Genomic DNA, 288,358 nt, shown 5'->3' with positions numbered 1-288,358 from the left:
TATAAACATGTAAATATTTACACAGAATCTGTAAAAACCAGTAAATATTTACACAGAATCTTTAAATCCTGTAAATATTTACACAGAATCTGTATGAACATGTCAATATTTACACACAATCTGTATAAACATGTAAATGTTTACACAGAATCTGTACGAGCATGTAAATATTTACACCGAATCTGTATAAACATGTAAATATTTAGACAGAATCAGTATAAACATGTAAATATTTACACAGAATCTGTATAATCATGTAAATATTTACACAGAATCTGTATAAACATGTAAATATTTACACAGAATCTGTATAAACATGTAAATATTCACACAGAATCTCTATAAACATGTAAATATTTACACAGAATCTGTATAAACATGTCAATATTTACACAGAATCTGTATAAACATGTAAATATTTACACAGAATCTGTAAAAACCAGTAAATATTTACACAGAATCTTTAAAAACCTATAAATATTTACACAGTATCTGTATAAGCATGTCAATAATTACACAGAATCTGTATAAACATGTCAATATTTACACAGAATCAGTATAAACATGAAAATATTTACACAGGATCTATATAAACATGTTAATATTTACACAGAATTTTATAAACATGTAAATATTTACACAGAATCTTTATAAACATGTAAATATTTACACAGAATCTGTATAAATATGTAAATATTTACAAAGAATCTGTATAAATATGTAAATATTTACACAGAATATGTATAAACATGTAAATATTCACACAGAATCTGTATAAACATGTAAATATTTACACAGAATCTGTATAAACATGTAAATATTTACACAGACTCTGTGTTAACATGTCAATATTTACACAGAATCTGTATAAACATGTAAATATTTACACAGAATCTGTTCGAGCATGTAAATATTTACACTGAATGTGTATAAACATGTAAATATTTACACAGAATCTGCAAAAACCAGTAAATATTTACACAGAATCTTTAAAAACCTGTAAATATTTACACAGTATCTCTATAAACATGTCAATAATTACACAGAATCTGTATAAACATGTCAATATTTACACAGAATCTGTATAAACATGTAAATATTTACACAGAATCTGTATAAACATGTCAATATTTACAAAGAATCTGTATAAACATGTAAACATTTACACAGAATCTATATGAACATGTAAATATTTACACAGAATCTCTATAAATATGTAAATATTTACAAAGAATCTGTATAAAAATGTAAATATTTACACAGAATATGTATAAACATGTAAATATTCACACAGAATCTGTATAAACATGTAAATATTTACACAGAATCTGTATAAACATGTAAATATTTACACAGAATCTGTATAAACATGAAAATATTTACACAGAATCTGTATAAACATGTAAATATTTACACATAATCTGTATAAACATGTAAATATTTACACAGAATCTGTATAAACATGTTAATATTTAGAAAGAATCTGTATAAACATGTCAATATTTACACAGAATCTTTATAAACATGTAAATATTTACACATAATCTGTATAAACATGTAAATATTTACACAGAATCTGTATAAACATGTTAATATTTAGAAAGAATCTGTATAAACATGTCAATATTTACACAGAATCTGTATAAACATGTAAATATTTACACAGAATCTGTATGAACATGTAAATATTGACACAGAATCTGTATAAACATGTCAATATTTACACAGAATCTGCGTAAACATGTAAATATTTACACAGAATCTGTAAAAACCAGTAAATATTTACACAGAATCTGTATATACCTGTAAATATTTACACAGAATCTGTATGAACATGTAAATATTTACACAGAATCTGTATGAACATGTAAATATTTACAGAGAATCTGTATGAACGTGTAAATATTTACACAGAATCTGTATGAACATGTAAATGTTTACACAGACTCTGTATATACTTGTAAATATTTACACAGGATCTGTATGAACATGTAAATATTTACACAGAATCTGTATAAACATGTCAATATTTACACCGAATCTGCATAAACATGATAATATTTACACAGAATCTGTATAAACATGTAAATATTTACACAGAATCTGTATAAACATGTAAATATTTACACAGAATCTGTATAAACCTGTAAATATTTACACAGAATGTGTATGAACATGTAAATATTTACACAGAATCTGTATAAACATGTAAATATTTACACAGAATCTGTATAAACATGTAAATATTTTCACAGTATGTGTGAACATGTAAATATTTACACAGAATGTGTATAAACATGTAAATATTTACACAGAATCTGTAAAAACCAGTAAATATTTACACAGAATCTTTAAATCCTGTAAATATTTACACAGAATCTGTATGAACATGTCAATATTTACACAGAATCTGTATAAACATGTCAATATTTACACTGAATCTGTATTAACATGTCAATATTTACACAGAATCTGTATAAACATGTAAATGTTTACACAGAATCTGTAAAAACCAGTAAATATTTACACAGAATCTTTAAAAACCTGTAAATATTTACACAGTATCTGTATAAACATGTCAATAATTACACAGAATATGTATAAACATGTCAATATTTACACAGAATCAGTATAAACATGAAAATATTTACAAAGAATCTGTATAAACATGTTAATATTTACACAGAATTTTTATAAACATGTAAATATTTACACAGAATCTTTATAAACATGTAAATATTTACACAGAATCTGTATAAATATGTAAATATTTACAAAGAATCTGTATAAAAATGTAAATATTTACACAGAATATGTATAAACATGTAAATATTCACACAGAATCTGTATAAATATGTAAATATTTACACCGAATCTGTATAAACATGTAAATATTTAGAGAGAATCAGTATAAACATGTAAATATTTACACAGAATCTGTATAAACATGTAAATATTTACACAGAATCTGTATAAACATGTAAATATTTACACAGAATCTGTATAAACATGTAAATATTTACACAGAATCTGTATAAACATGTAAATATTTACACAGAATCTGTATAAACATGTAAATATTTAGAAAGAATCTGTATAAACATGTCAATATTTACACAGAATCTGTATAAACATGTAAATATTTACACAGAATCTGTATGAACATGTAAATATTGACACAGAATCTGTATAAACATGTCAATATTTACACAGAATCTGCGTAAACATGTAAATATTTACACAGAATCTGTAAAAACCAGTAAATATTTACACAGAATCTGTATATACCTGTAAATATTTACACAGAATCTGTATGAACATGTAAATATTTACACAGAATCTGTATGAACATGTAAATGTTTACACAGACTCTGTATATACTTGTAAATATTTACACAGGATCAGTATGAACATGTAAATATTTACACTGAATCTGTATGAAATTGTAAATGTTTACACAGAATCTGAATAAACATGTAAATATTTACACAGAAACTCTATAAACATGTAAATATTTACCAGAATCTGTAAAAACATGTAAATATTTACACATAATCTGTATAAACATGAAAATAATTACAAAGAATCTGTGTGAACATGTAAATATTAACACAGAATCAGTATAAACATGTAAATATTTACACACAATCTGTGTAAACATGTAAATATTTCTACAGAATGTGTATGAACATGTAAATATTTACACAGAATGTATATAAACATGTAAATATTTACACAGAATCTGTAAAAACCAGCAAATATTTACACAGAATCTTTAAATCCTGTAAATATTTACACAGAATCTGTATAAACATGTCAATATTTACAAAGAATCTGTATAAACATGTCAATATTTACACAGAATGTGTATGAACATTAAAACATTTACACAGAATCTGTATAAACATGTTAATATTTAAACAGAATCTTAATTAACATGTAAATATTTACACAGAATCGGTATAAATATGTAAATATTTACACAGAATCTGTATAAACATGTAAATATTTACACAGAATCTGTATAAAAATGTAAATATTCACACAGAATCTCTATAAACATGTAAATATTTACACAGAATCTGTATAAACATGTAAATATTTACACAGAATCTGTGCAAACATGTAAATATTTACACAGAATCTATATGAACATGTAAATATTTACACAGAATGTGTATAAACATGTTAATGTTTACACAGAATCTGTATGAACATGTAAATATTTACACAGAATCTGTATAGCAATGTAAATATTTACACAGAATCTGTATGAACATGTTAATATTTACACAGAATGTGTATAAACATGAAAATATTTACACAGAATGTGTATAAACATGTAAATATTTACGCAGAATCTTTATAAACATGTAAATATTTACAGAGAATCTGTAAAAACCAGTAAATATTTACACAGAATCTTTAAATCCTGTAAATATTTACACAGAATCTGTATAAACATGTCAATATTTACACAGAATCTGTATAAACATGTAAATGTTTACACAGAATCTGTTCGAGCATGTAAATATTTACACCGAATCTGTATAAACATGTAAATATTTAGACAGAATCAGTATAAACATGTAAATATTTACACACAATCTGTATAAACATGTAAATATTTACACAGAATCTGTATAAACATGTAAATATTTACACAGAATCTGTACAAACATGTAAATATTTACACAGAATCTGTATGAACATCTTAATTTTTACAAAGAATCTGTATGGAAATGAAAATATTTACAAAGAATCAGTATAAAGTTGTAAATATGTACACAGAATCTGTATGATCATGTAAAGATTTACACAGAATCTGTAAAAACCTGTAAATATTTACACAGAATCTGTATAAAAATGTAAATTTTTACACAGAATCTGTATAAACATGTAAATATTTACACAGAATCTGTATAAACTTGTAAATATTTACATAGAATCTGTATAAACATGTAAATATTTTCACAGTATGTGTGAACATGTAAATATTTACACAGAATGTGTATAAACATGTAAATATTTACACAGAATCTGTAAAAACCAGTAAATATTTACACAGAATCTTTAAATCGTGTAAATATTTACACAGAATCTGTATAAACATGTTAATATTCACACAGAATTTTTATAAACATGTAAATATTTACACAGAATCTTTATAAACATGTAAATATTTACACAGAGTCTCTATAAATATGTAAATATTTACAAAGAATCTGTATAAAAATGTAAATATTTACACAGAATATGTATAAACATGCAAATATTCACACAGAATCTGTATAAACATGTAAATATTTACACAGAATCTGTATAAACATGTAAATATTTACACAGAATCTGTATAAACATGTAAATATTTACACAGAATCTGTTCGAGCATGTAAATATTTACACCGAATCTTTATATACATGTAAATATTTAGACAGAATCAGTATAAACATGTAAATGTTTACACAGAATCAGTATAAACATGTAAATATTTACACAGAATCTGTATAAACATGTAAATATTTACACAGAATTTGTATAAACATGTAAATATTTACACATAATCCGTATAAACATGCAAATATTTACACAGAATCTGTATAAACATGTTAATATTTAGAAAGAATCTGTATAAACATGTCAATATTTACACAGTATCTGTATAAACATGTAAATATTTACACAGAATCTGTATGAACATGTAAATATTGACACAGAATCTGTATAAACATGTCAATATTTACACAGAATCTGCGTAAACATGTAAATATTTACACAGAAACGGTAAAAAACCAGTAAATATTTACACAGAATCTGTATATACCTGTAAATATTTACACAGAATCTGTATGAACATGTAAATATTTACACAGAATCTGTATGAACATGTAAATATTTACAGAGAATCTGTATGAACGTGTAAATATTTACACAGAATCTGTATGAACATGTAAATGTTTTCACAGACTCTGTATATACTTGTAAATATTTACACAGGATCAGTATGAACATGTAAATATTTACACTGAATCTGTATGAAATTGTAAATGTTTACACAGAATCAGAATAAACATGTAAATATTTACACAGAAACTCTATAAACATGTAAATATTTACCAGAATCTGTAAAAACATGTAAATATTTACACAGAATCTGTATAAACATGAAAATAATTACAAAGAATCTGTGTAAACATGTAAATATTAACACAGAATCAGTATAAACATGTAAATATTTACACACAATCTGTGTAAACATGTAAATATTTCTACAGAATGTGTATGAACATGTAAATATTTACACAGAATGTATATAAACATGTAAATATTTACACAGAATCTGTAAAAACCAGCAAATATTTACACAGAATCTTTAAATCCTGTAAATATTTACACAGAATCTGTATAAACATATCAATATTTACAAAGAATCTGTATAAACATGTCAATATTTACACAGAATATGTATGAACATGAAAATATTTACACAGAATCTGTATAAACATGTTAATATTTACACAGAATCTTTATAAACTTGTAAATATTTACACAGAATCTGTATAAATATGTAAATATTTACACAGAATCTGTATAAACATGTAAATATTTACACAGAATCTGTATAAAAATGTAAATATTCACACAGAATCTCTATAAACATGTAAATATTTACACATAATCTGTATAAACATGTCAACATTTACACAGAATCTGTATAAACATGTAAATATTTCACAGAATCTGTATAAACATGTAAATATTTACACAGAATCTGTATAAACATGTAAATATTTACACAGAATCTGTATGAACATGTCAATATTTACACAGAATCTGTATGAACATGTCAATATTTACACAGAATCTGTATAAACATGTCAATATTTACACCGAATCTGCATAAACATGAAAATATTTACACAGAATCTGTATAAACATGCAAATATTTACACAGAATCTGCATAAACATGTAAATATTTACACAGAATCTGTATAAACCTGTAAATATTTACACAGAATCTGTATGAACATGTAAATATTCACACAGAATCTGTATAAACATGTAAATATTTACACAGAATCTGTATAAACATGTAAATATTTTCACAGTATGTGTGAACATGTAAATATTTACACAGAATGTGTATAAACATGTAAATATTTACACAGAATCTGTAAAAACCAGTAAATATTTACACAGAATCTTTAAATCCTGTAAATATTTACACAGAATCTGTATGAACATGTCAATATTTACACAGAATCTGTATAAACATGTAAATGTTTACACAGAATCTGTTCGAGCATGTAAATATTTACACCGAATCTGTATAAACATGTAAATATTTAGACAGAATCAGTATAAACATGTAAATATTTACACACAATCTGTATAAACATGTAAATATTTCCACAGAATCTGTATAAACATGTAAATATTTACACAGAATCTGTACAAACATGTAAATATTTACACAGAATCTGTATGAACATCTTAATTTTTACAAAGAATCTGTATGGAAATGTAAATATTTACAAAGAATCAGTATAAAGATGTAAATATGTACACAGAATCTGTATGATCATGTAAAGATTTACACAGAATCTGTAAAAACCTGTAAATATTTACACAGAATCTGTATAAAAATGTAAATTTTTACACAGAATCTGTATAAACATGTAAATATTTACACAGAATCTGTATAAACATGTAAATATTTACATAGAATCTGTATTAACATGTAAATATTTTCACAGTATGTGTGAACATGTAAATATTTACACAGAATGTGTATAAACATGTAAATATTTACACAGAATCTGTATAGACATGTAAATATTTACACAGAATCTGTATAAACATGTAAATATTTACACAGAATCTGTGCAAACATGTAAATATTTACACAGAATCTATATGAACATGTAAATATTTACACAGAATGTGTATAAACATGTTAATGTTTACACAGAATCTGTATGAACATGTAAATATTTACACAGAATCTGTATAACAATGCAAATATTTACACAGAATCTGTATGAACATGTTAATATTTACACAGAATGTGTATAAACATGAAAATATTTACACAGAATGTGTATAAACATGTAAATATTTACGCAGAATCTTTATAAACATGTAAATATTTACACAGAATCTGTATAAACATGTAAATATTTACACAGAATCTGTATAAACATGTCAATATTTACACAGAATCTGTAAAAACCTGTAAATATTTACACAGTATCTGTTTATACCTGTAAATATTTACACAGGATCTGTATGAACATGTAAATATTTACACTGAATCTGTATAAAATTGTAAATGTTTACACACAGTCTGTATAAACATGTAAATATTTACACAGAAACTGTATAAACATGTTAATATTTACCAGTATCTGTATGAACATGTAAATATTTACACAGAATCTGAATAAACATGTAAATATTTACACACAATCTGTATAAACATGTATATATTGACACATAATCTGTATAAACATGTAAATATTTACACAGAATCTGTATTAAAATGTAAATATTTACAAAGAATCTGTATAAACGTCAATATTTACACAGAATCTGTATAAACATGTAAATATTTACACAGAATCTGTCTGAACATGTAAATCTTTACACAGAATCTGTATATACCTGTAAATATTTACACATTATCTGTATAAACATGTAAATATTTACACAGAATCTGTATAAACATGTAAATATTTACACAGAATCTGTAAAAACCAGTAAATATTTACACAGAATCTTTAAATCCTGTAAATATTTACACAGAATCTGTATAAACATGTCAATATTTACACAGAACCTGTATAAACATGTAAATATTTACACAGAATCTGTTCGAGCATGTAAATAATTACACCGAATCTGTATAAACATGTAAATATTTAGACAGAATCAGTATAAACATGTAAATATTTACACAGAATCTGTATAATCATGTAAATATTTACACAGAATCTGTATAAACATGTAAATATTTACACAGAATCTGTATAAACATGTAAATATTCACACAGAATCTCTATAAACATGTAAATATTTACACAGAATCTGTATAAACATGTCAATATTTACACAGAATCTGTATAAACATGTAAATATTTACACAGAATCTGTAAAAACCAGTAAATATTTACACAGAATCTTTAAAAACCTATAAATATTTACACAGTATCTGTATAAGCATGTCAATAATTACACAGAATCTGTATAAACATGTCAATATTTACACAGAATCAGTATAAACATGAAAATATTTACACAGGATCTATATAAACATGTTAATATTTACACAGAATTTTTATAAACATGTAAATATTTACACAGAATCTTTATAAACATGTAAATATTTACACAGAATCTGTATAAATATGTAAATATTTACAAAGAATCTGTATAAAAATGTAAATATTTACACAGAATATGTAAAAACATGTAAATATTCACACAGAATCTGTATAAACATGTAAATATTTACACAGAATCTGTATAAACATGTAAATATTTACACAGACTCTGTGTTAACATGTCAATATTTACACAGAATCTGTATAAACATGTAAATATTTACACAGAATCTGTTCGAGCATGTAAATATTTACACTGAATGTGTATAAACATGTAAATATTTACACAGAATCTGCAAAAACCAGTAAATATTTACACAGAATCTTTAAAAACCTGTAAATATTTACACAGTATCTGTATAAACATGTCAATAATTACACAGAATCTGTATAAACATGTCAATATTTACACAGAATCTGTATAAACATGTAAATATTTACACAGAATCTGTATAAACATGTCAATATTTACAAAGAATCTGTATAAACATGTAAACATTTACACAGAATCTATATGAACATCTAAATATTTACACAGAATATGTATAAACATGTAAATGTTTACACAGAATCTGTATGAACATGTAAATATTTACACAGAATCTGTTTAAACATGTAAATATTTACACAGAATCTGTATGAACATCTTAATTTTTACAAAGAATCTGTATGGAAATGTAAATATTTACAAAGAATCAGTATAAAGATGTAAATATGTACACAGAATCTGTATGATCATGTAAAGATTTACACAGAATCTGTAAAAACCTGTAAATATTTACACAGAATCTGTATAAAAATGTAAATATTTACACAGAATCTGTATAAACATGTAAATATTTACACAGAATCTGTATAAACATGTAAATATTTACACAGAATCTGTATAAACATGTAAATATTTACACAGTTTGTGTGAACATGTAAATATTTACACAGAATGTCTATAAACATGTAAATATTTACACATAATCTGTAAAAACCAGTAAATATTTACACAGAATCTTTAAATCCTGTAAATATTTACACAGAATCTGTATAAACATGTCAATATTTACACAGAATCTGTATAAACATGTAAATATTTACACAGAATCTGTATGAACATGTCAATATTTACACAGAATCTGTATGAACATGTAAATATTTACACAGAATCTGTATAAACATGTCAATATTTACACCGAATCTGCATAAACATGAAAATATTTACACAGAATCTGTATAAACATGCAAATATTTACACAGAATCTGTATAAACATATAAATATTTACACAGAATCTGTATGAACATGTAAATATTTACACAGAATCTGTATAAACATGTAAATTTTTACACAGAATCTGTATAAACATGTAAATATTTACACAGAATCTCTATAAACATGTAAATATATCCACAGAATGTGTGAACATGTAAATATTTACACAGAATGTGTATAAACATGTAAATATTTACACAGAATCTGTACAAACATGTAAATATTTACACAGAATCTGTATGAACATCTTAATTTTTACAAAGAATCTGTATGGAAATGTAAACATTTACAAAGAATCAGTATAAAGATGTAAATATGTACACAGAATCTGTATGATCATGTAAAGATTTACACAGAATCTGTAAAAACCTGTAAATATTTACACAGAATCTGTATAAAAATGTAAATTTTTACACAGAATCTGTATAAACATGTAAATATTCACACAGAATCTGTATAAACATGTAAATATTTACACAGAATCTGTATAAACATGTAAATATTTTCACTGTATGTGTGAACATGTAAATATTTACACAGAATGTGTATAAACATGTAAATATTTACACAGAATCTGTAAAAACCAGTAAATATTTACACAGAATCTGTATATACCTGTAAATATTTACACAGAATCTGTATGAACATGTAAATATTTACACAGAATCTGTATGAACATGTAAATGTTTACACAGACTCTGTATATACTTGTAAATATTTACACAGGATCAGTATGAACATGTAAATATTTACACTGAATCTGTATGAAATTGTAAATGTTTACACAGAATCTGAATAAACATGTAAATATTTACACAGAAACTCTATAAACATGTAAATATTTACCAGAATCTGTAAAAACATGTAAATATTTACACATAATCTGTATAAACATGAAAATAATTACAAAGAATCTGTGTGAACATGTAAATATTAACACAGAATCAGTATAAACATGTAAATATTTACACACAATCTGTGTAAACATGTAAATATTTCTACAGAATGTGTATGAACATGTAAATATTTACACAGAATGTATATAAACATGTAAATATTTACACAGAATCTGTAAAAACCAGCAAATATTTACACAGAATCTTTAAATCCTGTAAATATTTACACAGAATATGTATAAACATGTCAATATTTACAAAGAATCTGTATAAACATGTCAATATTTACACAGAATGTGTATGAACATGAAAACATTTACACAGAATCTGTATAAACAAGTTAATATTTAAACAGAATCTTAATAAACATGTAAATATTTACACAGAATCGGTATAAATATGTAAATATTTACACAGAATCTGTATAAACATGTAAATATTTACACAGAATCTGTATAAAAATGTAAATATTCACACAGAATCTCTATAAACATGTAAATATTTACACAGAATCTGTATAAACATGTCAATATTTACACAGAATCTGTATAAACATGTAAATATTTACAAAGAATCTGTATAAACATGTCAATATTTACACAGAATCTGTATAAACATGTAAATATTTACAGAGAATCTGTATGAACATGTCAATATTTACACAGAATCTGTATGAACATGTAAATATTTACACAGAATGTGTATAAACATGTCAATATTTACACCGAATCTGCATAAACATGAAAATATTTACACAGAATCTGTATAAACATGTAAATATTTACACAGAATCTGTATAAACATGTAAATATTTACACAGAATCTGTATAAACCTGTAAATATTTACACAGAATCTGTATGAACATGTAAATATTTACACAGAATCTGTATGAACATGTAAATATTTACACAGAATCTGTATAAAAATGTAAATTTTTACACAGAATCTGTTTAAACATGTAAATATTTACACAGAATCTGTATAAACATGTAAATATTTACACAGAATCTGTATAAACATGTAAATATATACACAGTATGTGTGAACATGTAAATATTTACACAGAATGTGTATAAACATGTAAATATTTACACAGAATCTGTAAAAACCAGTAAATATTTACACAAAATCTTTAAATCCTGTAAATATTTACACAGAATCTTTATAAACATGTCAATATTTACACAGAATCTGTATAAACATGTAAATATTTACACAGAATCTGTTCGAGCATGTAAATATTTACACCGAATCTGTATAAACATGTAAATATTTAGACAGAATCAGTATAATCATGTAAATATTTACACAGAATCTGTATAAACATGTAAATATTTACACAGAATCTGTATAAACATGTAAATATTTACACAGAATCTGTATAAACATGTAAATATTCACACAGAATCTCTATAAACATGTAAATATTAACACAGAATCTGTATAAACATCTCAATATTTACACAGAATCTGTATAAACATGTAAATATTTACACAGAATCTGTAAAAACCAGTAAATATTTACAAAGAATCTTTAAAAACCTGTAAATATTTACACAGTATCTGTATAAACATGTCAATAATTACACAGAATCTGTATAAACATGTCAATATTTACACAGAATCAGTATAAACATGAAAATATTTACACAGAATCTGTATAAACACGTTAATATTTACACAGAATTTTTATAAACATGTAAATATTTACACAGAATCTTTATAAACATGTAAATATTTACACATAATCTGTATAAATATGTAAATATTTACAAAGAATCTGTATAAAAATGTAAATATTTACACAGAATATGTATAAACATGTAAATATTCACACAGAATCTGTATAAACATGTAAATATTTACACAGAATCTGTATAAACATGTAAATATTTAGACAGACTCTGTATTAACATGTCAATATTTACACAGAATCTGTATAAACATGTAAATATTTACACAGAATCTGTTCGAGCATGTAAATATTTACACCGAATCTTTATAAACATGTAAATATTTAGACAGAATCAGTATAAACATGTAAATATTTACACAGAATCTGTATAAACATGTAAATATTTACACAGAATCTGTATTAACATGTAAATATTTACACATAATCTGTATAAACATGTAAATATTTACACAGAATCTGTATAAACATGTAAATATTTAGAAAGAATCTGTATGAACATGTCAATATTTACACAGAATCTGTATAAACATGTAAATATTTACACAGAATCTGTATGAACATCTAAATATTGACACAGAATCTGTATAAACATGTCAATATTTACACAGAATCTGCGTAAACATGTAAATATTTACACAGAATCTGTAAAAACCAGTAAATATTTACACAGAATCTGTATATACCTGTAAATATTTTCACAGAATCTGTATGAACATGTAAATATTTACACAGAATCTGTATGAACATGTAAATATTTACAGAGAATCTGTATGAACGTGTAAATATTTACACAGAATCTGTATGAACATGTAAATGTTTACACAGACTCTGTATATACTTGTAAATATTTACACAGGATCAGAATGAACATGTAAATATTTACACTGAATCTGTATGAAATTGTACATGTTTACACAGAATCTGAATAAACATGTAAATATTTACACAGAAACTCTATAAACATGTAAATATTTACCAGAATCTGTAAAAACATGTAAATATTTACACAGAATCTGTATAAACATGAAAATAATTACAAAGAATCTGTGTGAACATGTAAATATTAACACAGAATCAGTATAAACATGTAAATATTTACACACAATCTGTGTAAACATGTAAATATTTCTACAGAATGTGTATGAACATGTAAATATTTACACAGAATGTATATAAACATGTAAATATTTACACAGAATCTGTAAAAACCAGCAAATATTTACACAGAATCTTTAAATCCTGTAAATATTTACACAGAATCTGTATAAACATGTCAATATTTACAAAGAATCTGTATAAACATGTCAATATTTACACAGAATGTGTATGAACATGAAAACATTTACACAGAATCTGTATAAACATGCTAATATTTAAACAGAATCTTTATAAACATGTAAATATTTACACAGAATCGGTATAAATATGTAAATATTTACACAGAATCTGTATAAACATGTAAATATTTACACAGAATCTGTATAAAAATGTAAATATTCACACAGAATCTCTATAAACATGTAAATATTTACACAGAATCTGTATAAACATGTCAATATTTACACAGAATCTGTATAAACATGTAAATATTTACACAGAATCTGTATAAACATGTCAATATTTACACAGAATCTTTATAAACATGTAAATATTTACACAGAATCTGTATGAACATGTCAATATTTACACAGAATATGTATGGACATGTAAATATTTACACAGAATCTGTATAAACATGTCAATATTTACACCGAATCTGCTTAAACATGATAATATTTACACAGAATCTGTATAAACATGTAAATATTTACACAGAATCTGTATAAACATGTAAATATTTACACAGAATCTGTATAAACCTGTAAATATTTACACAGAATGTGTATGAACATGTAAACATTTACACAGAATCTGTATAAACATGTAAATATTTACACAGAATCTGTATAAACATGTAAATATTTACACAGAATCTGTATAAACATGTAAATATTTTCACAGTATGTGTGAACATGTAAATATTTACACAGAATGTGTATAAACATGTAAATATTTACACAGAATCTGTAAAAACCAGTAAATATTTACACAGAATCTTTAAATCCTGTAAATATTTACACAGAATCTGTATGAACATCTCAATATTTACACAGAATCTGTATAAACATGTCAATATTTACACTGAATCTGTATTAACATGTCAATATTTACACAGAATCTGTATAAACATGTAAATGTTTACACAGAATCTGTAAAAACCAGTAAATATTTACACAGAATCTTTAAAAACCTGTAAATATTTACACAGTATCTGTATAAACATGTCAATAATTACACAGAATCTGTATAAACATGTCAATATTTACACAGAATCAGTATAAACATGAAAATATTTACAAAGAATCTGTATAAACATGTTAATATTTACACAGAATTTTTATAAACATGTAAATATTTACACAGAATCTTTATAAACATGTAAATATTTACACAGAATCTGTATAAATATGTAAATATTTACAAAGAATCTGTATAAAAATGTAAATATTTACACAGAATATGTATAAACATGTAAATATTCACACAGAATCTGTATAAATATGTAAATATTTACACCGAATCTGTATAAACATGTAAATATTTAGACAGAATCAGTATAAACATGTAAATATTTACACAGAATCTGTATAAACATGTAAATATTTACACAGAATCTGTATAAACATGTAAATATTTACACAGAATCTGTATAAACATGTAAATATTTACACAGAATCTGTATAAACATGTAAATATTTACACAGAATCTGTATAAACATGTAAATATTTACACAGAATCTGTATAAACATGTAAATATTTAGAAAGAATCTGTATAAACATGTCAATATTTACACAGAATCTGTATAAACATGTAAATATTTACACAGAATCTGTATGAACATGTAAATATTGACACAGAATCTGTATAAACATGTCAATATTTACACAGAATCTGCGTAAACATGTAAATATTTACACAGAATCTGTAAAAACCAGTAAATATTTACACAGAATCTGTATATACCTGTAAATATTTACACAGAATCTGTATGAACATGTAAATATTTACACAGAATCTGTATGAACATGTAAATATTTACAGAGAATCTGTATGAACGTGTAAATATTTACACAGAATCTGTATGAACATGTAAATGTTTACACAGACTCTGTATATACTTGTAAATATTTACACAGGATCAGAATGAACATGTAAATATTTACACTGAATCTGTATGAAATTGTACATGTTTACACAGAATCTGAATAAACATGTAAATATTTACACAGAAACTCTATAAACATGTAAATATTTACCAGAATCTGTAAAAACATGTAAATATTTACACAGAATCTGTATAAACATGAAAATAATTACAAAGAATCTGTGTGAACATGTAAATATTAACACAGAATCAGTATAAACATGTAAATATTTACACACAATCTGTGTAAACATGTAAATATTTCTACAGAATGTGTATGAACATGTAAATATTTACACAGAATGTATATAAACATGTAAATATTTACACAGAATCTGTAAAAACCAGCAAATATTTACACAGAATCTTTAAATCCTGTAAATATTTACACAGAATCTGTATAAACATGTCAATATTTACAAAGAATCTGTATAAACATGTCAATATTTACACAGAATGTGTATGAACATGAAAACATTTACACAGAATCTGTATAAACATGTTAATATTTAAACAGAATCTTTATGAACATGTAAATATTTACACAGAATCGGTATAAATATGTAAATATTTACACAGAATCTGTATAAACATGTAAATATTTACACAGAATCTGTATAAAAATGTAAATATTCACACAGAATCTCTATAAACATGTAAATATTTACACAGAATCTGTATAAACATGTCAATATTTACACAGAATCTGTATAAACATGTAAATATTTACACAGAATCTGTATAAACATGTCAATATTTACACAGAATCTGTATAAACATGTAAATATTTACACAGAATCTGTATGAACATGTCAATATTTACACAGAATATGTATGGACATGTAAATATTTACACAGAATCTGTATAAACATGTCAATATTTACACCGAATCTGCATAAACATGATAATATTTACACAGAATCTGTATAAACATGTAAATATTTACACAGAATCTGTATAAACATGTAAATATTTACACAGAATCTGTATAAACCTGTAAATATTTACACAGAATGTGTATGAACATGTAAATATTTACACAGAATCTGTATAAACATGTAAATATTTACACAGAATCTGTATAAACATGTAAATATTTACACAGAATCTGTATAAACATGTGAATATTTTCACAGTATGTGTGAACATGTAAATATTTACACAGAATGTGTATAAACATGTAAATATTTACACAGAATCTGTAAAAACCAGTAAATATTTACACAGAATCTTTAAATCCTGTAAATATTTACACAGAATCTGTATGAACATGTCAATATTTACACAGAATCTGTATAAACATGTCAATATTTACACTGAATCTGTATTAACATGTCAATATTTACACAGAATCTGTATAAACATGTAAATGTTTACACAGAATCTGTAAAAACCAGTAAATATTTACACAGAATCTTTAAAAACCTGTAAATATTTACACAGTATCTGTATAAACATGTCAATAATTACACAGAATCTGTATAAACATGTCAATATTTACACAGAATCAGTATAAACATGAAAATATTTACAAAGAATCTGTATAAACATGTTAATATTTACACAGAATTTTTATAAACATGTAAATATTTACACAGAATCTTTATAAACATGTAAATATTTACACAGAATCTGTATAAATATGTAAATATTTACAAAGAATCTGTATAAAAATGTAAATATTTACACAGAATATGTATAAACATGTAAATATTCACACAGAATCTGTATAAACATGTAAAAATTTACACAGAATCTGTATAAACATGTAAATATTTAGACAGACTCTGTATTAACATGTCAATATTTACACAGAATCTGTATAAACATGTAAATATTTACACAGAATCTGTTCGAGCATGTAAATATTTACACCGAATCTTTATAAACATGTAAATATTTAGACAGAATCAGTATAAACATGTAAATATTTACACAGAATCTGTATAAACATGTAAATATTTACACAGAATCTGTATTAACATGTAAATATTTACACATAATCTGTATAAACATGTAAATATTTACACAGAATCTGTATAAACATGTAAATATTTAGAAAGAATCTGTATAAACATGTCAATATTTACACAGAATCTGTATAAACATGTATATATTTACACAGAATCTGTATGAACATGTAAATATTGACACAGAATCTGTATAAACATGTCAATATTTACACAGAATCTGCGTAAACATGTAAATATTTACACAGAATCTGTAAAAACCAGTAAATATTTACACAGAATCTGTATATACCTGTAAATATTTACACAGAATCTGTATGAACATGTAAATATTTACACAGAATCTGTATGAACATGTAAATGTTTACACAGACTCTGTATATACTTGTAAATATTTACACAGGATCTGTATGAACATTTAATATTTACACTGAATCTGTATGAAATTGTAAATGTTTACACAGAATCTGAATAAACATGTAAATATTTACACAGAAACTCTATAAACATGTAAATATTTACCAGAATCTGTAAAAACATGTAAATATTTACACATAATCTGTATAAACATGAAAATAATTACAAAGAATCTGTGTGAACATGTAAATATTAACACAGAATCAGTATAAACATGTAAATATTTACACACAATCTGTGTAAACATGTAAATATTTCTACAGAATGTGTATGAACATGTAAATATTTACACAGAATGTATATAAACATGTAAATATTTACACAGTATCTGTAAAAACCAGCAAATATTTACACAGAATCTTTAAATCCTGTAAATATTTACACAGAATCTGTATAAACATGTCAATATTTACAAAGAATCTGTATAAACATGTCAATATTTACACAGAATGTGTATGAACATGAAAACATTTACACACAATCTGTATAAACATGTTAATATTTAAACAGAATCTTAATAAACATGTAAATATTTACACAGAATCGGTATAAATATGTAAATATTTACACAGAATCTGTATAAACATGTAAATATTTACACAGAATCTGTATAAAAATGTAAATATTCACACAGAATCTCTATAAACATGTAAATATTTACACAGAATCTGTATAAACATGTCAATATTTACACAGAATCTGTATAAACATGTAAATATTTACACAGAATCTGTATAAACATGTCAATATTTACACAGAATCTGTATAAACATGTAAATATTTACAGAGAATCTGTATGAACATGTCAATATTTACACAGAATCTGTATGAACATGTAAATATTTACACAGAATGTGTATAAACATGTCAATATTTACACCGAATCTGCATAAACATGAAAATATTTACACAGAATCTGTATAAACATGTAAATATTTACACAGAATCTGTATAAACATGCAAATATTTACACAGAATCTGTATAAACCTGTAAATATTTACACAGAATCTGTATGAACATGTAAATATTTACACAGAATCTGTATGAACATGTAAATATTTACACAGAATCTGTATAAAAATGTAAATTTTTACACAGAATCTGTATAAACATGTAAATATTTACACAGAATCTGTACAAACATGTAAATATTTACACAGAATCTCTATAAACATGTAAATATATACACAGTAGGTGTGAACATGTAAATATTTACACAGAATGTGTATAAACATGTAAATATTTACACAGAATCTGTAAAAACCAGTAAATATTTACACAAAATCTTTAAATCCTGTAAATATTTACACAGAATCTGTATAAACATGTCAATATTTACACAGAATCTGTATAAACATGTAAATATTTACACAGAATCTGTTCGAGCATGTAAATATTTACACCGAATCTGTATAAACATGTAAATATTTAGACAGAATCAGTATAAACATGTAAATATTTACACAGAATCTGTATAAACATGTAAATATTTAAACAGAATCTGTATAAACATGTAAATATTTACACAGAATCTGTATAAACATGTAAATATTCAAACAGAATCTCTATAAACATGTAAATATTAACAAAGAATCTGTATAAACATCTCAATATTTACACAGAATCTGTATAAACATGTAAATATTTACACAGAATCTGTAAAAACCAGTAAATATTTACAAAGAATCTTTAAAAACCTGTAAATATTTACACAGTATCTGTATAAACATGTCAATAATTACACAGAATCTGTATAAACATGTCAATATTTTCACAGAATCAGTATAAACATGAAAATATTTACACAGAATCTGTATAAACACGTTAATATTTACACAGAATTTTTATGAACATGTAAATATTTACACAGAATCTTTATAAACATGTAAATATTTACACATAATCTGTATAAATATGTAAATATTTACAAAGAATCTGTATAAAAATGTAAATATTTACACAGAATATGTATAAACATGTAAATATTCACACAGAATCTGTATAAACATGTAAATATTTACACAGAATCTGTATAAACATGTAAATATTTAGACAGACTCTGTATTAACATGTCAATATTTACACAGAATCTGTATAAACATGTAAATATTTACACAGAATCTGTTCGAGCATGTAAATATTTACACCGAATCTTTATAAACATGTAAATATTTAGACAGAATCAGTATAAACATGTAAATATTTACACAGAATCTGTATTAACATGTAAATATTTACACATAATCTGTATAAACATGTAAATATTTACACAGAATCTGTATAAACATGTAAATATTTAGAAAGAATCTGTATAAACATGTCAATATTTACACAGAATCTGTATAAACATGTAAATATTTACACAGAATCTGTATGAACATGTAAATATTGACACAGAATCTGTATAAACATGTCAATATTTACACAGAATCTGCGTAAACATGTAAATATTTACACAGAATCTGTAAAAACCAGTAAATATTTACACAGAATCTGTATATACCTGTAAATATTTACACAGAATCTGTATGAACATGTAAGTATTTACACAGAATCTGTATGAACATGTAAATATTTACAGAGAATCTGTATGAACGTGTAAATATTTACACAGAATCTGTATGAACATGTAAATGTTTACACAGACTCTGTATATACTTGTAAATATTTACACAGGATCAGTATGAACATGTAAATATTTACACTGAATCTGTATGAAATTGTAAATGTTTACACAGAATCTGAATAAACATGTAAATATTTACACAGAAACTCTATAAACATGTAAATATTTACCAGAATCTGTAAAAACATGTAAATATTTACACAGAATCTGTATAAACATGAAAATAATTACAAAGAATCTGTGAGAACATGTAAATATTAACACAGAATCAGTATAAACATGTAAATATTTACACACAATCTGTGTAAACATGTAAATATTTCTACAGAATGTGTATGAACATGTAAATATTTACACAGAATGTATATAAACATGTAAATATTTACACAGAATCTGTAAAAACCAGCAAATATTTACACAGAATCTTTAAATCCTGTAAATATTTACACAGAATCTGTATAAACATGTCAATATTTACAAAGAATCTGTATAAACATGTCAATATTTACACAGAATGTGTATGAACATGAAAATATTTACACAGAATCTGTATAAACATGTTAATATTTAAACAGAATCTTTATAAACATGTAAATATTTACACAGAATCGGTATAAATATGTAAATATTTACACAGAATCTTTATAAACATGTAAATATTTACACAGAATCTGTATAAATATGTAAATATTTACAATGAATCTGTATAAAAATGTAAATATTTACACAGAATATGTATAAACATGTAAATATTCACACAGAATCTGTATAAACATGTAAATATTTACACAGAATCTGTATAAACATGTAAATATTTACACAGAATCTGTATAAACATGTAAATATTTACACAGAATCTGTTCCAGCATGTAAATATTTACACCGAATCTTTATATACATGTAAATATTTAGACAGAATCAGTATAAACATGTAAATGTTTACACAGAATCAGTATAAACATGTAAATATTTACACAGAATCTGTATAAACATGTAAATATTTACACAGAATCTGTATAAACATGCAAATATTTACACATAATCTGTATAAACATGTAAATATTTACACAGAATCTGTATAAACATGTAAATATTTAGAAGGAATCTGTATAAACATGTCAATATTTACACAGAATCTGTATAAACATGTAAATATTTACACAGAATCTGTATGAACATGTAAATATTGACACAGAATCTGTATAAACATGTCAATATTTACACAGAATCTGCGTAAACATGTAAATATTTACACAGAATCTGTAAAAACCAGCAAATATTTACACAGAATCTGTATATACCTGTAAATATTTACACAGAATCTGTATGAACATGTAAATATTTACACAGAATCTGTATGAACATGTAAATATTTACAGAGAATCTGTATGAACGTGTAAATATTTACACAGAATCTGTATGAACATGTAAATGTTTACACAGACTCTGTATATACTTGTAAATATTTACACAGGATCAGAATGAACATGTAAATATTTACACTGAATCTGTATGAAATTGTACATGTTTACACAGAATCTGAATAAACATGTAAATATTTACACAGAAACTCTATAAACATGTAAATATTTACCAGAATCTGTAAAAACATGTAAATATTTACACAGAATCTGTATAAACATGAAAATAATTACAAAGAATCTGTGTGAACATGTAAATATTAACACAGAATCAGTATAAACATGTAAATATTTACACACAATCTGTGTAAACATGTAAATATTTCTACAGAATGTGTATGAACATGTAAATATTTACACAGAATGTATATAAACATGTAAATATTTACACAGAATCTGTAAAAACCAGCAAATATTTACACAGAATCTTTAAATCCTGTAAATATTTACACAGAATCTGTATAAACATGTCAATATTTACAAAGAATCTGTATAAACATGTCAATATTTACACAGAATGTGTATGAACATGAAAACATTTACACAGAATCTGTATAAACATGTTAATATTTAAACAGAATCTTTATGAACATGTAAATATTTACACAGAATCGGTATAAATATGTAAATATTTACACAGAATCTGTATAAACATGTAAATATTTACACAGAATCTGTATAAAAATGTAAATATTCACACAGAATCTCTATAAACATGTAAATATTTACACAGAATCTGTATAAACATGTCAATATTTACACAGAATCTGTATAAACCTGTAAATATTTACACAGAATGTGTATGAACATGTAAATATTTACACAGAATCTGTATAAACATGTAAATATTTTCACAGTATGTGTGAACATGTAAATATTTACACAGAATGTGTATAAACATGTAAATATTTACACAGAATCTGTAAAAACCAGTAAATATTTACACAGAATCTTTAAATCCTGTAAATATTTACACAGAATCTGTATGAACATGTCAATATTTACACAGAATCTGTATAAACATGTCAATATTTACACTGAATCTGTATTAACATGTCAATATTTACACAGAATCTGTATAAACATGTAAATGTTTACACAGAATCTGTAAAAACCAGTAAATATTTACACAGAATCTTTAAAAACCTGTAAATATTTACACAGTATCTGTATAAACATGTCAATAATTACACAGAATCTGTATAAACATGTCAATATTTACACAGAATCAGTATAAACATGAAAATATTTACAAAGAATCTGTATAAACATGTTAATATTTACACAGAATTTTTATAAACATGTAAATATTTACACAGAATCTTTATAAACATGTAAATATTTACACAGAATCTGTATAAATATGTAAATATTTACAAAGAATCTGTATAAAAATGTAAATATTTACACAGAATATGTATAAACATGTAAATATTCACACAGAATCTGTATAAACATGTAAATATTTACACCGAATCTGTATAAACATGTAAATATTTAGACAGAATCAGTATAAACATGTAAATATTTACACAGAATCTGTATAAACATGTAAATATTTACACAGAATCTGTATAAACATGTAAATATTTACACAGAATCTGTATAAACATGTAAATATTTACACAGAATCTGTATAAACATGTAAATATTTACACAGAATCTGTATAAACATGTAAATATTTACACAGAATCTGTATAAACATGTAAATATTTAGAAAGAATCTGTATAAACATGTCAATATTTACACAGAATCTGTATAAACATGTAAATATTTACACAGAATCTGTATGAACATGTAAATATTGACACAGAATCTGTATAAACATGTCAATATTTACACAGAATCTGCATAAACATGTAAATATTTACACAGAATCTGTAAAAACCAGTAAATATTTACACAGAATCTGTATATACCTGTAAATATTTACACAGAATCTGTATGAACATGTAAATATTTACACAGAATCTGTATGAACATGTAAATGTTTACACAGACTCTGTATATACTTGTAAATATTTACACAGGATCAGTATGAACATGTAAATATTTACACTGAATCTGTATGAAATTGTAAATGTTTACACAGAATCTGAATAAACATGTAAATATTTACACAGAAACTCTATAAACATGTAAATATTTACCAGAATCTGTAAAAACATGTAAATATTTACACATAATCTGTATAAACATGAAAATAATTACAAAGAATCTGTGTGAACATGTAAATATTAACACAGAATCAGTATAAACATGTAAATATTTACACACAATCTGTGTAAACATGTAAATATTTCTACAGAATGTGTATGAACATGTAAATATTTACACAGAATGTATATAAACATGTAAATATTTACACAGAATCTGTAAAAACCAGCAAATATTTACACAGAATCTTTAAATCCTGTAAATATTTACACAGAATCTGTATAAACATGTCAATATTTACAAAGAATCTGTATAAACATGTCAATATTTACACAGAATCTGTATAAACATGTAAATATTTACACAGAATCTGTATAAACATGTCAATATTTACACAGAATCTGTATAAACATGTAAATATTTACACAGAATCTGTATGAACATGTCAATATTTACACAGAATATGTATGGACATGTAAATATTTACACAGAATCTGTATAAACATGTCAATATTTACACCGAATCTGAATAAACATGATAATATTTACACAGAATCTGTATAAACATGTAAATATTTACACAGAATCTGTATAAACCTGTAAATATTTACACAGAATGTGTATGAACATGTAAATATTTACACAGAATCTGTATAAACATGTAAATATTTACACAGAATCTGTATAAACATGTAAATATTTACACAGAATCTGTATAAACATGTAAATATTTTCACAGTATGTGTGAACATGTAAATATTTACACAGAATGTGTATAAACATGTAAATATTTACACAGAATCTGTAAAAACCAGTAAATATTTACACAGAATCTTTAAATCCTGTAAATATTTACACAGAATCTGTATGAACATCTCAATATTTACACAGAATCTGTATAAACATGTCAATATTTACACTGAATCTGTATTAACATGTCAATATTTACACAGAATCTGTATAAACATGTAAATGTTTACACAGAATCTGTAAAAACCAGTAAATATTTACACAGAATCTTTAAAAACCTGTAAATATTTACACAGTATCTGTATAAACATGTCAATAATTACACAGAATCTGTATAAACATGTCAATATTTACACAGAATCAGTATAAACATGAAAATATTTACAAAGAATCTGTATAAACATGTTAATATTTACACAGAATTTTTATAAACATGTAAATATTTACACAGAATCTTTATAAACATGTAAATATTTACACAGAATCTGTATAAATATGTAAATATTTACAAAGAATCTGTATAAAAATGTAAATATTTACACAGAATATGTATAAACATGTAAATATTCACACAGAATCTGTATAAATATGTAAATATTTACACCGAATCTGTATAAACATGTAAATATTTAGACAGAATCAGTATAAACATGTAAATATTTACACAGAATCTGTATAAACATGTAAATATTTACACAGAATGTGTATAAACATGTAAATATTTACACAGAATCTGTATAAACATGTAAATATTTACACAGAATCTGTATAAACATGTAAATATTTACACAGAATCTGTATAAACATGTAAATATTTAGAAAGAATCTGTATAAACATGTCAATATTTACACAGAATCTGTATAAACATGTAAATATTTACACAGAATCTGTATGAACATGTAAATATTGACACAGAATCTGTAAAAACCAGTAAATATTTACACAGAATCTGTATATACCTGTAAATATTTACACAGAATCTGTATGAATATGTAAATATTTACACAGAATCTGTATGAACATGTAAATATTTACAGAGAATCTGTATGAACGTGTAAATATTTACACAGAATCTGTATGAACATGTAAATGTTTACACAGACTCTGTATATACTTGTAAATATTTACACAGGATCAGAATGAACATGTAAATATTTACACTGAATCTGTATGAAATTGTACATGTTTACACAGAATCTGAATAAACATGTAAATATTTACACAGAAACTCTATAAACATGTAAATATTTACCAGAATCTGTAAAAACATGTAAATATTTACACAGAATCTGTATAAACATGAAAATAATTACAAAGAATCTGTGTGAACATGTAAATATTAACACAGAATCAGTATAAACATGTAAATATTTACACACAATCTGTGTAAACATGTAAATATTTCTACAGAATGTGTATGAACATGTAAATATTTACACAGAATGTATATAAACATGTAAATATTTACACAGAATCTGTAAAAACCAGCAAATATTTACACAGAATCTTTAAATCCTGTAAATATTTACACAGAATCTGTATAAACATGTCAATATTTACAAAGAATCTGTATAAACATGTCAATATTTACACAGAATGTGTATGAACATGAAAACATTTACACAGAATCTGTATAAACATGTTAATATTTAAACAGAATCTTTATGAACATGTAAATATTTACACAGAATCGGTATAAATATGTAAATATTTACACAGAATCTGTATAAACATGTAAATATTTACACAGAATCTGTATAAAAATGTAAATATTCACACAGAATCTCTATAAACATGTAAATATTTACACAGAATCTGTATAAACATGTCAATATTTACACAGAATCTGTATAAACATGTAAATATTTACACAGAATCTGTAGAAACATGTCAATATTTACACAGAATCTGTATAAACATGTAAATATTTACACAGAATCTGTATGAACATGTCAATATTTACACAGAATATGTATGGACATGTAAATATTTACACAGAATCTGTATAAACATGTCAATATTTACACCGAATCTGCATAAACATAATAATATTTACACAGAATCTGTATAAACATGTAAATATTTACACAGAATCTGTATAAACATGTAAATATTTACACAGAATCTGTATAAACCTGTAAATATTTACACAGAATGTGTATGAACATGTAAATATTTACACAGAATCTGTATAAACATGTAAATATTTACACAGAATCTGTATAAACATGTAAATATTTACACAGAATCTGTATAAACATGTAAATATTGTCACAGTATGTGTGAACATGTAAATATTTACACAGAATGTGTATAAACATGTAAATATTTACACAGAATCTGTAAAAACCAGTAAATATTTACACAGAATCTTTAAATCCTGTAAATATTTACACAGAATCTGTATGAACATGTCAATATTTACACAGAATCTGTATAAACATGTCAATATTTACACTGAATCTGTATTAACATGTCAATATTTACACAGAATCTGTATAAACATGTAAATGTTTACACAGAATCTGTAAAAACCAGTAAATATTTACACAGAATCTTTAAAAACCTGTAAATATTTACACAGTATCTGTATAAACATGTCAATAATTACACAGAATCTGTATAAACATGTCAATATTTACACAGAATCAGTATAAACATGAAAATATTTACAAAGAATCTGTATAAACATGTTAATATTTACACAGAATTTTTATAAACATGTAAATATTTACACAGAATCTTTATAAACATGTAAATATTTACACAGAATCTGTATAAATATGTAAATATTTACAAAGAATCTGTATAAAAATGTAAATATTTACACAGAATATGTATAAACATGTAAATATTCACACAGAATCTGTATAAATATGTAAATATTTACACCGAATCTGTATAAACATGTAAATATTTAGACAGAATCAGTATAAACATGTAAATATTTACACAGAATCTGTATAAACATGTAAATATTTACACAGAATCTGTATAAACATGTCAATATTTACACAGAATCTGTATAAACATGTAAATATTTACACAGAATCTGTATAAACATGTAAATATTTACACAGAATCTGTATAAACATGTAAATATTTAGAAAGAATCTGTATAAACATGTCAATATTTACACAGAATCTGTATAAACATGTAAATATTTACACAGAATCTCTATGAACATGTAAATATTGACACAGAATCTGTATAAACATGTCAATATTTACACAGAATCTGCGTAAACATGTAAATATTTACACAGAATCTGTAAAAACCAGTAAATATTTACACAGAATCTGTATATACCTGTAAATATTTACACAGAATCTGTATGAACATGTAAATATTTACACAGAATCTGTATGAACATGTAAATGTTTACACAGACTCTGTATATACTTGTAAATATTTACACAGGATCAGTATGAACATGTAAATATTTACACTGAATCTGTATGAAATTGTAAATGTTTACACAGAATCAGAATAAACATGTAAATATTTACACAGAAACTCTATAAACATGTAAATATTTACCAGAATCTGTAAAAACATGTAAATATTTACACATAATCTGTATAAACATGAAAATAATTACAAAGAATCTGTGTGAACATGTAAATATTAACACAGAATCAGTATAAACATGTAAATATTTACACACAATCTGTGTAAACATGTAAATATTTCTACAGAATGTGTATGAACATGTAAATATTTACACAGAATGTATATAAACATGTAAATATTTACACAGAATCTGTAAAAACCAGCAAATATTTACACAGAATCTTTAAATCCTGTAAATATTTACACAGAATCTGTATAAACATGTCAATATTTACAAAGAATCTGTATAAACATGTCAATATTTACACAGAATGTGTATGAACATGAAAACATTTACACACAATCTGTATAAACATGTTAATATTTAAACAGAATCTTAATAAACATGTAAATATTTACACAGAATCGGTATAAATATGTAAATATTTACACAGAATCTGTATAAACATGTAAATATTTACACAGAATCTGTATAAACATGTCAATATTTACACAGAATCTGTATAAACATGTAAATATTTACAGAGAATCTGTATGAACATGTCAATATTTACACAGAATCTGTATGAACATGTCAATATTTACACAGAATGTGTATAAACATGTCAATATTTACACCGAATCTGCATAAACATGAAAATATTTACACAGAATCTGTATAAACATGTAAATATTTACACAGAATCTGTATAAACATGTAAATATTTACACACAATCTGTATAAACCTGTAAATATTTACACAGAATCTGTATGAACATGTAAATATTTACACAGAATCTGTATGAACATGTAAATATTTACACAGAATCTGTATAAAAATGTAAATTTTTACACAGAATCTGTATAAACATGTAAATATTTACACAGAATCTGTATAAACATGTAAATATTTACACAGAATCTCTATAAACATGTAAATATATACACAGTATGTGTGAACATGTAAATATTTACACAGAATGTGTATAAACATGTAAATATTTACACAGAATCTGTAAAAACCAGTAAATATTTACACAAAATCTTTAAATCCTGTAAATATTTACACAGAATCTGTATAAACATGTCAATATTTACACAGAATCTGTATAAACATGTAAATATTTACACAGAATCTGTTCGAGCATGTAAATATTTACACCGAATCTGTATAAACATGTAAATATTTAGACAGAATCAGTATAAACATGTAAATATTTACACAGAATCTGTATAAACATGTAAATTTTTACACAGAATCTGTATAAACATGTAAATATTTACACAGAATCTGTATAAACATGTAAATATTCAAACAGAATCTCTATAAACATGTATATATTAACAAAGAATCTGTATAAACATCTCAATATTTACACAGAATCTGTATAAACATGTAAATATTTACACAGAATCTGTAAAAACCAGTAAATATTTACAAAGAATCTTTAAAAACCTGTAAATATTTACACAGTATCTGTATAAACATGTCAATAATTACACAGAATCTGTATAAACATGTCAATATTTACACAGAATCAGTATAAACATGAAAATATTTACACAGAATCTGTATAAACACGTTAATATTTACACAGAATTTTTATGAACATGTAAATATTTACACATAATCTTTATAAACATGTAAATATTTACACATAATCTGTATAAATATGTAAATATTTACAAAGAATCTGTATAAAAATGTAAATATTTACACAGAATATGTATAAACATGTAAATATTCACACAGAATCTGTATAAACATGTAAATATTTACACAGAATCTGTATAAACATGTAAATATTTAGACAGACTCTGTATTAACATGTCAATATTTACACAGAATCTGTATAAACATGTAAATATTTACACAGAATCTGTTCGAGCATGTAAATATTTACACCGAATCTTTATAAACATGTAAATATTTAGACAGAATCAGTATAAACATGTAAATATTTACACAGAATCTGTATAAACATGTAAATATTTACACAGAATCTGTATTAACATGTAAATATTTACACATAATCTGTATAAACATGTAAATATTTACACAGAATCTGTATAAACATGTAAATATTTAGAAAGAATCTGTATAAACATGTCAATATTTACACAGAATCTGTATAAACATGTAAATATTTACACAGAATCTGTATGAACATGTAAATATTGACACAGAATCTGTATAAACATGTCAATATTTACACAGAATCTGCGTAAACATGTAAATATTTACACAGAATCTGTAAAAACCAGTAAATATTTACACAGAATCTGTATATACCTGTAAATATTTACACAGAATCTGTATGAACATGTAAATATTTACACAGAATCTCTATGAACATGTAAATATTTACAGAGAATCTGTATGAACGTGTAAATATTTACACAGAATCTGTATGAACATGTAAATGTTTACACAGACTCTGTATATACTTGTAAATATTTACACAGGATCAGTATGAACATGTAAATATTTACACTGAATCTGTATGAAATTGTAAATGTTTACACAGAATCTGAATAAACATGTAAATATTTACACAGAAACTCTATAAACATGTAAATATTTACCAGAATCTGTAAAAACATGTAAATATTTACACAGAATCTGTATAAACATGAAAATAATTACAAAGAATCTGTGTGAACATGTAAATATTAACACAGAATCAGTATAAACATGTAAATATTTACACACAATCTGTGTAAACATGTAAATATTTCTACAGAATGTGTATGAACATGTAAATATTTACACAGGATGTATATAAACATGCAAATATTTACACAGAATCTGTAAAAACCAGCAAATATTTACACAGAATCTTTAAATCCTGTAAATATTTACACAGAATCTGTATAAACATGTCAATATTTACAAAGAATCTGTATAAACATGTCAATATTTACAAAGAATGTGTATGAACATGAAAATATTTACACAGAATCTGTATAAACATGTTAATATTTAAACAGAATCTTTATAAACATGTAAATATTTACACAGAATCGGTATAAATATGTAAATATTTACACAGAATCTGTATAAACATGTAAATATTTACACAGAATCTGTATAAAAATGTAAATATTCACACAGAATCTCTATAAACATGTAAATATTTACACATAATCTGTATAAACATGTAAATATTTACACAGAATCTGTATAAACATGTAAATATTTAGAAAGAATCTGTATAAACATGTCAATATTTACACAGAATCTGTATAAACATGTAAATATTTACACAGAATCTGTATGAACATGTAAATATTGACACAGAATCTGTAAAAACCAGTAAATATTTACACAGAATCTGTATATACCTGTAAATATTTACACAGAATCTGTATGAATATGTAAATATTTACACAGAATCTGTATGAACATGTAAATATTTACAGAGAATCTGTATGAACGTGTAAATATTTACACAGAATCTGTATGAACATGTAAATGTTTACACAGACTCTGTATATACTTGTAAATATTTACACAGGATCAGAATGAACATGTAAATATTTACACTGAATCTGTATGAAATTGTACATGTTTACACAGAATCTGAATAAACATGTAAATATTTACACAGAAACTCTATAAACATGTAAATATTTACCAGAATCTGTAAAAACATGTAAATATTTACACAGAATCTGTATAAACATGAAAATAATTACAAAGAATCTGTGTGAACATGTAAATATTAACACAGAATCAGTATAAACATGTAAATATTTACACACAATCTGTGTAAACATGTAAATATTTCTACAGAATGTGTATGAACATGTAAATATTTACACAGAATGTATATAAACATGTAAATATTTACACAGAATCTGTAAAAACCAGCAAATATTTACACAGAATCTTTAAATCCTGTAAATATTTACACAGAATCTGTATAAACATGTCAATATTTACAAAGAATCTGTATAAACATGTCAATATTTACACAGAATGTGTATGAACATGAAAACATTTACACAGAATCTGTATAAACATGTTAATATTTAAACAGAATCTTTATGAACATGTAAGTATTTACACAGAATCGGTATAAATATGTAAATATTTACACAGAATCTGTATAAACATGTAAATATTTACACAGAATCTGTATAAAAATGTAAATATTCACACAGAATCTCTATAAACATGTAAATATTTACACAGAATCTGTATAAACATGTCAATATTTACACAGAATCTGTATAAACATGTAAATATTTACACAGAATCTGTAGAAACATGTCAATATTTACACAGAATCTGTATAAACATGTAAATATTTACACAGAATCTGTATGAACATGTCAATATTTACACAGAATATGTATGGACATGTAAATATTTACACAGAATCTGTATAAACATGTCAATATTTACACCGAATCTGCATAAACATAATAATATTTACACAGAATCTGTATAAACATGTAAATATTTACACAGAATCTGTATAAACATGTAAATATTTACACAGAATCTGTATAAACCTGTAAATATTTACACAGAATGTGTATGAACATGTAAATATTTACACAGAATCTGTATAAACATGTAAATATTTACACAGAATCTGTATAAACATGTAAATATTTACACAGAATCTGTATAAACATGTAAATATTGTCACAGTATGTGTGAACATGTAAATATTTACACAGAATGTGTATAAACATGTAAATATTTACACAGAATCTGTAAAAACCAGTAAATATTTACACAGAATCTTTAAATCCTGTAAATATTTACACAGAATCTGTATGAACATGTCAATATTTACACAGAATCTGTATAAACATGTCAATATTTACACTGAATCTGTATTAACATGTCAATATTTACACAGAATCTGTATAAACATGTAAATGTTTACACAGAATCTGTAAAAACCAGTAAATATTTACACAGAATCTTTAAAAACCTGTAAATATTTACACAGTATCTGTATAAACATGTCAATAATTACACAGAATCTGTATAAACATGTCAATATTTACACAGAATCAGTATAAACATGAAAATATTTACAAAGAATCTGTATAAACATGTTAATATTTACACAGAATTTTTATAAACATGTAAATATTTACACAGAATCTTTATAAACATGTAAATATTTACACAGAATCTGTATAAATACGTAAATATTTACAAAGAATCTGTATAAAAATGTAAATATTTACACAGAATATGTATAAACATGTAAATATTCACACAGAATCTGTATAAATATGTAAATATTTACACCGAATCTGTATAAACATGTAAATATTTAGACAGAATCAGTATAAACATGTAAATATTTACACAGAATCTGTATAAACATGTAAATATTTACACAGAATCTGTATAAACATGTAAATATTTACACAGAATCTGTATAAACATGTAAATATTTACACAGAATCTGTATAAACATGTAAATATTTACACAGAATCTGTATAAACATGTAAATATTTAGAAAGAATCTGTATAAACATGTCAATATTTACACAGAATCTGTATAAACATGTAAATATTTACACAGAATCTCTATGAACATGTAAATATTGACACAGAATCTGTATAAACATGTCAATATTTACACAGAATCTGCGTAAACATGTAAATATTTACACAGAATCTGTAAAAACCAGTAAATATTTACACAGAATCTGTATATACCTGTAAATATTTACACAGAATCTGTATGAACATGTAAATATTTACACAGAATCTGTATGAACATGTAAATGTTTACACAGACTCTGTATATACTTGTAAATATTTACACAGGATCAGTATGAACATGTAAATATTTACACTGAATCTGTATGAAATTGTAAATGTTTACACAGAATCAGAATAAACATGTAAATATTTACACAGAAACTCTATAAACATGTAAATATTTACCAGAATCTGTAAAAACATGTAAATATTTACACATAATCTGTATAAACATGAAAATAATTACAAAGAATCTGTGTGAACATGTAAATATTAACACAGAATCAGTATAAACATGTAAATATTTACACACAATCTGTGTAAACATGTAAATATTTCTACAGAATGTGTATGAACATGTAAATATTTACACAGAATGTATATAAACATGTAAATATTTACACAGAATCTGTAAAAACCAGCAAATATTTACACAGAATCTTTAAATCCTGTAAATATTTACACAGAATCTGTATAAACATGTCAATATTTACAAAGAATCTGTATAAACATGTCAATATTTACACAGAATGTGTATGAACATGAAAACATTTACACACAATCTGTATAAACATGTTAATATTTAAACAGAATCTTAATAAACATGTAAATATTTACACAGAATCGGTATAAATATGTAAATATTTACACAGAATCTGTATAAACATGTAAATATTTACACAGAATCTGTATAAACATGTCAATATTTACACAGAATCTGTATAAACATGTAAATATTTACAGAGAATCTGTATGAACATGTCAATATTTACACAGAATCTGTATGAACATGTCAATATTTACACAGAATGTGTATAAACATGTCAATATTTACACCGAATCTGCATAAACATGAAAATATTTACACAGAATCTGTATAAACATGTAAATATTTACACAGAATCTGTATAAACATGTAAATATTTACACACAATCTGTATAAACCTGTAAATATTTACACAGAATCTGTATGAACATGTAAATATTTACACAGAATCTGTATGAACATGTAAATATTTACACAGAATCTGTATAAAAATGTAAATTTTTACACAGAATCTGTATAAACATGTAAATATTTACACAGAATCTGTATAAACATGTAAATATTTACACAGAATCTCTATAAACATGTAAATATATACACAGTATGTGTGAACATGTAAATATTTACACAGAATGTGTATAAACATGTAAATATTTACACAGAATCTGTAAAAACCAGTAAATATTTACACAAAATCTTTAAATCCTGTAAATATTTACACAGAATCTGTATAAACATGTCAATATTTACACAGAATCTGTATAAACATGTAAATATTTACACAGAATCTGTTCGAGCATGTAAATATTTACACCGAATCTGTATAAACATGTAAATATTTAGACAGAATCAGTATAAACATGTAAATATTTACACAGAATCTGTATAAACATGTAAATTTTTACACAGAATCTGTATAAACATGTAAATATTTACACAGAATCTGTATAAACATGTAAATATTCAAACAGAATCTCTATAAACATGTATATATTAACAAAGAATCTGTATAAACATCTCAATATTTACACAGAATCTGTATAAACATGTAAATATTTACACAGAATCTGTAAAAACCAGTAAATATTTACAAAGAATCTTTAAAAACCTGTAAATATTTACACAGTATCTGTATAAACATGTCAATAATTACACAGAATCTGTATAAACATGTCAATATTTACACAGAATCAGTATAAACATGAAAATATTTACACAGAATCTGTATAAACACGTTAATATTTACACAGAATTTTTATGAACATGTAAATATTTACACATAATCTTTATAAACATGTAAATATTTACACATAATCTGTATAAATATGTAAATATTTACAAAGAATCTGTATAAAAATGTAAATATTTACACAGAATATGTATAAACATGTAAATATTCACACAGAATCTGTATAAACATGTAAATATTTACACAGAATCTGTATAAACATGTAAATATTTAGACAGACTCTGTATTAACATGTCAATATTTACACAGAATCTGTATAAACATGTAAATATTTACACAGAATCTGTTCGAGCATGTAAATATTTACACCGAATCTTTATAAACATGTAAATATTTAGACAGAATCAGTATAAACATGTAAATATTTACACAGAATCTGTATAAACATGTAAATATTTACACAGAATCTGTATTAACATGTAAATATTTACACATAATCTGTATAAACATGTAAATATTTACACAGAATCTGTATAAACATGTAAATATTTAGAAAGAATCTGTATAAACATGTCAATATTTACACAGAATCTGTATAAACATGTAAATATTTACACAGAATCTGTATGAACATGTAAATATTGACACAGAATCTGTATAAACATGTCAATATTTACACAGAATCTGCGTAAACATGTAAATATTTACACAGAATCTGTAAAAACCAGTAAATATTTACACAGAATCTGTATATACCTGTAAATATTTACACAGAATCTGTATGAACATGTAAATATTTACACAGAATCTCTATGAACATGTAAATATTTACAGAGAATCTGTATGAACGTGTAAATATTTACACAGAATCTGTATGAACATGTAAATGTTTACACAGACTCTGTATATACTTGTAAATATTTACACAGGATCAGTATGAACATGTAAATATTTACACTGAATCTGTATGAAATTGTAAATGTTTACACAGAATCTGAATAAACATGTAAATATTTACACAGAAACTCTATAAACATGTAAATATTTACCAGAATCTGTAAAAACATGTAAATATTTACACAGAATCTGTATAAACATGAAAATAATTACAAAGAATCTGTGTGAACATGTAAATATTAACACAGAATCAGTATAAACATGTAAATATTTACACACAATCTGTGTAAACATGTAAATATTTCTACAGAATGTGTATGAACATGTAAATATTTACACAGGATGTATATAAACATGCAAATATTTACACAGAATCTGTAAAAACCAGCAAATATTTACACAGAATCTTTAAATCCTGTAAATATTTACACAGAATCTGTATAAACATGTCAATATTTACAAAGAATCTGTATAAACATGTCAATATTTACAAAGAATGTGTATGAACATGAAAATATTTACACAGAATCTGTATAAACATGTTAATATTTAAACAGAATCTTTATAAACATGTAAATATTTACACAGAATCGGTATAAATATGTAAATATTTACACAGAATCTGTATAAACATGTAAATATTTACACAGAATCTGTATAAAAATGTAAATATTCACACAGAATCTCTATAAACATGTAAATATTTACACATAATCTGTATAAACATGTAAATATTTACACAGAATCTGTATAAACATGTAAATATTTAGAAAGAATCTGTATAAACATGTCAATATTTACACAGAATCTGTATAAACATGTAAATATTTACACAGAATCTGTATGAACATGTAAATATTGACACAGAATCTGTAAAAACCAGTAAATATTTACACAGAATCTGTATATACCTGTAAATATTTACACAGAATCTGTATGAATATGTAAATATTTACACAGAATCTGTATGAACATGTAAATATTTACAGAGAATCTGTATGAACGTGTAAATATTTACACAGAATCTGTATGAACATGTAAATGTTTACACAGACTCTGTATATACTTGTAAATATTTACACAGGATCAGAATGAACATGTAAATATTTACACTGAATCTGTATGAAATTGTACATGTTTACACAGAATCTGAATAAACATGTAAATATTTACACAGAAACTCTATAAACATGTAAATATTTACCAGAATCTGTAAAAACATGTAAATATTTACACAGAATCTGTATAAACATGAAAATAATTACAAAGAATCTGTGTGAACATGTAAATATTAACACAGAATCAGTATAAACATGTAAATATTTACACACAATCTGTGTAAACATGTAAATATTTCTACAGAATGTGTATGAACATGTAAATATTTACACAGAATGTATATAAACATGTAAATATTTACACAGAATCTGTAAAAACCAGCAAATATTTACACAGAATCTTTAAATCCTGTAAATATTTACACAGAATCTGTATAAACATGTCAATATTTACAAAGAATCTGTATAAACATGTCAATATTTACACAGAATGTGTATGAACATGAAAACATTTACACAGAATCTGTATAAACATGTTAATATTTAAACAGAATCTTTATGAACATGTAAGTATTTACACAGAATCGGTATAAATATGTAAATATTTACACAGAATCTGGATAAACATGTAAATATTTACACAGAATCTGTATAAAAATGTAAATATTCACACAGAATCTCTATAAACATGTAAATATTTACACAGAATCTGTATAAACATGTCAATATTTACACAGAATCTGTATAAACATGTAAATATTTACACAGAATCTGTAGAAACATGTCAATATTTACACAGAATCTGTATAAACATGTAAATATTTACACAGAATCTGTATGAACATGTCAATATTTACACAGAATATGTATGGACATGTAAATATTTACACAGAATCTGTATAAACATGTCAATATTTACACCGAATCTGCATAAACATAATAATATTTACACAGAATCTGTATAAACATGTAAATATTTACACAGAATCTGTATAAACATGTAAATATTTACACAGAATCTGTATAAACCTGTAAATATTTACACAGAATGTGTATGAACATGTAAATATTTACACAGAATCTGTATAAACATGTAAATATTTACACAGAATCTGTATAAACATGTAAATATTTACACAGAATCTGTATAAACATGTAAATATTGTCACAGTATGTGTGAACATGTAAATATTTACACAGAATGTGTATAAACATGTAAATATTTACACAGAATCTGTAAAAACCAGTAAATATTTACACAGAATCTTTAAATCCTGTAAATATTTACACAGAATCTGTATGAACATGTCAATATTTACACAGAATCTGTATAAACATGTCAATATTTACACTGAATCTGTATTAACATGTCAATATTTACACAGAATCTGTATAAACATGTAAATGTTTACACAGAATCTGTAAAAACCAGTAAATATTTACACAGAATCTTTAAAAACCTGTAAATATTTACACAGTATCTGTATAAACATGTCAATAATTACACAGAATCTGTATAAACATGTCAATATTTACACAGAATCAGTATAAACATGAAAATATTTACAAAGAATCTGTATAAACATGTTAATATTTACACAGAATTTTTATAAACATGTAAATATTTACACAGAATCTTTATAAACATGTAAATATTTACACAGAATCTGTATAAATATGTAAATATTTACAAAGAATCTGTATAAAAATGTAAATATTTACACAGAATATGTATAAACATGTAAATATTCACACAGAATCTGTATAAATATGTAAATATTTACACCGAATCTGTATAAACATGTAAATATTTAGACAGAATCAGTATAAACATGTAAATATTTACACAGAATCTGTATAAACATGTAAATATTTACACAGAATCTGTATAAACATGTAAATATTTACACAGAATCTGTATAAACATGTAAATATTTACACAGAATCTGTATAAACATGTAAATATTTACACAGAATCTGTATAAACATGTAAATATTTAGAAAGAATCTGTATAAACATGTCAATATTTACACAGAATCTGTATAAACATGTAAATATTTACACAGAATCTCTATGAACATGTAAATATTGACACAGAATCTGTATAAACATGTCAATATTTACACAGAATCTGCGTAAACATGTAAATATTTACACAGAATCTGTAAAAACCAGTAAATATTTACACAGAATCTGTATATACCTGTAAATATTTACACAGAATCTGTATGAACATGTAAATATTTACACAGAATCTGTATGAACATGTAAATGTTTACACAGACTCTGTATATACTTGTAAATATTTACACAGGATCAGTATGAACATGTAAATATTTACACTGAATCTGTATGAAATTGTAAATGTTTACACAGAATCTGAATAAACATGTAAATATTTACACAGAAACTCTATAAACATGTAAATATTTACCAGAATCTGTAAAAACATGTAAATATTTACACATAATCTGTATAAACATGAAAATAATTACAAAGAATCTGTGTGAACATGTAAATATTAACACAGAATCAGTATAAACATGTAAATATTTACACACAATCTGTGTAAACATGTAAATATTTCTACAGAATGTGTATGAACATGTAAATATTTACACAGAATGTATATAAACATGTAAATATTTACACAGAATCTGTAAAAACCAGCAAATATTTACACAGAATCTTTAAATCCTGTAAATATTTACACAGAATCTGTATAAACATGTCAATATTTACAAAGAATCTGTATAAACATGTCAATATTTACACAGAATGTGTATGAACATGAAAACATTTACACACAATCTGTATAAACATGTTAATATTTAAACAGAATCTTAATAAACATGTAAATATTTACACAGAATCGGTATAAATATGTAAATATTTACACAGAATCTGTATAAACATGTAAATATTTACACAGAATCTGTATAAAAATGTAAATATTCACACAGAATCTCTATAAACATGTAAATATTTACACAGAATCTGTATAAAAATGTCAATATTTACACAGAATCTGTATGAACATGTAAATATTTACACAGAATGTGTATAAACATGTCAATATTTACACCGAATCTGCATAAACATGAAAATATTTACACAGAATCTGTATAAACATGTCAATATTTACACAGAATCTGTATAAACATGTAAATATTTACACAGAATCTGTATAAACATGTCAATATTTACACAGAATCTGTATAAACATGTAAATATTTACAGAGAATCTGTATGAACATGTCAATATTTACACAGAATCTGTATGAACATGTAAATATTTACACAGAATGTGTATAAACATGTCAATATTTACACCGAATCTGCATAAACATGAAAATATTTACACAGAATCTGTATAAACATGTAAATATTTACACAGAATCTGTATAAACATGCAAATATTTACACAGAATCTGTATAAACCTGTAAATATTTACACAGAATCTGTATGAACATGTAAATATTTACACAGAATCTGTATGAACATGTAAATATTTACACAGAATCTGTATAAAAATGTAAATTTTTACACAGAATCTGTATAAACATGTAAATATTTACACAGAATCTGTACAAACATGTAAATATTTACACAGAATCTCTATAAACATGTAAATATATACACAGTAGGTGTGAACATGTAAATATTTACACAGAATGTGTATAAACATGTAAATATTTACACAGAATCTGTAAAAACCAGTAAATATTTACACAAAATCTTTAAATCCTGTAAATATTTACACAGAATCTGTATAAACATGTCAATATTTACACAGAATCTGTATAAACATGTAAATATTTACACAGAATCTGTTCGAGCATGTAAATATTTACACCGAATCTGTATAAACATGTAAATATTTAGACAGAATCAGTATAAACATGTAAATATTTACACAGAATCTGTATAAACATGTAAATATTTAAACAGAATCTGTATAAACATGTAAATATTTACACAGAATCTGTATAAACATGTAAATATTCAAACAGAATCTCTATAAACATGTAAATATTAACAAAGAATCTGTATAAACATCTCAATATTTACACAGAATCTGTATAAACATGTAAATATTTACACAGAATCTGTAAAAACCAGTAAATATTTACAAAGAATCTTTAAAAACCTGTAAATATTTACACAGTATCTGTATAAACATGTCAATAATTACACAGAATCTGTATAAACATGTCAATATTTTCACAGAATCAGTATAAACATGAAAATATTTACACAGAATCTGTATAAACACGTTAATATTTACACAGAATTTTTATGAACATGTAAATATTTACACAGAATCTTTATAAACATGTAAATATTTACACATAATCTGTATAAATATGTAAATATTTACAAAGAATCTGTATAAAAATGTAAATATTTACACAGAATATGTATAAACATGTAAATATTCACACAGAATCTGTATAAACATGTAAATATTTACACAGAATCTGTATAAACATGTAAATATTTAGACAGACTCTGTATTAACATGTCAATATTTACACAGAATCTGTATAAACATGTAAATATTTACACAGAATCTGTTCGAGCATGTAAATATTTACACCGAATCTTTATAAACATGTAAATATTTAGACAGAATCAGTATAAACATGTAAATATTTACACAGAATCTGTATAAACATGTAAATATTTACACAGAATCTGTATTAACATGTAAATATTTACACATAATCTGTATAAACATGTAAATATTTACACAGAATCTGTATAAACATGTAAATATTTAGAAAGAATCTGTATAAACATGTCAATATTTACACAGAATCTGTATAAACATGTATATATTTACACAGAATCTGTATGAACATGTAAATATTGACACAGAATCTGTATAAACATGTCAATATTTACACAGAATCTGCGTAAACATGTAAATATTTACACAGAATCTGTAAAAACCAGTAAATATTTACACAGAATCTGTATATACCTGTAAATATTTACACAGAATCTGTATGAACATGTAAATATTTACACAGAATCTGTATGAACATGTAAATGTTTACACAGACTCTGTATATACTTGTAAATATTTACACAGGATCTGTATGAACATTTAATATTTACACTGAATCTGTATGAAATTGTAAATGTTTACACAGAATCTGAATAAACATGTAAATATTTACACAGAAACTCTATAAACATGTAAATATTTACCAGAATCTGTAAAAACATGTAAATATTTACACATAATCTGTATAAACATGAAAATAATTACAAAGAATCTGTGTGAACATGTAAATATTAACACAGAATCAGTATAAACATGTAAATATTTACACACAATCTGTGTAAACATGTAAATATTTCTACAGAATGTGTATGAACATGTAAATATTTACACAGAATGTATATAAACATGTAAATATTTACACAGAATCTGTATGAACATGTAAATATTTACACAGAATCTGTATGAACATGTAAATGTTTACACAGACTCTGTATATACTTGTAAATATTTACACAGGATCAGTATGAACATGTAAATATTTACACTGAATCTGTATGAAATTGTAAATGTTTACACAGAATCAGAATAAACATGTAAATATTTACACAGAAACTCTATAAACATGTAAATATTTACCAGAATCTGTAAAAACATGTAAATATTTACACATAATCTGTATAAACATGAAAATAATTACAAAGAATCTGTGTGAACATGTAAATATTAACACAGAATCAGTATAAACATGTAAATATTTACACACAATCTGTGTAAACATGTAAATATTTCTACAGAATGTGTATGAACATGTAAATATTTACACAGAATGTATATAAACATGTAAATATTTACACAGAATCTGTAAAAACCAGCAAATATTTACACAGAATCTTTAAATCCTGTAAATATTTACACAGAATCTGTATAAACATGTCAATATTTACAAAGAATCTGTATAAACATGTCAATATTTACACAGAATGTGTATGAACATGAAAACATTTACACACAATCTGTATAAACATGTTAATATTTAAACAGAATCTTAATAAACATGTAAATATTTACACAGAATCGGTATAAATATGTAAATATTTACACAGAATCTGTATAAACATGTAAATATTTACACAGAATCTGTATAAACATGTCAATATTTACACAGAATCTGTATAAACATGTAAATATTTACAGAGAATCTGTATGAACATGTCAATATTTACACAGAATCTGTATGAACATGTCAATATTTACACAGAATGTGTATAAACATGTCAATATTTACACCGAATCTGCATAAACATGAAAATATTTACACAGAATCTGTATAAACATGTAAATATTTACACAGAATCTGTATAAACATGTAAATATTTACACACAATCTGTATAAACCTGTAAATATTTACACAGAATCTGTATGAACATGTAAATATTTACACAGAATCTGTATGAACATGTAAATATTTACACAGAATCTGTATAAAAATGTAAATTTTTACACAGAATCTGTATAAACATGTAAATATTTACACAGAATCTGTATAAACATGTAAATATTTACACAGAATCTCTATAAACATGTAAATATATACACAGTATGTGTGAACATGTAAATATTTACACAGAATGTGTATAAACATGTAAATATTTACACAGAATCTGTAAAAACCAGTAAATATTTACACAAAATCTTTAAATCCTGTAAATATTTACACAGAATCTGTATAAACATGTCAATATTTACACAGAATCTGTATAAACATGTAAATATTTACACAGAATCTGTTCGAGCATGTAAATATTTACACCGAATCTGTATAAACATGTAAATATTTAGACAGAATCAGTATAAACATGTAAATATTTACACAGAATCTGTATAAACATGTAAATTTTTACACAGAATCTGTATAAACATGTAAATATTTACACAGAATCTGTATAAACATGTAAATATTCAAACAGAATCTCTATAAACATGTATATATTAACAAAGAATCTGTATAAACATCTCAATATTTACACAGAATCTGTATAAACATGTAAATATTTACACAGAATCTGTAAAAACCAGTAAATATTTACAAAGAATCTTTAAAAACCTGTAAATATTTACACAGTATCTGTATAAACATGTCAATAATTACACAGAATCTGTATAAACATGTCAATATTTACACAGAATCAGTATAAACATGAAAATATTTACACAGAATCTGTATAAACACGTTAATATTTACACAGAATTTTTATGAACATGTAAATATTTACACATAATCTTTATAAACATGTAAATATTTACACATAATCTGTATAAATATGTAAATATTTACAAAGAATCTGTATAAAAATGTAAATATTTACACAGAATATGTATAAACATGTAAATATTCACACAGAATCTGTATAAACATGTAAATATTTACACAGAATCTGTATAAACATGTAAATATTTAGACAGACTCTGTATTAACATGTCAATATTTACACAGAATCTGTATAAACATGTAAATATTTACACAGAATCTGTTCGAGCATGTAAATATTTACACCGAATCTTTATAAACATGTAAATATTTAGACAGAATCAGTATAAACATGTAAATATTTACACAGAATCTGTATAAACATGTAAATATTTACACAGAATCTGTATTAACATGTAAATATTTACACATAATCTGTATAAACATGTAAATATTTACACAGAATCTGTATAAACATGTAAATATTTAGAAAGAATCTGTATAAACATGTCAATATTTACACAGAATCTGTATAAACATGTAAATATTTACACAGAATCTGTATGAACATGTAAATATTGACACAGAATCTGTATAAACATGTCAATATTTACACAGAATCTGCGTAAACATGTAAATATTTACACAGAATCTGTAAAAACCAGTAAATATTTACACAGAATCTGTATATACCTGTAAATATTTACACAGAATCTGTATGAACATGTAAATATTTACACAGAATCTCTATGAACATGTAAATATTTACAGAGAATCTGTATGAACGTGTAAATATTTACACAGAATCTGTATGAACATGTAAATGTTTACACAGACTCTGTATATACTTGTAAATATTTACACAGGATCAGTATGAACATGTAAATATTTACACTGAATCTGTATGAAATTGTAAATGTTTACACAGAATCTGAATAAACATGTAAATATTTACACAGAAACTCTATAAACATGTAAATATTTACCAGAATCTGTAAAAACATGTAAATATTTACACAGAATCTGTATAAACATGAAAATAATTACAAAGAATCTGTGTGAACATGTAAATATTAACACAGAATCAGTATAAACATGTAAATATTTACACACAATCTGTGTAAACATGTAAATATTTCTACAGAATGTGTATGAACATGTAAATATTTACACAGGATGTATATAAACATGCAAATATTTACACAGAATCTGTAAAAACCAGCAAATATTTACACAGAATCTTTAAATCCTGTAAATATTTACACAGAATCTGTATAAACATGTCAATATTTACAAAGAATCTGTATAAACATGTCAATATTTACAAAGAATGTGTATGAACATGAAAATATTTACACAGAATCTGTATAAACATGTTAATATTTAAACAGAATCTTTATAAACATGTAAATATTTACACAGAATCGGTATAAATATGTAAATATTTACACAGAATCTGTATAAACATGTAAATATTTACACAGAATCTGTATAAAAATGTAAATATTCACACAGAATCTCTATAAACATGTAAATATTTACACATAATCTGTATAAACATGTAAATATTTACACAGAATCTGTATAAACATGTAAATATTTAGAAAGAATCTGTATAAACATGTCAATATTTACACAGAATCTGTATAAACATGTAAATATTTACACAGAATCTGTATGAACATGTAAATATTGACACAGAATCTGTAAAAACCAGTAAATATTTACACAGAATCTGTATATACCTGTAAATATTTACACAGAATCTGTATGAATATGTAAATATTTACACAGAATCTGTATGAACATGTAAATATTTACAGAGAATCTGTATGAACGTGTAAATATTTACACAGAATCTGTATGAACATGTAAATGTTTACACAGACTCTGTATATACTTGTAAATATTTACACAGGATCAGAATGAACATGTAAATATTTACACTGAATCTGTATGAAATTGTACATGTTTACACAGAATCTGAATAAACATGTAAATATTTACACAGAAACTCTATAAACATGTAAATATTTACCAGAATCTGTAAAAACATGTAAATATTTACACAGAATCTGTATAAACATGAAAATAATTACAAAGAATCTGTGTGAACATGTAAATATTAACACAGAATCAGTATAAACATGTAAATATTTACACACAATCTGTGTAAACATGTAAATATTTCTACAGAATGTGTATGAACATGTAAATATTTACACAGAATGTATATAAACATGTAAATATTTACACAGAATCTGTAAAAACCAGCAAATATTTACACAGAATCTTTAAATCCTGTAAATATTTACACAGAATCTGTATAAACATGTCAATATTTACAAAGAATCTGTATAAACATGTCAATATTTACACAGAATGTGTATGAACATGAAAACATTTACACAGAATCTGTATAAACATGTTAATATTTAAACAGAATCTTTATGAACATGTAAGTATTTACACAGAATCGGTATAAATATGTAAATATTTACACAGAATCTGTATAAACATGTAAATATTTACACAGAATCTGTATAAAAATGTAAATATTCACACAGAATCTCTATAAACATGTAAATATTTACACAGAATCTGTATAAACATGTCAATATTTACACAGAATCTGTATAAACATGTAAATATTTACACAGAATCTGTAGAAACATGTCAATATTTACACAGAATCTGTATAAACATGTAAATATTTACACAGAATCTGTATGAACATGTCAATATTTACACAGAATATGTATGGACATGTAAATATTTACACAGAATCTGTATAAACATGTCAATATTTACACCGAATCTGCATAAACATAATAATATTTACACAGAATCTGTATAAACATGTAAATATTTACACAGAATCTGTATAAACATGTAAATATTTACACAGAATCTGTATAAACCTGTAAATATTTACACAGAATGTGTATGAACATGTAAATATTTACACAGAATCTGTATAAACATGTAAATATTTACACAGAATCTGTATAAACATGTAAATATTTACACAGAATCTGTATAAACATGTAAATATTGTCACAGTATGTGTGAACATGTAAATATTTACACAGAATGTGTATAAACATGTAAATATTTACACAGAATCTGTAAAAACCAGTAAATATTTACACAGAATCTTTAAATCCTGTAAATATTTACACAGAATCTGTATGAACATGTCAATATTTACACAGAATCTGTATAAACATGTCAATATTTACACTGAATCTGTATTAACATGTCAATATTTACACAGAATCTGTATAAACATGTAAATGTTTACACAGAATCTGTAAAAACCAGTAAATATTTACACAGAATCTTTAAAAACCTGTAAATATTTACACAGTATCTGTATAAACATGTCAATAATTACACAGAATCTGTATAAACATGTCAATATTTACACAGAATCAGTATAAACATGAAAATATTTACAAAGAATCTGTATAAACATGTTAATATTTACACAGAATTTTTATAAACATGTAAATATTTACACAGAATCTTTATAAACATGTAAATATTTACACAGAATCTGTATAAATACGTAAATATTTACAAAGAATCTGTATAAAAATGTAAATATTTACACAGAATATGTATAAACATGTAAATATTCACACAGAATCTGTATAAATATGTAAATATTTACACCGAATCTGTATAAACATGTAAATATTTAGACAGAATCAGTATAAACATGTAAATATTTACACAGAATCTGTATAAACATGTAAATATTTACACAGAATCTGTATAAACATGTAAATATTTACACAGAATCTGTATAAACATGTAAATATTTACACAGAATCTGTATAAACATGTAAATATTTACACAGAATCTGTATAAACATGTAAATATTTAGAAAGAATCTGTATAAACATGTCAATATTTACACAGAATCTGTATAAACATGTAAATATTTACACAGAATCTCTATGAACATGTAAATATTGACACAGAATCTGTATAAACATGTCAATATTTACACAGAATCTGCGTAAACATGTAAATATTTACACAGAATCTGTAAAAACCAGTAAATATTTACACAGAATCTGTATATACCTGTAAATATTTACACAGAATCTGTATGAACATGTAAATATTTACACAGAATCTGTATGAACATGTAAATGTTTACACAGACTCTGTATATACTTGTAAATATTTACACAGGATCAGTATGAACATGTAAATATTTACACTGAATCTGTATGAAATTGTAAATGTTTACACAGAATCAGAATAAACATGTAAATATTTACACAGAAACTCTATAAACATGTAAATATTTACCAGAATCTGTAAAAACATGTAAATATTTACACATAATCTGTATAAACATGAAAATAATTACAAAGAATCTGTGTGAACATGTAAATATTAACACAGAATCAGTATAAACATGTAAATATTTACACACAATCTGTGTAAACATGTAAATATTTCTACAGAATGTGTATGAACATGTAAATATTTACACAGAATGTATATAAACATGTAAATATTTACACAGAATCTGTAAAAACCAGCAAATATTTACACAGAATCTTTAAATCCTGTAAATATTTACACAGAATCTGTATAAACATGTCAATATTTACAAAGAATCTGTATAAACATGTCAATATTTACACAGAATGTGTATGAACATGAAAACATTTACACACAATCTGTATAAACATGTTAATATTTAAACAGAATCTTAATAAACATGTAAATATTTACACAGAATCGGTATAAATATGTAAATATTTACACAGAATCTGTATAAACATGTAAATATTTACACAGAATCTGTATAAACATGTCAATATTTACACAGAATCTGTATAAACATGTAAATATTTACAGAGAATCTGTATGAACATGTCAATATTTACACAGAATCTGTATGAACATGTCAATATTTACACAGAATGTGTATAAACATGTCAATATTTACACCGAATCTGCATAAACATGAAAATATTTACACAGAATCTGTATAAACATGTAAATATTTACACAGAATCTGTATAAACATGTAAATATTTACACACAATCTGTATAAACCTGTAAATATTTACACAGAATCTGTATGAACATGTAAATATTTACACAGAATCTGTATGAACATGTAAATATTTACACAGAATCTGTATAAAAATGTAAATTTTTACACAGAATCTGTATAAACATGTAAATATTTACACAGAATCTGTATAAACATGTAAATATTTACACAGAATCTCTATAAACATGTAAATATATACACAGTATGTGTGAACATGTAAATATTTACACAGAATGTGTATAAACATGTAAATATTTACACAGAATCTGTAAAAACCAGTAAATATTTACACAAAATCTTTAAATCCTGTAAATATTTACACAGAATCTGTATAAACATGTCAATATTTACACAGAATCTGTATAAACATGTAAATATTTACACAGAATCTGTTCGAGCATGTAAATATTTACACCGAATCTGTATAAACATGTAAATATTTAGACAGAATCAGTATAAACATGTAAATATTTACACAGAATCTGTATAAACATGTAAATTTTTACACAGAATCTGTATAAACATGTAAATATTTACACAGAATCTGTATAAACATGTAAATATTCAAACAGAATCTCTATAAACATGTATATATTAACAAAGAATCTGTATAAACATCTCAATATTTACACAGAATCTGTATAAACATGTAAATATTTACACAGAATCTGTAAAAACCAGTAAATATTTACAAAGAATCTTTAAAAACCTGTAAATATTTACACAGTATCTGTATAAACATGTCAATAATTACACAGAATCTGTATAAACATGTCAATATTTACACAGAATCAGTATAAACATGAAAATATTTACACAGAATCTGTATAAACACGTTAATATTTACACAGAATTTTTATGAACATGTAAATATTTACACATAATCTTTATAAACATGTAAATATTTACACATAATCTGTATAAATATGTAAATATTTACAAAGAATCTGTATAAAAATGTAAATATTTACACAGAATATGTATAAACATGTAAATATTCACACAGAATCTGTATAAACATGTAAATATTTACACAGAATCTGTATAAACATGTAAATATTTAGACAGACTCTGTATTAACATGTCAATATTTACACAGAATCTGTATAAACATGTAAATATTTACACAGAATCTGTTCGAGCATGTAAATATTTACACCGAATCTTTATAAACATGTAAATATTTAGACAGAATCAGTATAAACATGTAAATATTTACACAGAATCTGTATAAACATGTAAATATTTACACAGAATCTGTATTAACATGTAAATATTTACACATAATCTGTATAAACATGTAAATATTTACACAGAATCTGTATAAACATGTAAATATTTAGAAAGAATCTGTATAAACATGTCAATATTTACACAGAATCTGTATAAACATGTAAATATTTACACAGAATCTGTATGAACATGTAAATATTGACACAGAATCTGTATAAACATGTCAATATTTACACAGAATCTGCGTAAACATGTAAATATTTACACAGAATCTGTAAAAACCAGTAAATATTTACACAGAATCTGTATATACCTGTAAATATTTACACAGAATCTGTATGAACATGTAAATATTTACACAGAATCTCTATGAACATGTAAATATTTACAGAGAATCTGTATGAACGTGTAAATATTTACACAGAATCTGTATGAACATGTAAATGTTTACACAGACTCTGTATATACTTGTAAATATTTACACAGGATCAGTATGAACATGTAAATATTTACACTGAATCTGTATGAAATTGTAAATGTTTACACAGAATCTGAATAAACATGTAAATATTTACACAGAAACTCTATAAACATGTAAATATTTACCAGAATCTGTAAAAACATGTAAATATTTACACAGAATCTGTATAAACATGAAAATAATTACAAAGAATCTGTGTGAACATGTAAATATTAACACAGAATCAGTATAAACATGTAAATATTTACACACAATCTGTGTAAACATGTAAATATTTCTACAGAATGTGTATGAACATGTAAATATTTACACAGGATGTATATAAACATGCAAATATTTACACAGAATCTGTAAAAACCAGCAAATATTTACACAGAATCTTTAAATCCTGTAAATATTTACACAGAATCTGTATAAACATGTCAATATTTACAAAGAATCTGTATAAACATGTCAATATTTACAAAGAATGTGTATGAACATGAAAATATTTACACAGAATCTGTATAAACATGTTAATATTTAAACAGAATCTTTATAAACATGTAAATATTTACACAGAATCGGTATAAATATGTAAATATTTACACAGAATCTGTATAAACATGTAAATATTTACACAGAATCTGTATAAAAATGTAAATATTCACACAGAATCTCTATAAACATGTAAATATTTACACATAATCTGTATAAACATGTAAATATTTACACAGAATCTGTATAAACATGTAAATATTTAGAAAGAATCTGTATAAACATGTCAATATTTACACAGAATCTGTATAAACATGTAAATATTTACACAGAATCTGTATGAACATGTAAATATTGACACAGAATCTGTAAAAACCAGTAAATATTTACACAGAATCTGTATATACCTGTAAATATTTACACAGAATCTGTATGAATATGTAAATATTTACACAGAATCTGTATGAACATGTAAATATTTACAGAGAATCTGTATGAACGTGTAAATATTTACACAGAATCTGTATGAACATGTAAATGTTTACACAGACTCTGTATATACTTGTAAATATTTACACAGGATCAGAATGAACATGTAAATATTTACACTGAATCTGTATGAAATTGTACATGTTTACACAGAATCTGAATAAACATGTAAATATTTACACAGAAACTCTATAAACATGTAAATATTTACCAGAATCTGTAAAAACATGTAAATATTTACACAGAATCTGTATAAACATGAAAATAATTACAAAGAATCTGTGTGAACATGTAAATATTAACACAGAATCAGTATAAACATGTAAATATTTACACACAATCTGTGTAAACATGTAAATATTTCTACAGAATGTGTATGAACATGTAAATATTTACACAGAATGTATATAAACATGTAAATATTTACACAGAATCTGTAAAAACCAGCAAATATTTACACAGAATCTTTAAATCCTGTAAATATTTACACAGAATCTGTATAAACATGTCAATATTTACAAAGAATCTGTATAAACATGTCAATATTTACACAGAATGTGTATGAACATGAAAACATTTACACAGAATCTGTATAAACATGTTAATATTTAAACAGAATCTTTATGAACATGTAAGTATTTACACAGAATCGGTATAAATATGTAAATATTTACACAGAATCTGGATAAACATGTAAATATTTACACAGAATCTGTATAAAAATGTAAATATTCACACAGAATCTCTATAAACATGTAAATATTTACACAGAATCTGTATAAACATGTCAATATTTACACAGAATCTGTATAAACATGTAAATATTTACACAGAATCTGTAGAAACATGTCAATATTTACACAGAATCTGTATAAACATGTAAATATTTACACAGAATCTGTATGAACATGTCAATATTTACACAGAATATGTATGGACATGTAAATATTTACACAGAATCTGTATAAACATGTCAATATTTACACCGAATCTGCATAAACATAATAATATTTACACAGAATCTGTATAAACATGTAAATATTTACACAGAATCTGTATAAACATGTAAATATTTACACAGAATCTGTATAAACCTGTAAATATTTACACAGAATGTGTATGAACATGTAAATATTTACACAGAATCTGTATAAACATGTAAATATTTACACAGAATCTGTATAAACATGTAAATATTTACACAGAATCTGTATAAACATGTAAATATTGTCACAGTATGTGTGAACATGTAAATATTTACACAGAATGTGTATAAACATGTAAATATTTACACAGAATCTGTAAAAACCAGTAAATATTTACACAGAATCTTTAAATCCTGTAAATATTTACACAGAATCTGTATGAACATGTCAATATTTACACAGAATCTGTATAAACATGTCAATATTTACACTGAATCTGTATTAACATGTCAATATTTACACAGAATCTGTATAAACATGTAAATGTTTACACAGAATCTGTAAAAACCAGTAAATATTTACACAGAATCTTTAAAAACCTGTAAATATTTACACACTATCTGTATAAACATGTCAATAATTACACAGAATCTGTATAAACATGTCAATATTTACACAGAATCAGTATAAACATGAAAATATTTACAAAGAATCTGTATAAACATGTTAATATTTACACAGAATTTTTATAAACATGTAAATATTTACACAGAATCTTTATAAACATGTAAATATTTACACAGAATCTGTATAAATATGTAAATATTTACAAAGAATCTGTATAAAAATGTAAATATTTACACAGAATATGTATAAACATGTAAATATTCACACAGAATCTGTATAAATATGTAAATATTTACACCGAATCTGTATAAACATGTAAATATTTAGAGAGAATCAGTATAAACATGTAAATATTTACACAGAATCTGTATAAACATGTAAATATTTACACAGAATCTGTATAAACATGTAAATATTTACACAGAATCTGTATAAACATGTAAATATTTACACAGAATCTGTATAAACATGTAAATATTTACACAGAATCTGTATAAACATGTAAATATTTAGAAAGAATCTGTATAAACATGTCAATATTTACACAGAATCTGTATAAACATGTAAATATTTACACAGAATCTGTATGAACATGTAAATATTGACACAGAATCTGTATAAACATGTCAATATTTACACAGAATCTGCGTAAACATGTAAATATTTACACAGAATCTGTAAAAACCAGTAAATATTTACACAGAATCTGTATATACCTGTAAATATTTACACAGAATCTGTATGAACATGTAAATATTTACACAGAATCTGTATGAACATGTAAATGTTTACACAGACTCTGTATATACTTGTAAATATTTACACAGGATCAGTATGAACATGTAAATATTTACACTGAATCTGTATGAAATTGTAAATGTTTACACAGAATCTGAATAAACATGTAAATATTTACACAGAAACTCTATAAACATGTAAATATTTACCAGAATCTGTAAAAACATGTAAATATTTACACATAATCTGTATAAACATGAAAATAATTACAAAGAATCTGTGTGAACATGTAAATATTAACACAGAATCAGTATAAACATGTAAATATTTACACACAATCTGTGTAAACATGTAAATATTTCTACAGAATGTGTATGAACATGTAAATATTTACACAGAATGTATATAAACATGTAAATATTTACACAGAATCTGTAAAAACCAGCAAATATTTACACAGAATCTTTAAATCCTGTAAATATTTACACAGAATCTGTATAAACATGTCAATATTTACAAAGAATCTGTATAAACATGTCAATATTTACACAGAATGTGTATGAACATGAAAACATTTACACACAATCTGTATAAACATGTTAATATTTAAACAGAATCTTAATAAACATGTAAATATTTACACAGAATCGGTATAAATATGTAAATATTTACACAGAATCTGTATAAACATGTAAATATTTACACAGAATCTGTATAAAAATGTAAATATTCACACAGAATCTCTATAAACATGTAAATATTTACACAGAATCTGTATAAAAATGTCAATATTTACACAGAATCTGTATGAACATGTAAATATTTACACAGAATGTGTATAAACATGTCAATATTTACACCGAATCTGCATAAACATGAAAATATTTACACAGAATCTGTATAAACATGTCAATATTTACACAGAATCTGTATAAACATGTAAATATTTACACAGAATCTGTATAAACATGTCAATATTTACACAGAATCTGTATAAACATGTAAATATTTACAGAGAATCTGTATGAACATGTCAATATTTACACAGAATCTGTATGAACATGTAAATATTTACACAGAATGTGTATAAACATGTCAATATTTACACCGAATCTGCATAAACATGAAAATATTTACACAGAATCTGTATAAACATGTAAATATTTACACAGAATCTGTATAAACATGCAAATATTTACACAGAATCTGTATAAACCTGTAAATATTTACACAGAATCTGTATGAACATGTAAATATTTACACAGAATCTGTATGAACATGTAAATATTTACACAGAATCTGTATAAAAATGTAAATTTTTACACAGAATCTGTATAAACATGTAAATATTTACACAGAATCTGTACAAACATGTAAATATTTACACAGAATCTCTATAAACATGTAAATATATACACAGTAGGTGTGAACATGTAAATATTTACACAGAATGTGTATAAACATGTAAATATTTACACAGAATCTGTAAAAACCAGTAAATATTTACACAAAATCTTTAAATCCTGTAAATATTTACACAGAATCTGTATAAACATGTCAATATTTACACAGAATCTGTATAAACATGTAAATATTTACACAGAATCTGTTCGAGCATGTAAATATTTACACCGAATCTGTATAAACATGTAAATATTTAGACAGAATCAGTATAAACATGTAAATATTTACACAGAATCTGTATAAACATGTAAATATTTAAACAGAATCTGTATAAACATGTAAATATTTACACAGAATCTGTATAAACATGTAAATATTCAAACAGAATCTCTATAAACATGTAAATATTAACAAAGAATCTGTATAAACATCTCAATATTTACACAGAATCTGTATAAACATGTAAATATTTACACAGAATCTGTAAAAACCAGTAAATATTTACAAAGAATCTTTAAAAACCTGTAAATATTTACACAGTATCTGTATAAACATGTCAATAATTACACAGAATCTGTATAAACATGTCAATATTTTCACAGAATCAGTATAAACATGAAAATATTTACACAGAATCTGTATAAACACGTTAATATTTACACAGAATTTTTATGAACATGTAAATATTTACACAGAATCTTTATAAACATGTAAATATTTACACATAATCTGTATAAATATGTAAATATTTACAAAGAATCTGTATAAAAATGTAAATATTTACACAGAATATGTATAAACATGTAAATATTCACACAGAATCTGTATAAACATGTAAATATTTACACAGAATCTGTATAAACATGTAAATATTTAGACAGACTCTGTATTAACATGTCAATATTTACACAGAATCTGTATAAACATGTAAATATTTACACAGAATCTGTTCGAGCATGTAAATATTTACACCGAATCTTTATAAACATGTAAATATTTAGACAGAATCAGTATAAACATGTAAATATTTACACAGAATCTGTATAAACATGTAAATATTTACACAGAATCTGTATTAACATGTAAATATTTACACATAATCTGTATAAACATGTAAATATTTACACAGAATCTGTATAAACATGTAAATATTTAGAAAGAATCTGTATAAACATGTCAATATTTACACAGAATCTGTATAAACATGTATATATTTACACAGAATCTGTATGAACATGTAAATATTGACACAGAATCTGTATAAACATGTCAATATTTACACAGAATCTGCGTAAACATGTAAATATTTACACAGAATCTGTAAAAACCAGTAAATATTTACACAGAATCTGTATATACCTGTAAATATTTACACAGAATCTGTATGAACATGTAAATATTTACACAGAATCTGTATGAACATGTAAATGTTTACACAGACTCTGTATATACTTGTAAATATTTACACAGGATCTGTATGAACATTTAATATTTACACTGAATCTGTATGAAATTGTAAATGTTTACACAGAATCTGAATAAACATGTAAATATTTACACAGAAACTCTATAAACATGTAAATATTTACCAGAATCTGTAAAAACATGTAAATATTTACACATAATCTGTATAAACATGAAAATAATTACAAAGAATCTGTGTGAACATGTAAATATTAACACAGAATCAGTATAAACATGTAAATATTTACACACAATCTGTGTAAACATGTAAATATTTCTACAGAATGTGTATGAACATGTAAATATTTACACAGAATGTATATAAACATGTAAATATTTACACAGTATCTGTAAAAACCAGCAAATATTTACACAGAATCTTTAAATCCTGTAAATATTTACACAGAATCTGTATAAACATGTCAATATTTACAAAGAATCTGTATAAACATGTCAATATTTACACAGAATGTGTATGAACATGAAAACATTTACACACAATCTGTATAAACATGTTAATATTTAAACAGAATCTTAATAAACATGTAAATATTTACACAGAATCGGTATAAATATGTAAATATTTACACAGAATCTGTATAAACATGTAAATATTTACACAGAATCTGTATAAAAATGTAAATATTCACACAGAATCTCTATAAACATGTAAATATTTACACAGAATCTGTATAAACATGTCAATATTTACACAGAATCTGTATAAACATGTAAATATTTACACAGAATCTGTATAAACATGTCAATATTTACACAGAATCTGTATAAACATGTAAATATTTACAGAGAATCTGTATGAACATGTCAATATTTACACAGAATCTGTATGAACATGTAAATATTTACACAGAATGTGTATAAACATGTCAATATTTACACCGAATCTGCATAAACATGAAAATATTTACACAGAATCTGTATAAACATGTAAATATTTACACAGAATCTGTATAAACATGCAAATATTTACACAGAATCTGTATAAACCTGTAAATATTTACACAGAATCTGTATGAACATGTAAATATTTACACAGAATCTGTATGAACATGTAAATATTTACACAGAATCTGTATAAAAATGTAAATTTTTACACAGAATCTGTATAAACATGTAAATATTTACACAGAATCTGTACAAACATGTAAATATTTACACAGAATCTCTATAAACATGTAAATATATACACAGTAGGTGTGAACATGTAAATATTTACACAGAATGTGTATAAACATGTAAATATTTACACAGAATCTGTAAAAACCAGTAAATATTTACACAAAATCTTTAAATCCTGTAAATATTTACACAGAATCTGTATAAACATGTCAATATTTACACAGAATCTGTATAAACATGTAAATATTTACACAGAATCTGTTCGAGCATGTAAATATTTACACCGAATCTGTATAAACATGTAAATATTTAGACAGAATCAGTATAAACATGTAAATATTTACACAGAATCTGTATAAACATGTAAATATTTAAACAGAATCTGTATAAACATGTAAATATTTACACAGAATCTGTATAAACATGTAAATATTCAAACAGAATCTCTATAAACATGTAAATATTAACAAAGAATCTGTATAAACATCTCAATATTTACACAGAATCTGTATAAACATGTAAATATTTACACAGAATCTGTAAAAACCAGTAAATATTTACAAAGAATCTTTAAAAACCTGTAAATATTTACACAGTATCTGTATAAACATGTCAATAATTACACAGAATCTGTATAAACATGTCAATATTTTCACAGAATCAGTATAAACATGAAAATATTTACACAGAATCTGTATAAACACGTTAATATTTACACAGAATTTTTATGAACATGTAAATATTTACACAGAATCTTTATAAACATGTAAATATTTACACATAATCTGTATAAATATGTAAATATTTACAAAGAATCTGTATAAAAATGTAAATATTTACACAGAATATGTATAAACATGTAAATATTCACACAGAATCTGTATAAACATGTAAATATTTACACAGAATCTGTATAAACATGTAAATATTTAGACAGACTCTGTATTAACATGTCAATATTTACACAGAATCTGTATAAACATGTAAATATTTACACAGAATCTGTTCGAGCATGTAAATATTTACACCGAATCTTTATAAACATGTAAATATTTAGACAGAATCAGTATAAACATGTAAATATTTACACAGAATCTGTATTAACATGTAAATATTTACACATAATCTGTATAAACATGTAAATATTTACACAGAATCTGTATAAACATGTAAATATTTAGAAAGAATCTGTATAAACATGTCAATATTTACACAGAATCTGTATAAACATGTAAATATTTACACAGAATCTGTATGAACATGTAAATATTGACACAGAATCTGTATAAACATGTCAATATTTACACAGAATCTGCGTAAACATGTAAATATTTACACAGAATCTGTAAAAACCAGTAAATATTTACACAGAATCTGTATATACCTGTAAATATTTACACAGAATCTGTATGAACATGTAAGTATTTACACAGAATCTGTATGAACATGTAAATATTTACAGAGAATCTGTATGAACGTGTAAATATTTACACAGAATCTGTATGAACATGTAAATGTTTACACAGACTCTGTATATACTTGTAAATATTTACACAGGATCAGTATGAACATGTAAATATTTACACTGAATCTGTATGAAATTGTAAATGTTTACACAGAATCTGAATAAACATGTAAATATTTACACAGAAACTCTATAAACATGTAAATATTTACCAGAATCTGTAAAAACATGTAAATATTTACACAGAATCTGTATAAACATGAAAATAATTACAAAGAATCTGTGTGAACATGTAAATATTAACACAGAATCAGTATAAACATGTAAATATTTACACACAATCTGTGTAAACATGTAAATATTTCTACAGAATGTGTATGAACATGTAAATATTTACACAGAATGTATATAAACATGTAAATATTTACACAGAATCTGTAAAAACCAGCAAATATTTACACAGAATCTTTAAATCCTGTAAATATTTACACAGAATCTGTATAAACATGTCAATATTTACAAAGAATCTGTATAAACATGTCAATATTTACACAGAATGTGTATGAACATGAATATATTTACACAGAATCTGTATAAACATGTTAATATTTAAACAGAATCTTTCTAAACATGTAAATATTTACACAGAATCGGTATAAATATGTAAATATTTACACAGAATCTGTATAAACATGTAAATATTTACACAGAATCTGTATAAAAATGTAAATATTCACACAGAATCTCTATAAACATGTAAATATTTACACATAATCTGTATAAACATGTAAATATTTACACAGAATCTGTATAAACATGTAAATATTTAGAAAGAATCTGTATAAACATGTCAATATTTACACAGAATCTGTATACACATGTAAATATTTACACATAATCTGTATGAACATGTAAATATTGACACAGAATCTGTATAAACATGTCAATATTTACACAGAATCTGCGCAAACATGTAAATATTTACACAGAATCTGTAAAAACCAGTAAATATTTACACAGAATCTGTATATACCTGTAAATATTTACACAGAATCTGTATGAACATGCAAATATTTACACAGAATCTGTATGAACATGTAAATATTTACAGAGAATCTGTATGAACGTGTAAATATTTACACAGAATCTGTACGAACATGTAAATGTTTACACAGACTCTGTATATACTTGTAAATATTTACACAGGATCAGAATGAACATGTAAATATTTACACTGAATCTGTATGAAATTGTACATGTTTACACAGAATCTGAATAAACATGTAAATATTTACACAGAAACTCTATAAACATGTAAATATTTACCAGAATCTGTAAAAACATGTAAATATTTACACAGAATCTGTATAAACATGAAAATAATTACAAAGAATCTGTGTGAACATGTAAATATTAACACAGAATCAGTATAAACATGTAAATATTTACACACAATCTGTGTAAACATGTAAATATTTCTACAGAATGTGTATGAACATGTAAATATTTACACAGAATGTATATAAACATGTAAATATTTACACAGAATCTGTAAAAACCAGCAAATATTTACACAGAATCTTTAAATCCTGTAAATATTTACACAGAATCTGTATAAACATGTCAATATTTACAAAGAATCTGTATAAACATGTCAATATTTACACAGAATGTGTATGAACATGAAAACATTTACACAGAATCTGTATAAACATGTTAATATTTAAACAGAATCTTTATAAACATGTAAATATTTACACAGAATCGGTATAAATATGTAAATATTTACACAGAATCTGTATAAACATGTAAATATTTACACAGAATCTGTATAAAAATGTAAATATTCACACAGAATCTCTATAAACATTTAAATATTTACACAGAATCTGTATAAACATGTCAATATTTACACCGAATCTGTATAAACATGTAAATATTTAGAAAGAATCTGTATAAACATGTCAATATTTACACAGAATCTGTATAAACATGTAAATATTTACACAGAATCTGTATGAACATGTAAATATTGACACAGAATCTGTATAAACATGTCAATATTTACACAGAATCTGCGTAAACATGTAAATATTTACACAGAATCTGTAAAAACCAGTAAATATTTACACAGAATCTGTATATACCTGTAAATATTTACACAGAATCTGTATGAACATGTAAATATTTACACAGAATCTGTATGAACATGTAAATATTTACAGAGAATCTGTATGAAAGTGTAAATATTTACACAGAATGTGTATGAACATGTAAATGTTTACACAGACTATGTATATACTTGTAAATATTTACACAGGATCAGTATGAACATGTAAATATTTACACTGAATCTGTATGAAATTGTAAATGTTTACACAGAATCTGAATAAACATGTAAATATTTACACAGAAACTCTATAAACATGTAAATATTTACCAGAATCTGTAAAAACATGTAAATATTTACACAGAATCTGTATAAATATGAAAATAATTACAAAGAATCTGTGAGAACATGTAAATATTAACACAGAATCATAATAAACATGTAAATATTTACACACAATCTGTGTAAACATGTAAATATTTCTACAGAATGTGTATGAACATGTAAATATTTACACAGAATGTATATAAACATGTGAATATTTACACAGAATCTGTAAAAACCAGCAAATATTTACACAGAATCTTTAAATCCTGTAAATATTTACACAGAATCTGTATAAACATGTCAATATTTACAAAGAATCTGTATAAACATGTCAATATTTACACAGAATGTGTATGAACATGAAAATATTTACACAGAGTCTGTATAAACATGTTAATATTTAAACAGAATCTTTATAAACATGTAAATATTTACACAGAATCGGTATAAATATGTAAATATTTACACAGAATCTGTATAAACATGTAAATATTTACACAGAATCTGTATAAAAATGTAAATATTCACACAGAATCTCTATAAACATGTAAATATTTACACAGAATCTGTATAAACATGTCAATATTTACAAAGAATCTGTATAAACATGTAAATATTTACACAGAATCTGTATGAACATGTCAATATTTACACAGAATCTGTATGAACATGTAAACATTTACACAGAATCTGTATAAACATGTCAATATTTACACAGAATCTGCATAAACATGAAAATATTTACACAGAATCTGTATAAACATGTAAATATTTACACAGAATCTGTGTAAACATGTAAATATTTACACAGAATCTGTATAAACCTGTAAATATTTACACAGAATCTGTATGAACATGTAAATATTTACACAGAATCTGTGTAAACATGTAAATATTTACACAGAATCTGTATAAAAATGTAAATTTTTACACAGAATCTGTATAAACATGTAAATATTTACACAGAATCTGTATAAACATGTAAATATTTACACAGAATCTGTATAAACATGTAAATATTTTCACAGTATGTGTGAACATGTCAATATTTACACAGAATGTGTATAAACATGTAAATATTTACACAGAATCTGTAAAAACCAGTAAATATTTACACAGAATCTTTAAATCCTGTAAATATTTACACAGAATCTGTATGAACATGTCAATATTTACACAGAATCTGTATAAACATGTAAATATTTACACTGAATCTGCATTAACATGTCAATATTTACACAGAATCTGTATAAACATGTAAATATTTACAAAGAATCTGTATAAACATGTTAATATTTACACAGAATTTTTATAAACATGTAAATATTTACACAGAATCTTTATAAACATGTAAATATTTACACAGAATCTGTATAAATATGTAAATATTTACAAAGAATCTGTATAAAAATGTAAATATTTACACAGAATATGTATAAACATGTAAATATTCACAAAGAATCTGAATAAACATGTAAATATTTACACAGAATCTGTATAAACATGTAAATATTTACACAGAATCTGTATAAACATGTAAATATTTACACAGAATCTGTTCCAGCATGTAAATATTTACACCGAATCTTTATATACATGTAAATATTTAGACAGAATCAGTATAAACATGTAAATGTTTACACAGAATCAGTATAAACATGTAAATATTTACACAGAATCTGTATAAACATGTAAATATTTACACAGTATCTGTATAAACATGTAAATATTTACACATAATCTGTATAAACATGTAAATATTTACACAGAATCTGTATGAACATGTAAATATTTACACAGAATCTGTATGAACATGTAAATATTTACACAGAATCTGTATGAACGTGTAAATATTTACACAGAATCTGTATGAACATGTAAATGTTTACACAGACTCTGTATATACTTGTAAATATTTACACAGGATCTGTATGAACATGTAAATATTTACACTGAATCTGTATGAAATTGTAAATGTTTACACAGAATCTGAATAAATATGTAAATATTTACACAGAAACTCTATAAACATGTAAATATTTACCAGAATCTGTAAAAACATGTAAATATTTACACAGAATCTGTATAAACATGAAAATAATTACAAAGAATCTGTGTGAACATGTAAATATTAACACAGAATCAGTATGAACATGTAAATATTTACACACAATCTGTGTAAACATGTAAATATTTCTACAGAATGTGTATGAACATGTAAATATTTACACAGAATGTATATAAACAGGTAAATATTTACACAGAATCTGTAAAAACCAGCAAATATTTACACAGAATCTTTAAATCCTGTAAATATTTACACAGAATCTGTATAAACATGTCAATATTTACAAAGAATCTGTATAAACATGTCAATATTTACACAGAATGTGTATGAACATGAAAATATTTACACAGAATCTGTATAAACATGTTAATATTTAAACAGAATCTTTATAAACATGTAAATATTTACACAGAATCTGTATAAATATGTAAATATTTACACAGAATCTGTATAAACATGTAAATATTTACACAGAATCTGTATAAAAATGTAAATATTCACACAGAATCTCTATAAACATGTAAATATTTACACAGAATCTGTATAAACATGTCAATATTTACACAGAATCTGTATAAACATGTAAATATTTACACAGAATCTGTATGAACATGTCAATATTTACACAGAATCTATATGAACATGTAAATATTTACACAGAATCTGTATAAACATGTCAATATTTACACAGAATCTGCGTAAACATGTAAATATTTACACAGAATCTGTAAAAACCAGTAAATATTTACACAGAATCTGTATATACCTGTAAATATTTACACAGAATCTGTATGAACATGTAAATATTTACACAGAATCTGTATGAACATGTAAATATTTACAGAGAATCTGTATGAAAGTGTAAATATTTACACAGAATCTGTATGAACATGTAAATGTTTACACAGACTATGTATATACTTGTAAATATTTACACAGGATCAGTATGAACATGTAAATATTTACACTGAATCTGTATGAAATTGTAAATGTTTACACAGAATCTGAATAAACATGTAAATATTTACACAGAAACTCTATAAACATGTAAATATTTACCAGAATCTGTAAAAACATGTAAATATTTACACAGAATCTGTATAAATATGAAAATAATTACAAAGAATCTGTGAGAACATGTAAATATTAACACAGAATCATAATAAACATGTAAATATTTACACACAATCTGTGTAAACATGTAAATATTTCTACAGAATGTGTATGAACATGTAAATATTTACACAGAATGTATATAAACATGTGAATATTTACACAGAATCTGTAAAAACCAGCAAATATTTACACAGAATCTTTAAATCCTGTAAATATTTACACAGAATCTGTATAAACATGTCAATATTTACAAAGAATCTGTATAAACATGTCAATATTTACACAGAATGTGTATGAACATGAAAATATTTACACAGAGTCTGTATAAACATGTTAATATTTAAACAGAATCTTTATAAACATGTAAATATTTACACAGAATCGGTATAAATATGTAAATATTTACACAGAATCTGTATAAACATGTAAATATTTACACAGAATCTGTATAAAAATGTAAATATTCACACAGAATCTCTATAAACATGTAAATATTTACACAGAATCTGTATAAACATGTCAATATTTACAAAGAATCTGTATAAACATGTAAATATTTACACAGAATCTGTATGAACATGTCAATATTTACACAGAATCTGTATGAACATGTAAACATTTACACAGAATCTGTATAAACATGTCAATATTTACACAGAATCTGCATAAACATGAAAATATTTACACAGAATCTGTATAAACATGTAAATATTTACACAGAATCTGTGTAAACATGTAAATATTTACACAGAATCTGTATAAACCTGTAAATATTTACACAGAATCTGTATGAACATGTAAATATTTACACAGAATCTGTGTAAACATGTAAATATTTACACAGAATCTGTATAAAAATGTAAATTTTTACACAGAATCTGTATAAACATGTAAATATTTAAACAGAATCTGTATAAACATGTAAATATTTACACAGAATCTGTATAAACATGTAAATATTTTCACAGTATGTGTGAACATGTAAATATTTACACAGAATGTGTATAAACATGTAAATATTTACACAGAATCTGTAAAAACCAGTAAATATTTACACAGAATCTTTAAATCCTGTAAATATTTACACAGAATCTGTATGAACATGTCAATATTTACACAGAATCTGTATAAACATGTAAATATTTACACTGAATCTGTATTAACATGTCAATATTTACACAGAATCTGTATAAACATGTAAATATTTACAAAGAATCTGTATAAACATGTTAATATTTACACAGAATTTTTATAAACATGTAAATATTTACACAGAATCTTTATAAACATGTAAATATTTACACAGAATCTGTATAAATATGTAAATATTTACAAAGAATCTGTATAAAAATGTAAATATTTACACAGAATATGTATAAACATGTAAATATTCACAAAGAATCTGAATAAACATGTAAATATTTACACAGAATCTGTATAAACATGTAAATATTTACACAGAATCTGTATAAACATGTAAATATTTACACAGAATCTATTCCAGCATGTAAATATTTACACCGAATCTTTATATACATGTAAATATTTAGACAGAATCAGTATAAACATGTAAATGTTTACACAGAATCAGTATAAACATGTAAATATTTACACAGAATCTGTATAAACATGTAAATATTTACACAGTATCTGTATAAACATGTAAATATTTACACATAATCTGTATAAACATGTAAATATTTACACAGAATCTGTATGAACATGTAAATATTTACACAGAATCTGTATGAACATGTAAATATTTACATAGAATCTGTATGAACGTGTAAATATTTACACAGAATCTGTATGAACATGTAAATGTTTACACAGACTCTGTATATACTTGTAAATATTTACACAGGATCTGTATGAACATGTAAATATTTACACTGAATCTGTATTAAATTGTAAATGTTTACACAGAATCTGAATAAATATGTAAATATTTACACAGAAACTCTATAAACATGTAAATATTTACCAGAATCTGTAAAAACATGTAAATATTTACACAGAATCTGTATAAACATGAAAATAATTACAAAGAATCTGTGTGAACATGTAAATATTAACACAGAATCAGTATGAACATGTAAATATTTACACACAATCTGTGTAAACATGTAAATATTTCTACAGAATGTGTATGAACATGTAAATATTTACACAGAATGTATATAAACAGGTAAATATTTACACAGAATCTGTAAAAACCAGCAAATATTTACACAGAATCTTTAAATCCTGTAAATATTTACACAGAATCTGTATAAACATGTCAATATTTACAAAGAATCTGTATAAACATGTCAATATTTACACAGAATGTGTATGAACATGAAAATATTTACACAGAATCTGTATAAACATGTTAATATTTAAACAGAATCTTTATAAACATGTAAATATTTACACAGAATCTGTATAAATATGTAAATATTTACACAGAATCTGTATAAACATGTAAATATTTACACAGAATCTGTATAAATATGTAAATATTCACACAGAATCTCTATAAACATGTAAATATTTACACAGAATCTGTATAAACATGTCAATATTTACACAGAATCTGTATAAACATGTAAATATTTACACAGAATCTGTATGAACATGTCAATATTTACACAGAATCTGTATGAACATGTAAATATTTACACAGAATCTGTATAAACATGTCAATATTTACACAGAATCTGCATAAACATGAAAATATTTACACAGAATCTGTATAAACATGTAAATATTTACACAGAATCTGTATAAACATGTAAATATTTACACAGAATCTGTAAACCTGTAAATATTTACACAGAATCTGTATGAACATGTAAATATTTACACAGAATCTGTATAAACATGTAAATATTTACACAGAATCTGTATAAAAATGTAAATTTTTACACAGAATCTGTATAAACATGTAAATATTTTCACAGAATCTGTATAAACATGTAAATATTTACACAGAATCTCTATAAACATGTAAATATATACACAGTATGTGTGAACATGTAAATATTTACACAGAATGTGTATAAACATGTAAATATTTACACAGAATCTGTAAAAACCAGTAAATATTTACACAGAATATTTAAATCCTGTAAATATTTACACAGAATCTGTATAAACATGTAAATATTTACACCGAATCTGTATAAACATGTAAATATTTAGACAGAATCAGTATAAACATGTAAATATTTACACAGAATCTGTATAAACATGTAAATATTTACACAGAATCTGTATAAACATGTAAATATTTACACAGAATCTGTATAAACATGTAAATATTCACACAGAATCTCTATAAACATGTAAATATTTACACAGAATCTGTATACACATGTCAATATTTACACAGAATCTGTATAAACATGTAAATATTTACAAAGAATCTGTAAAAACCAGTAAATATTTACACAGAATCTTTAAAAACCTGTAAATATTTACACAGTATCTGTATAAACATGTCAATAATTACACAGAATCTGTATAAACATGTCAATATTTACACAGAATCAGTATAAACATGAAAATATTTACACAGAATCTGTATAAACATGTTAATATTTAAACAGAATCTTTATAAACATGTAAATATTTACACAGAATCTGTATAAATATTTAAATATTTACACAGAATCTGTATAAACATGTAAATATTTACACAGAATCTGTATAAAAATGTAAATATTCACACAGAATGTCTATAAACATGTAAATATTTACACAGAATCTGTATAAACATGTCAATATTTACACAGAATCTGTATAAACATGTAAATATTTACACAGAATCTGTATGAACATGTGAATATTTACACAGAATCTGTATGAACATGTAAATATTTACACAGAATCTGTATAAACATGTCAATATTTACACAGAATCAGTATAAACATGAAAATATTTACACAGAATCTGTATAAACACGTTAATATTTACACAGAATTTTTATAAACATGTAAATATTTACAAAGAATCTTTATAAACATGTATATATTTACACAGAATCTGTATAAATATGTGAATATTTACAAAGAATCTGTATAAAAATGTAAATATTTACACAGAATATGTATAAACATGTAAATATTCACACAGAATCTGTATAAACATGTAAATATTTACACAGAATCTGTGTAAACATGTAAATATTTACACAGACTCAGTATTAACATGTCAATATTTACTCAGAATCAGTATAAACATGTAAATATTTACACAGAATCTGTTCGAGCATGTAAATATTTACACCGAATCTTTATAAACATGTAAATATTTAGACAGAATCAGTATAAACATGTAAATATTTACACAGAATCTGTATAAACTTGTAAATATTTACACAGAATCTGTATAAACATGTAGATATTTACACATAATCTGTATAAACTTGTAAATATTTACACAGAATCTGTATAAACATGTAAATATTTAGAAAGAATCTGTATAAACATGTAAATATTTACAAAGAATCTGTATAAACATGTAAATATTTACACAGAATCTGTATGAACATGTAAATATTGACACAGAATCTGTATAAACATGTCAATATTTACACAGAATCTGCGTAAACATGTAAATATTTACACAGAATCTGTAAAAACCAGTAAATATTTACACAGAATCTGTATATACCTGTAAATATTTACACAAAATCTGTATGAACATGTAAATATTTACACAGAATCTGTATGAACATGTAAATATTTACAGAAAATCTGTATGAACGTGTAAATATTTACACAGAATCTGTATGAACATGTAAATATTTACACAGAATCTGTATAAACATGTCAATATTTACACAGAATCTGCATAAACATGAAAATATTTACACAGAATCTGTATAAACATGTAAATATTTACACAGAATCTGTATAAACATGTAAATATTTACACAGAATCTGTAAACCTGTAAATATTTACACAGAATCTGTATGAACATGTAAATATTTACACAGAATCTGTATAAACATGTAAATATTTACACAGAATCTGTATAAAAATGTAAATTTTTACACAGAATCTGTATAAACATGTAAATATTTTCACAGAATCTGTATAAACATGTAAATATTTACACAGAATCTCTATAAACATGTAAATATATACACAGTATGTGTGAACATGTAAATATTTACACAGAATGTGTATAAACATGTAAATATTTACACAGAATCTGTAAAAACCAGTAAATATTTACACAGAATATTTAAATCCTGTAAATATTTACACAGAATCTGTATAAACATGTAAATATTTACACCGAATCTGTATAAACATGTAAATATTTAGACAGAATCAGTATAAACATGTAAATATTTACACAGAATCTGTATAAACATGTAAATATTTACACAGAATCTGTATAAACATGTAAATATTTACACAGAATCTGTATAAACATGTAAATATTCACACAGAATCTCTATAAACATGTAAATATTTACACAGAATCTGTATACACATGTCAATATTTACACAGAATCTGTATAAACATGTAAATATTTACAAAGAATCTGTAAAAAGCAGTAAATATTTACACAGAATCTTTAAAAACCTGTAAATATTTACACAGTATCTGTATAAACATGTCAATAATTACACAGAATCTGTATAAACATGTCAATATTTACACAGAATCAGTATAAACATGAAAATATTTACACAGAATCTGTATAAACATGTTAATATTTAAACAGAATCTTTATAAACATGTAAATATTTACACAGAATCTGTATAAATATTTAAATATTTACACAGAATCTGTATAAACATGTAAATATTTACACAGAATCTGTATAAAAATGTAAATATTCACACAGAATGTCTATAAACATGTAAATATTTACACAGAATCTGTATAAACATGTAAATATTTACACAGAATCTGTATAAACATGTAAATATTTACACAGAATCTGTATAAACATGTAAATATTTACACAGAATCTGTATGAACATGTAAATATTGACACAGAATCTGTATAAACATGTCAATATTTACACAGAATCTGCGTAAACATGTAAATATTTACACAGAATCTGTAAAAACCAGTAAATATTTACACAGAATCTGTATATACCTGTAAATATTTACACAAAATCTGTATGAACATGTAAATATTTACACAGAATCTGTATGAACATGTAAATATTTACAGAAAATCTGTATGAACGTGTAAATATTTACACAGAATCTGTATGAACATGTAAATGTTTACACAGACTCTGTATATACTTGTAAATATTTACACAGGATCAGTATGAACATGTAAATATTTACACTGAATCTGTATGAAATTGTAAATGTTTACACAGAATCTGAATCAACATGTAAATATTTACACAGAAACTCTATAAACATGTAAGTATTTACCAGAATCTGTAAAAACATGTAAATATTTACACAGAATCTGTATAAACATGAAAATAATTACAAAGAATCTGTGTAAACATGTAAATATTAACACAGAATCAGTATAAACATGTAAATATTTACACACAATCTGTGTAAACATGTAAATATTTCTACAGAATGTGTATGAACATGTAAATATTTACACAGAATGTATATAAACATGTAAATATTTACACAGAATCTGTAAAAACCAGCAAATATTTACACAGAATCTTTAAATCCTGTAAATATTTACACAGAATCTGTATAAACATGTCAATATTTACAAAGAATCTGTATAAACATGTCAATATTTACACAGAATATGTATGAACATGAAAATATTTACACAGAATCTGTATAAACATGTTAATATTTACACAGAATCTTTATAAACTTGTAAATATTTACAAAGAATCTGTATAAATATGTAAATATTTACACAGAATCTGTATAAATATGTAAATATTTACACAGAATCTGTATAAACATGTAAATATTTACACAGAATCTGTATAAAAATGTAAATATTCACACAGAATCTCTATAAACATGTCAATATTTACACAGAATCTATATAAACATGTCAATATTTACACAGAATCTGTATAAACATGTAAATATTTACACAGAATCTGTATAAAAATGTAAATATTCACACAGAATCTCTATAAACATGTCAATATTTACACAGAATCTATATAAACATGTCAATATTTACACCGAATCTGCATAAACATGAAAATATTTACACAGCATCTGTATAAACATGTAAATATTTACACAGAATCTCTATAAACATGTAAATATATACACAGTATGTGTGAACATGTAAATATTTACACAGAATGTGTATAAACATGTAAATATTTACACAGAATCTGTACAAACATGTAAATATTTACACAGAATCTGTATGAACATCTTAATTTTTACAAAGAATCTGTATGGAAATGTAAACATTTACAAAGAATCAGTATAAAGATGTAAATATGTACACAGAATCTGTATGATCATGTAAAGATTTACACAGAATCTGTAAAAACATGTAAATATTTACACAGAATCTGTATAAAAATGTAAATTTTTACACAGAATCTGTATAAACATGTAAATATTTACACAGAATCTGTATAAACATGTAAATATTTACACAGAATCTGTATAAACATGTAAATATTTTCACAGTATGTGTGAACATGTAAATATTTACACAGAATGTGTATAAACATGTAAATATTTACACAGAATCTGTAAAAACCAGTAAATATTTACACAGAATCTTTAAATCCTGTAAATATTTACACAGAATCTGTATGAACATGTCAATATTTACACTGAATCTGTATAAACATGTAAATATTTACACAGAATCTGTTCGAGCATGTAAATATTTACACTGAATCTGTATAAACATGTAAATATTTAGACAGAATCAGTATAAACGTAAATATTTACACAGAATCTGTATGAACTTGTAAATGTTTACACAGACTCTGTATATACTTGTAAATATTTACACAGGATCTGTATGAACATGTAAATATTTACACTGAATCTGTATGAAATTGTAAATGTTTACACAGAATCTGAATAAATATGTAAATATTTACACAGAAACTCTATAAACATGTAAATATTTACCACAATCTGTAAAAACATGTAAATATTTACACAGAATCTGTATAAACATGAAAATAATTACAAAGAATCTGTGTGAACATGTAAATATTTACACAGAATCTGTATGAACATGTCAATATTTACACAGAATCTGTATGAACATGTAAATATTTACACAGAATCTGTATAAACATGTCAATATTTACACAGAATCTGCATAAACATGAAAATATTTACACAGAATCTGTATAAACATGTAAATATTTACACAGAATCTGTATAAACATGTAAATATTTACACAGAATCTGTATAAACCTGTAAATATTTACACAGAATCTGTATGAACATGTAAATATTTACACAGAATCTGTATAAACATGTAAATATTTACACAGAATCTGTATAAAAATGTAAATTTTTACACAGAATCTGTATAAACATGTAAATATTTTCACAGAATCTGTATAAACATGTAAATATTTACACAGAATCTCTATAAACATGTAAATATATACACAGTATGTGTGAACATGTAAATATTTACACAGAATGTGTATAAACATGTAAATATTTACACAGAATCTGTAAAAACCAGTAAATATTTACACAGAATCTTTAAATCCTGTAAATATTTACACAGAATCTGTATAAACATGTCAATATTTACACAGAATCTGTATAAACATGTACATATTTACACAAAATCTGTTCGAGCATGTAAATATTTACACCGAATCTGTATAAACATGTAAATATTAGGCAGAATCAGTATAAACATGTAAATATTTACACAGAATCTGTATAAACATGTAAATATTTACACAGAATCTGTATAAACATGTAAATATTTACACAGAATCTGTATAAACATGTAAATATTCACACAGAATCTCTATAAACATGTAAATATTTACACAGAATCTGTATAAACATGTCAATATTTACACAGAATCTGTATAAACATGTAAATATTTGCAAAGAATCTGTAAAAACCAGTAAATATTTACACAGAATCTTTAAAAACCTGTAAATATTTACACAGTATCTGTATAAACATGTCAATAATTACACAGAATCTGTATAAACATGTCAATATTTACACAGAATCAGTATAAACATGAAAATATTTACACAGAATCTGTATAAACATATTAATATTTACACAGAATTTTTATAAACATGTAAATATTTACACAGAATCTTTATAAACGTGTAAATATTTACACAGAATCTGTATAAATATGTGAATATTTACAAAGAATCTGTATAAAAATGTAAATATTTACACGGAATATGTATAAACATGTAAATATTCACACAGAATCTGTATAAACATGTAAATATTTACACAGAATCTGTATAAACATGTAAATATTCACACAGACTCTGTATTAACATGTCAATATTTACACAGACTCTGTATTAACATGTCAATATTTACACAGAATCTGTATAAACATGTAAATATTTAAATAGAATCTGTATAAACATGTCAATATTTACACAGAATCTGTATAAACATGTAAATATTTACACAGAATCTGTATTAACATGTAAATATTGACACAGAATCTGTATAAACATGTCAATATTTACACAGAATCTGCGTAAACATGTAAATATTTACACAGAATCTGTAAAAACCAGTAAATATTTACACAGAATCTGTATATACCTGTAAATATTTACACAGAATCTGTATGAACATGTAAATATTTACACAGAATTTGTATGAACATGTAAATATTTACAGAGAATCTGTATGAACGTGTAAATACTTACACAGAATCTGTATGAACATGTAAATGTTTACACAGACTCTGTATATACTTGTAAATATTTACACAGGATCAGTATGAACATGTAAATATTTACACTGAATCTGTATGAAATTGTACATGTTTACACAGAATCAGAATAAACATGTAAATATTTACACAGAAACTCTATAAACATGTAAATATTTACCAGAATCTGTAAAAACCTGTAAATATTTACACAGAATCTGTATAAAAATGTAAATTTTTACACAGAATCTCTATAAACATGTAAATATTTACACAGAATCTGTATAAACATGTAAATATTTACACAGAATCTGTATAAACATGTAAATATTTTCACAGTATGTGTGAACATGTAAATATTCACACAGAATCTCTATAAACATGTAAATATTTACACAGAATCTGTATAAGCATGTCAATATTTACACAGAATCTGTATAAACATGTAAATATTTACACAGAATCTGTATGAACATGTCAATATTTACACAGAATCTGTATGAACATGTAAATATTTACACAGAATCTGTATAAACATGTCAATATTTACACAGAAACTGCATAAACATGAAAATATTTACACAGAATCTGTATAAACATGTAAATATTTACACAGAATCTGTATAAACATGTAAATATTTACACAGAATCTGTTCGAGCATGCAAATATTTACACCGAATCTGTATAAACATGTAAATATTTAGACAGAATCAATATAAACATGTAAATATTTACGCAGAATCTGTATAAACATGTAAATATTTACACAGAATCTGTATAAACATGTAAATATTTACACAGAATCTGTATAAACATTTAAATATTCACACAGAATCTCTATAAACATGTAAATATTTACACAAAATCTGTATAAACATGTCAATATTTACACAGAATCTGTATAAACATGTAAATATTTACAAAGAATCTGTAAAAACCAGTAAATATTTACACAGAATCTTTAAAAACCTGTAAATATTTACACAGTATCTGTATAAACATGTCAATAATTACACAGAATCTGTATAAACATGTCAATATTTACACAGAATCAGTATAAACATGAAAATATTTACACAGAATCTGTATAAACATGTTAATATTTACACAGAATTTTTATAAACATGTAAATATTTACACAGAATCTTTATAAACATGTAAATATTTACACAGAATCTGTATAAATATGTGAATATTTACAAAGAATCTGTATAAAAATGTAAATATTTACACAGAATATGTATAAACATGTAAATATTCACACAGAATCTGTATAAACATGTAAATATTTACACAGAATCTGTATAAACATGTAAATATTTACACAGACTCTGTATTAACATGTCAATATTTACACGGAATCTCTTCGAGCATGTAAATATTTATACCGAATCTTTATAAACATGTAAATATTTACACAGAATCAGTATAAACATGTAAATATTTACACAGAATCTGTATAAACATGTAAATATTTACACAGAATCTGTATAAACATGTAAATATTTACCCAGAATCTGTATGAACATGTAAATATTGACACAGAATCTGTATAAACATGTCAATATTTACACAGAATCTGCGTAAACATGTAAATATTTACACAGAATCTGTAAAAACAAGTAAATATTTACACAGAATCTGTATATACCTGTAAATATTTACACAGAATCTGTATGAACATGTAAATATTTACACAGAATCTGTATGAACATGTAAATATTTACAGAGAATCTGTATGAACGTGTAAATATTTACACAGAATCTGTATGAACATGTAAATGTTTACACAGACTCTGTATATACTTGTAAATATTTACACAGGATCAGTATGAACATGTAAATATTTACACTGAATCTGTATGAAATTGTAAATGTTTACACAGAATCTGAATAAACGTGTAAATATTTACACAGAAACTCTATAAACATGTAAATATTTACCAGAATCTGTAAAAACATGTAAATATTTACACAGAATCTGTATAAACATGAAAATAATTACAAAGAATCTGTGTAAACATGTAAATATTAACACAGAATCAGTATAAACATGTAAATATTTACACACAATCTGTGTAAACATGTAAATATTTCTACAGAATGTGTATGAACATGTAAATATTTACACAGAATGTATATAGACATGTAAATATTTACACAGAATCTGTAAAACCAGCAAATATTTACACAGAATCTTTAAATCCTGTAAATATTTACACAGAATCTGTATAAATATGTCAATATTTACAAAGAATCTGTATAAACATGTCAATATTTACACAGAATGTGTATGAACATGAAAATATTTACACAGAATCTGTATAAACATGTTAATATTTACACAGAATCTTTATAAACTTGTAAATATTTACACAAAATCTGTATAAATATGTAAATATTTACACAGAATCTGTATAAACATGTAAATATTTACACAGAATCTGTATAAAAATGTAAATATTCACACAGAATCTCTATAAACATGTCAATATTTACACAGAATCTGTATAAACATGTCAATATTTACACAGAATCTGTATAAACATGTCAATATTTACACAGAATCTGTATAAACATGTCAATATTTACACAGAATCTGTATAAACATGTAAATATTTACACAGAATCTGTATGAACATGTCAATATTGACACAGAATCTGTATGAACATGTAAATATTTACACAGAATCTGTATAAACATGTCAATATTTACACCGAATCTGCTTAAACATGATAATATTTACACAGAATCTGTATAAACATGTAAATATTTACACAGAATCTGTATAAACATGTAAATATTTACACAGAATCTGTATAAACCTGTAAATATTTACACAGAATCTGTATGAACATGTAAATATTTACACAGAATCTGTATAAACATGTAAATATTTACACAGAATCTGTATAAACATGTAAATATTTACACAGAATCTCTATAAACATGTAAATATATACACAGTATGTGTGAACATGTAAATATTTACACAGAATGTGTATAAACATGTAAATATTTACACAGAATCTGTAAAAACCAGTAAATATTTACACAGAATCTTTAAATACTGTAAATATTTACACAGAATCTGTATAAACATGTCAATATTTACACAGAATCTGTATAAACATGTAAATATTTACACAGAATCTGTTCGAGCATGTAAATATTTACACTGAATCTGTATAAACATGTAAATATTTAGACAGAATCAGTATAAACATGTAAATATTTACACAGAATCTGTATAAACATGTAAATATTTACACAGAATCTGTATAAACATGTAAATATTTACACAGAATCTGCATAAACATGTAAATATTCACACAGAATCTCTGTAAACATGTAAATATTTACACAGAATCTGTATAAACATGTCAATATTTACACAGAATCTGTATAAACATGTCAATATTTACACAGAATCTGTAAAAACCAGTAAATATTTACACAGAATATTTAAAAACCTGTAAATATTTACACAGTATCTGTATAAACATGTCAATAATTACACAGAATCTGTATAAACATTTCAATATTTACACAGAATCAGTATAAACATGAAAATATTTACACAGAATCTGTATAAACATGTTAATATTTACACAGAATTTTTATAAACATGTAAATATTTACACAGAATCTTTATAAACATGTAAATATTTACACATAATCTGTATAAATATGTAAATATTTACAAAGAATCTGTATAAAAATGTAAATATTTAAAGAGAATATGTATAAACATGTAAATATTCACACAGAATCTGTATAAACATGTAAATATTTACACAGAATCTGTATAAACATGTAAATATTACACAGACTCTGCATTAACATGTCAATATTTACACAGAATCTGTATAAACATGTAAATATTTACACAGAATCTGTTCGAGCATGTAAATATATACACCGAATCTTTATAAACATGTAAATATTTAGACAGAATCAGTATAAACATGTAAATATTTACACAGAATCTGTATAAACATGTAAATATTTACACAGAATCTGTATTAACATGTAAATATTTACACATAATCTGTATAAACATGTAAATATTGACACAGAATCTGTATAAACATGTCAATATTTACACAGAATCTGCGTAAACATGTAAATATTTACACAGAATCTGTAAAAACCAGTAAATATTTACACAGAATCTGTATATACCTGTAAATATTTACACAGAATCTGTATGAACATGTAAATATTTACACAGAATCTGTATGAACATGTAAATATTTACAGAGAATCTGTATGAACGTGTAAATACTTACACAGAATCTGTATGAACATGTAAATGTTTACACAGACTCTGTATATACTTGTAAATATTTACACAGGATCAGTATGAACATGTAAATATTTACACTGAATCTGTATGAAATTGTAAATGTTTACACAGAATCAGAATAAACATGTAAATATTTACACAGAAACTCTATAAACATGTAAATATTTACCAGAATCTGTAAAAACATGTAAATATTTACACAGAATCTGTATAAACATGAAAATAATTACAAAGAATCTGTGTAAACATGTAAATATTAACACAGAATCAGTATAAACATGTAAATATTTACACACAATCTGTGTAAACATGTAAATATTTCTACAGAATGTGTATGAACATGTAAATATTTACACAGAATGTATATAAACATGTAAATATTTACACAGAATCTGTAAAAACCAGCAAATATTTACACAGAATCTTTAAATCCTGTAAATATTTACACAGAATCTGTATAAACATGTCAATATTTACAAAGAATCTGTATAAACATGTCAATATTTACACAGAATATGTATGAACATGAAAATATTTACACAGAATCTGTATAAACATGTTAATATTTACACAGAATCTTTATAAACTTGTAAATATTTACACAGAATCTGTATAAATATGTAAATATTTATACAGAATCTGTATAAACATGTAAATATTTACACAGAATCTGTATAAAAATGTAAATATTCACACAGAATCTCTATAAACATGTAAATATTTACACAGAATCTGTATAAACATGTCAATATTTACACAGAATCTGTATACTCATGTAAATATTTACACAGAATCTGTATAAACATGTCAATATTTACACAGAATCTGTATAAACATGTCAATATTTACACAGAATCTGTATGAACATGTCAATATTTACACAGAATCTGTATGAAAATGTAAATATTTACACAGAATCTGTATGAACATGTCAATATTTACACCGAATCTGCATAAACATGAAAATATTTACACAGAATCTGCATAAACATGTAAATATTTACACAGAATCTGTATAAACATGTAAATATTTACACAGAATCTGTATAAACCTGTAAATATTTACACAGAATCTGTATGAACATGCATATATTTACACAGAATCTGTATAAACATGTAAATATTTACACAGAATCTGTATAAAAATGTAAATTTTTACACAGAATCTGTATAAACATGTAAATATTTACACAGAATCTGTATAAACATGTAAATATTTACACAGAATCTCTATAAACATGTAAATATATACACAGTATGTGTGAACATGTAAATATTTACACAGAATGTGTATAAACATGTAAATATTTACAGAGAATCTGTACAAACATGTAAATACTTACACAGAATCTGTATGAACATCTTAATTTTTACAAAGAATCTGTATGGAAATGTAAACATTTACAAAGAATCAGTAGAAAGATGTAAATATGTACACAGAATCTGTATGATCATGTAAAGATTTACACAGAATCTGTAAAAACCTGTAAATATTTACACAGAATCTGTATAAAAATGTAAATTTTTACACAGAATCTGTATAAACATGTAAATATTTACACAGAATCTGTATAAACATGTAAATATTTACACAGAATCTGTATAAACATGTAAATATTTTCACAGTATGTGTGAACATGTAAATATTTACACAGAATGTGTATAAACATGTAAATATTTACACAGAATCTGTAAAAACCAGTAAATATTTACACAGAATCTTTAAATCCTGTAAATATTTACACAGAATCTGTATGAACATGTCAATATTTACACAGAATCTGTATAAACATGTAAATATTTACACAGAATCTGTTCGAGCATGTAAATATTTACACTGAATGTGTATAAACATGTAAATATTTAGACAGAATCAGTATAAACATAAATATTTACACAGAATCTGTATGAACATGTAAATGTTTACACAGACTCTGTATATACATGTAAATATTTACACAGGATCTGTATGAACATGTAAATATTTACACTGAATCTGTATGAAATTGTAAATGTTTACACAGAATCTGAATAAATATGTAAATATTTACACAGAAACTCTATAAACATGTAAATATTTACCAGAATCTGTAAAAACATGTAAATATTTACACTGAATCTGTATAAACATGAAAATAATTGCAAAGAATCTGTGTGAACATGTAAATATTAACACAGAATCAGTATAAACATGTAAATATTAACACACAATCTGTGTAAACATGTAAATATTTCTACAGAATGTGTATGAACATGTAAATATTTACACAGAATATATATAAACATGTAAATATTTACACAGAATCTGTAAAAACCAGCAAATATTTACACAGAATCTTTAAATCCTGTAAATATTTACACAGAATCTGTATAAACATGTCAACATTTACACAGAATCTGTATAAACATGTAAATATTTACACAGAATCTGTTCGAGCATGTAAATATATACACCGAATCTTTATAAACATGTAAATATTTAGACAGAATCAGTATAAACATGTAAATATTTACACAGAATCTGTATAAACATGTAAATATTTACACAGAATCTGTATTAACATGTAAATATTTACACATAATCTGTATAAACATGTAAATATTGACACAGAATCTGTATAAACATGTCAATATTTACACAGAATCTGCGTAAACATGTAAATATTTACACAGAATCTGTAAAAACCAGTAAATATTTACACAGAATCTGTATATACCTGTAAATATTTACACAGAATCTGTATGAACATGTAAATATTTACACAGAATCTGTATGAACATGTAAATATTTACAGAGAATCTGTATGAACGTGTAAATACTTACACAGAATCTGTATGAACATGTAAATGTTTACACAGACTCTGTATATACTTGTAAATATTTACGCAGGATCAGTATGAACATGTAAATATTTACACTGAATCTGTATGAAATTGTAAATGTTTACACAGAATCAGAATAAACATGTAAATATTTACACAGAAACTCTATAAACATGTAAATATTTACCAGAATCTGTAAAAACATGTAAATATTTACACAGAATCTGTATAAACATGAAAATAATTACAAAGAATCTGTGTAAACATGTAAATATTAACACAGAATCAGTATAAACATGTAAATATTTACACACAATCTGTGTAAACATGTAAATATTTCTACAGAATGTGTATGAACATGTAAATATTTACACAGAATGTATATAAACATGTAAATATTTACACAGAATCTGTAAAAACCAGCAAATATTTACACAGAATCTTTAAATCCTGTAAATATTTACACAGAATCTGTATAAACATGTCAATATTTACAAAGAATCTGTATAAACATGTCAATATTTACACAGAATATGTATGAACATGAAAATATTTACACAGAATCTGTATAAACATGTTAATATTTACACAGAATCTTTATAAACTTGTAAATATTTACACAGAATCTGTATAAATATGTAAATATTTATACAGAATCTGTATAAACATGTAAATATTTACACAGAATCTGTATAAAAATGTAAATATTCACACAGAATCTCTATAAACATGTAAATATTTACACAGAATCTGTATAAACATGTCAATATTTACACAGAATCTGTATACTCATGTAAATATTTACACAGAATCTGTATAAACATGTCAATATTTACACAGAATCTGTATAAACATGTCAATATTTACACAGAATCTGTATGAACATGTCAATATTTACACAGAATCTGTATGAAAATGTAAATATTTACACAGAATCTGTATGAACATGTCAATATTTACACCGAATCTGCATAAACATGAAAATATTTACACAGAATCTGCATAAACATGTAAATATTTACACAGAATCTGTATAAACATGTAAATATTTACACAGAATCTGTATAAACCTGTAAATATTTACACAGAATCTGTATGAACATGCATATATTTACACAGAATCTGTATAAACATGTAAATATTTACACAGAATCTGTATAAAAATGTAAATTTTTACACAGAATCTGTATAAACATGTAAATATTTACACAGAATCTGTATAAACATGTAAATATTTACACAGAATCTCTATAAACATGTAAATATATACACAGTATGTGTGAACATGTAAATATTTACACAGAATGTGTATAAACATGTAAATATTTACAGAGAATCTGTACAAACATGTAAATACTTACACAGAATCTGTATGAACATCTTAATTTTTACAAAGAATCTGTATGGAAATGTAAACATTTACAAAGAATCAGTAGAAAGATGTAAATATGTACACAGAATCTGTATGATCATGTAAAGATTTACACAGAATCTGTAAAAACCTGTAAATATTTACACAGAATCTGTATAAAAATGTAAATTTTTACACAGAATCTGTATAAACATGTAAATATTTACACAGAATCTGTATAAACATGTAAATATTTACACAGAATCTGTATAAACATGTAAATATTTTCACAGTATGTGTGAACATGTAAATATTTACACAGAATGTGTATAAACATGTAAATATTTACACAGAATCTGTAAAAACCAGTAAATATTTACACAGAATCTTTAAATCCTGTAAATATTTACACAGAATCTGTATGAACATGTCAATATTTACACAGAATCTGTATAAACATGTAAATATTTACACAGAATCTGTTCGAGCATGTAAATATTTACACTGAATGTGTATAAACATGTAAATATTTAGACAGAATCAGTATAAACATAAATATTTACACAGAATCTGTATGAACATGTAAATGTTTACACAGACTCTGTATATACATGTAAATATTTACACAGGATCTGTATGAACATGTAAATATTTACACTGAATCTGTATGAAATTGTAAATGTTTACACAGAATCTGAATAAATATGTAAATATTTACACAGAAACTCTATAAACATGTAAATATTTACCAGAATCTGTAAAAACATGTAAATATTTACACTGAATCTGTATAAACATGAAAATAATTGCAAAGAATCTGTGTGAACATGTAAATATTAACACAGAATCAGTATAAACATGTAAATATTAACACACAATCTGTGTAAACATGTAAATATTTCTACAGAATGTGTATGAACATGTAAATATTTACACAGAATATATATAAACATGTAAATATTTACACAGAATCTGTAAAAACCAGCAAATATTTACACAGAATCTTTAAATCCTGTAAATATTTACACAGAATCTGTATAAACATGTCAACATTTACACAGAATCTGTATAAACATGTCAATATTTACACAGAATATGTATGAACATGAAAATATTTACACAGAATCTGTATAAACATGTTAATATTTACACAGAATCTTTATAAACTTTTAAATATTTACACAGAATCTCTTTAAATATGTAAATATTTATACATAATCTGTATAAACATGTAAATATTTACACAGAATCTGTATAAAAATGTAAATATTCACACAGAATCTCTATAAACATGTAAATATTTACACAGAATCTGTATAAACATGTCAATATTTACACAGAATCTGTATACACATGTAAATATTTACACAGAATCTGTATAAACATGTCAATATTTACACAGAATCTGTATAAACATGTCAATATTTACACAGAATCTGTATGAACATGTCAATATTTACACAGAATCTGTATGAAAATGTAAATATTTACACAGAATCTGTATAAACATGTCAATATTTACACCGAATCTGCATAAACATGAAAATATTTACACAGAATCTGCATAAACATGTAAATATTTACACAGAATCTGTATAAACATGTAAATATTTACACAGAATCGGTATAAACCTGTAAATATTTACACAGAATCTGTATGAACATGTAAATATTTACACAGAATCTGTATAAACATGTAAATATTTACACAGAATCTGTATAAAAATGTAAATTTTTACACAGAATCTGTATAAACATGTAAATATTTACACAGAATCTGTATAAACATGTAAATATTTACACAGAATCTGTATAAACATGTAAATATATACACAGTATGTGTGAACATGTAAATATTTACACAGAATGTGTATAAACATGTAAATATTTACACAGAATCTGTACAAACATGTAAATACTTACACAGAATCTTTATGAACATCTTAATTTTTACAAAGAATCTGTATGGAAATGTAAACATTTACAAAGAATCAGTATAAAGATGTAAATATGTACACAGAATCTGTATGATCATGTAAAGATTTATACAGAATCTGTAAAAACCTGTAAATATTTACACAGAATCTGTCTAAAAATGTAAATTTTTACACAGAATCTGTATAAACATGTAAATATTTACACAGAATCTGTATAAACATGTAAATATTTACACAGAATCTGTATAAACATGTAAATATTTTCACAGTATGTGTGAACATGTAAATATTTACACAGAATGTGTATAAACATGTAAATATTTACACAGAATCTGTATGAACATGTCAATATTTACACAGAATCTGTATAAACATGAAAATATTTACACAGAATCTGTTCGAGCATGTAAATATTTACACCGAATCTGTATAAACATGTAAATATTTAGACAGAATCAGTATAAACATGTAAATATTTACACAGAATCTGTATAAACATGTAAATATTTACACAGAATCTGTATAAACATGTAAATATTTACACAGAATCTGTATAAACATGTAAATATTCACACAGAATCTCTATAAACATGTAAATATTTACACAGAATCTGTATAAACATGTCAATATTTACACAGAATCTGTATAAACATGTCAATATTTACACAGAATCTGTAAAAACCAGTAAATATTTACACAGAATATTTAAAAACCTGTAAATATTTACACAGTATCTGTATAAACATGTCAATAATTACACAGAATCTGTATAAACATGTCAATATTTACACAGAATCTGTATAAACATGTAAATATTTACACAGAATCTGTTCGAGCATGTATATATATACACCGAATCTTTATAAACATGTAAATATTTAGACAGAATCAGTATAAACATGTAAATATTTACACAGAATCTGTATAAACATGTAAATATTTACACAGAATCTGTATTAACATGTAAATATTTACACATAATCTGTATAAACATGTAAATATTCACACAGAATCTGTATAAACATGTAAATATTTACACAGAATCTGTATAAACATGTAAATATTACACAGACTCTGCATTAACATGTCAATATTTACACAGAATCTGTATAAACATGTAAATATTTACACAGAATCTGTTCGAGCATGTAAATATATACACCGAATCTTTATAAACATGTAAATATTTAGACAGAATCAGTATAAACATGTAAATATTTACACAGAATCTGTATAAAAATGTAAATATTCACACAGAATCTCTATAAACATGTAAATATTTACACAGAATCTGTATAAACATGTCAATATTTACACAGAATCTGTATACACATGTAAATATTTACACAGAATCTGTATAAACATGTCAATATTTACACAGAATCTGTATAAACATGTCAATATTTACACAGAATCTGTATGAACATGTCAATATTTACACAGAATCTGTATGAAAATGTAAATATTTACACAGAATCTGTATAAACATGTCAATATTTACACCGAATCTGCATAAACATGAAAATATTTACACAGAATCTGCATAAACATGTAAATATTTACACAGAATCTGTATAAACATGTAAATATTTACACAGAATCGGTATAAACCTGTAAATATTTACACAGAATCTGTATGAACATGTAAATATTTACACAGAATCTGTATAAACATGTAAATATTTACACAGAATCTGTATAAAAATGTAAATTTTTACACAGAATCTGTATAAACATGTAAATATTTACACAGAATCTGTATAAACATGTAAATATTTACACAGAATCTGTATAAACATGTAAATATATACACAGTATGTGTGAACATGTAAATATTTACACAGAATGTGTATAAACATGTAAATATTTACACAGAATCTGTACAAACATGTAAATACTTACACAGAATCTGTATGAACATCTTAATTTTTACAAAGAATCTGTATGGAAATGTAAACATTTACAAAGAATCAGTATAAAGATGTAAATATGTACACAGAATCTGTATGATCATGTAAAGATTTACACAGAATCTGTAAAAACCTGTAAATATTTACACAGAATCTGTATAAAAATGTAAATTTTTACACAGAATCTGTATAAACATGTAAATATTTACACAGAATCTGTATAAACATGTAAATATTTACACAGAATCTGTATAAACATGTAAATATTTTCACAGTATGTGTGAACATGTAAATATTTACACAGAATGTGTATAAACATGTAAATATTTACACAGAATCTGTATGAACATGTCAATATTTACACAGAATCTGTATAAACATGTAAATATTTACACAGAATCTGTTCGAGCATGTAAATATTTACACTGAATGTGTATAAACATGTAAATATTTAGACAGAATCAGTATAAACATAAATATTTACACAGAATCTGTATGAACATGTAAATGTTTACACAGACTCTGTATATACATGTAAATATTTACACAGGATCTGTATGAACATGTAAATATTTACACTGAATCTGTATGAAATTGTAAATGTTTACACAGAATCTGAATAAATATGTAAATATTTACACAGAAACTCTATAAACATGTAAATATTTAAGAGAATCTGTAAAAACATGTAAATATTTACACAGAATCTGTATAAACATGAAAATAATTACAAAGAATCTGTGTAAACATGTAAATATTAACACAGAATCAGTATAAACATGTAAATATTAACACACAATCTGTGTAAACATGTAAATATTTCTACAGAATGTGTATGAACATGTAAATATTTACACAGAATGTATATAAACATGTAAATATTTACACAGAATCTGTAAAAACCAGCAAATATTTACACAGAATCTTTAAATCCTGTAAATATTTACACAGAATCTGTATAAACATGTCAATATTTACAAAGGATCTGTATAAACATGTCAATATTTACACAGAATGTGTATGAACATGAAAATATTTACACAGAATCTGTATAAACATGTTAATATTTAAACAGAATCTTTATAAACATGTAAATATTTACACAGAATCTGTATAAATATGTAAATATTTACACAGAATCTGTATAAACATGTATATATTTACACAGAATCTGTATAAAAATGTAAATATTCACACAGAATCTCTAAAAACATGTAAATATTTACACAGAATCTGTATAAGCATGTCAATATTTACACAGAATCTGTATAAACATGTAAATATTTACACAGAATCTGCATGAACATGTCAATATTTACACAGAATCTGTATGAACATGTGAATATTTACACAGAATCTGTATAAACATGTCAATATTTACACAGAATCTGCATAAACATGAAAATATTTACACAGAATCTGTATAAACATGTAAATATTTACACAGAATCTGTATAAACATGTAAATATTTACACAGAATCTGTTCGAGCATGCAAATATTTACACCGAATCTGTATAAACATGTAAATATTTAGACAGAATCAGTATAAACATGTAAATATTTACGCAGAATCTGTATAAACATGTAAATATTTACACAGAATCTGTATAAACATGTAAATATTTACACAGAATCTGTATAAACATTTAAATATTCACACAGAATCTCTATAAACATGTAAATATTTACACAAAATCTGTATAAACATGTCAATATTTACACAGAATCTGTATAAACATGTAAATATTTACAAAGTATCTGTAAAAACCAGTAAATATTTACACAGAATCTTTAAAAACCTGTAAATATTTACACAGTATCTGTATAAACATGTCAATAATTACACAGAATCTGTATAAACATGTCAATATTTACACAGAATCAGTATAAACATGAAAATATTTACACAGAATCTGTATAAACATGTTAATATTTACACAGAATTTTTATAAACATGTAAATATTTACACAGAATCTTTATAAACATGTAAATATTTACAGAGAATCTGTATAAATATGTGAATATTTACAAAGAATCTGTATAAAAATGTAAATATTTACACAGAATATGTATAAACATGTAAATATTCACACAGAATCTGTATAAACATGTAAATATTTACACAGAATCTGTATAAACATGTAAATATTTACACAGACTCTGTATTAACATGTCAATATTTACACGGAATCTGTTCGAGCATGTAAATATATACACCGAATCTTTATAAACATGTAAATATTTAGACAGAATCAGTATAAACATGTAAATATTTACACAGAATCTGTATAAACATGTAAATATTTACACAGAATCTGTATTAACATGTAAATATTTACACATAATCTGTATAAACATGTAAATATTGACACAGAATCTGTATAAACATGTCAATATTTACACAGAATCTGCGTAAACATGTAAATATTTACACAGAATCTGTAAAAACCAGTAAATATTTACACAGAATCTGTATATACCTGTAAATATTTACACAGAATCTGTATGAACATGTAAATATTTACACAGAATCTGTATGAACATGTAAATATTTACAGAGAATCTGTATGAACGTGTAAATACTTACACAGAATCTGTATGAACATGTAAATGTTTACACAGACTCTGTATATACTTGTAAATATTTACGCAGGATCAGTATGAACATGTAAATATTTACACTGAATCTGTATGAAATTGTAAATGTTTACACAGAATCAGAATAAACATGTAAATATTTACACAGAAACTCTATAAACATGTAAATATTTACCAGAATCTGTAAAAACATGTAAATATTTACACAGAATCTGTATAAACATGAAAATAATTACAAAGAATCTGTGTAAACATGTAAATATTAACACAGAATCAGTATAAACATGTAAATATTTACACACAATCTGTGTAAACATGTAAATATTTCTACAGAATGTGTATGAACATGTAAATATTTACACAGAATGTATATAAACATGTAAATATTTACACAGAATCTGTAAAAACCAGCAAATATTTACACAGAATCTTTAAATCCTGTAAATATTTACACAGAATCTGTATAAACATGTCAATATTTACAAAGAATCTGTATAAACATGTCAATATTTACACAGAATATGTATGAACATGAAAATATTTACACAGAATCTGTATAAACATGTTAATATTTACACAGAATCTTTATAAACTTGTAAATATTTACACAGAATCTGTATAAATATGTAAATATTTATACAGAATCTGTATAAACATGTAAATATTTACACAGAATCTGTATAAAAATGTAAATATTCACACAGAATCTCTATAAACATGTAAATATTTACACAGAATCTGTATAAACATGTCAATATTTACACAGAATCTGTATACTCATGTAAATATTTACACAGAATCTGTATAAACATGTCAATATTTACACAGAATCTGTATAAACATGTCAATATTTACACAGAATCTGTATGAACATGTCAATATTTACACAGAATCTGTATGAAAATGTAAATATTTACACAGAATCTGTATGAACATGTCAATATTTACACCGAATCTGCATAAACATGAAAATATTTACACAGAATCTGCATAAACATGTAAATATTTACACAGAATCTGTATAAACATGTAAATATTTACACAGAATCTGTATAAACCTGTAAATATTTACACAGAATCTGTATGAACATGCATATATTTACACAGAATCTGTATAAACATGTAAATATTTACACAGAATCTGTATAAAAATGTAAATTTTTACACAGAATCTGTATAAACATGTAAATATTTACACAGAATCTGTATAAACATGTAAATATTTACACAGAATCTCTATAAACATGTAAATATATACACAGTATGTGTGAACATGTAAATATTTACACAGAATGTGTATAAACATGTAAATATTTACAGAGAATCTGTACAAACATGTAAATACTTACACAGAATCTGTATGAACATCTTAATTTTTACAAAGAATCTGTATGGAAATGTAAACATTTACAAAGAATCAGTAGAAAGATGTAAATATGTACACAGAATCTGTATGATCATGTAAAGATTTACACAGAATCTGTAAAAACCTGTAAATATTTACACAGAATCTGTATAAAAATGTAAATTTTTACACAGAATCTGTATAAACATGTAAATATTTACACAGAATCTGTATAAACATGTAAATATTTACACAGAATCTGTATAAACATGTAAATATTTTCACAGTATGTGTGAACATGTAAATATTTACACAGAATGTGTATAAACATGTAAATATTTACACAGAATCTGTAAAAACCAGTAAATATTTACACAGAATCTTTAAATCCTGTAAATATTTACACAGAATCTGTATGAACATGTCAATATTTACACAGAATCTGTATAAACATGTAAATATTTACACAGAATCTGTTCGAGCATGTAAATATTTACACTGAATGTGTATAAACATGTAAATATTTAGACAGAATCAGTATAAACATAAATATTTACACAGAATCTGTATGAACATGTAAATGTTTACACAGACTCTGTATATACATGTAAATATTTACACAGGATCTGTATGAACATGTAAATATTTACACTGAATCTGTATGAAATTGTAAATGTTTACACAGAATCTGAATAAATATGTAAATATTTACACAGAAACTCTATAAACATGTAAATATTTACCAGAATCTGTAAAAACATGTAAATATTTACACTGAATCTGTATAAACATGAAAATAATTGCAAAGAATCTGTGTGAACATGTAAATATTAACACAGAATCAGTATAAACATGTAAATATTAACACACAATCTGTGTAAACATGTAAATATTTCTACAGAATGTGTATGAACATGTAAATATTTACACAGAATATATATAAACATGTAAATATTTACACAGAATCTGTAAAAACCAGCAAATATTTACACAGAATCTTTAAATCCTGTAAATATTTACACAGAATCTGTATAAACATGTCAACATTTACACAGAATCTGTATAAACATGTCAATATTTACACAGAATATGTATGAACATGAAAATATTTACACAGAATCTGTATAAACATGTTAATATTTACACAGAATCTTTATAAACTTTTAAATATTTACACAGAATCTCTTTAAATATGTAAATATTTATACATAATCTGTATAAACATGTAAATATTTACACAGAATCTGTATAAAAATGTAAATATTCACACAGAATCTCTATAAACATGTAAATATTTACACAGAATCTGTATAAACATGTCAATATTTACACAGAATCTGTATACACATGTAAATATTTACACAGAATCTGTATAAACATGTCAATATTTACACAGAATCTGTATAAACATGTCAATATTTACACAGAATCTGTATGAACATGTCAATATTTACACAGAATCTGTATGAAAATGTAAATATTTACACAGAATCTGTATAAACATGTCAATATTTACACCGAATCTGCATAAACATGAAAATATTTACACAGAATCTGCATAAACATGTAAATATTTACACAGAATCTGTATAAACATGTAAATATTTACACAGAATCGGTATAAACCTGTAAATATTTACACAGAATCTGTATGAACATGTAAATATTTACACAGAATCTGTATAAACATGTAAATATTTACACAGAATCTGTATAAAAATGTAAATTTTTACACAGAATCTGTATAAACATGTAAATATTTACACAGAATCTGTATAAACATGTAAATATTTACACAGAATCTGTATAAACATGTAAATATATACACAGTATGTGTGAACATGTAAATATTTACACAGAATGTGTATAAACATGTAAATATTTACACAGAATCTGTACAAACATGTAAATACTTACACAGAATCTTTATGAACATCTTAATTTTTACAAAGAATCTGTATGGAAATGTAAACATTTACAAAGAATCAGTATAAAGATGTAAATATGTACACAGAATCTGTATGATCATGTAAAGATTTATACAGAATCTGTAAAAACCTGTAAATATTTACACAGAATCTGTCTAAAAATGTAAATTTTTACACAGAATCTGTATAAACATGTAAATATTTACACAGAATCTGTATAAACATGTAAATATTTACACAGAATCTGTATAAACATGTAAATATTTTCACAGTATGTGTGAACATGTAAATATTTACACAGAATGTGTATAAACATGTAAATATTTACACAGAATCTGTATGAACATGTCAATATTTACACAGAATCTGTATAAACATGAAAATATTTACACAGAATCTGTTCGAGCATGTAAATATTTACACCGAATCTGTATAAACATGTAAATATTTAGACAGAATCAGTATAAACATGTAAATATTTACACAGAATCTGTATAAACATGTAAATATTTACACAGAATCTGTATAAACATGTAAATATTTACACAGAATCTGTATAAACATGTAAATATTCACACAGAATCTCTATAAACATGTAAATATTTACACAGAATCTGTATAAACATGTCAATATTTACACAGAATCTGTATAAACATGTCAATATTTACACAGAATCTGTAAAAACCAGTAAATATTTACACAGAATATTTAAAAACCTGTAAATATTTACACAGTATCTGTATAAACATGTCAATAATTACACAGAATCTGTATAAACATGTCAATATTTACACAGAATCTGTATAAACATGTAAATATTTACACAGAATCTGTTCGAGCATGTATATATATACACCGAATCTTTATAAACATGTAAATATTTAGACAGAATCAGTATAAACATGTAAATATTTACACAGAATCTGTATAAACATGTAAATATTTACACAGAATCTGTATTAACATGTAAATATTTACACATAATCTGTATAAACATGTAAATATTCACACAGAATCTGTATAAACATGTAAATATTTACACAGAATCTGTATAAACATGTAAATATTACACAGACTCTGCATTAACATGTCAATATTTACACAGAATCTGTATAAACATGTAAATATTTACACAGAATCTGTTCGAGCATGTAAATATATACACCGAATCTTTATAAACATGTAAATATTTAGACAGAATCAGTATAAACATGTAAATATTTACACAGAATCTGTATAAAAATGTAAATATTCACACAGAATCTCTATAAACATGTAAATATTTACACAGAATCTGTATAAACATGTCAATATTTACACAGAATCTGTATACACATGTAAATATTTACACAGAATCTGTATAAACATGTCAATATTTACACAGAATCTGTATAAACATGTCAATATTTACACAGAATCTGTATGAACATGTCAATATTTACACAGAATCTGTATGAAAATGTAAATATTTACACAGAATCTGTATAAACATGTCAATATTTACACCGAATCTGCATAAACATGAAAATATTTACACAGAATCTGCATAAACATGTAAATATTTACACAGAATCTGTATAAACATGTAAATATTTACACAGAATCGGTATAAACCTGTAAATATTTACACAGAATCTGTATGAACATGTAAATATTTACACAGAATCTGTATAAACATGTAAATATTTACACAGAATCTGTATAAAAATGTAAATTTTTACACAGAATCTGTATAAACATGTAAATATTTACACAGAATCTGTATAAACATGTAAATATTTACACAGAATCTGTATAAACATGTAAATATATACACAGTATGTGTGAACATGTAAATATTTACACAGAATGTGTATAAACATGTAAATATTTACACAGAATCTGTACAAACATGTAAATACTTACACAGAATCTGTATGAACATCTTAATTTTTACAAAGAATCTGTATGGAAATGTAAACATTTACAAAGAATCAGTATAAAGATGTAAATATGTACACAGAATCTGTATGATCATGTAAAGATTTACACAGAATCTGTAAAAACCTGTAAATATTTACACAGAATCTGTATAAAAATGTAAATTTTTACACAGAATCTGTATAAACATGTAAATATTTACACAGAATCTGTATAAACATGTAAATATTTACACAGAATCTGTATAAACATGTAAATATTTTCACAGTATGTGTGAACATGTAAATATTTACACAGAATGTGTATAAACATGTAAATATTTACACAGAATCTGTATGAACATGTCAATATTTACACAGAATCTGTATAAACATGTAAATATTTACACAGAATCTGTTCGAGCATGTAAATATTTACACTGAATGTGTATAAACATGTAAATATTTAGACAGAATCAGTATAAACATAAATATTTACACAGAATCTGTATGAACATGTAAATGTTTACACAGACTCTGTATATACATGTAAATATTTACACAGGATCTGTATGAACATGTAAATATTTACACTGAATCTGTATGAAATTGTAAATGTTTACACAGAATCTGAATAAATATGTAAATATTTACACAGAAACTCTATAAACATGTAAATATTTAAGAGAATCTGTAAAAACATGTAAATATTTACACAGAATCTGTATAAACATGAAAATAATTACAAAGAATCTGTGTAAACATGTAAATATTAACACAGAATCAGTATAAACATGTAAATATTAACACACAATCTGTGTAAACATGTAAATATTTCTACAGAATGTGTATGAACATGTAAATATTTACACAGAATGTATATAAACATGTAAATATTTACACAGAATCTGTAAAAACCAGCAAATATTTACACAGAATCTTTAAATCCTGTAAATATTTACACAGAATCTGTATAAACATGTCAATATTTACAAAGGATCTGTATAAACATGTCAATATTTACACAGAATGTGTATGAACATGAAAATATTTACACAGAATCTGTATAAACATGTTAATATTTAAACAGAATCTTTATAAACATGTAAATATTTACACAGAATCTGTATAAATATGTAAATATTTACACAGAATCTGTATAAACATGTATATATTTACACAGAATCTGTATAAAAATGTAAATATTCACACAGAATCTCTAAAAACATGTAAATATTTACACAGAATCTGTATAAGCATGTCAATATTTACACAGAATCTGTATAAACATGTAAATATTTACACAGAATCTGCATGAACATGTCAATATTTACACAGAATCTGTATGAACATGTGAATATTTACACAGAATCTGTATAAACATGTCAATATTTACACAGAATCTGCATAAACATGAAAATATTTACACAGAATCTGTATAAACATGTAAATATTTACACAGAATCTGTATAAACATGTAAATATTTACACAGAATCTGTTCGAGCATGCAAATATTTACACCGAATCTGTATAAACATGTAAATATTTAGACAGAATCAGTATAAACATGTAAATATTTACGCAGAATCTGTATAAACATGTAAATATTTACACAGAATCTGTATAAACATGTAAATATTTACACAGAATCTGTATAAACATTTAAATATTCACACAGAATCTCTATAAACATGTAAATATTTACACAAAATCTGTATAAACATGTCAATATTTACACAGAATCTGTATAAACATGTAAATATTTACAAAGTATCTGTAAAAACCAGTAAATATTTACACAGAATCTTTAAAAACCTGTAAATATTTACACAGTATCTGTATAAACATGTCAATAATTACACAGAATCTGTATAAACATGTCAATATTTACACAGAATCAGTATAAACATGAAAATATTTACACAGAATCTGTATAAACATGTTAATATTTACACAGAATTTTTATAAACATGTAAATATTTACACAGAATCTTTATAAACATGTAAATATTTACAGAGAATCTGTATAAATATGTGAATATTTACAAAGAATCTGTATAAAAATGTAAATATTTACACAGAATATGTATAAACATGTAAATATTCACACAGAATCTGTATAAACATGTAAATATTTACACAGAATCTGTATAAACATGTAAATATTTACACAGACTCTGTATTAACATGTCAATATTTACACGGAATCTGTTCGAGCATGTAAATATTTACACCGAATCTTTATAAACATGTAAATATTTAGACAGAATCAGTATAAACATGTAAATATTTACACAGAATCTGTATAAACATGTAAATATTTACACAGAATCTGTATAAACATGTAAATATTTACCCAGAATCTGTATGAACATGTAAATATTGACACAGAATCTGTATAAACATGTCAATATTTACACAGAATCTGCGTAAACATGTAAATATTTACACAGAATCTGTAAAAACAAGTAAATATTTACACAGAATCTGTATATACCTGTAAATATTTACACAGAATCTGTATGAACATGTAAATATTTACACAGAATCTGTATGAACATGTAAATGTTTACACAGACTCTGTATATACTTGTAAATATTTACACAGGATCAGTATGAACATGTAAATATTTACACTGAATCTGTATGAAATTGTAAATGTTTACACAGAATCTGAATAAACGTGTAAATATTTACACAGAAACTCTATAAACATGTAAATATTTACCAGAATCTGTAAAAACATGTAAATATTTACACAGAATCTGTATAAACATGAAAATAATTACAAAGAATCTGTGTAAACATGTAAATATTAACACAGAATCAGTATAAACATGTAAATATTTACACACAATCTGTGTAAACATGTAAATATTTCTACAGAATGTGTATGAACATGTAAATATTTACACAGAATGTATATAAACATGTAAATATTTACACAGAATCTGTATAAACATGTAAATATTTACATAGAATCTGTATAAACATGTAAATATTTTCACAGTATGTGTGAACATGTAAATATTTACACAGAATGTGTATAAACATGTAAATATTTACACAGAATCTGTATAGACATGTAAATATTTACACAGAATCTGTATAAACATGTAAATATTTACACAGAATCTGTGCAAACATGTAAATATTTACACAGAATCTATATGAACATGTAAATATTTACACAGAATGTGTATAAACATGTTAATGTTTACACAGAATCTGTATGAACATGTAAATATTTACACAGAATCTGTATAACAATGTAAATATTTACACAGAATCTGTATGAACATGTTAATATTTACACAGAATGTGTATAAACATGAAAATATTTACACAGAATGTGTATAAACATGTAAATATTTACGCAGAATCTTTATAAACATGTAAATATTTACACAGAATCTGTATAAACATGTAAATATTTACACAGAATCTGTATAAACATGTCAATATTTACACAGAATCTGTAAAAACCTGTAAATATTTACACAGTATCTGTTTATACCTGTAAATATTTACACAGGATCTGTATGAACATGTAAATATTTACACTGAATCTGTATAAAATTGTAAATGTTTACACACAGTCTGTATAAACATGTAAATATTTACACAGAAACTGTATAAACATGTTAATATTTACCAGAATCTGTATGAACATGTAAATATTTACACAGAATCTGAATAAACATGTAAATATTTACACAATCTGTATAAACATGTATATATGGACACATAATCTGTATAAACATGTAAATATTTACACAGAATCTGTATTAAAATGTAAATATTTACAAAGAATCTGTATAAACGTCAATATTTACACAGAATCTGTATAAACATGTAAATATTTACACAGAATCTGTCTGAACATGTAAATCTTTTCACAGAATCTGTATATACCTGTAAATATTTACACATTATCTGTATAAACATGTAAATATTTACACAGAATCTGTATAAACATGTAAATATTTACACAGAATCTGTAAAAACCAGTAAATATTTACACAGAATCTTTAAATCCTGTAAATATTTACACAGAATCTGTATAAACATGTCAATATTTACACAGAACCTGTATAAACATGTAAATATTTACACAGAATCTGTTCGAGCATGTAAATAATTACACCGAATCTGTATAAACATGTAAATATTTAGACAGAATCAGTATAAACATGTAAATATTTACACAGAATCTGTATAATCATGTAAATATTTACACAGAATCTGTATAAACATGTAAATATTTACACAGAATCTGTATAAACATGTAAATATTCACACAGAATCTCTATAAACATGTAAATATTTACACAGAATCTGTATAAACATGTCAATATTTACACAGAATCTGTATAAACATGTAAATATTTACACAGAATCTGTAAAAACCAGTAAATATTTACACAGAATCTTTAAAAACCTATAAATATTTACACAGTATCTGTATAAGCATGTCAATAATTACACAGAATCTGTATAAACATGTCAATATTTACACAGAATCAGTATAAACATGAAAATATTTACACAGGATCTATATAAACATGTTAATATTTACACAGAATTTTTATAAACATGTAAATATTTACACAGAATCTTTATAAACATGTAAATATTTACACAGAATCTGTATAAATATGTAAATATTTACAAAGAATCTGTATAAAAATGTAAATATTTACACAGAATATGTATAAACATGTAAATATTCACACAGAATCTGTATAAACATGTAAATATTTACACAGAATCTGTATAAACATGTAAATATTTACACAGACTCTGTGTTAACATGTCAATATTTACACAGAATCTGTATAAACATGTAAATATTTACACAGAATCTGTTCGAGCATGTAAATATTTACACTGAATGTGTATAAACATGTAAATATTTACACAGAATCTGCAAAAACCAGTAAATATTTACACAGAATCTTTAAAAACCTGTAAATATTTACACAGTATCTGTATAAACATGCCAATAATTACACAGAATCTGTATAAACATGTCAATATTTACACAGAATCTGTATAAACATGTAAATATTTACACAGAATCTGTATGAACATGTAAATATTGACACAGAATCTGTATAAACATGTCAATATTTACACAGAATCTGCGTAAACATGTAAATATTTACACAGAATCTGTAAAAACCAGTAAATATTTACACAGAATCTGTATATACCTGTAAATATTTACACAGAATCTGTATGAACATGTAAATATTTACACAGAATCTGTATGAACATGTAAATATTTACAGAGAATCTGTATGAACGTGTAAATATTTACACAGAATCTGTATGAACATGTAAATGTTTACACAGACTCTGTATATACTTGTAAATATTTACACAGGATCAGAATGAACATGTAAATATTTACACTGAATCTGTATGAAATTGTACATGTTTACACAGAATCTGAATAAACATGTAAATATTTACACAGAAACTCTATAAACATGTAAATATTTACCAGAATCTGTAAAAACATGTAAATATTTACACAGAATCTGTATAAACATGAAAATAATTACAAAGAATCTGTGTGAACATGTAAATATTAACACAGAATCAGTATAAACATGTAAATATTTACACACAATCTGTGTAAACATGTAAATATTTCTACAGAATGTGTATGAACATGTAAATATTTACACAGAATGTATATAAACATGTAAATATTTACACAGAATCTGTAAAAACCAGCAAATATTTACACAGAATCTTTAAATCCTGTAAATATTTACACAGAATCTGTATAAACATGTCAATATTTACAAAGAATCTGTATAAACATGTCAATATTTACACAGAATGTGTATGAACATGAAAACATTTACACAGAATCTGTATAAACATGTTAATATTTAAACAGAATCTTTATGAACATGTAAATATTTACACAGAATCGGTATAAATATGTAAATATTTACACAGAATCTGTATAAACATGTAAATATTTACACAGAATCTGTATAAAAATGTAAATATTCACACAGAATCTCTATAAACATGTAAATATTTACACAGAATCTGTATAAACATGTCAATATTTACACAGAATCTGTATAAACATGTCAATATTTACACAGAATCTGTATAAACATGTCAATATTTACACAGAATCTGTATAAACATGTAAATATTTACACAGAATCTGTATGAACATGTCAATATTTACACAGAATATGTATGGACATGTAAATATTTACACAGAATCTGTATAAACATGTCAATATTTACACCGAATCTGCATAAAGATGATAATATTTACACAGAATCTGTATAAACATGTAAATATTTACACAGAATCTGTATAAACATGTAAATATTTACACAGAATCTGTATAAACCTGTAAATATTTACACAGAATGTGTATGAACATGTAAATATTTACACAGAATCTGTATAAACATGTAAATATTTACACAGAATCTGTATAAACATGTAAATATTTACACAGAATCTGTATAAACATGTGAATATTATCACAGTATGTGTGAACATGTAAATATTTACACAGAATGTGTATAAACATGTAAATATTTACACAGAATCTGTAAAAACCAGTAAATATTTACACAGAATCTTTAAATCCTGTAAATATTTACACAGAATCTGTATGAACATGTCAATATTTACACAGAATCTGTATAAACATGTCAATATTTACACTGAATCTGTATTAACATGTCAATATTTACACAGAATCTGTATAAACATGTAAATGTTTACACAGAATCTGTAAAAACCAGTAAATATTTACACAGAATCTTTAAAAACCTGTAAATATTTACACAGTATCTGTATAAACATGTCAATAATTACACAGAATCTGTATAAACATGTCAATATTTACACAGAATCAGTATAAACATGAAAATATTTACAAAGAATCTGTATAAACATGTTAATATTTACACAGAATTTTTATAAACATGTAAATATTTACACAGAATCTTTATAAACATGTAAATATTTACACAGAATCTGTATAAATATGTAAATATTTACAAAGAATCTGTATAAAAATGTAAATATTTACACAGAATATGTATAAACATGTAAATATTCACACAGAATCTGTATAAATATGTAAATATTTACACAGAATCTGTATAAACATGTAAATATTACACAGACTCTGCATTAACATGTCAATATTAACACAGAATCTGTATAAACATGTAAATATTTACACAGAATCTGTTCGAGCATGTAAATATATACACCGAATCTTTATAAACATGTAAATATTTAGACAGAATCAGTATAAACATGTAAATATTTACACAGAATCTGTATAAACATGTAAATATTTACACAGAAACTGTATTAACATGTAAATATTTACACATAATCTGTATAAACATGTAAATATTGACACAGAATCTGTATAAACATGTCAATATTTACACAGAATCTGCGTAAACATGTAAATATTTACACAGAATCTGTAAAAACCAGTAAATATTTACACAGAATCTGTATATACCTGTAAATATTTACACAGAATCTGTATGAACATGTAAATATTTACACAGAATCTGTATGAACATGTAAATATTTACAGAGAATCTGTATGAACGTGTAAATACTTACACAGAATCTGTATGAACATGTAAATGTTTACACAGACTCTGTATATACTTGTAAATATTTACACAGGATCAGTATGAACATGTAAATATTTACACTGAATCTGTATGAAATTGTAAATGTTTACACAGAATCAGAATAAACATGTAAATATTTACACAGAAACTCTATAAACATGTAAATATTTACCAGAATCTGTAAAAACATGTAAATATTTACACAGAATCTGTATAAACATGAAAATAATTACAAAGAATCTGTGTAAACATGTAAATATTAACACAGAATCAGTATAAACATGTAAATATTTACACACAATCTGTGTAAACATGTAAATATTTCTACAGAATGTGTATGAACATGTAAATATTTACACAGAATGTATATAAACATGTAAATATTTACACAGAATCTGTAAAAACCAGCAAATATTTACACAGAATCTTTAAATCCTGTAAATATTTACACAGAATCTGTATAAACATGTCAATATTTACAAAGAATCTGTGTAAACATGTCAATATTTACACAGAATATGTATGAACATGAAAATATTTACACAGAATCTGTATAAACATGTTAATATTTACACAGAATCTTTATAAACTTATAAATATTTACACAGAATCTGTATAAATATGTAAATATTTATACAGAATCTGTATAAACATGTAAATATTTACACAGAATCTGTATAAAAATGTAAATATTCACACAGAATCTCTATAAACATGTAAATATTTACACAGAATCTGTATAAACATGTCAATATTTACACAGAATCTGTATACACATGTAAATATTTACACAGAATCTGTATAAACATGTCAATATTTACACAGAATCTGTATAAACATGTCAATATTTACACAGAATCTGTATGAACATGTCAATATTTACACAGAATCTGTATGAACATGTAAATATTTACACAGAATCTGTATAAACATGTCAATATTTACACCGAATCTGCATAAACATGAAAATATTTACACAGAATCTGTATGAACATGCAAATATTTACACAGAATCTGTATAAACATGTAAATATTTACACAGAATCTGTATAAACCTGTAAATATTTACACAGAATCTGTATGAACATGTAAATATTTACACAGAATCTGTATAAACATGTAAATTTTTACACAGAATCTGTATAAACATGTAAATATTTACACAGAATCTCTATAAACATGTAAATATATCCACAGAATGTGTGAACATGTAAATATTTACACAGAATGTGTATAAACATGTAAATATTTACACAGAATCTGTACAAACATGTAAATATTTACACAGAATCTGTATGAACATCTTAATTTTTACAAAGAATCTGTATGGAAATGTAAACATTTACAAAGAATCAGTATAAAGATGTAAATATGTACACAGAATCTGTATGATCATGTAAAGATTTACACAGAATCTGTAAAAACCTGTAAATATTTACACAGAATCTGTATAAAAATGTGAATTTTCACACAGAATCTGTATAAACATGTAAATATTCACTCAGAATCTGTATAAACATGTAAATATTTACACAGAATCTGTATAAACATGTAAATATTTTCACTGTATGTGTGAACATGTAAATATTTACACAGAATGTGTATAAACATGTAAATATTTACACAGAATCTGTAAAAACCAGTAAATATTTACACAGAATCTTTAAATCCTGTAAATATTTACACAGAATCTGTATGAACATGTCAATATTTACACACAATCTGTATAAACATGTAAATGTTTACACAGAATCTGTACGAGCATGTAAATATTTACACCGAATCTGTATAAACATGTAAATATTTAGACAGAATCAGTATAAACATGTAAATATTTACACAGAATCTGTATAATCATGTAAATATTTACACAGAATCTGTATAAACATGTAAATATTTACACAGAATCTGTATAAACATGTAAATATTCACACAGAATCTCTATAAACATGTAAATATTTACACAGAATCTGTATAAACATGTCAATATTTACACAGAATCTGTATAAACATGTAAATATTTACACAGAATCTGTAAAAACCAGTAAATATTTACACAGAATCTTTAAAAACCTATAAATATTTACACAGTATCTGTATAAGCATGTCAATAATTACACAGAATCTGTATAAACATGTCAATATTTACACAGAATCAGTATAAACATGAAAATATTTACACAGGATCTATATAAACATGTTAATATTTACACAGAATTTTATAAACATGTAAATATTTACACAGAATCTTTATAAACATGTAAATATTTACACAGAATCTGTATAAATATGTAAATATTTACAAAGAATCTGTATAAATATGTAAATATTTACACAGAATATGTATAAACATGTAAATATTCACACAGAATCTGTATAAACATGTAAATATTTACACAGAATCTGTATAAACATGTAAATATTTACACAGACTCTGTGTTAACATGTCAATATTTACACAGAATCTGTATAAACATGTAAATATTTACACAGAATCTGTTCGAGCATGTAAATATTTACACTGAATGTGTATAAACATGTAAATATTTACACAGAATCTGCAAAAACCAGTAAATATTTACACAGAATCTTTAAAAACCTGTAAATATTTACACAGTATCTCTATAAACATGTCAATAATTACACAGAATCTGTATAAACATGTCAATATTTACACAGAATCTGTATAAACATGTAAATATTTACACAGAATCTGTATAAACATGTCAATATTTACAAAGAATCTGTATAAACATGTAAACATTTACACAGAATCTATATGAACATGTAAATATTTACACAGAATCTCTATAAATATGTAAATATTTACAAAGAATCTGTATAAAAATGTAAATATTTACACAGAATATGTATAAACATGTAAATATTCACACAGAATCTGTATAAACATGTAAATATTTACACAGAATCTGTATAAACATGTAAATATTTACACAGAATCTGTATAAACATGAAAATATTTACACAGAATCTGTATAAACATGTAAATATTTACACATAATCTGTATAAACATGTAAATATTTACACAGAATCTGTATAAACATGTTAATATTTAGAAAGAATCTGTATAAACATGTCAATATTTACACAGAATCTTTATAAACATGTAAATATTTACACATAATCTGTATAAACATGTAAATATTTACACAGAATCTGTATAAACATGTTAATATTTAGAAAGAATCTGTATAAACATGTCAATATTTACACAGAATCTGTATAAACATGTAAATATTTACACAGAATCTGTATGAACATGTAAATATTGACACAGAATCTGTATAAACATGTCAATATTTACACAGAATCTGCGTAAACATGTAAATATTTACACAGAATCTGTAAAAACCAGTAAATATTTACACAGAATCTGTATATACCTGTAAATATTTACACAGAATCTGTATGAACATGTAAATATTTACACAGAATCTGTATGAACATGTAAATATTTACAGAGAATCTGTATGAACGTGTAAATATTTACACAGAATCTGTATGAACATGTAAATGTTTACACAGACTCTGTATATACTTGTAAATATTTACACAGGATCTGTATGAACATGTAAATATTTACACAGAATCTGTATAAACATGTCAATATTTACACCGAATCTGCATAAACATGATAATATTTACACAGAATCTGTATAAACATGTAAATATTTACACAGAATCTGTATAAACATGTAAATATTTACACAGAATCTGTATAAACCTGTAAATATTTACACAGAATGTGTATGAACATGTAAATATTTACACAGAATCTGTATAAACATGTAAATATTTACACAGAATCTGTATAAACATGTAAATATTTTCACAGTATGTGTGAACATGTAAATATTTACACAGAATGTGTATAAACATGTAAATATTTACACAGAATCTGTAAAAACCAGTAAATATTTACACAGAATCTTTAAATCCTGTAAATATTTACACAGAATCTGTATGAACATGTCAATATTTACACAGAATCTGTATAAACATGTCAATATTTACACTGAATCTGTATTAACATGTCAATATTTACACAGAATCTGTATAAACATGTAAATGTTTACACAGAATCTGTAAAAACCAGTAAATATTTACACAGAATCTTTAAAAACCTGTAAATATTTACACAGTATCTGTATAAACATGTCAATAATTACACAGAATCTGTATAAACATGTCAATATTTACACAGAATCAGTATAAACATGAAAATATTTACAAAGAATCTGTATAAACATGTTAATATTTACACAGAATTTTTATAAACATGTAAATATTTACACAGAATCTTTATAAACATGTAAATATTTACACAGAATCTGTATAAATATGTAAATATTTACAAAGAATCTGTATAAAAATGTAAATATTTACACAGAATATGTATAAACATGTAAATATTCACACAGAATCTGTATAAATATGTAAATATTTACACCGAATCTGTATAAACATGTAAATATTTAGAGAGAATCAGTATAAACATGTAAATATTTACACAGAATCTGTATAAACATGTAAATATTTACACAGAATCTGTATAAACATGTAAATATTTACACAGAATCTGTATAAACATGTAAATATTTACACAGAATCTGTATAAACATGTAAATATTTACACAGAATCTGTATAAACATGTAAATATTTAGAAAGAATCTGTATAAACATGTCAATATTTACACAGAATCTGTATAAACATGTAAATATTTACACAGAATCTGTATGAACATGTAAATATTGACACAGAATCTGTATAAACATGTCAATATTTACACAGAATCTGCGTAAACATGTAAATATTTACACAGAATCTGTAAAAACCAGTAAATATTTACACAGAATCTGTATATACCTGTAAATATTTACACAGAATCTGTATGAACATGTAAATATTTACACAGAATCTGTATGAACATGTAAATGTTTACACAGACTCTGTATATACTTGTAAATATTTACACAGGATCAGTATGAACATGTAAATATTTACACTGAATCTGTATGAAATTGTAAATGTTTACACAGAATCAGAATAAACATGTAAATATTTACACAGAAACTCTATAAACATGTAAATATTTACCAGAATCTGTAAAAACATGTAAATATTTACACATAATCTGTATAAACATGAAAATAATTACAAAGAATCTGTTTGAACATGTAAATATTAACACAGAATCAGTATAAACATGTAAATATTTACACACAATCTGTGTAAACATGTAAATATTTCTACAGAATGTGTATGAACATGTAAATATTTACACAGAATGTATATAAACATGTAAATATTTACACAGAATCTGTAAAAACCAGCAAATATTTACACAGAATCTTTAAATCCTGTAAATATTTACACAGAATCTGTATAAACATGTCAATATTTACAAAGAATCTGTATAAACATGTCAATATTTACACAGAATGTGTATGAACATTAAAACATTTACACAGAATCTGTATAAACATGTTAATATTTAAACAGAATCTTAATTAACATGTAAATATTTACACAGAATCGGTATAAATATGTAAATATTTACACAGAATCTGTATAAACATGTAAATATTTACACAGAATCTGTATAAAAATGTAAATATTCACACAGAATCTCTATAAACATGTAAATATTTACACAGAATCTGTATAAACATGTAAATATTTACACAGAATCTGTGCAAACATGTAAATATTTACACAGAATCTATATGAACATGTAAATATTTACACAGAATGTGTATAAACATGTTAATGTTTACACAGAATCTGTATGAACATGTAAATATTTACACAGAATCTGTATAGCAATGTAAATATTTACACAGAATCTGTATGAACATGTTAATATTTACACAGAATGTGTATAAACATGAAAATATTTACACAGAATGTGTATAAACATGTAAATATTTACGCAGAATCTTTATAAACATGTAAATATTTACAGAGAATCTGTAAAAACCAGTAAATATTTACACAGAATCTTTAAATCCTGTAAATATTTACACAGAATCTGTATAAACATGTCAATATTTACACAGAATCTGTATAAACATGTAAATGTTTACACAGAATCTGTTCGAGCATGTAAATATTTACACCGAATCTGTATAAACATGTAAATATTTAGACAGAATCAGTATAAACATGTAAATATTTACACACAATCTGTATAAACATGTAAATATTTACACAGAATCTGTATAAACATGTAAATATTTACACAGAATCTGTACAAACATGTAAATATTTACACAGAATCTGTATGAACATCTTAATTTTTACAAAGAATCTGTATGGAAATGTAAATATTTACAAAGAATCAGTATAAAGTTGTAAATATGTACACAGAATCTGTATGATCATGTAAAGATTTACACAGAATCTGTAAAAACCTGTAAATATTTACACAGAATCTGTATAAAAATGTAAATTTTTACACAGAATCTGTATAAACATGTAAATATTTACACAGAATCTGTATAAACTTGTAAATATTTACATAGAATCTGTATAAACATGTAAATATTTTCACAGTATGTGTGAACATGTAAATATTTACACAGAATGTGTATAAACATGTAAATATTTACACAGAATCTGTAAAAACCAGTAAATATTTACACAGAATCTTTAAATCGTGTAAATATTTACACAGAATCTGTATAAACATGTTAATATTCACACAGAATTTTTATAAACATGTAAATATTTACACAGAATCTTTATAAACATGTAAATATTTACACAGAATCTCTATAAATATGTAAATATTTACAAAGAATCTGTATAAAAATGTAAATATTTACACAGAATATGTATAAACATGCAAATATTCACACAGAATCTGTATAAACATGTAAATATTTACACAGAATCTGTATAAACATGTAAATATTTACACAGAATCTGTATAAACATGTAAATATTTACACAGAATCTGTTCGAGCATGTAAATATTTACACCGAATCTTTATATACATGTAAATATTTAGACAGAATCAGTATAAACATGTAAATGTTTACACAGAATCAGTATAAACATGTAAATATTTACACAGAATCTGTATAAACATGTAAATATTTACACAGAATTTGTATAAACATGTAAATATTTACACATAATCCGTATAAACATGCAAATATTTACACAGAATCTGTATAAACATGTTAATATTTAGAAAGAATCTGTATAAACATGTCAATATTTACACAGTATCTGTATAAACATGTAAATATTTACACAGAATCTGTATGAACATGTAAATATTGACACAGAATCTGTATAAACATGTCAATATTTACACAGAATCTGCGTAAACATGTAAATATTTACACAGAAACGGTAAAAAACCAGTAAATATTTACACAGAATCTGTATATACCTGTAAATATTTACACAGAATCTGTATGAACATGTAAATATTTACACAGAATCTGTATGAACATGTAAATATTTACAGAGAATCTGTATGAACGTGTAAATATTTACACAGAATCTGTATGAACATGTAAATGTTTTCACAGACTCTGTATATACTTGTAAATATTTACACAGGATCAGTATGAACATGTAAATATTTACACTGAATCTGTATGAAATTGTAAATGTTTACACAGAATCAGAATAAACATGTAAATATTTACACAGAAACTCTATAAACATGTAAATATTTACCAGAATCTGTAAAAACATGTAAATATTTACACAGAATCTGTATAAACATGAAAATAATTACAAAGAATCTGTGTAAACATGTAAATATTAACACAGAATCAGTATAAACATGTAAATATTTACACACAATCTGTGTAAACATGTAAATATTTCTACAGAATGTGTATGAACATGTAAATATTTACACAGAATGTATATAAACATGTAAATATTTACACAGAATCTGTAAAAACCAGCAAATATTTACACAGAATCTTTAAATCCTGTAAATATTTACACAGAATCTGTATAAACATATCAATATTTACAAAGAATCTGTATAAACATGTCAATATTTACACAGAATATGTATGAACATGAAAATATTTACACAGAATCTGTATAAACATGTTAATATTTACACAGAATCTTTATAAACTTGTAAATATTTACACAGAATCTGTATAAATATGTAAATATTTACACAGAATCTGTATAAACATGTAAATATTTACACAGAATCTGTATAAAAATGTAAATATTCACACAGAATCTCTATAAACATGTAAATATTTACACATAATCTGTATAAACATGTCAACATTTACACAGAATCTGTATAAACATGTAAATATTTACACAGAATCTGTATAAACATGTAAATATTTACACAGAATCTGTATAAACATGTAAATATTTACACAGAATCTGTATGAACATGTCAATATTTACACAGAATCTGTATGAACATGTCAATATTTACACAGAATCTGTATAAACATGTCAATATTTACACCGAATCTGCATAAACATGAAAATATTTACACAGAATCTGTATAAACATGCAAATATTTACACAGAATCTGCATAAACATGTAAATATTTACACAGAATCTGTATAAACCTGTAAATATTTACACAGAATCTGTATGAACATGTAAATATTCACACAGAATCTGTATAAACATGTAAATATTTACACAGAATCTGTATAAACATGTAAATATTTTCACAGTATGTGTGAACATGTAAATATTTACACAGAATGTGTATAAACATGTAAATATTTACACAGAATCTGTAAAAACCAGTAAATATTTACACAGAATCTTTAAATCCTGTAAATATTTACACAGAATCTGTATGAACATGTCAATATTTACACAGAATCTGTATAAACATGTAAATGTTTACACAGAATCTGTTCGAGCATGTAAATATTTACACCGAATCTGTATAAACATGTAAATATTTAGACAGAATCAGTATAAACATGTAAATATTTACACACAATCTGTATAAACATGTAAATATTTCCACAGAATCTGTATAAACATGTAAATATTTACACAGAATCTGTACAAACATGTAAATATTTACACAGAATCTGTATGAACATCTTAATTTTTACAAAGAATCTGTATGGAAATGTAAATATTTACAAAGAATCAGTATAAAGATGTAAATATGTACACAGAATCTGTATGATCATGTAAAGATTTACACAGAATCTGTAAAAACCTGTAAATATTTACACAGAATCTGTATAAAAATGTAAATTTTTACACAGAATCTGTATAAACATGTAAATATTTACACAGAATCTGTATAAACATGTAAATATTTACATAGAATCTGTATTAACATGTAAATATTTTCACAGTATGTGTGAACATGTAAATATTTACACAGAATGTGTATAAACATGTAAATATTTACACAGAATCTGTATAGACATGTAAATATTTACACAGAATCTGTATAAACATGTAAATATTTACACAGAATCTGTGCAAACATGTAAATATTTACACAGAATCTATATGAACATGTAAATATTTACACAGAATGTGTATAAACATGTTAATGTTTACACAGAATCTGTATGAACATGTAAATATTTACACAGAATCTGTATAACAATGCAAATATTTACACAGAATCTGTATGAACATGTTAATATTTACACAGAATGTGTATAAACATGAAAATATTTACACAGAATGTGTATAAACATGTAAATATTTACGCAGAATCTTTATAAACATGTAAATATTTACACAGAATCTGTATAAACATGTAAATATTTACACAGAATCTGTATAAACATGTCAATATTTACACAGAATCTGTAAAAACCTGTAAATATTTACACAGTATCTGTTTATACCTGTAAATATTTACACAGGATCTGTATGAACATGTAAATATTTACACTGAATCTGTATAAAATTGTAAATGTTTACACACAGTCTGTATAAACATGTAAATATTTACACAGAAACTGTATAAACATGTTAATATTTACCAGTATCTGTATGAACATGTAAATATTTACACAGAATCTGAATAAACATGTAAATATTTACACACAATCTGTATAAACATGTATATATTGACACATAATCTGTATAAACATGTAAATATTTACACAGAATCTGTATTAAAATGTAAATATTTACAAAGAATCTGTATAAACGTCAATATTTACACAGAATCTGTATAAACATGTAAATATTTACACAGAATCTGTCTGAACATGTAAATCTTTACACAGAATCTGTATATACCTGTAAATATTTACACATTATCTGTATAAACATGTAAATATTTACACAGAATCTGTATAAACATGTAAATATTTACACAGAATCTGTAAAAACCAGTAAATATTTACACAGAATCTTTAAATCCTGTAAATATTTACACAGAATCTGTATAAACATGTCAATATTTACACAGAACCTGTATAAACATGTAAATATTTACACAGAATCTGTTCGAGCATGTAAATAATTACACCGAATCTGTATAAACATGTAAATATTTAGACAGAATCAGTATAAACATGTAAATATTTACACAGAATCTGTATAATCATGTAAATATTTACACAGAATCTGTATAAACATGTAAATATTTACACAGAATCTGTATAAACATGTAAATATTCACACAGAATCTCTATAAACATGTAAATATTTACACAGAATCTGTATAAACATGTCAATATTTACACAGAATCTGTATAAACATGTAAATATTTACACAGAATCTGTAAAAACCAGTAAATATTTACACAGAATCTTTAAAAACCTATAAATATTTACACAGTATCTGTATAAGCATGTCAATAATTACACAGAATCTGTATAAACATGTCAATATTTACACAGAATCAGTATAAACATGAAAATATTTACACAGGATCTATATAAACATGTTAATATTTACACAGAATTTTTATAAACATGTAAATATTTACACAGAATCTTTATAAACATGTAAATATTTACACAGAATCTGTATAAATATGTAAATATTTACAAAGAATCTGTATAAAAATGTAAATATTTACACAGAATATGTAAAAACATGTAAATATTCACACAGAATCTGTATAAACATGTAAATATTTACACAGAATCTGTATAAACATGTAAATATTTACACAGACTCTGTGTTAACATGTCAATATTTACACAGAATCTGTATAAACATGTAAATATTTACACAGAATCTGTTCGAGCATGTAAATATTTACACTGAATGTGTATAAACATGTAAATATTTACACAGAATCTGCAAAAACCAGTAAATATTTACACAGAATCTTTAAAAACCTGTAAATATTTACACAGTATCTGTATAAACATGTCAATAATTACACAGAATCTGTATAAACATGTCAATATTTACACAGAATCTGTATAAACATGTAAATATTTACACAGAATCTGTATAAACATGTCAATATTTACAAAGAATCTGTATAAACATGTAAACATTTACACAGAATCTATATGAACATCTAAATATTTACACAGAATATGTATAAACATGTAAATGTTTACACAGAATCTGTATGAACATGTAAATATTTACACAGAATCTGTTTAAACATGTAAATATTTACACAGAATCTGTATGAACATCTTAATTTTTACAAAGAATCTGTATGGAAATGTAAATATTTACAAAGAATCAGTATAAAGATGTAAATATGTACACAGAATCTGTATGATCATGTAAAGATTTACACAGAATCTGTAAAAACCTGTAAATATTTACACAGAATCTGTATAAAAATGTAAATATTTACACAGAATCTGTATAAACATGTAAATATTTACACAGAATCTGTATAAACATGTAAATATTTACACAGAATCTGTATAAACATGTAAATATTTACACAGTTTGTGTGAACATGTAAATATTTACACAGAATGTCTATAAACATGTAAATATTTACACATAATCTGTAAAAACCAGTAAATATTTACACAGAATCTTTAAATCCTGTAAATATTTACACAGAATCTGTATAAACATGTCAATATTTACACAGAATCTGTATAAACATGTAAATATTTACACAGAATCTGTATGAACATGTCAATATTTACACAGAATCTGTATGAACATGTAAATATTTACACAGAATCTGTATAAACATGTCAATATTTACACCGAATCTGCATAAACATGAAAATATTTACACAGAATCTGTATAAACATGCAAATATTTACACAGAATCTGTATAAACATATAAATATTTACACAGAATCTGTATGAACATGTAAATATTTACACAGAATCTGTATAAACATGTAAATTTTTACACAGAATCTGTATAAACATGTAAATATTTACACAGAATCTCTATAAACATGTAAATATATCCACAGAATGTGTGAACATGTAAATATTTACACAGAATGTGTATAAACATGTAAATATTTACACAGAATCTGTACAAACATGTAAATATTTACACAGAATCTGTATGAACATCTTAATTTTTACAAAGAATCTGTATGGAAATGTAAACATTTACAAAGAATCAGTATAAAGATGTAAATATGTACACAGAATCTGTATGATCATGTAAAGATTTACACAGAATCTGTAAAAACCTGTAAATATTTACACAGAATCTGTATAAAAATGTAAATTTTTACACAGAATCTGTATAAACATGTAAATATTCACACAGAATCTGTATAAACATGTAAATATTTACACAGAATCTGTATAAACATGTAAATATTTTCACTGTATGTGTGAACATGTAAATATTTACACAGAATGTGTATAAACATGTAAATATTTACACAGAATCTGTAAAAACCAGTAAATATTTACACAGAATCTGTATATACCTGTAAATATTTACACAGAATCTGTATGAACATGTAAATATTTACACAGAATCTGTATGAACATGTAAATGTTTACACAGACTCTGTATATACTTGTAAATATTTACACAGGATCAGTATGAACATGTAAATATTTACACTGAATCTGTATGAAATTGTAAATGTTTACACAGAATCTGAATAAACATGTAAATATTTACACAGAAACTCTATAAACATGTAAATATTTACCAGAATCTGTAAAAACATGTAAATATTTACACATAATCTGTATAAACATGAAAATAATTACAAAGAATCTGTGTGAACATGTAAATATTAACACAGAATCAGTATAAACATGTAAATATTTACACACAATCTGTGTAAACATGTAAATATTTCTACAGAATGTGTATGAACATGTAAATATTTACACAGAATGTATATAAACATGTAAATATTTACACAGAATCTGTAAAAACCAGCAAATATTTACACAGAATCTTTAAATCCTGTAAATATTTACACAGAATATGTATAAACATGTCAATATTTACAAAGAATCTGTATAAACATGTCAATATTTACACAGAATGTGTATGAACATGAAAACATTTACACAGAATCTGTATAAACAAGTTAATATTTAAACAGAATCTTAATAAACATGTAAATATTTACACAGAATCGGTATAAATATGTAAATATTTACACAGAATCTGTATAAACATGTAAATATTTACACAGAATCTGTATAAAAATGTAAATATTCACACAGAATCTCTATAAACATGTAAATATTTACACAGAATCTGTATAAACATGTCAATATTTACACAGAATCTGTATAAACATGTAAATATTTACAAAGAATCTGTATAAACATGTCAATATTTACACAGAATCTGTATAAACATGTAAATATTTACAGAGAATCTGTATGAACATGTCAATATTTACACAGAATCTGTATGAACATGTAAATATTTACACAGAATGTGTATAAACATGTCAATATTTACACCGAATCTGCATAAACATGAAAATATTTACACAGAATCTGTATAAACATGTAAATATTTACACAGAATCTGTATAAACATGTAAATATTTACACAGAATCTGTATAAACCTGTAAATATTTACACAGAATCTGTATGAACATGTAAATATTTACACAGAATCTGTATGAACATGTAAATATTTACACAGAATCTGTATAAAAATGTAAATTTTTACACAGAATCTGTTTAAACATGTAAATATTTACACAGAATCTGTATAAACATGTAAATATTTACACAGAATCTGTATAAACATGTAAATATATACACAGTATGTGTGAACATGTAAATATTTACACAGAATGTGTATAAACATGTAAATATTTACACAGAATCTGTAAAAACCAGTAAATATTTACACAAAATCTTTAAATCCTGTAAATATTTACACAGAATCTTTATAAACATGTCAATATTTACACAGAATCTGTATAAACATGTAAATATTTACACAGAATCTGTTCGAGCATGTAAATATTTACACCGAATCTGTATAAACATGTAAATATTTAGACAGAATCAGTATAATCATGTAAATATTTACACAGAATCTGTATAAACATGTAAATATTTACACAGAATCTGTATAAACATGTAAATATTTACACAGAATCTGTATAAACATGTAAATATTCACACAGAATCTCTATAAACATGTAAATATTAACACAGAATCTGTATAAACATCTCAATATTTACACAGAATCTGTATAAACATGTAAATATTTACACAGAATCTGTAAAAACCAGTAAATATTTACAAAGAATCTTTAAAAACCTGTAAATATTTACACAGTATCTGTATAAACATGTCAATAATTACACAGAATCTGTATAAACATGTCAATATTTACACAGAATCAGTATAAACATGAAAATATTTACACAGAATCTGTATAAACACGTTAATATTTACACAGAATTTTTATAAACATGTAAATATTTACACAGAATCTTTATAAACATGTAAATATTTACACATAATCTGTATAAATATGTAAATATTTACAAAGAATCTGTATAAAAATGTAAATATTTACACAGAATATGTATAAACATGTAAATATTCACACAGAATCTGTATAAACATGTAAATATTTACACAGAATCTGTATAAACATGTAAATATTTAGACAGACTCTGTATTAACATGTCAATATTTACACAGAATCTGTATAAACATGTAAATATTTACACAGAATCTGTTCGAGCATGTAAATATTTACACCGAATCTTTATAAACATGTAAATATTTAGACAGAATCAGTATAAACATGTAAATATTTACACAGAATCTGTATAAACATGTAAATATTTACACAGAATCTGTATTAACATGTAAATATTTACACATAATCTGTATAAACATGTAAATATTTACACAGAATCTGTATAAACATGTAAATATTTAGAAAGAATCTGTATGAACATGTCAATATTTACACAGAATCTGTATAAACATGTAAATATTTACACAGAATCTGTATGAACATCTAAATATTGACACAGAATCTGTATAAACATGTCAATATTTACACAGAATCTGCGTAAACATGTAAATATTTACACAGAATCTGTAAAAACCAGTAAATATTTACACAGAATCTGTATATACCTGTAAATATTTTCACAGAATCTGTATGAACATGTAAATATTTACACAGAATCTGTATGAACATGTAAATATTTACAGAGAATCTGTATGAACGTGTAAATATTTACACAGAATCTGTATGAACATGTAAATGTTTACACAGACTCTGTATATACTTGTAAATATTTACACAGGATCAGAATGAACATGTAAATATTTACACTGAATCTGTATGAAATTGTACATGTTTACACAGAATCTGAATAAACATGTAAATATTTACACAGAAACTCTATAAACATGTAAATATTTACCAGAATCTGTAAAAACATGTAAATATTTACACAGAATCTGTATAAACATGAAAATAATTACAAAGAATCTGTGTGAACATGTAAATATTAACACAGAATCAGTATAAACATGTAAATATTTACACACAATCTGTGTAAACATGTAAATATTTCTACAGAATGTGTATGAACATGTAAATATTTACACAGAATGTATATAAACATGTAAATATTTACACAGAATCTGTAAAAACCAGCAAATATTTACACAGAATCTTTAAATCCTGTAAATATTTACACAGAATCTGTATAAACATGTCAATATTTACAAAGAATCTGTATAAACATGTCAATATTTACACAGAATGTGTATGAACATGAAAACATTTACACAGAATCTGTATAAACATGCTAATATTTAAACAGAATCTTTATAAACATGTAAATATTTACACAGAATCGGTATAAATATGTAAATATTTACACAGAATCTGTATAAACATGTAAATATTTACACAGAATCTGTATAAAAATGTAAATATTCACACAGAATCTCTATAAACATGTAAATATTTACACAGAATCTGTATAAACATGTCAATATTTACACAGAATCTGTATAAACATGTAAATATTTACACAGAATCTGTATAAACATGTCAATATTTACACAGAATCTTTATAAACATGTAAATATTTACACAGAATCTGTATGAACATGTCAATATTTACACAGAATATGTATGGACATGTAAATATTTACACAGAATCTGTATAAACATGTCAATATTTACACCGAATCTGCTTAAACATGATAATATTTACACAGAATCTGTATAAACATGTAAATATTTACACAGAATCTGTATAAACATGTAAATATTTACACAGAATCTGTATAAACCTGTAAATATTTACACAGAATGTGTATGAACATGTAAACATTTACACAGAATCTGTATAAACATGTAAATATTTACACAGAATCTGTATAAACATGTAAATATTTACACAGAATCTGTATAAACATGTAAATATTTTCACAGTATGTGTGAACATGTAAATATTTACACAGAATGTGTATAAACATGTAAATATTTACACAGAATCTGTAAAAACCAGTAAATATTTACACAGAATCTTTAAATCCTGTAAATATTTACACAGAATCTGTATGAACATCTCAATATTTACACAGAATCTGTATAAACATGTCAATATTTACACTGAATCTGTATTAACATGTCAATATTTACACAGAATCTGTATAAACATGTAAATGTTTACACAGAATCTGTAAAAACCAGTAAATATTTACACAGAATCTTTAAAAACCTGTAAATATTTACACAGTATCTGTATAAACATGTCAATAATTACACAGAATCTGTATAAACATGTCAATATTTACACAGAATCAGTATAAACATGAAAATATTTACAAAGAATCTGTATAAACATGTTAATATTTACACAGAATTTTTATAAACATGTAAATATTTACACAGAATCTTTATAAACATGTAAATATTTACACAGAATCTGTATAAATATGTAAATATTTACAAAGAATCTGTATAAAAATGTAAATATTTACACAGAATATGTATAAACATGTAAATATTCACACAGAATCTGTATAAATATGTAAATATTTACACCGAATCTGTATAAACATGTAAATATTTAGACAGAATCAGTATAAACATGTAAATATTTACACAGAATCTGTATAAACATGTAAATATTTACACAGAATCTGTATAAACATGTAAATATTTACACAGAATCTGTATAAACATGTAAATATTTACACAGAATCTGTATAAACATGTAAATATTTACACAGAATCTGTATAAACATGTAAATATTTACACAGAATCTGTATAAACATGTAAATATTTAGAAAGAATCTGTATAAACATGTCAATATTTACACAGAATCTGTATAAACATGTAAATATTTACACAGAATCTGTATGAACATGTAAATATTGACACAGAATCTGTATAAACATGTCAATATTTACACAGAATCTGCGTAAACATGTAAATATTTACACAGAATCTGTAAAAACCAGTAAATATTTACACAGAATCTGTATATACCTGTAAATATTTACACAGAATCTGTATGAACATGTAAATATTTACACAGAATCTGTATGAACATGTAAATATTTACAGAGAATCTGTATGAACGTGTAAATATTTACACAGAATCTGTATGAACATGTAAATGTTTACACAGACTCTGTATATACTTGTAAATATTTACACAGGATCAGAATGAACATGTAAATATTTACACTGAATCTGTATGAAATTGTACATGTTTACACAGAATCTGAATAAACATGTAAATATTTACACAGAAACTCTATAAACATGTAAATATTTACCAGAATCTGTAAAAACATGTAAATATTTACACAGAATCTGTATAAACATGAAAATAATTACAAAGAATCTGTGTGAACATGTAAATATTAACACAGAATCAGTATAAACATGTAAATATTTACACACAATCTGTGTAAACATGTAAATATTTCTACAGAATGTGTATGAACATGTAAATATTTACACAGAATGTATATAAACATGTAAATATTTACACAGAATCTGTAAAAACCAGCAAATATTTACACAGAATCTTTAAATCCTGTAAATATTTACACAGAATCTGTATAAACATGTCAATATTTACAAAGAATCTGTATAAACATGTCAATATTTACACAGAATGTGTATGAACATGAAAACATTTACACAGAATCTGTATAAACATGTTAATATTTAAACAGAATCTTTATGAACATGTAAATATTTACACAGAATCGGTATAAATATGTAAATATTTACACAGAATCTGTATAAACATGTAAATATTTACACAGAATCTGTATAAAAATGTAAATATTCACACAGAATCTCTATAAACATGTAAATATTTACACAGAATCTGTATAAACATGTCAATATTTACACAGAATCTGTATAAACATGTAAATATTTACACAGAATCTGTATAAACATGTCAATATTTACACAGAATCTGTATAAACATGTAAATATTTACACAGAATCTGTATGAACATGTCAATATTTACACAGAATATGTATGGACATGTAAATATTTACACAGAATCTGTATAAACATGTCAATATTTACACCGAATCTGCATAAACATGATAATATTTACACAGAATCTGTATAAACATGTAAATATTTACACAGAATCTGTATAAACATGTAAATATTTACACAGAATCTGTATAAACCTGTAAATATTTACACAGAATGTGTATGAACATGTAAATATTTACACAGAATCTGTATAAACATGTAAATATTTACACAGAATCTGTATAAACATGTAAATATTTACACAGAATCTGTATAAACATGTGAATATTTTCACAGTATGTGTGAACATGTAAATATTTACACAGAATGTGTATAAACATGTAAATATTTACACAGAATCTGTAAAAACCAGTAAATATTTACACAGAATCTTTAAATCCTGTAAATATTTACACAGAATCTGTATGAACATGTCAATATTTACACAGAATCTGTATAAACATGTCAATATTTACACTGAATCTGTATTAACATGTCAATATTTACACAGAATCTGTATAAACATGTAAATGTTTACACAGAATCTGTAAAAACCAGTAAATATTTACACAGAATCTTTAAAAACCTGTAAATATTTACACAGTATCTGTATAAACATGTCAATAATTACACAGAATCTGTATAAACATGTCAATATTTACACAGAATCAGTATAAACATGAAAATATTTACAAAGAATCTGTATAAACATGTTAATATTTACACAGAATTTTTATAAACATGTAAATATTTACACAGAATCTTTATAAACATGTAAATATTTACACAGAATCTGTATAAATATGTAAATATTTACAAAGAATCTGTATAAAAATGTAAATATTTACACAGAATATGTATAAACATGTAAATATTCACACAGAATCTGTATAAATATGTAAATATTTACACCGAATCTGTATAAACATGTAAATATTTAGACAGAATCAGTATAAACATGTAAATATTTACACAGAATCTGTATAAACATGTAAATATTTACACAGAATCTGTATAAACATGTAAATATTTACACAGAATCTGTATAAACATGTAAATATTTACACAGAATCTGTATAAACATGTAAATATTTACACAGAATCTGTATAAACATGTAAATATTTAGAAAGAATCTGTATAAACATGTCAATATTTACACAGAATCGGTATAAACATGTAAATATTTACACAGAATCTGTATGAACATGTAAATATTGACACAGAATCTGTATAAACATGTCAATATTTACACAGAATCTGCGTAAACATGTAAATATTTACACAGAATCTGTAAAAACCAGTAAATATTTACACAGAATCTGTATATACCTGTAAATATTTACACAGAATCTGTATGAACATGTAAATATTTACACAGAATCTGTATGAACATGTAAATGTTTACACAGACTCTGTATATACTTGTAAATATTTACACAGGATCAGTATGAACATGTAAATATTTACACTGAATCTGTATGAAATTGTAAATGTTTACACAGAATCTGAATAAACATGTAAATATTTACACAGAAACTCTATAAACATGTAAATATTTACCAGAATCTGTAAAAACATGTAAATATTTACACATAATCTGTATAAACATGAAAATAATTACAAAGAATCTGTGTGAACATGTAAATATTAACACAGAATCAGTATAAACATGTAAATATTTACACACAATCTGTGTAAACGTGTAAATATTTCTACAGAATGTGTATGAACATGTAAATATTTACACAGAATGTATATAAACATGTAAATATTTACACAGAATCTGTAAAAACCAGCAAATATTTACACAGAATCTTTAAATCCTGTAAATATTTACACAGAATCTGTATAAACATGTCAATATTTACAAAGAATCTGTATAAACATGTCAATATTTACACAGAATGTGTATGAACATGAAAACATTTAGACACAATCTGTATAAACATGTTAATATTTAAACAGAATCTTAATAAACATGTAAATATTTACACAGAATCGGTATAAATATGTAAATATTTACACAGAATCTGTATAAACATGTAAATATTTACACAGAATCTGTATAAAAATGTAAATATTCACACAGAATCTGTATAAACATGTCAATATTTACACAGAATCTGTATAAACATGTCAATATTTACACAGAATCTGTATAAACATGTAAATATTTACACAGAATCTGTATAAACATGTCAATATTTACACAGAATCTGTATAAACATGTAAATATTTACAGAGAATCTGTATGAACATGTCAATATTTACACAGAATCTGTATGAACATGTAAATATTTACACAGAATGTGTATAAACATGTCAATATTTACACCGAATCTGCATAAACATGAAAATATTTACACAGAATCTGTATAAACATGTAAATATTTACACAGAATCTGTATAAACATGCAAATATTTACACAGAATCTGTATAAACCTGTAAATATTTACACAGAATCTGTATGAACATGTAAATATTTACACAGAATCTGTATGAACATGTAAATATTTACACAGAATCTGTATAAAAATGTAAATTTTTACACAGAATCTGTATAAACATGTAAATATTTACACAGAATCTGTACAAACATGTAAATATTTACACAGAATCTCTATAAACATGTAAATATATACACAGTATGTGTGAACATGTAAATATTTACACAGAATGTGTATAAACATGTAAATATTTACACAGAATCTGTAAAAACCAGTAAATATTTACACAAAATCTTTAAATCCTGTAAATATTTACACAGAATCTGTATAAACACGTTAATATTTACACAGAATTTTTATAAACATGTAAATATTTACACAGAATCTTTATAAACATGTAAATATTTACACATAATCTGAATAAATATGTAAATATTTACAAAGAATCTGTATAAAAATGTAAATATTTACACAGAATATGTATAAACATGTAAATATTCACACAGAATCTGTATAAACATGTAAATATTTACACAGAATCTGTATAAACATGTAAATATTTAGACAGACTCTGTATTAACATGTCAATATTTACACAGAATCTGTATAAACATGTAAATATTTACACAGAATCTGTTCGAGCATGTAAATATTTACACCGAATCTTTATAAACATGTAAATATTTAGACAGAATCAGTATAAACATGTAAATATTTACACAGAATCTGTATAAACATGTAAATATTTACACAGAATCTGTATTAACATGTAAATATTTACACATAATCTGTATAAACATGTAAATATTTACACAGAATCTGTATAAACATGTAAATATTTAGAAAGAATCTGTATAAACATGTCAATATTTACACAGAATCTGTATAAACATGTATATATTTACACAGAATCTGTATGAACATGTAAATATTGACACAGAATCTGTATAAACATGTCAATATTTACACAGAATCTGCGTAAACATGTAAATATTTACACAGAATCTGTAAAAACCAGTAAATATTTACACAGAATCTGTATATACCTGTAAATATTTACACAGAATCTGTATGAACATGTAAATATTTACACAGAATCTGTATGAACATGTAAATGTTTACACAGACTCTGTATATACTTGTAAATATTTACACAGGATCTGTATGAACATTTAATATTTACACTGAATCTGTATGAAATTGTAAATGTTTACACAGAATCTGAATAAACATGTAAATATTTACACAGAAACTCTATAAACATGTAAATATTTACCAGAATCTGTAAAAACATGTAAATATTTACACATAATCTGTATAAACATGAAAATAATTACAAAGAATCTGTGTGAACATGTAAATATTAACACAGAATCAGTATAAACATGTAAATATTTACACACAATCTGTGTAAACATGTAAATATTTCTACAGAATGTGTATGAACATGTAAATATTTACACAGAATGTATATAAACATGTAAATATTTACACAGTATCTGTAAAAACCAGCAAATATTTACACAGAATCTTTAAATCCTGTAAATATTTACACAGAATCTGTATAAACATGTCAATATTTACAAAGAATCTGTATAAACATGTCAATATTTACACAGAATGTGTATGAACATGAAAACATTTACACACAATCTGTATAAACATGTTAATATTTAAACAGAATCTTAATAAACATGTAAATATTTACACAGAATCGGTATAAATATGTAAATATTTACACAGAATCTGTATAAACATGTAAATATTTACACAGAATCTGTATAAAAATGTAAATATTCACACAGAATCTCTATAAACATGTAAATATTTACACAGAATCTGTATAAACATGTCAATATTTACACAGAATCTGTATAAACATGTAAATATTTACACAGAATCTGTATAAACATGTCAATATTTACACAGAATCTGTATAAACATGTAAATATTTACAGAGAATCTGTATGAACATGTCAATATTTACACAGAATCTGTATGAACATGTAAATATTTACACAGAATGTGTATAAACATGTCAATATTTACACCGAATCTGCATAAACATGAAAATATTTACACAGAATCTGTATAAACATGTAAATATTTACACAGAATCTGTATAAACATGCAAATATTTACACAGAATCTGTATAAACCTGTAAATATTTACACAGAATCTGTATGAACATGTAAATATTTACACAGAATCTGTATGAACATGTAAATATTTACACAGAATCTGTATAAAAATGTAAATTTTTACACAGAATCTGTATAAACATGTAAATATTTACACAGAATCTGTACAAACATGTAAATATTTACACAGAATCTCTATAAACATGTAAATATATACACAGTATGTGTGAACATGTAAATATTTACACAGAATGTGTATAAACATGTAAATATTTACACAGAATCTGTAAAAACCAGTAAATATTTACACAAAATCTTTAAATCCTGTAAATATTTACACAGAATCTGTATAAACATGTCAATATTTACACAGAATCTGTATAAACATGTAAATATTTACACAGAATCTGTTCGAGCATGTAAATATTTACACCGAATCTGTATAAACATGTAAATATTTAGACAGAATCAGTATAAACATGTAAATATTTACACAGAATCTGTATAAACATGTAAATATTTAAACAGAATCTGTATAAACATGTAAATATTTACACAGAATCTGTATAAACATGTAAATATTCAAACAGAATCTCTATAAACATGTAAATATTAACAAAGAATCTGTATAAACATCTCAATATTTACACAGAATCTGTATAAACATGTAAATATTTACACAGAATCTGTAAAAACCAGTAAATATTTACAAAGAATCTTTAAAAACCTGTAAATATTTACACAGTATCTGTATAAACATGTCAATAATTACACAGAATCTGTATAAACATGTCAATATTTTCACAGAATCAGTATAAACATGAAAATATTTACACAGAATCTGTATAAACACGTTAATATTTACACAGAATTTTTATGAACATGTAAATATTTACACAGAATCTTTATAAACATGTAAATATTTACACATAATCTGTATAAATATGTAAATATTTACAAAGAATCTGTATAAAAATGTAAATATTTACACAGAATATGTATAAACATGTAAATATTCACACAGAATCTGTATAAACATGTAAATATTTACACAGAATCTGTATAAACATGTAAATATTTAGACAGACTCTGTATTAACATGTCAATATTTACACAGAATCTGTATAAACATGTAAATATTTACACAGAATCTGTTCGAGCATGTAAATATTTACACCGAATCTTTATAAACATGTAAATATTTAGACAGAATCAGTATAAACATGTAAATATTTACACAGAATCTGTATTAACATGTAAATATTTACACATAATCTGTATAAACATGTAAATATTTACACAGAATCTGTATAAACATGTAAATATTTAGAAAGAATCTGTATAAACATGTCAATATTTACACAGAATCTGTATAAACATGTAAATATTTACACAGAATCTGTATGAACATGTAAATATTGACACAGAATCTGTATAAACATGTCAATATTTACACAGAATCTGCGTAAACATGTAAATATTTACACAGAATCTGTAAAAACCAGTAAATATTTACACAGAATCTGTATATACCTGTAAATATTTACACAGAATCTGTATGAACATGTAAGTATTTACACAGAATCTGTATGAACATGTAAATATTTACAGAGAATCTGTATGAACGTGTAAATATTTACACAGAATCTGTATGAACATGTAAATGTTTACACAGACTCTGTATATACTTGTAAATATTTACACAGGATCAGTATGAACATGTAAATATTTACACTGAATCTGTATGAAATTGTAAATGTTTACACAGAATCTGAATAAACATGTAAATATTTACACAGAAACTCTATAAACATGTAAATATTTACCAGAATCTGTAAAAACATGTAAATATTTACACAGAATCTGTATAAACATGAAAATAATTACAAAGAATCTGTGAGAACATGTAAATATTAACACAGAATCAGTATAAACATGTAAATATTTACACACAATCTGTGTAAACATGTAAATATTTCTACAGAATGTGTATGAACATGTAAATATTTACACAGAATGTATATAAACATGTAAATATTTACACAGAATCTGTAAAAACCAGCAAATATTTACACAGAATCTTTAAATCCTGTAAATATTTACACAGAATCTGTATAAACATGTCAATATTTACAAAGAATCTGTATAAACATGTCAATATTTACACAGAATGTGTATGAACATGAAAATATTTACACAGAATCTGTATGAACATGTAAATGTTTACACAGACTCTGTATATACTTGTAAATATTTACACAGGATCAGAATGAACATGTAAATATTTACACTGAATCTGTATGAAATTGTACATGTTTACACAGAATCTGAATAAACATGTAAATATTTACACAGAAACTCTATAAACATGTAAATATTTACCAGAATCTGTAAAAACATGTAAATATTTACACAGAATCTGTATAAACATGAAAATAATTACAAAGAATCTGTGTGAACATGTAAATATTAACACAGAATCAGTATAAACATGTAAATATTTACACACAATCTGTGTAAACATGTAAATATTTCTACAGAATGTGTATGAACATGTAAATATTTACACAGAATGTATATAAACATGTAAATATTTACACAGAATCTGTAAAAACCAGCAAATATTTACACAGAATCTTTAAATCCTGTAAATATTTACACAGAATCTGTATAAACATGTCAATATTTACAAAGAATCTGTATAAACATGTCAATATTTACACAGAATGTGTATGAACATGAAAACATTTACACAGAATCTGTATAAACATGTTAATATTTAAACAGAATCTTTATAAACATGTAAATATTTACACAGAATCGGTATAAATATGTAAATATTTACACAGAATCTGTATAAACATGTAAATATTTACACAGAATCTGTATAAAAATGTAAATATTCACACAGAATCTCTATAAACATGTAAATATTTACACAGAATCTGTATAAACATGTCAATATTTACAGAGAATCTGTATAAACATGTAAATATTTACACAGAATCTGTATAAACATGTCAATATTTACACAGAATCTGTATAAACATGTAAATATTTACACAGAATCTGTATGAACATGTCAATATTTACACAGAATATGTATGAACATGTAAATATTTACACAGAATCTGTATAAACATGTCAATATTTACACCGAATCTGCATAAACATGATAATATTTACACAGAATCTGTATAAACATGTAAATATTTACACAGAATCTGTATAAACATGTAAATATTTACACAGAATCTGTATAAACCTGTAAATATTTACACAGAATGTGTATGAACATGTAAATATTTACACAGAATCTGTATAAACATGTAAATATTTACACAGAATCTGTATAAACATGTAAATATTTACACAGAATCTGTATAAACATGTAAATATTTTCACAGTATGTGTGAACATGTAAATATTTACACAGAATGTGTATAAACATGTAAATATTTACACAGAATCTGTAAAAACCAGTAAATATTTACACAGAATCTTTAAATCCTGTAAATATTTACACAGAATCTGTATGAACATGTCAATATTTACACAGAATCTGTATAAACATGTCAATATTTACACTGAATCTGTATTAACATGTCAATATTTACACAGAATCTGTATAAACATGTAAATGTTTACACAGAATCTGTAAAAACCAGTAAATATTTACACAGAATCTTTAAAAACCTGTAAATATTTACACAGTATCTGTATAAACATGTCAATAATTACACAGAATCTGTATAAACATGTCAATATTTACACAGAATCAGTATAAACATGAAAATATTTACAAAGAATCTGTATAAACATGTTAATATTTACACAGAATTTTTATAAACATGTAAATATTTACACAGAATCTTTATAAACATGTAAATATTTACACAGAATCTGTATAAATATGTAAATATTTACAAAGAATCTGTATAAAAATGTAAATATTTACACAGAATATGTATAAACATGTAAATATTCACACAGAATCTGTATAAACATGTAAATATTTACACCGAATCTGTATAAACATGTAAATATTTAGACAGAATCAGTATAAACATGTAAATATTTACACAGAATCTGTATAAACATGTAAATATTTACACAGAATCTGTATAAACATGTAAATATTTACACAGAATCTGTATAAACATGTAAATATTTACACAGAATCTGTATAAACATGTAAATATTTACACAGAATCTGTATAAACATGTAAATATTTACACAGAATCTGTATAAACATGTAAATATTTAGAAAGAATCTGTATAAACATGTCAATATTTACACAGAATCTGTATAAACATGTAAATATTTACACAGAATCTGTATGAACATGTAAATATTGACACAGAATCTGTATAAACATGTCAATATTTACACAGAATCTGCATAAACATGTAAATATTTACACAGAATCTGTAAAAACCAGTAAATATTTACACAGAATCTGTATATACCTGTAAATATTTACACAGAATCTGTATGAACATGTAAATATTTACACAGAATCTGTATGAACATGTAAATGTTTACACAGACTCTGTATATACTTGTAAATATTTACACAGGATCAGTATGAACATGTAAATATTTACACTGAATCTGTATGAAATTGTAAATGTTTACACAGAATCTGAATAAACATGTAAATATTTACACAGAAACTCTATAAACATGTAAATATTTACCAGAATCTGTAAAAACATGTAAATATTTACACATAATCTGTATAAACATGAAAATAATTACAAAGAATCTGTGTGAACATGTAAATATTAACACAGAATCAGTATAAACATGTAAATATTTACACACAATCTGTGTAAACATGTAAATATTTCTACAGAATGTGTATGAACATGTAAATATTTACACAGAATGTATATAAACATGTAAATATTTACACAGAATCTGTAAAAACCAGCAAATATTTACACAGAATCTTTAAATCCTGTAAATATTTACACAGAATCTGTATAAACATGTCAATATTTACAAAGAATCTGTATAAACATGTCAATATTTACACAGAATCTGTATAAACATGTAAATATTTACACAGAATCTGTATAAACATGTCAATATTTACACAGAATCTGTATAAACATGTAAATATTTACACAGAATCTGTATGAACATGTCAATATTTACACAGAATATGTATGGACATGTAAATATTTACACAGAATCTGTATAAACATGTCAATATTTACACCGAATCTGAATAAACATGATAATATTTACACAGAATCTGTATAAACATGTAAATATTTACACAGAATCTGTATAAACCTGTAAATATTTACACAGAATGTGTATGAACATGTAAATATTTACACAGAATCTGTATAAACATGTAAATATTTACACAGAATCTGTATAAACATGTAAATATTTACACAGAATCTGTATAAACATGTAAATATTTTCACAGTATGTGTGAACATGTAAATATTTACACAGAATGTGTATAAACATGTAAATATTTACACAGAATCTGTAAAAACCAGTAAATATTTACACAGAATCTTTAAATCCTGTAAATATTTACACAGAATCTGTATGAACATCTCAATATTTACACAGAATCTGTATAAACATGTCAATATTTACACTGAATCTGTATTAACATGTCAATATTTACACAGAATCTGTATAAACATGTAAATGTTTACACAGAATCTGTAAAAACCAGTAAATATTTACACAGAATCTTTAAAAACCTGTAAATATTTACACAGTATCTGTATAAACATGTCAATAATTACACAGAATCTGTATAAACATGTCAATATTTACACAGAATCAGTATAAACATGAAAATATTTACAAAGAATCTGTATAAACATGTTAATATTTACACAGAATTTTTATAAACATGTAAATATTTACACAGAATCTTTATAAACATGTAAATATTTACACAGAATCTGTATAAATATGTAAATATTTACAAAGAATCTGTATAAAAATGTAAATATTTACACAGAATATGTATAAACATGTAAATATTCACACAGAATCTGTATAAATATGTAAATATTTACACCGAATCTGTATAAACATGTAAATATTTAGACAGAATCAGTATAAACATGTAAATATTTACACAGAATCTGTATAAACATGTAAATATTTACACAGAATGTGTATAAACATGTAAATATTTACACAGAATCTGTATAAACATGTAAATATTTACACAGAATCTGTATAAACATGTAAATATTTACACAGAATCTGTATAAACATGTAAATATTTAGAAAGAATCTGTATAAACATGTCAATATTTACACAGAATCTGTATAAACATGTAAATATTTACACAGAATCTGTATGAACATGTAAATATTGACACAGAATCTGTAAAAACCAGTAAATATTTACACAGAATCTGTATATACCTGTAAATATTTACACAGAATCTGTATGAATATGTAAATATTTACACAGAATCTGTATGAACATGTAAATATTTACAGAGAATCTGTATGAACGTGTAAATATTTACACAGAATCTGTATGAACATGTAAATGTTTACACAGACTCTGTATATACTTGTAAATATTTACACAGGATCAGAATGAACATGTAAATATTTACACTGAATCTGTATGAAATTGTACATGTTTACACAGAATCTGAATAAACATGTAAATATTTACACAGAAACTCTATAAACATGTAAATATTTACCAGAATCTGTAAAAACATGTAAATATTTACACAGAATCTGTATAAACATGAAAATAATTACAAAGAATCTGTGTGAACATGTAAATATTAACACAGAATCAGTATAAACATGTAAATATTTACACACAATCTGTGTAAACATGTAAATATTTCTACAGAATGTGTATGAACATGTAAATATTTACACAGAATGTATATAAACATGTAAATATTTACACAGAATCTGTAAAAACCAGCAAATATTTACACAGAATCTTTAAATCCTGTAAATATTTACACAGAATCTGTATAAACATGTCAATATTTACAAAGAATCTGTATAAACATGTCAATATTTACACAGAATGTGTATGAACATGAAAACATTTACACAGAATCTGTATAAACATGTTAATATTTAAACAGAATCTTTATGAACATGTAAATATTTACACAGAATCGGTATAAATATGTAAATATTTACACAGAATCTGTATAAACATGTAAATATTTACACAGAATCTGTATAAAAATGTAAATATTCACACAGAATCTCTATAAACATGTAAATATTTACACAGAATCTGTATAAACATGTCAATATTTACACAGAATCTGTATAAACATGTAAATATTTACACAGAATCTGTAGAAACATGTCAATATTTACACAGAATCTGTATAAACATGTAAATATTTACACAGAATCTGTATGAACATGTCAATATTTACACAGAATATGTATGGACATGTAAATATTTACACAGAATCTGTATAAACATGTCAATATTTACACCGAATCTGCATAAACATAATAATATTTACACAGAATCTGTATAAACATGTAAATATTTACACAGAATCTGTATAAACATGTAAATATTTACACAGAATCTGTATAAACCTGTAAATATTTACACAGAATGTGTATGAACATGTAAATATTTACACAGAATCTGTATAAACATGTAAATATTTACACAGAATCTGTATAAACATGTAAATATTTACACAGAATCTGTATAAACATGTAAATATTGTCACAGTATGTGTGAACATGTAAATATTTACACAGAATGTGTATAAACATGTAAATATTTACACAGAATCTGTAAAAACCAGTAAATATTTACACAGAATCTTTAAATCCTGTAAATATTTACACAGAATCTGTATGAACATGTCAATATTTACACAGAATCTGTATAAACATGTCAATATTTACACTGAATCTGTATTAACATGTCAATATTTACACAGAATCTGTATGAACATGTAAATGTTTACACAGAATCTGTAAAAACCAGTAAATATTTACACAGAATCTTTAAAAACCTGTAAATATTTACACAGTATCTGTATAAACATGTCAATAATTACACAGAATCTGTATAAACATGTCAATATTTACACAGAATCAGTATAAACATGAAAATATTTACAAAGAATCTGTATAAACATGTTAATATTTACACAGAATTTTTATAAACATGTAAATATTTACACAGAATCTTTATAAACATGTAAATATTTACACAGAATCTGTATAAATATGTAAATATTTACAAAGAATCTGTATAAAAATGTAAATATTTACACAGAATATGTATAAACATGTAAATATTCACACAGAATCTGTATAAATATGTAAATATTTACACCGAATCTGTATAAACATGTAAATATTTAGACAGAATCAGTATAAACATGTAAATATTTACACAGAATCTGTATAAACATGTAAATATTTACACAGAATCTGTATAAACATGTAAATATTTACACAGAATCTGTATAAACATGTAAATATTTACACAGAATCTGTATAAACATGTAAATATTTACACAGAATCTGTATAAACATGTAAATATTTAGAAAGAATCTGTATAAACATGTCAATATTTACACAGAATCTGTATAAACATGTAAATATTTACACAGAATCTCTATGAACATGTAAATATTGACACAGAATCTGTATAAACATGTCAATATTTACACAGAATCTGCGTAAACATGTAAATATTTACACAGAATCTGTAAAAACCAGTAAATATTTACACAGAATCTGTATATACCTGTAAATATTTACACAGAATCTGTATGAACATGTAAATATTTACACAGAATCTGTATGAACATGTAAATGTTTACACAGACTCTGTATATACTTGTAAATATTTACACAGGATCAGTATGAACATGTAAATATTTACACTGAATCTGTATGAAATTGTAAATGTTTACACAGAATCAGAATAAACATGTAAATATTTACACAGAAACTCTATAAACATGTAAATATTTACCAGAATCTGTAAAAACATGTAAATATTTACACATAATCTGTATAAACATGAAAATAATTACAAAGAATCTGTGTGAACATGTAAATATTAACACAGAATCAGTATAAACATGTAAATATTTACACACAATCTGTGTAAACATGTAAATATTTCTACAGAATGTGTATGAACATGTAAATATTTACACAGAATGTATATAAACATGTAAATATTTACACAGAATCTGTAAAAACCAGCAAATATTTACACAGAATCTTTAAATCCTGTAAATATTTACACAGAATCTGTATAAACATGTCAATATTTACAAAGAATCTGTATAAACATGTCAATATTTACACAGAATGTGTATGAACATGAAAACATTTACACACAATCTGTATAAACATGTTAATATTTAAACAGAATCTTAATAAACATGTAAATATTTACACAGAATCGGTATAAATATGTAAATATTTACACAGAATCTGTATAAACATGTAAATATTTACACAGAATCTGTATAAACATGTCAATATTTACACAGAATCTGTATAAACATGTAAATATTTACAGAGAATCTGTATGAACATGTCAATATTTACACAGAATCTGTATGAACATGTCAATATTTACACAGAATGTGTATAAACATGTCAATATTTACACCGAATCTGCATAAACATGAAAATATTTACACAGAATCTGTATAAACATGTAAATATTTACACAGAATCTGTATAAACATGTAAATATTTACACACAATCTGTATAAACCTGTAAATATTTACACAGAATCTGTATGAACATGTAAATATTTACACAGAATCTGTATAAAAATGTAAATTTTTACACAGAATCTGTATAAACATGTAAATATTTACACAGAATCTGTATAAACATGTAAATATTTACACAGAATCTCTATAAACATGTAAATATATACACAGTATGTGTGAACATGTAAATATTTACACAGAATGTGTATAAACATGTAAATATTTACACAGAATCTGTAAAAACCAGTAAATATTTACACAAAATCTTTAAATCCTGTAAATATTTACACAGAATCTGTATAAACATGTCAATATTTACACAGAATCTGTATAAACATGTAAATATTTACACAGAATCTGTTCGAGCATGTAAATATTTACACCGAATCTGTATAAACATGTAAATATTTAGACAGAATCAGTATAAACATGTAAATATTTACACAGAATCTGTATAAACATGTAAATTTTTACACAGAATCTGTATAAACATGTAAATATTTACACAGAATCTGTATAAACATGTAAATATTCAAACAGAATCTCTATAAACATGTATATATTAACAAAGAATCTGTATAAACATCTCAATATTTACACAGAATCTGTATAAACATGTAAATATTTACACAGAATCTGTAAAAACCAGTAAATATTTACAAAGAATCTTTAAAAACCTGTAAATATTTACACAGTATCTGTATAAACATGTCAATAATTACACAGAATCTGTATAAACATGTCAATATTTACACAGAATCAGTATAAACATGAAAATATTTACACAGAATCTGTATAAACACGTTAATATTTACACAGAATTTTTATGAACATGTAAATATTTACACATAATCTTTATAAACATGTAAATATTTACACATAATCTGTATAAATATGTAAATATTTACAAAGAATCTGTATAAAAATGTAAATATTTACACAGAATATGTATAAACATGTAAATATTCACACAGAATCTGTATAAACATGTAAATATTTACACAGAATCTGTATAAACATGTAAATATTTAGACAGACTCTGTATTAACATGTCAATATTTACACAGAATCTGTATAAACATGTAAATATTTACACAGAATCTGTTCGAGCATGTAAATATTTACACCGAATCTTTATAAACATGTAAATATTTAGACAGAATCAGTATAAACATGTAAATATTTACACAGAATCTGTATAAACATGTAAATATTTACACAGAATCTGTATTAACATGTAAATATTTACACATAATCTGTATAAACATGTAAATATTTACACAGAATCTGTATAAACATGTAAATATTTAGAAAGAATCTGTATAAACATGTCAATATTTACACAGAATCTGTATAAACATGTAAATATTTACACAGAATCTGTATGAACATGTAAATATTGACACAGAATCTGTATAAACATGTCAATATTTACACAGAATCTGCGTAAACATGTAAATATTTACACAGAATCTGTAAAAACCAGTAAATATTTACACAGAATCTGTATATACCTGTAAATATTTACACAGAATCTGTATGAACATGTAAATATTTACACAGAATCTCTATGAACATGTAAATATTTACAGAGAATCTGTATGAACGTGTAAATATTTACACAGAATCTGTATGAACATGTAAATGTTTACACAGACTCTGTATATACTTGTAAATATTTACACAGGATCAGTATGAACATGTAAATATTTACACTGAATCTGTATGAAATTGTAAATGTTTACACAGAATCTGAATAAACATGTAAATATTTACACAGAAACTCTATAAACATGTAAATATTTACCAGAATCTGTAAAAACATGTAAATATTTACACAGAATCTGTATAAACATGAAAATAATTACAAAGAATCTGTGTGAACATGTAAATATTAACACAGAATCAGTATAAACATGTAAATATTTACACACAATCTGTGTAAACATGTAAATATTTCTACAGAATGTGTATGAACATGTAAATATTTACACAGGATGTATATAAACATGCAAATATTTACACAGAATCTGTAAAAACCAGCAAATATTTACACAGAATCTTTAAATCCTGTAAATATTTACACAGAATCTGTATAAACATGTCAATATTTACAAAGAATCTGTATAAACATGTCAATATTTACAAAGAATGTGTATGAACATGAAAATATTTACACAGAATCTGTATAAACATGTTAATATTTAAACAGAATCTTTATAAACATGTAAATATTTACACAGAATCGGTATAAATATGTAAATATTTACACAGAATCTGTATAAACATGTAAATATTTACACAGAATCTGTATAAAAATGTAAATATTCACACAGAATCTCTATAAACATGTAAATATTTACACATAATCTGTATAAACATGTAAATATTTACACAGAATCTGTATAAACATGTAAATATTTAGAAAGAATCTGTATAAACATGTAAATATTTACACAGAATCTGTATAAACATGTAAATATTTACACAGAATCTGTATGAACATGTAAATATTGACACAGAATCTGTAAAAACCAGTAAATATTTACACAGAATCTGTATATACCTGTAAATATTTACACAGAATCTGTATGAATATGTAAATATTTACACAGAATCTGTATGAACATGTAAATATTTACAGAGAATCTGTATGAACGTGTAAATATTTACACAGAATCTGTATGAACATGTAAATGTTTACACAGACTCTGTATATACTTGTAAATATTTACACAGGATCAGAATGAACATGTAAATATTTACACTGAATCTGTATGAAATTGTACATGTTTACACAGAATCTGAATAAACATGTAAATATTTACACAGAAACTCTATAAACATGTAAATATTTACCAGAATCTGTAAAAACATGTAAATATTTACACAGAATCTGTATAAACATGAAAATAATTACAAAGAATCTGTGTGAACATGTAAATATTAACACAGAATCAGTATAAACATGTAAATATTTACACACAATCTGTGTAAACATGTAAATATTTCTACAGAATGTGTATGAACATGTAAATATTTACACAGAATGTATATAAACATGTAAATATTTACACAGAATCTGTAAAAACCAGCAAATATTTACACAGAATCTTTAAATCCTGTAAATATTTACACAGAATCTGTATAAACATGTCAATATTTACAAAGAATCTGTATAAACATGTCAATATTTACACAGAATGTGTATGAACATGAAAACATTTACACAGAATCTGTATAAACATGTTAATATTTAAACAGAATCTTTATGAACATGTAAGTATTTACACAGAATCGGTATAAATATGTAAATATTTACACAGAATCTGTATAAACATGTAAATATTTACACAGAATCTGTATAAAAATGTAAATATTCACACAGAATCTCTATAAACATGTAAATATTTACACAGAATCTGTATAAACATGTCAATATTTACACAGAATCTGTATAAACATGTAAATATTTACACAGAATCTGTAGAAACATGTCAATATTTACACAGAATCTGTATAAACATGTAAATATTTACACAGAATCTGTATGAACATGTCAATATTTACACAGAATATGTATGGACATGTAAATATTTACACAGAATCTGTATAAACATGTCAATATTTACACCGAATCTGCATAAACATAATAATATTTACACAGAATCTGTATAAACATGTAAATATTTACACAGAATCTGTATAAACATGTAAATATTTACACAGAATCTGTATAAACCTGTAAATATTTACACAGAATGTGTATGAACATGTAAATATTTACACAGAATCTGTATAAACATGTAAATATTTACACAGAATCTGTATAAACATGTAAATATTTACACAGAATCTGTATAAACATGTAAATATTGTCACAGTATGTGTGAACATGTAAATATTTACACAGAATGTGTATAAACATGTAAATATTTACACAGAATCTGTAAAAACCAGTAAATATTTACACAGAATCTTTAAATCCTGTAAATATTTACACAGAATCTGTATGAACATGTCAATATTTACACAGAATCTGTATAAACATGTCAATATTTACACTGAATCTGTATTAACATGTCAATATTTACACAGAATCTGTATAAACATGTAAATGTTTACACAGAATCTGTAAAAACCAGTAAATATTTACACAGAATCTTTAAAAACCTGTAAATATTTACACAGTATCTGTATAAACATGTCAATAATTACACAGAATCTGTATAAACATGTCAATATTTACACAGAATCAGTATAAACATGAAAATATTTACAAAGAATCTGTATAAACATGTTAATATTTACACAGAATTTTTATAAACATGTAAATATTTACACAGAATCTTTATAAACATGTAAATATTTACACAGAATCTGTATAAATATGTAAATATTTACAAAGAATCTGTATAAAAATGTAAATATTTACACAGAATATGTATAAACATGTAAATATTCACACAGAATCTGTATAAATATGTAAATATTTACACCGAATCTGTATAAACATGTAAATATTTAGACAGAATCAGTATAAACATGTAAATATTTACACAGAATCTGTATAAACATGTAAATATTTACACAGAATCTGTATAAACATGTAAATATTTACACAGAATCTGTATAAACATGTAAATATTTACACAGAATCTGTATAAACATGTAAATATTTACACAGAATCTGTATAAACATGTAAATATTTAGAAAGAATCTGTATAAACATGTCAATATTTACACAGAATCTGTATAAACATGTAAATATTTACACAGAATCTCTATGAACATGTAAATATTGACACAGAATCTGTATAAACATGTCAATATTTACACAGAATCTGCGTAAACATGTAAATATTTACACAGAATCTGTAAAAACCAGTAAATATTTACACAGAATCTGTATATACCTGTAAATATTTACACAGAATCTGTATGAACATGTAAATATTTACACAGAATCTGTATGAACATGTAAATGTTTACACAGACTCTGTATATACTTGTAAATATTTACACAGGATCAGTATGAACATGTAAATATTTACACTGAATCTGTATGAAATTGTAAATGTTTACACAGAATCTGAATAAACATGTAAATATTTACACAGAAACTCTATAAACATGTAAATATTTACCAGAATCTGTAAAAACATGTAAATATTTACACATAATCTGTATAAACATGAAAATAATTACAAAGAATCTGTGTGAACATGTAAATATTAACACAGAATCAGTATAAACATGTAAATATTTACACACAATCTGTGTAAACATGTAAATATTTCTACAGAATGTGTATGAACATGTAAATATTTACACAGAATGTATATAAACATGTAAATATTTACACAGAATCTGTAAAAACCAGCAAATATTTACACAGAATCTTTAAATCCTGTAAATATTTACACAGAATCTGTATAAACATGTCAATATTTACAAAGAATCTGTATAAACATGTCAATATTTACACAGAATGTGTATGAACATGAAAACATTTACACACAATCTGTATAAACATGTTAATATTTAAACAGAATCTTAATAAACATGTAAATATTTACACAGAATCGGTATAAATATGTAAATATTTACACAGAATCTGTATAAACATGTAAATATTTACACAGAATCTGTATAAACATGTCAATATTTACACAGAATCTGTATAAACATGTAAATATTTACAGAGAATCTGTATGAACATGTCAATATTTACACAGAATCTGTATGAACATGTCAATATTTACACAGAATGTGTATAAACATGTCAATATTTACACCGAATCTGCATAAACATGAAAATATTTACACAGAATCTGTATAAACATGTAAATATTTACACAGAATCTGTATAAACATGTAAATATTTACACACAATCTGTATAAACCTGTAAATATTTACACAGAATCTGTATGAACATGTAAATATTTACACAGAATCTGTATAAAAATGTAAATTTTTACACAGAATCTGTATAAACATGTAAATATTTACACAGAATCTGTATAAACATGTAAATATTTACACAGAATCTCTATAAACATGTAAATATATACACAGTATGTGTGAACATGTAAATATTTACACAGAATGTGTATAAACATGTAAATATTTACACAGAATCTGTAAAAACCAGTAAATATTTACACAAAATCTTTAAATCCTGTAAATATTTACACAGAATCTGTATAAACATGTCAATATTTACACAGAATCTGTATAAACATGTAAATATTTACACAGAATCTGTTCGAGCATGTAAATATTTACACCGAATCTGTATAAACATGTAAATATTTAGACAGAATCAGTATAAACATGTAAATATTTACACAGAATCTGTATAAACATGTAAATTTTTACACAGAATCTGTATAAACATGTAAATATTTACACAGAATCTGTATAAACATGTAAATATTCAAACAGAATCTCTATAAACATGTATATATTAACAAAGAATCTGTATAAACATCTCAATATTTACACAGAATCTGTATAAACATGTAAATATTTACACAGAATCTGTAAAAACCAGTAAATATTTACAAAGAATCTTTAAAAACCTGTAAATATTTACACAGTATCTGTATAAACATGTCAATAATTACACAGAATCTGTATAAACATGTCAATATTTACACAGAATCAGTATAAACATGAAAATATTTACACAGAATCTGTATAAACACGTTAATATTTACACAGAATTTTTATGAACATGTAAATATTTACACAGAATCTTTATAAACATGTAAATATTTACACATAATCTGTATAAATATGTAAATATTTACAAAGAATCTGTATAAAAATGTAAATATTTACACAGAATATGTATAAACATGTAAATATTCACACAGAATCTGTATAAACATGTAAATATTTACACAGAATCTGTATAAACATGTAAATATTTAGACAGACTCTGTATTAACATGTCAATATTTACACAGAATCTGTATAAACATGTAAATATTTACACAGAATCTGTTCGAGCATGTAAATATTTACACCGAATCTTTATAAACATGTAAATATTTAGACAGAATCAGTATAAACATGTAAATATTTACACAGAATCTGTATAAACATGTAAATATTTACACAGAATCTGTATTAACATGTAAATATTTACACATAATCTGTATAAACATGTAAATATTTACACAGAATCTGTATAAACATGTAAATATTTAGAAAGAATCTGTATAAACATGTCAATATTTACACAGAATCTGTATAAACATGTAAATATTTACACAGAATCTGTATGAACATGTAAATATTGACACAGAATCTGTATAAACATGTCAATATTTACACAGAATCTGCGTAAACATGTAAATATTTACACAGAATCTGTAAAAACCAGTAAATATTTACACAGAATCTGTATATACCTGTAAATATTTACACAGAATCTGTATGAACATGTAAATATTTACACAGAATCTCTATGAACATGTAAATATTTACAGAGAATCTGTATGAACGTGTAAATATTTACACAGAATCTGTATGAACATGTAAATGTTTACACAGACTCTGTATATACTTGTAAATATTTACACAGGATCAGTATGAACATGTAAATATTTACACTGAATCTGTATGAAATTGTAAATGTTTACACAGAATCTGAATAAACATGTAAATATTTACACAGAAACTCTATAAACATGTAAATATTTACCAGAATCTGTAAAAACATGTAAATATTTACACAGAATCTGTATAAACATGAAAATAATTACAAAGAATCTGTGTGAACATGTAAATATTAACACAGAATCAGTATAAACATGTAAATATTTACACACAATCTGTGTAAACATGTAAATATTTCTACAGAATGTGTATGAACATGTAAATATTTACACAGGATGTATATAAACATGCAAATATTTACACAGAATCTGTAAAAACCAGCAAATATTTACACAGAATCTTTAAATCCTGTAAATATTTACACAGAATCTGTATAAACATGTCAATATTTACAAAGAATCTGTATAAACATGTCAATATTTACAAAGAATGTGTATGAACATGAAAATATTTACACAGAATCTGTATAAACATGTTAATATTTAAACAGAATCTTTATAAACATGTAAATATTTACACAGAATCGGTATAAATATGTAAATATTTACACAGAATCTGTATAAACATGTAAATATTTACACAGAATCTGTATAAAAATGTAAATATTCACACAGAATCTCTATAAACATGTAAATATTTACACATAATCTGTATAAACATGTAAATATTTACACAGAATCTGTATAAACATGTAAATATTTAGAAAGAATCTGTATAAACATGTCAATATTTACACAGAATCTGTATAAACATGTAAATATTTACACAGAATCTGTATGAACATGTAAATATTGACACAGAATCTGTATAAACATGTCAATATTTACACAGAATCTGCGTAAACATGTAAATATTTACACAGAATCTGTAAAAACCAGTAAATATTTACACAGAATCTGTATATACCTGTAAATATTTACACAGAATCTGTATGAACATGTAAATATTTACACAGAATCTGTATGAACATGTAAATATTTACAGAGAATCTGTATGAACGTGTAAATATTTACACAGAATCTGTATGAACATGTAAATGTTTACACAGACTCTGTATATACTTGTAAATATTTACACAGGATCAGAATGAACATGTAAATATTTACACTGAATCTGTATGAAATTGTACATGTTTACACAGAATCTGAATAAACATGTAAATATTTACACAGAAACTCTATAAACATGTAAATATTTACCAGAATCTGTAAAAACATGTAAATATTTACACAGAATCTGTATAAACATGAAAATAATTACAAAGAATCTGTGTGAACATGTAAATATTAACACAGAATCAGTATAAACATGTAAATATTTACACACAATCTGTGTAAACATGTAAATATTTCTACAGAATGTGTATGAACATGTAAATATTTACACAGAATGTATATAAACATGTAAATATTTACACAGAATCTTTAAATCCTGTAAATATTTACACAGAATCTGTATAAACATGTCAATATTTACAAAGAATCTGTATAAACATGTCAATATTTACACAGAATGTGTATGAACATGAAAACATTTACACAGAATCTGTATAAACATGTTAATATTTAAACAGAATCTTTATAAACATGTAAATATTTACACAGAATCGGTATAAATATGTAAATATTTACACAGAATCTGTATAAACATGTAAATATTTACACAGAATCTGTATAAAAATGTAAATATTCACACAGAATCTCTATAAACATTTAAATATTTACACAGAATCTGTATAAACATGTCAATATTTACACCGAATCTGCATAAACATGAAAATATTTACACAGAATCTGTATAAACATGTCAATATTTACACAGAATCTGTATAAACATGTAAATATTTACACAGAATCTGTATAAACCTGTAAATATTTACACAGAATCTGTATGAACATGTAAATATTTACACAGAATCTGTATGAACATGCAAATATTTACACAGAATCTGTATAAAAATGTAAATTTTTACACAGAATCTGTATAAACATGTAAATATTTACACAGAATCTGTATAAACATGTAAATATTTACACAGAATCTCTATAAACATGTAAACATATACACAGTATGTGTGAACATGTAAATATTTACACAGAATGTGTATAAACATGTAAATATTTACACAGAATCTGTAAAAACCAGTAAATATTTACACAAAATCTTTAAATCCTGTAAATATTTACACAGAATCTGTATAAACATGTCAATATTTACACAGAATCTGTATAAACATGTAAATATTTACACAGAATCTGTTCGAGCATGTAAATATTTACACCGAATCTGTATAAACATGTAAATATTCACACAGAATCTCTATAAACATGTAAATATTAACACAGAATCTGTATAAACATGTCAATATTTACACAGAATCTGTATAAACATGTAAATATTTACACAGAATCTGTAAAAACCAGTAAATATTTACAAAGAATCTTTAAAAACCTGTAAATATTTACACAGTATCTGTATAAACATGTCAATAATTACACAGAATCTGTATAAACATGTCAATATTTACACAGAATCAGTATAAACATGAAAATATTTACACAGAATCTGTATAAACACGTTAATATTTACACAGAATTTTTATAAACATGTAAATATTTACACAGAATCTTTATAAACATGTAAATATTTACACATAATCTGTATAAATATGTAAATATTTACAAAGAATCTGTATAAAAATGTAAATATTTACACATAATATGTATAAACATGTAAATATTCACACAGAATCTGTATAAACATGTAAATATTTACACAGAATCTGCATAAACATGTAAATATTTACACAGACTCTGTATTAACATGTCAATATTTACACAGAATCTGTATAAACATGTAAATATTTACACAGAATCTGTTCGGGCATGTAAATATTTACACCGAATCTTTATAAACATGTAAATATTTAGACAGAATCAGTATAAACATGTAAATATTTACACAGAATCTGTATAAACATGTAAATATTTACACAGAATCTGTATTAACATGTAAATATTTACACATAATCTGTATAAACATGTAAATATTTACACAGAATCTGTATAAACATGTAAATATTTAGAAGGAATCTGTATAAACATGTCAATATTTACACAGAATCTGTATAAACATGTAAATATTTACACAGAATCTGTATGAACATGTAAATATTGACACAGAATCTGTATAAACATGTCAATATTTACACAGAATCTGCGTAAACATGTAAATATTTACACAGAATCTGTAAAAACCAGTAAATATTTACACAGAATCTGTATATACCTGTAAATATTTACACAGAATCTGTATGAACATGTAAATATTTACACAGAATCTGTATGAACATGTAAATATTTACAGAGAATCTGTATGAACGTGTAGATATTTACACAGAATCTGTATGAACATGTAAATGTTTACACAGACTCTGTATATACTTGTAAATATTTACACAGGATCAGTATGAACATGTAAATATTTACACTGAATCTGTATGAAATTGTAAATGTTTACACAGAATCTGAATAAACATGTAAATATTTACACAGAAACTCTATAAACATGTAAATATTTACCAGAATCTGTAAAAACATGTAAATATTTACACAGAATCTGTATAAACATGAAAATAATTACAAAGAATCTGTGTGAACATGTAAATATTAACACAGAATCAGTATAAACATGTAAATATTTACACACAATCTGTGTAAACATGTAAATATTTCTACAGAATGTGTATGAACATGTAAATATTTACACAGAATGTATATAAACATGTAAATATTTACACAGAATCTGTAAAAACCAGCAAATATTTACACAGAATCTTTAAATCCTGTAAATATTTACACAGAATCTGTATAAACATGTCAATATTTACAAAGAATCTGTATAAACATGTCAATATTTACACAGAATGTGTATGAACATGAATATATTTACACAGAATCTGTATAAACATGTTAATATTTAAACAGAATCTTTCTAAACATGTAAATATTTACACAGAATCGGTATAAATATGTAAATATTTACACAGAATCTGTATAAACATGTAAATATTTACACAGAATCTGTATAAAAATGTAAATATTCACACAGAATCTCTATAAACATGTAAATATTTACACATAATCTGTATAAACATGTAAATATTTACACAGAATCTGTATAAACATGTAAATATTTAGAAAGAATCTGTATAAACATGTCAATATTTACACAGAATCTGTATACACATGTCAATATTTACACAGAATCTGTATGAACATGTAAATATTGACACAGAATCTGTATAAACATGTCAATATTTACACAGAATCTGCGCAAACATGTAAATATTTACACAGAATCTGTAAAAACCAGTAAATATTTACACAGAATCTGTATATACCTGTAAATATTTACACAGAATCTGTATGAACATGCAAATATTTACACAGAATCTGTATGAACATGTAAATATTTACAGAGAATCTGTATGAACGTGTAAATATTTACACAGAATCTGTACGAACATGTAAATGTTTACACAGACTCTGTATATACTTGTAAATATTTACACAGGATCAGAATGAACATGTAAATATTTACACTGAATCTGTATGAAATTGTACATGTTTACACAGAATCTGAATAAACATGTAAATATTTACACAGAAACTCTATAAACATGTAAATATTTACCAGAATCTGTAAAAACATGTAAATATTTACACAGAATCTGTATAAACATGAAAATAATTACAAAGAATCTGTGTGAACATGTAAATATTAACACAGAATCAGTATAAACATGTAAATATTTACACACAATCTGTGTAAACATGTAAATATTTCTACAGAATGTGTATGAACATGTAAATATTTACACAGAATGTATATAAACATGTAAATATTTACACAGAATCTGTAAAAACCAGCAAATATTTACACAGAATCTTTAAATCCTGTAAATATTTACACAGAATCTGTATAAACATGTCAATATTTACAAAGAATCTGTATAAACATGTCAATATTTACACAGAATGTGTATGAACATGAAAACATTTACACAGAATCTGTATAAACATGTTAATATTTAAACAGAATCTTTATAAACATGTAAATATTTACACAGAATCGGTATAAATATGTAAATATTTACACAGAATCTGTATAAACATGTAAATATTTACACAGAATCTGTATAAAAATGTAAATATTCACACAGAATCTCTATAAACATTTAAATATTTACACAGAATCTGTATAAACATGTCAATATTTACACCGAATCTGTATAAACATGTAAATATTTAGAAAGAATCTGTATAAACATGTCAATATTTACACAGAATCTGTATAAACATGTAAATATTTACACAGAATCTGTATGAACATGTAAATATTGACACAGAATCTGTATAAACATGTCAATATTTACACAGAATCTGCGTAAACATGTAAATATTTACACAGAATCTGTAAAAACCAGTAAATATTTACACAGAATCTGTATATACCTGTAAATATTTACACAGAATCTGTATGAACATGTAAATATTTACACAGAATCTGTATGAACATGTAAATATTTACAGAGAATCTGTATGAAAGTGTAAATATTTACACAGAATGTGTATGAACATGTAAATGTTTACACAGACTATGTATATACTTGTAAATATTTACACAGGATCAGTATGAACATGTAAATATTTACACTGAATCTGTATGAAATTGTAAATGTTTACACAGAATCTGAATAAACATGTAAATATTTACACAGAAACTCTATAAACATGTAAATATTTACCAGAATCTGTAAAAACATGTAAATATTTACACAGAATCTGTATAAATATGAAAATAATTACAAAGAATCTGTGAGAACATGTAAATATTAACACAGAATCATAATAAACATGTAAATATTTACACACAATCTGTGTAAACATGTAAATATTTCTACAGAATGTGTATGAACATGTAAATATTTACACAGAATGTATATAAACATGTGAATATTTACACAGAATCTGTAAAAACCAGCAAATATTTACACAGAATCTTTAAATCCTGTAAATATTTACACAGAATCTGTATAAACATGTCAATATTTACAAAGAATCTGTATAAACATGTCAATATTTACACAGAATGTGTATGAACATGAAAATATTTACACAGAGTCTGTATAAACATGTTAATATTTAAACAGAATCTTTATAAACATGTAAATATTTACACAGAATCGGTATAAATATGTAAATATTTACACAGAATCTGTATAAACATGTAAATATTTACACAGAATCTGTATAAAAATGTAAATATTCACACAGAATCTCTATAAACATGTAAATATTTACACAGAATCTGTATAAACATGTCAATATTTACAAAGAATCTGTATAAACATGTAAATATTTACACAGAATCTGTATGAACATGTCAATATTTACACAGAATCTGTATGAACATGTAAACATTTACACAGAATCTGTATAAACATGTCAATATTTACACAGAATCTGCATAAACATGAAAATATTTACACAGAATCTGTATAAACATGTAAATATTTACACAGAATCTGTGTAAACATGTAAATATTTACACAGAATCTGTATAAACCTGTAAATATTTACACAGAATCTGTATGAACATGTAAATATTTACACAGAATCTGTGTAAACATGTAAATATTTACACAGAATCTGTATAAAAATGTAAATTTTTACACAGAATCTGTATAAACATGTAAATATTTACACAGAATCTGTATAAACATGTAAATATTTACACAGAATCTGTATAAACATGTAAATATTTTCACAGTATGTGTGAACATGTCAATATTTACACAGAATGTGTATAAACATGTAAATATTTACACAGAATCTGTAAAAACCAGTAAATATTTACACAGAATCTTTAAATCCTGTAAATATTTACACAGAATCTGTATGAACATGTCAATATTTACACAGAATCTGTATAAACATGTAAATATTTACACTGAATCTGCATTAACATGTCAATATTTACACAGAATCTGTATAAACATGTAAATATTTACAAAGAATCTGTATAAACATGTTAATATTTACACAGAATTTTTATAAACATGTAAATATTTACACAGAATCTTTATAAACATGTAAATATTTACACAGAATCTGTATAAATATGTAAATATTTACAAAGAATCTGTATAAAAATGTAAATATTTACACAGAATATGTATAAACATGTAAATATTCACAAAGAATCTGAATAAACATGTAAATATTTACACAGAATCTGTATAAACATGTAAATATTTACACAGAATCTGTATAAACATGTAAATATTTACACAGAATCTGTTCCAGCATGTAAATATTTACACCGAATCTTTATATACATGTAAATATTTAGACAGAATCAGTATAAACATGTAAATGTTTACACAGAATCAGTATAAACATGTAAATATTTACACAGAATCTGTATAAACATGTAAATATTTACACAGTATCTGTATAAACATGTAAATATTTACACATAATCTGTATAAACATGTAAATATTTACACAGAATCTGTATGAACATGTAAATATTTACACAGAATCTGTATGAACATGTAAATATTTACACAGAATCTGTATGAACGTGTAAATATTTACACAGAATCTGTATGAACATGTAAATGTTTACACAGACTCTGTATATACTTGTAAATATTTACACAGGATCTGTATGAACATGTAAATATTTACACTGAATCTGTATGAAATTGTAAATGTTTACACAGAATCTGAATAAATATGTAAATATTTACACAGAAACTCTATAAACATGTAAATATTTACCAGAATCTGTAAAAACATGTAAATATTTACACAGAATCTGTATAAACATGAAAATAATTACAAAGAATCTGTGTGAACATGTAAATATTAACACAGAATCAGTATGAACATGTAAATATTTACACACAATCTGTGTAAACATGTAAATATTTCTACAGAATGTGTATGAACATGTAAATATTTACACAGAATGTATATAAACAGGTAAATATTTACACAGAATCTGTAAAAACCAGCAAATATTTACACAGAATCTTTAAATCCTGTAAATATTTACACAGAATCTGTATAAACATGTCAATATTTACAAAGAATCTGTATAAACATGTCAATATTTACACAGAATGTGTATGAACATGAAAATATTTACACAGAATCTGTATAAACATGTTAATATTTAAACAGAATCTTTATAAACATGTAAATATTTACACAGAATCTGTATAAATATGTAAATATTTACACAGAATCTGTATAAACATGTAAATATTTACACAGAATCTGTATAAAAATGTAAATATTCACACAGAATCTCTATAAACATGTAAATATTTACACAGAATCTGTATAAACATGTCAATATTTACACAGAATCTGTATAAACATGTAAATATTTACACAGAATCTGTATGAACATGTCAATATTTACACAGAATCTATATGAACATGTAAACATTTACACAGAATCTGTATAAACATGTCAATATTTACACAGAATCTGCATAAACATGAAAATATTTACACAGAATCTGTATAAACATGTAAATATTTACACAGAATCTGTGTAAACATGTAAATATTTACACAGAATCTGTATAAACCTGTAAATATTTACACAGAATCTGTATGAACATGTAAATATTTACACAGAATCTGTGTAAACATGTAAATATTTACACAGAATCTGTATAAAAATGTAAATTTTTACACAGAATCTGTATAAACATGTAAATATTTACACAGAATCTGTATAAACATGTAAATATTTACACAGAATCTGTATAAACATGTAAATATTTTCACAGTATGTGTGAACATGTCAATATTTACACAGAATGTGTATAAACATGTAAATATTTACACAGAATCTGTAAAAACCAGTAAATATTTACACAGAATCTTTAAATCCTGTAAATATTTACACAGAATCTGTATGAACATGTCAATATTTACACAGAATCTGTATAAACATGTAAATATTTACACTGAATCTGCATTAACATGTCAATATTTACACAGAATCTGTATAAACATGTAAATATTTACAAAGAATCTGTATAAACATGTTAATATTTACACAGAATTTTTATAAACATGTAAATATTTACACAGAATCTTTATAAACATGTAAATATTTACACAGAATCTGTATAAATATGTAAATATTTACAAAGAATCTGTATAAAAATGTAAATATTTACACAGAATATGTATAAACATGTAAATATTCACAAAGAATCTGAATAAACATGTAAATATTTACACAGAATCTGTATAAACATGTAAATATTTACACAGAATCTGTATAAACATGTAAATATTTACACAGAATCTGTTCCAGCATGTAAATATTTACACCGAATCTTTATATACATGTAAATATTTAGACAGAATCAGTATAAACATGTAAATGTTTACACAGAATCAGTATAAACATGTAAATATTTACACAGAATCTGTATAAACATGTAAATATTTACACAGTATCTGTATAAACATGTAAATATTTACACATAATCTGTATAAACATGTAAATATTTACACAGAATCTGTATGAACATGTAAATATTTACACAGAATCTGTATGAACATGTAAATATTTACACAGAATCTGTATGAACGTGTAAATATTTACACAGAATCTGTATGAACATGTAAATGTTTACACAGACTCTGTATATACTTGTAAATATTTACACAGGATCTGTATGAACATGTAAATATTTACACTGAATCTGTATGAAATTGTAAATGTTTACACAGAATCTGAATAAATATGTAAATATTTACACAGAAACTCTATAAACATGTAAATATTTACCAGAATCTGTAAAAACATGTAAATATTTACACAGAATCTGTATAAACATGAAAATAATTACAAAGAATCTGTGTGAACATGTAAATATTAACACAGAATCAGTATGAACATGTAAATATTTACACACAATCTGTGTAAACATGTAAATATTTCTACAGAATGTGTATGAACATGTAAATATTTACACAGAATGTATATAAACAGGTAAATATTTACACAGAATCTGTAAAAACCAGCAAATATTTACACAGAATCTTTAAATCCTGTAAATATTTACACAGAATCTGTATAAACATGTCAATATTTACAAAGAATCTGTATAAACATGTCAATATTTACACAGAATGTGTATGAACATGAAAATATTTACACAGAATCTGTATAAACATGTTAATATTTAAACAGAATCTTTATAAACATGTAAATATTTACACAGAATCTGTATAAATATGTAAATATTTACACAGAATCTGTATAAACATGTAAATATTTACACAGAATCTGTATAAAAATGTAAATATTCACACAGAATCTCTATAAACATGTAAATATTTACACAGAATCTGTATAAACATGTCAATATTTACACAGAATCTGTATAAACATGTAAATATTTACACAGAATCTGTATGAACATGTCAATATTTACACAGAATCTATATGAACATGTAAATATTTACACAGAATCTGTATAAACATGTCAATATTTACACAGAATCTGCGTAAACATGTAAATATTTACACAGAATCTGTAAAAACCAGTAAATATTTACACAGAATCTGTATATACCTGTAAATATTTACACAGAATCTGTATGAACATGTAAATATTTACACAGAATCTGTATGAACATGTAAATATTTACAGAGAATCTGTATGAAAGTGTAAATATTTACACAGAATCTGTATGAACATGTAAATGTTTACACAGACTATGTATATACTTGTAAATATTTACACAGGATCAGTATGAACATGTAAATATTTACACTGAATCTGTATGAAATTGTAAATGTTTACACAGAATCTGAATAAACATGTAAATATTTACACAGAAACTCTATAAACATGTAAATATTTACCAGAATCTGTAAAAACATGTAAATATTTACACAGAATCTGTATAAATATGAAAATAATTACAAAGAATCTGTGAGAACATGTAAATATTAACACAGAATCATAATAAACATGTAAATATTTACACACAATCTGTGTAAACATGTAAATATTTCTACAGAATGTGTATGAACATGTAAATATTTACACAGAATGTATATAAACATGTGAATATTTACACAGAATCTGTAAAAACCAGCAAATATTTACACAGAATCTTTAAATCCTGTAAATATTTACACAGAATCTGTATAAACATGTCAATATTTACAAAGAATCTGTATAAACATGTCAATATTTACACAGAATGTGTATGAACATGAAAATATTTACACAGAGTCTGTATAAACATGTTAATATTTAAACAGAATCTTTATAAACATGTAAATATTTACACAGAATCGGTATAAATATGTAAATATTTACACAGAATCTGTATAAACATGTAAATATTTACACAGAATCTGTATAAAAATGTAAATATTCACACAGAATCTCTATAAACATGTAAATATTTACACAGAATCTGTATAAACATGTCAATATTTACAAAGAATCTGTATAAACATGTAAATATTTACACAGAATCTGTATGAACATGTCAATATTTACACAGAATCTGTATGAACATGTAAACATTTACACAGAATCTGTATAAACATGTCAATATTTACACAGAATCTGCATAAACATGAAAATATTTACACAGAATCTGTATAAACATGTAAATATTTACACAGAATCTGTGTAAACATGTAAATATTTACACAGAATCTGTATAAACCTGTAAATATTTACACAGAATCTGTATGAACATGTAAATATTTACACAGAATCTGTGTAAACATGTAAATATTTACACAGAATCTGTATAAAAATGTAAATTTTTACACGGAATCTGTATAAACATGTAAATATTTACACAGAATCTGTATAAACATGTAAATATTTACACAGAATCTGTATAAACATGTAAATATTTTCACAGTATGTGTGAACATGTAAATATTTACACAGAATGTGTATAAACATGTAAATATTTACACAGAATCTGTAAAAACCAGTAAATATTTACACAGAATCTTTAAATCCTGTAAATATTTACACAGAATCTGTATGAACATGTCAATATTTACACAGAATCTGTATAAACATGTAAATATTTACACTGAATCTGTATTAACATGTCAATATTTACACAGAATCTGTATAAACATGTAAATATTTACAAAGAATCTGTATAAACATGTTAATATTTACACAGAATTTTTATAAACATGTAAATATTTACACAGAATCTTTATAAACATGTAAATATTTACACAGAATCTGTATAAATATGTAAATATTTACAAAGAATCTGTATAAAAATGTAAATATTTACACAGAATATGTATAAACATGTAAATATTCACAAAGAATCTGAATAAACATGTAAATATTTACACAGAATCTGTATAAACATGTAAATATTTACACAGAATCTGTATAAACATGTAAATATTTACACAGAATCTATTCCAGCATGTAAATATTTACACCGAATCTTTATATACATGTAAATATTTAGACAGAATCAGTATAAACATGTAAATGTTTACACAGAATCAGTATAAACATGTAAATATTTACACAGAATCTGTATAAACATGTAAATATTTACACAGTATCTGTATAAACATGTAAATATTTACACATAATCTGTATAAACATGTAAATATTTACACAGAATCTGTATGAACATGTAAATATTTACACAGAATCTGTATGAACATGTAAATATTTACATAGAATCTGTATGAACGTGTAAATATTTACACAGAATCTGTATGAACATGTAAATGTTTACACAGACTCTGTATATACTTGTAAATATTTACACAGGATCTGTATGAACATGTAAATATTTACACTGAATCTGTATGAAATTGTAAATGTTTACACAGAATCTGAATAAATATGTAAATATTTACACAGAAACTCTATAAACATGTAAATATTTACCAGAATCTGTAAAAACATGTAAATATTTACACAGAATCTGTATAAACATGAAAATAATTACAAAGAATCTGTGTGAACATGTAAATATTAACACAGAATCAGTATGAACATGTAAATATTTACACACAATCTGTGTAAACATGTAAATATTTCTACAGAATGTGTATGAACATGTAAATATTTACACAGAATGTATATAAACAGGTAAATATTTACACAGAATCTGTAAAAACCAGCAAATATTTACACAGAATCTTTAAATCCTGTAAATATTTACACAGAATCTGTATAAACATGTCAATATTTACAAAGAATCTGTATAAACATGTCAATATTTACACAGAATGTGTATGAACATGAAAATATTTACACAGAATCTGTATAAACATGTTAATATTTAAACAGAATCTTTATAAACATGTAAATATTTACACAGAATCTGTATAAATATGTAAATATTTACACAGAATCTGTATAAACATGTAAATATTTACACAGAATCTGTATAAATATGTAAATATTCACACAGAATCTCTATAAACATGTAAATATTTACACAGAATCTGTATAAACATGTCAATATTTACACAGAATCTGTATAAACATGTAAATATTTACACAGAATCTGTATGAACATGTCAATATTTACACAGAATCTGTATGAACATGTAAATATTTACACAGAATCTGTATAAACATGTCAATATTTACACAGAATCTGCATAAACATGAAAATATTTACACAGAATCTGTATAAACATGTAAATATTTACACAGAATCTGTATAAACATGTAAATATTTACACAGAATCTGTAAACCTGTAAATATTTACACAGAATCTGTATGAACATGTAAATATTTACACAGAATCTGTATAAACATGTAAATATTTACACAGAATCTGTATAAAAATGTAAATTTTTACACAGAATCTGTATAAACATGTAAATATTTTCACAGAATCTGTATAAACATGTAAATATTTACACAGAATCTCTATAAACATGTAAATATATACACAGTATGTGTGAACATGTAAATATTTACACAGAATGTGTATAAACATGTAAATATTTACACAGAATCTGTAAAAACCAGTAAATATTTACACAGAATATTTAAATCCTGTAAATATTTACACAGAATCTGTATAAACATGTAAATATTTACACCGAATCTGTATAAACATGTAAATATTTAGACAGAATCAGTATAAACATGTAAATATTTACACAGAATCTGTATAAACATGTAAATATTTACACAGAATCTGTATAAACATGTAAATATTTACACAGAATCTGTATAAACATGTAAATATTCACACAGAATCTCTATAAACATGTAAATATTTACACAGAATCTGTATACACATGTCAATATTTACACAGAATCTGTATAAACATGTAAATATTTACAAAGAATCTGTAAAAACCAGTAAATATTTACACAGAATCTTTAAAAACCTGTAAATATTTACACAGTATCTGTATAAACATGTCAATAATTACACAGAATCTGTATAAACATGTCAATATTTACACAGAATCAGTATAAACATGAAAATATTTACACAGAATCTGTATAAACATGTTAATATTTAAACAGAATCTTTATAAACATGTAAATATTTACACAGAATCTGTATAAATATTTAAATATTTACACAGAATCTGTATAAACATGTAAATATTTACACAGAATCTGTATAAAAATGTAAATATTCACACAGAATGTCTATAAACATGTAAATATTTACACAGAATCTGTATAAACATGTCAATATTTACACAGAATCTGTATAAACATGTAAATATTTACACAGAATCTGTATGAACATGTGAATATTTACACAGAATCTGTATGAACATGTAAATATTTACACAGAATCTGTATAAACATGTCAATATTTACACAGAATCAGTATAAACATGAAAATATTTACACAGAATCTGTATAAACACGTTAATATTTACACAGAATTTTTATAAACATGTAAATATTTACAAAGAATCTTTATAAACATGTATATATTTACACAGAATCTGTATAAATATGTGAATATTTACAAAGAATCTGTATAAAAATGTAAATATTTACACAGAATATGTATAAACATGTAAATATTCACACAGAATCTGTATAAACATGTAAATATTTACACAGAATCTGTGTAAACATGTAAATATTTACACAGACTCAGTATTAACATGTCAATATTTACTCAGAATCAGTATAAACATGTAAATATTTACACAGAATCTGTTCGAGCATGTAAATATTTACACCGAATCTTTATAAACATGTAAATATTTAGACAGAATCAGTATAAACATGTAAATATTTACACAGAATCTGTATAAACTTGTAAATATTTACACAGAATCTGTATAAACATGTAGATATTTACACATAATCTGTATAAACTTGTAAATATTTACACAGAATCTGTATAAACATGTAAATATTTAGAAAGAATCTGTATAAACATGTAAATATTTACAAAGAATCTGTATAAACATGTAAATATTTACACAGAATCTGTATGAACATGTAAATATTGACACAGAATCTGTATAAACATGTCAATATTTACACAGAATCTGCGTAAACATGTAAATATTTACACAGAATCTGTAAAAACCAGTAAATATTTACACAGAATCTGTATATACCTGTAAATATTTACACAAAATCTGTATGAACATGTAAATATTTACACAGAATCTGTATGAACATGTAAATATTTACAGAAAATCTGTATGAACGTGTAAATATTTACACAGAATCTGTATGAACATGTAAATATTTACACAGAATCTGTATAAACATGTCAATATTTACACAGAATCTGCATAAACATGAAAATATTTACACAGAATCTGTATAAACATGTAAATATTTACACAGAATCTGTATAAACATGTAAATATTTACACAGAATCTGTAAACCTGTAAATATTTACACAGAATCTGTATGAACATGTAAATATTTACACAGAATCTGTATGAACATGTAAATATTTACACAGAATCTGTATAAAAATGTAAATTTTTACACAGAATCTGTATAAACATGTAAATATTTTCACAGAATCTGTATAAACATGTAAATATTTACACAGAATCTCTATAAACATGTAAATATATACACAGTATGTGTGAACATGTAAATATTTACACAGAATGTGTATAAACATGTAAATATTTACACAGAATCTGTAAAAACCAGTAAATATTTACACAGAATATTTAAATCCTGTAAATATTTACACAGAATCTGTATAAACATGTAAATATTTACACCGAATCTGTATAAACATGTAAATATTTAGACAGAATCAGTATAAACATGTAAATATTTACACAGAATCTGTATAAACATGTAAATATTTACACAGAATCTGTATAAACATGTAAATATTTACACAGAATCTGTATAAACATGTAAATATTCACACAGAATCTCTATAAACATGTAAATATTTACACAGAATCTGTATACACATGTCAATATTTACACAGAATCTGTATAAACATGTAAATATTTACAAAGAATCTGTAAAAACCAGTAAATATTTACACAGAATCTTTAAAAACCTGTAAATATTTACACAGTATCTGTATAAACATGTCAATAATTACACAGAATCTGTATAAACATGTCAATATTTACACAGAATCAGTATAAACATGAAAATATTTACACAGAATCTGTATAAACATGTTAATATTTAAACAGAATCTTTATAAACATGTAAATATTTACACAGAATCTGTATAAATATTTAAATATTTACACAGAATCTGTATAAACATGTAAATATTTACACAGAATCTGTATAAAAATGTAAATATTCACACAGAATGTCTATAAACATGTAAATATTTACACAGAATCTGTATAAACATGTAAATATTTACACAGAATCTGTATAAACATGTAAATATTTACACAGAATCTGTATAAACATGTAAATATTTACACAGAATCTGTATGAACATGTAAATATTGACACAGAATCTGTATAAACATGTCAATATTTACACAGAATCTGCGTAAACATGTAAATATTTACACAGAATCTGTAAAAACCAGTAAATATTTACACAGAATCTGTATATACCTGTAAATATTTACACAAAATCTGTATGAACATGTAAATATTTACACAGAATCTGTATGAACATGTAAATATTTACAGAAAATCTGTATGAACGTGTAAATATTTACACAGAATCTGTATGAACATGTAAATGTTTACACAGACTCTGTATATACTTGTAAATATTTACACAGGATCAGAATGAACATGTAAATATTTACACTGAATCTGTATGAAATTGTACATGTTTACACAGAATCTGAATCAACATGTAAATATTTACACAGAAACTCTATAAACATGTAAATATTTACCAGAATCTGTAAAAACATGTAAATATTTACACAGAATCTGTATAAACATGAAAATAATTACAAAGAATCTGTGTGAACATGTAAATATTAACACAGAATCAGTATAAACATGTAAATATTTACACACAATCTGTGTAAACATGTAAATATTTCTACAGAATGTGTATGAACATGTAAATATTTACACAGAATGTATATAAACATGTAAATATTTACACAGAATCTGTAAAAACCAGCAAATATTTACACAGAATCTTTAAATCCTGTAAATATTTACACAGAATCTGTATAAACATGTCAATATTTACAAAGAATCTGTATAAACATGTCAATATTTACACAGAATATGTATGAACATGAAAATATTTACACAGAATCTGTATAAACATGTTAATATTTACACAGAATCTTTATAAACTTGTAAATATTTACAAAGAATCTGTATAAATATGTAAATATTTACACAGAATCTGTATAAATATGTAAATATTTACACAGAATCTGTATAAACATGTAAATATTTACACAGAATCTGTATGAACATGTGAATATTTACACAGAATCTGTATGAACATGTAAATATTTACACAGAATCTGTATAAACATGTCAATATTTACACAGAATCAGTATAAACATGAAAATATTTACACAGAATCTGTATAAACACGTTAATATTTACACAGAATTTTTATAAACATGTAAATATTTACAAAGAATCTTTATAAACATGTATATATTTACACAGAATCTGTATAAATATGTGAATATTTACAAAGAATCTGTATAAAAATGTAAATATTTACACAGAATATGTATAAACATGTAAATATTCACACAGAATCTGTATAAACATGTAAATATTTACACAGAATCTGTGTAAACATGTAAATATTTACACAGACTCAGTATTAACATGTCAATATTTACTCAGAATCAGTATAAACATGTAAATATTTACACAGAATCTGTTCGAGCATGTAAATATTTACACCGAATCTTTATAAACATGTAAATATTTAGACAGAATCAGTATAAACATGTAAATATTTACACAGAATCTGTATAAACTTGTAAATATTTACACAGAATCTGTATAAACATGTAGATATTTACACATAATCTGTATAAACTTGTAAATATTTACACAGAATCTGTATAAACATGTAAATATTTAGAAAGAATCTGTATAAACATGTAAATATTTACAAAGAATCTGTATAAACATGTAAATATTTACACAGAATCTGTATGAACATGTAAATATTGACACAGAATCTGTATAAACATGTCAATATTTACACAGAATCTGCGTAAACATGTAAATATTTACACAGAATCTGTAAAAACCAGTAAATATTTACACAGAATCTGTATATACCTGTAAATATTTACACAAAATCTGTATGAACATGTAAATATTTACACAGAATCTGTATGAACATGTAAATATTTACAGAAAATCTGTATGAACGTGTAAATATTTACACAGAATCTGTATGAACATGTAAATATTTACACAGAATCTGTATAAACATGTCAATATTTACACAGAATCTGCATAAACATGAAAATATTTACACAGAATCTGTATAAACATGTAAATATTTACACAGAATCTGTATAAACATGTAAATATTTACACAGAATCTGTAAACCTGTAAATATTTACACAGAATCTGTATGAACATGTAAATATTTACACAGAATCTGTATGAACATGTAAATATTTACACAGAATCTGTATAAAAATGTAAATTTTTACACAGAATCTGTATAAACATGTAAATATTTTCACAGAATCTGTATAAACATGTAAATATTTACACAGAATCTCTATAAACATGTAAATATATACACAGTATGTGTGAACATGTAAATATTTACACAGAATGTGTATAAACATGTAAATATTTACACAGAATCTGTAAAAACCAGTAAATATTTACACAGAATATTTAAATCCTGTAAATATTTACACAGAATCTGTATAAACATGTAAATATTTACACCGAATCTGTATAAACATGTAAATATTTAGACAGAATCAGTATAAACATGTAAATATTTACACAGAATCTGTATAAACATGTAAATATTTACACAGAATCTGTATAAACATGTAAATATTTACACAGAATCTGTATAAACATGTAAATATTCACACAGAATCTCTATAAACATGTAAATATTTACACAGAATCTGTATACACATGTCAATATTTACACAGAATCTGTATAAACATGTAAATATTTACAAAGAATCTGTAAAAACCAGTAAATATTTACACAGAATCTTTAAAAACCTGTAAATATTTACACAGTATCTGTATAAACATGTCAATAATTACACAGAATCTGTATAAACATGTCAATATTTACACAGAATCAGTATAAACATGAAAATATTTACACAGAATCTGTATAAACATGTTAATATTTAAACAGAATCTTTATAAACATGTAAATATTTACACAGAATCTGTATAAATATTTAAATATTTACACAGAATCTGTATAAACATGTAAATATTTACACAGAATCTGTATAAAAATGTAAATATTCACACAGAATGTCTATAAACATGTAAATATTTACACAGAATCTGTATAAACATGTAAATATTTACACAGAATCTGTATAAACATGTAAATATTTACACAGAATCTGTATAAACATGTAAATATTTACACAGAATCTGTATGAACATGTAAATATTGACACAGAATCTGTATAAACATGTCAATATTTACACAGAATCTGCGTAAACATGTAAATATTTACACAGAATCTGTAAAAACCAGTAAATATTTACACAGAATCTGTATATACCTGTAAATATTTACACAAAATCTGTATGAACATGTAAATATTTACACAGAATCTGTATGAACATGTAAATATTTACAGAAAATCTGTATGAACGTGTAAATATTTACACAGAATCTGTATGAACATGTAAATGTTTACACAGACTCTGTATATACTTGTAAATATTTACACAGGATCAGTATGAACATGTAAATATTTACACTGAATCTGTATGAAATTGTAAATGTTTACACAGAATCTGAATCAACATGTAAATATTTACACAGAAACTCTATAAACATGTAAGTATTTACCAGAATCTGTAAAAACATGTAAATATTTACACAGAATCTGTATAAACATGAAAATAATTACAAAGAATCTGTGTAAACATGTAAATATTAACACAGAATCAGTATAAACATGTAAATATTTACACACAATCTGTGTAAACATGTAAATATTTCTACAGAATGTGTATGAACATGTAAATATTTACACAGAATGTATATAAACATGTAAATATTTACACAGAATCTGTAAAAACCAGCAAATATTTACACAGAATCTTTAAATCCTGTAAATATTTACACAGAATCTGTATAAACATGTCAATATTTACAAAGAATCTGTATAAACATGTCAATATTTACACAGAATATGTATGAACATGAAAATATTTACACAGAATCTGTATAAACATGTTAATATTTACACAGAATCTTTATAAACTTGTAAATATTTACAAAGAATCTGTATAAATATGTAAATATTTACACAGAATCTGTATAAATATGTAAATATTTACACAGAATCTGTATAAACATGTAAATATTTACACAGAATCTGTATGAACATGTGAATATTTACACAGAATCTGTATGAACATGTAAATATTTACACAGAATCTGTATAAACATGTCAATATTTACACAGAATCAGTATAAACATGAAAATATTTACACAGAATCTGTATAAACACGTTAATATTTACACAGAATTTTTATAAACATGTAAATATTTACAAAGAATCTTTATAAACATGTATATATTTACACAGAATCTGTATAAATATGTGAATATTTACAAAGAATCTGTATAAAAATGTAAATATTTACACAGAATATGTATAAACATGTAAATATTCACACAGAATCTGTATAAACATGTAAATATTTACACAGAATCTGTGTAAACATGTAAATATTTACACAGACTCAGTATTAACATGTCAATATTTACTCAGAATCAGTATAAACATGTAAATATTTACACAGAATCTGTTCGAGCATGTAAATATTTACACCGAATCTTTATAAACATGTAAATATTTAGACAGAATCAGTATAAACATGTAAATATTTACACAGAATCTGTATAAACTTGTAAATATTTACACAGAATCTGTATAAACATGTAGATATTTACACATAATCTGTATAAACTTGTAAATATTTACACAGAATCTGTATAAACATGTAAATATTTAGAAAGAATCTGTATAAACATGTAAATATTTACAAAGAATCTGTATAAACATGTAAATATTTACACAGAATCTGTATGAACATGTAAATATTGACACAGAATCTGTATAAACATGTCAATATTTACACAGAATCTGCGTAAACATGTAAATATTTACACAGAATCTGTAAAAACCAGTAAATATTTACACAGAATCTGTATATACCTGTAAATATTTACACAAAATCTGTATGAACATGTAAATATTTACACAGAATCTGTATGAACATGTAAATATTTACAGAAAATCTGTATGAACGTGTAAATATTTACACAGAATCTGTATGAACATGTAAATATTTACACAGAATCTGTATAAACATGTCAATATTTACACAGAATCTGCATAAACATGAAAATATTTACACAGAATCTGTATAAACATGTAAATATTTACACAGAATCTGTATAAACATGTAAATATTTACACAGAATCTGTAAACCTGTAAATATTTACACAGAATCTGTATGAACATGTAAATATTTACACAGAATCTGTATAAACATGTAAATATTTACACAGAATCTGTATAAAAATGTAAATTTTTACACAGAATCTGTATAAACATGTAAATATTTTCACAGAATCTGTATAAACATGTAAATATTTACACAGAATCTCTATAAACATGTAAATATATACACAGTATGTGTGAACATGTAAATATTTACACAGAATGTGTATAAACATGTAAATATTTACACAGAATCTGTAAAAACCAGTAAATATTTACACAGAATATTTAAATCCTGTAAATATTTACACAGAATCTGTATAAACATGTAAATATTTACACCGAATCTGTATAAACATGTAAATATTTAGACAGAATCAGTATAAACATGTAAATATTTACACAGAATCTGTATAAACATGTAAATATTTACACAGAATCTGTATAAACATGTAAATATTTACACAGAATCTGTATAAACATGTAAATATTCACACAGAATCTCTATAAACATGTAAATATTTACACAGAATCTGTATACACATGTCAATATTTACACAGAATCTGTATAAACATGTAAATATTTACAAAGAATCTGTAAAAACCAGTAAATATTTACACAGAATCTTTAAAAACCTGTAAATATTTACACAGTATCTGTATAAACATGTCAATAATTACACAGAATCTGTATAAACATGTCAATATTTACACAGAATCAGTATAAACATGAAAATATTTACACAGAATCTGTATAAACATGTTAATATTTAAACAGAATCTTTATAAACATGTAAATATTTACACAGAATCTGTATAAATATTTAAATATTTACACAGAATCTGTATAAACATGTAAATATTTACACAGAATCTGTATAAAAATGTAAATATTCACACAGAATGTCTATAAACATGTAAATATTTACACAGAATCTGTATAAACATGTAAATATTTACACAGAATCTGTATAAACATGTAAATATTTACACAGAATCTGTATAAACATGTAAATATTTACACAGAATCTGTATGAACATGTAAATATTGACACAGAATCTGTATAAACATGTCAATATTTACACAGAATCTGCGTAAACATGTAAATATTTACACAGAATCTGTAAAAACCAGTAAATATTTACACAGAATCTGTATATACCTGTAAATATTTACACAAAATCTGTATGAACATGTAAATATTTACACAGAATCTGTATGAACATGTAAATATTTACAGAAAATCTGTATGAACGTGTAAATATTTACACAGAATCTGTATGAACATGTAAATGTTTACACAGACTCTGTATATACTTGTAAATATTTACACAGGATCAGTATGAACATGTAAATATTTACACTGAATCTGTATGAAATTGTAAATGTTTACACAGAATCTGAATCAACATGTAAATATTTACACAGAAACTCTATAAACATGTAAGTATTTACCAGAATCTGTAAAAACATGTAAATATTTACACAGAATCTGTATAAACATGAAAATAATTACAAAGAATCTGTGTAAACATGTAAATATTAACACAGAATCAGTATAAACATGTAAATATTTACACACAATCTGTGTAAACATGTAAATATTTCTACAGAATGTGTATGAACATGTAAATATTTACACAGAATGTATATAAACATGTAAATATTTACACAGAATCTGTAAAAACCAGCAAATATTTACACAGAATCTTTAAATCCTGTAAATATTTACACAGAATTTGTATAAACATGTCAATATTTACAAAGAATCTGTATAAACATGTCAATATTTACACAGAATATGTATGAACATGAAAATATTTACACAGAATCTGTATAAACATGTTAATATTTACACAGAATCTTTATAAACTTGTAAATATTTACAAAGAATCTGTATAAATATGTAAATATTTACACAGAATCTGTATAAATATGTAAATATTTACACAGAATCTGTATAAACATGTAAATATTTACACAGAATCTGTATAAAAATGTAAATATTCACACAGAATCTCTATAAACATGTCAATATTTACACAGAATCTATATAAACATGTCAATATTTACACAGAATCTGTATAAACATGTAAATATTTACACAGAATCTGTATAAAAATGTAAATATTCACACAGAATCTCTATAAACATGTCAATATTTACACAGAATCTATATAAACATGTCAATATTTACACCGAATCTGCATAAACATGAAAATATTTACACAGCATCTGTATAAACATGTAAATATTTACACAGAATCTCTATAAACATGTAAATATATACACAGTATGTGTGAACATGTAAATATTTACACAGAATGTGTATAAACATGTAAATATTTACACAGAATCTGTACAAACATGTAAATATTTACACAGAATCTGTATGAACATCTTAATTTTTACAAAGAATCTGTATGGAAATGTAAACATTTACAAAGAATCAGTATAAAGATGTAAATATGTACACAGAATCTGTATGATCATGTAAAGATTTACACAGAATCTGTAAAAACATGTAAATATTTACACAGAATCTGTATAAAAATGTAAATTTTTACACAGAATCTGTATAAACATGTAAATATTTACACAGAATCTGTATAAACATGTAAATATTTACACAGAATCTGTATAAACAGGTAAATATTTTCACAGTATGTGTGAACATGTAAATATTTACACAGAATGTGTATAAACATGTAAATATTTACACAGAATCTGTAAAAACCAGTAAATATTTACACAGAATCTTTAAATCCTGTAAATATTTACACAGAATCTGTATGAACATGTCAATATTTACACTGAATCTGTATAAACATGTAAATATTTACACAGAATCTGTTCGAGCATGTAAATATTTACACTGAATCTGTATAAACATGTAAATATTTAGACAGAATCAGTATAAACGTAAATATTTACACAGAATCTGTATGAACTTGTAAATGTTTACACAGACTCTGTATATACTTGTAAATATTTACACAGGATCTGTATGAACATGTAAATATTTACACTGAATCTGTATGAAATTGTAAATGTTTACACAGAATCTGAATAAATATGTAAATATTTACACAGAAACTCTATAAACATGTAAATATTTACCAGAATCTGTAAAAACATGTAAATATTTACACAGAATCTGTATAAACATGAAAATAATTACAAAGAATCTGTGTGAACATGTAAATATTTACACAGAATCTGTATGAACATGTCAATATTTACACAGAATCTGTATGAACATGTAAATATTTACACAGAATCTGTATAAACATGTCAATATTTACACAGAATCTGCATAAACATGAAAATATTTACACAGAATCTGTATAAACATGTAAATATTTACACAGAATCTGTATAAACATGTAAATATTTACACAGAATCTGTATAAACCTGTAAATATTTACACAGAATCTGTATGAACATGTAAATATTTACACAGAATCTGTATAAACATGTAAATATTTACACAGAATCTGTATAAAAATGTAAATTTTTACACAGAATCTGTATAAACATGTAAATATTTTCACAGAATCTGTATAAACATGTAAATATTTACACAGAATCTCTATAAACATGTAAATATATACACAGTATGTGTGAACATGTAAATATTTACACAGAATGTGTATAAACATGTAAATATTTACACAGAATCTGTAAAAACCAGTAAATATTTACACAGAATCTTTAAATCCTGTAAATATTTACACAGAATCTGTATAAACATGTCAATATTTACACAGAATCTGTATAAACATGTACATATTTACACAAAATCTGTTCGAGCATGTAAATATTTACACCGAATCTGTATAAACATGTAAATATTAGGCAGAATCAGTATAAACATGTAAATATTTACACAGAATCTGTATAAACATGTAAATATTTACACAGAATCTGTATAAACATGTAAATATTTACACAGAATCTGTATAAACATGTAAATATTCACACAGAATCTCTATAAACATGTAAATATTTACACAGAATCTGTATAAACATGTCAATATTTACACAGAATCTGTATAAACATGTAAATATTTGCAAAGAATCTGTAAAAACCAGTAAATATTTACACAGAATCTTTAAAAACCTGTAAATATTTACACAGTATCTGTATAAACATGTCAATAATTACACAGAATCTGTATAAACATGTCAATATTTACACAGAATCAGTATAAACATGAAAATATTTACACAGAATCTGTATAAACATATTAATATTTACACAGAATTTTTATAAACATGTAAATATTTACACAGAATCTTTATAAACGTGTAAATATTTACACAGAATCTGTATAAATATGTGAATATTTACAAAGAATCTGTATAAAAATGTAAATATTTACACGGAATATGTATAAACATGTAAATATTCACACAGAATCTGTATAAACATGTAAATATTTACACAGAATCTGTATAAACATGTAAATATTCACACAGACTCTGTATTAACATGTCAATATTTACACAGACTCTGTATTAACATGTCAATATTTACACAGAATCTGTATAAACATGTAAATATTTAAATAGAATCTGTATAAACATGTCAATATTTACACAGAATCTGTATAAACATGTAAATATTTACACAGAATCTGTATTAACATGTAAATATTGACACAGAATCTGTATAAACATGTCAATATTTACACAGAATCTGCGTAAACATGTAAATATTTACACAGAATCTGTAAAAACCAGTAAATATTTACACAGAATCTGTATATACCTGTAAATATTTACACAGAATCTGTATGAACATGTAAATATTTACACAGAATTTGTATGAACATGTAAATATTTACAGAGAATCTGTATGAACGTGTAAATACTTACACAGAATCTGTATGAACATGTAAATGTTTACACACACTCTGTATATACTTGTAAATATTTACACAGGATCAGTATGAACATGTAAATATTTACACTGAATCTGTATGAAATTGTACATGTTTACACAGAATCAGAATAAACATGTAAATATTTACACAGAAACTCTATAAACATGTAAATATTTACCAGAATCTGTAAAAACATGTAAATATTTACACAGAATCTGTATAAACATGAAAATAATTACAAAGAATCTGTGTAAACATGTAAATATTAACACAGAATCAGTATAAACATGTAAATATTTACACACAATCTGTGTAAACATGTAAATATTTCTACAGAATGTGTATGAACATGTAAATATTTACACAGAATGTATATAAACATGTAAATATTTACACAGAATCTGTAAAAACCAGCAAATATTTACACAGAATCTTTAAATCCTGTAAATATTTACACAGAATATGTATAAACATGTCAATATTTACAAAGAATCTGTATAAACATGTCAATATTTACACAGAATATGTATGAACATGAAAATATTTACACAGAATCTGTATAAACATGTTAATATTTACACAGAATCTTTATAAACTTGTAAATATTTACACAGAATCTGTATAAATATGTAAATATTTATACAGAATCTGTATAAACATGTAAATATTTACACAGAATCTGTATAAAAATGTAAATATTCACACAGAATCTCTATAAACATGTAAATATTTACACAGAATCTGTATAAATATGTCAATATTTACACAGAATCTGTATACACATGTAAATATTTACACAGAATCTGTATAAACATGTCAATATTTACAGAGAATCTGTATAAACATGTCAATATTTACACAGAATCTGTATGAACATGTCAATATTTACACAGAATCTGTATGAACATGTAAATATTTACACAGAATCTGTATAAACATGTCAATATTTACACCGAATCTGCATAAACATGAAAATATTTACACAGAATCTGCATAAACATGTAAATATTTACACAGAATCTGTATGAACATGTAAATATTTACACAGAATCTGTATAAACCTGTAAATATTTACACAGAATCTGTATGAACATGTAAATATTTACACAGAATCTGTATAAACATGTAAATATGTACACAGAATCTGTATAAAAATGTAAATTTTTACACAGAATCTGTATAAACATGTAAATATTTACACAGAATCTGTATAAACATGTAAATATTTACACAGAATCTCTATAAACATGTAAATATATACACAGTATGTGTGAACATGTAAATATTTACACAGAATGTGTATAAACATGTAAATATTTACACAGAATCTGTACAAACATGTAAATACTTACACAGAATCTGTATGAACATCTTAATTTTTACAAAGAATCTGTATGGAAATGTAAACATTTACAAAGAATCAGTATAAAGATGTAAATATGTACACAGAATCTGTATGATCATGTAAAGATTTACACAGAATCTGTAAAAACCTGTAAATATTTACACAGAATCTGTATAAAAATGTAAATTTTTACACAGAATCTCTATAAACATGTAAATATTTACACAGAATCTGTATAAACATGTAAATATTTACACAGAATCTGTATAAACATGTAAATATTTTCACAGTATGTGTGAACATGTAAATATTTACACAGAATGTGTATAAACATGTAAATATTTACACAGAATCCGTATGAACATGTCAATATTTACACAGAATCTGTATAAACATGTAAATATTTACACAGAATCTGTTCGAGCATGTAAATATTTACACTGAATGTGTATAAACATGTAAATATTTAGACAGAATCAGTATAAACATAAATATTTACACAGAATCTGTATGAACATGTAAATGTTTACACAGACTCTGTATATACATGTAAATATTTACACAGGATCTGTATGAACATGTAAATATTTACACTGAATCTGTATGAAATTGTAAATGTTTACACAGAATCTGAATAAATATGTAAATATTTACACAGAAACTCTATAAACATGTAAATATTTACCAGAATCTGTAAAAACATGTAAATATTTTCACAGAATCTGTATAAACATGAAAATAATTACAAAGAATCTGTGTAAACATGTAAATATTAACACAGAATCAGTATAAACATGTAAATATTAACACACAATCTGTGTAAACATGTAAATATTTCTACAGAATGTGTATGAACATGTAAATATTTACACAGAATGTATATAAACATGTAAATATTTACACAGAATCTGTAAAAACCAGCAAATATTTACACAGAATCTTTAAATCCTGTAAATATTTACACAGAATCTGTATAAACATGTCAATATTTACAAAGGATCTGTATAAACATGTCAATATTTACACAGAATGTGTATGAACATGAAAATATTTACAAAGAATCTGTATAAACATGTTAATATTTAAACAGAATCTTTATAAACATGTAAATATTTACACAGAATCTGTATAAATATGTAAATATTTACACAGAATCTGTATAAACATGTAAATATTTACACAGAATCTGTATAAAAATGTAAATATTCACACAGAATCTCTATAAACATGTAAATATTTACACAGAATCTGTATAAGCATGTCAATATTTACACAGAATCTGTATAAACATGTAAATATTTACACAGAATCTGTATGAACATGTCAATATTTACACAGAATCTGTATGAACATGTAAATATTTACACAGAATCTGTATAAACATGTCAATATTTACACAGAAACTGCATAAACATGAAAATATTTACACAGAATCTGTATAAACATGTAAATATTTACACAGAATCTGTATAAACATGTAAATATTTACACAGAATCTGTTCGAGCATGCAAATATTTACACCGAATCTGTATAAACATGTAAATATTTAGACAGAATCAATATAAACATGTAAATATTTACGCAGAATCTGTATAAACATGTAAATATTTACACAGAATCTGTATAAACATGTAAATATTTACACAGAATCTGTATAAACATTTAAATATTCACACAGAATCTCTATAAACATGTAAATATTTACACAAAATCTGTATAAACATGTCAATATTTACACAGAATCTGTATAAACATGTAAATATTTACAAAGAATCTGTAAAAACCAGTAAATATTTACACAGAATCTTTAAAAACCTGTAAATATTTACACAGTATCTGTATAAACATGTCAATAATTACACAGAATCTGTATAAACATGTCAATATTTACACAGAATCAGTATAAACATGAAAATATTTACACAGAATCTGTATAAACATGTTAATATTTACACAGAATTTTTATAAACATGTAAATATTTACACAGAATCTTTATAAACATGTAAATATTTACACAGAATCTGTATAAATATGTGAATATTTACAAAGAATCTGTATAAAAATGTAAATATTTACACAGAATATGTATAAACATGTAAATATTCACACAGAATCTGTATAAACATGTAAATATTTACACAGAATCTGTATAAACATGTAAATATTTACACAGACTCTGTATTAACATGTCAATATTTACACGGAATCTCTTCGAGCATGTAAATATTTACACCGAATCTTTATAAACATGTAAATATTTACACAGAATCAGTATAAACATGTAAATATTTACACAGAATCTGTATAAACATGTAAATATTTACACAGAATCTGTATAAACATGTAAATATTTACCCAGAATCTGTATGAACATGTAAATATTGACACAGAATCTGTATAAACATGTCAATATTTACACAGAATCTGCGTAAACATGTAAATATTTACACAGAATCTGTAAAAACAAGTAAATATTTACACAGAATCTGTATATACCTGTAAATATTTACACAGAATCTGTATGAACATGTAAATATTTACACAGAATCTGTATGAACATGTAAATATTTACAGAGAATCTGTATGAACGTGTAAATATTTACACAGAATCTGTATGAACATGTAAATGTTTACACAGACTCTGTATATACTTGTAAATATTTACACAGGATCAGTATGAACATGTAAATATTTACACTGAATCTGTATGAAATTGTAAATGTTTACACAGAATCTGAATAAACGTGTAAATATTTACACAGAAACTCTATAAACATGTAAATATTTACCAGAATCTGTAAAAACATGTAAATATTTACACAGAATCTGTATAAACATGAAAATAATTACAAAGAATCTGTGTAAACATGTAAATATTAACACAGAATCAGTATAAACATGTAAATATTTACACACAATCTGTGTAAACATGTAAATATTTCTACAGAATGTGTATGAACATGTAAATATTTACACAGAATGTATATAGACATGTAAATATTTACACAGAATCTGTAAAACCAGCAAATATTTACACAGAATCTTTAAATCCTGTAAATATTTACACAGAATCTGTATAAATATGTCAATATTTACAAAGAATCTGTATAAACATGTCAATATTTACACAGAATGTGTATGAACATGAAAATATTTACACAGAATCTGTATAAACATGTTAATATTTACACAGAATCTTTATAAACTTGTAAATATTTACACAAAATCTGTATAAATATGTAAATATTTACACAGAATCTGTATAAACATGTAAATATTTACACAGAATCTGTATAAAAATGTAAATATTCACACAGAATCTCTATAAACATGTCAATATTTACACAGAATCTGTATAAACATGTCAATATTTACACAGAATCTGTATAAACATGTCAATATTTACACAGAATCTGTATAAACATGTCAATATTTACACAGAATCTGTATAAACATGTAAATATTTACACAGAATCTGTATGAACATGTCAATATTGACACAGAATCTGTATGAACATGTAAATATTTACACAGAATCTGTATAAACATGTCAATATTTACACCGAATCTGCTTAAACATGATAATATTTACACAGAATCTGTATAAACATGTAAATATTTACACAGAATCTGTATAAACATGTAAATATTTACACAGAATCTGTATAAACCTGTAAATATTTACACAGAATCTGTATGAACATGTAAATATTTACACAGAATCTGTATAAACATGTAAATATTTACACAGAATCTGTATAAACATGTAAATATTTACACAGAATCTCTATAAACATGTAAATATATACACAGTATGTGTGAACATGTAAATATTTACACAGAATGTGTATAAACATGTAAATATTTACACAGAATCTGTAAAAACCAGTAAATATTTACACAGAATCTTTAAATACTGTAAATATTTACACAGAATCTGTATAAACATGTAAATATTTACACAGAATCTGTATAAACATGTAAATATTTACACAGAATCTGCATAAACATGTAAATATTCACACAGAATCTCTGTAAACATGTAAATATTTACACAGAATCTGTATAAACATGTCAATATTTACACAGAATCTGTATAAACATGTCAATATTTACACAGAATCTGTAAAAACCAGTAAATATTTACACAGAATATTTAAAAACCTGTAAATATTTACACAGTATCTGTATAAACATGTCAATAATTACACAGAATCTGTATAAACATTTCAATATTTACACAGAATCAGTATAAACATGAAAATATTTACACAGAATCTGTATAAACATGTTAATATTTACACAGAATTTTTATAAACATGTAAATATTTACACAGAATCTTTATAAACATGTAAATATTTACACATAATCTGTATAAATATGTAAATATTTACAAAGAATCTGTATAAAAATGTAAATATTTAAAGAGAATATGTATAAACATGTAAATATTCACACAGAATCTGTATAAACATGTAAATATTTACACAGAATCTGTATAAACATGTAAATATTACACAGACTCTGCATTAACATGTCAATATTTACACAGAATCTGTATAAACATGTAAATATTTACACAGAATCTGTTCGAGCATGTAAATATATACACCGAATCTTTATAAACATGTAAATATTTAGACAGAATCAGTATAAACATGTAAATATTTACACAGAATCTGTATAAACATGTAAATATTTACACAGAATCTGTATTAACATGTAAATATTTACACATAATCTGTATAAACATGTAAATATTGACACAGAATCTGTATAAACATGTCAATATTTACACAGAATCTGCGTAAACATGTAAATATTTACACAGAATCTGTAAAAACCAGTAAATATTTACACAGAATCTGTATATACCTGTATATATTTACACAGAATCTGTATGAACATGTAAATATTTACACAGAATCTGTATGAACATGTAAATATTTACAGAGAATCTGTATGAACGTGTAAATACTTACACAGAATCTGTATGAACATGTAAATGTTTACACAGACTCTGTATATACTTGTAAATATTTACACAGGATCAGTATGAACATGTAAATATTTACACTGAATCTGTATGAAATTGTAAATGTTTACACAGAATCAGAATAAACATGTAAATATTTACACAGAAACTCTATAAACATGTAAATATTTACCAGAATCTGTAAAAACATGTAAATATTTACACAGAATCTGTATAAACATGAAAATAATTACAAAGAATCTGTGTAAACATGTAAATATTAACACAGAATCAGTATAAACATGTAAATATTTACACACAATCTGTGTAAACATGTAAATATTTCTACAGAATGTGTATGAACATGTAAATATTTACACAGAATGTATATAAACATGTAAATATTTACACAGAATCTGTAAAAACCAGCAAATATTTACACAGAATCTTTAAATCCTGTAAATATTTACACAGAATCTGTATAAACATGTCAATATTTACAAAGAATCTGTATAAACATGTCAATATTTACACAGAATATGTATGAACATGAAAATATTTACACAGAATCTGTATAAACATGTTAATATTTACACAGAATCTTTATAAACTTGTAAATATTTACACAGAATCTGTATAAATATGTAAATATTTATACAGAATCTGTATAAACATGTAAATATTTACACAGAATCTGTATAAAAATGTAAATATTCACACAGAATCTCTATAAACATGTAAATATTTACACAGAATCTGTATAAACATGTCAATATTTACACAGAATCTGTATACTCATGTAAATATTTACACAGAATCTGTATAAACATGTCAATATTTACACAGAATCTGTATAAACATGTCAATATTTACACAGAATCTGTATGAACATGTCAATATTTACACAGAATCTGTATGAAAATGTAAATATTTACACAGAATCTGTATGAACATGTCAATATTTACACCGAATCTGCATAAACATGAAAATATTTACACAGAATCTGCATAAACATGTAAATATTTACACAGAATCTGTATAAACATGTAAATATTTACACAGAATCTGTATAAACCTGTAAATATTTACACAGAATCTGTATGAACATGCATATATTTACACAGAATCTGTATAAACATGTATATTTTTACACAGAATCTGTATAAAAATGTAAATTTTTACACAGAATCTGTATAAACATGTAAATATTTACACAGAATCTGTATAAACATGTAAATATTTACACAGAATCTCTATAAACATGTAAATATATACACAGTATGTGTGAACATGTAAATATTTACACAGAATGTGTATAAACATGTAAATATTTACAGAGAATCTGTACAAACATGTAAATACTTACACAGAATCTGTATGAACATCTTAATTTTTACAAAGAATCTGTATGGAAATGTAAACATTTACAAAGAATCAGTAGAAAGATGTAAATATGTACACAGAATCTGTATGATCATGTAAAGATTTACACAGAATCTGTAAAAACCTGTAAATATTTACACAGAATCTGTATAAAAATGTAAATTTTTACACAGAATCTGTATAAACATGTAAATATTTACACAGAATCTGTATAAACATGTAAATATTTACACAGAATCTGTATAAACATGTAAATATTTTCACAGTATGTGTGAACATGTAAATATTTACACAGAATGTGTATAAACATGTAAATATTTACACAGAATCTGTAAAAACCAGTAAATATTTACACAGAATCTTTAAATCCTGTAAATATTTACACAGAATCTGTATGAACATGTCAATATTTACACAGAATCTGTATAAACATGTAAATATTTACACAGAATCTGTTCGAGCATGTAAATATTTACACTGAATGTGTATAAACATGTAAATATTTAGACAGAATCAGTATAAACATAAATATTTACACAGAATCTGTATGAACATGTAAATGTTTACACAGACTCTGTATATACATGTAAATATTTACACAGGATCTGTATGAACATGTAAATATTTACACTGAATCTGTATGAAATTGTAAATGTTTACACAGAATCTGAATAAATATGTAAATATTTACACAGAAACTCTATAAACATGTAAATATTTACCAGAATCTGTAAAAACATGTAAATATTTACACTGAATCTGTATAAACATGAAAATAATTGCAAAGAATCTGTGTGAACATGTAAATATTAACACAGAATCAGTATAAACATGTAAATATTAACACACAATCTGTGTAAACATGTAAATATTTCTACAGAATGTGTATGAACATGTAAATATTTACACAGAATATATATAAACATGTAAATATTTACACAGAATCTGTAAAAACCAGCAAATATTTACACAGAATCTTTAAATCCTGTAAATATTTACACAGAATCTGTATAAACATGTCAACATTTACACAGAATCTGTATAAACATGTAAATATTTACACAGAATCTGTTCGAGCATGTAAATATATACACCGAATCTTTATAAACATGTAAATATTTAGACAGAATCAGTATAAACATGTAAATATTTACACAGAATCTGTATAAACATGTAAATATTTACACAGAATCTGTATTAACATGTAAATATTTACACATAATCTGTATAAACATGTAAATATTGACACAGAATCTGTATAAACATGTCAATATTTACACAGAATCTGCGTAAACATGTAAATATTTACACAGAATCTGTAAAAACCAGTAAATATTTACACAGAATCTGTATATACCTGTAAATATTTACACAGAATCTGTATGAACATGTAAATATTTACACAGAATCTGTATGAACATGTAAATATTTACAGAGAATCTGTATGAACGTGTAAATACTTACACAGAATCTGTATGAACATGTAAATGTTTACACAGACTCTGTATATACTTGTAAATATTTACACAGGATCAGTATGAACATGTAAATATTTACACTGAATCTGTATGAAATTGTAAATGTTTACACAGAATCAGAATAAACATGTAAATATTTACACAGAAACTCTATAAACATGTAAATATTTACCAGAATCTGTAAAAACATGTAAATATTTACACAGAATCTGTATAAACATGAAAATAATTACAAAGAATCTGTGTAAACATGTAAATATTAACACAGAATCAGTATAAACATGTAAATATTTACACACAATCTGTGTAAACATGTAAATATTTCTACAGAATGTGTATGAACATGTAAATATTTACACAGAATGTATATAAACATGTAAATATTTACACAGAATCTGTAAAAACCAGCAAATATTTACACAGAATCTTTAAATCCTGTAAATATTTACACAGAATCTGTATAAACATGTCAATATTTACAAAGAATCTGTATAAACATGTCAATATTTACACAGAATATGTATGAACATGAAAATATTTACACAGAATCTGTATAAACATGTTAATATTTACACAGAATCTTTATAAACTTGTAAATATTTACACAGAATCTGTATAAATATGTAAATATTTATACAGAATCTGTATAAACATGTAAATATTTACACAGAATCTGTATAAAAATGTAAATATTCACACAGAATCTCTATAAACATGTAAATATTTACACAGAATCTGTATAAACATGTCAATATTTACACAGAATCTGTATACTCATGTAAATATTTACACAGAATCTGTATAAACATGTCAATATTTACACAGAATCTGTATAAACATGTCAATATTTACACAGAATCTGTATGAACATGTCAATATTTACACAGAATCTGTATGAAAATGTAAATATTTACACAGAATCTGTATGAACATGTCAATATTTACACCGAATCTGCATAAACATGAAAATATTTACACAGAATCTGCATAAACATGTAAATATTTACACAGAATCTGTATAAACATGTAAATATTTACACAGAATCTGTATAAACCTGTAAATATTTACACAGAATCTGTATGAACATGCATATATTTACACAGAATCTGTATAAACATGTAAATATTTACACAGAATCTGTATAAAAATGTAAATTTTTACACAGAATCTGTATAAACATGTAAATATTTACACAGAATCTGTATAAACATGTAAATATTTACACAGAATCTCTATAAACATGTAAATATATACACAGTATGTGTGAACATGTAAATATTTACACAGAATGTGTATAAACATGTAAATATTTACAGAGAATGTGTACAAACATGTAAATACTTACACAGAATCTGTATGAACATCTTAATTTTTACAAAGAATCTGTATGGAAATGTAAACATTTACAAAGAATCAGTAGAAAGATGTAAATATGTACACAGAATCTGTATGATCATGTAAAGATTTACACAGAATCTGTAAAAACCTGTAAATATTTACACAGAATCTGTATAAAAATGTAAATTTTTACACAGAATCTGTATAAACATGTAAATATTTACACAGAATCTGTATAAACATGTAAATATTTACACAGAATCTGTATAAACATGTAAATATTTTCACAGTATGTGTGAACATGTAAATATTTACACAGAATGTGTATAAACATGTAAATATTTACACAGAATCTGTAAAAACCAGTAAATATTTACACAGAATCTTTAAATCCTGTAAATATTTACACAGAATCTGTATGAACATGTCAATATTTACACAGAATCTGTATAAACATGTAAATATTTACACAGAATCTGTTCGAGCATGTAAATATTTACACTGAATGTGTATAAACATGTAAATATTTAGACAGAATCAGTATAAACATAAATATTTACACAGAATCTGTATGAACATGTAAATGTTTACACAGACTCTGTATATACATGTAAATATTTACACAGGATCTGTATGAACATGTAAATATTTACACTGAATCTGTATGAAATTGTAAATGTTTACACAGAATCTGAATAAATATGTAAATATTTACACAGAAACTCTATAAACATGTAAATATTTACCAGAATCTGTAAAAACATGTAAATATTTACACTGAATCTGTATAAACATGAAAATAATTGCAAAGAATCTGTGTGAACATGTAAATATTAACACAGAATCAGTATAAACATGTAAATATTAACACACAATCTGTGTAAACATGTAAATATTTCTACAGAATGTGTATGAACATGTAAATATTTACACAGAATATATATAAACATGTAAATATTTACACAGAATCTGTAAAAACCAGCAAATATTTACACAGAATCTTTAAATCCTGTAAATATTTACACAGAATCTGTATAAACATGTCAACATTTACACAGAATCTGTATAAACATGTCAATATTTACACAGAATATGTATGAACATGAAAATATTTACACAGAATCTGTATAAACATGTTAATATTTACACAGAATCTTTATAAACTTTTAAATATTTACACAGAATCTCTTTAAATATGTAAATATTTATACAGAATCTGTATAAACATGTAAATATTTACACAGAATCTGTATAAAAATGTAAATATTCACACAGAATCTCTATAAACATGTAAATATTTACACAGAATCTGTATAAACATGTCAATATTTACACAGAATCTGTATACACATGTAAATATTTACACAGAATCTGTATAAACATGTCAATATTTACACAGAATCTGTATAAACATGTCAATATTTACACAGAATCTGTATGAACATGTCAATATTTACACAGAATCTGTATGAAAATGTAAATATTTACACAGAATCTGTATAAACATGTCAATATTTACACCGAATCTGCATAAACATGAAAATATTTACACAGAATCTGCATAAACATGTAAATATTTACACAGAATCTGTATAAACATGTAAATATTTACACAGAATCGGTATAAACCTGTAAATATTTACACAGAATCTGTATGAACATGTAAATATTTACACAGAATCTGTATAAACATGTAAATATTTACACAGAATCTGTATAAAAATGTAAATTTTTACACAGAATCTGTATAAACATGTAAATATTTACACAGAATCTGTATAAACATGTAAATATTTACACAGAATCTTTATAAACATGTAAATATATACACAGTATGTGTGAACATGTAAATATTTACACAGAATGTGTATAAACATGTAAATATTTACACAGAATCTGTACAAACATGTAAATACTTACACAGAATCTTTATGAACATCTTAATTTTTACAAAGAATCTGTATGGAAATGTAAACATTTACAAAGAATCAGTATAAAGATGTAAATATGTACACAGAATCTGTATGATCATGTAAAGATTTACACAGAATCTGTAAAAACCTGTAAATATTTACACAGAATCTGTCTAAAAATGTAAATTTTTACACAGAATCTGTATAAACATGTAAATATTTACACAGAATCTGTATAAACATGTAAATATTTACACAGAATCTGTATAAACATGTAAATATTTTCACAGTATGTGTGAACATGTAAATATTTACACAGAATGTGTATAAACATGTAAATATTTACACAGAATCTGTATGAACATGTCAATATTTACACAGAATCTGTATAAACATGAAAATATTTACACAGAATCTGTTCGAGCATGTAAATATTTACACCGAATCTGTATAAACATGTAAATATTTAGACAGAATCAGTATAAACATGTAAATATTTACACAGAATCTGTATAAACATGTAAATATTTACACAGAATCTGTATAAACATGTAAATATTTACACAGAATCTGTATAAACATGTAAATATTCACACAGAATCTCTATAAACATGTAAATATTTACACAGAATCTGTATAAACATGTCAATATTTACACAGAATCTGTATAAACATGTCAATATTTACACAGAATCTGTAAAAACCAGTAAATATTTACACAGAATATTTAAAAACCTGTAAATATTTACACAGTATCTGTATAAACATGTCAATAATTACACAGAATCTGTATAAACATGTCAATATTTACACAGAATCTGTATAAACATGTAAATATTTACACAGAATCTGTTCGAGCATGTATATATATACACCGAATCTTTATAAACATGTAAATATTTAGACAGAATCAGTATAAACATGTAAATATTTACACAGAATCTGTATAAACATGTAAATATTTACACAGAATCTGTATTAACATGTAAATATTTACACATAATCTGTATAAACATGTAAATATTCACACAGAATCTGTATAAACATGTAAATATTTACACAGAATCTGTATAAACATGTAAATATTACACAGACTCTGCATTAACATGTCAATATTTACACAGAATCTGTATAAACATGTAAATATTTACACAGAATCTGTTCGAGCATGTAAATATATACACCGAATCTTTATAAACATGTAAATATTTAGACAGAATCAGTATAAACATGTAAATATTTACACAGAATCTGTATAAAAATGTAAATATTCACACAGAATCTCTATAAACATGTAAATATTTACACAGAATCTGTATAAACATGTCAATATTTACACAGAATCTGTATACACATGTAAATATTTACACAGAATCTGTATAAACATGTCAATATTTACACAGAATCTGTATAAACATGTCAATATTTACACAGAATCTGTATGAACATGTCAATATTTACACAGAATCTGTATGAAAATGTAAATATTTACACAGAATCTGTATAAACATGTCAATATTTACACCGAATCTGCATAAACATGAAAATATTTACACAGAATCTGCATAAACATGTAAATATTTACACAGAATCTGTATAAACATGTAAATATTTACACAGAATCGGTATAAACCTGTAAATATTTACACAGAATCTGTATGAACATGTAAATATTTACACAGAATCTGTATAAACATGTAAATATTTACACAGAATCTGTATAAAAATGTAAATTTTTACACAGAATCTGTATAAACATGTAAATATTTACACAGAATCTGTATAAACATGTAAATATTTACACAGAATCTGTATAAACATGTAAATATATACACAGTATGTGTGAACATGTAAATATTTACACAGAATGTGTATAAACATGTAAATATTTACACAGAATCTGTACAAACATGTAAATACTTACACAGAATCTGTATGAACATCTTAATTTTTACAAAGAATCTGTATGGAAATGTAAACATTTACAAAGAATCAGTATAAAGATGTAAATATGTACACAGAATCTGTATGATCATGTAAAGATTTACACAGAATCTGTAAAAACCTGTAAATATTTACACAGAATCTGTATAAAAATGTAAATTTTTACACAGAATCTGTATAAACATGTAAATATTTACACAGAATCTGTATAAACATGTAAATATTTACACAGAATCTGTATAAACATGTAAATATTTTCACAGTATGTGTGAACATGTAAATATTTACACAGAATGTGTATAAACATGTAAATATTTACACAGAATCTGTATGAACATGTCAATATTTACACAGAATCTGTATAAACATGTAAATATTTACACAGAATCTGTTCGAGCATGTAAATATTTACACTGAATGTGTATAAACATGTAAATATTTAGACAGAATCAGTATAAACATAAATATTTACACAGAATCTGTATGAACATGTAAATGTTTACACAGACTCTGTATATACATGTAAATATTTACACAGGATCTGTATGAACATGTAAATATTTACACTGAATCTGTATGAAATTGTAAATGTTTACACAGAATCTGAATAAATATGTAAATATTTACACAGAAACTCTATAAACATGTAAATATTTAAGAGAATCTGTAAAAACATGTAAATATTTACACAGAATCTGTATAAACATGAAAATAATTACAAAGAATCTGTGTAAACATGTAAATATTAACACAGAATCAGTATAAACATGTAAATATTAACACACAATCTGTGTAAACATGTAAATATTTCTACAGAATGTGTATGAACATGTAAATATTTACACAGAATGTATATAAACATGTAAATATTTACACAGAATCTGTAAAAACCAGCAAATATTTACACAGAATCTTTAAATCCTGTAAATATTTACACAGAATCTGTATAAACATGTCAATATTTACAAAGGATCTGTATAAACATGTCAATATTTACACAGAATGTGTATGAACATGAAAATATTTACACAGAATCTGTATAAACATGTTAATATTTAAACAGAATCTTTATAAACATGTAAATATTTACACAGAATCTGTATAAATATGTAAATATTTACACAGAATCTGTATAAACATGTATATATTTACACAGAATCTGTATAAAAATGTAAATATTCACACAGAATCTCTAAAAACATGTAAATATTTACACAGAATCTGTATAAGCATGTCAATATTTACACAGAATCTGTATAAACATGTAAATATTTACACAGAATCTGTATGAACATGTCAATATTTACACAGAATCTGTATGAACATGTGAATATTTACACAGAATCTGTATAAACATGTCAATATTTACACAGAATCTGCATAAACATGAAAATATTTACACAGAATCTGTATAAACATGTAAATATTTACACAGAATCTGTATAAACATGTAAATATTTACACAGAATCTGTTCGAGCATGCAAATATTTACACCGAATCTGTATAAACATGTAAATATTTAGACAGAATCAGTATAAACATGTAAATATTTACGCAGAATCTGTATAAACATGTAAATATTTACACAGAATCTGTATAAACATGTAAATATTTACACAGAATCTGTATAAACATGTAAATATTCACACAGAATCTCTATAAACATGTAAATATTTACACAAAATCTGTATAAACATGTCAATATTTACACAGAATCTGTATAAACATGTAAATATTTACAAAGTATCTGTAAAAACCAGTAAATATTTACACAGAATCTTTAAAAACCTGTAAATATTTACACAGTATCTGTATAAACATGTCAATAATTACACAGAATCTGTATAAACATGTCAATATTTACACAGAATCAGTATAAACATGAAAATATTTACACAGAATCTGTATAAACATGTTAATATTTACACAGAATTTTTATAAACATGTAAATATTTACACAGAATCTTTATAAACATGTAAATATTTACAGAGAATCTGTATAAATATGTGAATATTTACAAAGAATCTGTATAAAAATGTAAATATTTACACAGAATATGTATAAACATGTAAATATTCACACAGAATCTGTATAAACATGTAAATATTTACACAGAATCTGTATAAACATGTAAATATTTACACAGACTCTGTATTAACATGTCAATATTTACACGGAATCTGTTCGAGCATGTAAATATTTACACCGAATCTTTATAAACATGTAAATATTTAGACAGAATCAGTATAAACATGTAAATATTTACACAGAATCTGTATAAACATGTAAATATTTACACAGAATCTGTATAAACATGTAAATATTTACCCAGAATCTGTATGAACATGTAAATATTGACACAGAATCTGTATAAACATGTCAATATTTACACAGAATCTGCGTAAACATGTAAATATTTACACAGAATCTGTAAAAACAAGTAAATATTTACACAGAATCTGTATATACCTGTAAATATTTACACAGAATCTGTATGAACATGTAAATATTTACACAGAATCTGTATGAACATGTAAATGTTTACACAGACTCTGTATATACTTGTAAATATTTACACAGGATCAGTATGAACATGTAAATATTTACACTGAATCTGTATGAAATTGTAAATGTTTACACAGAATCTGAATAAACGTGTAAATATTTACACAGAAACTCTATAAACATGTAAATATTTACCAGAATCTGTAAAAACATGTAAATATTTACACAGAATCTGTATAAACATGAAAATAATTACAAAGAATCTGTGTAAACATGTAAATATTAACACAGAATCAGTATAAACATGTAAATATTTACACACAATCTGTGTAAACATGTAAATATTTCTACAGAATGTGTATGAACATGTAAATATTTACACAGAATGTATATAAACATGTAAATATTTACACAGAATCTGTATAAACATGTAAATATTTACATAGAATCTGTATAAACATGTAAATATTTTCACAGTATGTGTGAACATGTAAATATTTACACAGAATGTGTATAAACATGTAAATATTTACACAGAATCTGTATAGACATGTAAATATTTACACAGAATCTGTATAAACATGTAAATATTTACACAGAATCTGTGCAAACATGTAAATATTTACACAGAATCTATATGAACATGTAAATATTTACACAGAATGTGTATAAACATGTTAATGTTTACACAGAATCTGTATGAACATGTAAATATTTACACAGAATCTGTATAACAATGTAAATATTTACACAGAATCTGTATGAACATGTTAATATTTACACAGAATGTGTATAAACATGAAAATATTTACACAGAATGTGTATAAACATGTAAATATTTACGCAGAATCTTTATAAACATGTAAATATTTACACAGAATCTGTATAAACATGTAAATATTTACACAGAATCTGTATAAACATGTCAATATTTACACAGAATCTGTAAAAACCTGTAAATATTTACACAGTATCTGTTTATACCTGTAAATATTTACACAGGATCTGTATGAACATGTAAATATTTACACTGAATCTGTATAAAATTGTAAATGTTTACACACAGTCTGTATAAACATGTAAATATTTACACAGAAACTGTATAAACATGTTAATATTTACCAGAATCTGTATGAACATGTAAATATTTACACAGAATCTGAATAAACATGTAAATATTTACACAATCTGTATAAACATGTATATATGGACACATAATCTGTATAAACATGTAAATATTTACACAGAATCTGTATTAAAATGTAAATATTTACAAAGAATCTGTATAAACGTCAATATTTACACAGAATCTGTATAAACATGTAAATATTTACACAGAATCTGTCTGAACATGTAAATCTTTTCACAGAATCTGTATATACCTGTAAATATTTACACATTATCTGTATAAACATGTAAATATTTACACAGAATCTGTATAAACATGTAAATATTTACACAGAATCTGTAAAAACCAGTAAATATTTACACAGAATCTTTAAATCCTGTAAATATTTACACAGAATCTGTATAAACATGTCAATATTTACACAGAACCTGTATAAACATGTAAATATTTACACAGAATCTGTTCGAGCATGTAAATAATTACACCGAATCTGTATAAACATGTAAATATTTAGACAGAATCAGTATAAACATGTAAATATTTACACAGAATCTGTATAATCATGTAAATATTTACACAGAATCTGTATAAACATGTAAATATTTACACAGAATCTGTATAAACATGTAAATATTCACACAGAATCTCTATAAACATGTAAATATTTACACAGAATCTGTATAAACATGTCAATATTTACACAGAATCTGTATAAACATGTAAATATTTACACAGAATCTGTAAAAACCAGTAAATATTTACACAGAATCTTTAAAAACCTATAAATATTTACACAGTATCTGTATAAGCATGTCAATAATTACACAGAATCTGTATAAACATGTCAATATTTACACAGAATCAGTATAAACATGAAAATATTTACACAGGATCTATATAAACATGTTAATATTTACACAGAATTTTTATAAACATGTAAATATTTACACAGAATCTTTATAAACATGTAAATATTTACACAGAATCTGTATAAATATGTAAATATTTACAAAGAATCTGTATAAAAATGTAAATATTTACACAGAATATGTATAAACATGTAAATATTCACACAGAATCTGTATAAACATGTAAATATTTACACAGAATCTGTATAAACATGTAAATATTTACACAGACTCTGTGTTAACATGTCAATATTTACACAGAATCTGTATAAACATGTAAATATTTACACAGAATCTGTTCGAGCATGTAAATATTTACACTGAATGTGTATAAACATGTAAATATTTACACAGAATCTGCAAAAACCAGTAAATATTTACACAGAATCTTTAAAAACCTGTAAATATTTACACAGTATCTGTATAAACATGTCAATAATTACACAGAATCTGTATAAACATGTCAATATTTACACAGAATCTGTATAAACATGTAAATATTTACACAGAATCTGTATAAACATGTCAATATTTACAAAGAATCTGTATAAACATGTAAACATTTACACAGAATCTATATGAACATCTAAATATTTACACAGAATATGTATAAACATGTAAATGTTTACACAGAATCTGTATGAACATGTAAATATTTACACAGAATCTGTACAAACATGTAAATATTTACACAGAATCTGTATGAACATCTTAATTTTTACAAAGAATCTGTATGGAAATGTAAATATTTACAAAGAATCAGTATAAAGATGTAAATATGTACACAGAATCTGTATGATCATGTAAAGATTTACACAGAATCTGTAAAAACCTGTAAATATTTACACAGAATCTGTATAAAAATGTAAATATTTACACAGAATCTGTATAAACATGTAAATATTTACACAGAATCTGTATAAACATGTAAATATTTACACAGTATGTGTGAACATGTAAATATTTACACAGAATGTCTATAAACATGTAAATATTTACACATAATCTGTAAAAACCAGTAAATATTTACACAGAATCTTTAAATCCTGTAAATATTTACACAGAATCTGTATAAACATGTCAATATTTACACAGAATCTGTATAAACATGTAAATATTTACACAGAATCTGTATGAACATGTCAATATTTACACAGAATCTGTATGAACATGTAAATATTTACACAGAATCTGTATAAACATGTCAATATTTACACCGAATCTGCATAAACATGAAAATATTTACACAGAATCTGTATAAACATGCAAATATTTACACAGAATCTGTATAAACATGTAAATATTTACACAGAATCTGTATAAACCTGTAAATATTTACACAGAATCTGTATGAACATGTAAATATTTACACAGAATCTGTATAAACATGTAAATTTTTACACAGAATCTGTATAAACATGTAAATATTTACACAGAATCTCTATAAACATGTAAATATATCCACAGAATGTGTGAACATGTAAATATTTACACAGAATGTGTATAAACATGTAAATATTTACACAGAATCTGTACAAACATGTAAATATTTACACAGAATCTGTATGAACATCTTAATTTTTACAAAGAATCTGTATGGAAATGTAAACATTTACAAAGAATCAGTATAAAGATGTAAATATGTACACAGAATCTGTATGATCATGTAAAGATTTACACAGAATCTGTAAAAACCTGTAAATATTTACACAGAATCTGTATAAAAATGTGAATTTTTACACAGAATCTGTATAAACATGTAAATATTCACACAGAATCTGTATAAACATGTAAATATTTACACAGAATCTGTATAAACATGTAAATATTTTCACTGTATGTGTGAACATGTAAATATTTACACAGAATGTGTATAAACATGTAAATATTTACACAGAATCTGTAAAAACCAGTAAATATTTACACAGAATCTGTATATACCTGTAAATATTTACACAGAATCTGTATGAACATGTAAATATTTACACAGAATCTGTATGAACATGTAAATGTTTACACAGACTCTGTATATACTTGTAAATATTTACACAGGATCAGTATGAACATGTAAATATTTACACTGAATCTGTATGAAATTGTAAATGTTTACACAGAATCTGAATAAACATGTAAATATTTACACAGAAACTCTATAAACATGTAAATATTTACCAGAATCTGTAAAAACATGTAAATATTTACACATAATCTGTATAAACATGAAAATAATTACAAAGAATCTGTGTGAACATGTAAATATTAACACAGAATCAGTATAAACATGTAAATATTTACACACAATCTGTGTAAACATGTAAATATTTCTACAGAATGTGTATGAACATGTAAATATTTACACAGAATGTATATAAACATGTAAATATTTACACAGAATCTGTAAAAACCAGCAAATATTTACATAGAATCTTTAAATCCTGTAAATATTTACACAGAATCTGTATAAACATGTCAATATTTACAAAGAATCTGTATAAACATGTCAATATTTACACAGAATGTGTATGAACATGAAAACATTTACACAGAATCTGTATAAACATGTTAATATTTAAACAGAATCTTAATAAACATGTAAATATTTACACAGAATCGGTATAAATATGTAAATATTTACACAGAATCTGTATAAACATGTAAATATTTACACAGAATCTGTATAAAAATGTAAATATTCACACAGAATCTCTATAAACATGTAAATATTTACACAGAATCTGTATAAACGTGTCAATATTTACACAGAATCTGTATAAACATGTAAATATTTACACAGAATCTGTTCGAGCATGTAAATAATTACACCGAATCTGTATAAACATGTAAATATTTAGACAGAATCAGTATAAACATGTAAATATTTACACAGAATCTGTATAATCATGTAAATATTTACACAGAATCTGTATAAACATGTAAATATTTACACAGAATCTGTATAAACATGTAAATATTCACACAGAATCTCTATAAACATGTAAATATTTACACAGAATCTGTATAAACATGTCAATATTTACACAGAATCTGTATAAACATGTAAATATTTACACAGAATCTGTAAAAACCAGTAAATATTTACACAGAATCTTTAAAAACCTATAAATATTTACACAGTATCTGTATAAGCATGTCAATAATTACACAGAATCTGTATAAACATGTCAATATTTACACAGAATCAGTATAAACATGAAAATATTTACACAGGATCTATATAAACATGTTAATATTTACACAGAATTTTTATAAACATGTAAATATTTACACAGAATCTTTATAAACATGTAAATATTTACACAGAATCTGTATAAATATGTAAATATTTACAAAGAATCTGTATAAAAATGTAAATATTTACACAGAATATGTATAAACATGTAAATATTCACACAGAATCTGTATAAACATGTAAATATTTACACAGAATCTGTATAAACATGTAAATATTTACACAGACTCTGTGTTAACATGTCAATATTTACACAGAATCTGTATAAACATGTAAATATTTACACAGAATCTGTTCGAGCATGTAAATATTTACACTGAATGTGTATAAACATGTAAATATTTACACAGAATCTGCAAAAACCAGTAAATATTTACACAGAATCTTTAAAAACCTGTAAATATTTACACAGTATCTGTATAAACATGTCAATAATTACACAGAATCTGTATAAACATGTCAATATTTACACAGAATCTGTATAAACATGTAAATATTTACACAGAATCTGTATAAACATGTCAATATTTACAAAGAATCTGTATAAACATGTAAACATTTACACAGAATCTATATGAACATCTAAATATTTACACAGAATATGTATAAACATGTAAATGTTTACACAGAATCTGTATGAACATGTAAATATTTACACAGAATCTGTACAAACATGTAAATATTTACACAGAATCTGTATGAACATCTTAATTTTTACAAAGAATCTGTATGGAAATGTAAATATTTACAAAGAATCAGTATAAAGATGTAAATATGTACACAGAATCTGTATGATCATGTAAAGATTTACACAGAATCTGTAAAAACCTGTAAATATTAACACAGAATCTGTATAAAAATGTAAATATTTACACAGAATCTGTATAAACATGTAAATATTTACACAGAATCTGTATAAACATGTAAATATTTACACAGTATGTGTGAACATGTAAATATTTACACAGAATGTCTATAAACATGTAAATATTTACACATAATCTGTAAAAACCAGTAAATATTTACACAGAATCTTTAAATCCTGTAAATATTTACACAGAATCTGTATAAACATGTCAATATTTACACAGAATCTGTATAAACATGTAAATATTTACACAGAATCTGTATGAACATGTCAATATTTACACAGAATCTGTATGAACATGTAAATATTTACACAGAATCTGTATAAACATGTCAATATTTACACCGAATCTGCATAAACATGAAAATATTTACACAGAATCTGTATAAACATGCAAATATTTACACAGAATCTGTATAAACATGTAAATATTTACACAGAATCTGTATAAACCTGTAAATATTTACACAGAATCTGTATGAACATGTAAATATTTACACAGAATCTGTATAAACATGTAAATTTTTACACAGAATCTGTATAAACATGTAAATATTTACACAGAATCTCTATAAACATGTAAATATATCCACAGAATGTGTGAACATGTAAATATTTACACAGAATGTGTATAAACATGTAAATATTTACACAGAATCTGTACAAACATGTAAATATTTACACAGAATCTGTATGAACATCTTAATTTTTACAAAGAATCTGTATGGAAATGTAAACATTTACAAAGAATCAGTATAAAGATGTAAATATGTACACAGAATCTGTATGATCATGTAAAGATTTACACAGAATCTGTAAAAACCTGTAAATATTTACACAGAATCTGTATAAAAATGTGAATTTTTACACAGAATCTGTATAAACATGTAAATATTCACACAGAATCTGTATAAACATGTAAATATTTACACAGAATCTGTATAAACATGTAAATATTTTCACTGTATGTGTGAACATGTAAATATTTACACAGAATGTGTATAAACATGTAAATATTTACACAGAATCTGTAAAAACCAGTAAATATTTACACAGAATCTGTATATACCTGTAAATATTTACACAGAATCTGTATGAACATGTAAATATTTACACAGAATCTGTATGAACATGTAAATGTTTACACAGACTCTGTATATACTTGTAAATATTTACACAGGATCAGTATGAACATGTAAATATTTACACTGAATCTGTATGAAATTGTAAATGTTTACACAGAATCTGAATAAACATGTAAATATTTACACAGAAACTCTATAAACATGTAAATATTTACCAGAATCTGTAAAAACATGTAAATATTTACACATAATCTGTATAAACATGAAAATAATTACAAAGAATCTGTGTGAACATGTAAATATTAACACAGAATCAGTATAAACATGTAAATATTTACACACAATCTGTGTAAACATGTAAATATTTCTACAGAATGTGTATGAACATGTAAATATTTACACAGAATGTATATAAACATGTAAATATTTACACAGAATCTGTAAAAACCTGCAAATATTTACATAGAATCTTTAAATCCTGTAAATATTTACACAGAATCTGTATAAACATGTCAATATTTACAAAGAATCTGTATAAACATGTCAATATTTACACAGAATGTGTATGAACATGAAAACATTTACACAGAATCTGTATAAACATGTTAATATTTAAACAGAATCTTAATAAACATGTAAATATTTACACAGAATCGGTATAAATATGTAAATACTTACACAGAATCTCTATAAACATGTAAATATTTACACAGAATCTGTATAAACGTGTCAATATTTACACAGAATCTGTATAAACATGTAAATATTTACACAGAATCTGTATAAACATGTCAATATTTACACAGAATCTGTATAAACATGTAAATATTTACAGAGAATCTGTATGAACATGTCAATATTTACACAGAATCTGTATGAACATGTAAATATTTACACAGAATGTGTATAAACATGTCAATATTTACACCGAATCTGCATAAACATGAAAATATTTACACAGAATCTGTATAAACATGTAAATATTTACACAGAATCTGTATAAACATATAAATATTTACACAGAATCTGTATAAACCTGTAAATATTTACACAGAATCTGTATGAACATGTAAATATTTACACAGAATCTGTATGAACATGTAAATATTTACACAGAATCTGTATAAAAATGTAAATTTTTACACAGAATCTGTATAAACATGTAAATATTTACACAGAATCTGTATAAACATGTAAATATTTACACAGAATCTGTATAAACATGTAAATATATACACAGTATGTGTGAACATGTAAATATTTACACAGAATGTGTATAAACATGTAAATATTTACACAGAATCTGTAAAAACCAGTAAATATTTACACAAAATCTTTAAATCCTGTAAATATTTACACAGAATCTGTATAAACATGTCAATATTTACACAGAATCTGTATAAACATGTAAATATTTACACAGAATCTGTTCGAGCATGTAAATATTTACACCGAATCTGTATAAACATGTAAATATTTAGACAGAATCAGTATAATCATGTAAATATTTACACAGAATCTGTATAAACATGTAAATATTTACACAGAATCTGTATAAACATGTAAATATTTACACAGAATCTGTATAAACATGTAAATATTCACACAGAATCTCTATAAACATGTAAATATTTACACAGAATCTGTATGAACATCTCAATATTTACACAGAATCTGTATAAACATGTAAATATTTACACAGAATCTGTAAAAACCAGTAAATATTTACAAAGAATCTTTAAAAACCTGTAAATATTTACACAGTATCTGTATAAACATGTCAATAATTACACAGAATCTGTATAAACATGTCAATATTTACACAGAATCAGTATAAACATGAAAATATTTACACAGAATCTGTATAAACACGTTAATATTTACACAGAATTTTTATAAACATGTAAATATTTACACAGAATCTTTATAAACATGTAAATATTTACACATAATCTGTATAAATATGTAAATATTTACAAAGAATCTGTATAAAAATGTAAATATTTACACAGAATATGTATAAACATGTAAATATTCACACAGAATCTGTATAAACATGTAAATATTTACACAGAATCTGTATAAACATGTAAATATTTAGACAGACTCTGTATTAACATGTCAATATTTACACAGAATCTGTATAAACATGTAAATATTTACACAGAATCTGTTCGAGCATGTAAATATTTACACCGAATCTTTATAAACATGTAAATATTTAGACAGAATCAGTATAAACATGTAAATATTTACACAGAATCTGTATAAACATGTAAATATTTACACAGAATCTGTATTAACATGTAAATATTTACACATAATCTGTATAAACATGTAAATATTTACACATAATCTGTATAAACATGTAAATATTTACACAGAATCTGTATAAACATGTCAATATTTACACAGAATCTGTATAAACATGTAAATATTTACACAGAATCTGTATGAACATGTAAATATTGACACAGAATCTGTATAAACATATCAATATTTACACAGAATCTGCGTAAACATGTAAATATTTACACAGAATCTGTAAAAACCAGTAAATATTTACACAGAATCTGTATATACCTGTAAATATTTTCACAGAATCTGTATGAACATGTAAATATTTACACAGAATCTGTATGAACATGTAAATATTTACAGAGAATCTGTATGAACGTGTAAATATTTACACAGAATCTGTATGAACATGTAAATGTTTACACAGACTCTGTATATACTTGTAAATATTTACACAGGATCAGAATGAACATGTAAATATTTACACTGAATCTGTATGAAATTGTACATGTTTACACAGAATCTGAATAAACATGTAAATATTTACACAGAAACTCTATAAACATGTAAATATTTACCAGAATCTGTAAAAACATGTAAATATTTACACATAATCTGTATAAACATGAAAATAATTACAAAGAATCTGTGTGAACATGTAAATATTAACACAGAATCAGTATAAACATGTAAATATTTACACACAATCTGTGTAAACATGTAAATATTTCTACAGAATGTGTATGAACATGTAAATATTTACACAGAATGTATATAAACATGTAAATATTTACACAGAATCTGTAAAAACCAGCAAATATTTACACAGAATCTTTAAATCCTGTAAATATTTACACAGAATCTGTATAAACATGTCAATATTTACAAAGAATCTGTATGAACATGTCAATATTTACACAGAATCTGTATGAACATGAAAACATTTACACAGAATCTGTATAAACATGTTAATATTTAAACAGAATCTTTATAAACATGTAAATATTTACACAGAATCGGTATAAATATGTAAATATTTACACAGAATCTGTATAAACATGTAAATATTTACACAGAATCTGTATAAAAATGTAAATATTCACACAGAATCTCTATAAACATGTAAATATTTACACAGAATCTGTATAAACATGTCAATATTTACACAGAATCTGTATAAACATGTAAATATTTACACAGAATCTGTATAAACATGTCAATATTTACACAGAATCTGTATAAACATGTAAATATTTACACAGAATCTGTATGAACATGTCAATATTTACACAGAATATGTATGGACATGTAAATATTTACACAGAATCTGTATAAACATGTCAATATTTACACCGAATCTGCTTAAACATGATAATATTTACACAGAATCTGTATAAACATGTAAATATTTACACAGAATCTGTATAAACATGTAAATATTTACACAGAATCTGTATAAACCTGTAAATATTTACACAGAATGTGTATGAACATGTAAACATTTACACAGAATCTGTATAAACATGTAAATATTTACACAGAATCTGTATAAACATGTAAATATTTACACAGAATCTGTATAAACATGTAAATATTTTCACAGTATGTGTGAACATGTAAATATTTACACAGAATGTGTATAAACATGTAAATATTTACACAGAATCTGTAAAAACCAGTAAATATTTACACAGAATCTTTAAATCCTGTAAATATTTACACAGAATCTGTATGAACATCTCAATATTTACACAGAATCTGTATAAACATGTCAATATTTACACTGAATCTGTATTAACATGTCAATATTTACACAGAATCTGTATAAACATGTAAATGTTTACACAGAATCTGTAAAAACCAGTAAATATTTACACAGAATCTTTAAAAACCTGTAAATATTTACACAGTATCTGTATAAACATGTCAATAATTACACAGAATCTGTATAAACATGTCAATATTTACACAGAATCAGTATAAACATGAAAATATTTACAAAGAATCTGTATAAACATGTTAATATTTACACAGAATTTTTATAAACATGTAAATATTTACACAGAATCTTTATAAACATGTAAATATTTACACAGAATCTGTATAAATATGTAAATATTTACAAAGAATCTGTATAAAAATGTAAATATTTACACAGAATATGTATAAACATGTAAATATTCACACAGAATCTGTATAAATATGTAAATATTTACACCGAATCTGTATAAACATGTAAATATTTAGAGAGAATCAGTATAAACATGTAAATATTTACACAGAATCTGTATAAACATGTAAATATTTACACAGAATCTGTATAAACATGTAAATATTTACACAGAATCTGTATAAACATGTAAATATTTACACAGAATCTGCAAAAACCAGTAAATATTTACACAGAATCTTTAAAAACCTGTAAATATTTACACAGTATCTGTATAAACATGTCAATAATTACACAGAATCTGTATAAACATGTCAATATTTACACAGAATCTGTATAAACATGTAAATATTTACACAGAATCTGTATAAACATGTCAATATTTACAAAGAATCTGTATAAACATGTAAACATTTACACAGAATCTATATGAACATCTAAATATTTACACAGAATATGTATAAACATGTAAATGTTTACACAGAATCTGTATGAACATGTAAATATTTACACAGAATCTGTACAAACATGTAAATATTTACACAGAATCTGTATGAACATCTTAATTTTTACAAAGAATCTGTATGGAAATGTAAATATTTACAAAGAATCAGTATAAAGATGTAAATATGTACACAGAATCTGTATGATCATGTAAAGATTTACACAGAATCTGTAAAAACCTGTAAATATTTACACAGAATCTGTATAAAAATGTAAATATTTACACAGAATCTGTATAAACATGTAAATATTTACACAGAATCTGTATAAACATGTAAATATTTACACAGTATGTGTGAACATGTAAATATTTACACAGAATGTCTATAAACATGTAAATATTTACACATAATCTGTAAAAACCAGTAAATATTTACACAGAATCTTTAAATCCTGTAAATATTTACACAGAATCTGTATAAACATGTCAATATTTACACAGAATCTGTATAAACATGTAAATATTTACACAGAATCTGTATGAACATGTCAATATTTACACAGAATCTGTATGAACATGTAAATATTTACACAGAATCTGTATAAACATGTCAATATTTACACCGAATCTGCATAAACATGAAAATATTTACATAGAATCTGTATAAACATGCAAATATTTACACAGAATCTGTATAAACATGTAAATATTTACACAGAATCTGTATAAACCTGTAAATATTTACACAGAATCTGTATGAACATGTAAATATTTACACAGAATCTGTATCAACATGTAAATTTTTACACAGAATCTGTATAAACATGTAAATATTTACACAGAATCTCTATAAACATGTAAATATATCCACAGAATGTGTGAACATGTAAATATTTACACAGAATGTGTATAAACATGTAAATATTTACACAGAATCTGTACAAACATGTAAATATTTACACAGAATCTGTATGAACATCTTAATTTTTACAAAGAATCTGTATGGAAATGTAAACATTTACAAAGAATCAGTATAAAGATGTAAATATGTACACAGAATCTGTATGATCATGTAAAGATTTACACAGAATGTGTAAAAACCTGTAAATATTTACACAGAATCTGTATAAAAATGTAAATTTTTACACAGAATCTGTATAAACATGTAAATATTCACACAGAATCTGTATAAACATGTAAATATTTACACAGAATCTGTATAAACATGTAAATATTTTCACTGTATGTGTGAACATGTAAATATTTACACAGAATGTGTATAAACATGTAAATATTTACACAGAATCTGTAAAAACCAGTAAATATTTACACAGAATCTGTATATACCTGTAAATATTTACACAGAATCTGTATGAACATGTAAATATTTACACAGAATCTGTATGAACATGTAAATGTTTACACAGACTCTGTATATACTTGTAAATATTTACACAGGATCAGTATGAACATGTAAATATTTACACTGAATCTGTATGAAATTGTAAATGTTTACACAGAATCTGAATAAACATGTAAATATTTACACAGAAACTCTATAAACATGTAAATATTTACCAGAATCTGTAAAAACATGTAAATATTTACACATAATCTGTATAAACATGAAAATAATTACAAAGAATCTGTGTGAACATGTAAATATTAACACAGAATCAGTATAAACATGTAAATATTTACACACAATCTGTGTAAACATGTAAATATTTCTACAGAATGTGTATGAACATGTAAATATTTACACAGAATGTATATAAACATGTAAATATTTACACAGAATCTGTAAAAACCAGCAAATATTTACACAGAATCTTTAAATCCTGTAAATATTTACACAGAATCTGTATAAACATGTCAATATTTACAAAGAATCTGTATAAACATGTCAATATTTACACAGAATGTGTATGAACATGAAAACATTTACACAGAATCTGTATAAACATGTTAATATTTAAACAGAATCTTAATAAACATGTAAATATTTACACAGAATCGGTATAAATATGTAAATATTTACACAGAATCTGTATAAACATGTAAATATTTACACAGAATCTGTATAAAAATGTAAATATTCACACAGAATCTCTATAAACATGTAAATATTTACACAGAATCTGTATAAACATGTCAATATTTACACAGAATCTGTATAAACATGTAAATATTTACACAGAATCTGTATAAACATGTCAATATTTACACAGAATCTGTATAAACATGTAAATATTTACACAGAATCTGTATAAACATGTAAATATTTACAGAGAATCTGTATGAACATGTCAATATTTACACAGAATCTGTATGAACATGTAAATATTTACACAGAATGTGTATAAACATGTCAATATTTACACCGAATCTGCATAAACATGAAAATATTTACACAGAATCTGTATAAACATGTAAATATTTACACAGAATCTGTATAAACATGTAAATATTTACACAGAATCTGTATAAACCTGTAAATATTTACACAGAATCTGTATGAACATGTAAATATTTACACAGAATCTGTATGAACATGTAAATATTTACACAGAATCTGTATAAAAATGTAAATTTTTACACAGAATCTGTATAAACATGTAAATATTTACACAGAATCTGTATAAACATGTAAATATTTACACAGAATCTGTATAAACATGTAAATATATACACAGTATGTGTGAACATGTAAATATTTACACAGAATGTGTATAAACATGTAAATATTTACACAGAATCTGTAAAAACCAGTAAATATTTACACAAAATCTTTAAATCCTGTAAATATTTACACAGAATCTGTATAAACATGTCAATATTTACACAGAATCTGTATAAACATGTAAATATTTACACAGAATCTGTTCGAGCATGTAAATATTTACACCGAATCTGTATAAACATGTAAATATTTAGACAGAATCAGTATAATCATGTAAATATTTACACAGAATCTGTATAAACATGTAAATATTTACACAGAATCTGTATAAACATGTAAATATTTACACAGAATCTGTATAAACATGTAAATAATCACACAGAATCTCTATAAACATGTAAATATTAACACAGAATCTGTATAAACATCTCAATATTTACACAGAATCTGTATAAACATGTAAATATTTACACAGAATCTGTAAAAACCAGTAAATATTTACAAAGAATCTTTAAAAACCTGTAAATATTTACACAGTATCTGTATAAACATGTCAATAATTACACAGAATCTGTATAAACATGTCAATATTTACACAGAATCAGTATAAACATGAAAATATTTACACAGAATCTGTATAAACACGTTAATATTTACACAGAATTTTTATAAACATGTAAATATTTACACAGAATCTTTATAAACATGTAAATATTTACACATAATCTGTATAAATATGTAAATATTTACAAAGAATCTGTATAAAAATGTAAATATTTACACAGAATATGTATAAACATGTAAATATTCACACAGAATCTGTATAAACATGTAAATATTTACACAGAATCTGTATAAACATGTAAATATTTAGACAGACTCTGTATTAACATGTCAATATTTACACAGAATCTGTATAAACATGTAAATATTTACACAGAATCTGTTCGAGCATGTAAATATTTACACCGAATCTTTATAAACATGTAAATATTTAGACAGAATCAGTATAAACATGTAAATATTTACACAGAATCTGTATAAACATGTAAATATTTACACAGAATCTGTATTAACATGTAAATATTTACACATAATCTGTATAAACATGTAAATATTTACACAGAATCTGTATAAACATGTAAATATTTAGAAAGAATCTGTATAAACATGTCAATATTTACACAGAATCTGTATAAACATGTAAATATTTACACAGAATCTGTATGAACATGTAAATATTGACACAGAATCTGTATAAACATGTCAATATTTACACAGAATCTGCGTAAACATGTAAATATTTACACAGAATCTGTAAAAACCAGTAAATATTTACACAGAATCTGTATATACCTGTAAATATTTACACAGAATCTGTATGAACATGTAAATATTTACACAGAATCTGTATGAACATGTAAATATTTACAGAGAATCTGTATGAACGTGTAGATATTTACACAGAATCTGTATGAACATGTAAATGTTTACACAGACTCTGTATATACTTGTAAATATTTACACAGGATCAGTATGAACATGTAAATATTTACACTGAATCTGTATGAAATTGTAAATGTTTACACAGAATCTGAATAAACATGTAAATATTTACACAGAAACTCTATAAACATGTAAATATTTACCAGAATCTGTAAAAACATGTAAATATTTACACAGAATCTGTATAAACATGAAAATAATTACAAAGAATCTGTGTGAACATGTAAATATTAACACAGAATCAGTATAAACATGTAAATATTTACACACAATCTGTGTAAACATGTAAATATTTCTACAGAATGTGTATGAACATGTAAATATTTACACAGAATGTATATAAACATGTAAATATTTACACAGAATCTGTAAAAACCAGCAAATATTTACACAGAATCTTTAAATCCTGTAAATATTTACACAGAATCTGTATAAACATGTCAATATTTACAAAGAATCTGTATAAACATGTCAATATTTACACAGAATGTGTATGAACATGAATATATTTACACAGAATCTGTATAAACATGTTAATATTTAAACAGAATCTTTCTAAACATGTAAATATTTACACAGAATCGGTATAAATATGTAAATATTTACACAGAATCTGTATAAACATGTAAATATTTACACAGAATCTGTATAAAAATGTAAATATTCACACAGAATCTCTATAAACATGTAAATATTTACACATAATCTGTATAAACATGTAAATATTTACACAGAATCTGTATAAACATGTAAATATTTAGAAAGAATCTGTATAAACATGTCAATATTTACACAGAATCTGTATACACATGTAAATATTTACACAGAATCTGTATGAACATGTAAATATTGACACAGAATCTGTATAAACATGTCAATATTTACACAGAATCTGCGCAAACATGTAAATATTTACACAGAATCTGTAAAAACCAGTAAATATTTACACAGAATCTGTATATACCTGTAAATATTTACACAGAATCTGTATGAACATGCAAATATTTACACAGAATCTGTATGAACATGTAAATATTTGCAGAGAATCTGTATGAACGTGTAAATATTTACACAGAATCTGTATGAACATGTAAATGTTTACACAGACTCTGTATATACTTGTAAATATTTACACAGGATCAGAATGAACATGTAAATATTTACACTGAATCTGTATGAAATTGTACATGTTTACACAGAATCTGAATAAACATGTAAATATTTACACAGAAACTCTATAAACATGTAAATATTTACCAGAATCTGTAAAAACATGTAAATATTTACACATAATCTGTATAAACATGAAAATAATTACAAAGAATCTGTGTGTACATGTAAATATTAACACAGAATCAGTATAAACATGTAAATATTTACACACAATCTGTGTAAACATGTAAATATTTCTACAGAATGTGTATGAACATGTAAATATTTACACAGAATGTATATAAACATGTAAATATTTACACAGAATCTGTAAAAACCAGCAAATATTTACACAGAATCTTTAAATCCTGTAAATATTTACACAGAATCTGTATAAACATGTCAATATTTACAAAGAATCTGTATAAACATGTCAATATTTACACAGAATGTGTATGAACATGAAAACATTTACACAGAATCTGTATAAACATGTTAATATTTAAACAGAATCTTTATAAACATGTAAATATTTACACAGAATCGGTATAAATATGTAAATATTTACACAGAATCTGTATAAACATGTAAATATTTACACAGAATCTGTATAAAAATGTAAATATTCACACAGAATCTCTATAAACATTTAAATATTTACACAGAATCTGTATAAACATGTCAATATTTACACCGAATCTGCATAAACATGAAAATATTTACACAGAATCTGTATAAACATGTCAATATTTACACAGAATCTGTATAAACATGTAAATATTTACACAGAATCTGTATAAACCTGTAAATATTTACACAGAATATGTATGAACATGTAAATATTTACACAGAATCTGTATGAACATGTAAATATTTACACAGAATCTGTATAAAAATGTAAATTTTTACACAGAATCTGTATAAACATGTAAATATTTACACAGAATCTGTATAAACATGTAAATATTTACACAGAATCTCTATAAACATGTAAATATATACACAGTATGTGTGAACATGTAAATATTTACACAGAATGTGTATAAACATGTAAATATTTACACAGAATCTGTAAAAACCAGTAAATGTTTACACAAAATCTTTAAATCCTGTAAATATTTACACAGAATCTGTATAAACATGTCAATATTTACACAGAATCTGTATAAACATGTAAATATTTACACAGAATCTGTTCGAGCATGTAAATATTTACACCGAATCTGTATAAACATGTAAATATTCACACAGAATCTCTATAAACATGTAAATATTAACACAGAATCTGTATAAACATGTCAATATTTACACAGAATCTGTATAAACATGTAAATATTTACACAGAATCTGTAAAACCCAGTAAATATTTACAAAGAATCTTTAAAAACCTGTAAATATTTACACAGTATCTGTATAAACATGTCAATAATTACACAGAATCTGTATAAACATGTCAATATTTACACAGAATCAGTATAAACATGAAAATATTTACACAGAATCTGTATAAACACGTTAATATTTACACAGAATTTTTATAAACATGTAAATATTTACACAGAATCTTTATAAACATGTAAATATTTACACATAATCTGTATAAATATGTAAATATTTACAAAGAATCTGTATAAAAATGTAAATATTTACACAGAATATGAATAAACATGTAAATATTCACACAGAATATGTATAAACATGTAAATATTTACACAGAATCTGTATAAACATGTAAATATTTACACAGACTCTGTATTAACATGTCAATATTTACACAGAATCTGTATAAACATGTAAATATTTACACAGAATCTGTTCGGACATGTAAATATTTACACCGAATCTTTATAAACATGTAAATATTTAGACAGAATCAGTATAAACATGTAAATATTTACACAGAATCTGTATAAACATGTAAATATTTACACAGAATCTGTATTAACATGTAAATATTTACACATAATCTGTATAAACATGTAAATATTTACACAGAATCTGTATAAACATGTAAATATTTAGAAAGAATCTGTATAAACATGTCAATATTTACACAGAATCTGTATAAACATGTAAATATTTACACAGAATCTGTATGAACATGTAAATATTGACACAGAATCTGTATAAACATGTCAATATTTACACAGAATCTGCGTAAACATGTAAATATTTACACAGAATCTGTAAAAACCAGTAAATATTTACACAGAATCTGTATATACCTGTAAATATTTACACAGAATCTGTATGAACATGTAAATATTTACACAGAATCTCTATGAACATGTAAATATTTACAGAGAATCTGTATGAACGTGTAAATATTTACACAGAATCTGTATGAACATGTAAATGTTTACACAGACTCTGTATATACTTGTAAATATTTACACAGGATCAGTATGAACATGTAAATATTTACACTGAATCTGTATGAAATTGTAAATGTTTACACAGAATCTGAATAAACATGTAAATATTTACACAGAAACTCTATAAACATGTAAATATTTACCAGAATCTGTAAAAACATGTAAATATTTACACAGAATCTGTATAAACATGAAAATAATTACAAAGAATCTGTGTGAACATGTAAATATTAACACAGAATCAGTATAAACATGTAAATATTTACACACAATCTGTGTAAACATGTAAATATTTCTACAGAATGTGTATGAACATGTAAATATTTACACAGAATGTATATAAACATGTAAATATTTACACAGAATCTGTAAAAACATGTAAATATTTACACAGAATCTGTATAAATATGTAAATATTTACACAGAATCTGTATAAACATGTCAATATTTACAAAGAATCTGTATAAACATGTCAATATTTACACAGAATGTGTATGAACATGAATATATTTACACAGAATCTGTATAAACATGTTAATATTTAAACAGAATCTTTCTAAACATGTAAATATTTACACAGACTCGGTATAAATATGTAAATATTTACACAGAATCTGTATAAACATGTAAATATTTACACAGAATCTGTATAAAAATGTAAATATTCACACAGAATCTCTATAAACATGTAAATATTTACACATAATCTGTATAAACATGTAAATATTTACACAGAATCTGTATAAACATGTAAATATTTAGAAAGAATCTGTATAAACATGTCAATATTTACACAGAATCTGTATAAACATGTAAATATTTACACAGAATCTGTATGAACATGTAAATATTGACACAGAATCTGTATAAACATGTCAATATTTACACAGAATCTGCGTAAACATGTAAATATTTACACAGAATCTGTAAAAACCAGTAAATATTTACACAGAATCTGTATATACCTGTAAATATTTACACAGAATCTGTATGAACATGTAAATATATACACAGAATCTGTATGAACATGTAAATATTTACAGAGAATCTGTATGAACGTGTAAATATTTACACAGAATCTGTATGAACATGTAAATGTTTACACAGACTATGTATATACTTGTAAATATTTACACAGGATCAGTATGAACATGTAAATATTTACACTGAATCTGTATGAAATTGTAAATGTTTACACAGAATCTGAATAAACATGTAAATATTTACACAGAAACTCTATAAACATGTAAATATTTACCAGAATCTGTAAAAACATGTAAATATTTACACAGAATCTGTATAAACATGAAAATAATTACAAAGAATCTGTGAGAACATGTAAATATTAACACAGAATCAGTATAAACATGTAAATATTTACACACAATCTGTGTAAACATGTAAATATTTCTACAGAATGTGTATGAACATGTAAATATTTACACAGAATGTATATAAACATGTAAATATTTACACAGAATCTGTAAAAACCAGCAAATATTTACACAGAATCTTTAAATCCTGTAAATATTTACACAGAATCTGTATAAACATGTCAATATTTACAAAGAATCTGTATAAACATGTCAATATTTACACAGAATGTGTATGAACATGAAAATATTTACACAGAATCTGTATAAACATGTTAATATTTAAACACAATCTTTATAAACATGTAAATATTTACACAGAATCGGTATAAACATGTAAATATTTACACAGAATCTTTATAAACATGTAAATATTTACACAGAATCTGTATAAATATGTAAATATTTACAAAGAATCTGTATAAAAATGTAAATATTTACACAGAATATGTATAAACATGTAAATATTCACACAGAATCTGTATAAACATGTAAATATTTACACCGAATCTGTATAAACATGTAAATATTTAGACAGAATCAGTATAAACATGTAAATATTTACACAGAATCTGTATAAACATGTAAATATTTACACAGAATCTGTATAAACATGTAAATATTTACACAGAATCTGTATAAACATGTAAATATTTAGAAAGAATCTGTATAAACATGTCAATATTTACACAGAATCTGTATAAACATGTAAATATTTACACAGAATCTGTATGAACATGTAAATATTGACACAGAATCTGTATAAACATGTCAATATTTACACAGAATCTGCGTAAACATGTAAATATTTACACAGAATCTGTAAAAACCAGTAAATATTTACACAGAATCTGTATATACCTGTAAATATTTACACAGAATCTGTATGAACATGTAAATATTTACACAGAATCTGTATGAACATGTAAATGTTTACACAGACTCTGTATATACTTGTAAATATTTACACAGGATCAGTATGAACATGTAAATATTTACACTGAATCTGTATGAAATTGTAAATGTTTACACAGAATCTGAATAAACATGTAAATATTTACACAGAAACTCTATAAACATGTAAATATTTACCAGAATCTGTAAAAACATGTAAATATTTACACATAATCTGTATAAACATGAAAATAATTACAAAGAATCTGTGTGAACATGTAAATATTAACACAGAATCAGTATAAACATGTAAATATTTACACACAATCTGTGTAAACATGTAAATATTTCTACAGAATGTGTATGAACATGTAAATATTTACACAGAATGTATATAAACATGTAAATATTTACACAGAATCTGTAAAAACCAGCAAATATTTACACAGAATCTTTAAATCCTGTAAATATTTACACAGAATCTGTATAAACATGTCAATATTTACAAAGAATCTGTATAAACATGTCAATATTTACACAGAATGTGTATGAACATGAAAACATTTACACAGAATCTGTATAAACATGTTAATATTTAAACAGAATCTTAATTAACATGTAAATATTTACACAGAATCGGTATAAATATGTAAATATTTACACAGAATCTGTATAAACATGTAAATATTTACACAGAATCTGTATAAAAATGTAAATATTCACACAGAATCTCTATAAACATGTAAATATTTACACAGAATCTGTATAAACATGTCAATATTTACACAGAATCTGTATAAACATGTAAATATTTACACAGAATCTGTATAAACATGTCAATATTTACACAGAATCTGTATAAACATGTAAATATTTACAGAGAATCTGTATGAACATGTCAATATTTACACAGAATCTGTATGAAAATGTAAATATTTACACAGAATGTGTATAAACATGTCAATATTTACACCGAATCTGCATAAACATGAAAATATTTACACAGAATCTGTATAAACATGTAAATATTTACACAGAATCTGTAAAAACCAGTAAATATTTACAAAGAATCTTTAAAAACCTGTAAATATTTACACAGTATCTGTATAAACATGTCAATAATTACACAGAATCTGTATAAACATGTCAATATTTACACAGAATCAGTATAAACATGAAAATATTTACACAGAATCTGTATAAACACGTTAATATTTACACAGAATTTTTATAAACATGTAAATATTTACACAGAATATTTATAAACATGTAAATATTTACACATAATCTGTATAAATATGTAAATATTTACAAAGAATCTGTATAAAAATGTAAATATTTACACAGAATATGTATAAACATGTAAATATTCACACAGAATGTGTATAAACATGTAAATATTTACACAGAATCTGTATAAACATGTAAATATTTACACAGACTCTGTATTAACATGTCAATATTTACACAGAATCTGTATAAACATGTAAATATTTACACAGAATCTGTTCGGGCATGTAAATATTTACACCGAATCTTTATAAACATGTAAATATTTAGACAGAATCAGTATAAACATGTAAATATTTACACAGAATCTGTATAAACATGTAAATATTTACACAGAATCTGTATTAACATGTAAATATTTACACATAATCTGTATAAACATGTAAATATTTACACAGAATCTGTATAAACATGTAAATATTTAGAAAGAATCTGTATAAACATGTCAATATTTACACAGAATCTGTATAAACATGTAAATATTTACACAGAATCTGTATGAACATGTAAATATTGACACAGAATCTGTATAAACATGTCAATATTTACACAGAATCTGCGTATAAATGTAAATATTTACACAGAATCTGTAAAAACCAGTAAATATTTACACAGAATCTGTATATACCTGTAAATATTTACACAGAATCTGTATGAACATGTAAATATTTACACAGAATCTCTATGAACATGTAAATATTTACAGAGAATCTGTATGAACGTGTAAATATTTACACAGAATCTGTATGAACATGTAAATGTTTACACAGACTCTGTATATACTTGTAAATATTTACACAGGATCAGTATGAACATGTAAATATTTACACTGAATCTGTATGAAATTGTAAATGTTTACACAGAATCTGAATAAACATGTAAATATTTACACAGAAACTCTATAAACATGTAAATATTTACCAGAATCCGTAAAAACATGTAAATATTTACACAGAATCTGTATAAACATGAAAATAATTACAAAGAATCTGTGTGAACATGTAAATATTAACACAGAATCAGTATAAACATGTAAATATTTACACACAATCTGTGTAAACATGTAAATATTTCTACAGAATGTGTATGAACATGTAAATATTTACACAGAATGTATATAAACATGTAAATATTTACACAGAATCTGTAAAAACCAGCAAATATTTACACAGAATCTTTAAATCCTGTAAATATTTACACAGAATCTGTATAAACATGTCAATATTTACAAAGAATCTGTATAAACATGTCAATATTTACACAGAATGTGTATGAACATGAATATATTTACACAGAATCTGTATAAACATGTTAATATTTAAACAGAATCTTTCTAAACATGTAAATATTTACACAGAATCGGTATAAATATGTAAATATTTACACAGAATCTTTATAAACATGTAAATATTTACACAGAATCTGTATAAATATGTAAATATTTACAATGAATCTGTATAAACATGTAAATATTTACACAGAATATGTATAAACATGTAAATATTCACACAGAATCTGTATAAACATGTAAATATTTACACAGAATCTGTATAAACATGTAAATATTTACACAGAATCTGTATAAACATGTAAATATTTACACAGAATCTGTTCCAGCATGTAAATATTTACACCGAATCTTTATATACATGTAAATATTTAGACAGAATCAGTATAAACATGTAAATGTTTACACAGAATCAGTATAAACATGTAAATATTTACACAGAATCTGTATAAACATGTAAATATTTACACAGAATCTGTGTAAACATGTAAATATTTACACATAATCTGTGTAAACATGTAAATATTTACACAGAATCTGTATAAACATGTAAATATTTAGAAAGAATCTGTATAAACATGTCAATATTTACACAGAATCTTTATAAACATGTAAATATTTACACAGAATCTGTATGAACATGTAAATATTGACACAGAATGTGTATAAACATGTCAATATTTACACAGAATCTGCATAAACATGTAAATATTTACACAGAATCTGTAAAAACCAGTAAATATTTACACAGAATCTGTATATACCTGTAAATATTTACACAGAATCTGTATGAACATGTAAATATTTACACAGAATCTCTATGAACATGTAAATATTTACAGAGAATCTGTATGAACGTGTAAATATTTACACAGAATCTGTATGAACATGTAAATGTTTACACAGACTCTGTATATACTTGTAAATATTTACACAGGATCAGTATGAACATGTAAATATTTACACTGAATCTGTATGAAATTGTAAATGTTTACACAGAATCTGAATAAACATGTAAATATTTACACAGAAACTCTATAAACATGTAAATATTTACCAGAATCCGTAAAAACATGTAAATATTTACACAGAATCTGTATAAACATGAAAATAATTACAAAGAATCTGTGTGAACATGTAAATATTAACACAGAATCAGTATAAACATGTAAATATTTACACACAATCTGTGTAAACATGTAAATATTTCTACAGAATGTGTATGAACATGTAAATATTTACACAGAATGTACATAAACATGTAAATATTTACACAGAATCTGTAAAAACCAGCAAATATTTACACAGAATCTTTAAATCCTGTAAATATTTACACAGAATCTGTATAAACATGTCAATATTTACAAAGAATCTGTATAAACATGTCAATATTTACACAGAATGTGTATGAACATGAATATATTTACACAGAATCTGTATAAACATGTTAATATTTAAACAGAATCTTTCTAAACATGTAAATATTTACACAGAATCGGTATAAATATGTAAATATTTACACAGAATCTTTATAAACATGTAAATATTTACACAGAATCTGTATAAATATGTAAATATTTACAATGAATCTGTATAAAAATGTAAATATTTACACAGAATATGTATAAACATGTAAATATTCACACAGAATCTGTATAAACATGTAAATATTTACACAGAATCTGTATAAACATGTAAATATTTACACAGAATCTGTACAAACATGTAAATATTTACACAGAATCTGTTCCAGCATGTAAATATTTACACCGAATCTTTATATACATGTAAATATTTAGACAGAATCAGTATAAACATGTAAATGTTTACACAGAATCAGTATAAACATGTAAATATTTACACAGAATCTGTATAAACATGTAAATATTTACACAGAATCTGTGTAAACATGTAAATATTTACACATAATCTGTGTAAACATGTAAATATTTACACAGAATCTGTATAAACATGTAAATATTTAGAAAGAATCTGTATAAACATGTCAATATTTACACAGAATCTTTATAAACATGTAAATATTTACACAGAATCTGTATGAACATGTAAATATTGACACAGAATCTGTATAAACATGTCAATATTTACACAGAATCTGCATAAACATGTAAATATTTACACAGAATCTGTAAAAACCAGTAAATATTTACACAGAATCTGTATATACCTGTAAATATTTACACAGAATCTGTATGAACATGTAAATATTTACACAGAATCTGTATGAACATGTAAATATTTACAGAGAATCTGTATGAACGTGTAAATATTTACACAGAATCTGTATGAACATGTAAATGTTTACACAGACTCTGTATATACTTGTAAATATTTACACAGGATCAGAATGAACATGTAAATATTTACACTGAATCTGTATGAAATTGTACATGTTTACACAGAATCTGAATAAACATGTAAATATTTACACAGAAACTCTATAAACATGTAAATATTTACCAGAATCTGTAAAAACATGTAAATATTTACACAGAATCTGTATAAACATGAAAATAATTACAAAGAATCTGTGTGAACATGTAAATATTAACACAGAATCAGTATAAACATGTAAATATTTACACACAATCTGTGTAAACATGTAAATATTTCTACAGAATGTGTATGAACATGTAAATATTTACACAGAATGTATATAAACATGTAAATATTTACACAGAATCTGTAAAAACCAGCAAATATTTACACAGAATCTTTAAATCCTGTAAATATTTACACAGAATCTGTATAAACATGTCAATATTTACAAAGAATCTGTATAAACATGTCAATATTTACACAGAATGTGTATGAACATGAAAACATTTACACAGAATCTGTATAAACATGTTAATATTTAAACAGAATCTTTATAAACATGTAAATATTTACACAGAATCGGTATAAATATGTAAATATTTACACAGAATCTGTATAAACATGTAAATATTTACACAGAATCTGTATAAAAATGTAAATATTCACACAGAATCTCTATAAACATGTAAATATTTACACAGAATCTGTATAAACATGTCAATATTTACACAGAATCTGTATAAACATGTAAATATTTACACAGAATCTGTATAAACATGTCAATATTTACACAGAATCTGTATAAACATGTAAATATTTACACAGAATCTGTATGAACATGTCAATATTTACACAGAATATGTATGAACATGTAAATATTTACACAGAATCTGTATAAACATGTCAATATTTACACCGAATCTGCATAAACATGATAATATTTACACAGAATCTGTATAAACATGTAAATATTTACACAGAATCTGTATAAACATGTAAATATTTACACAGAATCTGTATAAACCTGTAAATATTTACACAGAATGTGTATGAACATGTAAATATTTACACAGAATCTGTATAAACATGTAAATATTTACACAGAATCTGTATAAACATGTAAATATTTACACAGAATCTGTATAAACATGTAAATATTTTCACAGTATGTGTGAACATGTAAATATTTACACAGAATGTGTATAAACATGTAAATATTTACACAGAATCTGTAAAAACCAGTAAATATTTACACAGAATCTTTAAATCCTGTAAATATTTACACAGAATCTGTATGAACATGTCAATATTTACACAGAATCTGTATAAACATGTCAATATTTACACTGAATCTGTATTAACATGTCAATATTTAAACAGAATCTGTATAAACATGTAAATGTTTACACAGAATCTGTAAAAACCAGTAAATATTTACACAGAATCTTTAAAAACCTGTAAATATTTACACAGTATCTGTATAAACATGTCAATAATTACACAGAATCTATATAAACATGTCAATATTTACACAGAATCAGTATAAACATGAAAATATTTACAAAGAATCTGTATAAACATGTTAATATTTACACAGAATTTTTATAAACATGTAAATATTTACACAGAATCTTTATAAACATGTAAATATTTACACAGAATCTGTATAAATATGTAAATATTTACAAAGAATCTGTTTAAAAATGTAAATATTTACACAGAATATGTATAAATATGTAAATATTCACACAGAATCTGTATAAACATGTAAATATTTACACCGAATCTGTATAAACATGTAAATATTTAGACAGAATCAGTATAAACATGTAAATATTTACACAGAATCTGTATGAACATGTAAATATTTACACAGAATCTGTATGAACATGTAAATGTTTACACAGACTCTGTATATACTTGTAAATATTTACACAGGATCAGTATGAAGATGTAAATATTTACACTGAATCTGTATGAAATTGTAAATGTTTACACAGAATCTGAATAAACATGTAAATATTTACACAGAAACTCTAAAAACATGTAAATATTTACCAGAATCTGTAAAAACATGTAAATATTTACACAGAATCTGTATAAACATGAAAATAATTACAAAGAATCTGTGTAAACATGTAAATATTAACACAGAATCAGTATAAACATGAAAATATTTACACACAATCTGTGTAAACATGTAAATATTTCTACAGAATGTGTATGAACATGTAAATATTTACACAGAATGTATATAAACATGTAAATATTTACACAGAATCTGTAAAAACCAGCAAATATTTACACAGAATCTTTAAATCCTGTAAATATTTACACAGAATCTGTATAAACATGTCAATATTTACAAAGAATCTGTATAAACATGTCAATATTTACACAGAATGTTTATGAACATGAAAATATTTACACAGAATCTGTATAAACATGTTAATATTTACACAGAATCTTTATAAACTTGTAAATATTTACACAGAATCTGTATAAATATGTAAATATTTACACAGAATCTGTATAAATATGTAAATATTTACACAGAATCTGTATAAACATGTAAATATTTACACAGAATCTGTATAAAAATGTAAATATTCACACAGAATCTCTATAAACATGTAAATATTTACACAGAATCTGTATAAACATGTAAATATTTACACAGAAGCTGTATAAACATGTCAATATTTACACAGAATCTGCGTAAACATGTAAATATTTACACAGAATCTGTATAAAAATGTAGATATTCACACAGAATCTCTATAAACATGTAAATATTTACACAGAATCTGTATGAACATGTAAATATTGACACAGAATCTGTATAAACATGTCAATATTGACACAGAATCTGCGTAAACATGTCAATATTTACACAGAATCTGCGTAAACATGTAAATATTTACACAGAATCTGTAAAAACCAGTAAATATTTACACAGAATCTGTATATACCTGTAAATATTTACACAGAGTCTGTATGAACATGTAAATATTTACACAGAATCTGTATGAACATGTAAATATTTACAGAGAATCTGTATGAACGTGTAAATATTTACACAGAATCTGTATGAACATGTAAATGTTTACACAGACTATGTATATACTTGTAAATATTTACACAGGATCAGTATGAACATGTAAATATTTACACTGAATCTGTATGAAATTGTAAATGTCTACACAGAATCTGAATAAACATGTAAATATTTACACAGAAACTCTATAAACATGTAAATATTTACCAGAATCTGTAAAAACATGTAAATATTTACACAGAATCTGTATAAACATGAAAATAATTACAAAGAATCTGTGAGAACATGTAAATATTAACACAGAATCAGTATAAACATGTAAATATTTACACACAATCTGTGTAAACATGTAAATATTTCTACAGAATGTGTATGAACATGTAAATATTTACACAGAATGTATATAAACATGTAAATATTTACACAGAATCTGTAAAAACCAGCAAATATTTACACAGAATCTTTAAATCCTGTAAATATTTACACAGAATCTGTATAAACATGTCAATATTTACAAAGAATCTGTATAAACATGTCAATATTTACACAGAATGTGTATGAACATGAAAATATTTACACAGAATCTGTATAAACATGTTAATATTTAAACAGAATCTTTATAAACATGTAAATATTTACACAGAATCGGTATAAATATGTAAATATTTACACAGAATCTTTATAAACATGTAAATATTTACACAGAATCTGTATAAATATGTAAATATTTACAATGAATCTGTATAAACATGTAAATATTTACACAGAATATGTATAAACATGTAAATATTCACACAGAATCTGTATAAACATGTAAATATTTACACAGAATCTGTATAAACATGTAAATATTTACACAGAATCTGTATAAACATGTAAATATTTACACAGAATCTGTTCCAGCATGTAAATATTTACACCGAATCTTTATATACATGTAAATATTTAGACAGAATCAGTATAAACATGTAAATGTTTACACAGAATCAGTATAAACATGTAAATATTTACACAGAATCTGTATAAACATGTAAATATTTACACAGAATCTGTGTAAACATGTAAATATTTACACATAATCTGTGTAAACATGTAAATATTTACACAGAATCTGTATAAACATGTAAATATTTACACAGAATCTGTATAAACATGTAAATATTTACACAGAATCCGTATAAACATGTAAATATTTACACAGAATCTGTATAAACATGTCAATATTTACACAGAATCTGCGTAAACATGTAAATATTTACACAGAATCTGTAAAAACCAGTAAATATTTACACAGAATCTGTATATACCTGTAAATATTTACACAGAATCTGTATGAACATGTAAATATTTACACAGAATCTGTATGAACATGTAAATATTTACAGAGAATCTGTATGAACGTGTAAATATTTACACAGAATCTGTATGAACATGTAAATGTTTACACAGACTCTGTATATACTTGTAAATATTTACACAGGATCAGAATGAACATGTAAATATTTACACTGAATCTGTATGAAATTGTACATGTTTACACAGAATCTGAATAAACATGTAAATCTTTACACAGAAACTCTATAAACATGTAAATATTTACCAGAATCTGTAAAAACATGTAAATATTTACACAGAATCTGTATAAACATGAAAATAATTACAAAGAATCTGTGTGAACATGTAAATATTAACACAGAATCAGTATAAACATGTAAATATTTACACACAATCTGTGTAAACATGTAAATATTTCTACAGAATGTGTATGAACATGTAAATATTTACACAGAATGTATATAAACATGTAAATATTTACACAGAATCTGTAAAAACCAGCAAATATTTACACAGAATCTTTAAATCCTGTAAATATTTACACAGAATCTGTATAAACATGTCAATATTTACAAAGAATCTGTATAAACATGACAATATTTACACAGAATGTGTATGAACATGAAAACATTTACACAGAATCTGTATAAACATGTTAATATTTAAACAGAATCTTTATAAACATGTAAATATTTACACAGAATCGGTATAAATATGTAAATATTTACACAGAATCTGTATAAACATGTAAATATTTACACAGAATCTGTATAAAAATGTAAATATTCACACAGAATCTCTATAAACATGTAAATATTTACACAGAATCTGTATAAACATGTCAATATTTACACAGAATCTGTATAAACATGTAAATATTTACACAGAATCTGTATAAACATGTCAATATTTACACAGAATCTGTATAAACATGTAAATATTTACACAGAATCTGTATGAACATGTCAATATTTACACAGAATATGTATGAACATGTAAATATTTACACAGAATCTGTATAAACATGTCAATATTTACACCGAATCTGCATAAACATGATAATATTTACACAGAATCTGTATAAACATGTAAATATTTACACAGAATCTGTATAAACATGTAAATATTTACACAGAATCTGTATAAACCTGTAAATATTTACACAGAATGTGTATGAACATGTAAATATTTACACAGAATCTGTATAAACATGTAAATATTTACACAGAATCTGTATAAACATGTAAATATTTACACAGAATCTGTATAAACATGTAAATATTTTCACAGTATGTGTGAACATGTAAATATTTACACAGAATGTGTATAAACATGTAAATATTTACACAGAATCTGTAAGAACCAGTAAATATTTACACAGAATCTTTAAATCCTGTAAATATTTACACAGAATCTGTATGAACATGTCAATATTTACACAGAATCTGTATAAACATGTCAATATTTACACTGAATCTGTATTAACATGTCAATATTTACACAGAATCTGTATAAACATGTAAATGTTTACACAGAATCTGTAAAAACCATTAAATATTTACACAGAATCTTTAAAAACCTGTAAATATTTACACAGTATCTGTATAAACATGTCAATAATTACACAGAATCTGTATAAACATGTCAATATTTACACAGAATCAGTATAAACATGAAAATATTTACAAAGAATCTGTATAAACATGTTAATATTTACACAGAATTTTTATAAACATGTAAATATTTACACAGAATCTTTATAAACATGTAAATATTTACACAGAATCTGTATAAATATGTAAATATTTACAAAGAATCTGTATAAAAATGTAAATATTTACACAGAATATGTATAAACATGTAAATATTCACACAGAATCTGTATAAACATGTAAATATTTACACAGAAGCTGTATAAACATGTCAATATTTACACAGAATCTGCGTAAACATGTAAATATTTACACAGAATCTGTATAAAAATGTAGATATTCACACAGAATCTCTATAAACATGTCAATATTTACACAGAATCTGTATAAACATGTAAATATTTACACAGAAGCTGTATAAACATGTCAATATTTACACAGAATCTGCGTAAACATGTAAATATTTACACAGAATCTGTAAAAACCAGTAAATATTTACACAGAATCTGTATGAACATGTAAATAATTACAAAGAATCTGTATGGAAATGTAAATATTTACACAGAATCTGTATAAACATGTAAATATTCACACAGAATCTCTATAAACATATAAATATTTACACAGAATCTGTATAAACATGTCAATATTTACACAGAATGTGTATAAACATGTAAATATTTACACAGAATCTGAATAAAGATGTAAATATTTACACAGAATCTGTAGGAGCATGTAAATATTTACACCGAATCTTTATAAACATGTAAATATTTAGACAGAATTTGTGTAAACGTAAATATTTACACAGAATCTGTATAGACATGTAAATATTTACACAGAATCTGTATAAACATATAAATATTTACACAGAATCTGTGCAAACATGTAAATATTTACACAGAATCTATATGAACATGTAAATATTTACACAGAATGTGTATAAACATGTTAATGTTTACACAGAATCTGTATGACCATGTAAATATTTACACAGAATCTGTATAACCATGTAAATATTTACACAGAATCTGTATGAACCTGTTAATATTTACACAGAATGTGTATAAACATGAAAATATTTACACAGAATGTGTATAAACATGTAAATATTTACGCAGAATCTTTATAAACATGTAAATATTTACACAGAATCTGTATAAACATGTAAATATTTACACAGAATCTGTATAAACATGTCAATATTTACACAGAATCTGTAAAAACCTGTAAATATTTACACAGTATCTGTTTATACCTGTAAATATTTACACAGGATCTGTATGAACATGTAAATATTTACACTGAATCTGTATAAAATTGTAAATGTTTACACACAGTCTGTATAAACATGAAAATATTTACACAGAAACTGTATAAACATGTTAATATTTACCAGAATCTGTATGAACATGTAAATATTTACACAGAATCTGAATAAACATGTAAATATTTACACAGAATCTGTATAAACATGTATATATTGACACTTAATCTGTATAAACATGTGAATATTTACACAGAATCTGTATGAACATGTAAATCTTTACACAGAATCTGTATATACCTGTAAATATTTACACATTATCTGTATAAACATGTAAATATTTACACAGAATCTGTATAAACAGGTAAATTTTTAAAAAGAATCTGTATAAACGTCAATATTTACACAGAATCTGTATAAACATGTAAATATTTACACAGAATCTGTATAAACATGTAAATATTTACACAGAATCTGTATGAACATGTAAATATTTACACAGAATCTGTAAAAACCAGTAAATATTTACACAGGATCTTTAAATCCTGTAAATATTTACACAGAATCTGTATAAACATGTCAATATTTACACAGAACCTGTATAAACATGTAAATATTTACACAGAATCTGTTCGAGCATGTAAATAATTACACCGAATCGGTATAAACATGTAAATATTTAGACAGAAGCAGTATAAACATGTAAATATTTACACAGAATCTGTATAATCATGTAAATATTTACACAGAATCTGTATAAACATGTAAATATTTACACAGAATCTGTATAAACATGTAAATATTCACACAGAATCTCTATAAACATGTAAATATTTACACAGAATCTGTATAAACATGTCAATATTTACACAGAATCTGTATGAACATGTAAATATTGACACAGAATCTGTATAAACATGTCAATATTTACACAGAAACTGCATAAACATGTAAATATTTACACAGAATCTGTAAAAACCAGTAAATATTTACACAGAATCTGTATATACCTGTAAATATTTACACAGAATCTGTATGAACATGTAAATATTTACACAGAATCTCTATGAACATGTAAATATTTACAGAGAATCTGTATGAACGTGTAAATATTTACACAGAATCTGTATGAACATGTAAATGTTTACACAGACTCTGTATATACTTGTAAATATTTACACAGGATCAGTATGAACATGTAAATATTTACACTGAATCTGTATGAAATTGTAAATGTTTACACAGAATCTGAATAAACATTTAAATATTTACACAGAAACTCTATAAACATGTAAATATTTACCAGAATCCGTAAAAACATGTAAATATTTACACAGAATCTGTATAAACATGAAAATAATTACAAAGAATCTGTGTGAACATGTAAATATTAACACAGAATCAGTATAAACATGTAAATATTTACACACAATCTGTGTAAACATGTAAATATTTCTACAGAATGTGTATGAACATGTAAATATTTACACAGAATGTACATAAACATGTAAATATTTACACAGAATCTGTAAAAACCAGCAAATATTTACACAGAATCTTTAAATCCTGTAAATATTTACACAGAATCTGTATAAACATGTCAATATTTACAAAGAATCTGTATAAACATGTCAATATTTACGCAGAATGTGTATGAACATGAATATATTTACACAGAATCTGTATAAACATGTTAATATTTAAACAGAATCTTTCTAAACATGTAAATATTTACACAGAATCGGTATAAATATGTAAATATTTACACAGAATCTTTATAAACATGTAAATATTTACACAGAATCTGTATAAATATGTAAATATTTACAATGAATCTGTATAAAAATGTAAATATTTACACAGAATATGTATAAACATGTAAATATTCACACAGAATCTGTATAAACATGTAAATATTTACATAGAATCTGTATAAACATGTAAATATTTACACAGAATCTGTATAAACATGTAAATATTTACACAGAATCTGTTCCAGCATGTAAATATTTACACCGAATCTTTATATACATGTAAATATTTAGACAGAATCAGTATAAACATGTAAATGTTTACACAGAATCAGTATAAACATGTAAATATTTACACAGAATCTGTATAAACATGTAAATATTTACACAGAATCTGTGTAAACATGTAAATATTTACACATAATCTGTGTAAACATGTAAATATTTACACAGAATCTGTATAAACATGTAAATATTTAGAAAGAATCTGTATAAACATGTCAATATTTACACAGAATCTTTATAAACATGTAAATATTTACACAGAATCTGTATGAACTTGTAAATATTGACACAGAATCTGTATAAACATGTCAATATTTACACAGAATCTGCATAAACATGTAAATATTTACACAGAATCTGTAAAAACCAGTAAATATTTACACAGAATCTGTATATATCTGTAAATATTTACACAGAATCTGTATGAACATGTAAATATTTACACAGAATCTGTATGAACATGTAAATATTTACAGAGAATCTGTATGAACGTGTAAATATTTACACAGAATCTGTATGAACATGTAAATGTTTACACAGACTCTGTATATACTTGTAAATATTTACACAGGATCAGAATGAACATGTAAATATTTACACTGAATCTGTATGAAATTGTACATGTTTACACAGAATCTGAATAAACATGTAAATATTTACACAGAAACTCTATAAACATGTAAATATTTACCAGAATCTGTAAAAACATGTAAATATTTACACAGAATCTGTATAAACATGAAAATAATTACAAAGAATCTGTGTGAACATGTAAATATTAACACAGAATCAGTATAAACATGTAAATATTTACACACAATCTGTGTAAACATGTAAATATTTCTACAGAATGTGTATGAACATGTAAATATTTACACAGAATGTATATAAACATGTAAATATTTACACAGAATCTGTAAAAACCAGCAAATATTTACACAGAATCTTTAAATCCTGTAAATATTTACACAGAATCTGTATAAACATGTCAATATTTACAAAGAATCTGTATAAACATGTCAATATTTACACAGAATGTGTATGAACATGAAAACATTTACACAGAATCTGTATAAACATGTTAATATTTAAACAGAATCTTTATAAACATGTAAATATTTACACAGAATCGGTATAAATATGTAAATATTTACACAGAATCTGTATAAACATGTAAATATTTACACAGAATCTGTATAAAAATGTAAATATTCACACAGAATCTCTATAAACATGTAAATATTTACACAGAATCTGTATAAACATGTCAATATTTACACAGAATCTGTATAAACATGTAAATATTTACACAGAATCTGTATAAACATGTCAATATTTACACAGAATCTGTATAAACATGTAAATATTTACACAGAATCTGTATGAACATGTCAATATTTACACAGAATATGTATGAACATGTAAATATTTACACAGAATCTGTATAAACATGTCAATATTTACACCGAATCTGCATAAACATGATAATGTTTACACAGAATCTGTATAAACATGTAAATATTTACACAGAATCTGTATAAACATGTAAATATTTACACAGAATCTGTATAAACCTGTAAATATTTACACAGAATGTGTATGAACATGTAAATATTTACACAGAATCTGTATAAACATGTAAATATTTACACAGAATCTGTATAAACATGTAAATATTTACACAGAATCTGTATAAACATGTAAATATTTTCACAGTATGTGTGAACATGTAAATATTTACACAGAATGTGTATAAACATGTAAATATTTACACAGAATCTGTAAAAACCAGTAAATATTTACACAGAATCTTTAAATCCTGTAAATATTTACACAGAATCTGTATGAACATGTCAATATTTACACAGAATCTGTATAAACATGTCAATATTTACACTGAATCTGTATTAACATGTCAATATTTAAACAGAATCTGTATAAACATGTAAATGTTTACACAGAATCTGTAAAAACCAGTAAATATTTACACAGAATCTTTAAAAACCTGTAAATATTTACACAGTATCTGTATAAACATGTCAATAATTACACAGAATCTGTATAAACATGTCAATATTTACACAGAATCAGTATAAACATGAAAATATTTACAAAGAATCTGTATAAACATGTTAATATTTACACAGAATTTTTATAAACATGTAAATATTTACACAGAATCTGTATAAATATGTAAATATTTACAAAGAATCTGCATAAAAATGTAAATATTTACACAGAATATGTATAAATATGTAAATATTCACACAGAATCTGTATAAACATGTAAATATTTACACCGAATCTGTATAAACATGTAAATATTTAGACAGAATCAGTATAAACATGTAAATATTTACACAGAATCTGTATGAACATGTAAATATTTACACAGAATCTGTATGAACATGTAAATGTTTACACAGACTCTGTATATACTTGTAAATATTTACACAGGATCAGTATGAAGATGTAAATATTTACACTGAATCTGTATGAAATTGTAAATGTTTACACAGAATCTGAATAAACATGTAAATATTTACACAGAAACTCTAAAAACATGTAAATATTTACCAGAATCTGTAAAAACATGTAAATATTTACACAGAATCTGTATAAACATGAAAATAATTACAAAGAATCTGTGTAAACATGTAAATATTAACACAGAATCAGTATAAACATGAAAATATTTACACACAATCTGTGTAAACATGTAAATATTTCTACAGAATGTGTATGAACATGTAAATATTTACACAGAATGTATATAAACATGTAAATATTTACACAGAATCTGTAAAAACCGGCAAATATTTACACAGAATCTTTAAATCCTGTAAATATTTACACAGAATCTGTATAAACATGTCAATATTTACAAAGAATCTGTATAAACATGTCAATATTTACACAGAATGTTTATGAACATGAAAATATTTACACAGAATCTGTATAAACATGTTAATATTTACACAGAATCTTTATAAACTTGTAAATATTTACACAGAATCTGTATAAATATGTAAATATTTACACAGAATCTGTATAAATATGTAAATATTTACACAGAATCTGTATAAACATGTAAATATTTACACAGAATCTGTATAAAAATGTAAATATTCACACAGAATCTCTATAAACATGTAAATATTTACACAGAATCTGTATAAACATGTAAATATTTACACAGAAGCTGTATAAACATGTCAATATTTACACAGAATCTGCGTAAACATGTAAATATTTACACAGAATCTGTATAAAAATGTAGATATTCACACAGAATCTCTATAAACATGTAAATATTTACACAGAATCTGTATGAACATGTAAATATTGACACAGAATCTGTATAAACATGTCAATATTTACACAGAATCTGCGTAAACATGTAAATATTTACACAGAATCTGTAAAAACCAGTAAATATTTACACAGAATCTGTATATACCTGTAAATATTTACACAGAGTCTGTATGAACATGTAAATATTTACACAGAATCTGTATGAACATGTAAATATTTACAGAGAATCTGTATGAACGTGTAAATATTTACACAGAATCTGTATGAACATGTAAATGTTTACACAGACTATGTATATACTTGTAAATATTTACACAGGATCAGTATGAACATGTAAATATTTACACTGAATCTGTATGAAATTGTAAATGTCTACACAGAATCTGAATAAACATGTAAATCTTTACACAGAAACTCTATAAACATGTAAATATTTACCAGAATCTGTAAAAACATGTAAATATTTACACAGAATCTGTATAAACATGAAAATAATTACAAAGAATCTGTGAGAACATGTAAATATTAACACAGAATCAGTATAAACATGTAAATATTTACACACAATCTGTGTAAACATGTAAATATTTCTACAGAATGTGTATGAACATGTAAATATTTACACAGAATGTATATAAACATGTAAATATTTACACAGAATCTGTAAAAACCAGCAAATATTTACACAGAATCTTTAAATCCTGTAAATATTTACACAGAATCTGTATAAACATGTCAATATTTACACAGAATGTGTATGAACATGAAAATATTTACACAGAATCTGTATAAACATGTTAATATTTAAACAGAATCTTTATAAACATGTAAATATTTACACAGAATCGGTATAAATATGTAAATATTTACACAGAATCTTTATAAACATGTAAATATTTACACAGAATCTGTATAAATATGTAAATATTTACAATGAATCTGTATAAAAATGTAAATATTTACACAGAATATGTATAAACATGTAAATATTCACACAGAATCTGTATAAACATGTAAATATTTACACAGAATCTGTATAAACATGTAAATATTTACACAGAATCTGTATAAACATGTAAATATTTACACAGAATCTGTTCCAGCATGTAAATATTTACACCGAATCTTTATATACATGTAAATATTTAGACAGAATCAGTATAAACATGTAAATGTTTACACAGAATCAGTATAAACATGTAAATATTTACACAGAATCTGTATAAACATGTAAATATTTACACAGAATCTGTGTAAACATGTAAATATTTACACATAATCTGTGTAAACATGTAAATATTTACACAGAATCTGTATAAACATGTAAATATTTACACAGAATCTGTATAAACATGTAAATATTTACACAGAATCTGTATAAACATGTAAATATTTACACAGAATCTGTATAAACATGTCAATATTTACACAGAATCTGCGTAAACATGTAAATATTTACACAGAATCTGTAAAAACCAGTAAATATTTACACAGAATCTGTATATACCTGTAAATATTTACACAGAATCTGTATGAACATGTAAATATTTACACAGAATCTGTATGAACATGTAAATATTTACAGAGAATCTGTATGAACGTGTAAATATTTACACAGAATCTGTATGAACATGTAAATGTTTACACAAACTCTGTATATACTTGTAAATATTTACACAGGATCAGAATGAACATGTAAATATTTACACTGAATCTGTATGAAATTGTACATGTTTACACAGAATCTGAATAAACATGTAAATCTTTACACAGAAACTCTATAAACATGTAAATATTTACCAGAATCTGTAAAAACATGTAAATATTTACACAGAATCTGTATAAACATGAAAATAATTACAAAGAATCTGTGTGAACATGTAAATATTAACACAGAATCAGTATAAACATGTAAATATTTACACACAATCTGTGTAAACATGTAAATATTTCTACAGAATGTGTATGAACATGTAAATATTTACACAGAATGTATATAAACATGTAAATATTTACACAGAATCTGTAAAAAACAGCAAATATTTACACAGAATCTTTAAATCCTGTAAATATTTACACAGAATCTGTAAACATGTCAATATTTACAAAGAATCTGTATAAACATGACAATATTTACACAGAATGTGTATGAACATGAAAACATTTACACAGAATCTGTATAAACATGTTAATATTTAAACAGAATCTTTATAAACATGTAAATATTTACACAGAATCGGTATAAATATGTAAATATTTACACAGAATCTGTATAAACATGTAAATATTTACACAGAATCTGTATAAAAATGTAAATATTCACACAGAATCTCTATAAACATGTAAATATTTACACAGAATCTGTATAAACATGTCAATATTTACACAGAATCTGTATAAACATGTAAATATTTACACAGAATCTGTATAAACATGTCAATATTAACACAGAATCTGTATAAACATGTAAATATTTACACAGAATCTGTATGAACATGTCAATATTTACACAGAATATGTATGAACATGTAAATATTTACACAGAATCTGTATAAACATGTCAATATTTACACCGAATCTGCATAAACATGATAATATTTACACAGAATCTGTATAAACATGTAAATATTTACACAGAATCTGTATAAACATGTAAATATTTACACAGAATCTGTATAAACCTGTAAATATTTACACAGAATGTGTATGAACATGTAAATATTTACACAGAATCTGTATAAACATGTAAATATTTACACAGAATCTGTATAAACATGTAAATATTTACACAGAATCTGTATAAACATGTAAATATTTTCACAGTATGTGTGAACATGTAAATATTTACACAGAATGTGTATAAACATGTAAATATTTACACAGAATCTGTAAGAACCAGTAAATATTTACACAGAATCTTTAAATCCTGTAAATATTTACACAGAATCTGTATGAACATGTCAATATTTACACAGAATCTGTATAAACATGTCAATATTTACACTGAATCTGTATTAACATGTCAATATTTACACAGAATCTGTATAAACATGTAAATGTTTACACAGAATCTGTAAAAACCATTAAATATTTACACAGAATCTTTAAAAACCTGTAAATATTTACACAGTATCTGTATAAACATGTCAATAATTACACAGAATCTGTATAAACATGTCAATATTTACACAGAATCAGTATAAACATGAAAATATTTACAAAGAATCTGTATAAACATGTTAATATTTACACAGAATTTTTATAAACATGTAAATATTTACACAGAATCTTTATAAACATGTAAATATTTACACAGAATCTGTATAAATATGTAAATATTTACAAAGAATCTGTATAAAAATGTAAATATTTACACAGAATATGTATAAACATGTCAATATTCACACAGAATCTGTATAAACATGTAAATATTTACACAGAAGCTGTATAAACATGTCAATATTTACACAGAATCTGCGTAAACATGTAAATATTTACACAGAATCTGTATAAAAATGTAGATATTCACACAGAATCTCTATAAACATGTCAATATTTACACAGAATCTGTATAAACATGTAAATATTTACACAGAAGCTGTATAAACATGTCAATATTTACACAGAATCTGCGTAAACATGTAAATATTTACACAGAATTTGTAAAAACCAGTAAATATTTACACAGAATCTCTATATACCTGTAAATATTTACACAGAATCTGTATGAACATGTAAATAATTACAAAGAATCTGTATGGAAATGTAAATATTTACACAGATTCTGTATAAACATGTAAATATTCACACAGAATCTCTATAAACATATAAATATTTACACAGAATCTGTATAAACATGTCAATATTTACACAGAATGTGTATAAACATGTAAATATTTACACAGAATCTGAATAAAGATGTAAATATTTACACAGAATCTGTAGGAGCATGTAAATATTTACACCAAATCTTTATAAACATGTAAATATTTAGACAGAATTTGTGTAAACGTAAATATTTACACAGAATCTGTATAGACATGTAAATATTTACACAGAATCTGTATAAACATATAAATATTTACACAGAATCTGTGCAAACATGTAAATATTTACACAGAATCTATATGAACATGTAAATATTTACACAGAATGTGTATAAACATGTTAATGTTTACACAGAATCTGTATGACCATGTAAATATTTACACAGAATCTGTATAACCATGTAAATATTTACACAGAATCTGTATGAACATGTTAATATTTACACAGAATGTGTATAAACATGAAAATATTTACACAGAATGTGTATAAACATGTAAATATTTACGCAGAATCTTTATAAACATGTAAATATTTACACAGAATCTGTATAAACATGTAAATATTTACACAGAATCTGTATAAACATGTCAATATTTACACAGAATCTGTAAAAACCTGTAAATATTTACACAGTATCTGTTTATACCTGTAAATATTTACACAGGATCTGTATGAACATGTAAATATTTACACTGAATCTGTATAAAATTGTAAATGTTTACACACAGTCTGTATAAACATGAAAATATTTACACAGAAACTGTATAAACATGTTAATATTTACCAGAATCTGTATGAACATGTAAATATTTACACAGAATCTGAATAAACATGTAAATATTTACACAGAATCTGTATAAACATGTATATATTGACACTTAATCTGTATAAACATGTGAATATTTACACAGAATCTGTATGAACATGTAAATCTTTACACAGAATCTGTATATACCTGTAAATATTTACACATTATCTGTATAAACATGTAAATATTTACACAGAATCTGTATAAACAGGTAAATTTTTAAAAAGAATCTGTATAAACGTCAATATTTACACAGAATCTGTATAAACATGTAAATATTTACACAGAATCTGTATAAACATGTAAATATTTACACAGAATCTGTATGAACATGTAAATATTTACACAGAATCTGTAAAAACCAGTAAATATTTACACAGGATCTTTAAATCCTGTAAATATTTACACAGAATCTGTATAAACATGTCAATATTTACACAGAACCTGTATAAACATGTAAATATTTACACAGAATCTGTTCGAGCATGTAAATAATTACACCGAATCTGTATAAACATGTAAATATTTAGACAGAAGCAGTATAAACATGTAAATATTTACACAGAATCTGTATAATCATGTAAATATTTACACAGAATCTGTATAAACATGTAAATATTTACACAGAATCTGTATAAACATGTAAATATTCACACAGAATCTCTATAAACATGTAAATATTTACACAGAATCTGTATAAACATGTCAATATTTACACAGAATCTGTATAAACATGTAAATATTTACACAGAATCTGTAAAAACCAGTAAATATTTACACAGAATCTTTAAAAACCTATAAATATTTACACAGTATCTGTATAAGCATGTCAATAATTACACAGAATCTGTATAAACATGTCAATATTTACACAGAATCAGTATAAACATGAAAATATTTACACAGGATCTGTATAAACATGTTAATATTTACACAGAATTTTTATAAACATGTAAATATTTACACAGAATCTTTATAAACATGTAAATATTTACACAGAATCGGTATAAATATGTAAATATTTACAAAGAATCTGTATAAAAATGTAAATATTTACACAGAATATGTATAAACATGTCAATATTCACACAGAATCTGTATAAACATGTAAATATTTACACAGAATCTGTATAAACATGTAAATATTTACACAGACTCTGTATTAACATGTCAATATTTACACAGAATCTGTATAAACATGTAAATATTTACACAGAATCTGTTCGAGCATGTAAATATTTACACTGAATGTGTATAAACATGTAAATATTTACACAGAATCTGTAAAAACCCGTAAATATTTACACAGAATCTTTAAAAACCTGTAAATATTTACACAGTATCTGTATAAACATGTCAATATTTACACAGAATCTGTATAAACATGTAAATATTTACACAGAATCTGTATAAACATGTCAATATTTACAAAGAATCTTTATAAACATGTAAACATTTACACAGAATCTATATGAACATGTAAATATTTACACAGAATGTGTATAAACATGTAAATGTTTACACAGAATCTGTATGAACATGTAAATATTTACACAGAATCTGTACAAACATGTAAATATGTACAGAGAATCTGTATGAACATCTTAATTTTTACAAAGAATCTGTATGGAAATGTAAATATTTACAAAGAATCAGTATAAAGATGTAAATATGTACACAGAATCTGTATGATCATGTAAAGATTTACACAGAATCTGTAAAAACCTTTAAATATTTACACAGAGTCTGTATAAAAATGTAAATATTTACACAGAATCTGTATAAACATGTAAATATTTACACAGAATCTGTATAAACATGTAAATATTTACACAGAATCTGTATAAATATGTAAATATTTACACAGTATGTGTGAACATGTAAATATTTACACAGAATGTGTATAAACATGTCAATATTTACACAGAATCTGTAAAAACCAGTAAATATTTACACAGAATCTTTAAATCCTGTAAATATTTACACAGAATCTGTATAAACATGTCAATATTTACAAAGAATCTGTATAAGCATGTCAATATTTACACAGAATGTTTATGAACATGAAAATATTTACACAGAATCTGTATAAACATGTTAATATTTACACAGAATATTTATAAACTTGTAAATATTTACACAGAATCTGTATAAATATGTAAATATTTACACAGAATCTGTATAAATATGTAAATATTTACACAGAATCTGCATAAAAATGTAAATATTCACACAGAATCTCTATAAACATGTAAATATTTACACAGAATCTGTATAAACATGTAAATATTTACACAGAAGCTGTATAAACATGTCAATATTTACACAGAATCTGCGAAAACATGTAAATATTTACACAGAATCTGTATAAAAATGTAGATATTCACACAGAATCTCTATAAACATGTCAATATTTACACAGAATCTGTATAAACATGTAAATATTTACACAGAAGCTGTATAAACATGTCAATATTTACACAGAATCTGCGTAAACATGTAAATGTTTACACAGAATCTGTAAAAACCAGTAAATATTTACACAGAATCTGTATATACCTGTAAATATTTACACAGAATCTGTATGAACATGTAAATAATTACAAAGAATCTGTATGGAAATGTAAATATTTACACAGAATCTGTATAAACATGTAAATATTCACACAGAATCTCTATAAACATGTAAATATTTACACAGAATCTGTATAAACATGTCAACATTTACACAGAATGTGTATAAACATGTAAATATTTACACAGAATCTGAATAAAGATGTAAATATTTACACAGAATCTGTAGGAGCATGTAAATATTTACACCGAATCTTTATAAACATGTAAATATTTAGACAGAATTTGTGTAAACGTAAATATTTACACAGAATCTGTATAGACATGTAAATATTTACACAGAATCTGTATAAACATGTAAATATTTACACAGAATCTGTGCAAACATGTAAATATTTACACAGAATCTATATGAACATGTAAATATTTACACAGAATGTGTATAAACATGTTAATGTTTACACAGAATCTGTATGAACATGTAAATATTTACACAGAATCTGTATAACCATGTAAATATTTACACAGAATCTGTATGAACATGTTAATATTTACACAGAATGTGTATAAAGATGAAAATATTTACACAGAATGTGTATAAACATGTAAATATTTACGCAGAATCTTTATAAACATGTAAATATTTACACAGAATCTGTATAAACATGTCAATATTTACACAGAATCTGTATAAACATGTCAATATTTACACAGAATCTGTAAAAACCTGTAAATATTTACACAGTATCTGTTTATACCTGTAAATATTTACACAGGATCTGTATGAACATGAAAATATTTACACTGAATCTGTATAAAATTGTAAATGTTTACACACAGTCTGTACAAACATGAAAATATTTACACAGAAACTGTATAAACATGTTAATATTTACCAGAATCTGTATGAACATGTAAATATTTACACAGAATCTGAATAAACATGTAAATATTTACACAGAATCTGTATAAACATGTATATATTGACACTTAATCTGTATAAACATGTAAATATTTACACAGAATCTGGATGAACATGTAAATCTTTACACAGAATCTGTATATACCTGTAAATATTTACACATTATCTGTATAAACATGTAAATATTTAAACAGAATCTGTATAAACAGGTAAATATTTAAAAAGAATCTGTATAAACGTCAATATTTACACAGAATCTGTATAAACATGTAAATATTTACACAGAATCTGTATAAACATGTAAATATTTACACAGAATCTGTATGAACATGTAAATATTTACACAGAATCTGTAAAAACCAGTAAATATTTACACAGGATCTTTAAATCCTGTAAATATTTACACAGAATCTGTATAAACATGTCAATATTTACACAGAACCTGTATAAACATGTAAATATTTACACAGAATCTGTTCTAGCATGTAAATAATTACACCGAATCTGTATAAACATGTAAATATTTAGACAGAAGCAGTATAAACATGTAAATATTTACACAGAATCTGTATAATCATGTAAATATTTACACAGAATCTGTATAAACATGTAAATATTTACACAGAATCTGTATAAACATGTAAATATTCACACAGAATCTCTATAAACATGTAAATATTTACACAGAATCTGTATAAACATGTCAATATTTACACAGAATCTGTATAAACATGTAAATATTTACACAGAATCTGTAAAAACCAGTAAATATTTACACAGAATCTTTAAAAACCTATAAATATTTACACAGTATCTGTATAAGCATGTCAATAATTACACAGAATCTGTATAAACATGTCAATATTTACACAGAATCAGTATAAACATGAAAATATTTACACAGGATCTGTATAAACATGTTAATATTTACACAGAATTTTTATAAACATGTAAATATTTACACAGAATCTTTATAAACATGTAAATATTTACACAGAATCGGTATAAATATGTAAATATTTACACAGAATCTGTATAAAAATGTAAATATTTTCACAGAATATGTATAAACATGTCAATATTTACAAAGAATCTGTATAAACATGTAAACATTTACACAGAATCTATATGAACATGTAAATATTTACACAGAATGTGTATAAACATGTAAATGTTTACACAGAATCTGTATGAACATGTAAATATTTACACAGAATCTGTACAAACATGTAAATATTTACAGAGAATCTGTATGAACATCTTAATTTTTACAAAGAATCTGTATGGAAATGTAAATATTTACAAAGAATCAGTATAAAGATGTAAATATGTACACAGAATCTGTATGATCATGTAAAGATTTACACAGAATCTGTAAAAACCTGTAAATATTTACACAGAGTCTGTATAAAAATGTAAATATTTACACAGAATCTGTATAAACATGTAAATATTTACACAGAATCTGTATAAACATGTAAATATTTACACAGAATCTGTATAAACATGTAAATATTTACACAGTATGTGTGAACATGTAAATATTTACACAGAATGTGTATAAACATGTAAATATTTACACAGAATCTGTAAAAACCAGTAAATATTTACACAGAATCTTTAAATCCTGTAAATATTTACACAGAATCTGTATAAACATGTCAATATTTACACAGAATCTGTATAAACATATAAATATTTACACAGAATCTGTTCGAGCATGTAAATATTTACACTGAATCTGTATAAACATGTAAATATTTAGACAGAATCAGTATAAACATGTAAATATTTACACAGAATCTGTATAAACATGTAAATATTTACACAGAATCTGTATAAACATGTAAATATTTACACAGAATCTGTATAAACATGTAAATATTCACACAGAATCTCTATAAACATGTAAATATTTACACTGAATCTGTATTCACATGTCTATATTTACACAGAATCTGTATAAACATGTAAATGTTTACACAGAATCTGTAAAAACCAGTAAATATTTACACAGAATCTTTAAAAACCTGTAAATATTTACACAGTATCTATATAAACATGTCAATAATTACACAGAATCTGTATAAACATGTCAATATTTACACAGAATCAGTATAAACATGAAAATATTTGCACAGAATCTGTATAAACATGTTAATATTTACACAGAATTTTTATAAACATGTAAATATTTACACAGAATCTTTATAAACATGTAAATATTTACACAGAATCTCTATAAATATGTAAATATTTACAAAGAATCTGTATAAAAATGTAAATATTTACACAGAATCTGTATAAACATGTAAATATTTACACAGACTCTGTATTAGCATGTCAATATTTACACAGAATCTGTATAAACATGTAAATATTTACACAGAATCTGTTCGGGCATGTAAATATTTACACCGAATCTTTATAAACATGTAAATATTTAGACAGAATCAGTATAAACATGTAAATATTTACACAGAATCTGTATAAACATGTAAATATTTACACAGAATCTGTATTAACATGTAAATATTTACACATAATCTGTATAAACATGTAAATATTTACACAGAATCTGTATAAACATGTAAATATTTAGAAAGAATCTGTATAAACATGTCAATATTTACACAGAATCTGTATAAACATGTAAATATTTACACAGAATCTGTATGAACATGTAAATATTGACACAGAATCTGTATAAACATGTCAATATTTACACAGAATCTGCGTAAACATGTAAATATTTACACAGAATCTGTAAAAACCAGTAAATATTTACACAGAATCTGTATATACCTGTAAATATTTACACAGAATCTGTATGAACATGTAAATATTTACACAGAATCTCTATGAACATGTAAATATTTACAGAGAATCTGTATGAACGTGTATATATTTACACAGAATCTGTATGAACATGTAATTGTTTACACTGACTCTGTATATACTTGTAAATATTTACACAGGATCAGTATGAACATGTAAATATTTACACTGAATCTGTATGAAATTGTAAATGTTTACACAGAATCTGAATAAACATGTAAATATTTACACAGAAACTCTATAAACATGTAAATATTTACCAGAATCTGTAAAAACATGTAAATATTTACACAGAATCTGTATAAACATGAAAATAATTACAAAGAATCTGTGAGAACATGTAAATATTAACACAGAATCAGTATAAACATGTAAATATTTACACACAATCTGTGTAAACATGTAAATATTTCTACAGAATGTGTATGAACATGTAAATATTTACACAGAATGTATATAAACATGTAAATATTTACACAGAATCTGTAAAAACCAGCAAATATTTACACAGAATCTTTAAATCCTGTAAATATTTACACAGAATCTGTATAAACATGTCAATATTTACAAAGAATCTGTATAAACGTGTCAATATTTACACAGAATGTGTATGAACATGAATATATTTACACAGAATCTGTATAAACATGTTAATATTTAAACAGAATCTTTCTAAACATGTAAATATTTACACAGAATCGGTATAAATATGTAAATATTTACACAGAATCGGTATAAACATGTAAATATTTACACAGAATCTGTATAAAAATGTAAATATTCACACAGAATCTCTATAACATGTAAATATTTACACATAATCTGTATAAACATGTAAATATTTACACAGAATCTGTATAAACATGTAAATATTTAGAAAGAATCTGTATAAACATGTCAATATTTACACAGAATCTGTCTAAACATGTAAATATTTACACAGAATCTGTATGAACATGTAAATATTGACACAGAATCTGTATAAACATGTCAATATTTACACAGAATCTGCGTAAACATGTAAATATTTACACAGAATCTGTAAAAACCAGTAAATATTTATACAGAATCTGTATATACCTGTAAATATTTACACAGAATCTGTATGAACATGTAAATATTTACACAGAATCTGTATGAACATGTAAATATTTACAGAGAATCTGTATGAACGTGTAAATATTTACACAGAATCTGTATGAACATGTAAATGTTTACACAGACTATGTATATACTTGTATATATTTACACAGGATCAGTATGAACATGTAAATATTTACACTGAATCTGTATGAAATTGTAAATGTTTACACAGAATCTGAATAAACATGTAAATATTTACACAGAAACTCTATAAACCTGTAAATATTTACCAGAATCTGTAAAAACATGTAAATATTTACACAGAATCTGTATAAACATGAAAATAATTACAAAGAATCTGTGAGAACATGTAAATATTAACACAGAATCAGTATAAACATGTAAATATTTACACACAATCTGTGTAAACATGTAAATATTTCTACAGAATGTGTATGAACATGTAAATATTTACACAGAATGTATATAAACATGTAAATATTTACACAGAATCTGTAAAAACCAGCAAATATTTACACAGAATCTTTAAATCCTGTAAATATTTACACAGAATCTGTATAAACATGTCAATATTTACAAAGAATCTTTATAAACATGTCAATATTTACACAGAATGTGTATGAACATGAAAATATTTACACAGAATCTGTATAAACATGTAAATATTTAAACAGAATCTTTATAAACATGTAAATATTTACACAGAATCGGTATAAATATGTAAATATTTACACAGAATCTTTATAAACATGTAAATATTTACACAGAATCTGTATAAATATGTAAATATTTACAATGAATCTGTATAAAAATGTAAATATTTACACAGAATATGTATAAACATGTAAATATTCACACAGAATCTGTATAAACATGTAAATATTTACACAGAATCTGTATAAACATGTAAATATTTATACAGAATCTGTATAAACATGTAAATATTTACACAGAATCTGTTCCAGCAAGTAAATATTTACACCGAATCTTTATATACATGTAAATATTTAGACAGAATCAGTATAAACATGTAAATGTTTACACAGAATCAGTATAAACATGTAAATATTTACACAGAATCTGTATAAACATGTAAATATTTACACAGAATCTGTATAAACATGTAAATATTTACACATAATCTGTATAAACATGTAAATATTTACACAGAATCTGTATAAACATGTAAATATTTAGAAAGAATCTGTATAAACATGTCAATATTTACACAGAATCTGTATAAACATGTAAATATTTACACAGAATCTGTATGAACATGTAAATATTGACACAGAATCTGTATAAACATGTCAATATTTACACAGAATCTGCGTAAATATGTAAATATTTACACAGAATCTGTAAAAACCACTAAATATTTACACAGAATCTGTATATACCTGTAAATATTTACACAGAATCTGTATGAACATGTAAATATTTACACAGAATCTGTATGAACATGTAAATATTTACAGAGAATCTGTATGAACGTGTAAATATTTACACAGAATCTGTATGAACATGTAAATGTTTACACAGACTCTGTATATACTTGTAAATATTTACACAGGATCAGAATGAACATGTAAATATTTACACTGAATCTGTATGAAATTGTACATGTTTACACAGAATCTGAATAAACATGTAAATATTTACACAGAAACTCTATAAACATGTAAATATTTACCAGAATCTGTAAAAACATGTAAATATTTACACAGAATCTGTATAAACATGAAAATAATTACAAAGAATCTGTGTGAACATGTAAATATTAACACAGAATCAGTATAAACATGTAAATATTTACACACAATCTGTGTAAACATGTAAATATTTCTACAGAATGTGTATGAACATGTAAATATTTACACAGAATGTATATAAACATGTAAATATTTACACAGAATCTGTAAAAACCAGCAAATATTTACACAGAATCTTTAAATCCTGTAAATATTTACACAGAATCTGTATAAACATGTCAATATTTACAAAGAATCTGTATAAACATGTCAATATTTACACAGAATGTGTATGAACATGAAAACATTTACACAGAATCTGTATAAACATGTTAATATTTAAACAGAATATTTATAAACATGTAAATATTTACACAGAATCGGTATAAATATGTAAATATTTACACAGAATCTGTATAAACATGTAAATATTTACACAGAATCTGTATAAAAATGTAAATATTCACACAGAATCTCTATAAACATGTAAATATTTACACAGAATCTGTATAAACATGTCAATATTTACACAGAATCTGTATAAACATGTAAATATTTACACAGAATCTGTATAAACATGTCAATATTTACACAGAATCTGTATAAACATGTAAATATTTACACAGAATCTGTATGAACATGTCAATATTTACACAGAATCTGTATGAACATGTAAATATTTACACAGAATCTGTATAAACATGTCAATATTTACACCGAATCTGCATAAACATGATAATATTTACACAGAATCTGTATAAACATGTAAATATTTACACAGAATCTGTATAAACATGTAAATATTTACACAGAATCTGTATACACCTGTAAATATTTACACAGAATGTGTATGAACATGTAAATATTTACACAGAATCTGTATGAACATGTAAATATTTACACAGAATCTGCATAAACATGTAAATATTTACACAGAATCTGTATAAACATGTAAATATTTTCACAGTATGTGTGAATATGTAAATATTTACACAGAATGTGTATAAACATGTAAATATTTACACAGAATCTGTAAAAACCAGTAAATATTTACACAGAATCTTTAAATCCTGTAAATATTTACACAGAATCTGTATGAACATGTCAATATTTACACAGAATCTGTATAAACATGTCAATATTTACACTTAATCTGTATTAACATGTCAATATTTACACAGAATCTGTATAAACATGTAAATATTTACACAGAATCTGTTCGGGCATGTAAATATTTACACCGAATCTTTATAAACATGTAAATATTTAGACAGAATCAGTATAAACATATAAATATTTACACAGAATCTGTATAAACATGTAAATATTTACACAGAATCTGTATTAACATGTAAATATTTACACATAATCTGTATAAACATGTAAATATTTACACAGAATCTGTATAAACATGTAAATATTTAGAAAGAATCTGTATAAACATGTCAATATTTACACAGAATCTGTATAAACATGTAAATATTTACACAGAATCTGTATGAACATGTAAATATTGACACAGAATCTGTATAAACATGTCAATATTTACACAGAATCTGCGTAAACATGTAAATATTTACACAGAATCTGTAAAAACCAGTAAATATTTACACAGAATCTGTATATACCTGTAAATATTTACACAGAATCTGTATGAACATGTAAATATTTTCACAGAATCTCTATGAACATGTAAATATTTACAGAGAATCTGTATGAACGTGTATATATTTACACAGAATCTGTATGAACATGTAAATGTTTACACAGACTCTGTATATACTTGTAAATATTTACACAGGATCAGTATGAACATGTAAATATTTACACTGAATCTGTATGAAATTGTAAATGTTTACACAGAATCTGAATAAGCATGTAAATATTTACACAGAAACTCTATAAACATGTAAATATTTACCAGAATCTGTAAAAACATGTAAATATTTACACAGAATCTGTAAAAACATGAAAATAATTACAAAGAATCTGTGTGAACATGTAAATATTAACACAGAATCAGTATAAACATGTAAATATTTACACACAATCTGTGTAAACATGTAAATATTTCTACAGAATGTGTATGAACATGTAAATATTTACACAGAATGTATATAAACATGTAAATATTTACACAGAATCTGTAAAAACCAGCAAATATTTACACAGAATCTTTAAATCCTGTAAATATTTACACAGAATCTGTATAAACATGTCAATATTTACAAAGAATCTGTATAAACATGTCAATATTTACACAGAATGTGTATGAACATGAATATATTTACACAGAATCTGTATAAACATGTTAATATTTAAACAGAATCTTTCTAAACATGTAAATATTTACACAGAATCGGTATAAATATGTAAATATTTACACAGAATCTGTATAAACATGTAAATATTTACACAGAATCTGTATAAAAATGTAAATATTCACACAGAATCTCTATAAACATGTAAATATTTACACATAATCTGTATAAACATGTAAATATTTACACAGAATCTGTATAAACATGTAAATATTTAGAAAGAATCTGTATAAACATGTCAATATTTACACAGAATCTGTATAAACATGTAAATATTTACACAGAATCTGTATGAACATGTAAATATTGACACAGAATCTGTATAAACATGTCAATATTTACACAGAATCTGCGTAAACATGTAAATATTTACACAGAATCTGTAAAAACCAGTAAATATTTACACAGAATCTGTATATACCTGTAAATATTTACACAGAATCTGTATGAACATGTAAATATTTACACAGAATCTGTATGAACATGTAAATATTTACAGAGAAACTGTATGAACGTGTAAATATTTACACAGAATCTGTATGAACATGTAAATGTTTACACAGACTATGTATATACTTGTAAATATTTACACAGGATCAGTATGAACATGTAAAAATTTACACTGAATCTGTATGAAATTGTAAATGTTTACACAGAATCTGAATAAACATGTAAATATTTACACAGAAACTCTATAAACATGTAAATATTTACCAGAATCTGTAAAAATATGTAAATATTTACACAGAATCTGTATAAACATGAAAATAATTACAAAGAATCTGTGAGAACATGTAAATATTAACACAGAATCAGTATAAACATGTAAATATTTACACACAATCTGTGTAAACATGTAAATATTTCTACAGAATGTGTATGAACATGTAAATATTTACACAGAATGTATATAAACATGTAAATATTTACACAGAATCTGTAAAAACCAGCAAATATTTACACAGAATCTTTAAATCCTGTAAATATTTACACAGAATCTGTATAAAAATGTCAATATTTACAAAGAATCTGTATAAACATGTCAATATTTACACAGAATGTGTATGAACATGAAAATATTTACACAGAATCGGTATAAACATGTTAATATTTAAACAGAATCTTTATAAACATGTAAATATTTACACAGAATCGGTATAAATATGTAAATATTTACACAGAATCTTTATAAACATGTAAATATTTACACAGAATCTGTATAAATATGTAAATATTTACAATGAATCTGTATAAAAATGTAAATATTTACACAGAATATGTATAAACATGTAAATATTCACACAGAATCTGTATAAACATGTCAATATTTACACAGAATCTGTATAAACATGTAAATATTTATACAGAATCTGTATAAACATGTAAATATTTACACAGAATCTGTTCCAGCATGTAAATATTTACACCGAATCTTTATAAACATGTAAATATTTAGACAGAATCAGTATAAACATGTAAATGTTTACACAGAATCTGTATAAACATGTAAATATTTACACAGAATCTGTATAAACATGTAAATATTTACACATAATCTGTGTAAACATGTAAATATTTACACAGAATCTGTATAAACATGTAAATATTTAGAAAGAATCTGTATAAACCTGTCAATATTTACACAGAATCTGTATGAACATGTAAATATTGACACAGAATCTGTATAAACATGTCAATATTTACACAGAATCTGCGTAAACATGTAAATATTTACACAGAATCTGTAAAAACCAGTAAATATTTACACAGAATCTGTATATACCTGTAAATATTTACACAGAATCTGTATGAACATGTAAATATTTACACAGAATCTGTATGAACATGTAAATATTTACAGAGAATCTGTATGAACGTGTAAATATTTACACAGAATCTGTATGAACATGTAAATGTTTACACAGACTCTGTATATACTTGTAAATATTTACACAGGATCAGAATGAACATGTAAATATTTACACTGAATCTGTATGAAATTGTACATGTTTACACAGAATCTGAATAAACATGTAAATATTTACACAGAAACTCTATAAACATGTAAATATTTACCAGAATCTGTAAAAACATGTAAATATTTACACAGAATCTGTATAAACATGAAAATAATTACAAAGAATCTGTGTGAACATGTAAATATTAACACAGAATCAGTATAAACATGTAAATATTTACACACAATCTGTGTAAACATGTAAATATTTCTACAGAATGTGTATGAACATGTAAATATTTACACAGAATGTATATAAACATGTAAATATTTACACAGAATCTGTAAAAACCAGCAAATATTTACACAGAATCTTTAAATCCTGTAAATATTTACACAGAATCTGTATAAACATGTCAATATTTACAAAGAATCTGTATAAACATGTCAATATTTACACAGAATGTGTATGAACATGAAAACATTTACACAGAATCTGTATAAACATGTAAATATTTACACAGAATCTGTATGAACATGTCAATATTTACACAGAATATGTATGAACATGTAAATATTTACACAGAATCTGTATAAACATGTCAATATTTACACCGAATCTGCATGAACATGATAATATTTACACAGAATCTGTATAAACATGTAAATATTTACACAGAATCTGTATAAACATGTAAATATTTACACAGAATCTGTATAAACCTGTAAATATTTACACAGAATGTGTATGAACATGTAAATATTTACACAGAATCTGTATAAACATGTAAATATTTACACAGAATCTGTATAAACATGTAAATATTTACACAGAATCTGTATAAACATGTAAATATTTTCACAGTATGTGTGAACATGTAAATATTTACACAGAATGTGTATAAACATGTAAATATTTACACAGAATCTGTAAAAACCAGTAAATATTTACACAGAATCTTTAAATCCTGTAAATATTTACACAGAATCTGTATGAACATGTCAATATTTACACAGAATCTGTATAAACATGTCAATATTTACACTGAATCTGTATTAACATGTCAATATTTACACAGAATCTGTATAAACATGTAAATGTTTACACAGAATCTGTAAAAACCAGTAAATATTTACACAGAATCTTTAAAAACCTGTAAATATTTCCACAGTATCTGTATAAACATGTCAATAATTACACAGAATCTGTATAAACATGTCAATATTTACACAGAATCAGTATAAACATGAAAATATTTACAAAGAATCTGTATAAACATGTTAATATTTACACAGAATTTTTATAAACATGTAAATATTTACACAGAATCTTTATAAACATGTAAATATTTACACAGAATCTGTATAAATATGTAAATATTTACAAAGAATCTGTATAAAAATGTAAATATTTACACAGAATATGTATAAACATGTAAATATTCACACAGAATCTGTATAAACATGTAAATATTTACACCGAATCTGTATAAACATGTAAATATTTAGACAGAATCAGTATAAACATGTAAATATTTACACAGAATCTGTATAAACATGTAAATATTTACACAGAATCTGTATAAACATGTAAATATTTACACAGAATCTGTATAAACATGTAAATATTTACACAGAATCTGTATAAACATGTAAATATTTACACAGAATCTGTATAAACATGTAAATATTTAGAAAGAATCTGTATAAACATGTCAATATTTACACAGAATCTGTATAAACATGTAAATATTTACACAGAATCTGTATGAACATGTAAATATTGACACAGAATCTGTATAAACATGTCAATATTTACACAGAATCTGCGTAAACATGTAAATATTTACACAGAATCTGTAAAAACCAGTAAATATTTACACAGAATCTGTATATACCTGTAAATATTTACACAGAATCTGTATGAACATGTAAATATTTACACAGAATCTGTATGAACATGTAAATGTTTACACAGACTCTGTATATACTTGTAAATATTTACACAGGATCAGTATGAACATGTAAATATTTACACTGAATCTGTATGAAATTGTAAATGTTTCCACAGAATCTGAATAAACATGTAAATATTTACACAGAAACTCTAAAAACATGTAAATATTTACCAGAATCTGTAAAAACATGTAAATATTTACACAGAATCTGTATAAACATGAAAATAATTACAAAGAATCTGTGTAAACATGTAATTATTAACACAGAATCAGTATAAACATGTAAATATTTACACACAATCTGTGTAAACATGTAAATATTTCAACAGAATGTGTATGAACATGTAAATATTTACACAGAATGTATATAAACATGTAAATATTTACACAGAATCTGTAAAAACCAGAAAATATTTACACAGAATCTTTAAATCCTGTAAATATTTACACAGAATCTGTATAAACATGTCAATATTTACAAAGAATCTGTATAAACATGTCAATATTTACACAGAATGTTTATGAACATGAAAATATTTACACAGAATCTGTATAAACATGTTAATATTTACACAGAATCTTTATAAACTTGTAAATATTTACACAGAATCTGTATAAATATGTAAATATTTACACAGAATCTGTATAAATATGTAAATATTTACACAGAATCTGTATAAACATGTAAATATTTACACAGAATCTGTATAAAAATGTAAATATTCACACAGAATCTCTATAAACATGTAAATATTTACACAGAATCTGTATAAACATGTAAATATTTACACAGAAGCTGTATAAACATGTCAATATTTACACAGAATCTGCGTAAACATGTAAATATTTACACAGAATCTGTATAAAAATGTAGATATTCACACAGAATCTCTATAAACATGTCAATATTTACACAGAATCTGTATAAACATGTAAATATTTACACAGAAGCTGTATAAACATGTCAATATTTACACAGAATCTGCGTAAACATGTAAATATTTACACAGAATCTGTAAAAACCAGTAAATATTTACACAGAATCTGCATATACCTGTAAATATTTACACAGAATCTGTATGAACATGTAAATAATTACAAAGAATCTGTATGGAAATGTAAATATTTACACAGAATCTGTATAAACATGTAAATATTCACACAGAATCTCTATAAACATATAAATATTTACACAGAATCTGTATAAACATGTCAATATTTACACAGAATGTGTATAAACATGTAAATATTTACACAGAATCTGAATAAAGATGTAAATATTTACACAGAATCTGTAGGAGCATGTAAATATTTACACCGAATCTTTATAAACATGTAAATATTTAGACAGAATTTGTGTAAACGTAAATATTTACACAGAATCTGTATAGACATGTAAATATTTACACAGAATCTGTATAAACATGTAAATATTTACACAGAATCTGTGCAAACATGTAAATATTTACACAGAATCTATATGAACATGTAAATATTTACACAGAATGTGTATAAACATGTTAATGTTTACACAGAATCTGTATGAACATGTAAATATTTACACAGAATCTGTATAACCATGTAAATATTTACACAGAATCTGTATGAACATGTTAATATTTACACAGAATGTGTATAAACATGAAAATATTTACACAGAATGTGTATAAACATGTAAATATTTACGCAGAATTTTTATAAACATGTAAATATTTACACAGAATCTGTATAAACATGTAAATATTTACACAGAATCTGTATAAACATGTCAATATTTACACACAATCTGTAAAAACCTGTAAATATTTACACAGTATCTGTTTATACCTGTAAATATTTACACAGGATCTGTATGAACATGTAAATATTTACACTGAATCTGTATAAAATTGTAAATGTTTACACACAGTCTGTATAAACATGAAAATATTTACACAGAAACTGTATAAACATGTTAATATTTACCAGAATCTGTATGAACATGTAAATATTTACACAGAATCTGAATAAACATGTAAATATTTACACAGAATCTGTATAAACATGTATATATTGACACTTAATCTGTATAAACATGTAAATATTTACACAGAATCTGTATGAACATGTAAATCTTTACACAGAATCTGTATATACCTGTAAATATTTACACATTATCTGTATAAACATGTAAATATTTAAACAGAATCTGTATAAACAGGTAAATATTTAAAAAGAATCTGTATAAACGTCAATATTTACACAGAATCTGTATAAACATGTAAATATTTACACAGAATCTGTATAAACATGTAAATATTTACACAGAATCTGTATGAACATGTAAATATTTACACAGAATCTGTAAAAACCAGTAAATATTTACACAGGATCTTTAAATCCTGTAAATATTTACACAGAATCTGTATAAACATGTCAATATTTACACAGAACCTGTATAAACATGTAAATATTTACACAGAATCTGTTCGAGCATGTAAATCATTACACCGAATCTGTATAAACTTGTAAATATTTAGACAGAAGCAGTATAAACATGTAAATATTTACACAGAATCTGTATAATCATGTAAATATTTACACAGAATCTGTATAAACATGTAAATATTTACACAGAATCTGTATAAACATGTAAATATTCACACAGAATCTCTATAAACATGTAAATATTTACACAGAATCTGTATAAACATGTCAATATTTACACAGAATCTGTATAAACATGTAAATATTTACACAGAATCTGTAAAAACCAGTAAATATTTACACAGAATCTTTAAAAACCTATAAATATTTACACAGTATCTGTATAAGCATGTCAATAATTACACAGAATCTGTATAAACATGTCAATATTTACACAGAATCAGTATAAACATGAAAATATTTACACAGGATCTGTATAAACATGTTAATATTTACACAGAATTTTTATAAACATGTAAATATTTACACAGAATCTTTATAAACATGTAAATATTTACACAGAATCGGTATAAATATGTAAATATTTACAAAGAATCTGTATAAAAATGTAAATATTTACACAGAATATGTATAAACATGTCAATATTCACACAGAATCTGTATAAACATGTAAATATTTACACAGAATCTGTATAAACATGTAAATATTTACACAGACTCTGTATTAACATGTCAATATTTACACAGAATCTGTATAAACATGTAAATATTTACACAGAATCTGTTCGAGCATGTAAATATTTACACTGAATGTGTATAAACATGTAAATATTTACACAGAATCTGTAAAAACCCGTAAATATTTACACAGAATCTTTAAAAACCTGTAAATATTTACACAGTATCTGTATAAACATGTCAATAATTACACAGAATCTGTATAAACATGTCAATATTTACACAGAATCTGTATAAACATGTAAATATTTACACAGAATCTGTATAAACATGTCAATATTTACAAAGAATCTGTATAAACATGTAAACATTTACACAGAATCTATATGAACATGTAAATATTTACACAGAATGTGTATAAACATGTAAATGTTTACACAGAATCTGTATGAACATGTAAATGTTTACACAGAATCTGTACAAACATGTAAATATGTACAGAGAATCTGTATGAACATCTTAATTTTTACAAAGAATCTGTATGGAAATGTAAATATTTACAAAGAATCAGTATAAAGATGTAAATATGTACACAGAATCTGTATGATCATGTAAAGATTTACACAGAATCTGTAAAAACCTGTAAATATTTACACAGAGTCTGTATAAAAATGTAAATATTTACACAGAATCTGTATAAACATGTAAATATTTACACAGAATCTGTATAAATATGTAAATATTTACACAGTATGTGTGAACATGTAAATATTTACACAGAATGTGTATAAACATGTAAATATTTACACAGAATCTGTAAAAACCAGTAAATATTTACACAGAATCTTTAAATCCTGTAAATATTTACACAGAATCTGTATAAACATGTCAATATTTACAAAGAATCTGTATAAACATGTCAATATTTACACAGAATGTTTATGAACATGAAAATATTTACACAGAATCTGTATAAACATGTTAATATTTACACAGAATCTTTATAAACTTGTAAATATTTACACAGAATCTGTATAAATATGTAAATATTTACACAGAATCTGTATAAACATGTAAATATTTACACAGAATCTGTATAAAAATGTAAATATTCACACAGAATCTCTATAAACATGTAAATATTTACACAGAATCTGTATAAACATGTAAATATTTACACAGAAGCTGTATAAACATGTCAATATTTACACAGAATCTGCGTAAACATGTAAATATTTACACAGAATCTGTATGAAAATGTAGATATTCACACAGAATCTCTATAAACATGTCAATATTTACACAGAATCTGTATAAACATGTAAATATTTACACAGAAGCTGTATAAACATGTCAATATTTACACAGAATATGCGTAAACATGTAAATATTTACACAGAATCTGTAAGAACCAGTAAATATTTACACAGAATCTGTATATACCTGTAAATATTTACACAGAATCTGTATGAACATGTAAATAATTACAAAGAATCTGTATGGAAATGTAAATATTTACACAGAATCTGTATAAACATGTAAATATTCACACAGAATCTCTATAAACATGTAAATATTTACACAGAATCTGTATAAACATGTCAACATTTACACAGAATGTGTATAAACATGTAAATATTTACACAGAATCTGAATAAAGATGTAAATATTTACACAGAATCTGTAGGAGCATGTAAATATTTACACCGAATCTTTATAAACATGTAAATATTTAGACAGAATTTGTGTAAACGTAAATATTTACACTGAATCTGTATAGACATGTAAATATTTACACAGAATCTGTATAAACATGTAAATATTTACACAGAATCTGTGCAAACATGTAAATATTTACACAGAATCTATATGAACATGTAAATATTTACACAGAATGTGTATAAACATGTTAATGTTTACACAGAATCTGTATGAACATGTAAATATTTACACAGAATCTGTATAACCATGTAAATATTTACACAGAATCTGTATGAACATGTTAATATTTACACAGAATGTGTATAAAGATGAAAATATTTACACAGAATGTGTATAAACATGTAAATATTTACGCAGAATCTTTATAAACATGTAAATATTTACACAGAATCTGTATAAACATGTAAATATTTACACAGAATCTGTATAAACATGTCAATATTTACACAGAATCTGTAAAAACCTGTAAATATTTACACAGTATCTGTTTATACCTGTAAATATTTACACAGGATCTGTATGAACATGTAAATATTTACACTGAATCTGTATAAAATTGTAAATGTTTACACACAGTCTGTATAAACATGAAAATATTTACACAGAAACTGTATAAACATGTTAATATTTACCAGAATCTGTATGAACATGTAAATATTTACACAGAATCTGAATAAACATGTAAATATTTACACAGAATCTGTATAAACATGTATATATTGACACTTAATCTGTATAAACATGTAAATATTTACACAGAATCTGTATGAACATGTAAATCTTTACACAGAATCTGTATATACCTGTAAATATTTACACATTATCTGTATAAACATGTAAATATTTAAACAGAATCTGTATAAACAGGTAAATATTTAAAAAGAATCTGTATAAACGTCAATATTTACACAGAATCTGTATAAACATGTAAATATTTACACAGAATCTGTATAAACATGTAAATATTTACACAGAATCTGTATGAACATGTAAATATTTACACAGAATCTGTAAAAACCAGTAAATATTTACACAGGATCTTTAAATCCTGTAAATATTTACACAGAATCTGTATAAACATGTCAATATTTACACAGAATCTGTATAAACATGTAAATATTTACACAGAATCTGTAAAAACCAGTAAATATTTACACAGAATCTTTAAAAACCTATAAATATTTACACAGAATCTGTATAAGCATGTCAATAATTACACAGAGTCTGTATAAACATGTCAATATTTACACAGAATCAGTATAAACATGAAAATATTTACACAGGATCTGTATAAACATGTTAATATTTACACAGAATTTTTATAAACATGTAAATATTTACACAGAATCTTTATAAACATGTAAATATTTACACAGAATCGGTATAAATATGTAAATATTTACAAAGAATCTGTATAAAAATGTAAATATTTACACAGAATATGTATAAACATGTCAATATTCACACAGAATCTGTATAAACATGTAAATATTTACACAGAATCTGTATAAACATGTAAATATTTACACAGAATCTGTATAAACATGTCAATATTTACAAAGAATCTGTATAAACATGTAAACATTTACACAGAATCTATATGAACATGTAAATATTTACACAGAATGTGTATAAACATGTAAATGTTTACACAGAATCTGTATGAACATGTAAATATTTACACAGAATCTGTACAAACATGTAAATATTTACAGAGAATCTGTATGAACATCTTAATTTTTACAAAGAATCTGTATGGAAATGTAAATATTTACAAAGAATCAGTATAAAGATGTAAATATGTACACAGAATCTGTATGATCATGTAAAGATTTACAAAGAATCTGTAAAAACCTGTAAATATTTACACAGAGTCTGTATAAAAATGTAAATATTTACACAGAATCTGTATAAACATGTAAATATTTACACAGAATCTGTATAAACATGTAAATATTTACACAGAATCTGTATAAACATGTAAATATTTACACAGTATGTGTGAACATGTAAATATTTACACAGAATGTGTATAAACATGTAAATATTTACACAGAATCTGTAAAAACCAGTAAATATTTACACAGAATCTTTAAATCCTGTAAATATTTACACAGAATCTGTATAAACATGTCAATATTTACACAGAATCTGTATAAACATATAAATATTTACACAGAATCTGTTCGAGCATGTAAATATTTACACTGAATCTGTATAAACATGTAAATATTTAGACAGAATCAGTATAAACATGTAAATATTTACACAGAATCTGTATAAACATGTAAATATTTACACAGAATCTGTATAAACATGTAAATATTTACACAGAATCTGTATAAACATGTAAATATTCACACAGAATCTCTATAAACATGTAAATATTTACACTGAATCTGTATTCACATGTCAATATTTACACAGAATCTGTATAAACATGTAAATATTTACACAGAATCTGTAAAAACCAGTAAATATTTACACAGAATCTTTAAAAACCTGTAAATATTTACACAGTATCTGTATAAACATGTCAATAATTACACAGAATCTGTATAAACATGTCAATATTTACACAGAATCAGTATAAACATGAAAATATTTGCACAGAATCTGTATAAACATGTTAATATTTACACAGAATTTTTATAAACATGTAAATATTTACACAGAATCTTTATAAACATGTAAATATTTACACAGAATCTCTATAAATATGTAAATATTTACAAAGAATCTGTATAAAAATGTAAATATTTACACAGAATCTGTATAAACATGTAAATATTTACACAGACTCTGTATTAGCATGTCAATATTTACACAGAATCTGTATAAACATGTAAATATTTACTCAGAATCTGTTCGGGCATGTAAATATTTACACCGAATCTTTATAAACATGTAAATATTTAGACAGAATCAGTATAAACATGTAAATATTTACACAGAATCTGTATAAACATGTAAATATTTACACAGAATCTGTATTAACATGTAAATATTTACACATAATCTGTATAAACATGTAAATATTTACACAGAATCTGTATAAACATGTAAATATTTAGAAAGAATCTGTATAAACATGTCAATATTTACACAGAATCTGTATAAACATGTAAATATTTACACAGAATCTGTATGAACATGTAAATATTGACACAGAATCGGTATAAACATGTCAATATTTACACAGAATCTGCGTAAACATGTAAATATTTACACAGAATCTGTAAAAACCAGTAAATATTTACACAGAATCTGTATATACCTGTAAATATTTACACAGAATCTGTATGAACATGTAAATATTTACACAGAATCTCTATGAACATGTAAATATTTACAGAGAATCTGTATGAACGTGTAAATATTTACACAGAATCTGTATGAACATGTAAATGTTTACACAGACTATGTATATACTTGTATATATTTACACAGGATCAGTATGAACATGTAAATATTTACACTGAATCTGTATGAAATTGTAAATGTTTACACAGAATCTGAATAAACATGTAAATATTTACACAGAAACTCTATAAACATGAAAATATTTACCAGAATCTGTAAAAACATGTAAATATTTACACAGAATCTGTATAAACATGTAAATATTTACACAGAAACTCTATAAACATGTAAATATTTACCAGAATCTGTAAAAACATGTAAATATTTACACAGAATCTGTATAATCATGTAAATATTTACACAGAATCTGTATAAACATGTAAATATTTACACAGAATCTGTATAAACATGTAAATATTCACACAGAATCTCTATAAACATGTAAATATTTACACAGAATCTGTATAAACATGTCAATATTTACACAGAATCTGTATAAACATGTAAATATTTACACAGAATCTGTAAAAACCAGTAAATATTTACACAGAATCTTTAAAAACCTATAAATATTTACACAGTATCTGTATAAGCATGTCAATAATTACACAGAATCTGTATAAACATGTCAATATTTACACAGAATCAGTATAAACATGAAAATATTTACACAGGATCTGTATAAACATGTTAATATTTACACAGAATTTTTATAAACATGTAAATATTTACACAGAATCTTTATAAACATGTAAATATTTACACAGAATCGGTATAAATATGTAAATATTTACAAAGAATCTGTATAAAAATGTAAATATTTACACAGAATATGTATAAACATGTCAATATTCACACAGAATCTGTATAAACATGTAAATATTTACACAGAATCTGTATAAACATGTAAATATTTACACAGACTCTGTATTAACATGTCAATATTTACACAGAATCTGTATAAACATGTAAATATTTACACAGAATCTGTTCGAGCATGTAAATATTTACACTGAATGTGTATAAACATGTAAATATTTACACAGAATCTGTAAAAACCCGTAAATATTTACACAGAATCTTTAAAAACCTGTAAATATTTACACAGTATCTGTATAAACATGTCAATAATTACACAGAATCTGTATAAACATGTCAATATTTACACAGAATCTGTATAAACATGTAAATATTTACACAGAATCTGTATAAACATGTCAATATTTACAAAGAATCTGTATAAACATGTAAACATTTACACAGAATCTATATGAACATGTAAATATTTACACAGAATGTGTATAAACATGTAAATGTTTACACAGAATCTGTATGAACATGTAAATGTTTACACAGAATCTGTACAAACATGTAAATATGTACAGAGAATCTGTATGAACATCTTAATTTTTACAAAGAATCTGTATGGAAATGTAAATATTTACAAAGAATCAGTATAAAGATGTAAATATGTACACAGAATCTGTATGATCATGTAAAGATTTACACAGAATCTGTAAAAACCTGTAAATATTTACACAGAGTCTGTATAAAAATGTAAATATTTACACAGAATCTGTATAAACATGTAAATATTTACACAGAATCTGTATAAACATGTAAATATTTACACAGAATCTGTATAAATATGTAAATATTTACACAGTATGTGTGAACATGTAAATATTTACACAGAATGTGTATAAACATGTAAATATTTACACAGAATCTGTAAAAACCAGTAAATATTTACACAGAATCTTTAAATCCTGTAAATATTTACACAGAATCTGTATAAACATGTCAATATTTACAAAGAATCTGTATAAACATGTCAATATTTACACAGAATGTTTATGAACATGAAAATATTTACACAGAATCTGTATAAACATGTTAATATTTACACAGAATCTTTATAAACTTGTAAATATTTACACAGAATCTGTATAAATATGTAAATATTTACACAGAATCTGTATAAACATGTAAATATTTACACAGAATCTGTATAAAAATGTAAATATTCACACAGAATCTCTATAAACATGTAAATATTTACACAGAATCTGTATAAACATGTAAATATTTACACAGAAGCTGTATAAACATGTCAATATTTACACAGAATCTGCGTAAACATGTAAATATTTACACAGAATCTGTATAAAAATGTAGATATTCACACAGAATCTCTATAAACATGTCAATATTTACACAGAATCTGTATAAACATGTAAATATTTACACAGAAGCTGTATAAACATGTCAATATTTACACAGAATATGCGTAAACATGTAAATATTTACACAGAATCTGTAAGAACCAGTAAATATTTACACAGAATCTGTATATACCTGTAAATATTTACACAGAATCTGTATGAACATGTAAATAATTACAAAGAATCTGTATGGAAATGTAAATATTTACACAGAATCTGTATAAACATGTAAATATTCACACAGAATCTCTATAAACATGTAAATATTTACACAGAATCTGTATAAACATGTCAACATTTACACAGAATGTGTATAAACATGTAAATATTTACACAGAATCTGAATAAAGATGTAAATATTTACACAGAATCTGTATAAGCATGTCAATAATTACACAGAGTCTGTATAAACATGTCAATATTTACACAGAATCAGTATAAACATGAAAATATTTACACAGGATCTGTATAAACATGTTAATATTTACACAGAATTTTTATAAACATGTAAATATTTACACAGAATCTTTATAAACATGTAAATATTTACACAGAATCGGTATAAATATGTAAATATTTACAAAGAATCTGTATAAAAATGTAAATATTTACACAGAATATGTATAAACATGTCAATATTCACACAGAATCTGTATAAACATGTAAATATTTACACAGAATCTGTATAAACATGTAAATATTTACACAGAATCTGTATAAACATGTAAATATTTAGAAAGAATCTGTATAAACATGTCAATATTTACACAGAATCTGTATAAACATGTAAATATTTACACAGAATCTGTATGAACATGTAAATATTGACACAGAATCTGTATAAACATGTCAATATTTACACAGAATCTGCGTAAACATGTAAATATTTACACAGAATCTGTAAAAACCAGTATATATTTACACAGAATCTGTATATACCTGTAAATATTTACACAGAATCTGTATGAACATGTAAATATTTACACAGAATCTGTATGAACATGTAAATGTTTACACAGACTCTGTATATACTTGTAAATATTTACACAGGATCAGTATGAACATGTAAATATTTACACTGAATCTGTATGAAATTGTAAATGTTTACACAGAATCTGAATAAACATGTAAATATTTACACAGAAACTCTATAAACATGTAAATATTTACCAGAATCTGTAAAAACATGTAAATATTTACACATAATCTGTATAAACATGAAAATAATTACAAAGAATCTGTGTGAACATGTAAATATTAACACAGAATCAGTATAAACATGTAAATATTTACACACAATCTGTGTAAACATGTAAATATTTCTACAGAATGTGTATGAACATGTAAATATTTACACAGAATGTATATAAACATGTAAATATTTACACAGAATCTGTAAAAACCAGCAAATATTTACACAGAATCTTTAAATCCTGTAAATATTTACACAGAATCTGTATAAACATGTCAATATTTACAAAGAATCTGTATAAACATGTCAATATTTACACAGAATGTGTATGAACATTAAAACATTTACACAGAATCTGTATAAACATGTTAATATTTAAACAGAATCTTAATTAACATGTAAATATTTACACAGAATCGGTATAAATATGTAAATATTTACACAGAATCTGTATAAACATGTAAATATTTACACAGAATCTGTATAAAAATGTAAATATTCACACAGAATCTCTATAAACATGTAAATATTTACACAGAATCTGTATAAACATGTAAATATTTACACAGAATCTGTGCAAACATGTAAATATTTACACAGAATCTATATGAACATGTAAATATTTACACAGAATGTGTATAAACATGTTAATGTTTACACAGAATCTGTATGAACATGTAAATATTTACACAGAATCTGTATAGCAATGTAAATATTTACACAGAATCTGTATGAACATGTTAATATTTACACAGAATGTGTATAAACATGAAAATATTTACACAGAATGTGTATAAACATGTAAATATTTACGCAGAATCTTTATAAACATGTAAATATTTACAGAGAATCTGTAAAAACCAGTAAATATTTACACAGAATCTTTAAATCCTGTAAATATTTACACAGAATCTGTATAAACATGTCAATATTTACACAGAATCTGTATAAACATGTAAATGTTTACACAGAATCTGTTCGAGCATGTAAATATTTACACCGAATCTGTATAAACATGTAAATATTTAGACAGAATCAGTATAAACATGTAAATATTTACACACAATCTGTATAAACATGTAAATATTTACACAGAATCTGTATAAACATGTAAATATTTACACAGAATCTGTACAAACATGTAAATATTTACACAGAATCTGTATGAACATCTTAATTTTTACAAAGAATCTGTATGGAAATGTAAATATTTACAAAGAATCAGTATAAAGTTGTAAATATGTACACAGAATCTGTATGATCATGTAAAGATTTACACAGAATCTGTAAAAACCTGTAAATATTTACACAGAATCTGTATAAAAATGTAAATTTTTACACAGAATCTGTATAAACATGTAAATATTTACACAGAATCTGTATAAACTTGTAAATATTTACATAGAATCTGTATAAACATGTAAATATTTTCACAGTATGTGTGAACATGTAAATATTTACACAGAATGTGTATAAACATGTAAATATTTACACAGAATCTGTAAAAACCAGTAAATATTTACACAGAATCTTTAAATCGTGTAAATATTTACACAGAATCTGTATGAACATGTCAATATTTACACAGAATCTGTATAAACATGTAAATATTCACACAGAATCTCTATAAACATGTAAATATTTACACTGAATCTGTATTAACATGTCAATATTTACACAGAATCTGTATAAACATGTAAATATTTACACAGAATCTGTATGAAAATGTAGATATTCACACAGAATCTCTATAAACATGTCAATATTTACACAGAATCTGTATAAACATGTAAATATTTACACAGAAGCTGTATAAACATGTCAATATTTACACAGAATATGCGTAAACATGTAAATATTTACACAGAATCTGTAAGAACCAGTAAATATTTACACAGAATCTGTATATACCTGTAAATATTTACACAGAATCTGTATGAACATGTAAATAATTACAAAGAATCTGTATGGAAATGTAAATATTTACACAGAATCTGTATAAACATGTAAATATTCACACAGAATCTCTATAAACATGTAAATATTTACACAGAATCTGTATAAACATGTCAACATTTACACAGAATGTGTATAAACATGTAAATATTTACACAGAATCTGAATAAAGATGTAAATATTTACACAGAATCTGTAGGAGCATGTAAATATTTACACCGAATCTTTATAAACATGTAAATATTTAGACAGAATTTGTGTAAACGTAAATATTTACACTGAATCTGTATAGACATGTAAATATTTACACAGAATCTGTATAAACATGTAAATATTTACACAGAATCTGTGCAAACATGTAAATATTTACACAGAATCTATATGAACATGTAAATATTTACACAGAATGTGTATAAACATGTTAATGTTTACACAGAATCTGTATGAACATGTAAATATTTACACAGAATCTGTATAACCATGTAAATATTTACACAGAATCTGTATGAACATGTTAATATTTACACAGAATGTGTATAAAGATGAAAATATTTACACAGAATGTGTATAAACATGTAAATATTTACGCAGAATCTTTATAAACATGTAAATATTTACACAGAATCTGTATAAACATGTAAATATTTACACAGAATCTGTATAAACATGTCAATATTTACACAGAATCTGTAAAAACCTGTAAATATTTACACAGTATCTGTTTATACCTGTAAATATTTACACAGGATCTGTATGAACATGTAAATATTTACACTGAATCTGTATAAAATTGTAAATGTTTACACACAGTCTGTATAAACATGAAAATATTTACACAGAAACTGTATAAACATGTTAATATTTACCAGAATCTGTATGAACATGTAAATATTTACACAGAATCTGAATAAACATGTAAATATTTACACAGAATCTGTATAAACATGTATATATTGACACTTAATCTGTATAAACATGTAAATATTTACACAGAATCTGTATGAACATGTAAATCTTTACACAGAATCTGTATATACCTGTAAATATTTACACATTATCTGTATAAACATGTAAATATTTAAACAGAATCTGTATAAACAGGTAAATATTTAAAAAGAATCTGTATAAACGTCAATATTTACACAGAATCTGTATAAACATGTAAATATTTACACAGAATCTGTATAAACATGTAAATATTTACACAGAATCTGTATGAACATGTAAATATTTACACAGAATCTGTAAAAACCAGTAAATATTTACACAGGATCTTTAAATCCTGTAAATATTTACACAGAATCTGTATAAACATGTCAATATTTACACAGAATCTGTATAAACATGTAAATATTTACACAGAATCTGTAAAAACCAGTAAATATTTACACAGAATCTTTAAAAACCTATAAATATTTACACAGAATCTGTATAAGCATGTCAATAATTACACAGAGTCTGTATAAACATGTCAATATTTACACAGAATCAGTATAAACATGAAAATATTTACACAGGATCTGTATAAACATGTTAATATTTACACAGAATTTTTATAAACATGTAAATATTTACACAGAATCTTTATAAACATGTAAATATTTACACAGAATCGGTATAAATATGTAAATATTTACAAAGAATCTGTATAAAAATGTAAATATTTACACAGAATATGTATAAACATGTCAATATTCACACAGAATCTGTATAAACATGTAAATATTTACACAGAATCTGTATAAACATGTAAATATTTACACAGAATCTGTATAAACATGTCAATATTTACAAAGAATCTGTATAAACATGTAAACATTTACACAGAATCTATATGAACATGTAAATATTTACACAGAATGTGTATAAACATGTAAATGTTTACACAGAATCTGTATGAACATGTAAATATTTACACAGAATCTGTACAAACATGTAAATATTTACAGAGAATCTGTATGAACATCTTAATTTTTACAAAGAATCTGTATGGAAATGTAAATATTTACAAAGAATCAGTATAAAGATGTAAATATGTACACAGAATCTGTATGATCATGTAAAGATTTACAAAGAATCTGTAAAAACCTGTAAATATTTACACAGAGTCTGTATAAAAATGTAAATATTTACACAGAATCTGTATAAACATGTAAATATTTACACAGAATCTGTATAAACATGTAAATATTTACACAGAATCTGTATAAACATGTAAATATTTACACAGTATGTGTGAACATGTAAATATTTACACAGAATGTGTATAAACATGTAAATATTTACACAGAATCTGTAAAAACCAGTAAATATTCACACAGAATCTTTAAATCCTGTAAATATTTACACAGAATCTGTATAAACATGTCAATATTTACACAGAATCTGTATAAACATATAAATATTTACACAGAATCTCTTCGAGCATGTAAATATTTACACTGAATCTGTATAAACATGTAAATATTTAGACAGAATCAGTATAAACATGTAAATATTTACACAGAATCTGTATAAACATGTAAATATTTACACAGAATCTGTATAAACATGTAAATATTTACACAGAATCTGTATAAACATGTAAATATTCACACAGAATCTCTATAAACATGTAAATATTTACACTGAATCTGTATTCACATGTCAATATTTACACAGAATCTGTATAAACATGTAAATATTTACACAGAATCTGTAAAAACCAGTAAATATTTACACAGAATCTTTAAAAACCTGTAAATATTTACACAGTATCTGTATAAACATGTCAATAATTACACAGAATCTGTATAAACATGTCAATATTTACACAGAATCAGTATAAACATGAAAATATTTGCACAGAATCTGTATAAACATGTTAATATTTACACAGAATTTTTATAAACATGTAAATATTTACACAGAATCTTTATAAACATGTAAATATTTACACAGAATCTCTATAAATATGTAAATATTTACAAAGAATCTGTATAAAAATGTAAATATTTACACAGAATCTGTATAAACATGTAAATATTTACACAGACTCTGTATTAGCATGTCAATATTTACACAGAATCTGTATAAACATGTAAATATTTACTCAGAATCTGTTCGGGCATGTAAATATTTACACCGAATCTTTATAAACATGTAAATATTTAGACAGAATCAGTATAAACATGTAAATATTTACACAGAATCTGTATAAACATGTAAATATTTACACAGAATCTGTATTAACATGTAAATATTTACACATAATCTGTATAAACATGTAAATATTTACACAGAATCTGTATAAACATGTAAATATTTAGAAAGAATCTGTATAAACATGTCAATATTTACACAGAATCTGTATAAACATGTAAATATTTACACAGAATCTGTATGAACATGTAAATATTGACACAGAATCGGTATAAACATGTCAATATTTACACAGAATCTGCGTAAACATGTAAATATTTACACAGAATCTGTAAAAACCAGTAAATATTTACACAGAATCTGTATATACCTGTAAATATTTACACAGAATCTGTATGAACATGTAAATATTTACACAGAATCTCTATGAACATGTAAATATTTACAGAGAATCTGTATGAACGTGTAAATATTTACACAGAATCTGTATGAACATGTAAATGTTTACACAGACTATGTATATACTTGTATATATTTACACAGGATCAGTATGAACATGTAAATATTTACACTGAATCTGTATGAAATTGTAAATGTTTACACAGAATCTGAATAAACATGTAAATATTTACACAGAAACTCTATAAACATGAAAATATTTACCAGAATCTGTAAAAACATGTAAATATTTACACAGAATCTGTATAAACATGTAAATATTTACACAGAAACTCTATAAACATGTAAATATTTACCAGAATCTGTAAAAACATGTAAATATTTACACAGAATCTGTATAATCATGTAAATATTTACACAGAATCTGTATAAACATGTAAATATTTACACAGAATCTGTATAAACATGTAAATATTCACACAGAATCTCTATAAACATGTAAATATTTACACAGAATCTGTATAAACATGTCAATATTTACACAGAATCTGTATAAACATGTAAATATTTACACAGAATCTGTAAAAACCAGTAAATATTTACACAGAATCTTTAAAAACCTATAAATATTTACACAGTATCTGTATAAGCATGTCAATAATTACACAGAATCTGTATAAACATGTCAATATTTACACAGAATCAGTATAAACATGAAAATATTTACACAGGATCTGTATAAACATGTTAATATTTACACAGAATTTTTATAAACATGTAAATATTTACACAGAATCTTTATAAACATGTAAATATTTACACAGAATCGGTATAAATATGTAAATATTTACAAAGAATCTGTATAAAAATGTAAATATTTACACAGAATATGTATAAACATGTCAATATTCACACAGAATCTGTATAAACATGTAAATATTTACACAGAATCTGTATAAACATGTAAATATTTACACAGACTCTGTATTAACATGTCAATATTTACACAGAATCTGTATAAACATGTAAATATTTACACAGAATCTGTTCGAGCATGTAAATATTTACACTGAATGTGTATAAACATGTAAATATTTACACAGAATCTGTAAAAACCCGTAAATATTTACACAGAATCTTTAAAAACCTGTAAATATTTACACAGTATCTGTATAAACATGTCAATAATTACACAGAATCTGTATAAACATGTCAATATTTACACAGAATCTGTATAAACATGTAAATATTTACACAGAATCTGTATAAACATGTCAATATTTACAAAGAATCTGTATAAACATGTAAACATTTACACAGAATCTATATGAACATGTAAATATTTACACAGAATGTGTATAAACATGTAAATGTTTACACAGAATCTGTATGAACATGTAAATGTTTACACAGAATCTGTACAAACATGTAAATATGTACAGAGAATCTGTATGAACATCTTAATTTTTACAAAGAATCTGTATGGAAATGTAAATATTTACAAAGAATCAGTATAAAGATGTAAATATGTACACAGAATCTGTATGATCATGTAAAGATTTACACAGAATCTGTAAAAACCTGTAAATATTTACACAGAGTCTGTATAAAAATGTAAATATTTACACAGAATCTGTATAAACATGTAAATATTTACACAGAATCTGTATAAACATGTAAATATTTACACAGAATCTGTATAAATATGTAAATATTTACACAGTATGTGTGAACATGTAAATATTTACACAGAATGTGTATAAACATGTAAATATTTACACAGAATCTGTAAAAACCAGTAAATATTTACACAGAATCTTTAAATCCTGTAAATATTTACACAGAATCTGTATAAACATGTCAATATTTACAAAGAATCTGTATAAACATGTCAATATTTACACAGAATGTTTATGAACATGAAAATATTTACACAGAATCTGTATAAACATGTTAATATTTACACAGAATCTTTATAAACTTGTAAATATTTACACAGAATCTGTATAAATATGTAAATATTTACACAGAATCTGTATAAACATGTAAATATTTACACAGAATCTGTATAAAAATGTAAATATTCACACAGAATCTCTATAAACATGTAAATATTTACACAGAATCTGTATAAACATGTAAATATTTACACAGAAGCTGTATAAACATGTCAATATTTACACAGAATCTGCGTAAACATGTAAATATTTACACAGAATCTGTATAAAAATGTAGATATTCACACAGAATCTCTATAAACATGTCAATATTTACACAGAATCTGTATAAACATGTAAATATTTACACAGAAGCTGTATAAACATGTCAATATTTACACAGAATATGCGTAAACATGTAAATATTTACACAGAATCTGTAAGAACCAGTAAATATTTACACAGAATCTGTATATACCTGTAAATATTTACACAGAATCTGTATGAACATGTAAATAATTACAAAGAATCTGTATGGAAATGTAAATATTTACACAGAATCTGTATAAACATGTAAATATTCACACAGAATCTCTATAAACATGTAAATATTTACACAGAATCTGTATAAACATGTCAACATTTACACAGAATGTGTATAAACATGTAAATATTTACACAGAATCTGAATAAAGATGTAAATATTTACACAGAATCTGTATAAGCATGTCAATAATTACACAGAGTCTGTATAAACATGTCAATATTTACACAGAATCAGTATAAACATGAAAATATTTACACAGGATCTGTATAAACATGTTAATATTTACACAGAATTTTTATAAACATGTAAATATTTACACAGAATCTTTATAAACATGTAAATATTTACACAGAATCGGTATAAATATGTAAATATTTACAAAGAATCTGTATAAAAATGTAAATATTTACACAGAATATGTATAAACATGTCAATATTCACACAGAATCTGTATAAACATGTAAATATTTACACAGAATCTGTATAAACATGTAAATATTTACACAGAATCTGTATAAACATGTCAATATTTACAAAGAATCTGTATAAACATGTAAACATTTACACAGAATCTATATGAACATGTAAATATTTACACAGAATGTGTATAAACATGTAAATGTTTACACAGAATCTGTATGAACATGTAAATATTTACACAGAATCTGTACAAACATGTAAATATTTACAGAGAATCTGTATGAACATCTTAATTTTTACAAAGAATCTGTATGGAAATGTAAATATTTACAAAGAATCAGTATAAAGATGTAAATATGTACACAGAATCTGTATGATCATGTAAAGATTTACAAAGAATCTGTAAAAACCTGTAAATATTTACACAGAGTCTGTATAAAAATGTAAATATTTACACAGAATCTGTATAAACATGTAAATATTTACACAGAATCTGTATAAACATGTAAATATTTACACAGAATCTGTATAAACATGTAAATATTTACACAGTATGTGTGAACATGTAAATATTTACACAGAATGTGTATAAACATGTAAATATTTACACAGAATCTGTAAAAACCAGTAAATATTTACACAGAATCTTTAAATCCTGTAAATATTTACACAGAATCTGTATAAACATGTCAATATTTACACAGAATCTGTATAAACATATAAATATTTACACAGAATCTGTTCGAGCATGTAAATATTTACACTGAATCTGTATAAACATGTAAATATTTAGACAGAATCAGTATAAACATGTAAATATTTACACAGAATCTGTATAAACATGTAAATATTTACACAGAATCTGTATAAACATGTAAATATTTACACAGAATCTGTATAAATATGTAAATATTTACACAGTATGTGTGAACATGTAAATATTTACACAGAATGTGTATAAACATGTAAATATTTACACAGAATCTGTAAAAACCAGTAAATATTTACACAGAATCTTTAAATCCTGTAAATATTTACACAGAATCTGTATAAACATGTCAATATTTACAAAGAATCTGTATAAACATGTCAATATTTACACAGAATGTTTATGAACATGAAAATATTTACACAGAATCTGTATAAACATGTTAATATTTACACAGAATCTTTATAAACTTGTAAATATTTACACAGAATCTGTATAAATATGTAAATATTTACACAGAATCTGTATAAACATGTAAATATTTACACAGAATCTGTATAAAAATGTAAATATTCACACAGAATCTCTATAAACATGTAAATATTTACACAGAATCTGTATAAACATGTAAATATTTACACAGAAGCTGTATAAACATGTCAATATTTACACAGAATCTGCGTAAACATGTAAATATTTACACAGAATCTGTATAAAAATGTAGATATTCACACAGAATCTCTATAAACATGTCAATATTTACACAGAATCTGTATAAACATGTAAATATTTACACAGAAGCTGTATAAACATGTCAATATTTACACAGAATATGCGTAAACATGTAAATATTTACACAGAATCTGTAAGAACCAGTAAATATTTACACAGAATCTGTATATACCTGTAAATATTTACACAGAATCTGTATGAACATGTAAATAATTACAAAGAATCTGTATGGAAATGTAAATATTTACACAGAATCTGTATAAACATGTAAATATTCACACAGAATCTCTATAAACATGTAAATATTTACACAGAATCTGTATAAACATGTCAACATTTACACAGAATGTGTATAAACATGTAAATATTTACACAGAATCTGAATAAAGATGTAAATATTTACACAGAATCTGTATAAGCATGTCAATAATTACACAGAGTCTGTATAAACATGTCAATATTTACACAGAATCAGTATAAACATGAAAATATTTACACAGGATCTGTATAAACATGTTAATATTTACACAGAATTTTTATAAACATGTAAATATTTACACAGAATCTTTATAAACATGTAAATATTTACACAGAATCGGTATAAATATGTAAATATTTACAAAGAATCTGTATAAAAATGTAAATATTTACACAGAATATGTATAAACATGTCAATATTCACACAGAATCTGTATAAACATGTAAATATTTACACAGAATCTGTATAAACATGTAAATATTTACACAGAATCTGTATAAACATGTAAATATTTAGAAAGAATCTGTATAAACATGTCAATATTTACACAGAATCTGTATAAACATGTAAATATTTACACAGAATCTGTATGAACATGTAAATATTGACACAGAATCTGTATAAACATGTCAATATTTACACAGAATCTGCGTAAACATGTAAATATTTACACAGAATCTGTAAAAACCAGTAAATATTTACACAGAATCTTTAAAAACCTGTAAATATTTACACAGTATCTGTATAAACATGTCAATAATTACACAGAATCTGTATAAACATGTCAATATTTACACAGAATCAGTATAAACATGAAAATATTTGCACAGAATCTGTATAAACATGTTAATATTTACACAGAATTTTTATAAACATGTAAATATTTACACAGAATCTTTATAAACATGTAAATATTTACACAGAATCTCTATAAATATGTAAATATTTACAAAGAATCTGTATAAAAATGTAAATATTTACACAGAATCTGTATAAACATGTAAATATTTACACAGACTCTGTATTAGCATGTCAATATTTACACAGAATCTGTATAAACATGTAAATATTTACTCAGAATCTGTTCGGGCATGTAAATATTTACACCGAATCTTTATAAACATGTAAATATTTAGACAGAATCAGTATAAACATGTAAATATTTACACAGAATCTGTATAAACATGTAAATATTTACACAGAATCTGTATTAACATGTAAATATTTACACATAATCTGTATAAACATGTAAATATTTACACAGAATCTGTATAAACATGTAAATATTTAGAAAGAATCTGTATAAACATGTCAATATTTACACAGAATCTGTATAAACATGTAAATATTTACACAGAATCTGTATGAACATGTAAATATTGACACAGAATCGGTATAAACATGTCAATATTTACACAGAATCTGCGTAAACATGTAAATATTTACACAGAATCTGTAAAAACCAGTAAATATTTACACAGAATCTGTATATACCTGTAAATATTTACACAGAATCTGTATGAACATGTAAATATTTACACAGAATCTCTATGAACATGTAAATATTTACAGAGAATCTGTATGAACGTGTAAATATTTACACAGAATCTGTATGAACATGTAAATGTTTACACAGACTATGTATATACTTGTATATATTTACACAGGATCAGTATGAACATGTAAATATTTACACTGAATCTGTATGAAATTGTAAATGTTTACACAGAATCTGAATAAACATGTAAATATTTACACAGAAACTCTATAAACATGAAAATATTTACCAGAATCTGTAAAAACATGTAAATATTTACACAGAATCTGTATAAACATGTAAATATTTACACAGAAACTCTATAAACATGTAAATATTTACCAGAATCTGTAAAAACATGTAAATATTTACACAGAATCTGTATAATCATGTAAATATTTACACAGAATCTGTATAAACATGTAAATATTTACACAGAATCTGTATAAACATGTAAATATTCACACAGAATCTCTATAAACATGTAAATATTTACACAGAATCTGTATAAACATGTCAATATTTACACAGAATCTGTATAAACATGTAAATATTTACACAGAATCTGTAAAAACCAGTAAATATTTACACAGAATCTTTAAAAACCTATAAATATTTACACAGTATCTGTATAAGCATGTCAATAATTACACAGAATCTGTATAAACATGTCAATATTTACACAGAATCAGTATAAACATGAAAATATTTACACAGGATCTGTATAAACATGTTAATATTTACACAGAATTTTTATAAACATGTAAATATTTACACAGAATCTTTATAAACATGTAAATATTTACACAGAATCGGTATAAATATGTAAATATTTACAAAGAATCTGTATAAAAATGTAAATATTTACACAGAATATGTATAAACATGTCAATATTCACACAGAATCTGTATAAACATGTAAATATTTACACAGAATCTGTATAAACATGTAAATATTTACACAGACTCTGTATTAACATGTCAATATTTACACAGAATCTGTATAAACATGTAAATATTTACACAGAATCTGTTCGAGCATGTAAATATTTACACTGAATGTGTATAAACATGTAAATATTTACACAGAATCTGTAAAAACCCGTAAATATTTACACAGAATCTTTAAAAACCTGTAAATATTTACACAGTATCTGTATAAACATGTCAATAATTACACAGAATCTGTATAAACATGTCAATATTTACACAGAATCTGTATAAACATGTAAATATTTACACAGAATCTGTATAAACATGTCAATATTTACAAAGAATCTGTATAAACATGTAAACATTTACACAGAATCTATATGAACATGTAAATATTTACACAGAATGTGTATAAACATGTAAATGTTTACACAGAATCTGTATGAACATGTAAATGTTTACACAGAATCTGTACAAACATGTAAATATGTACAGAGAATCTGTATGAACATCTTAATTTTTACAAAGAATCTGTATGGAAATGTAAATATTTACAAAGAATCAGTATAAAGATGTAAATATGTACACAGAATCTGTATGATCATGTAAAGATTTACACAGAATCTGTAAAAACCTGTAAATATTTACACAGAGTCTGTATAAAAATGTAAATATTTACACAGAATCTGTATAAACATGTAAATATTTACACAGAATCTGTATAAACATGTAAATATTTACACAGAATCTGTATAAATATGTAAATATTTACACAGTATGTGTGAACATGTAAATATTTACACAGAATGTGTATAAACATGTAAATATTTACACAGAATCTGTAAAAACCAGTAAATATTTACACAGAATCTTTAAATCCTGTAAATATTTACACAGAATCTGTATAAACATGTCAATATTTACAAAGAATCTGTATAAACATGTCAATATTTACACAGAATGTTTATGAACATGAAAATATTTACACAGAATCTGTATAAACATGTTAATATTTACACAGAATCTTTATAAACTTGTAAATATTTACACAGAATCTGTATAAATATGTAAATATTTACACAGAATCTGTATAAACATGTAAATATTTACACAGAATCTGTATAAAAATGTAAATATTCACACAGAATCTCTATAAACATGTAAATATTTACACAGAATCTGTATAAACATGTAAATATTTACACAGAAGCTGTATAAACATGTCAATATTTACACAGAATCTGCGTAAACATGTAAATATTTACACAGAATCTGTATAAAAATGTAGATATTCACACAGAATCTCTATAAACATGTCAATATTTACACAGAATCTGTATAAACATGTAAATATTTACACAGAAGCTGTATAAACATGTCAATATTTACACAGAATATGCGTAAACATGTAAATATTTACACAGAATCTGTAAGAACCAGTAAATATTTACACAGAATCTGTATATACCTGTAAATATTTACACAGAATCTGTATGAACATGTAAATAATTACAAAGAATCTGTATGGAAATGTAAATATTTACACAGAATCTGTATAAACATGTAAATATTCACACAGAATCTCTATAAACATGTAAATATTTACACAGAATCTGTATAAACATGTCAACATTTACACAGAATGTGTATAAACATGTAAATATTTACACAGAATCTGAATAAAGATGTAAATATTTACACAGAATCTGTATAAGCATGTCAATAATTACACAGAGTCTGTATAAACATGTCAATATTTACACAGAATCAGTATAAACATGAAAATATTTACACAGGATCTGTATAAACATGTTAATATTTACACAGAATTTTTATAAACATGTAAATATTTACACAGAATCTTTATAAACATGTAAATATTTACACAGAATCGGTATAAATATGTAAATATTTACAAAGAATCTGTATAAAAATGTAAATATTTACACAGAATATGTATAAACATGTCAATATTCACACAGAATCTGTATAAACATGTAAATATTTACACAGAATCTGTATAAACATGTAAATATTTACACAGAATCTGTATAAACATGTCAATATTTACAAAGAATCTGTATAAACATGTAAACATTTACACAGAATCTATATGAACATGTAAATATTTACACAGAATGTGTATAAACATGTAAATGTTTACACAGAATCTGTATGAACATGTAAATATTTACACAGAATCTGTACAAACATGTAAATATTTACAGAGAATCTGTATGAACATCTTAATTTTTACAAAGAATCTGTATGGAAATGTAAATATTTACAAAGAATCAGTATAAAGATGTAAATATGTACACAGAATCTGTATGATCATGTAAAGATTTACAAAGAATCTGTAAAAACCTGTAAATATTTACACAGAGTCTGTATAAAAATGTAAATATTTACACAGAATCTGTATAAACATGTAAATATTTACACAGAATCTGTATAAACATGTAAATATTTACACAGAATCTGTATAAACATGTAAATATTTACACAGTATGTGTGAACATGTAAATATTTACACAGAATGTGTATAAACATGTAAATATTTACACAGAATCTGTAAAAACCAGTAAATATTTACACAGAATCTTTAAATCCTGTAAATATTTACACAGAATCTGTATAAACATGTCAATATTTACACAGAATCTGTATAAACATATAAATATTTACACAGAATCTGTTCGAGCATGTAAATATTTACACTGAATCTGTATAAACATGTAAATATTTAGACAGAATCAGTATAAACATGTAAATATTTACACAGAATCTGTATAAACATGTAAATATTTACACAGAATCTGTATAAACATGTAAATATTTACACAGAATCTGTATAAATATGTAAATATTTACACAGTATGTGTGAACATGTAAATATTTACACAGAATGTGTATAAACATGTAAATATTTACACAGAATCTGTAAAAACCAGTAAATATTTACACAGAATCTTTAAATCCTGTAAATATTTACACAGAATCTGTATAAACATGTCAATATTTACAAAGAATCTGTATAAACATGTCAATATTTACACAGAATGTTTATGAACATGAAAATATTTACACAGAATCTGTATAAACATGTTAATATTTACACAGAATCTTTATAAACTTGTAAATATTTACACAGAATCTGTATAAATATGTAAATATTTACACAGAATCTGTATAAACATGTAAATATTTACACAGAATCTGTATAAAAATGTAAATATTCACACAGAATCTCTATAAACATGTAAATATTTACACAGAATCTGTATAAACATGTAAATATTTACACAGAAGCTGTATAAACATGTCAATATTTACACAGAATCTGCGTAAACATGTAAATATTTACACAGAATCTGTATAAAAATGTAGATATTCACACAGAATCTCTATAAACATGTCAATATTTACACAGAATCTGTATAAACATGTAAATATTTACACAGAAGCTGTATAAACATGTCAATATTTACACAGAATATGCGTAAACATGTAAATATTTACACAGAATCTGTAAGAACCAGTAAATATTTACACAGAATCTGTATATACCTGTAAATATTTACACAGAATCTGTATGAACATGTAAATAATTACAAAGAATCTGTATGGAAATGTAAATATTTACACAGAATCTGTATAAACATGTAAATATTCACACAGAATCTCTATAAACATGTAAATATTTACACAGAATCTGTATAAACATGTCAACATTTACACAGAATGTGTATAAACATGTAAATATTTACACAGAATCTGAATAAAGATGTAAATATTTACACAGAATCTGTATAAGCATGTCAATAATTACACAGAGTCTGTATAAACATGTCAATATTTACACAGAATCAGTATAAACATGAAAATATTTACACAGGATCTGTATAAACATGTTAATATTTACACAGAATTTTTATAAACATGTAAATATTTACACAGAATCTTTATAAACATGTAAATATTTACACAGAATCGGTATAAATATGTAAATATTTACAAAGAATCTGTATAAAAATGTAAATATTTACACAGAATATGTATAAACATGTCAATATTCACACAGAATCTGTATAAACATGTAAATATTTACACAGAATCTGTATAAACATGTAAATATTTACACAGAATCTGTATAAACATGTAAATATTTAGAAAGAATCTGTATAAACATGTCAATATTTACACAGAATCTGTATAAACATGTAAATATTTACACAGAATCTGTATGAACATGTAAATATTGACACAGAATCTGTATAAACATGTCAATATTTACACAGAATCTGCGTAAACATGTAAATATTTACACAGAATCTGTAAAAACCAGTAAATATTTACACAGAATCTGTATATACCTGTAAATATTTACACAGAATCTGTATGAACATGTAAATATTTACACAGAATCTGTATGAACATGTAAATGTTTACACAGACTCTGTATATACTTGTAAATATTTACACAGGATCAGTATGAACATGTAAATATTTACACTGAATCTGTATGAAATTGTAAATGTTTACACAGAATCTGAATAAACATGTAAATATTTACACAGAAACTCTATAAACATGTAAATATTTACCAGAATCTGTAAAAACATGTAAATATTTACACATAATCTGTATAAACATGAAAATAATTACAAAGAATCTGTGTGAACATGTAAATATTAACACAGAATCAGTATAAACATGTAAATATTTACACACAATCTGTGTAAACATGTAAATATTTCTACAGAATGTGTATGAACATGTAAATATTTACACAGAATGTATATAAACATGTAAATATTTACACAGAATCTGTAAAAACCAGCAAATATTTACACAGAATCTTTAAATCCTGTAAATATTTACACAGAATCTGTATAAACATGTCAATATTTACAAAGAATCTGTATAAACATGTCAATATTTACACAGAATGTGTATGAACATTAAAACATTTACACAGAATCTGTATAAACATGTTAATATTTAAACAGAATCTTAATTAACATGTAAATATTTACACAGAATCGGTATAAATATGTAAATATTTACACAGAATCTGTATAAACATGTAAATATTTACACAGAATCTGTATAAAAATGTAAATATTCACACAGAATCTCTATAAACATGTAAATATTTACACAGAATCTGTATAAACATGTAAATATTTACACAGAATCTGTGCAAACATGTAAATATTTACACAGAATCTATATGAACATGTAAATATTTACACAGAATGTGTATAAACATGTTAATGTTTACACAGAATCTGTATGAACATGTAAATATTTACACAGAATCTGTATAGCAATGTAAATATTTACACAGAATCTGTATGAACATGTTAATATTTACACAGAATGTGTATAAACATGAAAATATTTACACAGAATGTGTATAAACATGTAAATATTTACGCAGAATCTTTATAAACATGTAAATATTTACAGAGAATCTGTAAAAACCAGTAAATATTTACACAGAATCTTTAAATCCTGTAAATATTTACACAGAATCTGTATAAACATGTCAATATTTACACAGAATCTGTATAAACATGTAAATGTTTACACAGAATCTGTTCGAGCATGTAAATATTTACACCGAATCTGTATAAACATGTAAATATTTAGACAGAATCAGTATAAACATGTAAATATTTACACACAATCTGTATAAACATGTAAATATTTACACAGAATCTGTATAAACATGTAAATATTTACACAGAATCTGTACAAACATGTAAATATTTACACAGAATCTGTATGAACATCTTAATTTTTACAAAGAATCTGTATGGAAATGTAAATATTTACAAAGAATCAGTATAAAGTTGTAAATATGTACACAGAATCTGTATGATCATGTAAAGATTTACACAGAATCTGTAAAAACCTGTAAATATTTACACAGAATCTGTATAAAAATGTAAATTTTTACACAGAATCTGTATAAACATGTAAATATTTACACAGAATCTGTATAAACTTGTAAATATTTACATAGAATCTGTATAAACATGTAAATATTTTCACAGTATGTGTGAACATGTAAATATTTACACAGAATGTGTATAAACATGTAAATATTTACACAGAATCTGTAAAAACCAGTAAATATTTACACAGAATCTTTAAATCGTGTAAATATTTACACAGAATCTGTATGAACATGTCAATATTTACACAGAATCTGTATAAACATGTAAATATTCACACAGAATCTCTATAAACATGTAAATATTTACACTGAATCTGTATTAACATGTCAATATTTACACAGAATCTGTATAAACATGTAAATATTTACACAGAATCTGTAAAAACCAGTAAATATTTACACAGAATCTTTAAAAACCTGTAAATATTTACACAGTATCTGTATAAACATGTCAATAATTACACAGAATCTGTATAAATATGTCAATATTTACACAGAATCAGTGTAAACATGAAAATATTTACACAGAATCTGTATAAACATGTTAATATTTACACAGAATTTTTATAAACATGTAAATATTTACACAGAATCTTTATAAACATGTAAATATTTACACAGAATCTCTATAAATATGTAAATATTTACAAAGAATCTGTATAAAAATGTAAATATTTACACAGAATATGTATAAACATGCAAATATTCACACAGAATCTGTATAAACATGTAAATATTTACACAGAATCTGTATAAACATGTAAATATTTACACAGAATCTGTATAAACATGTAAATATTTACACAGAATCTGTTCGAGCATGTAAATATTTACACCGAATCTTTATATACATGTAAATATTTAGACAGAATCAGTATAAACATGTAAATGTTTACACAGAATCAGTATAAACATGTAAATATTTACAAAGAATCTGTATAAACATGTAAATATTTACACAGAATTTGTATAAACATGTAAATATTTACACATAATCCGTATAAACATGCAAATATTTACACAGAATCTGTATAAACATGTTAATATTTAGAAAGAATCTGTATAAACATGTCAATATTTACACAGTATCTGTATAAACATGTAAATATTTACACAGAATCTGTATGAACATGTAAATATTGACACAGAATCTGTATAAACATGTCAATATTTACACAGAATCTGCGTAAACATGTAAATATTTACACAGAAACGGTAAAAAACCAGTAAATATTTACACAGAATCTGTATATACCTGTAAATATTTACACAGAATCTGTATGAACATGTAAATATTTACACAGAATCTGTATGAACATGTAAATATTTACAGAGAATCTGTATGAACGTGTAAATATTTACACAGAATCTGTATGAACATGTAAATGTTTTCACAGACTCTGTATATACTTGTAAATATTTACACAGGATCAGTATGAACATGTAAATATTTACACTGAATCTGTATGAAATTGTAAATGTTTACACAGAATCAGAATAAACATGTAAATATTTACACAGAAACTCTATAAACATGTAAATATTTACCAGAATCTGTAAAAACATGTAAATATTTACACAGAATCTGTATAAACATGAAAATAATTACAAAGAATCTGTGTAAACATGTAAATATTAACACAGAATCAGTATAAACATGTAAATATTTACACACAATCTGTGTAAACATGTAAATATTTCTACAGAATGTGTATGAACATGTAAATATTTACACAGAATGTATATAAACATGTAAATATTTACACAGAATCTGTAAAAACCAGCAAATATTTACACAGAATCTTTAAATCCTGTAAATATTTACACAGAATCTGTATAAACATATCAATATTTACAAAGAATCTGTATAAACATGTCAATATTTACACAGAATATGTATGAACATGAAAATATTTACACAGAATCTGTATAAACATGTTAATATTTACACAGAATCTTTATAAACTTGTAAATATTTACACAGAATCTGTATAAATATGTAAATATTTACACAGAATCTGTATAAACATGTAAATATTTACACAGAATCTGTATAAAAATGTAAATATTCACACAGAATCTCTATAAACATGTAAATATTTACACATAATCTGTATAAACATGTCAACATTTACACAGAATCTGTATAAACATGTAAATATTTACACAGAATCTGTATAAACATGTAAATATTTACACAGAATCTGTATAAACATGTAAATATTTACACAGAATCTGTATGAACATGTCAATATTTACACAGAATCTGTATGAACATGTAAATATTTACACAGAATCTGTAAAAACCAGTAAATATTTACACAGAATCTGTATATACCTGTAAATATTTACACAGAATCTGTATGAACATGTAAATATTTACACAGAATCTGTATGAACATGTAAATATTTACAGAGAATCTGTATGAACGTGTAAATATTTACACAGAATCTGTATGAACATGTAAATGTTTACACAGACTCTGTATATACTTGTAAATATTTACACAGGATCTGTAAAAACCAGTAAATATTTACACAGAATCTTTAAATCGTGTAAATATTTACACAGAATCTGTATGAACATGTCAATATTTACACAGAATCTGTATAAACATGTAAATATTCACACAGAATCTCTATAAACATGTAAATATTTACACTGAATCTGTATTAACATGTCAATATTTACACAGAATCTGTATAAACATGTAAATATTTACACAGAATCTGTATGAAAATGTAGATATTCACACAGAATCTCTGTAAACATGTCAATATTTACACAGAATCTGTATAAACATGTAAATATTTACACAGAAGCTGTATAAACATGTCAATATTTACACAGAATATGCGTAAACATGTAAATATTTACACAGAATCTGTAAGAACCAGTAAATATTTACACAGAATCTGTATATACCTGTAAATATTTACACAGAATCTGTATGAACATGTAAATAATTACAAAGAATCTGTATGGAAATGTAAATATTTACACAGAATCTGTATAAACATGTAAATATTCACACAGAATCTCTATAAACATGTAAATATTTACACAGAATCTGTATAAACATGTCAACATTTACACAGAATGTGTATAAACATGTAAATATTTACACAGAATCTGAATAAAGATGTAAATATTTACACAGAATCTGTAGGAGCATGTAAATATTTACACCGAATCTTTATAAACATGTAAATATTTAGACAGAATTTGTGTAAACGTAAATATTTACACTGAATCTGTATAGACATGTAAATATTTACACAGAATCTGTATAAACATGTAAATATTTACACAGAATCTGTGCAAACATGTAAATATTTACACAGAATCTATATGAACATGTAAATATTTACACAGAATGTGTATAAACATGTTAATGTTTACACAGAATCTGTATGAACATGTAAATATTTACACAGAATCTGTATAACCATGTAAATATTTACACAGAATCTGTATGAACATGTTAATATTTACACAGAATGTGTATAAAGATGAAAATATTTACACAGAATGTGTATAAACATGTAAATATTTACGCAGAATCTTTATAAACATGTAAATATTTACACAGAATCTGTATAAACATGTAAATATTTACACAGAATCTGTATAAACATGTCAATATTTACACAGAATCTGTAAAAACCTGTAAATATTTACACAGTATCTGTTTATACCTGTAAATATTTACACAGGATCTGTATGAACATGTAAATATTTACACTGAATCTGTATAAAATTGTAAATGTTTACACACAGTCTGTATAAACATGAAAATATTTACACAGAAACTGTATAAACATGTTAATATTTACCAGAATCTGTATGAACATGTAAATATTTACACAGAATCTGAATAAACATGTAAATATTTACACAGAATCTGTATAAACATGTATATATTGACACTTAATCTGTATAAACATGTAAATATTTACACAGAATCTGTATGAACATGTAAATCTTTACACAGAATCTGTATATACCTGTAAATATTTACACATTATCTGTATAAACATGTAAATATTTAAACAGAATCTGTATAAACAGGTAAATATTTAAAAAGAATCTGTATAAACGTCAATATTTACACAGAATCTGTATAAACATGTAAATATTTACACAGAATCTGTATAAACATGTAAATATTTACACAGAATCTGTATGAACATGTAAATATTTACACAGAATCTGTAAAAACCAGTAAATATTTACACAGGATCTTTAAATCCTGTAAATATTTACACAGAATCTGTATAAACATGTCAATATTTACACAGAATCTGTATAAACATGTAAATATTTACACAGAATCTGTAAAAACCAGTAAATATTTACACAGAATCTTTAAAAACCTATAAATATTTACACAGAATCTGTATAAGCATGTCAATAATTACACAGAGTCTGTATAAACATGTCAATATTTACACAGAATCAGTATAAACATGAAAATATTTACACAGGATCTGTATAAACATGTTAATATTTACACAGAATTTTTATAAACATGTAAATATTTACACAGAATCTTTATAAACATGTAAATATTTACACAGAATCGGTATAAATATGTAAATATTTACAAAGAATCTGTATAAAAATGTAAATATTTACACAGAATATGTATAAACATGTCAATATTCACACAGAATCTGTATAAACATGTAAATATTTACACAGAATCTGTATAAACATGTAAATATTTACACAGAATCTGTATAAACATGTCAATATTTACAAAGAATCTGTATAAACATGTAAACATTTACACAGAATCTATATGAACATGTAAATATTTACACAGAATGTGTATAAACATGTAAATGTTTACACAGAATCTGTATGAACATGTAAATATTTACACAGAATCTGTACAAACATGTAAATATTTACAGAGAATCTGTATGAACATCTTAATTTTTACAAAGAATCTGTATGGAAATGTAAATATTTACAAAGAATCAGTATAAAGATGTAAATATGTACACAGAATCTGTATGATCATGTAAAGATTTACAAAGAATCTGTAAAAACCTGTAAATATTTACACAGAGTCTGTATAAAAATGTAAATATTTACACAGAATCTGTATAAACATGTAAATATTTACACAGAATCTGTATAAACATGTAAATATTTACACAGAATCTGTATAAACATGTAAATATTTACACAGTATGTGTGAACATGTAAATATTTACACAGAATGTGTATAAACATGTAAATATTTACACAGAATCTGTAAAAACCAGTAAATATTTACACAGAATCTTTAAATCCTGTAAATATTTACACAGAATCTGTATAAACATGTCAATATTTACACAGAATCTGTATAAACATATAAATATTTACACAGAATCTGTTCGAGCATGTAAATATTTACACTGAATCTGTATAAACATGTAAATATTTAGACAGAATCAGTATAAACATGTAAATATTTACACAGAATCTGTATAAACATGTAAATATTTACACAGAATCTGTATAAACATGTAAATATTTACACAGAATCTGTATAAACATGTAAATATTCACACAGAATCTCTATAAACATGTAAATATTTACACTGAATCTGTATTCACATGTCAATATTTACACTGAATCTGTATAAACATGTAAATATTTACACAGAATCTGTAAAAACCAGTAAATATTTACACAGAATCTTTAAAAACCTGTAAATATTTACACAGTATCTGTATAAACATGTCAATAATTACACAGAATCTGTATAAACATGTCAATATTTACACAGAATCAGTATAAACATGAAAATATTTGCACAGAATCTGTATAAACATGTTAATATTTACACAGAATTTTTATAAACATGTAAATATTTACACAGAATCTTTATAAACATGTAAATATTTACACAGAATCTCTATAAATATGTAAATATTTACAAAGAATCTGTATAAAAATGTAAATATTTACACAGAATCTGTATAAACATGTAAATATTTACACAGACTCTGTATTAGCATGTCAATATTTACACAGAATCTGTATAAACATGTAAATATTTACTCAGAATCTGTTCGGGCATGTAAATATTTACACCGAATCTTTATAAACATGTAAATATTTAGACAGAATCAGTATAAACATGTAAATATTTACACAGAATCTGTATAAACATGTAAATATTTACACAGAATCTGTATTAACATGTAAATATTTACACATAATCTGTATAAACATGTAAATATTTACACAGAATCTGTATAAACATGTAAATATTTAGAAAGAATCTGTATAAACATGTCAATATTTACACAGAATCTGTATAAACATGTAAATATTTACACAGAATCTGTATGAACATGTAAATATTGACACAGAATCGGTATAAACATGTCAATATTTACACAGAATCTGCGTAAACATGTAAATATTTACACAGAATCTGTAAAAACCAGTAAATATTTACACAGAATCTGTATATACCTGTAAATATTTACACAGAATCTGTATGAACATGTAAATATTTACACAGAATCTCTATGAACATGTAAATATTTACAGAGAATCTGTATGAACGTGTAAATATTTACACAGAATCTGTATGAACATGTAAATGTTTACACAGACTATGTATATACTTGTATATATTTACACAGGATCAGTATGAACATGTAAATATTTACACTGAATCTGTATGAAATTGTAAATGTTTACACAGAATCTGAATAAACATGTAAATATTTACACAGAAACTCTATAAACATGAAAATATTTACCAGAATCTGTAAAAACATGTAAATATTTACACAGAATCTGTATAAACATGTAAATATTTACACAGAAACTCTATAAACATGTAAATATTTACCAGAATCTGTAAAAACATGTAAATATTTACACAGAATCTGTATAATCATGTAAATATTTACACAGAATCTGTATAAACATGTAAATATTTACACAGAATCTGTATAAACATGTAAATATTCACACAGAATCTCTATAAACATGTAAATATTTACACAGAATCTGTATAAACATGTCAATATTTACACAGAATCTGTATAAACATGTAAATATTTACACAGAATCTGTAAAAACCAGTAAATATTTACACAGAATCTTTAAAAACCTATAAATATTTACACAGTATCTGTATAAGCATGTCAATAATTACACAGAATCTGTATAAACATGTCAATATTTACACAGAATCAGTATAAACATGAAAATATTTACACAGGATCTGTATAAACATGTTAATATTTACACAGAATTTTTATAAACATGTAAATATTTACACAGAATCTTTATAAACATGTAAATATTTACACAGAATCGGTATAAATATGTAAATATTTACAAAGAATCTGTATAAAAATGTAAATATTTACACAGAATATGTATAAACATGTCAATATTCACACAGAATCTGTATAAACATGTAAATATTTACACAGAATCTGTATAAACATGTAAATATTTACACAGACTCTGTATTAACATGTCAATATTTACACAGAATCTGTATAAACATGTAAATATTTACACAGAATCTGTTCGAGCATGTAAATATTTACACTGAATGTGTATAAACATGTAAATATTTACACAGAATCTGTAAAAACCCGTAAATATTTACACAGAATCTTTAAAAACCTGTAAATATTTACACAGTATCTGTATAAACATGTCAATAATTACACAGAATCTGTATAAACATGTCAATATTTACACAGAATCTGTATAAACATGTAAATATTTACACAGAATCTGTATAAACATGTCAATATTTACAAAGAATCTGTATAAACATGTAAACATTTACACAGAATCTATATGAACATGTAAATATTTACACAGAATGTGTATAAACATGTAAATGTTTACACAGAATCTGTATGAACATGTAAATGTTTACACAGAATCTGTACAAACATGTAAATATGTACAGAGAATCTGTATGAACATCTTAATTTTTACAAAGAATCTGTATGGAAATGTAAATATTTACAAAGAATCAGTATAAAGATGTAAATATGTACACAGAATCTGTATGATCATGTAAAGATTTACACAGAATCTGTAAAAACCTGTAAATATTTACACAGAGTCTGTATAAAAATGTAAATATTTACACAGAATCTGTATAAACATGTAAATATTTACACAGAATCTGTATAAACATGTAAATATTTACACAGAATCTGTATAAATATGTAAATATTTACACAGTATGTGTGAACATGTAAATATTTACACAGAATGTGTATAAACATGTAAATATTTACACAGAATCTGTAAAAACCAGTAAATATTTACACAGAATCTTTAAATCCTGTAAATATTTACACAGAATCTGTATAAACATGTCAATATTTACAAAGAATCTGTATAAACATGTCAATATTTACACAGAATGTTTATGAACATGAAAATATTTACACAGAATCTGTATAAACATGTTAATATTTACACAGAATCTTTATAAACTTGTAAATATTTACACAGAATCTGTATAAATATGTAAATATTTACACAGAATCTGTATAAACATGTAAATATTTACACAGAATCTGTATAAAAATGTAAATATTCACACAGAATCTCTATAAACATGTAAATATTTACACAGAATCTGTATAAACATGTAAATATTTACACAGAAGCTGTATAAACAT

Source organism: Pan troglodytes, chromosome 22, assembly GCF_028858775.2.
Source record: "Pan troglodytes isolate AG18354 chromosome 22, NHGRI_mPanTro3-v2.0_pri, whole genome shotgun sequence".
In the NCBI taxonomy this organism is placed as follows: domain Eukaryota; kingdom Metazoa; phylum Chordata; class Mammalia; order Primates; family Hominidae; genus Pan; species Pan troglodytes.
The sequence above is the reverse complement of the archived record's forward strand: the minus strand, read 5'-3'. Positions refer to the sequence as shown.